The 243,485-nt window shown below is 37.1% G+C and overlaps 27 protein-coding genes across 47 annotated transcripts; 20 read left to right on the top strand and 7 right to left on the bottom strand.

The window, feature by feature from the left end:
• Positions 1 to 990: 990 nt before the first annotated feature.
• Positions 991 to 28,903, top strand: synj1 (synaptojanin 1). Of its 10 annotated transcripts, none has more exons than XM_089126050.1 (32): positions 991 to 1,136; positions 1,982 to 2,129; positions 2,331 to 2,417; positions 3,449 to 3,716; positions 3,908 to 4,133; positions 5,976 to 6,059; positions 8,840 to 8,901; positions 10,702 to 10,798; positions 11,002 to 11,177; positions 12,275 to 12,356; positions 12,441 to 12,593; positions 14,422 to 14,587; positions 15,092 to 15,115; positions 15,428 to 15,619; positions 15,789 to 15,873; positions 16,076 to 16,216; positions 16,295 to 16,487; positions 17,619 to 17,777; positions 17,869 to 18,025; positions 18,149 to 18,266; positions 18,503 to 18,715; positions 19,340 to 19,418; positions 19,546 to 19,708; positions 19,806 to 19,991; positions 20,484 to 20,522; positions 20,690 to 20,821; positions 21,738 to 21,776; positions 22,430 to 22,476; positions 22,556 to 22,742; positions 23,311 to 23,588; positions 24,024 to 24,044; positions 25,472 to 25,616. In XM_089126050.1, the coding sequence occupies exons 2-31, from the start codon at positions 2,006 to 2,008 to the stop codon at positions 24,039 to 24,041; spliced, it is 3,975 nt and encodes a 1,324-aa protein (XP_088982176.1). In that variant the 5' UTR covers positions 991 to 1,136; positions 1,982 to 2,005; the 3' UTR covers positions 24,042 to 24,044; positions 25,472 to 25,616. The 10 variants fall into 10 exon arrangements, with proteins under 10 accessions (XP_088982176.1, XP_088982175.1, XP_088982170.1 ...); XM_089126049.1 differs by having other exon boundaries at positions 24,021 to 24,044; XM_089126044.1 differs by lacking the exon at positions 24,024 to 24,044 and having other exon boundaries at positions 14,431 to 14,587; positions 25,472 to 28,903.
• A 575-nt stretch (positions 28,904 to 29,478) lies between these two features.
• slc9a6b (solute carrier family 9 member 6b) lies at positions 29,479 to 38,225 on the top strand. The gene is made up of 16 exons (XM_039667499.2): positions 29,479 to 29,867; positions 30,747 to 30,946; positions 31,069 to 31,146; positions 31,313 to 31,389; positions 31,727 to 31,839; positions 31,955 to 32,060; positions 33,092 to 33,233; positions 33,351 to 33,456; positions 34,297 to 34,385; positions 34,483 to 34,596; positions 34,693 to 34,804; positions 34,876 to 35,029; positions 35,651 to 35,681; positions 35,836 to 35,921; positions 37,192 to 37,297; positions 37,417 to 38,225. The coding sequence occupies exons 1-16, from the start codon at positions 29,594 to 29,596 to the stop codon at positions 37,708 to 37,710; spliced, it is 2,082 nt and encodes a 693-aa protein (XP_039523433.2). The 5' UTR covers positions 29,479 to 29,593; the 3' UTR covers positions 37,711 to 38,225.
• Positions 38,226 to 44,003: 5,778 nt separating this feature from the next.
• On the top strand, positions 44,004 to 47,341 carry fhl1b (four and a half LIM domains 1b). The gene is made up of 5 exons (XM_089126249.1): positions 44,004 to 44,215; positions 45,511 to 45,685; positions 45,937 to 46,106; positions 46,258 to 46,444; positions 46,550 to 47,341. Exons 1-5 carry the CDS (start codon positions 44,060 to 44,062, stop codon positions 46,702 to 46,704), a joined length of 843 nt encoding a protein of 280 aa, XP_088982375.1. The 5' UTR covers positions 44,004 to 44,059; the 3' UTR covers positions 46,705 to 47,341.
• A 1,561-nt stretch (positions 47,342 to 48,902) lies between these two features.
• On the top strand, positions 48,903 to 60,644 carry adgrg4b (adhesion G protein-coupled receptor G4b). Its single transcript, XM_039667454.2, has 30 exons — positions 48,903 to 49,206; positions 49,494 to 49,580; positions 49,673 to 50,323; positions 52,128 to 52,225; positions 52,314 to 52,393; positions 52,477 to 52,507; positions 52,583 to 52,626; positions 52,849 to 52,997; positions 53,137 to 53,331; positions 53,429 to 53,572; positions 53,667 to 53,740; positions 53,841 to 53,923; positions 54,020 to 54,053; positions 54,318 to 54,340; positions 54,460 to 54,608; positions 54,700 to 54,823; positions 56,015 to 56,124; positions 56,443 to 56,647; positions 57,081 to 57,249; positions 57,733 to 57,879; positions 57,956 to 58,081; positions 58,162 to 58,207; positions 58,304 to 58,407; positions 58,535 to 58,656; positions 58,830 to 59,098; positions 59,185 to 59,284; positions 59,393 to 59,673; positions 59,760 to 59,861; positions 59,931 to 60,095; positions 60,179 to 60,644. Exons 2-30 carry the CDS (start codon positions 49,505 to 49,507, stop codon positions 60,328 to 60,330), a joined length of 4,053 nt encoding a protein of 1,350 aa, XP_039523388.2. The 5' UTR covers positions 48,903 to 49,206; positions 49,494 to 49,504; the 3' UTR covers positions 60,331 to 60,644.
• A 54-nt stretch (positions 60,645 to 60,698) lies between these two features.
• On the top strand, positions 60,699 to 68,435 carry htatsf1 (HIV-1 Tat specific factor 1). The gene is made up of 10 exons (XM_039667495.2): positions 60,699 to 60,733; positions 62,283 to 62,447; positions 62,555 to 62,738; positions 62,972 to 63,019; positions 63,205 to 63,359; positions 64,093 to 64,256; positions 64,401 to 64,497; positions 65,834 to 65,923; positions 66,033 to 66,170; positions 67,402 to 68,435. The coding sequence occupies exons 2-10, from the start codon at positions 62,283 to 62,285 to the stop codon at positions 67,666 to 67,668; spliced, it is 1,308 nt and encodes a 435-aa protein (XP_039523429.2). The 5' UTR covers positions 60,699 to 60,733; the 3' UTR covers positions 67,669 to 68,435.
• Positions 68,016 to 71,702, top strand: LOC120476472 (uncharacterized). Its single transcript, XM_039667496.2, has 4 exons — positions 68,016 to 68,132; positions 69,309 to 69,493; positions 69,576 to 69,971; positions 71,050 to 71,702. The coding sequence occupies exons 1-4, from the start codon at positions 68,017 to 68,019 to the stop codon at positions 71,091 to 71,093; spliced, it is 741 nt and encodes a 246-aa protein (XP_039523430.2). The 5' UTR covers position 68,016; the 3' UTR covers positions 71,094 to 71,702.
• Positions 71,703 to 74,058: 2,356 nt separating this feature from the next.
• Positions 74,059 to 104,147, top strand: tmtops3b (teleost multiple tissue opsin 3b). 4 transcript variants are annotated; one of them, XR_016149450.1, is made up of 8 exons: positions 74,059 to 74,156; positions 74,237 to 74,559; positions 75,206 to 75,534; positions 76,561 to 76,791; positions 76,873 to 77,047; positions 95,283 to 95,386; positions 97,759 to 97,814; positions 104,044 to 104,147. XR_016149450.1 is itself a non-coding variant. In XM_089126198.1 (5 exons), exons 1-5 carry the CDS (start codon positions 74,175 to 74,177, stop codon positions 95,366 to 95,368), a joined length of 1,206 nt encoding a protein of 401 aa, XP_088982324.1. In that variant the 5' UTR covers positions 74,069 to 74,174; the 3' UTR covers positions 95,369 to 95,505. The 4 variants fall into 4 exon arrangements, 2 of the variants coding, with proteins under 2 accessions (XP_088982324.1, XP_039523424.2); XR_016149449.1 differs by having other exon boundaries at positions 74,069 to 74,559; XM_089126198.1 differs by lacking the exons at positions 97,759 to 97,814; positions 104,044 to 104,147 and having other exon boundaries at positions 74,069 to 74,559; positions 95,283 to 95,505.
• On the bottom strand, positions 86,956 to 103,035 carry fgf13b (fibroblast growth factor 13b). 2 transcript variants are annotated; one of them, XM_089126199.1, is made up of 7 exons: positions 102,744 to 103,035; positions 102,381 to 102,523; positions 97,734 to 97,901; positions 92,594 to 92,704; positions 92,394 to 92,497; positions 91,076 to 91,274; positions 86,956 to 88,370 (listed from the first exon to the last, which is right to left on the bottom strand). In XM_089126199.1, exons 2-7 carry the CDS (start codon positions 102,430 to 102,432, stop codon positions 88,234 to 88,236), a joined length of 771 nt encoding a protein of 256 aa, XP_088982325.1. In that variant the 5' UTR covers positions 102,433 to 102,523; positions 102,744 to 103,035; the 3' UTR covers positions 86,956 to 88,233. The 2 variants fall into 2 exon arrangements, with proteins under 2 accessions (XP_088982325.1, XP_039523428.1); XM_039667494.2 differs by lacking the exon at positions 97,734 to 97,901 and having other exon boundaries at positions 102,744 to 103,022.
• A 111-nt stretch (positions 104,148 to 104,258) lies between the features above and the next one.
• f9b (coagulation factor IXb) lies at positions 104,259 to 108,321 on the top strand. The gene is made up of 8 exons (XM_039667488.2): positions 104,259 to 104,595; positions 104,980 to 105,149; positions 105,237 to 105,261; positions 105,400 to 105,513; positions 105,960 to 106,094; positions 106,343 to 106,650; positions 106,830 to 106,953; positions 107,604 to 108,321. The coding sequence occupies exons 1-8, from the start codon at positions 104,529 to 104,531 to the stop codon at positions 108,191 to 108,193; spliced, it is 1,533 nt and encodes a 510-aa protein (XP_039523422.2). The 5' UTR covers positions 104,259 to 104,528; the 3' UTR covers positions 108,194 to 108,321.
• Positions 108,322 to 108,556: 235 nt separating this feature from the next.
• mcf2b (MCF.2 cell line derived transforming sequence b) lies at positions 108,557 to 131,118 on the bottom strand. 3 transcript variants are annotated; one of them, XM_039667485.2, is made up of 27 exons: positions 130,693 to 131,118; positions 128,664 to 128,783; positions 128,218 to 128,334; positions 127,793 to 127,942; positions 126,684 to 126,808; positions 126,340 to 126,454; positions 125,230 to 125,349; positions 124,818 to 125,009; positions 124,541 to 124,729; positions 123,034 to 123,205; positions 122,866 to 122,954; positions 122,686 to 122,771; positions 122,462 to 122,528; positions 121,476 to 121,591; positions 121,337 to 121,406; positions 119,862 to 119,954; positions 119,590 to 119,682; positions 119,377 to 119,502; positions 117,193 to 117,414; positions 116,720 to 116,812; positions 115,705 to 115,783; positions 115,561 to 115,612; positions 114,533 to 114,729; positions 114,191 to 114,297; positions 113,753 to 113,865; positions 111,601 to 111,715; positions 108,557 to 110,434 (listed from the first exon to the last, which is right to left on the bottom strand). In XM_039667485.2, exons 1-27 carry the CDS (start codon positions 130,741 to 130,743, stop codon positions 110,417 to 110,419), a joined length of 3,087 nt encoding a protein of 1,028 aa, XP_039523419.2. In that variant the 5' UTR covers positions 130,744 to 131,118; the 3' UTR covers positions 108,557 to 110,416. The 3 variants fall into 3 exon arrangements, with proteins under 3 accessions (XP_039523419.2, XP_039523420.2, XP_088982323.1); XM_039667486.2 differs by having other exon boundaries at positions 114,533 to 114,645; XM_089126197.1 differs by lacking the exon at positions 108,557 to 110,434 and having other exon boundaries at positions 111,577 to 111,715.
• Positions 128,211 to 140,846, top strand: arr3a (arrestin 3a, retinal (X-arrestin)). Its single transcript, XM_039667487.2, has 19 exons — positions 128,211 to 128,343; positions 128,643 to 128,729; positions 135,594 to 135,652; positions 135,732 to 135,881; positions 136,582 to 136,607; positions 137,716 to 137,746; positions 137,865 to 137,925; positions 138,013 to 138,057; positions 138,239 to 138,432; positions 138,617 to 138,676; positions 138,762 to 138,838; positions 138,922 to 139,057; positions 139,141 to 139,225; positions 139,466 to 139,538; positions 139,628 to 139,765; positions 139,903 to 139,986; positions 140,159 to 140,182; positions 140,268 to 140,317; positions 140,436 to 140,846. Exons 5-19 carry the CDS (start codon positions 136,597 to 136,599, stop codon positions 140,438 to 140,440), a joined length of 1,074 nt encoding a protein of 357 aa, XP_039523421.1. The 5' UTR covers positions 128,211 to 128,343; positions 128,643 to 128,729; positions 135,594 to 135,652; positions 135,732 to 135,881; positions 136,582 to 136,596; the 3' UTR covers positions 140,441 to 140,846.
• Positions 140,847 to 141,440: 594 nt separating this feature from the next.
• LOC120476446 (solute carrier family 35 member F4) lies at positions 141,441 to 146,897 on the top strand. Its single transcript, XM_039667459.2, has 7 exons — positions 141,441 to 142,244; positions 142,569 to 142,881; positions 144,278 to 144,494; positions 144,572 to 144,697; positions 145,272 to 145,464; positions 145,734 to 145,823; positions 146,108 to 146,897. Exons 1-7 carry the CDS (start codon positions 142,172 to 142,174, stop codon positions 146,353 to 146,355), a joined length of 1,260 nt encoding a protein of 419 aa, XP_039523393.2. The 5' UTR covers positions 141,441 to 142,171; the 3' UTR covers positions 146,356 to 146,897.
• Positions 146,898 to 147,012: 115 nt separating this feature from the next.
• Positions 147,013 to 149,827, top strand: znrd2 (zinc ribbon domain containing 2). Its single transcript, XM_039667547.2, has 4 exons — positions 147,013 to 147,164; positions 147,570 to 147,718; positions 148,544 to 148,628; positions 148,727 to 149,827. Exons 1-4 carry the CDS (start codon positions 147,149 to 147,151, stop codon positions 149,173 to 149,175), a joined length of 699 nt encoding a protein of 232 aa, XP_039523481.1. The 5' UTR covers positions 147,013 to 147,148; the 3' UTR covers positions 149,176 to 149,827.
• Positions 149,828 to 150,046: 219 nt separating this feature from the next.
• Positions 150,047 to 152,806, top strand: fam89b (family with sequence similarity 89 member B). The gene is made up of 2 exons (XM_039667556.2): positions 150,047 to 150,958; positions 152,011 to 152,806. The coding sequence occupies exons 1-2, from the start codon at positions 150,704 to 150,706 to the stop codon at positions 152,272 to 152,274; spliced, it is 519 nt and encodes a 172-aa protein (XP_039523490.2). The 5' UTR covers positions 150,047 to 150,703; the 3' UTR covers positions 152,275 to 152,806.
• A 5,135-nt stretch (positions 152,807 to 157,941) lies between these two features.
• Positions 157,942 to 183,804, top strand: ehbp1l1b (EH domain binding protein 1 like 1b). Of its 3 annotated transcripts, XM_089126389.1 has the most exons (30): positions 157,942 to 158,674; positions 162,477 to 162,534; positions 163,036 to 163,131; positions 163,286 to 163,339; positions 164,375 to 164,556; positions 165,048 to 165,187; positions 165,570 to 165,644; positions 166,760 to 167,026; positions 168,312 to 168,473; positions 168,718 to 168,873; positions 170,121 to 170,438; positions 171,091 to 171,150; positions 171,292 to 171,454; positions 171,917 to 172,633; positions 173,010 to 173,420; positions 173,731 to 174,144; positions 174,464 to 174,847; positions 175,155 to 175,817; positions 176,753 to 177,931; positions 178,226 to 178,466; positions 178,555 to 178,727; positions 179,331 to 179,379; positions 179,481 to 180,038; positions 180,116 to 180,185; positions 180,288 to 180,337; positions 180,927 to 181,047; positions 181,144 to 181,243; positions 181,325 to 181,398; positions 182,537 to 182,651; positions 183,116 to 183,804. In XM_089126389.1, the coding sequence occupies exons 1-30, from the start codon at positions 158,571 to 158,573 to the stop codon at positions 183,201 to 183,203; spliced, it is 7,242 nt and encodes a 2,413-aa protein (XP_088982515.1). In that variant the 5' UTR covers positions 157,942 to 158,570; the 3' UTR covers positions 183,204 to 183,804. The 3 variants fall into 3 exon arrangements, with proteins under 3 accessions (XP_088982515.1, XP_088982514.1, XP_088982513.1); XM_089126388.1 differs by lacking the exons at positions 166,760 to 167,026; positions 173,731 to 174,144; positions 174,464 to 174,847; positions 175,155 to 175,817 and having other exon boundaries at positions 157,974 to 158,674; positions 180,936 to 181,047; XM_089126387.1 differs by lacking the exons at positions 166,760 to 167,026; positions 173,731 to 174,144; positions 174,464 to 174,847; positions 175,155 to 175,817 and having other exon boundaries at positions 157,974 to 158,674.
• An 882-nt stretch (positions 183,805 to 184,686) lies between these two features.
• On the top strand, positions 184,687 to 186,986 carry rab1bb (RAB1B, member RAS oncogene family b). Its single transcript, XM_039667484.2, has 6 exons — positions 184,687 to 184,944; positions 185,306 to 185,378; positions 185,466 to 185,561; positions 185,647 to 185,742; positions 185,880 to 186,011; positions 186,313 to 186,986. Exons 1-6 carry the CDS (start codon positions 184,931 to 184,933, stop codon positions 186,505 to 186,507), a joined length of 606 nt encoding a protein of 201 aa, XP_039523418.1. The 5' UTR covers positions 184,687 to 184,930; the 3' UTR covers positions 186,508 to 186,986.
• A 781-nt stretch (positions 186,987 to 187,767) lies between these two features.
• LOC120476438 (uncharacterized) lies at positions 187,768 to 188,940 on the top strand. The gene is made up of 2 exons (XM_039667451.2): positions 187,768 to 187,863; positions 188,057 to 188,940. The coding sequence occupies exons 1-2, from the start codon at positions 187,791 to 187,793 to the stop codon at positions 188,761 to 188,763; spliced, it is 780 nt and encodes a 259-aa protein (XP_039523385.2). The 5' UTR covers positions 187,768 to 187,790; the 3' UTR covers positions 188,764 to 188,940.
• A 1,182-nt stretch (positions 188,941 to 190,122) lies between these two features.
• frmd8 (FERM domain containing 8) lies at positions 190,123 to 194,965 on the top strand. Its single transcript, XM_039667471.2, has 10 exons — positions 190,123 to 190,262; positions 190,693 to 190,780; positions 190,893 to 191,060; positions 192,057 to 192,158; positions 192,248 to 192,306; positions 193,114 to 193,280; positions 193,380 to 193,601; positions 193,679 to 193,952; positions 194,164 to 194,386; positions 194,503 to 194,965. Exons 2-10 carry the CDS (start codon positions 190,693 to 190,695, stop codon positions 194,613 to 194,615), a joined length of 1,416 nt encoding a protein of 471 aa, XP_039523405.2. The 5' UTR covers positions 190,123 to 190,262; the 3' UTR covers positions 194,616 to 194,965.
• Positions 194,966 to 196,898: 1,933 nt separating this feature from the next.
• vps51 (VPS51 subunit of GARP complex) lies at positions 196,899 to 203,563 on the top strand. The gene is made up of 11 exons (XM_039667469.2): positions 196,899 to 197,220; positions 197,422 to 197,551; positions 197,774 to 197,920; positions 198,083 to 198,302; positions 199,092 to 199,995; positions 201,331 to 201,546; positions 201,623 to 201,706; positions 201,797 to 201,931; positions 202,016 to 202,137; positions 202,670 to 202,757; positions 202,871 to 203,563. Exons 1-11 carry the CDS (start codon positions 197,041 to 197,043, stop codon positions 203,129 to 203,131), a joined length of 2,487 nt encoding a protein of 828 aa, XP_039523403.1. The 5' UTR covers positions 196,899 to 197,040; the 3' UTR covers positions 203,132 to 203,563.
• Positions 203,564 to 203,720: 157 nt separating this feature from the next.
• tm7sf2 (transmembrane 7 superfamily member 2) lies at positions 203,721 to 208,816 on the top strand. The gene is made up of 11 exons (XM_039667468.2): positions 203,721 to 203,858; positions 204,054 to 204,120; positions 204,252 to 204,448; positions 204,537 to 204,591; positions 204,983 to 205,177; positions 205,328 to 205,431; positions 206,253 to 206,372; positions 206,485 to 206,653; positions 206,729 to 206,809; positions 206,950 to 207,072; positions 208,434 to 208,816. Exons 2-11 carry the CDS (start codon positions 204,060 to 204,062, stop codon positions 208,592 to 208,594), a joined length of 1,266 nt encoding a protein of 421 aa, XP_039523402.1. The 5' UTR covers positions 203,721 to 203,858; positions 204,054 to 204,059; the 3' UTR covers positions 208,595 to 208,816.
• A 44-nt stretch (positions 208,817 to 208,860) lies between these two features.
• znhit2 (zinc finger, HIT-type containing 2) lies at positions 208,861 to 210,859 on the bottom strand. 2 transcript variants are annotated; one of them, XM_039667467.2, is made up of 2 exons: positions 210,684 to 210,859; positions 208,861 to 210,602 (listed from the first exon to the last, which is right to left on the bottom strand). In XM_039667467.2, exon 2 carries the CDS (start codon positions 210,552 to 210,554, stop codon positions 208,968 to 208,970), a length of 1,587 nt encoding a protein of 528 aa, XP_039523401.2. In that variant the 5' UTR covers positions 210,555 to 210,602; positions 210,684 to 210,859; the 3' UTR covers positions 208,861 to 208,967. The 2 variants fall into 2 exon arrangements, with proteins under 2 accessions (XP_039523401.2, XP_088982550.1); XM_089126424.1 differs by having other exon boundaries at positions 208,861 to 210,568; positions 210,684 to 210,821.
• An 832-nt stretch (positions 210,860 to 211,691) lies between these two features.
• Positions 211,692 to 212,877, bottom strand: mrpl49 (mitochondrial ribosomal protein L49). The gene is made up of 4 exons (XM_039667463.2): positions 212,729 to 212,877; positions 212,384 to 212,531; positions 212,097 to 212,221; positions 211,692 to 212,003 (listed from the first exon to the last, which is right to left on the bottom strand). Exons 1-4 carry the CDS (start codon positions 212,828 to 212,830, stop codon positions 211,857 to 211,859), a joined length of 522 nt encoding a protein of 173 aa, XP_039523397.1. The 5' UTR covers positions 212,831 to 212,877; the 3' UTR covers positions 211,692 to 211,856.
• Positions 212,878 to 213,028: 151 nt separating this feature from the next.
• faub (FAU ubiquitin like and ribosomal protein S30 fusion b) lies at positions 213,029 to 214,917 on the top strand. Its single transcript, XM_039667464.2, has 5 exons — positions 213,029 to 213,146; positions 213,257 to 213,341; positions 213,433 to 213,577; positions 213,753 to 213,808; positions 214,573 to 214,917. The coding sequence occupies exons 2-5, from the start codon at positions 213,267 to 213,269 to the stop codon at positions 214,696 to 214,698; spliced, it is 402 nt and encodes a 133-aa protein (XP_039523398.2). The 5' UTR covers positions 213,029 to 213,146; positions 213,257 to 213,266; the 3' UTR covers positions 214,699 to 214,917.
• On the bottom strand, positions 214,894 to 215,516 carry LOC120476453 (distal membrane-arm assembly complex protein 1). The gene is made up of 2 exons (XM_039667465.2): positions 215,188 to 215,516; positions 214,894 to 215,116 (listed from the first exon to the last, which is right to left on the bottom strand). The coding sequence occupies exons 1-2, from the start codon at positions 215,366 to 215,368 to the stop codon at positions 215,052 to 215,054; spliced, it is 246 nt and encodes an 81-aa protein (XP_039523399.2). The 5' UTR covers positions 215,369 to 215,516; the 3' UTR covers positions 214,894 to 215,051.
• A 440-nt stretch (positions 215,517 to 215,956) lies between these two features.
• uqcc3 (ubiquinol-cytochrome c reductase complex assembly factor 3) lies at positions 215,957 to 216,644 on the bottom strand. The gene is made up of 2 exons (XM_089126426.1): positions 216,509 to 216,644; positions 215,957 to 216,202 (listed from the first exon to the last, which is right to left on the bottom strand). The coding sequence occupies exons 1-2, from the start codon at positions 216,623 to 216,625 to the stop codon at positions 216,074 to 216,076; spliced, it is 246 nt and encodes an 81-aa protein (XP_088982552.1). The 5' UTR covers positions 216,626 to 216,644; the 3' UTR covers positions 215,957 to 216,073.
• On the top strand, positions 216,563 to 242,453 carry wdr74 (WD repeat domain 74). 2 transcript variants are annotated; one of them, XM_089126425.1, is made up of 10 exons: positions 216,563 to 216,703; positions 237,465 to 237,571; positions 237,660 to 237,784; positions 237,880 to 237,943; positions 239,613 to 239,756; positions 239,850 to 239,951; positions 240,688 to 240,844; positions 241,085 to 241,227; positions 241,445 to 241,498; positions 241,636 to 242,453. In XM_089126425.1, the coding sequence occupies exons 2-10, from the start codon at positions 237,506 to 237,508 to the stop codon at positions 241,816 to 241,818; spliced, it is 1,038 nt and encodes a 345-aa protein (XP_088982551.1). In that variant the 5' UTR covers positions 216,563 to 216,703; positions 237,465 to 237,505; the 3' UTR covers positions 241,819 to 242,453. The 2 variants fall into 2 exon arrangements, with proteins under 2 accessions (XP_088982551.1, XP_039523489.2); XM_039667555.2 differs by lacking the exon at positions 216,563 to 216,703 and adding an exon at positions 237,142 to 237,301.
• Positions 223,999 to 234,412, bottom strand: cnih2 (cornichon family AMPA receptor auxiliary protein 2). Of its 2 annotated transcripts, none has more exons than XM_039667462.2 (8): positions 234,277 to 234,412; positions 233,806 to 233,955; positions 232,476 to 233,145; positions 230,219 to 230,287; positions 229,966 to 230,013; positions 227,286 to 227,398; positions 227,064 to 227,207; positions 223,999 to 224,668 (listed from the first exon to the last, which is right to left on the bottom strand). In XM_039667462.2, the coding sequence occupies exons 3-8, from the start codon at positions 232,554 to 232,556 to the stop codon at positions 224,641 to 224,643; spliced, it is 483 nt and encodes a 160-aa protein (XP_039523396.1). In that variant the 5' UTR covers positions 232,557 to 233,145; positions 233,806 to 233,955; positions 234,277 to 234,412; the 3' UTR covers positions 223,999 to 224,640. The 2 variants fall into 2 exon arrangements, with proteins under 2 accessions (XP_039523396.1, XP_088982354.1); XM_089126228.1 differs by lacking the exon at positions 234,277 to 234,412 and adding an exon at positions 234,114 to 234,245.
• Positions 242,454 to 243,485: the final 1,032 nt, after the last annotated feature.

Below are 243,485 nucleotides of genomic sequence, written 5' to 3'. Positions count from 1 at the left end.
AGATGGAGGGTCTCGTAAGGGCAGTTGGAGAGATGGCCAGGGTCTCATAAGGGCAGGTGGAGAGATGGAGGGTCTCATCCAGGATTCAGCTATGAGCTCCTCATCCTCAGTGTTCACACCAGTCTCAACAGCACAATGCCATTTGATTGATTTATGTATTAAAATAACCTTACTTTATATTTGAGTAAAATCCCTAAAACTTTTTTTTTTTTTCAAAATTATTTTTAAAATTGTTGTTTGTTTTTTTCAGTTTCAAGAAGCAATCTTTTATCCAACTATGGTAACAAACGAGCTGATAATCTGTTGATATATTTTTGTATACATACACTATGTGTGTATCATATATTTATATATATCGAGGGCTTGGAGCCAGAGGGGCGTAAGTGGCTTTTAACAAACTTTACAGGAGAGACAAAACAAAATTTTGACCACACTTCAATCACCTGTATTTTTAACCTTAAATGATAAACATTGCAACCACAGGCATACTTACATGAATGAGTATTTAAGTAAAAAAATGTATGGCATGTTAACACAGTGAACATGTTCTAAAACATATTCATTAAATTAAAAAAAATTAAACATGTCAGATATGCCTTTTTGTTGCTTTATTCAATACAGTTTGATCTCAGACAGGTATTTTGGCACCATTGGATGGAGCTCATTGAGACCTTTATTTTGATATAAAGAAGTCACATTCGCCCAAAATGCCACTTACGCCCCTCTGGCTCCAAGCCCTCGATATGTATAACATTTTACTAATCACAGTGCAGTAATTTGTTCGTTTCTACGTTAAAGGTACAGATGTAATGTCAGTATTTATTATCATACATTTATGAGGATGCTTGCTGTGTTCCAATTCAGAGGCTGCAGCCTTCGAAGCAGCCTATGTCGTTTCCTACATAAAAAAAAAAAAAAAAAAAATGTCATTTCCTACATCACATGACACAAATGTGACCAATCAGCGGTCAGCTTGAGGCCCCGGAAACGGTCTGGGGCGTTACTACAATGCAGTTGTCCTTTCTAGGTTGCAGTTGTATTTCTGAGCTTGAACTAGTACCTGCCCCGCTAATCATTTTGTTTCTAGCCGTCTACTATCACCACCAACCGGGGGAAGACAGACACAACTCTGACAGGTACACAAACCTTTTCTTTATCAAGCATCCTCATAAATGCATAATAAATACTGATATATTAAATCTGTAGATTTAACGTAGAAACGAACACATTACCGCGCTGTGACTAGTAAAATGTCAGTTTATATGGTTTAAAAAACGCGATGGAGAGCTAGCCGGCTAACGTTAGCCGTTAGGGCTGGTCGTGATAAAGGCTTTAGTGCTGTCAGTCTGTCTTAACTGTTGATTTCGTCTGACCCAGGGCCGGTGGGAACTGATCTTCTTCAGTCTAGTTATCATACGGATGATGATTAATATCTTGTCCACTAACCTTCAGCTACATACTGAGACAGTGGCCCAAGGTTAGAGAGTCTGTATGTGCAGGATTTGTAAACATGTTCATAAATTTACGTTGCAAATCTGATTGTTTATGGCGTGGCATTGTGAGCACCTGTCATCCTCTGTTTATGCATGGTTTGTTTCATTTGAGTCGGACATTTTAGCTCGTTACTTCGGCTTTGAGGGGATTTGTGTTCATGGTAGCATATCCCTTGCTGTCGTGTTGACAGCATAACTAACATGTTTTTGCTAGTGTCATGTTGTTGAAAATGCTTGTGTTTTAGCAAGAAGAATATCGAAAGCACGAACTGTGCAGTCCTTTCAGTTTATTTCCTTCCTCTTATTTTAATGATTCATGACAGGATGCTGTCATAAAACACTTTGAATTGTGTGTTTTCGTGGTTGCATGATGCGACATTTAATGCACCTGCAGGCGGTTTGAGGGTTCTAATGTTTAGCAGACCCCTGCGGTGTTTTCTTCATATGGTATGTTTTCAAAGGAAATGTTTTTTTTTTTTCTTATTCAGGACTGAAACAGGTTGTGTCGAGCCATGGCATTCAGTAAAGGTTATCGTATTTATCATAAGCTGGATCCACCTCCATACAGTGTGATCGTGGAGACCAGAAATCGAGAGGAATGCCTGATGTTTGAGTCTGGAGCCGTGGCTGTACTGTGTAAGACTGTCCTCACAACCTTTATAATACTTACTTTTTATTTATTTTAAATCTAAACATGTTAACCCTGTTTAAAAAAATCCATTGATTCCCAGAATTTCCTAGATGCAAGAGAAAAATGTAAAATTTGCATATAACCATAATCATCTGCATATATGACGTGGTTTTTTAAGTAAATGTTTTGATGTCATCCATCCACAGCCGCGGCAGAGAAAGAGACCATCAAAACGGCGTACACCAAGATGCTGGATGCTTATGGAATACTGGGAGTTCTTCGTCTTAACCTTGGTACAGTTTCTCTCAGCCTCTTTTTTTCTCTTTTTCGTTTTTTCTCTCAGTTGTGTTTGTCATCACAACAAATACAAATCTACTCTGTCGCCAGATTAAGCGTAAATCTCACCACACTAAAATTCACTGCAAAACCAAGATTTATTGAAGGAAATGCACAACATATTATCAAGCAGTTTTTATACAAATATCACTAATTACAGTGTAATTTCAAGGTCAAGAGTTTGCAAGTGTAATATATTTCATTGTCATCTCTTAAAGGGATAGTTCACTTTGAAATTAATTTTTGGTATGTTTTAGCTTACCTCAAGGGGATCCAAGATGTAGGTGTCCTTGGTTGCGCAGTAGTTTCAATTTTGATATTTTTAGGTCAAACCGTTCTTGTCTGTCAGTCATATAATGCAGGTCTATGGTCACCACCTCAAAGAGCATGCACAGAGAAGTCCAAATTAAACATGATTTAATGACTACTAAATGTACACATTGATGGCCCAAGTCACGAAACGAGCGGTTTGTGTGAGAAAACAAACAGTATTTATATAGTTTTTACCTCTTGAAACCACAGCTACGTCCAAGTGATCCGAGAGCACGGGTGCTTCAGTTGGTACATCACTCAATATTTACACAGAGATTTCAGAAGTGTTACCTTTCACTGTGAAGATCTAAACATATTTAGATATACAGGAAATCACAATGGAAGACGATTTCAATATATCAACAGACAACGCTGAATTTTTTTCGTAATCACGCGAGAGATCACTTTCGGCGCTTTCCGGCGCTTGCGCAGACCGAAGCGCCCGTGCCTTCAGATCTCTTGGACTTTGGCTGTGGTTAACTAAAACATACCAAAAATTTATTTCAAAGTGAACTATCACTTTAAGTTCTAAGAAAAATAATATTGAAAGATTCCTTATAGAATACGACATAGACATTGAGACTCATCCCACCCAGTATTCAACCAAGTGGATGATACATATGTGTCTGATTCTTCACGAACTGAACTCTGAATCCGCTTCACTCTTCTCCCATAGGAGATTCTATGCTGCACAGCCTGGTGGTCGCAACAGGATGCAGTTCAGTTGGAAAAGTCCAGGATTCAGAAGTTTTTCGGGTAACGGGCACAGACTTCGTCTCTCTGAAGAATGACCCCTCAGATGAGGACCGGATCGCTGATGTCAGGAAAATCTTAAACTCTGGGAACTTCTATTTTGCCTGGTCCTCCACTGGAGTAAGTCTGGACCTCAGCTTGAATGCCCACCGCAGGATCAGAGAAGACATATCTGACAATCGTTTTTTCTGGTGGGTCTTTTTCAGATTGAACCCTTAAAGGTCCTTTTGATTTAGTTGTGAAATATTTTTTTTTTCCATCTAATATAAATATATATTTTTCCAAACATTTATTTATAGTGTTTCATGTGTGCAAAATATATCCAGTTATTTGGACTGTTGAACTCAATCAGTAGACAATAAAAAAAAAGTAATCTTCACAGGAATCAGTCCCTCCATCTTCATCTCAAGCATTATGGGGTGAACTGTGATGACTGGCTGCTGAGGTTGATGTGTGGCGGTGTGGAGATCCGCACCATCTACGCTGGGCACAAACAGGCCAAAGCGTGCGTGATCTCACGGCTCAGCTCGGAGAGAGCAGGCACACGTTTCAATGTCCGAGGCACAAATGACGACGGCCAGGTGGCCAACTTTGTGGAGACAGAGCAGGTATGCCAACAATATGAGTTACCTGTGAATGACCATTGGACACACTTCCTTAACCCTCTGGCGGTCTTTGGTTATTTTAGCCCCGCCCCAAAAAAATTTACATTTTAGAATACTTTTTTTTTTTACTTAATCAGAATGGTATAACTCCTGGTCACTTTTGTGGCACTAGATATATAAACAAAAACACAAACAAAAATAGTCTCACTTGATCTTTGTGGTCAGAAATGACCACCATAAATAAATGAGAAATTTTTTCTTTTCTTTTTTTTCTTTTTCATACATTTCAGCCACAATTAAGTAGTCTTTGATAATGTCCAAATTTACATCCAAGTGCAAAACCTAATAAAAGTATGTAATTATGTCTGAAAATATTCCTATGAACAACTAGTGGACACCCAAGCTTTTATTTATATATATATATATATATATATATATATTAGGGCTGTCAAACGATTAATCACGATTAATCGCATCCAAAATAAAAGTTTGTGTTTACATAATATATGTGGGTGCACTGTGTATAATTATTTTGTATATATATATAAATACACACACATGCATGTATATTTAAGAAAAAAATTATATTTATACATACAATATTTATATTTATATATAATATAAATTATATATAAATCTATATACAGTATATATACATGAAAATATTTCTTAAATATATACAAGCATGTGTGTGTATTTATATATATATATATATATAATAATTATACACACTACACACATATATTATGTAAACACAAACTTTTATTTTGGTTGCGATTAATCGTGATTAATCATTTGACAGCATATCGTTTGACAGTATATATATATATATATATACACACACACACACACACACACACACAGTAGTCAACATTTGAAGTGGATCAAAAAAGTTAATCTAAGTTGTCCTTAGACAAGAACGGGTATTGTTGTAATTCATATATAACTTTGATGAAAGGTGATCCATTTCAAATGTTGACTACTGTATACACCATGGTATTACTTATGATTTTCTTAACCCTTATGTGCTGTTGTGGCTTTTTTCAGCCACTAAGGGGTATTTTTTAGTCTTAATTTGGCCGTAACTTTTTCTTTGTTTCAGCAAATGGAATGATTTTTGGTGACAAATCTTATTTTGACACATATTTTGGGAAGTTTTTTGAAATTTCACCTGGTTATCAACAGTAAAAATTACAAATTTTACCTCTTCCCAACAGGGAAAACCATCAACAATCAAAAATGCATGATTTTATGGTGTCATGGCTTTGCAATCAAAAAATGTGGTTATAATGGAAGTCAATGGGGCAAAAACAGCCACAAACAGTAAATGAGGGAGAAAAAATTAAAATCTGATGCTACACAAAAACTAACAATGCATCAAAACCAATGTTGTTTCTAATCTTTGACATGTCCAAGACTGTGATAAAAGGTAAAAAAAAAAATCCAGTCCACTATCATATTTTATTTTGAAAATAAGTCATTTTGTGTCCCCCCCCCCCCCCCAAATCAGTGACATCATTTATGAATTTGGCAATTAAAGAGTTAAAATCCTGAATTTTTTAAAAAAAATTAGTAGTTTTGATCAGGACTGAGGTCGGTTAATAGATTTATGCAAAAACATTTTTTTATCTGATACATTTTTACAGCAGTTTAAAGTAGTGGCTTTTTTCAGCCACGAACATAACGAAAGGGTAGTGAATTTGAACAATGCACAAGGGTTAAATTCTCCCATGCATGGCACCAGTCTACCTTCCATGCATTGGATTTTAAATTACCTTTGCTTTTTAACTTAAACACCGTATTCATTGAAAATAATATATATATTTTCTAATGTGTTCCCTACAGGTTATTTTCCTTGATGACAAAGTATCCTCCTTCATTCAAATCCGAGGATCAATACCTCTGTTCTGGGAGCAGCCAGGAATTCAGGTACAATAAAGCTTTGAATCAATATGACGCATGCTTTCACAATATTTGCATTGGGCTCGACTGCACTGAGCTTTCAAGAGTGAGCACTGAGTTCCAAGCCCCTGCTGAGTCTTCATAACAAACCTATTTTCTTGTGTTTCCACTTCATCACACCACACCAGTGCTGACCCCCTTTATTCATATTATCAGAAACACTCGTTACAGGGGATTGTGTTGCAGCTGAATCAAAGTCGAGAGCCAAAAGGACTACATGGGAACAAGAAGATGGTAGATTGATGGTTTAGTTCTGTCTGGTGGATGATCTGTTCTTTACTGCAAAGAGTTTGTGCAATGTCAGTCAGTGAAAGTTGCACCTAAACCGAGATTTATTTTGGAAAGGAGCCAGATTCGGGTGAACGTATTGCCTTCTTGCAAAATCAAGTTAAGATGCCAGAAAGCAGGTCTGGAAATGCCTGTGTCTTTCCTCTGACATTGCATAGATGTTATCATCTCTGCTTTTAGTGGGAAGCTGGTGAGGTGACCCTTCTTGAGCTGTTTTTCAAAGCTTTGCACTGAATCTGAATGACAGGTGTTTTGTGTCATTTCAGGCCATGGTGGTGTTGGTTAAAGGGTAACTCTTGGCAAAATCGAACCTAGGCTCTTTTTGTTTAGTCAAACTTCCGTGTAAAGGCATAATTCGAATGGAAACACCACTTTTAAGATTGACTGTATTTTCGTTTTAGGTTAAAATTCCTTTTGAATGGGAGTGTATGGGGCACTTCTATGATGGCATCAAAATCGCTGTTTTTAAAACACTAAATAAAACTGTGCTCGAAGTATCACCAGCGGTTTGTTTGTGTACACTAAAAAGAAAGGTTTTGTGCGGCTCAGTTTATCAGTGTTTCCGGTGGCTGGAATTTTGAATTATTATTTCGATTATTTGAATTTTTTTAGTTAACTGTGTACACAAGCACTGAATTCAATGCTCAGGTTCATGTGTAGAGCCCCTGGTGTTACTTCGAGCACAGTTTTATGTTGTGTCGAGCCTTCTTGGCCTTTTAAACAGTGATTTTGATGCCATCATAGAAGTGCCCCATGCACTCCCATTCAAAAGGCATTTTTACCTAAAACGAAAATACAGTCAGTCTTAAAAGTGGCGTTTCTATTCTAATTATGCTTTTACACGAAAGTTTGACTCGGGTAGATAAACAAAAGGAGCCTAGCTTCAATTTTGCCAAGAGTTACCTTTTAACTGAGTCCATTATCTTCACTGTCTGCAAAATTAAGAGCAAAATAATGGAAGTAGGATCGCCACATGATACTTTTTTCTTTTCTCCCAGAAAGCTCAGGGTAATGTGAGCTCATCTCTGCTGCCATTCTGAATGTATGAAATATTAATGGCAGAGACCTGCAGAGGCTACAAAGAGAATTGGGTGGGACTCTGCACAGACTGACTGAATCTAAAGCATAAATGTCCCACACCAGCTCTAAACCAGGGGTCTTCAACCTATAATAAGGACCTCTTGTTGGAGGTGAAACAGGGACATCTTGTTCCATCTTACATCTTGATGGGGAAATAAACAACTAATTAGCATATTTAAATATAAATGTAAATACATTTAAGTAAAAGTAGTTACTTATAATCAATGTTTTTATTTATTTGATACATTAATAAAGCATTTGCTGTGCTATTAACTAAAAACTTAATTAGAATATAGGTGAAAAAATTAAATATAAATATTAGATGATAAACTTTTCAAAGAAATGTTAAGTTGACGTACTAAATCTACAAAAACTTAACTGAAATAAAATAAAAAAAATAAAAACAAATAGGAAAAATGACTAAAACTTGTAAACTGTAAATCAATATTAAATATTTTAAATAAAAGCTAATTCAAAATATGAATACATACAATGAAAATATATAAATAATGTTAAAATAACACTATTTAATGTAATAGGGACACATATTTAACTTTTTATTTAAGCTTTGCTTGTTTAAGCTTTAAGTTAACTTTTTTAAATAGATTTTAGGTTAACACATTTTTAAAATTTTTTCCTTAAAGATTAGTTTGAGATCAAATAATAATTGACGGACCAACTGCAGCACCATCACAGGTCACCTGTTGAAGACCCCTAGTTGCAAATTTTGGAATAATTTGAATAAAAATAAATGACACAAAAGGCATACAATTTAAACAATGAAAGGTGAGTATTTCAGTCACCCTAGTTAGAAGACACCAAGAACCAGTCAAATAGCTGGAAGAGGAACCAGTTGTATTCAATGTTGTAACCTTATATGAGAATGCAGGAAATGAGAAGCCAGTCATCATAGTCTACTGATGGAATAGTCCTCTGTATTGCTTACCTATTATGGTTGTAGGTGTGAACGTAATGCATTACACAGAAATATGTGAGCAGTTGGTCAGATGTCCTTTAGATGGGAAACCATTATTAGAAAGGTGCTTCCTGCTACTAGTAATACGTGAAACTAGCCAATATTAGAAGCTCAAACTTCTCTCTAGAGTTCGATTCATGACTGTCTAGGCAGGTTGTAAAATTCATGCGTTTCCTGGTATGATCGGTATCTCTGAAGTCATAACTGATGGCTCAACTGTGTTCTGCAGCAAATGTTTTTCATATCTTCAAATGCATCTCTACTCAGCAGGCGGGACAGGCCTGTGTTGTCTTTCTCGCTGTCTCTCTCATCTTCCTTTCGTTTGACACCTTAATTTCCTCTTGCACCAAATATGAAATCGTTCACTTCTTCCTTTTTTGTGTTTTCTTTCTTTTGCACAAAGGTGGGATCCCACCGTGTTAAGCTGTCCCGAGGTTTTGAAGCAAACGCGCCTGCTTTTGAGAGGTAATTATGATTTCGCTGCTTTCTGGTGCTGTGTGCGCCAGTGTCCAGCTGTTCTGGCCAAAGCCCAAACATTAGTGCGTGATGAAAGCAATCCAGCAGACGTTTGTGAAGTGCGGGCCCTGCTTCAACAATCAGTCCTGTTATTTAACACTGTTTGGATGGGAATGTTCAGTCATGCGTAAGGATTTGTTTTTAACTAGTCGATTTGCAGTTAGGGTCTTCCAAAGGGACCCCAATCAGATGAGTTTCCAACGGCTGGATGAAGTGCTACAGGGGGTCTCAAGGCGCAATTTCAAATATGAACTTTTTTAACAAGACTTATTGCTGTCTCATAAATATAAACGGCTCATGACATCAGCATTGATCGCATGTAATGCTGAATACAAGCATAAGATTTCCAGCTCCTTACTCATCATAATATAAACATCTCAACCCATTCTATAAAGTAAACCCAACTGTAAAATAATACTTTGACCACTACATTTACATTTATTCATTTAGCTGACACTTTTATCCAAAGCGACTTACAATTGCTATATATGTCAGAGGTCGCACGCCTCTGGAGCAACTAGGGGTTAAGTGTCTTGCTCAGGGACACATTGGTGTCTCACAGTGTAAGGCACACCATTAGATTAAGTAACTACTATGTACTTAATTTATAAAATGCACTTAGTGTACATACATGTTTTTATGTTTTACTTGTTGTTAAAATAAATATAGTAATAAAAGTACATAGTGGTTAAAGACACCTAATACAAAATGGGACCAAAATTTTTTAATAATTACATTAAAATAATAGTTTATTATTTGTATTTTTAATACATTTTCAGTGTTTTATAAACAATTAAAATATAAAAAATAAATATATTCAAATTATACTGAAATTAAGCTTAAATAAAATGTGTATTACAAGAAAATTTTAAACTTAAATAAAAAAAATTAGTTAAAGTAAGGAAGTGGAGTACTAAACTGAAATAGAAAATAATCAAAGCTAAATAATAATAAATCAAATTACTCAAATTTAAACCAAATGTATTTTATTTATGTGTATGGTTTCTTGGGTGCAAATGTTTTTCAACTAATTCTATTACAATTTCTCTGTAATATAATATAATGTAATTGTAATTTTTTACGTTCTTATTGGCAATTAATCTATTTATAAATAAATTATATTTAATACAAAAAAACTTATTTATACAATATTTAAGTATTTTCAAAACAGATCATTTGTTATTTATAAAATTGTATTTTTGATCAAATGGATAGTCTAAAAAAGGTCAGCATTTGTGAGCCAGTTTTAAAGCATTTGTTACATTGGGACGGGTTAATAAACGGCATGACCTCGTCAAGGTCACTTAAGATGTCCTCTCTCTTCATCAATACAATCTCTTCCTATGATTTTTTAAAAACAATGAAGGAATAGATTGATTAAACTGATAAAATCTTATTTTGAAAATGTGGGAGGATTTATTCTTATCCAGCCCTGGCTCCTCACGCTGAGCATGATGGGCATTCTTTATTCGTCATGAGTCACTGCTCTGTTCCCTGGAGTGCTGAGTCAGGTCGTGATGAGAAGTAGATGCAGACAACACTGTCGTGAGGCTTTCATTCCTCACCCTCCGTCATGAATGAACTATTGATCTCGTATTGATCTCGTTTCCGCAGCTTCCTTAGTTTTAAAATCACCTTTGATTTTTCTTGAAGCATTGGAGTAGATATACATTTGTTATTTATTCAGCTTCAGTACGATTAACGTGTATGAATGTGTATTATTAACCCTGTGTGATGTTTCCTGTCCAGACACTTCAGCGCTCTGAGGAGGCTCTATGGCAAACAGGTGATCATCAACCTGCTGGGTATGAAGGAGGGCGAACACATGCTCAGTAAAGCATTCCAGGTGATTTTTATTTATTTATTTTCGAAATGCGCCGATTCTGACCTGCCGATACCGATTTTAGCCCATTGCGATCTCATTTTTTCTAACCACTTCACAGAAAACACAAATATTCATTTTATGTCTTTTTTTTAGTAGAACATTTTACATTTTGCTTACATTTCTGCTTTCTTTACTGTGTAAACACTCTTTGTCTTCACCCACAGAGTCACCTGAACGCTTCGGAGCATGCAAAGGCTGTGAAAATGTTGAACTTTGACTATCATCAGATGGTTAAAGGTGGGAAGACTGACAAGCTCAACACTAACCTGAAACCTCAGATCAGCAAGTTTCTGGAGGAATGTGGTTTCTTCTACTACTCAGGGGAGGCCGGCATTCAGAGGTGGGGTTATAATATAAACCGTCCCAACAGTGCCAACACTGCTGGTTCTAGAAGAATAGCATAGAATAACAAAACATTTTCTTCATCGGGTTGTTTATTTAATTTGTTGTTGTGTTTACGACTTGAAATAACTAGTGCATGATATATATTTTAGTTTTTTTAGCCACTGGGGTCTTTAAACCTGAAATAAAGTGACATTTTTATCTATGCATGCACAATATAATTTAAAGTAATTTTATTACAGTTTCTTTGTAATATGGTATAATAAATACAATACAGGGTTTCACAAACTGCCTCTTGAGGAAACTACAGGGGGTTTTGTGAGTTGATGTAATACTAATAATTAATGAAAAGATTATAGGTAGTGTATGGGATTTGTAAAACGGTCGGCAGATTTTTAAAATACACAACTCAAAAGTTCCTACCTTCATTCCTCCAACTCTGGCCCTGACTCCACCCATGCACAGAACATGGACACGCAATCATGCATCTGAAAAACTTTCTCTCTCTCTTCCACAGACGATTAAATTGCTTGATTTTCATTTCAGTGCTTCTAACTCAGTGGCTGTAAGTGGGTTAGGAATAGGATTTAAAGTGATTTTTTTCAACAAAATAAAAATGTTTAAAAAGAATTACATGCCCCATAACATACAAACTTTTGTTTTACAATTTTTTTTACAAAAAAATTATGTAAACCAACAAAATCAAAGTAAAACACTTAATGAAAAAAAAAATTACAAAAAAATAAATAAATATATATATATATATATATATATATATTTTTTTTTTTTTTTTTCAAATATATTTTATTTAATTATCTGCTTGTTAAATTATTGAAATATTAACTTAAAATCTCAGAGAGAACTTCAAGTAAATATTTTGTCAACATTTTGGCTGGCAAAAAAAATGTGAATATAATGCAATTTATGATTCTGAAAATGTATATTAATAAAATTTAAATGCCGAAATAATTTATTTACACAATATTCAAGTAACTAATCAGACACTCTCGAGATTCAGGGTCTACAAAGTAATTGGCTACGGTGATAACCAAAAATAGCTGAATAAATTGTCTACCACAATTGTGTTCACCACAGATGTCAAACTGGAACTATTCGTTCCAATTGTCTGGACTGCTTGGACCGAACAAACAGTGTCCAGGCCTTCATTGCACTTGAGGTATATTTGTAACAGTTACAGTTGTTTTTACATTTTGCGTGTCTTCCATTTATTATATTACATAATATATCTCTTTTTTTTCAGATGCTTCCAAAACAGTTGGAGGACATGGGTCTGACGGAGAAGCCTCAGCTGGTGGCTCGCTTTCAGGAGGTCTTCCGCTCTATGTGGTCCACTAATGGAGACTCCGTCAGCAAAATCTACGCAGGCACTGGCGCTCTGGATGGCAAGGCTAAGGTTTGTTTAAAGCACATGCAAAGAATGCAGCACAAAAGGCAACGGTTGAGAATTGACGTTTCTGTGCTATCTTCGCCCCTTAAAGTCCCCATGTAGTTAATATTTGTATCCCTTAAAACTCATCTTTAATTACCAACATGATATATTTAAATATTTTTACCTTTTTTTTTTAGTCATGCCTTAAAATAGCGTGAATGTAACTATACACCGTTGCCTCGTTTAGTATACGCAGTTCAATGAATATGCAAAGTAGCCCTGCCTCCACTCACTCACACCAGCTCAGAGATCCACTCATTGACGATCACACGTTGACTTGATTGGTTACAAAGTAGTTTGTGACCATTTTAAACCATTTTGTCTTTGGTTCACTGCAGTTTTTAGGAGAAAATACTCACCAATGGTGTGTTGACTTATGAAATTGCACATGGTTTGTAATTAAAACACAATAGACAGACATATAAACATTAAAAGCTTGATTTTCACCTTTTCTCTTCAAGTTTTGTCTAAGTTAAGGTTGTCTTAACTCATGTGTCTGATGTTTTTCTTGCTTTCCTATGGCTGTTCCTCTTCCTGTTCGGTAAGTTAACTGTACCCAGTGTCCATTTGAGTTGTGATGCTGTATTTATTTTGTCTGCTCTGTTTTGTTTTGTGTCGGTTCTGTTGTGTTAATAGAGAGAGATTATTGAAGCTGGCAGTGCTGTCAGCTTTAATTAGGCCTCTTTCCAGACCATAACCATAAAAGCCTGTGAACCTCGCCCATGCAGCTAGGCCTCAAACCTCAGGCTTTATCTAGCTAATCACAGAAAAGAAATGTATATAACAGGGCTGCAGTCTAACATTTGAGAGCAGTAGCACCGTAGCCAGCCACTAAGTTCTACAGTTGATGGCACCAGCTTTTAATTTGGTAGCGCTGTGGCGTGGGGGGATTTTTCATCATTAAGATAATTTAATCATAAAATTACTATTATTTTGCATTAATAAGTGCAGTTACTAATAATATTGCATCCTTATTTCTTGGAAATGCACATTTGACAGTAAAGCGCTGAGCTTGAGTTGAGATGCTGATCAAATTGTAATATTTTTTCTATTTTTGGTCATCACATTAAAAATAACATTTAGATTGTATAACATGTAGAGCTTTGCTTGAAAAAGTGTGAAGCACATTAAAAATCCTTGAACTTCACTCTCAAAAGGTTAAGAAAGGCAAAAGGCTTCACATTTGACTGTTTCTGCCACAATACCATGGTTACAGTTAGTGTTGGTGGTACATTAAATCCATGGTGAATGTTGGTGATTTGTGGACTCAATAGCCTTCTTTAACTTGTTCGTTCATGGCTCAATGTTTCTCCTGGTTTCCATGTCAGTGCTGTTTGATCTGATATGGTTTATAACAAAGCACCGAATTTGAATGCTTCCCATTAATAGATCTTTCTACGATGCTATTAATGCTGTGACGACTTCTCACTGGATCTCCCTGCGCTAAAAAAAAACTTGATAGAGATCGGCCCGCAAGTAAACCTTGTGCTGCGCTGTCTAATATTGCTCCGAGCTTCGATCGAGCTTCGAGTTTCTTTCCTGTTTCATTTTGTTTGCCATTTGATGTTTTTTCATATGGAACAGAAATGGTAGCTCTTACCAGTTCAACCTCTAACCAAATTTAGTCGCACCAGCAGGAAAAAAGGTTGCAAAATCCGACCTTTGAGCTGCAATCTGGATCCCTGTTTAAGAATTGATCTGATGTTCATTTAAATAAATTGTTTTGTTTTGTTTTCCAGCCCTTAACTGTTTTATATTAACTATTTTGTTTCTTTGTTTTTTTTCCCTTTAGGGTGGAAAGCTAAAAGACGGCGCTCGCTCTGTCACCCGAACCATTCAGAACAACTTCTTTGACAGTTCTAAACAGGAAGCCATTGACATCCTGAGACTGGGCAGCACCCTCAACAGTGACCTGGCAGATAAAGCACGAGCCCTCCTCACAACCAGCAGCCTTTATGGTACGATTTACAATGCCACACTCTAGAGTCAGAAATAAACCAGGACTCTGCCCCGAAAGTAAGAAAAAAACCCCACATTTTTGGAATATGGGGATAAAAAATACCCATTTAGTGAACATAAGTACATAATGAATATAGTATTATTATATAATTAATTATATAGATATATTCAATATTAAAAATACCTGGTAAATGCTTCTTAGACTTTACTGTTTCAGATACAGTTGGTTACGTTCAAACATGCTCTGGACTGTTTTTTGTGTGTTTGTGGCCATGGTTTATGAGATCCGTCCGCTGTAGTGGACTGATTTCATTGTGTGAATGTGGGTTTGAATGAGTTTTCTCATGCTAGCGTGCTAATCTCCGGCTCCCGTCTGCTTTGGGTGTGAGATTAGCTCTGAACAAGAGGACTAATGCTGTTATCTGTCTAACGGCTAACTGTTAACCTCTCTTTTCCCCCTCTCCCTTTCTTTTTCTTTTTCTCCTTAATGCTTACGGTTTAAGTCTCTGAGCCCATTTTACAGTCAGGTACAGTATACACAGACCAGCCATAAATCCATAACTGTTTATGTTTCCATGTGTCATAAACTCTGTGTTTATTTTGGCGCCTCTGACATTGCACTGCGTGTTTTTATCTTTTTATCATCATTTTAATTGTCTGTGTAGTCTTATTTTAAATACGACATCATTTTGTCCAACTTTCAAGGACAGAATTGAATCTGTCTCATCATGGTTTGGTCAATGTCTGGCCATTAGTTCCATGTCTAAGATATTATTTCATATTATTTCTAACTGTAGTACTCATTACTCATTTTAATTTGTCTCCCTTACTGTTTTTAGCGTCTCCCAGAGTCCTTCTGGGCATGTGTCAGAACTACTACAAGTACACACGACCCAAGAAGATCAGAGTGTGTGTGGGTACATGGAACGTAAACGGGGGCAAGCAATTCCGCAGCATTGCGTTTCGTAACCACACACTTAATGATTGGTTGTTGGATGCTCCTAAGAAGGCCGGACATCCAGAATTCCAGGGTATGTGTTGATGCAAAGTCAATGCAAATTATACTTCAAAGTGAAATGTGTATTTAGGTTGCAGTGTATTTAGAGGGGTCCTAAATACCATAATAGGTCCTCTTTAAAATCTGTCAGTTAAATGACTAATGAAAATAATTTAGTGACCTGTTACTGCTTTGTCATGCAGATAACAAATCCAACCCCGTGGACATCTTTGCTATCGGCTTTGAGGAAATGGTGGAGCTGAATGCTGGCAATATTGTCAGCGCAAGGTAAGAACTAACCCGATGTTAGAGATTTAAAAGCTCTTGGTCTGTACTTGCAAGATAAGCGGAAACAACATTTCCTGTGGTCGGTGGTCGGAATGTGCTGCAAAATAATAGTTTCTTTCAATCGACATTAAATATTTCTTTGTGAAATCGTCGTGCTCTCATTCCTTTGAGAACTGTTTAACTTTCCTTTCTTCCCTGGCAGCACCACTAATCAGAAGCTGTGGGCTGCAGAACTGCAGAAGAACCTCTCACGAGATCAAAAATACGTGCTGCTGGCCTCAGAGCAGCTGGTGGGTGTGTGTCTGTTCGTCTTCATACGCCCTCAGCATGCACCATTCATCAGGTATGTTTAATAGCTTGTAAATTAGTTTGATCATTTCAAGTATTTAAGAGGATTTAAATGACTTCTGTTCTATAATAGGGACGTTGCTGTCGATACAGTGAAGACTGGCATGGGCGGGGCCACCGGTAATAAAGGAGGAGTGGCTATTCGCATGCTCTTCCACACAACTAGCATCTGCTTCGTGTGCTCACATTTTGCCGCTGGCCAGTCACAGGTCAAAGAGAGAAACGACGACTACAATGAAATTGCACGCAAACTGACCTTTCCTATGGTAATCATTTGTGATGTAAAAATGCATGTACTTCTGCTCAGGTTATGATCACCTTCTTCTTTTTTTAATTATAATGGTATTAGTAGTAGGGCTGTCAGAATTAACACATTAACGCATGATATTTTTTTTTCAATTTAACACGTTAAAAATATTTAATTCATCTGTTTTTTTCATAATCCTTTGGCTAGCATTATATTTTGTGATCACGCTCTTATTTATGCAAATGCTTTTAAACCGTTCCAGCATGACAAAACAAAGAAGAGAACTAAGTGCGTTACAGTAGGAGATTCACACACAATGCACATGCTCAGAAAGCTGCCTCAGACTGTAGCAGCTGTTCGCTTTCATGCTTGAAAAAACAACACAAACTTATGTCAAATGGCCGTTTTGTTGAGTATCCTCGTAAGCACAGTCTTAAATTAGATGAAATAAGTATTAAATGAACATAAAGGGTTGTCAGAAAATGGATGTCAAAAGGATACCATGTGCATGACGCATTATGTTTTAAAGTGACAGTAGCCTAATAAACCTGCTGCTGGATATCATGTTAATCAAAGTACAAAAGAATAATAGAAAATCCCTCACTACTTTCAACTGAATAACTTTTGTAGCTTTAATAAAAATGTATATACATTTATTTTATAAATTATGTAGTGAAGATTGTGAAGTGTTTGATAACTATTTAATTTCTGGATGTTTCCTACCTGTTAGTTCACATATTTAAAATTTACTGTCTTTATGGTGTTTCTACATTTATTTGGAGATTAAATGTGAAATTATTACAATATAAAAATATATTAAAAACTTTAAATGTTAGGTGCGATTAATCGTAATTAATTACAGAAATAATATAAATAGTTTGTTCATTTTTTGATCGACAATATTAATTAGCTGTTGTAGTATTAATATTTAAGTGCATTAGAATGAACTATTAAAAAACAATTATAATATTATTTAATATACAGTAATATTGCTGCTATTAGTAATGTTAGATGCATAATAATAAATATTAATATAAATATATGTGCATTATTTGTATGTATTTTTTAATATAAATACAAAGAAATATGAAATGTTTATCATTAATAAATTGTAATATAGTATTTTTTTTAAATTTATATTATGTTTTAGGGTCGTCTCCTTTACTCCCATGATTATGTATTCTGGTGTGGAGATTTCAACTACCGGATAAATATTCCTAATGAAGAGGTGAAGGAGCTGATCAGACAGCAGAATTGGGATTCACTGATTGCTGGAGATCAACTGGTGGAGCAGAAGAATGCTGGACAGGTATTTTAGTGTGGGGGCACAACTATATCAGCAGAGCAAATCATTTTTCACTCTTCTGGACCTTTTTTTTTATACTTTATTCACATTCCAGGTTTTCAAAGGCTTTATTGAAGGGAAGCTGGATTTTGCCCCCACTTACAAATATGACCTGTTTTCGGAGGACTACGACACCAGTGAGAAGTGCCGCACACCGGCCTGGACTGACCGTGTGCTGTGGAAGAGAAGAAAGTGGAACTTTGATAAAACCGGTGAGAATTTAATTAAGAATATATCCTTAACCAACAACCAAATTTTAAATGCAGAATAAAACAGCTTACTTCCCTCCAAGTTTACATTTTCACTAGATCTGCCTGCCTGTGTGTGTGTTACAGCCGAAGAATTGGAGTTGAATGTAGTAGGAGCTCCAGTGAGTGAGGAAGATCAGTACCCATGGAGCCCTGGAGAGCTCAAGTACTATGGTAGAGCAGAGCTCAAAACCTCTGATCACAGGTGAGCGAGACTAACTTTCAGGATTTACACTGACAGCATTCTTAGTGCCATCCAGTTGGCCTCAGAGGTACAGCAGGAGGCTGTCCATTAAGTAATTGTTAAAATATAAAAAGTATGTTTTTGTTCTTGTTACCAAAATGATCAGGATTGGACCGTTAAATCGCATTGTGGACCGCATAAGCTTTTGTGTAAGGGAGATCGCAGTTCTATTGCCATTAACATTAGTCTCTCAAAAGGCCTGTGGTGGCCATCATAGACATGGACGTACTTGAGGTGGACCCAGAGGCCAGACATCAGGTGTATAAGGACGTGATCGCCCTACAGGGTCCACCTGATGGAACCATCCTCGTCGCTCTCTGCTCTTCCGGTCCTGATGACTACTTTGATGATGCTTTGATCGACGACCTGTTAGACAAGTTTGCTCAGTTTGGCGAGGTTATTCTTATCAGGTAAGAATTGTTTGCATGTATAATTTAATTATTATTAATATTTGTTTGTTATTTAACTTTATTTATACACTAGCATTTTTTTCTTTCTTTTTTGTAAAGGACAAGTATTCATTAATTTGATGAAAGTGACAGTTAAGACATGTAATGTCACAAAAGATTTTTATTTCAAATATATTCTGTTCTTTTGAAAATTCTGTTCATCCCCAAAAATATTAAAGGGATAGTTCACCCAAAAATAAAAATTCTGTCATCATTTAATCACCCTCAAGTACAGTATGATTTTCTTACTTCTGTTGGCTACCGGCATCGACCAGACAGTTGACTTCCTTAGTATTTATAGTATACTATACTATATACTATAGTATTGACTTCCTTACTGGTAGCCATTGACTTCCTTAGTATTTATCATAGATTTTCTAAGATGGAATTCAATGGGGTCCAAAATATAATGGGGTATAAAATATATAGAATTTATAGAGACAGTTATTTAAAAGTCTGGCAATATTTAAGTATTTTTCTATTTTTACTATTTTTGTTTAAATAAATGCCACCTTGGTGAGCATAAAAGACATAAATAATTCTTACCGACCCCAAACTTTAGAGCATTTTTTTTTTCCTGAACAGGTTTGTTGAAGAGAAAATGTGGGTGACGTTTTTGGAGGGATACTCTGCACTGGCAGCTCTGTCATTGAGTGCCTCTACTGTAAGTGACTCAACTGTACAATAAGTTTCATTATAAAAATTAAAAAAAGAACATTTAAGTGCAGAAATACATTTTACTGTATCATAATAATGACAGGTCATTATGTATATCCCACCACCCTATGCAGGTGAATGGAAAGACCATAGACATCCGTCTGAGGAGTCCTGGTTGGATAAAGAGTCTAGAGGAAGAAATGAGTGTGGAGAGAATCTGCGGCAGCATCCCAATGTCCACCAGCTCCACTCTGCTGGCAGAAAACTCTGACATTGGAGAAGAGTATGAAATGGAAGGTATGGGTCTGTTTGGGTTGCATGGTTCCAAAATGCAACATGAACTAATGCAAACACGGGACAGTGTGGAGTTCAACTTTTACTGCTGTGTTGACAGGTGATGTGGACGAGGAGGTTGAGGATATCTTGCCCCAGCACCTGCAGCCTAGAGCGAGCTTGGATCTGGGCTCGTCCCCAAACCCATCCCCACGCAGCAGCCCCTGCCCCTCTCCTACCCATGGAGAGCCTGCGCCCCCCATCCGGCCCAGCAGAGCCCCCCCGCGCACAGCTGGACCACCACAGGGTAATGCTAATATTTGATTCTACTCAACGTTGACCAACCCAAATTTATTTATATCAGGGTTTGTTTTTGTTTTTTGTTTTTTTTTTGGTTTGTCCTTTCCTACGTTTTACTACATTTAATTTTTACACCACAGTTTGGAATTTTGGGGTCAGTAAGATTTTTATTTTTCAAATAAATTAATACTTTTATTCACTATGGATGCAATAAATTGATCAAAATTGACTAAATATTTCTGAACGGTCAATGTGACACTAAAACTTTTAATGATGAATTGAAGGGATACTCCACTTTTTTTTTGGAAATAGGCTCCCTATTTCCCAAAAAAGTGGAGTATCACTTTAATGATGCTTAACATTCAGATTTGGCATCACAGCATTAAACAATGTATTTTAGATAAAATAAATGCAGTCTTAGTGAGCATAAGTGGTGAGCATTCCAGAAGACCAAATATTCCAGTACGTTAATTTTCCTTTGTTTTTACAATGCGAAAAGGAGGATTAAGCCCAGCATCCATTAGAAGGGAACTGGCAGGTAAAGAGTGCTGTTTTGATGTGCTTCAATGGTTCCTGAGCTTATAGAGTGTGTGTATGTGTGTCAAGGCTTCGATGTGGTTTGCAGTGCTGTGGGCTGAGCTGAATCTCTCAGGCTGTTGTTTTGATGCTTTTGATGATGAGATGTTTTTGTTTTTCTTTGCTCAGGTTCTCCGGTTGATGGTCAGCCAGCTGGAGCTCCTTCATCACAGGGGCTAGAGCCAAAACGCGCCCCTCCTCCACGCCCCAATGCCCCACCAGCCCGACCTGCACCTCCACAGCGCCCACCGCCACCCTCAGGTACAGCTATGAAGTCTTTGTAAATTTTTACACAGGCATGATAATTTTCTGATTTGTTCTCACCAGAAGTTAAAACCCAAATGACACAAGTTTTTCCAGGGATTGAAACACCCAAACAAATGTGTTCAGTACATAATTTTTTTTCACTTTTTTTTTTTCATTGACATTTTACAACGGTTCTAAAGGAGGTTCTACTACACCTGTTAGAAAAGATTCAGCAGGTAAAGCTGTATATAATGTTGTGATTTGGTTGGTTAGTTGGCCTAGATATTAAAGTGTGGTTAACTTTTTTAAATTTAATGCACTATGATGCGGTTCTGTGTTCTGTTTGGTAGTGTTTCATATGCTTTTCTTGAGCCAAAATTGTAATTTTGTCTTTTTGTTGTTTGTGAAGATCAAGTTTGCACTGTAAATGTTTTTGCAACTGTATTTTTGTTCATGATGTTTTTGGAAACAATTTGAATTTTCCTTCAAAGGCTTTGCTGAGCCTCTCAATCTAGAGTTTGATCTGACTGATTATGAAGGTAATTTCTGAAAGAAATTTAGATTTTAGAAGATTCTTGCAGTGTTCGTCCTTGTGTATGATGACCTCCTGGTCAGTTGAGACCTCCTGCACTTGCTAACAGAAATAAACTATATAATTTGTGTGTTCAAGTCAACCATCTTGCAGTGCATGAAGTCTCAGTTGTTCCAATGATTTTGATTTAGTTTGTGAGTGTGAAGTGCTGGGTTGAATTAGGTGAATTAGCTTATGTAATTGAATAGAGAAAAAAAGAAAGAAAGGATCTTTCCATCAGGTTTGGAGTCAGTTTGGTCAAATGTATTTTCTCCTTAGCTGAAGGTTATAATGTGCTACAAAACTAATTTTGAATAATTACAAACTTTTTAATAACTTTTCCCCTCATGCTGACAAAAGGACAAAAAAGCCCAGCATTAGCACGTGCAGATGCAGCTGGTGAGTTCTTGTCTCACTCATCTGTGACAGAAACTTTGCCATGCCATGATTTTGCAAGTCTCAGGCTAGTTTTAACAAAATAGTGCTAAAAAAAAAGTTAGTTGACGTTCTTGACAGGAGCGGCTTTCTTTTAAAGGTCCCATGACATGGGGTTATTTTATTATTTTATAATGTTTTCTGGGATGCCCTTACAATGTTAGTATGTTTTTAGATCAAAAATAGTCATAATTTAGAAATAAAAGGCATTTTTCCTAGCCTGATTTTAGCCTCTGATTTGAATGGTCTGTTTGAAGGGTGTGGTTACCTTTCCTCCGTATGACGTCATACAGGGGAGATTCAAGATCAACCCGTCTGAGGTTTCATTTTCTCAAAGGCAGAGAAAGATAGCCAAAGCTCGGTTTACACCGATTGAAATTTCTAGCCACTGGTGGACCATATACAGGCTAGGGGAACTCATATTAATGTTAAAAAACCAGGGGATGTCAGGGGACCTTTAAAGCATCTGTTTAAGTTTAATCTTCCATCATCGTTTTTTTAGTATAGACTAATTGAGTGGCATTTGAATTTCAAAATATAGGTTTTCTGATATTTTCACAAACATATTTTCTATAACTATTACTGAATGTTTGATTATGGCATTGGCTGTTTTTCAGGTCGAGGTCAAGCAACTGGATCTGCCCCTGGAGGCGCCCCAAGGCCGGTGGGTGGGCTAATTGACATGAATATTATTTAAAAAAAATAAGATGTGTATTATGTAAAATATTATGATTTTGCTTTAGATTCCACCTCGAGCAGGAGTTATCAGTGTCCATCCTCAGGCTAGACCTCCTCCTCCTGCTCATCCCGGAGCCCCCAGACCCATAGCAGAGGTGCATCCTGGGGCACCTCGACCTTCACCTGATAATCACCCCGGAGCACCAAGACCCACTGCTGAACCCCAAAGCAAGCCATCCGAGCTGCCTCTGGGTTTGTTAAACTCTTCTAATTACCTATTAATTTTCCTTTTGTATTATAATTTTTGTATATACATTTCTTCTTGAAGTGCAGCCCCTGCTTTCTTATGCTTTCTTGAATATTACCTTTCATGCAGTGTGTAATATAGCTGTTTGTGTATGTAAAACGTCTGCAAAGTATTAAAGATTAAAGTGCACGACATATAAAGTTATTGTCTCCTAGAAGAAAGAACCGATTCTGAATTGCGTAACGAGTCGTCAGCAATTCCAGTCTCACTTCCTCTACTTTCCTCTACTGGAGATGAAATTTAGATTTGATAATAGGCGTTTCGTTTCTGACACGCACTGTAAGCTGTAGAACAATCACAACCGACTGAGCCATCTGACCAATAAGAGCAGAGTAGGCTTGCAGAAAGTAGCGGTTTAGACTGAGAACCGTTTCCAGACTCTTTGAGAAATGTTTAAAACTCAATAGTTTAATGAGATTTTATGCAAAATGTATATATATGTAATGTATGTATGTGTATGTTTTAAAAGTTGAACCAATCTTTAACCATCTACTTTGTGTGTCTGTCTTTCAGGTCCACCTCCCACACTGCCAGGTCCCATGAGACCTCAGATGATATCACCCATGCAGCCTCAGTCTATGTCACCAGTGCAGCCTCCTGTGCAAGCCCAGCTCCCTCCACCAATGCAGCCCACTTTTCCTGCCCCTCTGATGCCTCAGCCGGCCCCCCAAGCACCTGCTGGAGCCGCTGCCGCCCCACAGCCTGGACTGGCATCTCCCAAGCCTCCGCCCCGGAGCCGGTCCGCACACGCACTGCCACCTGAGTCTGCTCCTCCTCCTCCTACAACCCAGGTTAGTCCTCTTTCTCTGCTCACTTTTGCGTGGATGTCAAGATCATAAACCTTATATTTAATCGTGATAAAGATCAACACTATCAAAGATGCAAGGACCCGCAAGATTCAAAAATTATTTTTTTTTATTTATTAACGCAATGTTTCGACCAATCAGGTCTTCTTCAGGCACATTGGTGATCAGTCGGAACTTTGCGATGTTTATTTATAGATAAATGTATGGAGCTGTAACTTCAGTGTGCGGATGTAGTTTTTTTGCTTTCTAAGGACCCACAAGATCCCATCCTGGGGTTAAGAAGGCCTCTTCCAGATAATCCAAGGCCTTCCCTCTTCCTCTTTCTTTTTTACTTTTCTAGTTATAACAACTTTTTTCAGGTGGTTCTCTTAGTCATGTTTCGCTCTTCTTGATGCATGTGTCTTTCTCTTTCACCAGCAGGAGCAATCCTCAGGTTGACAGGTACTGGATTAAGTAATTTCTAGTATTTACGTTGTCTTCATGGCACCATAGCCTGTAGTCACGATGTATGGGGTGCTCATACATATAGGATCCTCCATGTTATAGTTGGTTTTTCCCTTTTCCATCTTTAATTTAACCTTTTTTATTTTGGATATCAGAAGAAAAACTTAACTTGAACCCCTTGATAATATTGTATATACAAAAAAAATGACCTGGTTATGAGGTTTATCAAGTTTTTCCAACAGGGGGGTTCAAGGAAAGTGTCATCCAGTATTTGTTGTGGGTATTGTTTGTTTTTAATCTGTGATGTATGTTATAATGGTTTTCAATGTTTCTTGGACAAGGATAAGCACTTCTAATAGCTATAGTAGACTTGCACACTAATTATATTTGTCTTTTTTGATGTTTTATAATGCTGTTTTTTGTTTTATAATGATGGGTTAATAAAACAGTAGCCTATTATTTTTCAGTTTTTGATTTATGTTGATGTATGTCATAGCACCATTTATGTTTCAACCAACAAGTCATCTTGATTTTTATCAATATTTGTAACGAACACATTGTTTAAAATGAAAAGTCAACATGAAACAACATGGGTTTTCAACTCTTTTTACATCTGTAATAATGAAGCAGGATAGTTAAAGTAGAAACACCAGGGTAGTTCCCAGAAAAGTAAATGTTCCCCTTGGGTCATGTTTGTTCCTGGTAGCATTTTCACCGCCAATAGGAACTCTGAAGTAATGTATACCACTCTTGTTGCTGTGACTTTTATTTTGACTGCGCTGAGAACGGCAGAGCCTGAGAAGACAACACTCCCATTTTCTGTCTTCATTTCCTTAAGATTTGTTTAACAGTTCCGTATAATACGTTACTAGATAAAACTGTCATACAAAGAAAGTAGACAGTATATGAACAAGTATAAGCCTTTGCTGTGTGGTTGATGCCAAATGTCACTTCTGAGAAGAAGTAGGCTATAATCTTTGTGTACACAACTTGTTTTTTTTTTTAATTGCGGGTGCTGTTGTTTCAGGTGCGTTCGGCCTATCAGCATACACTTAACGTCACAGATAGTTTCTATAGTGCTGGGTTAGACCCTACTTCCTTCAAAATACGTTCCTGGTGTTAAATCCTGGTAGTGCGATCACGCCAAAAAGTGGATACTGCTGCCATTAGTTCTAGGAACTATGAAAAGGTTCAACCAGTGCAAAAGCCCACATTTCAATGAAGTTAGTGTTATGACATTCATAAAACACAAAGATACATTCTTACTGTTCAAACAGCCAAGGTGTGACCATTTAAAAAAAACAATACATTTTCCCCAACATATGTAATTACATTCAAATCTGATTTCATGTTGACTTTAGAACTCCAATATGTTCTAGCTTCTCATCATATCATAAGTTTGATTTATGTTTTTCTTTCCCCAGGCCAAGGACATGAATGGAGTCCAAAGAGAAGCACAATGGAAACTAGACCCCTTCGACATGCTTAACAACCAGTCCCTCTTCCAGAACGCATCATTCTCCGCTTTACTCCCTCGCTCCACATCTTCATCCACCCCCTCCCCTTCTTCTTCTTCCTCTTCTTCCTCTACGTTACCCAGCTCCCTCTCCCTATTCTCGTCTCAGGACACCAGCAACGCTCCATGTCTACTGTCTCCACCCGTCACCTCACGCAGCAAATCCCAGGAGTCCCTCCGTTCATCCCCCAATCCGTTCCTGGCAGACGCCCAACCCAGACCCAACAGCACAAACCCTTTCACCGGCAATCTGCTGTCCTCCCCACACCGACCACTCACACCCGATTTCTACACCCAGCATCAGGCCCAAGCAGCCAAACCTGGCCTGAACAGGGCCATGTCGGCTGTGGTTCACAGTTCCACTCTTCCAACATCTTTCTCCAGACAACAATCCTTCGTTCCTGCTACAGCAGCAGCCCCAACCAAACAGCCCCAAAAGTGGGTCACCTTTGATGACGATTCAGACTTTTTAAGAAACGCTCCATCCGCAGTTGGGACCGGCCCGCCACTTATACCTGCAGCCTCATCCCTTCCCTTCCCACAACCCCAGAGCAGCTTCCCCAGCTCAGGCTTTGACTTCCTTTTACGAAAGGCTCCATCTGGAGTTGGGACCGGCCCGCCACTTATACCCGCAGCCTCATCCCTTCCCTTCCCACAAACCCAGAGCAGCTTCCCCAGCTCAGGCTTTGACATGGACAGCAACTGGGTGTCGCTTCCCACCTCTACATTCCCCACAATCCCCCCTCCGATCCCAACCAGGACTAATACCAGCATCAAAAACGCCCACATCCCTTCCAGAAATGAATTTACAGAGAGATGATACAGCTCAGAACATGTATGTAAAATATGGAGAAAATATTATTGTGTATCTATACGTGTATAAAAGTGCGGTAGTGGAATTGTTGACCTGTTTGTATGAAAGAAAGAAATCTGGCTGTTGCCTTTAACCCAATGCAGATAGGAAACCAAGAAGAATTCATGCAGATTTATCACTTTATGTTTTTTAGATTTAAAATTTAAAATAATGGGCTGAGATACTGTAATTTGCATATTAACTTATTAAAACTTTACAGTTCAATGGCCAGATATTAAACATTTAGCCCGCAGATCATTCAGCATCAAGCTACATATTAATCAGATGTAAAAAAAAAAAATGTACAAATTTTAAATTATATATCTTGTTGCATTTCAATTTCATCGTTTACTCACCTTCACGTCAGAACACAAAAGATGATGTTTTGGGGAACAAAAAATGTGTCCATTCAATGGATCTCAATGGGGTTGTTTTGGACTCCAATGACTTGCATTATACGCACAAAACTATTTTTCAAAAAATGTTCCACGGAAGAAAGCAAGTCAAACAGCATTGTAAAGACGTAAGGTGTGTAAATGATGATAGATCTTTCACTTTTTGGTGAAATATCCCTTTATCCTGTAACTCAAATAAGAAAAACGTATCATCAAACGCACATATTTTAAAATGCCTGGCTGTGTCCGACCTGTTCTACGCCATCATATCCGTTAAATGGGCTTCTCAGTGAGCCAAGATATGTTTTATTGTTTCTCTCATTATGAATGTATCTCTCACCAGTTTCTATGGCCTATGTTCACACAACAGACTCCCTCCCACCCCTTGCATTGCGTAGCACGACCAATGTGCTTAGCTTTTCAAAATATATCTTCTATACATATTCATAGTGATTATATGTCTTCCTAGTGGGGGAAAAAAACATGCAAAGTAGGTCTGAATTGTGTTTATATTTGCAGCATATACATGGCATATCTAAAGTGCACTGAAGAGCTCGGCCCTCTAGGCTTTCAAACACAAACGTTTGAGATGCTACGTTTGTGCGGAGAGGGTCACGGTGGCCCTCTCATTCCTCGACACTGTATATACATGTGCTTTCAGTCTCATCTGATCCAAAGCTCTTGACAGAAATGCTGTATTAAACAAATGTGTAGTGTGTGTGTGTGTTTGGTTTGGTGGGTTCCTCCTTCGGGATGTCGATCATGCTTTATTTTGTGCAATGTGTACTTATTCGCTCAATGATATCTTATTTTTTAATTTCGCTGAACAGGTTGTGGATAAATCTATTTATTGTTGTGTGGGGAAATACTGTGCTGTATTTTGGAGTGTGACGTCTGTTTCTGTGTACTTTAGCTGTTCGTGTGAGTGCGCTTGAGTGTTTGCGTCGTTGTTGAGGGATCTTTGTTATAAATCATTATAGCATTATGTCTTAAAACTGTTTTATAGAAATATATTTGTTATGGTATGAAGAATGGTATAATCTTGAGGGGAAGACAGACTGTTAAATAAACAGAGATTGATTATGAATGCCATAATGTTTAAAGCTACCATCCTATGTTGTTTAATAATGCCTTAGACATTTTGAAGAAGTTCAAATGTGTTTGAGTGTGTTTATTGGATTCTTATTGGATTAATGGTTCAGCCTCAGTTGTTTTTGTTGGTTGTATAGCATTCTGGACTGTGTAATGATGCATTATGGGTGAATGGTCAGCCTTCCGGCATTGGCATTTTATATGTGGAGTTGGTTTCCTCATATTATGCAGATTTTTAAATGTCCTTCAAGGGCAAAGTGAAATGATTCAGTCTTGGTTGAAGTGTAGGTATTTCAGGAAAGCAGTATTTTACTTGTATTTTTGTTCCTTGTTTACATTTTAGGTACAAATTTAACATCTGCACAGTTGTTCAAATGTTCTCCTGGGATGTGTTGAGCAACATATTTTGGCTTTGAGCTTATGGATATATTTTTGAACCGGGAAAGTACTGAAAAGTTTGTCTCCATTTGTGGTTTGGTTGAGGAAGGGGTCAGAAGAAAGCCGGCCAGCTAGATTATGTGTACTGATGCATGAGAAATCCATTCCAAAATGCATTTCTGAGCACTAACTGTGAACATCTCCAGAATACAGAGAAGTAAGAAGTATCAGGTTATGGATACTAAACTATATCTATTTTTCTTTTGATGCCTGATAAATACAATGTAACCACTTAACATTCAAAGGCATTAGAAGTGATTTGTTCAGGTGTTCTGTATGTAATGGAAGCGTTGAACCTGACATTGCCAGCGCAAGTTTAAAAGAAGCGAGATTTTATAGGAATTAACTCCTTTTGTGAAGTTAACGTTCCATTGTAGCTTTTAGCCCAGTAGTGAACAAAAGTCTGTGGTATTAACCTTATATGTATGTATACACAAACCCCAAAACTGCAATTCAGTAACGAGTACTCGATCTGTAATTTAAGTGCATATCAAAAGTGCACATTTATGTATGGAGCAATTGATGTTGTATGTATGCAATAATAAATGTAATTCAACATGAATTGTACTGGTAGGCTATTTATTACTGGATGCATCAGATCTTATGATGACAAAACATTTCAAAATAATTTATATATATATATATATATATATATATATATATATATATATATATATATTATGCAATATTACTGCACAGTTTTTATGAGTATCTGTTTTCTTGTGAAATATTTTGGATATATATAGAGAGAGTTTATTTCATGTTGGTTGTTAGAAATGTGCAAAATCACACAAATCAAGGTTGTAACCTGTACAGAAACCTTTAATAACAGTTGCAACAATTCGAAAATTATAAAAAAAATAATAATAAAAAATCAAACTTAAATTATTGGCGTCTAATATTTTTCTGAGGGATAATCGCCTTTCACTGACCGTTTGTTAAAAGGAGAAAATAGGTCAGTTATTTAATCAATATTATTTAAATACTATTATAGTTTTATTTGTTTTTATCACACAGTCTATAGGAATACCAGACTTGAATTTCACTGCTCGTTGGATGAACTATAATTGGTGTGACAAATAATCTTTGAACTTGCAAATATACGAGTCTTTTATTTTGTAGCAGTACTTCCGGTCAAACGGAGCAGGTTCTGTCAAGGTTGTTATTGCTGCTGTCATCACACCGTTAAGTGCATCGCATCAACACAGCGCTGAATTGAACGGCAGACCAATCTGTCTCATAATAAACAGCCATGATGGGATGTCAAAGAAGACGCACCTCCGTGTCAAGAGCTTGTATGCTTCCCCGTTTACTCTGCCTGATGTGCTTTGCTGTCGTTAGTCTGGCTGAGAACACGGACATGGTAAATGTGGTGACGGAGAGGAAAGCGGAGGAGAGCCACAGGCAGGACAGCGCCAACCTGCTCATATTCATCATGTTACTCACACTCACTATCCTCACGATATGGCTCTTCAAACACCGCCGCTTCAGGTTCCTGCATGAGACGGGCTTGGCTATGATTTATGGTGAGATTTAGTACATGTATTCATATTCAAGTGCACATTCAGGAACCTTGTGTAGGAGGGGACCAGGAATCTTGTGCATGATGAGCTCATTAATGTTCTCAAAGTACTTGTCAATCTATCCAATCAATTATTTTGCAATGCAGCTAAAAAAAATACAATGACAAAAATGACTTTAAATGACAACCATAGTATAATCTTAATAATAAAGAATGTCGTATTTTTGCCAGATTTATATATTTATGCAGTTTTTGTTAAGATTTTGTCTGTTTGTAAAAATCATTGTCTAGTAAATACTTAAAAATCTAAATTGAAATCTTAAATATAAATCTTAATCGATTGTGATTGTTAATAATGAATATTTTTATATAATATAATTGTATATTTTACATATTCATTTATTATATTTTAATAAATGTAATACTTTAAGTCTTTTTAATGTATTTATTGTGTAATAAATACTTTATCTATATTTAAATCTTAAATATAATTTAATTAATTTATATATTTTAGTAAATTTCCTACATTTAAATTAATTTTTAATTGAATTATTTTTTACTTAATACTTAAATCTTAAATGTAATTCTTAATTCATTTATAAAAGTAATAATCTTAAGTCTATTTTAATACAATCATTGTGTAATTCATATTTAAATCTAAATGTAATCTTAAATATAAGACTTAATTACTATATTTGAATAAATGTAATAAATGTAAAGCTTTCCGAATTTTCGCCGTTTTACTTCAATAGCAATAATTGGTAGTATTATAGAAAATATGATTACCATGATAAATAATTGCTTTTTTTATTTCTCTGAATGTGCTTTCATTAACATAATGAGTATTAAAACAATATTTGATGTATATGTTTTTCATCTCCAGGTTTGTTTGTGGGTGTGATTCTGCGCTTTGCGGTCCATTCGCCACAGGACTTCAATGACATCACCTTGAGTTGTGCCGTGAACAGCAGTCCCACCACCATCCTGGTGAACGTGAGTGGCCGATTATACGAGTACAGCCTGAGAGGAGAGGTGCGGGACAGCAAGGGCCACGATGTGCCAAATGCAGAGATGCTCAGGAAGGTACTGCTGTTAAATCCTCTAAAATAACAAATATGTTACCAACAATGTTTAATATTGTTTGTTCCTTCTACTGGATGTGAATGTATAATATTGTATACGGGATTTTGTTTTCACACTTCTAGGTTACATTTGATCCTGAGGTTTTCTTCAACATTTTGCTTCCACCCATCATCTTTCATGCGGGATACAGTCTCAAACGAGTAAGAATATGGTTATCATTAAGAAAAAAATCACAAAATACATAAATAATCAGGGAAAAAAGAAACTTGTTTAATCCGTAATTATGTCTCCTTTTTCAATGACTGATGTGGATTAGCTTGTTTGATTTTTAGTAATCTTTTTTTTTTTATTCATTTTAACTATCAGAGGCATTTTTTCAGAAATTTGGGGTCTATCCTCTCCTACGCCTTTGTAGGCACACTGACATCATGCTTTGTAATAGGGTGAGTGATGATATTTTAAAAAGAAAAGGAAAATGTTTTGAAAAAGGGTAACACTAGTTTAGGGTCCAATTCTCACTATTAACCAGTTGCTTATTAGCATGCATATTACTAGGATATTGGCCATTTATTAATACTTATAAAGCACACATTAACCATTGTTCTGCATCAATACCTAAACTTAACCACTACCTTTCTAACTATTAAGCCGTATAAGCCATAATTAGGAGTTAATTGAGGCAAAAGTTAATAGTTAGAAGTGGACCCTAAACTAAAGTGTGACCGAGAAAAGATAAAATTATATAAATCATTTTGGTATTGTCTAATGTCCCCTGTCCAGGTTGGTGATGTACGGCTGTGTGGTGTTTATGAAAGCCATCGGTCAGCTTGGAGGCGATTTCTTTTTCACTGACTGCCTTTTCTTCGGTGCTATTGTATCTGCTACTGATCCAGGTATTGTTTTTGCTTTGAAATTAGTACACTGAGCTCTTATATTTAATAGACTGTATACAGCTATATTCAAATTCACTTCGAATGATTTCATAACCAAGGTTTTAATTTTTTGCAGTGACTGTTTTGGCCATTTTCAATGAGCTGAAAGTTGACGTGGATCTCTATGCGCTGATGTTCGGCGAGAGCGTCCTCAATGATGCTGTAGCCATCGTCCTGTCGTCGTGAGTGCACACCCTTTTTTGCAAAAATACACACAACACACACAGCAGATTCACGTGAAGTCCTCAGGGCTATTTATTCTCGCGTTCAGATAACCTAAAATACACAGATAGAAATGAGTTACTACAGCAAGGGCTTGACATTAAAGGGATACTCCACTTTTTTTGGAAATAGCCTCATTTTACAACAGTCCCAGAGTTAAACAGTTGGGTTTTACAGTTTTCAAATCCATTCAGCCCATTTTCTGATATCTAGAAGAATATCAGTAACCAGACAGTTTCTGGTTTCATTGACTTCCATAGTATATTTTTTTCCTACTATGGAAGTCAATGAGACCAGAAACTGTTTGGTTTCTGATATTCTTCTAAATTTCACAAAATCACCTGAATGGATTCGAAAATGGTAAAACCCAACTGTTTAACTCTGGGGGAGTTGTAAAATGAACCTATTTCCAAAAAAAGTGGAGTATCCCTTTAACACTCCACAGATGCGGGTGTATTATGCGCATCGTTCAGAGGCTTTGGGTTGGTACGATTTTTTTTAATGTTTTTGAAAGATGTCCGGTATGGTAAAAACAGTAATATTGTGAAATTTAAAATAAGTGTGTCCTCCTATTTTAATATATTCAGAAATGGAATGGCAAATCTGAATTTTTAGCATCATTACTCCAGTCTTCAGTGTGACATGATCCTTTAGAAATCATTCTAATAGGCTAAGTAGCTTAAAAAATGTTTATGAAAAGGGTTGTCTGCCTAATATTTTCATGGAAATCATGTTACATTTTTTCAGGATTGTTTGATAAACAGTACACAATTTTCAAACAAACTGAATTTTTTGTTTTGTAACATTATAAATGTTTACTGTCACTTAATATCAGTTTAATGCTTCTTTGCTAAATAAAAGTATTAATTTCCATGTTTTGAGTTATGTCAAGCACACAGGCTTTTCTATGTATTGTAAACATGTTCAGTCAATCCAGATAGTCTTGTCTTGTTTTGATATGAAAAATGATCTTTCTCTCACCTTCTAACAGATCAATAGTGGCATACCAGCCTGAGGGAGACAATCGGCACACATTTGATGGCAGTGCCCTGCTCAAGTCTCTGGGTGTCTTTCTGGGGTTTTTCAGTGGGTCTTTTGCAATGGGGGCTGCAACAGGAGTCATGACTGCTCTGGTATCTTTATATGGTTTCCCCTCTTTGTTTATTTATTTAACATGTACATAACTACCCAAAATAATCAGTCTAAACCCTTCTAAGGTAGTTGATGTATTAATATGTGCTGTTATTTAGGTCACAAAGTTCACCAGACTGAGAGATTTCCCCTTGCTGGAAACGGCCCTTTTCTTCCTGATGTCCTGGAGTACGTTCCTATTGGCCGAAGCCTGCGGCTTCACAGGTAACTATGGCAACCCTATGATAGAGATATTTGTTTAGCCACATGCTGCATATGACATAATGGAAAAGTGAGTACTGTAGGATTATGGAGACAGGTAACTTCTCTAATATTGCTTTGTTACAGGGATACTTGATTCTAATCAGTCGTGGCCTCAGTGCTCTAATATTTTCTGTTTTGCAATATAATGATCGGCTGACTACATTATCATTTATAAACATCATAACCTGTATTTTGGTTAGTGTGTCCAATTCACACTATTAACTTATAAACTACGACTTTTGCCTCAAACTCCAAATTAGTGCTTATAATATTAATAGTTAGTAAGGTAGTTGTTACGTTTAGGAATTGGGTAGGATTAAGGGATGTAGAATATGGTTAATGCAGAATAAGTCATAAATATAAACATACAAATTATAAGTACTAATAAACAGCCAATATCCTAGTAAAATGCATGTTAATAAGGATAAATAATGCATAGTTAATAGTTAGAATTGGACCCTAAACTAAACTGTTACCTATATTTTTAATCAATGGTGTTAACTAAAACTATTAAAAATAGTTCAAAATATTATAAATATCAAAATATTATATATATATATATATATATATATATATTTGATGAATATATATAGTACTAGTCTAGAGTACTAAAATGACTAAAACTAAAATAAAAATAAAAATGTATTAACGTCAAATAAGAACTAAAAATGACCAAAGCACAACAAATGTGCTAAACTGTAACTAAAGTTAAAATGAAAACTAAACATATAAAAATAAAAATACTATAATAGTAGATAATAGTAATAATACTAAAATAATCTTCTATGTTTCTGTGTTTAGGTGTGGTTGCAGTGCTTTTCTGTGGAATGACTCAGGCTCACTATACATACAACAACCTTTCTGCTGAATCCAAAACTAGAACCAAACAGGTAACACGTATTTGAAAGCCCTCAAACAATTGTACAAACCTTTTGCATCTTTGAAGATTGGTATACTGATAGCATTGTCCTCCATTTCCCCCAATAGTTGTTTGAGCTGCTGAATTTCCTGGCTGAAAACTTCATCTTTTCTTACATGGGCTTGACACTTTTCTCCTTCCAGCACCATGTGTTCAATCCCTTGTTCATCATAGGTGCATTTGTATCCTTTTGAAGGAGTGTATTTGTGCTGTACTCATGAATTGTGTACAGATAAACATTCACACATATTATCCTTGACCGTGGCTTTCATTTCTAGCTGGCGATACTTCTTGGCAGGGCAGCCAACATCTATCCCTTGTCTTTCCTGGTAAACCTGGGCCGCAAGAACAAAATAGCCTCCAATTTCCAACATGTCATGATGTTTTCAGGTAATACCTTACTTTTTAATATGCATACTTTCCTCTTTTCTGCTGCTTATGTTGTCATCCTGACCTCTCAGGTCTCCGAGGGGCTATGACCTTTGCCCTCTCAATTAGAGACACTGCGACATACGCCAGGCAGATGATGTTTTCTACCACCCTGCTGATCGTTTTCTTCACCGTGTGGTTCTGTGGGGGCGGGACGACACCAATGCTGTCACTCATGCATATTCGGTGAGTCTTAAGCCCCGTTCACACTACAAGCGACTTTGTTCCCACTACTGGTTGCCTTGTAATGTTTGTGAGTGACATTCATGGATGTTATTCTATGTTTGACAACAAATACGTTTTCTTGCCCCTACAAACAAACATTTTGGAAGGAAAAGTCTACATATAAATGGAATCAGTACATGAAATGCATAATATTAAAGATGAACGAGAAACGGTGAGTGCTCTTTGCCATCACGGCTTTTTAACTGCAGCAAACGGGCAAATATCTGGGTTCCCAAAACCATTCAGTCACGGAGTCAGTATGCTGAACACCACTGTATGTACATGGAGATACATCATAAATTATAGGACAGTTTCTGACTGCTAAAATGAGCTAGTCGGTCAGACTCAGCACTGAAGAGTGACTTCACTCCTATTGGTTGTCACTCCTGAAAGTATCTCTTCATTTGCATAAAGTTAAACACACGCCCCACCGGTCGCCGGAAATCACCCGCTCCCCATCGAAATGAATGGTATCGTGTCGCTTTGTCGCTTGTAGTGTGAACTTGCATTCTGGAAGCAAACTATGTCTCACTTTCATTTTATTTATTTCTTTTTTGCTTAAATGACATTATGTTTCCACAGAGTGGGAGTGGACACAGATCAAGATAATACTGTAAGTTCTGCTCATGTCTGTGTGAAATCCAACTGCTGATATCAGAATAAAAAACACTGTTTAGCATTCAAATATTTACTGTACAGGTCTGTACCATAAGGGTAATATAACAGGCTCTATGAACTTTCTTGTCTTTTTTTCTTTGCTCATATAGGTCACAGCACCAGATGGGATGACACAGAGAAGTACCAAGCATGAAAGCGCCTGGCCGTTCAGACTGTGGTACACTTTTGACCACAAGTATCCTTCAGTTGTTCTGCCGAGTTGTATCAACATTTAATTGTTCTTTAAAAAATGACTTATTTACAACCTTGTATTCTACATATTGGATTTGACAATATTAGGCAATCAACCATAAAGCATTGTAAATCTCCAATAGTATATAGCCCCTTTCACACAGAAAGTCCAGAAAATACACTGATAATGTGTCTTGGGATTTGTTCCGGGTGACATCAGGATGTGAAGTGTTATGTACGCATCAGAAACGCTAGTTAAAACCCCAAATCAAAGAGTCGCACGATAACTGTGTGTCATCACTACTACATTTGTTTACACTAGGGCTTGTTTTGGGACTGATCCCTGTAATGTGACCTGGACGTGTTTGCGTTTACACAGAAGGCACTTAAAAATCCTTAGTACAGCTTGTTAAACAATAGAGGGCGCTCATGGTCAACAAAAAAATTTATTTGATTTTTTCATCTGGGATTCACCAACTACACATTCACCATAGTTGTGGTCAGTGTCACATGACATGCAGGTAAACAAATAATGTTTTCTTTTTAGAAAGTGTTTTGATTTATTGTTTTTTAATTTTATTTAAAAAAAAAAAAGTGATTTTAATTAATTACTAGCTTTTCATCAACTTATGAACCTCTGCCCTGGAATTTTCATTTTTCACAAACCGGACTAATGATTATTGTGATTACTATTATACACATTGTACAAATTGGCATACAATACATAATTAAATTATGAAAAATGAGAAAATAAAATAAAGTATATCAATTATACAAAAAAAAAAGAATCTAAATTTATCAAAACTGACCGTAAAGATATTCATGTTACATAAAAATCAACTAAATGCTGTCTTTTGTCATTTCTATTCATAAAAATCTTGAAAAAGGTGCATTTTTCAAAAAAAAATATTAGTCAGCACAGCAGTTTTGAACATTGATAGTTATGATGATAATAATATTAATATATATATTAAAATAATAATATATATAATAATAATATATATTAAAATGATTTCTGAAGGATCATGTGACAATAAAGAGTGACCACAAATTCAGCTTTGTCATTACAGGAATAAATGACATTTTTCCATTTATTAAAATAGGAAACATTTACTTTAAGTTGAAATAATATTTCACAATATTACTGTTTTAACTGTATTTTTGATCAAATGATTGCAGCCTTTATATGTAACAGTATAACTAATGAAAACGAGTAGTAGTATAATTATTTAAGTCATTTTAAATCATGTTTAATCCTTAATGAAGTGGTGCAGTTATTTAAAACCCTTCCTCACACACAGCGGGCCTCCTCTCACTACCACTCTGCCAGCCTGCTGTGGTCCAATAGCGCGCTGTCTTACCAGCTCACAAGCCTATGAGGTAAACCATTGAACCATATCTGCTTTTGGCTCATACTACAGTGTAGAAATGTGTAAAATCATATGAGCAAATGAGTGTTATCTGATTTTTGCAAATCGTGGATTTTCTTCCCCATCTAGAACGCCGGTCAATTGCATGATGAGGACACAGAGCTGATTCTAAATGACGGAGATGGTTTTATGTACAGTGACATGACGATCAGCACGGATGCCCATGGCATGCCCACCACCTCCACGGGCCAGGCTGGTCTTTACTCACTAGCAGGAACGTCAGATGATCCTCTCGACAGGGAGCTTGCGTTCGGAGGCACCCGTCTGGTCCTCCCCACAGAAGAGCATCCAGATCCGCTGACATCATTTCCTCCTCCTCCACCATCCCCGCCTCTGTCGGATCCTCTGCGCCACAGAGTCTGAGCCTGCTGGACAGCTGCTGACCTCTGCCTCTCTAAGTGATACTTTTTTTTTCTTCAGAGATATTAAGTTAAATGTTTATTTATGCTTTTATTGGTTCATTATTTCGTGCCATTAATATTTATTTATTTGTTAAGACACTGTTCTACTATGGCTCTGTTGGCTAATCTTTCTGTTTTCTGACTAATTTCTCAAGAAAAACAAAATGTGCCATAAAAGATTCTGAATAAATTTTGTGTTTAGTAGCGTGTAGGTCAGACTGAACGTCTGCTTCTATTGTGAATGCATTGATGTGTTTTGATTGATCATTTCAAAGCCATACATAACTTGTGGGTCAATTGTGGGTAAATCTATTTTAATAAGTGCCTCCGTCCTGTTTCCTGGTGTTTGTACTGTGACTCATCATTACCTCATTAACATTTACAAAAAGAGGTTCATATTTGTAAAAAAGTGATTTATTTCAAAGTGTTTCCATACCCCTTGACCCTCCAATAAATGAGGATTGATGTACTTTTTAAGCCAGTGTTGAAAATTATTTGAGTGCAGTCATCTTTATTATTGATTAATTTACTAAAAAGATATACTGCCATCGATTTCGTATTTTTACAGGTACAGTAATTGTTGCAAAACGTATCTTTCTAGAAATTTCTAAACATACATCACCAGCTGCCTGGTGGAATTGAAGATATTTCAGAAATTGACTTTAAAGTCAGTTTTTGATCATGGGAAAAGCTCTTTTTTCATAGAATGAAACTGTTGGATATTAATTTGTTTGTTTTAGCAGCGAATAAATAAAAAACCGCGCACCGTGTGATTAGGAATCCAACGATGGTAAAATATCTTAATATTCATGAGCTTAATATTCGTCATTCGATGGTAATTGCGCAGCGCCAGTGTGATCTAATTAATATTAAGAAGAAGGCTTTCGCTATTGGACGTCTACCAATGAACGTTAGGATGGGCTGATTAATATTTATGAGCTAAGACATCTCGACAACCCACCAACGCAAAACCAAACCAAGTGCAAAACACACATGCTGTGGCTGCAGTGAACAGGACACTCAGAGCACCGTGTCCCGCAGAAAAAGGTAAGTTTAACTTTCTCAACGGTTAAAAACTGAGGATAACAAAGCTGCAAAATGTACGTTTTCTTAGGACACGGAGTCACAATAATACTGCCTACCTACATCATGCAGACCTATGCTAAGATAAACATCAAATTATAGAGGCCGATTTTTTAGCAATTTTTTTCACATGTAACTAAATAATACAAATATATTTTCAATATACACTTAGGCCGCCTAATGTACAAATATTTTCGTGATTTCAAAAAATATTCCAATCAGTTGTGTTGTTGATCTACAGGAATTTATTTCACCTGCCACCAAGATTTAACAAACATCCATCATTATAGCCTACTCTTGAAAAAGTTCACATTTTCAAAATGGTGTTAAATGGTTAATATTTAATCTGTCCAAGACTAAACCTACCCTTACATGTGCAGTATGCTGTTTTGATTAACCTCTATGATCTACCAGTGAGTCTGAATATAAAGTACACCAATGTACAGTAATGGGGCGTTGGCTGCAGGGATTTCTGCATGTTCTTTCAGCCTCTGAAATCTGTTTCTTATTAAAGATTTTCACTCCAGAGATCTAACCACATGTCTAAGGTATGGACTAATGGGCTGAGAGACTCTCCTGGACAGTTTGTCTAAAATTGTCTGAAAGGAATTCACCCCATGAGAGTGATATAAATATCTGATATCTGTCTTTGATGTCCATAATTCTATCATTATCTTTTGCACATTCCGAAGAAGTAAAATGCACAGGAAATTTATTAGGCTATCATATCATACCGTATTCCCATTCGGACACTTTTTGCTGGCTGAAATGATTTGTCTTTACAGACACTGAATTAACAAGCATGTTATTTCTAAGGTAATTCATATACAAAAGTGTTGTATATTACACTGTATATTAATGTTTGTAAATGTAAGTATTGACATAAGATACTTTTAAAATTGGAGCCAAACTCCCTGTTCTTCCCAAGACAAGTAGTGTATTGTATCAAGGGTGCATGGACGATCTCATGTGTTTGAGTCACTGCCTCATGACTGGTTATGTATCAGAAGCCAGTTGCAACAAACTTCCTAAAATATGTAATAAAACCTTTGCAATTACTGTATAAAAATGGGTTTTCTTAAAAGAGTACACAATGATAATCAAAAACATTTGACATCACCATCAACAGATCTGTCTGTTCCTCATTAACGTCTGATCCATGCCGATCTTGTTTAACGTCTGTGAAATGATCTTGTGTTCTCCTGCTACTAAGAACACAGTGGGGACCTGTAAAGCATTTGACATACAGGTTTGTAACAACTTGAGGGTGAGCTGTAAATAATGAATTTTAATTTTTCTGGTGAACTGAGTTACAAGCAAAGCAACCAGTTATGAAATGAATCACAACATTAAAAAACTTTAAAAAGTACTTGAAAATCAAATAAAAAGAGAAAGGTACAAGATTTTGGGATAGTTGAGATAGGGATAGTTCACCCAAAAATGAGCCCATGATTTACTCACCCTCAAGTCATCCTAGGTCTATATGACATTCTTCTTTCAGACAAATACAATCGTAGATATGAAAAAAAATATCCTGGCTCTTCCCAGCTTTATAATGGCAATGAATGGCTGTTTCTGTTTTGAAGTCCATAAAAGTACATCTATCTATCCATCATAAAATTGCTTCACTTCAGAAGGCCTTTATTAACCACAAAGCCGTGTGGAGCACTTTTGTGATGGATATAGATGCACTTTTATGGACTTCTGTACAAAAAAACAGCCATTCACTGCAATTATACAGCTTAAGAGCCAGGACATTTTTTTTAATATAACTCCGATTGTATTCATCTGAAAGAAGAAGACTTGAGGGTGAGTAAATCATGGGTTAATTTTAATTTTTGGGTGAACTATCCCTTTAACAGCTTGAATGGGGGAAAGAACTACAATCTTATGAAGCATCGAATCAAAAACAATGGAGAAGAGATATAAAGAGAATAGTGAGATTGACACTAAAGAGCTCTTTCAGAGAAATTTGCTTTTGATTCTCTGATTGGTGGAGATTTATTTGCAAAATCATGGGTAATGTAGTTTTTACCCAGAGTTCCGCTGTTAAACATGAATATTTCAAAAATAAGTTGATATAATGTGCACTGATGGCTTCATTCAACACCATTGATTAACAACCTCATAACTCACAGTAAGTCCATCTTTAACGGTTTATTAATTATTGTTAAAAATCAATTCCCCTATGGAGAAAATGAATGGGGTTTTTACTTCCCGAACATGACTGTTGCACTATATTGTACTTCTGTTCTGACTGCAAAATCCAATGACTGTCAGAATAAAGTATTCCAGAATGCCATGTAGTAAATAGCCTATTGTTACAGCCAGGTCCCTTTAAGAGAACCATTGTAAATTATAGTGAATTTCAGAAGGCATCAGTGTAATTATATGGTGGTTTACAAGTGGCCCCAGATTAACCCTATAGAGGTACGGTAGTCTTGTTTGACTTTCCTCTTAGTGTATTTAGGACTGCAGATCAAGAGGACTAGGGTTACACAGTTGGCCAGCCGTCTCGCCTGTTCTTCTTACCGCCACTTCACTGGCTTCCTGTTTCCAAGCGTTTGCCACATTCTTCAGCAAGTAGATCATGCCAACACAATAAAACTCTACCAAGACCCCCTCAATTTTACCAGCTGTAAAACAAAGTTGATTCCATTACCATATTTCAGATGACCAACATTGGCTAATCAGGACCATTTGTGCCTTAAAATGCATTTTACAAAAAAACAATTCATCCCACAAATGTTTAGAGCATATGCACAAGCACACTCATGTGTGTGGTTTGCGAATGCAGTAATTACTGTAAAAGTGATATTTTTGAGCTAACCAGCAGGTGATGTCATTGCCCAACTTCTAATTTGGTCGCCTTCATCATATGCGCCGCACCCCGTTGTGGGCCTGCAAAGAAAAATAACTTGTTAAATGCATGCAAAAGCAGGATAAATGAGGAAAAACATGGTCCGTATCACCATATTATTTTTCTCTTCAGCTGAAGTCTCACAGGCTCTCAAGTTCCCTCATATCGCATCTACCAATGGGTCGCGAGCAGCGTGACTGTTCCAATTCTTCCCCTCGTTTGCTTTGGCTGCTACGCTCGCCCGACTGTGTTCCAGATGCTGGTGCATGAGGTCATCCTGAAACCGGATTCCAGTCTCAACAGTCTGCCATCTCCCTGGAGATCACATTAAATATTTGACTAAAACAAGAGTCTGTCCGTTCGCCATTACATCAGCGTCTGTAAAAATGCCCCCTTTAACACTTATCTGTGACCCATTTAGCGGGTTCCCTTATTTGCACTAATTCTAACCAAGTAAATGTAGCTGTGGCCTAGTGGTTAGCACATGTGCTTTGGGGTTCTTATGTGGGCCATGTGAGTTTGAATCTGGGGTGGGTTTCATGAAAATCTGAAGGAAAAATAATGAAAGTTGTTATTTTTAATTCATTTTATTAAATGCATTCTTAAAAATGTTACTAAAAATGATAATAATAATGTCTCACTTTCATTTTTTAAGGAACATTTGGAAAATAAATACATATTTTTGTGATAAAATAATGAAAAATAGAATCTATAATAATCTAAAAAATCTTTTAAAAAGGATAACGATAAGAATATTTTTAAGTCTTTCCAGGAAAACAAATGTTCTTAATCTTGAGCTAGGAAATACAAAGAAAATAATAGTTGAGAAGTGGTTAATGTTTTGTGTATCCAGCTCCTGGTTCACATTGTTTTCCTCCTCTTTTATGTCCTTACTCTCCCATAAATCCCATTTGAAAATGTATAAGCTTTGGTGAGGGGCTGTTAGAACCGAGCTAAATGTGATCTCCAAATGTCTATTTGGTTTGTCATTAAAGTTAACTGACCAGGAAACTCAGAACTGGGAAAAGTATCATGAAGAACAGCAGATTTCGGAAGTCTTCGAACTTTCTGGAAAAACAAGCCCCCATTTGCCAAGTCCCGTAACAGTATCCCACATATTTAAGCCTCATTACAGTTCAGATACTTCTCCTGTGTCCATTAAAAAATACTTCTGTTAGTCTAAAACAGACATGGACCGGAGATTTGGTTTTAGATGTGTGTGTGTGAGCAGGACTACTGGGTCAGTACAGGGGACGATACATAGAAAAATAAGTCAGTGAGAGTTTATTCTGGTTTTTGGCAGGGATGTTAGAACTTGAGAAAAAAAAATAATTTATGGACTGTGCTGTACAATTTGCCCAGTTTAATTTGAAACTTTGGGATTTCCCGGCTCCATACCCATTAGGAATGTTAGTTCGAGTTTACAATTGCAAAGGCAACAGGAAATTAAACGTGTTATTTTTTCCTCGGCTTTTGGGACTTCGGTTAGTTAGTTGACAGACCCACCTAGCTAAATAATTAACCAGACATAAGAGCTCACCGAAAAGTGAATGAGATGCTCCCTCTTTAAACTTTGTAACTTTTAACATTCCTCATCTCACCACATGCATAGCCTACCAGACATACTTTAGCACGTATAAACCAAGCGATCAAATGTGTGCCCGCATACTAAAACATGCACATATGCGCTTGAAGCATTTGCTCAAAAGTTATATTTCATTTCCAGGAAGTGTTCTGCCCTAATTTTTAATGACTACATGGGAAAGTTCCCAATGACGTTTGTTTTGGCGAGTGAAACAATATGTAATTCAAACCATGCAAGCGTTTATAATCGAATATCTCATAACAAATTCAATTTTTATTGTATTTCCTTGGCTGGTTCACGACATCATTTGATTTAGGCATGAATGTGTATAATGAGTGCACTGCTTCATTATTACAGAAGAGATTTAACTTAGGCCTATCATACTGAAAGAAGGATCTGTCTTACTTTCAGCCCGTGTGCTAACCCGCTTTACAGCTGAACCGAACCCGCTATCAGATCTAGATAAGAACCGAGGACAATAAAAACATATGCTGTGTGCTGTTGCCTATGGTTACATAACAGCTCAAAGCAATTTGACCCCTCCGCCTAAGGGAAAACGGAACAAACACTATCTAGCGATAAATTGCAGTTTCCTCAGGAAACTCTGCACACTGTTAACTACATGAGGGGGTGTGTGATGGACAACTTTTTTTCTTTCAAAAAAACCTTTTCTTTTTTTCTACTAATACATCATCATGTATTTTTACGACAAAATTGTATTCACGATGAGGTAATCGCTGTTATTATTTCTCACAGCTATCCCCGTGGGTTTATTGGGAGAATATGGCAGATCGTTCCAGCTGTTTTTACTGTCGCGAGGACCTCAGTGGAAAGAAGTTCGTGAGGAAAGACGAGAAACCAGTTTGCGTGCGATGCTTTGACAAGTTCTGCGCCAACACCTGCACAGAGTGTCGACGGCCAATCAGCACCGAGTCAAAGGTAACAAAATGTGTGTGTGTGTGTGTGTGTGTGTGTGTGTGTGTTTTCCATGGGTGGTTCTGTTGTTAAAACGCTAAAAAAAAAAAAAAAAAAAACCCAGGCTGAAATCTTGGTCTGATGTGTTTTGTGCCCTTGACATTAAACTTGACATTTGCTTTGCTCTGGCCCATATCTGTCGGATAAGAGCACTTATCGGCTACTAATGTAATAGTTTAGAAAAAAGATCCCTTTTCAGTTACAGAAGTAAACATGGTGACGTTTTTGTGGGCGAAGCTTGGGTGGAGCCAGAACGAACGATCCCCCTGGCCACTTACCGAATGTTAATTTGCAAGTTTTGTTAACTTGATTTTTAATAATGACTGGAGGAAATATGATTTTATCTTACTGTGCAAGGTCACTCAGTGTCCAGGACCGCGATTGTTATTTGCAAAAGTTCATTTTAACGGACGGAACCAGATTGGCCACATTGATTCCATTGGCGTAATTGGCGGGTGGGGCATGTCCCCACCACTTTTTTGCCAGGGTCGATATTGTCCCCACCACTTTTGAAACATCTCGCAGCAGGGATGCTGATGACGTAAGACGCTGCTGACGTGTTAACATCAGCATCACTGAACGCGGCTCGACAACAGAACCGGAAGACAATACAATGCTGAATAAAATCGTAGTTTTGTTATTTTTGGACCAAAATGTTTTTTCTAACTAACCCACTGATGTCACATTGACTACTTTGGTGATGTCTTTATTTACTTTCTGGACAAGGACAGTATGCCCTGTAATAGGCTACTGTAGGCATACATTTGTCGTATTTCTCATTATTTAAAAAAAAAAAATATTTTAGAATTATATTTTTAATTAATCAACTGAAAATAATGTTGGGGTTGGTAAGTTGTTTGATTTTTTTTTTTTTTGCTGCATTTATTTGATTAAAAAATTTTAGTAAAATCCATTGTTAAATATTATTACAATCTTTTCTTTTTTCTTTTTTTCTATTAGTTTATATTAAAATGTTATTTATTTCTCTGACGACAAAGCTGAATTTTCAGCATCATTACTCAAGTCTTCAGTGTCACATGGTCCTTCAGAAATCATACTAATATGATGATTTTCTACTTGAGAAACATTTCATATTCTCAATGTTGAAAACAGTTGTGCTGCTTTATATTTTTTGGGAAACTTTTTCCAGATTCTTTGATGAATAAGACCAGCATTTATTTTAAATAAATATATTACTTTCACAAAATATTATTATATTATATGTGTGTACATCTCTGTTTTGGTTCCTTTCTGTGTAGGAGCTTCACCATAAAGGGCGATACTGGCACTCAGATTGTTTCCGATGTGCCAAGTGCTATAAGAACCTGGCCAAGGAGTCTTTCACCTCCAAGGATGACCGGATCCTGTGTGGGACGTGCAGCTCACGTGAGGATGCCCCTCGCTGCCATGGCTGCTACAAGCCAATACTGGCAGGTATAAATATAAATGGATTTTTATTTTCAGTAGATTTATTTAGCTTAAAAATCTAATATGAAATTATATATGTGTGTGATTTTAAAACACATTAAATGCTTTAAAATAAGATATAACAACCATTAAATAAACTAAAACATCAGATAAAGACATAAACTGACATTATATTTCTTGTTTAATTTATTTCCTTTGCATGTATAATATCTTCATGTGTAACCGTTCCATTTTCCTCTCTAATGTGTTTGATACAGGCACCGAGAATGTGGAATACAAAGGCAACTCCTGGCATGATGAGTGTTTCACCTGCTATCAGTGTCAAAAGCCAATTGGCTCCAAAAGTTTCATATCAAAGAACAACAACATCTACTGCAGCCCTTGCCACGAGAAGAAATTTGCCAAACAATGCGCTTGCTGCAAGAAGGTGAAAGATTTCGCAGAATTAATGGATTTTTAAGGATTACTTTTAAAGTGGTTGATTTCTTAATATTCTGTCAACACAAAACATGTTCTTTTATAACATAAAGATGTTTTATGATAATAATGGTATTGCTTCCACATGTTTTGTCCTCCAGCCCATTACCACAGGAGGTGTGAATTACCAGGACCAGCCGTGGCATTCACAGTGTTTTGTGTGCTCCTCCTGCCGAAAGCCTCTGGCTGGCACCAGCTTCACCTCCCATGAGGAAAAGGTCTTCTGTGTGGACTGCTACAAAAGCACTGTGGCTAAAAAATGCAGCAGCTGCCAGAATCCCATTACAGGTTTGAATCCACACACAATTCTCGACGCTGTGCATTCTTTTTGAACATTGTGTATTTGACTTGAACTAAAGTGACAAATAAATCTACTTTTTTCTCATCCCACAGGATTTGGCAAGGCTACGAACGTAGTGAACTACGAGGGCGGCTCTTGGCACGATTACTGCTTTAACTGTAAGAAGTGCTCTCTCAATCTGGCAGACAAGCGCTTTGTAGCTCGCAATGGAGACATTTACTGCTCTGACTGCTCCAAGAAACTGTAAGCGCCTGCTCACTGTGGAGACAAAAAGAGTGAGATTAATTCCGAAAAAAAATTGCAGCATTCATTTGAATTTATACAGAAATCCCACATAAACATGTGGAAGTATTGACAAAGGCTTCTGTTATGTTGGTTCTGGCTTCTTTAAGAGGGGAGTTTGATATTTCCTGTGAGAAATGTTACGTTTACCTAGAGGCTTTGATGGAAAAACTTCTCTCTCTTTCCAAAGGCCCGTTTGTCTTAGGAAAGATAGTGAGACAGGATAACTGACGGATAAGGAAGAGAGGTGTGTGTGTTGTTTGAGACATATGACCGGTTTATCTGTTTCAGAACGACTTGTTTCATTGTATTAAATGAAACTTTGTGTTGATAACTTTTAAATCTGTAACAGCGTGTAATCGTGGCTGCTGAACCTGGCAGTACAATGTGTTTCTGTATCTTCGATTGCTTCCTTGTAATTTGAAATACTAATTATATATATTTTTTGTAATTGTCATAAACAATAATGAAAAAAATTAAAATGCGTAGCTTTTGTCGCTCTCTTTACTTACACATTCTCCTTACTGTTGATTAACATTCAAAAATACGTATTTTACCTTTGTATGATCTGAGAAAAAAATAAAGTTGAGATTCTGACAAAACTTCTTATGTCATTTGTATTTGCCATGTCTTTTTTTTTCATAAAACAGCGACATCTAGTGTCATTATGTAGTTTAGAATCAGTAAATGTTTGATCATTTCAAATCCGTATGCAGACTTTAAAAAACTCATAAATACGGTTTGTTTTTAAATAACAGTCTCTTGTTCATTTAACTGTACCCTTAAAAGATATATAGAATAAATAGAATAATTATTTTACTTTACATTGTTTTGTATTACAATAGAACACCAGTTTAGGAAAATAAAAAAAGTGTTTTGTAAGCCTAACTCAGATATGACATGGGTGCAGCGCTATAGATATACGTAAGCCTTGTATCTGAAAATGCCTCCATTACTCGTTACAAGTCACAAATTCCAATAGCCTACTACTTGAATAAAAATGCCAGGTTTTACAGACAAGATTTAAGCCTAGCCCTAGACTAAAATGCTTCTTTGAGCGACTTGCCCTGACTATAGACTGTAAGGCCCTGACATACGCACTAGTCCTCGACATCGTAGATAGACCTTATGTAGCCCCGCCCCTTTTCCGTGCTGCGCTCGTTGTCTTTTGACTTCCGGTCTATTTCACAGCGATCTTGCACAGGTATGAATGAACTGCTCGTAAAAACATTTCCCGGTCGACAAATGTTTAGACATCTGCTTTATAATGCTTATGATAAACATTACAATGCTCGTGATAACTTTTGTTAACTCTACAATAAGTAAATCCACTCCACCAGCTAATTACTCCTCGACAGCGATGCCATCAAGGTCGACACAACAGCCTCTTAAAGGGATAGGCTACTCCCCCAAAAAATGAAAATTCTGTCATCATTACAAGAGGTAAAAACAATATAAATACTCTTCGTTTTCTCACACAAACCGCTCGGCCATAATGTGTACATTTACGAGTCATTAAATCATATTTAATTTGGACTTCTCTGCATGCTGCTCTTTGCATGTGGACCCCAGTCTCCATTACATTGACTGATAGACAACAACGGTTTGACCTAAAAATATCAAAATTGAAAATACTGTGGAAACAAAGACACCTACATCTTAAATGCCCTTGAGGTAAGCCAAAACACACAAATTAATTTCAAAGTGAACTATTCCTTTAACACTCTGATTGTTTTCCAGCATCTTCTAGAAAAACATGCAGTCCCTGGTCCTCTAATTGGTAGGTGGCGTTGTCACTAATAGCCTAAGGTCCCAGAAATGCGTAATTGTTCATCATAAATGTACTGGAGTAAAGATAAGTACATACTTATTCAAAAATCTTGTCAAGATAGTAAAGGTTGCTACTATCTTTGATACTCAGTCAAAATACAAAGTAGCCAAAAAGATACTTAAATAATGACATTTACTCAAATACTTTACACCACTGTTGTAATGTAAATTTCCAAACTCACCAATGTATACAGTGGTGAGTTGAAGAGCATCAGTTAGTATCGTCATGGATAAAGTTCTTCGAATTTGACATGATCATAATAAGTGATTTACTGGCCAGCAAAAACAAGTGCTTCTAGGGTTATTGCATACGTTTACATTGATGCAGACATTGTGCAAATCATTTGCTAATCATATAACAACTATATAGTTTAGCTGCACTTGGCTTTATGAAGATGGTGGTCAATATGTACACAATCATTGGATGACACATGTCATGGCTAATCTGAATAAGTGGATAATCGATGAGCTTAATGAATAACTCAATAGGACGTCAGGGGGGCTTGTAAAGATGAACAAGATCTCTCTCATGGTCATACCTTTCACATCATCAGTCAACATACATGTTGATGTACAGTTACGCTCTTGAATGAAGAAATCACCTATGGAAATTTGACACTAGCACATATTGAATGTGGTGAGTAACTATTGCTTCATTTTGCTTACATTCTGTTATATCTAAATGTTGTTTTGCCTTCAAGAATTACTGAATAATTGATATTTGTAAATGATATATATATGTGTGTGTGTGTGTGTATGCCTATCTAATTGCAATACGTTCAATAAATGATAAATGGTTTGTATGGAAAATGCTGACAAAACACTTTTAGACCGTTTGCAGTGTAGTTTGTCTTAGAAATAAACAATTTTCTGCTTCCTTGTTTTATCTTTATGTGTAATTTTATTTTATTTAACTCACCTCAGTCAGGCGGAGAATGGAAAAACGCAGTGAACAGGTCAAGACTTTATTCATCGTCCTCATTCTATCTATAATAACATTGAACAATGGAGGTATTATTGTTGTGCAATATATTTTAACATTCAGAATTTTGTTATGTTTTGTTGTTCTGTTATGATTTACATAATTTCGTTTTACACCTGAGGTTCAGTCAAATGTGACAGTTTGTGGGGGAAGCAGTTGGATTTCATGCAGAAGGACTGTAACTACTGGCTGCTGAAAAAGGAGCACAAAATCCCTGAACTGAAAGAGCTCAGTGTGTGTGTGAACATAAAGAGGAAGATCAGCAACTCGCACTGGACCGCATTCACGTACCTGCACCCGGATAAGACACGCATAGAGCTAGGCATGAAGGGCTCTGGATCAGATCTATATATCATAATGTTTGGAAGAGTCTGGATCAAATCTTCAGTGGTGTCCTTGGGTAACTGGCATTCAGTTTGCATGACCTGGTCCAATTCTATGGCTGAGCCAAAAGTCTATGTCAATGGATCCAAGGTGGACTTAAAGGCACAGTCTAAAGAAACGGCTCTCGACCCTGAGTACCAAAGTGTGGCCGCAGGTGGCACTTTGACTTTAGCTGTGGCCCACAATTTTTCGAATGGTGAGATGAACATTGAAACGGGAAAAGAACTGCAGGGAAGTTTAAGTATGTTCAGGGTGTGGAAACATGAACGCAGCGCTGAGGACATTTCAGGGTTGAACTGCACTGATGGGGATGTTCTGCATTGGGAGGAACAAATCTGGGCCAATGTCATGAATTGCAAGCCTATACTAGACATTACTCAGAAGTGTGGTAAGTGATAAAAATGCACACACCAAATTTGTTATTGATAGGACATATGTGGCACTTTTAATTATTTGCTTGAATAAGCGGGATAATGCCAGGCTGATGAGTGAGCTTTTCAGTAACTATTTTAGTAATTACCTAAACGTTCTGGCAATGTTCTCTTTAGGTTATTTAAAGGAGTAGTTCACTTTAAAAAAAAACTTTTGCTGATAATTTACTCACCCCCATGTCATCCAAGATGTCCATATCTTTCTTTCTTCAGTCGAAAAGAATTTAAGGTTTTTGATGAAAACATTCCAGGATTTTCTCCATATAATGGACTTCAATGGAACCAAACGGTTCAAGGTCCAAATGAGAGTTTCAGTGCAGCTTCAAGGGCCTTTAAACGACACCAGACGATGAATAAGGGTCTTATCTAGCGAAATGATCGCTCATTTCAAAAATAAATAACAAAGTTTAAGTTTTATAAGCACAAATGCTCTCCTTGGTCTGTTCTGTGATGCGCGTTCGTGACTCTCATCAAAATGAACAAATATTTTTTCGAGTCATTTGGTTCATTCAACGAACAAAATGAACGAAATGACGAATTAGTTCATTTCATTTTGACTCGTTCATCAAAATGAACAAATCTGTTTTCGAGTCATTTAGTTAATTCAATGAGCAAAATTAACGAAATAACGAATTAGTTCATTTCATTTTGACTCGTTCATCAAAATGAACAAATCTTTTTTCGAGTCATTTGGTTCATTCAACGAACAAAATAAATGAAACGACAAATTAGTTGATTTCATTTTGACTCGTTCATCAAAATGAACAAATCTTTATTTGAGTCATTTAGTTCAATCAATGAACAAATTGACGAATTAGTTAATTTCATTTTTGACTCGTTCATCAAAATGAACAAAACTTTTTTCGAGTCATTTGGTTCATTCAACAAACAAAATAAACGAAATGACAAATTAGTTGATTTCATTTTGAATCGTTCATCAAAATGAACAAATCTTTTTTCGAGTCATTTCGTTCATTTAATTCGTTGAATGAACCAAAAGACTTGGAAAAAAGGTTTGTTCATTAATTTTGATGAACAAGTTTGAACAGGAGAGTCACAAACACTCATCACAGAACAGAGCAAGGCGAGCATTTGTGCTTATAAAACTAAAACTTTTTTATTTTATTTTTGAAACGACCGATCGTTTCGCTAGATAAGACGCTTATTCATCGTTTCTCGTTATTCATCGCTTATTCCTCGCTTATTCATCAAGTCCATTATTAAAATCTTAATTTCTTTTCGACTGAAGAAATAAATACATGGACATCTTGGATGACATGGAGGTGAGTAAATTATCAGCAAAACCTTTTCTAAAAGTGAACTACTCCTTTAAAGAGAATGTACAGAGTCTTATTTGGTGTACCAAAAAAAAAAAAGATGACCATTCTGTGTTTTCCTGGGGACAAGTTTGAACGGTTGTGTATTACTAAATCAACAGTCTAGTTTGTGTAAAATGAGAAATTGGAATAATATTGCTTGCTTGCATGTCTCTCTGCTACTTTTATGATAGTTTTATATTAAGCAATATATTATCAAATATAATAGGGCCAAAAAATATATTTTTGCTTCCAATGTTTTCAAAAATAGAGTTCCCTATTTATGAAAAGTGCTAGTATGTATTGGCTGAAGTTATTGAATTATCTCTATTTAAACAAAAATAAATTATGTTTGCTAAATTGTGTCCCATTCAATATGTATTGTAGTATATGCCATGCCACTTTTATTGGTCTTTTTATGCCTCACACAATTTCCTTGTTTCAGACTGGCGTTATTATGAAGTAAAATTGGTGTTTATCATTCGTCGTGAAGACGGAAACAAAACAAGCACTGAGGATGCTAGAGAAGTTGCAGATCAGTGGGTGAGCAACAACAAAACGCATATTGAATTTTTACTGCTATTAGTACAAGACAAAATGTCAATAATATTTGTATATTATTCTCTCCAAGTTGACACAAGTAATCAAAGACTTACAATTGAGGGAGACAAACATATATTTGAACAAAGTCCTTGTGCAACCTTTAGGAGGGTAAGATATTGTATTATCTCTCTAAACACAGTATAAAAGTTTTCAGGCCAGAATCTAAATTTACTCACGTTGTCTTTCTACAGCTTACACACAGCCTCCAGTAGAAATGCAGAGGTGCGTCATTAGCATTAAGACTGTACAAAATAAAAATCTGCATGCTCATCAAACTAACAAGATTTCTCTCTTCAGGAGGGAACCATGCAATTGTTGGCGACAAGTCCTGGAATCAGCCAGTGAGGATTTTTCATATTTCATCTTTCTACACAATCTGAAAGAGTTTTTTAAATAGCATTTGTGCTTTTCGTACATTGATTTTGGTATATTGAAATGATCACGTATTTATAAATTATCTTTAAATAGCATGCATTCTTATTAATTAGAAATTTAGAAAGTAAACATCTGCAAAATGTCGCCCTACTGACTACTGATAATGTCTTTCTTGTGTATCTTCACAGGTTTGACTGTTTGGCTCACCTGAATGTGATTCCTAGTGTTGATGTAGGAAAAATTCAGGATGAACTTTCCGAGATCCTTGCCAAGCCTTACAAAGTAGACCACTACGAAATATTTACAAGTCCTGAAGCCATCTTCATATACCCTCTTGGTAAATCAGATAGTACTCCAAGAAAATAAAGGATCTCCATCCAAATCAACCATTTTTTTATAGTCAAGCATGTTTTCTGATGTCGCTAACAAGTACCAGTGCAGGTATGCATGTTTTCAATGATCTGATCCCTCTTTAGAGGATCTCTTACCAGACACAACTACACCAATAACAGCGACGGCGACGTCTTTGCCTCCTACACCTGAAACACCAACAACCGCAACACCTCAGCCGATGCCTGTGACTACTCAAATCTTGACGACTGCAAAAACAAGCACAACACCCATACAAATGGAAACAACAACAGCAGTTGTTTCATCCTCCACTGAAACAAGTCTGTACAGAGACAGAACAGTAATATTCATTCTGTATGTGCAATTCTAGATACACACAGGATTCTCTGACTGTTTTTCACTACATGTTTTCAACAGTCGCTATCTCCACACCATTCATGGAAACAACGCTGGCAGAAAGTTCCTCGACAATTAAAGACACAACAGTTTTACCCTCCACAAGCCTTACGTTAAATACAACGACAAGCTCTTCTACGGTTTCACCTGATGGAATAATATCAGGTAAAGAATTAGATTTTTTTTTTTTTTTTTTTTTTACAATTACTGCAATTACTGAAATGTGGCATATTTAATCATGTGTCTGTCCTGTAAATAGATAGTTATTTCAATGTCAACATCAATGTGACTATAAAAGGCTCTGATGACCCTAAGAATATAATTGAAACCTGGGTAAGATCTCAAGCAAGTAAACCTGAATTTATTTAGACGTGTTGTATGTCAAACTGGAAACAGGTCTCATATCTCAGTTGTGTTTTTATCATCATTACAGCTCAATGAAACTCTTTCTAGTGAAGGAATATCTGTGTTTCACTTCAAACTTGTGACCTCCTCAACACGTGCACGAAAACGAAGGTGAGTCAGTCTTGTTGTTATATTGCAGAGAACAAACAAAATCCCAAGACACTATAGATTTTATTTTAAACATGCATGTCTGATTTGTGTTTGCAGTGTGGAAACAATATCATCCAAAGTGGTTGGAAAGGTATCTATCTATCTATCTATCTATCTATCTATCTATCTATCTATCTATCTATCTATCTATCTATCTATCTATCTATCTATCTATCTATCTATCTATCTATCTATCTATCTGTCTGTCTGTCTGTCTGTCTATCTATCTTTCTGTCCGTCTATCTATCTGTCTGTCCGTCCGTCCGTCTGTCTGTCTGTCTATCTATCTATCTATCTATCTCTTAGATACACAAAATAACTATATTTCCTATTATCTTGTTCATTTGTTTCGCAGCCTTCCCAGCTCTCAGTAACAAGGTGAGGTCTTTATTACAAGATCTGAACAGAAATGAAAGAAAAGTAAACAATAGTGAATAATAATTGTTATGAACATACAACATGATTTAATGTGGTTATCTGATATGGCTTGTTCCCAGCCATAGATGTGTCTTTCATGCTCAGGTAACAACTTCCTCAAACATAGCAGACACACAACAACAGATTCACCTGCTTCTGGAGAAACCATACACCAGTGGATCAGTATGCTTGGTTGCCAAACCTCAGGACATTTTTATTTCTTATATATGTATGTGCTACATCTGAAGAAATAAAATCTGATGATGAGGGATCAGATCATGATTCATTCTCAGTACAACTCTGTTCATCTCCAAAAACAGGGCCATGTCCTGAACACAACCATCACACCAGACAGGGGCTATTTAAATGGCCCCAAGTTGGGGTGCAGCGCATCACCTCACTCCCCTGTACAGGAAACCCTGAAAAGACCGCATACAGGGAATGGTAAGAGCCTGTCCTGTAAATATCTTGAAAATATTCAATTTTACTAAAACAAAATTGATGTTATAAATCGTTTCCAACCCAAGAGAACATGAAGGTAAATGGTAAAGTGTGTAATTTCTGCACTACAGCACCAAACATAAATTTAGAATAATTAAAGCCCTGGATGTGCATCTCAAAAATCTCTCTATCAAGATGCTATGCAAGATGCTATCCTATCAATATGGGCCAACATTTCTAAAGAATGCTTTCAGCACCTTGTTGAATGAATGCCATGTAGAATTACTGTAGGGCAGTTCTGAAGGCGAAAGGAGTCAAACACAGTATTAGTATTGTTTTCCTAATAATCCTTAAGGTGAGTGTATAGCAAAAGTGGATTCGGACACAATGCACTTGTGCTGTGCGCTAACCGAATGGGGTTTCATTTGGTGCCACTATAAAGGCACAGAAATTGTATTCTTAATCTTTGATCATATTGCAATAATTGCATGAAATCATTTTAACTTTGCTTCCAAGAAGACTTCTGTTGATCTTCGCAACACAAATGAAGATATTTTTTAAAGAATTGAAACCTGCCGGCCCAGACAGTTAGTAAAAACATAGTTAAAATAGTTCAAGTGACTACAGTGGCTCAACCATAAGTTTATCAAGCAACGAGAATACAACAAATTAGGACTTTATTCAATTCAATTTCTTATGTGTGGGCCTCAGAGTGAGTTCATGTTGTGTAACGGTGTTGTACGTCACCACGTCGGCTCACGCATCACACACATGACCAGCGTGAACTATCCCTTTAATGAGACCTTGATTACAGCATATTATCTGCCTATAAATCCACTGGCAGGGTTGTTGCTCCTGATCACCAACTCTAAAAAGAGGAAGCCATTTGATTTAATATTTACAGGGGCTGCTGTAAACCAATTAATCACATGTATGTTCCATATGGTGGTATCATTAATGTCAAAAACTGTTTGTACGATCGATTTCATGCAGAGGTTAAACAACCTTTTGCATTTCAACAATGTCCCAGTCGTTTCAGGTTTATTTACGGCCATAAAAAGGATGGACAAGGATTATATAATGCTGTGTATCTTGGAGTCAGGCAGCTCTGAACTAATTATTAGAGGAATTTGATCCAAAAAAATCATGGTTTGATATGTTTATTGATTGTGACTGTTTCACTCGTCTCCCTAGTTTTCTGGATGCAAACTCTAACAACGCTCAATGGAAGTCTCCAGACCTGGGCCAGTGCCAGGTTGTGGTCAACAGAGTGTCAGATCTGGAGGACATTACAGTCACTAATGGTAAACCCTTCTTAGAAATCACATTATACACAAGCTTCCTGTTAAGGTAAATTGAAGGAAGAAGAAGAACCATTTTGGGTTCCCCAGTTTTTAAAAGAACCATTTCCAAAATTTCCAGAACCAAAATGTGTGATTTTTAATAATCTAAAAATAGTTTTCCATTATAAACAACCTTTCGTGCAATGGAAAGGTTATGTTGCTGTTAAAAGTTCTTCAAGGAACCGTCAATTCAAGTACATTTTAAGAGTGTAGAAATCTATTTTAACACATTAGCCTCTAGTCTGCATCATCCTGATATATTATGTTTTTCCCTACTAGACAATGCAGAAGATATTCTGATTATTATTAAGGACTTGATCCATGAGAACAAATATCTGGATGAGTACGAGCTCTCAACGATACTAAATAAGCTAGCCGATGTGATTAACGTTAGCGTGATCACACTTCCACTGGGAGAGTTCATCCTCAACATCACATCTGACATCCTGGAGTCTAAAAGCGACCTGCTACCTTTTACCAACAGGTAGGTGTGTGTGTGTGTGTCCACAAAATGTGCCCACAAAGATTGCAATATCTGAAATCCTTGTCTTTGTTGAGACATTGTTTGCTCTCCATGAAGATAACAGCTTATAATTCATACTAAATTACATTTTTTGAAAAGAAAAAGGTTGGGTTTAGGGGTAGGGTTAGTGTAAGATAGAAGATACAGTTTGCGCATTATAAAAATGTGTGTGAGAGAGACATTAAATGTTTATTTAATATATTTGTTTGATTTTTATTGCACGGTAAAAGTAATAAAACAAATATAGTAAATTATTTCATCGATGTGGTTGGCCGTGAAATAGGTGGTTCGTAACTACACATAAAAATTAGGTCTGATGTTTTATGTGAGGATTTTACAGGGAGATTTTTATACTCTCCATGTAAACAGAAAATCCTTTCCTGTCTCTGTGTAGTATTCTGAACATCACAGAAGCTGTTGGAGACCAGATGGTAACGCTCAATGGAAACTCATTCAGTTTAACAGCTTCTGCCCTGGCAATATCAGTGGTCAATATTGACCAAGAAAATTTTCATAACCTCACCTTTGGAGTCTCATCCACTAACAAAGGCTTAAACCCTGAGGTATGTTTAATAGTTGGAGGTCAGTATACATTTAAAAAAAAAACTTTTATTTAGCAGGGGTACATTATATTGATCAAAAGTGACTGTAAGGCCATTTATAATGTTACAAAAGATTTCAATTTTAAATAAATCTTTTGAACTTTCCCCAAAAATATTAAGCAGCACAACTGTTTTTAACATTAATAATAGGAAATAGCATATTAGAATTATTTCTGAAGGATCATCATGAGATTCTAAAAACTGCTGAAAAATTATGCATTACATTTTAAAATATATTAAAATAGAAAACAACTTTACATAATATTTAATACATAATATGATATAATAATATTATAAAATAATATATTAATCATCATCACAAGCATTGAGCTTTGAATGCTTCTATTTCTATTTTATACTTTTTCCTACCTATGAAAATATAATGAATAATATATGTATGGCATCTTAAAAGTCACACAATGATCAAATATTATGCTTTTCTAGATTTATATCAACCAGGAGCCTTTTGATGGTACAGTGGCCTTCATTTCTCTTCCCTCTGAAATACAAGAGAGATTCCCAATCGTAAACGACACCAGCCCCCGTATTCAGTTTCAATTTTATGGTGTTCCAACTCTCTTTCAAACAAAGGTGAGTTCAGTTCAGGCATTTTAATGTTGGTTTGTGACACTATTTTGACATGCTACTTTTTGTGAATTTGCCTCAGAATGACCCAGATGAGAAAGAACTGAACTCTTATGTGGTGTCTGCAAGTGTGACTAATGCCACAGGACCCATTGAAAACCTAAAAGAATATGTTGCAGTCACTCTGCACCACCTAACAACTAAGAAAGTAAGTGGAGTTCTTAGAAATGTCCAGGAATTTAAAAAAAACTCTGGCAGAAATAATTAAACTGTCTTTACCTTTGACAGAAGGACCAGAATACCCAGTGTGTCTACTGGGATTTCAACAAGAATGGCAAGTCACTTGTTCTAAATGAATGAATACATTATTATTCTTCACATGTCTCATAAGTGTATTTGTGTTGGTGGATTTATGCATGTACTATTTTAGACGGATATGGAGGATGGAGTCCAAAGGGGTGCTGGACGCATAATATCAGCAAAGATTACACAACCTGTCTTTGTGACCACATGACCCACTTTGGTGTGCTGCTGGTATGACACAATTACTTTATTATTTATATTACTTTATTAATACTAATACTAATAATGATTCAAATAGAATTTGAATATTTTATGTATTAAGCCAATATTTTTTTTGTTTGTATTATTATTATTTAAGGACGTGTCCAGAACTCCTATTGATGAACTTAATGAAAGAATCCTCACTATTATTACCTACATGGGCTGTGGAGTGTCTTTATGCTTTCTTGGGATCACAGTGCTAACATACACCCTCTTAGAGTAAGATGCTTTAATATTTTATGTTAATATTCTTCGTGCATTGCTATAATATGGATATATGCCATATTGTCATGTCTATTCAACGTTTTACAATAAAATGTACACATTTAAAAGTCATTTTTCATGTTACATTTCTTTGCCATTGACTTTGGATGCATTGCATCTTAATACAGGAAGTTAAGAAGAGACTACCCATCCAAAATTCTGTTGAACCTGTCCATTGCACTACTGGGACTTAACCTGGTGTTCCTACTGAATTCCTGGTTTTCTTCTTTTGGCGTCGATGGCGTATGCATTGCTGTGGCGGTGACCTTACACTATTTCTTACTGGCTTCCTTTACCTGGATGGGCTTGGGGGCTGTGAATATGTACTTTGCTTTGGTCAAAGTTTTCAATGTGTATGTGCCCTCATACATCTTGAAATTCTGCCTGCTTGGCTGGGGTGAGAGATTTAAGCTCATGAAAACATTCAGAGACAGATTTATGTTTTTAACTAATTCATTTAACAACAATTATGTCTTTGCACAGGGATTCCACTTATTATATGTGGCATGGTGCTGGCTATAAAGAGAGATGCATATGGCGTGGACAGTGATTCCCAAATTACACTGGATGATTCTGAAATGTTGTAAGTGAAGTTGGATGGTTTTTCGCATTGAAATCGCAACAGAACAGTATTACAAATTTACTATAGTGTCAAATGTAAGTTAAGAATTGCCATGCCTTTCTTTTTCAGCTGCTGGGTACAAAATGATGTGGTTTTTTACATATCAGTAGTGAGCTACATAGCCTTCATACTACTGTGCAATGGCTCCATCTTCTTAGTGGTTTTGATCCAGATTCGAAACATGCAAGTCAATCAACCTGCTGGCACCCGAAGTGGGATCTGGAAAGACCTGCGGGCTGTGGCGAGCCTTACCTTTTTATTGGGTCTCACCTGGTCTGTGGCTTTTCTCGCTTGGGGTCCTGTCAAAGTGTTCCTCCTCTACCTGTTCGCCATACTGAACAGCCTTCATGGTGAGAAAGAGCACATACAATTCATTTAGATTCAGCTTTACTATCCAATCTACTGTATTAATATTCTATGTTGTGATTTGTTCCAGGATTCTTCATTTTTGTGTTCCACTGTCTCATGAAGGAAAACGTACGGAAGCAATGGAGAGTACATTTATGTTGTGGAGCTCTCAAGCTGCAGGAATGCTCTGGTAAAGCACAAATTTCTTCCTCGCATTATTAATGGAAAGCACAAGCACTAACTTTGTGATTGTTTTCAGAATGGAGTCAAACTGCAACTGTGGTTCCCAAACACAAACCCAATCCACCAAATACGTTTCCCTTCATGGCATCTGTGAGATCCATCAAGTCTAATTCAACTCAGAGCTCAACGGTTTCCTCAGAATCCAGCCAACGTCAAGTGACTATCACACGACCTGACCTGGGTAAGATGTTACCAATAAGATAATTGTTGAGACTTAATGTTCAAATCTTTTACATTTGCTTGTCTTAACCTTTCCTGTGGCAGGATTTGTTTATGAAAACAGTTTGGTAATACCAAGAGCCCAGGCAGGACTGTCGGTTCTTCCCAGTGATGCATCTCCTGCCACAGGAAGTGGGCTTGAGTTCCCTTCAAGGCCATGGAAGAATGGATTCAACACAGATATCTATTCCAATTAAATGTGTCTGTTTTTTCTTTGTTACTCTGTACTAAAGCACGTGTTTTTCTAGAAACTTTTGGCTCTTCAGAAAAATAAATAACAAAATAGCCTAAACATGTTGAAAAGAGATTCCTCAAATTATATCCTATCTTATGTTGTAGCTTTTACGAAAAATATGTAAATGTTTGATTTGTTTGTAAAAATGTTAAATGACTTGTACATTTCCATAATAAATCTGCAATAAAGTCTAAAAGTGGATTTGAATGAAAATCGTAAGCTTTGTACTCTGAGAGAGAAACAATAAGGCGGAACTACACACAACCGCGACAGTTGCATTCCGGAAGACGCACAGCGCTGGACATGCGCCTTACTCTCGGAAGTGCAACAGTCATTTATGTTTTGGAGGCTCGGCATTGGAAAAGGTGGGTGATCTTTTATATTTTCTTAATTTAACCATTGAAACAGTGTGCATTTTTGCTGTTCGTATTTTATATTAAATGTAGACTGTTTTGTTTTTCTAAATAAGCCCAGGAACAGTTGTGTTGTTCACCCGTTAGATCGGCATAAGCCGATTTATGTGGGTTAGTTTGTCTCACCCAGGCCCGGACTGGCCACCGCGAGTACCGGGAGAATTCCCGGTGGCCTGGCGACTTGCCCCGCAGAGCTGCCCTGTATTTATTTAATATTATTTTTAAAATATGTATTATTATTTTATAATATTGCCTTTGTATCACAGTGAATCCCGTATTCGATAATAAATCATGATGTTAGCCTCTACTGACAACGCTACGGTTCGGCTCACGTCCGCTCTCTGTCTCAGTCAAACGGTTTCTATCAGAGTAATCAATGCGAGAGAGGCTCGAGGGTGGAGAAGAAGCGGCCAGATAGAGTAATCTTAACAGTTAGTGACAGTTAGTGGATAGTGGCGCCTCTAGGACATTTTTGAATTGGTGGCCAAAGGGGTAACGTTACAGTAAAAATCCTAGGGTGACACACTAAAACAACGGGGAAAGTGCTAACCTGCATTCATTTCTTTTTTTATTCTTCTAAAATGTATGTAATCAGGTTGAAATCAGATTAAATTACATTCTTAAAACTAGGCAGTATACTCATAAATCACATTTAGCAATGAACTGTAAAATATATTTATAAATTCCTGTGTAAATAGATTTATATGAGTGATGCACCAAAATAAAGATTCAGGATGCCCATGTCTGAAAACCGACACCAAAAATGATAATGAAGTTTTAATAATAATCAATCAGTACATCAAATGTATTAAAAAATCAACACTCAAATAATACAGAGACAAAGTTATATAAACATTAAAATTACATGTTAGGCATTTTTATAACAACTTTTTAATAATAGAATTTGGTTTCTACAATTTGTTGGTGATTAGTACGGCAGTAATACCCTAACGTATTTTAATGACAGATTTAGGCCTATTAAAAAATAACCTACATGAACTAATGAAATGATGAAAGATAAATATGTAAAAAAAAATATATAATGAACTGGTTAAGTAAAAAATAATTGTATTAAAATAAAAATTACATTTATTAAAATGCTCCTCTAGAGGTTTTTCTTTGTTGTTAACTAACGAGTTATGGTCATTGAATAGATTTCCTGATGTAGATGTAAGGTTAACATTGTTTACCAGCTGTTTTATTTTATTCCGGTGTTTGAAACACCGCTTGAGCGATTGCATGAATAATTTGTACTAAAATTTCTACTGTAAATGTAGCAAAGCTTATTGTGATTATTGGATGTCAGGCGCTACAAAATGTTTAGTGAAGTTTTGTTTCGTGCATCAATTTGGAGTTACAGCATATTAAAAACTTTAGGATGACCTGGTGAATATGTCAGTTTTTTAAGTTCAAAACAATCCTCGAATAAACCCATCAGTATAGCCCTGTCCCAAATGGCACACTTCAGTGAAGTGTCTCTATCTTGTCTGTGTATCTGTAGATGAGTGGGGACTCGGATGGTAATAAAGAGTTCCACGAGCAGCTCCGTTTGCAGCAGCTGTATGAACAGAAGAAAGAGGGTGGAGATGATCCATTCACATACGTCGACCCAGAAGACGGCACTGCGTACGACTGGGACCATGAAAAGAGAGCATGGTTTCCAAAGGTCCATTACCAAACAAAATACTACATTTACACAATTTTAATAACCCGATCAGAGCTGATTCGCTGTAAGTTCTGCATTAAAGTTCATGTTAATTGTTTTCTTTATAGATAAATGATGATTTCATCGCAGCATATCAAGCAAACTATGGCTTCAATGAGGAAGGGGCCCCTGATCCTTCTGTTGCGGCCCCTCCCGCCGAACCGGATGAGCCCAAGAAGACGGAGGAGAGCTCGGATCAGGACAAAACTAAGGAGGGTGCTCAGAAAGGAGAGAAAAGAAAAGCAGACCCAGGTTAGAAGATATTCATAATTATTTACCTAATAACAGCTTTATAGATTAATCTAATAATTGATGATCTTTACAATGGAACTGAGTCAACACTGAATTTACTTAAACTGAAATGCATAATTTTCCTGTTATCACTGTTAAGCTGCTTTTGACACAATCTGTACTGTATAAAGCTCTTTTATAAAAAGGTGACTTTTATTATAACTATATTAACAAACATTTCTTGTATTTTAAAGGCTGGTTTGAAGTTGAAAAGGACAAAAATACAAATGTTTATGTGACAGGTAAATAATTTCCTCATTATTAGATTAGATTACTTTACTAAACCGTGCTATACCAGTAAATACTGGTATGACTCCCTCTAGTGGCTATATTTATTTTTTAAATCAGTTGGTTGGTTGGTTTAAATAAGAACTGATGAATGATTCAGTTCATGGAGTGTTTTTCAGTGCATGTGTCTTTCTGCTAGGTCTTCCTCTAGACATAACTCCTGATGAGTTTGTGGAGATCATGTCCAAATGTGGAATTATCATGCGTGATCCTGTCACAGAAGAATATAAAATCAAACTCTACAAGGACAAGGATGGGAACCAAAAAGGAGATGGACTTTGCTGCTACTTGAAGGTTGGTTGTTGTTATAACACTATGGTCATGTACATGCAAATATATTCTATATATATTTCAAATAAAACGCATACATGCAATAACATGCAGTTATTTTAGTATGATTTATAGTATTTATTTATTAATATTTTGAATTGGCCTTTATTTTTATTATTTCATTGTTTTATTTATACATTTTAGTTAAAGCAATTCTGTTATATGCTTTTGTAATTTTTATTATTTTTTTACTATTTTGATTTGGCTTTAATTATATATTTTTATGTATTTTTATTTGTAGTTGTAATAATTTGAGCACTTCATCTTCAACCTATATTACTATAGTTAGATGTTAGATCAAGTTTTTCATCTAATGTTTAAATTTAATTTGATTTCAGCTTGATTTCAATGAACACTATTTTGAATAGTTTTAGTTTTAAAACTGTTTAACATGCTTTACATGTGTATTTATTAGTGCTGGGCAATGATTAAAAAATATTTAATCGCATGGTTTCTTGTGATTGTTATGCGCAAAATTGAATAATGAATTCTAAAGTACTTAAAATAACTTAAAATAAAATAAATAAATACATATATATATATATATATATATATAACTGAATAATAAAATACTTAATATAACGTATTTTAAAAAATTGTCGCCGTTAATTAATAAATCCGTTAACACGTTAACTTGCCCAGCTATAGTATTTATATAATTTGTAGACCAACATTTTAATTTGATTATTCCCTGCAGAAAGAGTCTGTGGCTCTTGCCGAGCGGCTCTTGGATGACTCAGAGATTCGGGGCTACCGATTGCACATGGAGGCAGCGAGGTTCGAGCTCAAAGGACAATATGACGCCAACAAGAAGAAGAAAAAGAACAAAGAGTACCGCAAAAAGCTCCAGATGCAACAAAAGTAAAGTATAAACCTTTTCTAGCTCAATCCTGTGGCTCTATGTAGTCGATTCTGACACACGGTGCAACAATGCTCTGCTTAATCAGCATAATATTTTTTATGTGGCTGTAGACATGACTGACACTTCTGTCATTTGATTATCAGGCAGCTCGACTGGAGGCCGGAGAAGGCCATAGACGCTCGTAAAAGGCATGAAAAAGTTCTCATCATTCAAAACATGTTTCATCCCAGTGACTTTGAGGTAAGAGACAATCTCAGAACATACCGACACACCCAGAAGAAACACTTGAACACATCGTAGATGTTACTGAATAGAACATTTTGTTGGCAACACTTTACATTGAGTGACATGAAAAGTACCACCTGTTTTCTTACAGCATTTGTAAAATGTCTTTTGCTGCTGCTGAAACCAGATCTACAGTGTTTTCTTTTTACAGCTCAGAATATGTTTAGCCTTGCACTGGTGTTCAAGATGTGTAAAGATAATTACAGAAAAACATTCGGCTTCGATTAGTAACAGTTTAGAGCTACGGGATTGTTTAGTTTGTCTGTACCCGTGATAAACGTCTCTGCGTCAGAGCTCAAGGCAGGTCTGTCTGCATTCCTGAAGTAGGTGCAGCTTAAAGGCTTAGAAAAGAGCAGGAATGAAGGTGTGGATCTAAAAAATATAGGATCCTCATGCTTTCTACATATATTAATTGTTTAATAAATGAGACTGATACTAAGATTGAACTAAAACTATGTTTGTGATTCTATAGGCCTCAATTATGGCTAATTTAACTAGCTACCATTCAAAAGTTTGGGATCAGCAAGATTTCTTTTAAAGAAATGGATACCTTTATTTAGCGATTAAACTGATTAAAAGTCTCAGTAAATACTTTTACATTGTTACAAACGATTTGTGTTTCAAATCAATTTGATTTCTGTAATGATACTGAAAACTCTGCTTTGTCATCACAGGAATAAATTGCACTTTAAATGAATTAAAAGTTTTTATAAATTGTATTTCACTACTGTTTTACTGTATTTTGTTAAATAAATGCAGCTTTAGTGAGCAAGAGACTTCCTTCAAAAACATTAAAAAAATCTTACCAACCCCAAACTTTTAAGCACTTGTGTATACTACCCATTAGACACTCCTAATCACTTTTTAATATTACTATTTTCATATTTTTAAATAATAGCAAACATTAAGTAGCACTAAGAGGAGTAATGGGAATTGACTGCAAATGTTAAACAAATGAAAGCCATGTTATATTGTACTAGATTCCAGATTTCCATTTTAAACTTCAACAAACATCATGAAGTGCATCCCGGGATGCTTTTTAAACATTTGAAAAGGATTCACATGTATTTTAGGAACTTGTTTGGCTGCTTTTCCTTCATTATTCAGTCCAACCTCATCCAACCTTCAAGATTTTTTTATTATAATTTTAGCACCAATACGAAGCCCATTTCAGTCTTTTAAGCCTTTAGAACAAACGTATAAAAGATAATGAAGAATATAAATGTAATCAAATGTGTCCAAACATTTAACTAAAAATGTGTTGAAGAGCTGCACCATATGTGTCTTGCAGGAGGATCCTTTGGTTCTGAATGAGTACAGAGATGATCTGCGGACAGAATGTGAGAAATTCGGGATAGTGAAGAAGGTCATTATCTTTGATGTAAGTCCTTTTTTTTTACTTCTGCCCACATTTATTATGAAAACAGCATTGACATTTTTATTTTACTATTTCTTATGCTCAACCCTTTGCTTTCTTCCTTTGGAAACAGAGGCACCCTGATGGAGTGGCATCTGTGGCTTTTAAGGAACCTGACGAGGCGGACTTGTGTCAGGTGGCTCTAAATGGACGCTGGTTTGGAGGGCGGAAACTATCAGCACAGCCGTGGGACGGTGTAACTGACTACCAGGTAAAATACTCAGCCTGTTTTAAAGGGATAGTTCACTTTGAAATTAATTTTTGACATGTTTTAGCTTACCTCAAGGGCATCCAAGATGTAGGTGTCTTTGTTTCCGCAGTATTTTCAATTTTGATATTTTTAAGTCAAACTGTTCTTGTCTGTCAGTCATATAATGGAGGTATATGGGGTCCACCTCAAAGAGCATGCACAGAGAAGTCCAAATTAAACATGATTTAATGACTCGTAAATGTAAGCACACATTGATGGCCTAAGACGTGAAACGAGCCCTTTGTGTGAGTAACCGAACAGTATTTATGTAGTTTTAACCTCTTGTAATCACAGTCACATCATAACTTGAACTATGCCTTTAAGTTATGAAGAATTGTAAATTGCTACAGAGTTTATGTCCTCGATCTGATTTTTTTCTGAATGAATCAGGATATTTAAAGAGGAAAAATTGAGGGGAGGGACATTAGTTTATCCATTAGGAATTTGCTGAATCACGAGAAGTGAGTGTTGCGTACAAACCGAGTGTGGGTTTGCTAAAACAGTCTCTAAATAGCTATTTGGCTGTAACATCACCCAACAGTCTGCACGGCCTACTTGATGTCATCAGAAAAGGAAAGTTATTACATGGACTAAACCAACACAATCATTTTTAATTTTGTAAACACATACACGATTAGACCAGAGATGTATATTAAGAAAGTTAAAAGACTCAGTTTCAGGATCAGTATAGTTAAATCACTAAAACAAAACCATTAAAAAAATGAAAATACATGTATTTAAGTGTCATTTAGGTTAAGTGCATGCACTAAAATGACTCAAACTAAAACTGAAATAAAAGTTTTTAAAAACTATACAGACAAAATAAAAAATACAAAAATAAACAACAAAATGCTAAAACTTTCTAATTAAAATTAGTTTAAAATATTAATGAACTGAAACTACAACCGTTTCTAGAAATAGAAAATGTTAAATGAAATAAAATTAAACTTTTTTTTTTTCAGCTAATTGTCATTTAATGACAATATTAATTTTAATGTATGTACTAAAATTACCAAAACTAAAATTCATGAAAACAAACACACAAGAAAAACTGAAAACTTGAACCATAAATTGTTACTTGAGATAAAATAAATGTAAATATAATTATTTAAAAAAATGCATACTTAAATGTTCAAATCGGGTCTATTTTACTTCTGCTTTTTTGCCTCACTTTTTGGCTCTGGTCACACAGGTTGAGGAAACCTCACGAGAACGAGAAGAGAGACTGAAAACCTGGGCCTCCTTCCTGGGTGACGGATCTAAAGCGGACCCTTCAAAAGCAGCAGAACAACAGAATCCCAGCACACAAGAAGCAGCAGAACCGACCCGACAGGAGGAGGGTACAAACGAAAGCACCGCAAAACCACAGGAGGGGAAAGATGAGGAGGAGGACAAGGAGGAAGGAGGAATGCAGTCGACCGATAGCAGTTTAGCAGGAAGTGATGAGGAAGATGCGTAGATGTGGAGAGAAAACAGAACTTGTTTAATGTCTCTTGCTCAAACATCCGAACACCAATATACAGTGTTCCCATGACAAGCCAGTGCATTTCACCATTTCAAAATTTGGGGACAATGATGGAAATTTAACTGCAAATAATCATTTGTGATATCCCTTCCCTTTATGCTAATAGTTTTATAGTAAAAACACATTTTGTGACCTCTTCATTGTTTCTTGCTTTCATAAAAAAGACGTTTCTTATAAAGTTGGTCATAGAAAATATTTTTGGTTTATATATGGGAACAAAAAAAAACAGCCCAGTGTAATTCTGTGTAAGCGTAATGACAGCTGTGATGTTATCTGTTTGAGATGACCTTGTTCAACTCGCTCGGGCACATTTCTCAGGGCTCAACCTCCCGCACAAAGTATCACATTCGTTTTGTGTTGGTGGTATCGGTGCCTGGATGTGCGCTGGATTCAGTTCGGTAAGCAGCGTGTTAAATGTTTCGGGGATTTGATTTTCTTTTGTGAATGCAGTTGAAGTCCCGTTTCAGTTTGAGGAAGGAGTGCTTTAGAGGATAAATAGAAACTACCCTTTTAGAACTGTGGGTTTCATCTTTGTCTTTAAATCTTTTGCTGTTCTCAGTTTATAATTAGTCTATATAAGAGATTATGCATATGAAATAAGTCATTGCGTTTGTTTTTCCTCGACTATTTTGTTGCACTGTCCAGTTTTCTATCGAATAAGTAATGTTTAAATATTAATAAACTGTGCTTGGCCATCTCAAGCTACATTCATACATTTTAATACACACGACTTTTCAAAAGTTTGGGGTTGGTAGATTATCATACATTTTTTATATTGTTGATAGAAGGCTCTTATGACATTTTTTTCTCATAGAAAAAAATGTCATATGTAATAGTACAATTTAAAATAACTTTTTGAAATGAAATTTATTCTGGCAAAGCTGTATTTTTAGCATCATTACGCCAGTCTTCAGTGTCATATGATCCTTCAGAATTCATTCTAATATGCTGATTATTGTTATTAACGTTGAAATCAGTCATGCGATCATGGTTTTATTTTTGTGCAAAACTGTGATTTATTGTTTTTCAGGATTTTTTGATGAATAGAAAGTTAAAAAGAACAGCATTTGTATAAAATAGAAATCTTTGGTAACATTGTAATCACGTTTGATGATTAAAAAAAAAATCTTACAGACCCCAAACTTTAAAACTGGAATATTGGATCAAAGTCATGCCTTTAGAAAGGTACCAGGGTCGACAGATTTACAGTTGCATTTAACAGTACAAGGTAGAGAAGAAAAGATAAATACTGATATTTACATGCATTAATATCCACTTAATTTTCCTGTACAAAATCACTGCAACAGAATTGATGTCATAAGATTTTAACTGGAGAGTTTATTTTTGAAAAAACGGTGTTATTACAGTGTTTACCATTTTATTTATTTTAATGTATGGGGCAGTAAATTGCTTTAAATGGGGGAAATATAATAGGGTGGATGCATTTCAATCTTTTTATGATGAATAAATTAGAGAGAATAAATAAAATGTTGAGCACTCTTTACACATATGTAAATGGGGGACACAAATGAAACCCATTTTGTAAAATAATAAATATTGTATCCCTAAGTCAGGATGATGGAGGACAGACTGTCAGAGCACTCAGAGCAGTGTAAAGATTCTCCTCAGCTGTTTACATACTATCAAGGTGACATCAACACTGCCGTGGATGAGCACTTCTTCCGTGCCCTGAACAAAGCCACCATACCAAAAGACCTCAGCATTAAAGCCAAGGAAAGCAATAGGACTCCCAAATCAGGTGTGTTAATGGCAGAAAATCTATCTATCTATCTATCATCTATCTATCTAGATCATCTAAATATATGCTTTTCTTATCCCAGATACCCCCCTATCATCCTCATCATCACCATGGGCTTTTTCTGGTCTAACATGGTCTAAGTCCACACACTCTTCTGGTTCCTCAAAGTTGACCCCATTGACATCCTTGGAAGCCACACCTCCATCCCAGGGAGTTATCGTGAATCCCTCAGGACTCTCATCCTCCCTCTGGCCCTGTCCACCCAGACAGAGCACAGGCTTTGAACTGCCTCAAATACTCTACCAACCGCCCATGGCTGCTGAGGGCAGCGCCAGCTCTTACCTCAATATGTTACAAATGGATCGCCCAACAGGAGGCATCATGATCTCGCCCTTCTCAAAATCAGAGACCAGACCAGAGTGGAATTCTGGGACGGCCTTTAAAGATGTGTCTGGAAGCAGGATCGGCCTAGATTCAGGTACTACAACATATTGCTAACTGTTCGCTCACAGATGCATCTAATGCAACGGTATACATCTTTAAGTAAGGGAAAAATGAACAGTCTGCCATTCTTGGTCACAAATTAAACTAAGACAGGTGATTAGATCAGCCTTTATAACCCTGAAGGGGTTTGTTTTGTGATAATGCGATGATAAATGTACATTATCAGTATTAAATGGCTACTCACCAACAATTAATAAATAGTCCTGCCTACATAGGCAGGAAATATTGATTTCTTTTTTTAATGGATTTTTGCAGTATTATAAATGGGATACTCCACTTTTTTTGGAAATAGGCTCATTTTACAACTCCCCCAGAGTTAAACAGTTGGGTTTTATCATTTTTGAATCCATTCAGCTGATTTTCTGATATTTAGAAGAATATCAGTAACCAGATTTCCCAAAAAAGTGGAGTATACCTTTAAATCCATGTGATCTCATGGTGCAATTACTCGTCCCTGTGAAAAAATAAACAGTAAAGTAAAGTAAAGATCCCTGCTCACACAGATCTGTGAAAGCGACTAAAAATGCTGTATATGTATGCCAGGCCAGTAGTTGGCGATATCACTTTGTAAAGAAACACCACAAGCCAATATACTGAACACCTATTCATAGACAGTAAAAGAAATGGACACAGCGACCCCATTGATTTCAACGGAGAAGACCGAATCCCGATTATTGCACTTCCTGCGACTGCGCAGGCTCAAAATGAGCTTGACGAGCGTGGGAAAGAAGTCAGTGTCCCATAAGAATTATTTTGAAACTGATATATATTTACAGTTGCTTTAAATGTGATTTTCACTTCTGAAGCTCTGAGTAGCTTCTTTGAATAAGTAATCAGGCTACTTATTATAATTTCATGACTGTTAAAAAAGTATGTTCTATATATTACACATACTGTGAACTGTATTATGTAGGCCAGTGATTGGCGCTGTCACTTTTTAAAGAAACACTACTGGCAGCTATTGTAGGGATTTATGTATATTTGGATGCAGCTTAACATGCAGTGCATCTGTTTATGTGGAGAGATTATTTGTATTACTTTGTGTTTTTCAGGTGTGCCTGCCTCAGAAATCAATAAGGATTTGTACTGGTATTGAAGAAGAGATTTCTGGCTTTACAGTATGATGAAAATACATTTTCAGCATAAGACTGCCTGTGTTTACATTATTACGTAAGCCTAAAAATGCTTTTGGACATTCGGTAAAGTGACTCAAACCATTATATTCATGGTGTCAGACATTCCTCAGAGATGAATGGCTGTTAATTGCTTCTTTTCTTCTTTTAGCCATGAGCGTGTGAATATCTTATAATAGGACATAAGTGAGAAAACCTGAGTGGAAATAGTTCACTTCTCTTAGCTGGATGAATGAGGAAGTAAAGTCTATTTATATGATTTGTAATACAATCATAGTTTTAGCAAACTTTCTTTTTGTAATATATGCTGTTTTGAAAGTTCATATTTTTACTGTAAGCCGTAAAAAAAACATTTGACAAAAAATATATATATTTAATACAGTATCTAAATGTTTTTTTTTAATCTAATATTCTTTTCTCTCTGAAAAATTCCTCAAACTTTGGGGAACCCTTCAAAACTTCATGTACAATTGTTTCGACTCTTTAGAGCAGGTTACACAGAAGGCAACGCATATGTGCAATGCTTAAAGTGACATGAGCAAACCAAAAATAAATGTCCTCTAAATTGTTCAGATGTTGTTGAATTTCATTTTTACAAACCTGTTTTCTTAAAACCCGTTTCACACTTTTTTCCTCAGGCAATAATGTATTTCCCTGTCACAGTCCTTCACTTTTGATATATGAGTATGACAAAACAGCTAAAGGCTTTTTTGATGAATTTCCTCAATTATTTCCAAGAATTTAGAAAGATTAGACATATGACCCTTTGTTTAATAAATCCCACATAAATATGGTTCTTTTGTACCTACGTTACACATTACATACTTTTTAAGCAAGACGTTTGATTTTTTGCGAGTCAGAATGACCTGTCAGAATTATGAATGACATTTTTTGACATTCTGTTGTTTATTAGTATATTAGACTTGTACATTAACTTTATATATACTTTTTTTATAAGCAATATTTTGTAACCAAGACTTTAAGATGTGACTATACATAAATATAAAATAAAAAAATCATTAAGAAATATTCACTTCTGTAACATTTAACATGGTTTGAGAATGAGAATCGTAATGAGAACTGAAGGCTTTTTAACTCTCTTGGGTTCAATCAGTGGTTTATAACCTCAACATTGGATTTTTTATTTATTTTTTACAGTGACTAGTACACTGTTATTGCTTTGTGTGCTTTTCTCTTTCCCATCATCCTCTCACATCCCCAGAGTGTGTTAATGAATGAGAAAATACAATTTGAGATGTTCTCAAAGCATTTACCCTAGTTCAATAAAGATTTAAACAAACACTATTAATGATCCTTTCATTTGATTTTACTCTTAGCATGCTATGAAGCTCATTTGTAACCCATTTTATTAACAGAATGTGACGGAAAGAAACAGGATTCAATCTGCAGGCCAGAATGTAAATTTAAAGGGATACTCCACCCAAAAATGAAACTTCTGTCATCATTTACTCACTCAAGTTGTTGTAAACCTGTATTGGTTTCTTTCTTCTGCTGAAAACAAAGGAAGAAATTTTTAAGAACGATTGGAATCAAAAAGTTGTTTGGCACCATTGACTTCCATAGTAAAAAAAAATTAATACTTTGGAAGTCAATGGTGCCAATCGTTAGAAAGAAACCCATACAGGTTTGCAACAACTTGAGGGTGAGTAAATGATGACAGAATTTTCATTTTTGGGTGAAGTATCCCTTTAAGCAATGGAAATTAGATTTAGAACGTAAATTAGTTTCATTTTGACTGAACAGTATGGAAAGCAGTCCTCATCTCACAGCAAAAATGGGTACATTATAGTGGACCAGATGGTGGAACTTTTCATTTCGGCCTGCTCACTATTCGATTATTGATGCCTTGGCACATTTTAAGTTCTCTTCCATCTGCCCTAATTTCCCTGCTCTCTTATGAAGTAAATAAATCAGGCTGATGCCTAACCGAGAGGACAACAGGGGCACATTAAATCTAAATCTGTCATGTAACATTCAACACATTTGAGAAACAACTGAGAAAAACTGCAGACTAAACGTTGTTGCAGTTTACTGAATTGCAGACTGACTGTTAAACTGTTTCATTCAGGTAATTACCAGTGCATAGTTTTTCCTCTAATAAATGGACTATGAAACTAAATATCCCAATGACAATGTCTGAAACCTTTAGAGGTGTGAGACATTCTCATGTCAGTCCTTATTAATAGTTCCCTTTTTAGACAGATATCAAAATACCCTAGACCTATATAGGTGCCATGAATGGGTATTGTGGCAAGCCATATTTACCTTTATTTCTTTAAACTAAGAATATTTTTATATTACTAGTATTTATTTTTTAAATAATTAATAAAATGCAATAGAAAATAGTGTATTTTTCAGTTTCACCAAATTAAACAAATCAAAATCTTCCAAAAGTTACTATCTTACCAGTAGGCTATCTAATAATAGCCTATTGAACACTGCAGGTAGGCTATTTATGACACTAATATATATCCAATTTGTTACTAGTCACATTTCTTATCTCACTAATTACATCAGCCCTTTTCCTCGTTAGCCTATGTGTAATGATTCAATGGCTGCCTATAGTTCAACTGCAAATCTTACTGTGTTTTAGGGTTAATGGAAATTTCTGTAAAATTATGGGATAATGATGTCCAGGCAGAAAATTAGCCTACCAGTTAGGCTACATTTTCCATTTATTCTTTTACAGTATAGAATTTAATTGTGAAATTCAACAATAAAAGGCCTGGTCACTACTGGATTTCTTACCAATAATTAAAAATATACTATAGTGACAATAAAAATATCTATTCGTTTTAACGAATAAATGGCTTGCCATAGCCTACTTTGAGATCCGCGCGCTTGAGTGGCGTTTATGCTGATATATAATAGATTAAAGACGGGAGGGTCGCGTTCTTCTTCTCCTGAGGAGGGGGGCACTAGAGGGGAGATAATGGGTCTACGGGGTACAACCTAAGAGTGCAACTTACTTTTCCATTCTTAAACTCCTTCATTCCAGCATACAGGTGTGCTCTATTCAATCTATGGTTACCGTCCGCTATTTTTTTTTATTGCTTAAACAAAACATTACATGTATGTTCTTCAGAGAGTCCTCAGAGAACGGCAGCCAGCTGGACACACCGACTCCAGATCAGCCCGGATTCAGCCGCACGGGACACACTGTAGTGGCAGTGTGTTTGGGAATAATCTTCGTTTTCGGTTTCCTAAATAACTTTCTTGTTCTTTTGGTCTTTGCCCGTTTCCATGTCCTGAGGACTCCTATAAATTTGATACTGCTGAACATCTGTGTGAGCGACATGCTTGTTTGTCTCTTTGGCACACCGTTAAGTTTCGCCGCGTCGGTTTACGGCCGGTGGCTGACGGGAGTTCCTGGTTGCAGGTGGTATGGTTTTGCCAATGCAATGTTCGGTAAGACTGAGTTTTAATAAACTAATATAATATTTTAGCATAGTGATGATAAAAAACCCTTATGATTAGGCTATCCTATCTGTAACTGCACGTTATCATATTGAAAATATGCAACGTGTCGGTTTATTTCAGCAGCTAGAATGCGGTTGAATAGTAGGCTAAGTCAGATGGGTTAATTACAAATAATTGGTTAATTGGAGTTTCCATCATTGATTGTTGTTATTATCCTGTTTATTAGCCTATACTGTGAAGTTGTTTTAAAACCGTATATGGTTTTAAAGGAATGGGCCTTCACCCAAAAATGTAAAATTCTGTCATTTTGCAAGATGTAAACAACACTGGTCCAGAAGCACATCCTGTTTCAACCATAAAATACATAAAATACAACCAACGGAACATATAAAACTTAATCAAAAAGTTAAACAAACATCTTTAAGATGTTTTCTTTACATGTGAAATAAAGAAAACAGTTACAAACTGAAACAGGAAGTGTTTCTGGACCAGTGTTTACATCTTGCAAAATGGTCTTGTCAATGGTGCACAACTGTTTGGTTACCCATATTCTTCTAAATATTTTATTTTATTAAACATTTAGTTGATTATCATATAGGCCTAATTGATTTGGCTCTTTATCCAACATCAACAGGTATTGTTTCACTGGTATCACTCGCTGTACTGTCATACGAGCGTTACAGCACCATCCTTTGCTGCACAAAAGTGGATGTGTCTGACTATAGGAAGGCCTGGCTCTTCATCACAGGCTGCTGGCTGTACTCTCTCGCGTGGACATCGCCGCCACTCTTCGGCTGGAGCAGTTACGGTCCTGAGGGTCCCGGCACCATCTGTTCAGTCCAGTGGAACCATCGCTCCCCAGAAACGACTTCTTACGTCATCTGCCTCTTTGTCTTTTGCCTGCTCCTGCCTCTTCTTCTCATGGTCTACTGCTACGGGAAGATCCTCATTTCTATTCATGGGGTGAGTGAAGTGTGAAAGAGGAAAAGGTTGAAAGAGAGAGAGTGGGAGTGGAAGCAGTGATTTTGATAAAGAGCTCTCTTCGAGTAGGACTTATCGATCTTTCTAGCCAAATGTTTGTTTGCCATGAATTAAGCATTTTTCATGCGACTGTCCGGAACCAAAGTCCTTTTCACAGGGTTAGTTCATCCAAAACTAAAACATTTGTGTCATCTTGACTTACCCTCATGTCATTCCAAACCCACAAGACTTTTTAAATGAAACCTGAGAAGTTTCTGTCCCACCAATGAAAGTCTACATAACCAAAACCTAAAAGATCCAAAAAGGCCATCATAAAATAAACCCATTTAAATTGAACGGTTTAATCAAAGTCTTTTGAGGAGATATGATTGCTTCATATGATAAACAGATTTAATTTAGGCTTTTATTCAAATATAAACACACTTATCGCATGTGTCATCACATCACATATTGTAAACAGGAGCTTATGCCTGTGTCATGCGTTGTTTGTGTCGATCATTATTTAGAGGTAAATAAAGCCTAAATTAAATCTGTTCATCATATAGTTATCATATCTTCACAACACTTGGATTAAACCACTTGATTCATAAAGATTCATTTTGCGACTCCTTTATGAATTTTTTTTGACTCTTCTAAGTTTTGGTTACCTGGACTTTCAATGGTGGGACAGAAACCCCTCTCTTAATTTGTGTTTCGAGGATTAACCAAAGGTTTATGTGCTTGGAATGACATGAGGGTTAAATTATGCCAGAATATGCCAGGATTTTTGGGTGAACTATCCCTTGAAATGGGTATGCACAGCTGGATCAGATTTGAGCATTTTAGCAAATTCTTGTCTGCCTTAACAAATGCAACAACAAAAATTGTAAATCAAAACATATGTAAAAAATAAAATGCTTTAAATTCTGTCATAAACACCATGTGGCATTTCAAACCAGACACAAATGTACAGCTTTATGCTGTTGTTCTTGAAAAGCAAACCTCAAAGCTTGTCTCCTCACCCCACAGGTTGCTAAGATCAATCAGACAGCTGCGCAGAGGAGGGAAACACATGTGCTGGTGATGGTGGTTTCCATGGTGTCCTGTTACCTGCTCTGTTGGATGCCGTATGGGGTCATGGCATTGCTTGGCACATTCAGCGTTGGCATGGTCAGCCCCACAGCCAGCGTTGTGTCGTCCATACTAGCAAAGAGCAGCACTGTTTTGAATCCCATCATCTACGTTCTGTTCAATAATCAGGTATGTGCTTCTTATAGGTGTATTTGTTTCCTCATTATCCTTATAGACTCGTATTACTATCAATTCGGAATTCATTGCCAGTTCTACAGGTGCTTTATGGCTTTAGTAAGATGTGGTCCAGAGCCTCCAGCCCATCTCACCCTTCACACAGAAGAAGGTGGTGCTCCTCAACAGGACTGCATCCCTATGGGGTCATATGGTGTTACTTCTCCACCTGAAAATCCCACAATGACCCAAAGGGCTTCACTACAGAGAGGTAATGAGACTTTGGTTCCTGTGGTACACTGTTCTCCCTAAAACTTCTGGAAATGAAAACACTATCCATGCAAAACCATATTAAGAGACAGGAAATACAATTTGTGGGTTTTTACTGCCATATAATGTGTGTTTTATAAGAAATATAGAAATAAGTTTTGTTTTTGTGCAACGTTGATATTATTTAATTTGTTTGAATTTCTTGTAAATGTTGCATGAAAGAAGTGCCACCAGGTGTCAGTATTTGTTCAAACGTGAAACAATGTTAACTTGTACTTGGCAGCATCTAAAGGTCATGTCTATGCTGTGCAAAGGTATGAAAAAATAGCAAAAAGTTTTAGGATATTTACTTCATACTATCTGAATCTTGTTTGAGTATATTGTTTTTGTCAAAAGTCAGTCAACCTAAGTTACCTATTTAATACAGGGATTGTGAATATATTCCAAGCAGTACCCATAATGTTACACCAGAGAGTATTTTAACTTGGCAAATTACTTTAATTAATCTAAAGGTCTGAATCTTTCATTTTTCGTTCCATTGCTTTCAGTCATCACATATCAACTTCTCAATGTTTTTAAAGGGGTCGTACTTAGTTTTCCCGAAAAACAAACAAACGAACAAAAAAATGATAAAATGGTGGATAACATCGTATCTATAATGCAGAAAAAAGTACAAAAAACATACCACTCTGAAACGTACTGTGAAATCTGTGCTTGCGAAGTCTGTGCATTTTGTATGATCCTCTTGTTAATTAACATTGTCAGGGTCTGAATCGGGCTTGAATTGAATTTAAATTTTAACTTGAATTTGAAATTGATGCCATATCCTTAATATTTACACTAGAGCAGAACTCGCAGTTATGGAGAGGCAAGTCATTTCCTGAACAATCTGTGCCAATCACGACACACTGGGCCAGCTAACCAATCACAGCTCATTCCGTATTTCGAAAGGAGGGGCTTCATCGAAACCTGGGGAGAGAGGTGCTGTAATAATGTAAAAAATACGTTTTTTGAACAATCAAGCATGTTCTAGTACACCCTAACACAATCTCAATACTTTGTAAAAGGGCATAATAGGATCCCTTTAAATGTATATCTGCCCCATGAACTTTAACATTAACAAATATGAGAAAATGTTGATGAAATATTTTTTAATGTTTTGGATTTTTTTTTATAGCAAACTAGTCAAAAATATTTATATTTTATTATTGAAAAAAAGGTTAAATTAGTCAAGCTAATTTATTGATAATGTGAATTTCTCAGCCTTGTGAACAATGATAATTGAGTCAGGTGTTCCTATCACGTACTCATCCTGCCCTATGAAAGAGTTTGTTACCACTGAATTTTGTGTAATGTAGCATGACCTGTAGCATGTAGCATGTAGAATTATATAGGCTCATTAGTCTGGAAAAGGTTAGAAGAGGATGTCTGAAGACTTGGGGCTTCATCAGTCGCAATTGAAGCAGATTAATCACAAATAGAAAAAATGTAGCACCAGTCATGCCTTGGCTGTCCTTTCAAAAATCAGTGTAAAGACATCATGTCAAAGGATTCTTTAAATGACAATGTAGCACGAGAGAGAAATGTATGAGTCTGCAGGCATTTGATTATATTTCTTCCAATTTTATAGCACATTGTCAGGATGTTTGTGATCTGAAACTTTAAAGAAAGTGGGTCATACAACTTGTCTGTTCCTAAACAAAGGAATAAATCACCATCAGAGTTGGTCCAAACAGAGAAAATTCCATATATTTGAATGGTCGGGTCAGAGTCCTGACCTCAATCTCATTTATATTCTGTGGCATGATTTCTATCCAAGGCCATTTGAGGCATCCCAAGATATCCCAAAATATTTATGATACAGCAGCTTGTGCAGAGGAAAGGACCAAAATACCTCATGTGCAAGTCACCAATAGGACTAATTTGATTGCAATTGTAGTGCCAAAATGAACTAAATATAAGTAATACTCACATTAAACTTTTGTGTCAAATTACAGAATTTAATTAAATATTGACTTAGATGGAAGCTATTAGACCACTCGCTGAGAGCCTGCTGACAGTAATCGAGACTATTTTAAAAGGTTCAGACTTTTTTTGAACTGCTCGTCAGGATAGATGGCGCAGGTTCTATGATTAGCCTTGGCTGATTAAGTTCACAGGATATATGTGAGGAAGTCTTTCATTAATAGTGCTCCTGGTTCTTATCACAGAATGACTGGCTCTGAAATTGGCTTGTACCTTACAGATATAGAACTGCATATCACATTCTCTAATTAGCCAGCCATCCAGTTGAGAAAAGGTCTTCAGCTCTGAAAATGGCAAGTTGATCTGAAAAACCCATCTGTGCTGACAAGGTTTGGTGAACTTAATTGTGTTGTTGTTGTTATTATTATTGACTTCATTTTATTATTGGTCAAACTTATTAACGTTAAATCTGAGGGGCTACTTCAAGGAAATACATTAGATCAAAGAGGTTCAGCTGACCAAGAATTGGTTTTATGCCCAGCTGCACTACTTCCTGAACTTCAGCCAGCTTCTTGTTTCCTGTCTACCATTATTGGCCAAATTGATTAATTCAGGTGTGTCTGATTATTGTTGCCATGACAACTGAGGTCAGGCACACCTGGATTAATCAATTTGGCCAATAATTGCAGACAGGAAACGAGGAGCTGGCTGAAGTTCAGGAAGTAGTGCAGCTGGGCATAAAGCCCATTGCTGACAAATGATTCAATTCTGTGTGGATCTCAGTTTTCAGTGACCGGTACATGCCTAGTGGCTGATCTGTCTGCAATTCCACAAACCTGGATGACCTTCTGAATGGATATAAGCAGGAGGCTTTTTTTAGAAATGAAAATGTAAAAGATAAAAAGATAAGTTGTAGGGAGTATAAGAACACGTAAAAGAACACTCAGGAGATCGAATGAGAAAAATGCGTCCTTGCGCCATAAAAGTCCAAACTTGGAGGGAATGAGAGGACTCTGGAGGAGGATGCAGAGTAGGCGGAGAGCAGAAAACATAAGGAGAGACCAAGGTGGTGATGATAGTGGGAGGAGCTAGGGAGGAATCAGGAGAAGGAGCAGCCAGGCTTGGACCCAAAGTGCAGCATGGATGATGGCCTACAGCAGAGTCGAAGTAGGGTGGAGACTCGGCAGACGACTCCAGGCCGATGGAAGTAGATCCCTTAGCACAGACAAAGAGCCTGCGAGACTGTGTGCCGTGGTGACGAGTCCGAGGTGGAGCCAGAGTGCCAGAGGACTGAGGTGGAGCTGGAGGGAAGGCTGAGCCAGATGGAGCTAAAGGGGTGGAGGGACAAAGCGTAGCTTAACATCTTTAAGTCCTAGTGGTGCAAACAGGGTAATATCTAACCAAGGGAGAGCCGGAGGGATGAGGGAGCCTTGTGAATCTGTAAGGACGATGATCTCACGTGGTGCCGAAGCAGGGAGGAACCAAGGCAGAGCCGACTGGTCAACGGGCCAACGGGCATCAGTGGCTAGAGATGGACTCGGGGGATCCTCTTTACTAGGTGGAGCTGGAGACCGGAAGACCAGAGGCAATTCCACACCGTAGAGTGGCATCAGAGGAGAAGCCGAAAGGCTGAAGGAAACGAGCAGAGGCGAGACTGAGGAATTGACTATTATTGGAAGAGGAGGTGAAAAATGGAGGCTGGGAGGGAACTCTGGAGACACAGGAGACTTTGAGCTGGGTGGAACCAGCGGGGGCATTGGAGACTTTAAGGGGGAAAGAACCAGCGGGATGGGAGATTCATGCAAACATCATCTTCAAAATAATATATTACAGAGGCCAGCTTCAGTTCACCCTCCCCCATTCCTTCGTACTCCACCAATACTCCCATAGTAGCACATGATGTTGCCGGCTCACGCACCTGGTCAGACATTTCATGAGGCTCACTCTGAGGCGATGGTTGGGTCAGTCCTTGTTACTGGTGCTGGCTCGGTCTCTAGCCATACAGTGGGGTGAAGGTTGGCTGGGCTCTGGTCCAGAGTGGGGACGTCCTCCTCTGGGCAGATGGTGATAGCCGATCCATTATTCACCAGCACCCACTGCACAAAAGCGGCGAAACCCTCTCAAGGACCGTTCCTTGGGAGGCGTGCCTTGGAGCTTTAGGCGCGTCAAATCCAGAGAGCAGTCCTTCTCCTCCAGACATAGTAGTTGGACAGTAGGTTGGTCCATTTTTTTAGAGGGAGAGGGAAAAACATTTCAGTGTGGCGTTCTCACACTGGCAGTTTAGTTCGGAACAGGGCACAGTTCGCAGGGCAAAAATTGCATATGTGAAACTGTCACGCGGATCCGGATACTGAACCCCGAGACCTCCTGAAGGAGATGGTCTGAGTTCGGCTGCACAAAAAAACTGTGGCATGATTCGCGTGAATGTGAAAACAACACGGACTCGGGTGCACGCTTTTTCACGAAGCAAACCTGCGCATGCGTTTTATCTGATTACGATGTATTTAGTTAAATAAAACACAAGTAAGGAAGGATATTGTTGATGATTTACCTTGGATACGAGCTAGTGTGAGCCTGCACTGTATTCGCACTTACCGAGTGCAATCAGCAAATGGTGTATTTGCCGCCATAATTAAATCCATAATTTGAGTGATTATGTGATCATATCCCCTGTATTCAACTCTGGACATCGTTATCCCGACACAAATCTAATGAACTTCATTGTCATTAATTATACAGGGCAAGGCAAAGGTTCACATGCATGATTACCAATAGACATTAATTTGGTCTGTCATGTCAGATAATCTATGGCAGTATTTCAATCTCAGCTCAGTGGTAAACACGGCTTCGGCAGGAGAATGATGCATGGACCTCTTATAATTACAAACCGCAACCCTGTGGTTTGATGAATAGGAGGTTCTTGTCTATATTTCTTTAAAAGGAGTTGGCTTGTGGATTCTCCCATTTGTATTCATGCTCAACTGCATTCCCTCTGTTCCAATTTCGATAGAATGACATCATCAAATCAAATGGCATCATCAAGCTGTCATTTCTGCTCTAGAGATCAGGCTTATCCTTGAAATCAGACTGTTTTCTGATCGATCAGGTGGAATGAGTGCCGAGCTCATACACACATCAGCGCTCAAACCTTGAGCCATTGCACAGAGTCTGAAAAATCTATAAATCACTGCAAGTCTTATAGAGGTGTCCTTGGATACCCAGTATGACTGGGATTCTATTTATGGAAGATATGGTGATATTACACAAGCCTATGCAGTAAAAATGTTGTTTGTGTGAATTATGCATGGATTGGTGTTTGGTTTGCTTTTATCACTACAGATGTTGTGTGGATTCACACTATTTGAAACCATAATCTCATTATTTTAAACCAGTTTGAGATTTTTTACAAGGAGTGTTTCTAGCCTTTAATTAGTAGGAAGGAAACCCATAAAAAAGTGTCCCCATATTTTGCACCTACTAACTCTCATTATTCGAGTATTAGTCGAGTATTAGTAGACTGGTAGGTGTTAGGATTAGATTAAGTTGACATGTTGCAAAGTTATAGTCAGTAGATTGTCTGTTGGAGTACCATCACAATAAAGAATTAGCAGATATTAAGCAGACAGTACACCAATACTCTAATGATCGTTAGTTGACATGTAGTTACTTATAGTTAATAGAATGTTTAAAAGGGACCATCAAAATAAATTGTTACCATACATTTTCTTTACCAGGAGTACAAACTGTGTTGCTTGTTCACAAGTTGCATGTGGAATAAAGAGCAGGTTCATTGCGTTGCATGACGTGATTGCTAAAATATTATCTTGGAAAGTCATTATCAAGTCGGTATACGATAATCACTATTGTCAGACATGCATGGGGCTCATGCGTGACACAATTTTAGTGACATATGCCTCTGAAAATCAGATATATTGCAATGTTTTCATTGCAATTCCAATTTAAGTGCATATTCCAATGTTTTTTTGTGCATAAGATGGCCATGCCACTTAATGCTATTACTGCTACTGAAAACGCCCCTGATTTTGACTGACTTTATTAAAAAGAAACCAGTTAAAAAAAAAACGTTTGAATCAGACAGCGTGGCTATGTTCATTGTGGCGTGCCAGAAGTGCTCACATACACTTCTCTTCTCTGTTGACTTGTTTATCTGTGCGAGGGCAAGACAATAAGACATCATTCACTTGAGATCACTGCAACTAACAACTATCCAATCAAATCCCAATGAACAAGACTCGCTCTACATTTTTCTTCATTTGTGAAGCCGCTTCACAATATACATAACAGTAAGGAAGAAAAGACTATCACAACTTCTGTTTCATGTCTACTTTAAACACTGTATGGACCTAGATAGAGTATTCCCAACATATTCAATTTACACAAAATAGTGTTGGCATATTTGCACTGATATTCCATGTAACTATATTTTGTACGCTTTTTTTCACCTTAGGGCTGTGCCTTAGTAAAAAAATAATAATAATTTAAATGGCGTGGCTACATTGGGGTGTCCTCCATATGTGCATTGTATGTGTGCGTATGTGTAAATCCCAAGATAAGAGTTTGAGACAGGAATCTGTACATTGCCAAGCTTTTAAAAGATGCATAAAGCAAACCCACAAACAACTAGGTTTGATTTTTTTTGTTTTTTCGTTTTTACAGAGCTTACATGCATTTTTAACCTGCTCTCCCCATTTATAAGAGAGAAGCCCTAGCTTTCAGATTCTCCTTATGGCCTGACTCAAAGCTTTTATGACACAGAATAAAATATGACTATATTGAATCTAAAGTGTAGAAGCACCCATTCATCAGCAAAAAAGTATATATATATATATGGGTTTTACCCATAACCTTTTAAAAGCCAATCCCCCCTGATTCCATGGCAACTAGTGATGATACAGGCTGTCAGCCCCACCTTTCCTCTGCACTCCATCAACACCCGCAGCACACGCACACCAAAACAGATGGGAACGTCACGCTTAAATCTGCTCCAGCACACTGCCGTACTGTAAATATAAACACAGACCTGCAAATATACTTTCTAGTATCTGCAGGTTTCCCAGTGTTATGTAAGAAGTCCATAGAACTTGATAGTTCCCACAGTATAGCCGCCGTCCGCCGATAAAATTATTTGAAGAATTTGGTGCTCACTAAGCCGTGCATTTCCTTTAAAGCTACACTGTGTGATTTTTACCCCCATCTAGGGGTGAAAAGGTATATGAGCATCCAGTGAATATTAGTTTGTGTTCCTCTCAATTCCGATTTCGTTTTAACTCCTACGGTGGCCATTGTAGTCCAAGATTAACATGGCTTCCAGTTCGACCTCATCCATGAGTGTTAACTCAAACGTAAACGCGGAAGGCGAAGCTTGAATTAATGGGTATGTCCCTCTTTGGCTAATGAACTTTGGCTAATGAACCCCTTACCCGTATGTATTTTTAATGGCATATTATACACTCACGAGAATACTTTATTACTTGAAGGAAGTAAATATACATTAATGAGCACATATGTTTTTGAAAGAACTAAGTGTTTTTAGCTAAGAATAAACTAAAAGAGTTACACAGTGTAGCTTTAAAGAGTCCAGGTTGACTGTGGTGGAGTTAGAGTGAACCACGCATGACAGCACAAAGCAGGGGCTGCCCGGCCATAGATGCAATTCAGCCTAGACTCAACTTTGTCTGGTCTCCCTCCGTTCATTATTTTCATTTACCGGTGCAGCACCGAGCACAATTTCCTGAGTGCTGCTCTCGAAATCAGATTTTCAGCACTGAGCTGTCCATAATAACTTTACTCCTCCATCTCATTTCCTTTCTTCCGTATCTACACATATATCCATCCCACATCACTCTTCCATATCAGTCAGTTTGTGCTTCTCATCAGGCACCATCTGGTGCCACAACCAGGTGATGTCACATCCTCTCCACCACATGCAATGCTATTTTGATCACAAGACTGTTAATGAATGCAAAGTCTTTAGCACCTTTCCCAGGGGCAAATAATCCCATCTCACTGGGTTTATTGGGAACCAAAGCCCAGTTCATTCAAAATTAATTTCAGGTTATGAAATATTAATGTAGGACTTGATGGCCTTAGTGATGATGTAACCACCCCAGATTTGCCCAAGGAGCTTATTGAGGCACATTTTGAATTCTTGAAGTGACCGCCCTGTATGCTTGAATCAGTGTATGAGTTTTCCTATATTTTGAAATCAATGAATCACATTTGTTTTTATGTTTTTTTTCTTTAGTATATGACAGCCAAAAACAATTAAAGCTATTTTCTGTCATTTCATTTTCCTCCGTTGCTTTAAATTGCTTGCTTTATTGCTCTGTCTAAAATGCTTGATTGCGTCAATTCTTTACTTTCAGTGCTTTACATTATTTAATGGTTTGATCATATTATTTTAGTTGAATAGAGTTGAATTGGATGGCCATTTACAGTATATAAACAACAGTAGATGGTTTTCCAATGGCCTCCTCATTGGTTATGCATTAGACGTTATCAAGGTTTCATTACACCACTCCAGTGAAGCAATGCACAACAAAATCAATTTCTTCGTTCATGGTGACTTCATCAATATGAATTCATGAATAGAAAAACAGGTAGAACCATCTACTTAAAAATCAAACCGTGCTTGCTGACCTGATGTTTATTCACGACTTCTCGTTTAAATTCGGACTATTTATGCAGCGCAATGCCAAAATGAACATTGAGTACGTTTCTGAGTTCTGAATGTCACAGTCTGCGCATTTAAAGGATGTGATTTTCACTGACAAACTGGTACATAACTTCAAAAAAACTGGTACATAACAAATTCATCAGGTAATTAAAGCCACTTTTTGTTATTTGCTACTGTCTTCATAATATTGTTCAGTTAAAGGAGTAATTCTTTGTTCTTTGTAAGTTTTTGATGGAAACATTCCAGGATTTTTCTCCATATAATGGACTTTAATGGGAACCAAACGGTTCGAGGTCCAAAAGACAGTTTCAGTGCAAACTGTGTAGCTTGATAAGTTAATTTTATGGAGAAAAATCCTGGAATGTTTTCATCAAAAACCTTAATTTCTTTTCGACTGAAGATAGAAAGACATGGACATCTTGGATGACATGGTGGTGAGTAAATTATCAGCAAACGTTTTTTTAAAAAGTGAACTACTCCTTTAATATTACTGATAACTTCAGCCTAGTATGTCAAACTAATTTTAAATAAATTAAGTTATTATAAATGCAAAGAATAATATACAGTCAGATCTGCAGTAATGAGCTAATCAGAATTAAGTATTTCAGAGAGGTTCACTTTTTGATGCACTTTTTGTACCATATGTTTAAAACTAAGGTTATTGATCATTTTAACATTATTCAAGTCTGCAATGGGATATGGTCACATTCGAGGTATAAACAAAATACTAAGAGCTTTTTTAGCTTAAAAATGTTTAGCTTACCGCAAGGGCATCCAAGGTGTAGGTGTCTTTGTTTCTGCAGTAGTTTCAATTTTGATATTTTTGGGTCTAACCGTTCTTGCCTGTCAGTCATTTAATGGAGGTCTATGGTCACCACCTCAAAGAGCATGCACAGAGAAGTCCAAATTAAACACGATTTAATGACTCGTAAATGTAAGTACACATTGATGGCCTAAGACACGAAATGAGCGCTTTGTGTGAGAAAATGAACAGTATTTATATTGTTTTTATCTCAGCCATGATTCTCTGTGCATGCTCATTGGGGTGGTGACCATAGACCTCCATTATATGACTGATAGACACGAACGGTTTGACCTTAAAATATCAAAATTGAAACTACTGCGGAAACAAAGACACCTACATCTTGGATGCCATTGAAGTAAGCTAAAACATACCAAAAAGTGTAAAGCGCTATATAAATGTAACAAATTATTATTATTATTATTATCAAACGTCATGAGTGCTCTGAACATACAAAACATTTTATTCAGTGCAGCTTCTTAAATGTACAACATATAATAAACGTAGCAGTAGCAGGATAAAATGCACTTATATACATTTGTATTTTACTCCAGTATCCATTAGAGCACATGGTTCCATATTGTAGTTAATATACAGCTACACAACATGCAGCGTCCATTGTCCCCCATGCATTAAATATGCTTCACACACACACACACACATACATATCACAGTAGAGGATTTTGATCAAAATTATAACCAGGGGCTGCTGCCTGACCACTGAAGACGAGAAAGAATAACTATAGGAACGAAATTTCATACACAAGTTGTTTCCTTATGCTGATTTAGCCCTGTTGGAGCAATGGAAGCTTCCTCTTGCTTGGTTTTCATGACATTTTTGTTGAGTGGAAAAAAGCCTGGCCTGTTTTTACTTAATCATGTTAATCAATAATTTAAACATTTTCTGATTTGACACTTCTCCAAGATGCTGGGTTCCCAAATTAGAAGGGAAGTAAAGGAAGACATAAACCGATAAAAAAGCAGGGGACGCACAGCGAGTAGCCTTTATCTATCCTGAATACATTTCCTCTAAACTAAATGACACTCACTCCAGTGGTTTTTCTGAGGAAGCCGAAATTACACAGATTGACTTACTTCAATATAAAGAGACTAATGACATCTTTGGTGTGCAGACAGACCGAACCCTAAATCTGTTTATTTATTTGCGGAATAACAATGTGTGTGTGTGGGGGGGTGGGCTGATAAGATAAGACAAAGAGAAGAGAGGAGCAAACCGGCTTGTCTACAAAGCACACAACAATGAACCGCTGCCTCAAAAAAGCTGAGCTGAAATACTTGCATCATATGTCCAAAACCTTTGGGATTTCTGCCTCTATATACCGATAAATGGGTCGCACAAGCTGCTATTGTCATATTGCAGTTGACTCAGCTCTATGGAGTTGGCATCCCTAAGAGGAAATAGAGCAAAACACAAGAGTAGGTGTTCTAGAAGATTCTGTGACAATGTCACGGGGGAGAACCACAGCTCTTTATGCTACACACGGAAACGGGGATCGACCGCAAATGACCCCTACATCGGTAAAATGGCTTGATTTGTTTGTCTCAGGAGGTTGACCTGCAGAAGATTGTACAATGTAGGTTTGCACTTCAGTTCTCATCACAGTGATTTCAGGAAACACTAGCTAGCGACCAGCTAAGGGTTTCACCGCACTCTTGTAAACACGTTTGTGCTGTTTAGTTGACGGTAGAGTCCAGCAGCAGGTTATGTCGACTCGTTCTGGCTGAGAGTCTTGCCGCCGTTGAGCATGGCCGAGGCGCTGCGGCTCTTCGTCGGAGTGCCACTTCCGGAGCGGGAGAACTCGGTCAGTTCGTGGAGCGACGGCTCTCTGTACATAGCAACTATAATGGGGAGAGACACAAGCAACAGGCCCCGTGAATCTCATGTTCAGGTTCCAGCAAGCTTGTCTCTTTATTAGTAAATCAATACCTTCTATTAGTGTCTACACAAGGGATGGGAATCACAAGAAATTGAATGATTCGGAATCCTTAAGGGCTCCTTTACTAATTCTTTCGAAGAAATGTTTGGAAAACAGATTATTTCAATAATAAAATAAAAAACAATGAAGAATATAAAATGTGGGAACATATTTCATACCTCTTTATATAATAAAATAATATAAAAACTGCTCATTCACAATTGTTTGCAGTCTGTATGTTCCGCGCTGAACAGCAATGTAACATTGAACACTTTCATGAGTATTTCCTGCCCCATCTCTGATATTTGCATAAGTTTGTCGCATTTTTGGCAGTCGCACGTAACTTTTCAAACTGGCTCCTCTACGGTAAAATGATTGAATGTACCAATATATCCACACAAAACAACTGACCGTCAATATTTTTGAAAGAAAAATGTAAAGACTTTTCTAGCAATGTTAAGAATTATTTAATGAGTATAAAATGGTTCTTTTTGACATAATTATTGATACACATTATTCTTAACCGCTCATTTAAAAGAAATAGTGTTTTAAAGAAATACGTTTTAGTGAAGTAATTCTCATTTGTGCTCATAGTTTTGATTAGAATTAGAATATTGATTGGGCGGTCACATACGGTCTAGCCGTAAAAGTTCAAATATTTCAGCAAGATCAAAACAGAACTTAAAATTCCACATACCCATATATGATCGGAAACCCACTTAGCTCCCATATTATACTCTATATTAGAAATGAATGACTTCCGGTCTGTTTGTCGGAATGGAAAATCCGTAACGCTTCCTTTTACAGTACAGTACTTACAGTGTACTTACCTAGAAAGTACTGGCTAAGATAAGGTAAGTACATGGAACAGGGGTAGGTTCAGGGTTAGTACTAGTTATTATCCAGTAATTGTAGTTACTAAAATAAGTACGTAGTATTTACATGGGTAACTGGACTGTAAAAGGAAGCGTTACCGGAAAATCATCATTTGACAAGTTCTAGGTAAGTACCCTACTGCAGTAAAAGAATAATTTTGCCCTGCACCTTGTTCTAATATAACATAACTTTGTTTTAAATCCAATTGCATGGAGCACCTGTGCTCATTTCAAGTAGATTAATGTCTAGTCATCTTAGCTTGAATTATGACAGTGCACAAGCAGCTGCAGGTTTTGATTTCCCCTCAGATTTAGCCAGTTCTGAGAAAGAAAGGCACCATTTTAATTTAGGGAGGAAAAATGATTTCATCAAGGGGTCTAATAAGGTGTGACTATACTTAACTATGCCTTCTTTTATGGTCGGTGATGTTTTAAGAATTCTAGTTAGATTCTAGTTAATGCAGTAATTATTTTCTTATTTTGGCCAATAACCCATAAATAGTTAATATGAACATTTTATTGTATTTTGTCTAAGAGAATAAAACTAAGAGTTTTAAGAGAATTAAGGTCAAAATCTCTCAGAGAATTAGCCAAAGGTCAATTCTGTCTTAGTCTAAGGCTAAGCTCTGTCTGTGAAACCAGCCCATAATGTTTTTAAAGATTAACTTTAAGTCCAGACTGATCTCATGAAATGGCGTATGTATGACACGCCAATTCGTATTTCCATTTTTGGCATGCTATCAACATGCATAATCTCTTTTCAGCGTGTTTATGACATTACATTACTCTCTATATAAATAAATATATGACCTACCCCAACCCCGTCCCTAAACCTACCCGTCACTGGGGTTAATGAGTCTGCCCCTACCATCCTAGGAAAAAAATATCGCTCCCCAGATGTAGATTTACATTTTGCTTCGTTTCGCTCGGACATTTAACGGCGTGTACATACACGCAAAAGATGACGGTTTGTTTTGGCGTGGACATACACGCATACAAGCGGATAGCTCAAAATGCGTATAGATGACACGCCACTTGACTTGAAAGTGGCGTGTATGTTTACGCAAAGTCATGATGCCATGTTGTTAAAGGGATACTCCACTTTTTTTGGAAATAGGCTCATTTTACCACTCCCCCAGAGTTAAACAGTTGAGTTTTACCGTTTTCGAATCCATTCAGCCGATTTTCTGATATTTAGAAGAATATCAGTAACCAGACAGTTTCTGGTCTCATTGACTTATAGTAGGAAAAACATATACTATGGAAGTCAATAAGACCAGAAACTATCGGTTTACTGATATTCTTCTAAATATCAGAAAATCGGCTGAATACATCCGAAAACGGTAAAACCCAACTGTTTAACTCTGGGGGAGTGGTAAAATGAGCCTATCTCCAAAAAAAAGTGGAGTATCCCTTTAAGTCAGAGTCCAATAAAATGTCTGATAAAACATATGGTAACAATCCTGCACCCTAAACAGAATTTGCTGAGCAAGTTAAAGTTAGTTAAACTGTCAACATGTTTACATGGACATCCCTTATGCACACCAAGGTTATGCCTTATAATTTAGAGACAAGCATGCTCTTCCAGATGCATTTTCATCTTTTCATAAATCAATAACACCAAATAACTGCAGATACGACCTGAAAGCCAACAACCTACTTGAATGCTTGTGCTCCAATCAGCCAATTTATCCTCAATCTAAAGAAGATATTTTTAGAAAGCTATCAGCCTGGCTTAAACGCTTAAACAAACCTTTGAGAGGTTTGGGGATGAAGTGTGCAGCCGGCTTGGTCTTCTTTACATGGTTGCCCTTCATGACTTGACCCTCTTTGTTGAGACCCAGGTACCAGCCTCGGCCCGACTGCTGCTGCCGATAGATCATTGACGAGTAGGTCACGTAATAGTTCTCAAACACTGACTCTTTGAATTTGCACTCAGGCGTGAAGTGCTCCTGTGAGAGTAAAACAGGCAGAGAAGACAGAGAGAATTATTCTTCCATGTTTGTGGAGGAGTATTTGCATAAGAGAGAGGAAAAGAAAATGTGTGTGCGAGGGTGTGGAGGGATGGTCCAGACCAGCCTCCATCAATATCCACACGACGACACCTCATCATGATTTGTCTTTAAACCTGGAGGTAAATTCCACTGATTGGAACTGTAATAAGTGGTCTAAACATGGTAGCACGCCGCCCCGTCCAGTTTGTGGTTCGGATTGATTACCGTTAGACTCCTGAGGCCCGAAACAATTTGACTCATTCCTGAGGATCAATACATTCATCCTGGGGAAAACAACCACTCAAAATCAACGAGGAGATACGTGTACACCGGCACGACCATAGGTGCGAGTTCGAGTTATTCCTGTGGGCAGTCAGGCGTGAACCCGCAAAGCCAAGGTACAGAGTAAACTGTTCCTGCGTTATGAAAGCACAGACCTGGCCACTTCAAATGCCAGCAATGTTGCTCAAAGTGTCCATTTTGAAGTGACAGAAGCACTTATTGGCACGGCACTAAATTATTCATGTCGCCACAGCACATTTAATCAAAGGAAAGAGGCGAGGGAGGCAGTCGCAAAACAGAATATCCATTAGAGCGTAATATTTAAAAACTCGAAAACTGTAGAAAACCTCGGGTATGATGATGCATCATCTCCCGAGAGCGTTCTATTCATAGTCCAAATACAAAGCAATTATTCGAAGTGTGAATTATCTTTGTGAGGTTGCGAGGTGCTAACAAGAACGTCTAAATATGCCATCATCTCTTCTTTGAATATGAAGATCACGATACACTGCTGCGATAAATAAGAGGGGCAGATGGTGTTTGGGCAGGAGTTGGATCTCATTATCTCTTCAGTCTATCGATCGCCCGCTGTCTGGAATCCAACCTGCAACCTTTAAGTTAACAGCTCGGATCCTCAGGCATCCATGATGCTGTCAAAGACATAGATTTAACTCCGATGAGAGCGGCAGAGACGAAATGTGGGATGTTTACGACTGCCCTGAACTCAGAAGAGCCCACAATGTGTAGGAGGGACTCACAAAGATGCAGTTTTCATGCAGAGTTCATCCTACTTACAGAGGTGTACAGGTAGCCCTCGTTGTTCATGGCCAGGTAGAGCTTGGTCTGAACGCCCTGTATAGCCACCACCCGCAGCCCAACAGGGATGAGGTTGAAAATAGCTGTGAAGTTACAGTACAACAAAACAGAATTGAACCCATGGGAAAGAAGTGTGTAGGCTCAGTCGTGTTTGAACGTGTTTCATGTAGCGAACAGACCATAGCTATTATCTTCCTCCTTTGTACCATTGATGGTCCCATCAGCTTGGAGTTGTAGATGAAAGCCTTGTCGACTGTAGAGCTTGGTGACTATCCCCTTGAGCTGAGGCTCTGTAAAATTGACATAACACATATTAGGAGAAAGGGGGGGAAAGGAAGGGCATGCAACAGCACATTATATGAGGTGAAGAAGAAGAAGAGCATCTAACACAAAGGCACAGCTTGGGCAAGCCAAGGAAACCATCAAATGTGAATTGTGAAAACATAGTGAGTGCTGGTGCCAACAGGACCCAGTGATTTGCCAAGCATGCCTTAGTGTTTAGGAGATAGATGACTGTGACTTATATAACATACATTTCTGTAGGCTATCTCTGAATTTATGAGTTCCAAACCTTTATTTCCTCATTGTATACAAGAGAAAATGCAACAAAAAAGAGCAACGAGAGCACATCACGTTAATGTTTACCGATTCTGTGCTATTGATATTTGATGATGATGTAAAATAATAAATTGTTTTAGTCATCCATTAAAATTCCCATCTCCACAAGCAGAGGTATGATCTGACCAATAGTACACTGTGAAAATGAATATGCTTTATCTAATCAATAAAATTGTGGCAACAGATTACAAGTAATATTATTAATTAAATTGAACAAATTGAGTAATAATTAATCAAATTATCCCTTAAAAGTTAACCATTTAAAATGAGTAAAGTTTACACCAAAAAATTCAACAAAAAAACAGACGTCAAAAATTAATTATTTTATATTATCTTTATTTTATATTGCCAACATTGAAGACATCTGATGTTATCAAGCAGAATCACTGAAGGAGAAACCCGTCATTTTAAAACAAACCTAAAACAAACACTGATCACCATAATGATGACTTAAACATACTTTTTTTGTACGATTTACTCATTTTAAATGGTTAGATTTAAAGGAATTAATTTGATTAATTATTACTCAATTCTATTCTTAAATTTAATTAATAATATTGCCAGTAATCTGCCACAATTTTTTTGATTAGATAAAGTGCATTAATTTTTACAGTGAGTTCAGTCATATTAAATCATATGTGTTACTATTTATTAGTTTGTTATTTATGTTCCTATTATTAACATTAATTTGCATTTCTAATTTTATCTTGTAATTGGTTGTATTTTCAATGCTTTGAGCATGAATATCTCAACAGAATATATCATTTTAAAAGGTTTTTTTGTTGTTGATAATTTGCACGTTATCTGATGAAGCACATATTCTGTGACCCAACAAAAACCTCAACCTAGCAACCAAAAACTCACTATATTAATTCATAAACAACCGAATATAGTAAAAGACCAGCCAGTGATCATATCATCAGCATATTTACAACAAATGGCCATTATCAGCAATAACAATCTATCAAATAAAAAGTCAGCACAACCCAGAGTGCCACAGATCTCTGTTTATTTGATCCAGACTGCATGATATAGTGAGAACAAGTGAGGAGCTGTGTGACCTGGTGATATTGCAACATCAGCTCTAGCTCAAAGAGAAGCCAGTGTTCAAAAGCAGTGGACTGTGAAATCCTTGTCTTGCTACTCTGCGCAGCGGATCTTAGTGCATAAGGAGTTAAATATAGAGCAGTAGTGTATTAATGAGGATGATGATGACGATGATTGATGGACATGGCTATCTGGGTAAAGTCTGGTAAAAAGAACACACATAACATCAGACCTGGCCGTCTTCTTTTGCGTTTCTTCGAGCCGAAGAGTTTGACGCGTGAGAATAAGTTGAGCCTGCTGGGCTTCTCGCAGTTCCCTATGCTCTTGTTGGGGCTGCTGGCGCATCGGTTGGCATTGGCTTTCTCCCGCTCCCTCGCTTGCCTCTTCTGCCGAATGAGGGAGCTGGCGATCGCTGCGGCTGTAGCCAGTTTGGCGTTTTGTTGTAGCGACGCGTCCCAGATTAAAAATGACCATATGTTGTATATATTAAAGTCCTGTGTGCTCAGAACATTGTCACTGAGGTGGAAAAATCAATACTCCATGACGGAATGCGTAACGGTCATTTCAGAAGAAAGAGCATTTTTTTTTTGTTTGTTTCATTGACAAATCACTTGGTTTGAAGCCTTTCCAGTCGCTTCATTCAGCGTCGGCTGTTGTGCCCTGCCATGGTGCAGCAGATCCCGGACAGCAGCAGCTCCTCTTCTTCTCTTCGGGGAAAAAAGCTGTCTTCTAGAAAATGTTGCCTTTTTGTTGCGCGTTTGTCTGAGAGAGAAACGCGTGCCATTGTGCCATATCCAAAGCTTTACCAAGCCATGCGCTGATTCAGAAAAACGGGCACCTGTTAACACACCGCGTCTGAGGAAATAATTAAATAGTGTCTTTATGCGAGAACGAGGAGGTGGGTGGGGGATTGTGCTGGAAAATTATGAGCAAGAGGTCCCCGCCTTTCAATAATGCAGCTTTTAATTGAAGTTGAGTAGATTAATCGTCTTCCCCTGCAGATGCGCTCTCGTTTTCAGCAGTGGAGATCTGCATAGGTACTCAACAGATTCCCCGTCCCCGTTCCCCCAAGACCGCCCAAAATATGGAAATTCAAAGGCGTAGGAAACGGCACATAAACTCTGGTGTCAGCAATATGATCCATGAAAGAAAAATATCCACATCCACTATTGCAGAGATTTCAGACTGCTCTCTTTTCGACAGTGGGTTGTATTGCAGCAGCAGCAGCAGCAGCAGCTCGTTCTCCTGCAGCAGCACGGCCCCAGAGACGTGACTGTGGTCTTCAATAAGCAGCTGTGTATAATCAGGTAACATTAGAGCCTCTTGAGGCTCCTGAAATGAGGAGTGGCCTTTGTGCCACATATAATCCAACTCATTAATAGTTTTTTTTTATGTATATCATTTTTTGTTTTGTTCTGTACAATTATACACTCAATTTATTGGCACTGATGGTTCAATAAAGAACCTTAAACATGTGCCATGAACCTTTCCATTGCAAAAAAAAAGGTTCTTTATAAGGAAAAAAAGTTCTTTAGATTATTAAAATGTCCTTTACAGAAAAACAATTCTTCTTTTAAGAACTGCTCACTGAAAGTTTCATGAGGGGAACCAAAATGGTTCTTTTATGGCATTGCTGCGAAAACCCACTTTTGGAACCTTTATTTTAAAGAGTGTAAAAAAAAACTGTGGTTGTTAGAAAAATACAACCGTATTACAAAAAAAATTACCCTTAAAAGCATTTTTGAAGCATTACAATGACAAGTTACTGTAAAAATGAAGTGCTTTATCTAATCAAAAAAATTGTGGCAACAGATTACAAGCAATATTATGAATTCAATTTAACAATATAGAATTGAGTAATAATTAATCAAATTAAATCCTTAAAAGTTAACCATTTAAAATGAGTAAAACGCCCCCCCCCCCCCCAAAAAAAAAAACAACAAAAAAAAAACGTACATTTAAGTCACCATTATGGTGATCATTGTTTGTTTTAACTTTTAAGTAATAATTTGATTAATTATTACTCAATTCTAATTTGTTCAATTTAATTAATAATATTGCTTGTAATCTGTTGCCACAATTTTATTGATTAGATAATGCATATTCATTTGTACAGTGTAAATTTGTACAGTGTGGTTTTCAGATATGTTTTTTACTGCAAACTACACTGACAAGGCCACATAACGACTAAAAATTAATCAAAATTGGCCTCTGCAGCAACTAATAATAACATACACCATCAGTGTGACACACATGTCACTAAAATAATGCAGTAAAACAATTTTTTAATAATAAACAAAAGATTGTTCTAACCAGGAATTCTGGGAAAGCATCTTTCCTCATTAATTAAAGGTGATTCTTATTATTCATAAAAAAAACTATTTCACTAATATGTAACTAAATGCATGTTTTTTTTTTTCTTTTTAAATATAAATTTAACTTAAGGAAATTCATATGTTGTACACTCTAAACAATGCTGGGTTGTTTTAATCCAAATTTGGGTTGAATATGGACAAACCCAAATGTTGGGTTAAAAATGTAATTTAAAATTTTAACCCAACTTCAACTTTCACTTTTAACTGTAATTTTTTTTATGACTTTTTAACCCAACATTTGGGTTTGTCCATATTTGACCCAAATTTGGGTTGAAACAACCCAGTATTTTTTAGAGTGTACTGTACTTATATATCAAATATCAACAAATCTTCAGCAATTTCACATGAATTATCTTACATAGGCATATGGCATATGGCATATATATAATATTACATAAAATAATCTTACTGTAAGGTAAAGTTAAATAAGGTTAAATGAATGGTTATATAATATTTATATATATATATATATATATAATATATATATATTTTATATTTATATATAATATATATATAATATTTCCCTGAAGATGATGTTTCCGCATCAAGCTCATTTTTAAATTACCTAACAAAACATTTACACAGTGTATAGGATAGATGGTGCCAACAACATTAAAGAACAGCAGAACAATACATTATTTTCCATAGCGAATATACGAGTTTTCAAAACGGTTTGTTTTTTAAAACAGCAATCCTCTTTTGATTAAACAACTTGAAATCTCTTCCAAGCCACTTAGTTGAATTGGTGAATTTCAGCACCACGGACAGCACCAAAGACCCACGCCAAACAAATAAACCCATTCAACCACTCAAACATACCATGCATATAAATGTATATCTCATTCATTTGTCAAGCTCCTTTAAAGAAAGCCCCCTGATGTTTTCAGAACCATCTCAGACGAGAAGGCGAAAACAACCCCACCCCGATGAGGCTGATCTTTAAGTCACCACATGATGGCGCTAAAACATTTAAAATGAGCTGAGAGAGAACATTAGCGATCCTGAAGTGAACAATAAATCAGTGTGTAGGCTACATGCAGGAGTAACAATAACTTGTGCTGGCCTAGACGTGAAAACATTCCCTTACTATTCAGAGATAGAAAGTCCACCATAAAGCAGTTCATTCAAATTCATAACAGCACTTCGTGCACTGAACGTCTACAACGCATGCTATTTCCGGTGGGTTACGGTGTATTTTGGGGGGTTTGGTTATCTTTCGTGAAATTAACATTTAAGGTGCTAGGCAGGCAGAACCGATAAACCTCTCATCTCTACAAACCTTCACCGTTTTCTTTTTTCTTTAGAAAGAAGAGTTTCCAGAATGGACAGCAAAAGAGCTCCTGACATTTACTATGAAAGGGTGAGTTTTCTTTCTTATCTACTGCAAGAGACTGAGTTGACTCCGTCCGCAACAGAATGTACTCCTTGCCATCTTGAATTGTGTATACTTCAACATAGTGACAGAACAACAAGTATTAGAGAAAAAAAAAATCTGGTAGGACAAACACGCACACAGCCCGAAAGAAAGAGACCAATAAAGTTAGAAAAGATGATAGGCAGGCTACTGCCATCTGGTGGTATTGGTAAAGCCTTGTATTTAGTGATAACTACACTATCCTCTTCACTAATGTGGTGGTATAATGTAGCCTGGGACAATTTCTGCAAATTTAGATTTGCTAAGCAAGTTAGTCTGGCAAAGAGAAACCAATCAGAAACGTTGGGGCGGGATTTATCACGATGACGACCGCAAACATGTTATTAAAATATTTTTTTTTTATCATAAAGAATGTTTAAATACTAATATCAGCTTACGAGGTAAACAGAGGCGGAGTTAGTGGTGCTTCGGAGGCTGCTACTGCTGAAGATGATTATGGAGAGGTCTGCGCACCCCCTCACAAAAAAGAGAAATCTTGGAGATCTGCTTAATAAACACAGGTCTGAAATCTCTGCCCCTTTACCGATTAGAGCACGAGCTGACACGGAGTAAAGCCTTGTTTACACTCGAGACGTCCGCACGAGCGTAAAGGTGCGCTCTGCAAAAATGACGCGTTCGGTGCGCAAGACCGGCAAGACCACATTTCGCTTGGCTGTATGCACGGCTTTTTTTGTAACCGCGCGCGCGGCGCCGCGTCCGAGAATGTACGTCTCAGCTTCATCAACTGTGTCTTTTACCTCACGCAAACATGCACTGAAAATTTCAAAAACGTTTAACCATTTATGTTCAGTTAGACAATGATGGAGGGACCCAAGAAGTGACAACATGTAGAATGCAACAGGATATTTTTGAATGCTTAGTTAATGAATTTTATATAGATGATGTGGAGTTAACTATATTCTAGTTATTTATTAGCATTTTCTGCCATGACAATGTTCCAGGGTTGGTTCATGTAAATTCTAGGGTTGGTGATGTCACTAACCCAGGAGGAATGTTGTGTAGGCCCTACAGCCATTTGTTGTAGCAGCCTATTAAAAAAAACCTTTGCTTTGAAATGTAAGCATTGTTACTTTGCATATGTTGTTTATGCTCAAACAGTTACATTACACACTAACTAAAGTTAGAAAAGTGAAATCATAATCAACCACCCATTTAAACTATTAACTGAAACATTTGTGTTCAATAATTACAAAGCTGAACACATCACAGTATTAAGACATTTGTCAAAATTGTATTCATGCAATTACGCATACACATACAAATTTGACATAATAGCCTACAATATTGTTTTCTATGATACCAACTGCAAAAACAAAGGGGGAAAGACAATTTTTTTTAAATTGTCCAACATAATGTATTTTCTAGCCTGCCTGTATTTACATTTTAGAAAAATATGTTTTTTTATTATTTGTTTACACATGTGTGGTCGATTTATATATAGTAGATCCCATATGATGAATTCTTGTCACTGACACTTTTATGAGGTTTAATCGCTGAGGCTTAAACAAAGAAAATCAATGTTGTTAGTTTTAACACAGAATATGATATAGGTTAACATTAGTTAATGGATTGACTAACATTAAATAATAATGAGTAATCCATTTGTAACTGTATTTATTAATCTTTGATAACAATAATTAATGGCAATAAAACTGTTCATTGTTTGTTCCTATATGCTCAGGTCCATTAATAATAATAATAATAATAATAATAATAATACAATAATAATAATAATAATAATATTAATGAATGCAACTTTTTATTTACGTAATATATTAGTAAAAGATAAAATTAACATTAAATCAGATTAGATTAATCTAAGGCTTAGATTAAGCAAGGATTAGTCCTTAGTTCAATTACAACATTTAAGTAGCTTTTATAAATGTCCCTTAAAAACCTTACTGGTGTGCATCTTGAGACAAAACAATTACACTGACATATTTGAAGATATGTTAGTGCAAGTTTCTTTCAGTTAAAACAGCTCAAACATGCATTTTCAGTTATTACTATTGTTACTATATGCTTAAGCCTTGTCTGTGAAACTGGCTGTAACTGATGCTCATAAATGGAACGTTATGAAAATGTATATTTGAAGTAAAACTAAAAACATGGACGGAAGTGGTGACAGATAAAGTGACCAGAATTAATGAAGGTGTAAATGGACGGTGTGTTCAATTAAAACTCAACACAAGATTAATCTCTCATTTAGGCTGAATCCCCAAAGGTCTATTATATATAATTAAAAGCTGTGTCTTAATGAGCCCTCATTTAACATGGCCTCAGTGTAGATGTGTAGATTGTTCCTCGCTTTTCCATGACGTAATAAACTTTAATGAGTTTTTCCTGTAACAATTTAATCAAACATAATCCTCGGCACAGGCATTTACAGCTCCCCCTCAGGGGCTTGTGAAGCTTTATTACTTATAACTCAACCACACAACACACATAGCCAAGACTAAAAATCAGGCATGCACTTTAATGCTTGTTGACCTTATATAAAATGTTATGCAATTTATGTCCAGTGAAAGAACCACTGTAGACACTAAAAACAGAATACATCTGCTTTAAGGCCCTTTCACACTGAACGCGATTTTGACGCGCGAATAATTCGCGCGATGGTTTTATTTTTTGATCAGCTGTTTGTGTAATGAGTGCTTCCACACCGAACGCGAATCTGCTGCGGCGAAAAAACGACTTTTATTTTTTTCGCTTCGATGTCGATTTTTGAGGCGAAAGAAAAGGCTTCAGCCAATCATATACAGGGAAACAAAGGTGACGTGACCGCAGCAATGACGGACGGACCTTCTGATTGCTTGTGTGTCGAGTCTGTGAATGAATATCTGAAACAAGGACTGGTGGGACGTTGTGCTCGTTCGTTCGTATCGAGCCCAACCGGGTGTTTACAAGGCTTTTCAGTCCATTTGAGCCTTCAATACGTTTACTAAAAGTGTTTATTTGATTGCATGTAAACGTAGCCCCTGATGAATGGGACAGCTCACCTTCTGCCATATGTTTCTAGCTCCGGTAGTGGGTGCCCCAAACCTTCTTTTCTGCTTTTAAATAAAATAAAAAGCCTGTCTTCACTGGATGATAATGATAGTGATGAAGAAGCTATGTGCCACGTCCCGCAAGTCATAGCACTGTACCGCATTTTTTTTTTGTCTGCATCCTTTTATTTAATCGCCCTTTAAATAACAATTCTACAATTTAAAAAAAATGTAATAAGAAAACATAGAAAATGCACAGCACAGACGTTAATGGAGCCATCACAAACAAACAAACTCTTCGTGGAGAGAGTGTTTGCTCTGATGAATGCTGCGTGGACAAGGAACCAGGCAACTGTGGACCTAAAGTGAACTGGTGAAAGTGAGCTCCACCTGCCAGTAGTTACTGCGAGTTACTGACATGCACATAATTAAAAAGAAGGTCCAATCGAAGCTGCCAGATCATCAGACAAATATAAATTCAAAATGCACTGATCGAATCCGGTAAGAACGCATTCATCTTTATCTTTCCTAATGGACTTATGTGCTTATTTGAAAATGTGCTATTTAGAGATTGGGATTTTTTTATTTTTTTATTAAGCCTATTAAAGCATCATGTTAACATCACTTCAAAAAGACATCTAATATAAAATCTATATTTATTCACCTATAGGCTATAATAATAAGTATAGAGTAGCCTACGTTTTCTGATGAAAATCAGGTCTGCTTTCATCGGCGCGAATGTTTTGGAATGTTGAAGTTCTGAACGTCGCAAATTCGCGTCGCGGCTGATGTGAATGGTTTTGACGCGAAATATTCTCACGCGAACTATTCGCTTTTTCGTTTCGCTTTTCCGTTACGCATCCGGTGTGAAAGGGCCATTATACAGCATGTTATGTATTTTTTATGAGGCAGCCTCTACGCCTCTTTGTCTCCATGGCAATAGGTACCCACAGCCTTCATCCGTGAACTGAAGCGCGGATAGTAGGCTATATCACGCTCAAGAAAAAGAAATAAAAACATAATTGTTTTCTTGCTGTCAACAGGTTTTATAGGGCGTTAGTTGTTGTGAGGCAAACGCAAACCGTGAGAAGACTGGAAAGCTATTTTTGCTGCTCGTGAAGCGCGCGCGCTCAGCTGTTAAAGTAGATTTAAAGTGACCGCATCACAAATGAGATTCACCTCAAATATAATCGCAAAATAAACATCACACTTGTTGGTTATGCATATCTTTAAGCTTAAACGCTAACATATTTTTTTTAATATCATTTAATTTTAAGTTGCTCTCTTTATAGATGCATAGATCGGCTTTGACGAGGAGGGAATCAATGTAATGATTTTCAGTCCAATACATTTTCAGGGCTTGACAGCGGCCCATTAATTGTAACCGTATGCATAACCAGAACTATCAATGGCTTCCAACGTGCGCCTTTTCCGCGCAATTATAAACAACCAAATTTATGAGGGTGGAACAATAAGGTTTAAGCAAAATAATGCGATGTCTTACCCTTGTTTGCATCCTTATCTTCTTTCGTCTTTAGTAATGCTTTCCCGCTCATAGATCCCAGTTTTGATGAAGAATTCCAGATGATACCAAATCGGTCCGATCATTTAAAACTGGCTCTTCTATTAAACAATGGCCAACCCCTCCTTAAAGGAACCAGAGCTCAGTTCATAACGATTTCCCATTGTAATATCTTTTTAATTATGTTTTTCATTTATTTTTAAATCCAAGAATACTATACATATCCAGAATAAATCCATTCTGTATGGTTTTACAATCACACTCACCAGATATTTGCAGCAATTTAATGTAAGCCTATTTAATGAATAATTTAGTCAGTGCATTGTAATGTTGCTGAATCCTTACCGTTTTCCGGTCGTTATTATTTTCTCTGGCAGGCGTGCATAACGCTTTGTTCCTTATGACAAAAGAAGGCAGCAAAGCAAGGCGTAAAAAACTGTCACAACAGTTTTCAGACAAAATTAAGACGTGAAAGACACTTCCCAAGCTGTTTTAGTGACGGTCAGTTTCCAGTCTGCAAGATTACAATTCGTGCGCTCACGATGTGCTTTGACACATCAATCAGACCACATGGCGGTGTATCACCCTCGCTACGCAACTATTGAGGTCGTGACGTGTTGTGAAGCCCAGTCCCAAAGTTCTCCACGTGACGCATGACGTCGCATTTCAGTCAGAAGAATAAAAAAAATGCTCTCTATTGACAAACATTGCGTAGATTTACGCAAGAACATTCATTATTTGAACTCTACGCATTTTTTGATTTACATGGTTTTGTTTAAAGAGCGACTACAGCTCGGTAAATAAGAATATAACCAAGAAAATATGTTAAATGGGTTAAAAAACAAACAAACAAACAAACAAACAAACGAAAATGGCCTAGATCAACAGGTAACGTTATGGCCCATCGTCAGCTCGCTATCATTTACGTTGTGCTTGCTTAATTTGTGGAGGCATTAGGCTACCAAGCCTGTACTGGTTAATTTTATTCATTCATTTTCTAAATAAATAACAGATTATATTAGTAGCCCACTGGATTTTCAGTAAGGCATCCTGTTTCATTTTCTAAATAGTTTTCTGCTGAGAAATTAAGTTCGCCTGAAAAGGTAGGCTAACTAGGATTCGAAAATATCGTTTGAGTGAGATAAATCTTTACAAATTGAATACCTGAATTATTAAGATGACAAAGAAAAGGTTGACTGACCACCAGAAAGCCTTAATTCCCATTGCATTCACCCATCCAAGAGCTGCATTAATTATGTAGTTTAAACTTCCTGTTTTACTGCCAGAGAGAAGTCACATATCCTGTTACATAAAAAAGATGAGGCAAGTCTCTCTTTTTTTTTCAAAGTTTGGATTGTCGGATATGAGCACTATAAATATTTAAAACTTTTAAACTAGGTCTGTCCGGTGTCAAAATACTGTCATATAAAAATTCATGTAAGCTTAGTTTCTCTGGAAATGTATTTTGGCTTATTCACCATAAATCACTAAAGTAGAACAAGTTGCAATGAAAACAAACAAATATGCTATACAGACTGTATATTTTTTTCAACGAAAGAGTTTATGTCAGAAGGTATAGTTGTATGCCAAAATAGCACATTTCAACTCTTAGCACATAATGTTGGTGTTTGTTGTTTCTTAATAGCATGCAGCCATGGACAGTTGCAGTTATGAGGTCAGTATTAGTCAGCCAAGTCTTGTCAATATTTGCTGGGTCCCAAGTCTGAACCGAGTTCTTTGAATCAGGGGGGGGGGGGGGGGGATGGGGGAGACAGAAATGACTCAGGAATGTGATTGGTTATCCATATATACATATAATCATCCACAGGGATAAGGCTAATCCATGTTTTCATACTTTTATGTTATGAAGTCTGAAGTGTGACAAAATGCATTATTCAAACACTGTGATGCTTTCTCATGACACAACAAACTGCTTACAAGGTAAAATGCTGGGAAAAATGACCCACAAACACTGCAGGTGCAGACTGGGGAAAAAAAAACAACACCCACCGGATGAGATATCTGTTTGCATGAAGTGCAAACAGATATGTCCTGAACTTTGGAACAGATCATGAAAGTATTGTGACTGCTGAGAAAGATTTCTGCCTAAGGGAAATCATCAAAGAGAAAATGCTGAAGATTTATCACATTATTTTGATATGCACTTTGCTGCTTGAAACATGGCTGATGTCTGAAGGTATGTTGACATTATTATAATCTTGTTTATGTATGTTCCTGGAAATCATATATTTGTGTTTGTGTGTGTGTGATTTTTTTTTTTTTTTTAATTCTCAGTTTGAGGTGGTAACATGTATGTAACATGTAGTCTTTTGAAATGTAAAAAAACTTGTGTTATAACCACTATAGAGTAAAGAGAGAAACATTAAAAAAAAAGAAAAATCAACTGTAAATTCGTTCATATCATGGTGGAACTAAAGTGATCCCTCAGACTTCAGCATAAAAAGCCTTTTAAAGTAAAACAATATTCTCTTGCCAAATCTTCGGTGCTTGTAGACGACTTCATCCTAGAAACAGACCTTGGCGTTTGTGATTTAACAGTGTGCCTATGTTGTGTATGTAGCTTCAGTGTTTCTGCCGAGAGAGCTGGCGGGGTCTCTTCTGAAGAGAGAAAAACGCTTCAACAAAGGATGGGAGGAGGTTGTGATGAAGGCTAACTTGGAAAGGGAATGTTTTGAAGAGCGCTGCAGTCTAGAGGAGGCCAAAGAGGTCTTTGAAGACCAGGAGCAAACTGTGAGTTGCATTAACATATTTATCTCCTGAGAACATTTTTTAGGACTCTCTCCTTATGAGTTTAAAACTGTCCAAACTTTGTTTCAGATGAAATTCTGGAGGAATTATATTGGTGAGTATGAATGTTGATGTATGTGCTATGTCCAACTTTTTCTATCCTTTATTTTGTCCATAGTGTGTGTTAATTTAAATTACATAAACATAACTGAATCTATTGATAGTAAAATGATCATGGCCGCTCCTCTTTCAGATGGAGACCAGTGTCAGTCGAATCCTTGTCAGAATGGTGGAAAATGTGAGGATGGTATGAGTACATACACCTGCTGGTGTCAAGCACGCTTTAGTGGGAAGAACTGTGAGTTAGGTAAGATCCATAATGAGCTTATTAACTATACGGTTTTACATTAGATCCTCTAGTTCAGACAACATAATATATAAAGAAACATGCCAATAAAATATGTTCTTATTTGATAGTTTTAGTAATACTGTTTATTTTTTGAAAAAAAAAATCAGATATGACATTTATTTATTTTTTTACATATATATATATATATATATATGAATGAATAATATATGCAGACTGTATATACTGTCTATATATAGATATATAATATATATATTTTTATTTTTATATATTAAAAAACAATGTGAATATATATGCACACAGAGATATTTATTTAAAAATCATCAAATTTATATTAATATACACATTTTTATCTTGCTAGTAGAAATTCTTAACCTGCTTTAGTTAATTATAAGGTCTTCCTCTGCTAAAACCTATTTTGTGTTTCATGGGTTGGTCTGGTCCAGAGATGGCAAAACAGTGTACGGTAAATAATGGAGGCTGCATGCACTTCTGCACTGTGGATAAAATCTATGGAGCAGTGTGTGACTGCGCCGAGGGTTACAGATTGGCTCTGGACAGCAGGACATGTGAACCTACAGGTACTGGAATCTATTCCCGCTTATTACATGCCATAATGACATTGTCATTTATCTGTATTGTCACTGGGACATATAATGTATTTCAACCTCAAAGCTTTTCTTATATTGCGCAGTATGACCTTTCATCTGCAGTAGTGTATTTTGAATACCATTTACGTTCAAGGAATTTGATTGCATGTTTTAGCAGAGGCTTGGGTTGGTTAGTTGATTAGATCTTGCTCTTGATTCATCTACTTGCATCTTTATAGGGCAATACCCATGTGGACGTCTCAGTAAGATTATTGCTGAAACTCTTAACTCAAGATCCCTTATCAGTGCTGAGAATGGAAATCAAAATCATTCCATCAATCACGTCAATACAACCAAACACAATATGACAGAGTCCAGTCTTACAGATGCCCCTAAAGTGAACGGCACCAGCACACTTCAACCTACACTGGACAACAGCTCCTCCTGGGCTTTCTTTCCCACTCAACCAAGTATCAAAAATGCAACAAACAATGATCATCGCATTGTAGGAGGCAATGAAGCAACACCAGGGGAGATTCCCTGGCAGGTAGTGAAGAGATGAATTGTGTGTGTGTGTAAATAAAACATTTATGAGATTGCTCCTCGTCGTATGAAGCAGGGCAGACATAATCATTGGTTTGTGTCGAAAAATCCACAGAACAGAACCTTATAATGGAGGAAATAATAAATAAAGAATTAATATCTTTCTGTCTTTTTCTCTGGCAGGTGGTTTTTATAGCAAAGGTGAATAAGATTGTATTTTGTGGAGGCTCTCTTCTCAGTGAAGAATGGGTCATTACAGCTGCCCACTGTGTTGAAGGAAAAGTGGGATCTTTCTTCATCAGAGTGGGTGAGAGAACTACACTGTCACGTAATTGCTAAAAAAAGGTTTTAATATGCATTTGTACATATAAAGCAAGAAAATCATTATTGTTGTTTTTACTACCACTATGTTATCCGTTTATATATTATTATTTGTATTAACCCATTTATTATTATTAATATATTGTTATATTTTATATATAAAATAAAATATTAGGGCTGTCTAACAATGAATCGCGATTAATCACATCCAAAATAAAAGTTTGTGTTTATATAATATATGTGGGTGCACTGTGTATAATTATTTTTGTATATATATTTATAAATACACACACATGCATGTATATTTAAGAAAAAAAATATTATTTATATATAAAATATTTATATTTATATATAATATAAATTATATATGAATCTATATACATGAAAATATTTCTTACATATATACAAATATACATGTGTGTGTATTTATATATAAAAAATAATTATACACAGTGCACCCACATATAATATGTAAACAAATTTTTTGTTTGTTTGTTTGTTTGACAATAATTATTTAATTTATCATCATTGCTTTTTATTTAATTTAAGAGACTCTTAACAATCAACAGTTTGTCTTTCAGGGCAAATGTGATGTGATGTCATGCATATTGTAAATGATTTGCTATATTTCTTTAGGGGAACATGACATCTCAAAGAAGGAGGGAAAAGAGAGTGACCACGACATAGCGGAGTACCATATCCATCCACGTTACAACTCTCAACACGGTTTTTACAATCATGACATCGCCCTGTTAAAGCTCAAGGAACCCGTTAAATTTTCAGACTACGTCCTGCCCATCTGCTTGGGCACTAAAGACTTCACGGAGAACCTGCTCAAGAGCGCGCAAAACTCCCTGGTGAGCGGCTGGGGAAAGATACAGTTCGGGGGCATCGAATCCAAAACACTTCAGAAAGTAGAGCTCCCCTACGTGGACCGGACAGAGTGCAAAAGCAGCAGCACTGATACCATCTCCCGCTTCATGTTCTGTGCCGGTTACAGTACGGTACACAAGGATTCCTGTCAGGGAGACAGCGGAGGACCCCATGCCACCCGCTACCAGAACACGTGGTTTCTCACGGGCATCGTCAGCTGGGGTGAAGAGTGCGCCAAAAAGGGGAAGTATGGCATCTATACCCGCATCTCAAAATATATGTACTGGATAAGCAACACTACTGGGATCAGAACAGGACAAATGTCCAAAATTGGTCAACAGAGTTTGAATTAGAGCAGGCCATTTTACAGGTTTGATTTGATTTGAGAAGCTCACAGTCATTTCTGTACAGATAATATTTACTAGTCATCATTCAACAAACATACTGTAACAATCAAGAAAATATATAGTTTACCATCTTATACATTGTGCTTGTACATCTAGTGAAATTATTTTCATACATGATATACAGTACCACATTCTTCTTACTAACTCTGTACATATTATACACCCTTAGCTGTATGGCTTTAAGACGTGTCCTTCAAACTCAAGTACACGTGAAACTCATTCATCTGTTTTTACTTTATGACATGCACATGTACACTACCTTTCAAAAGTGTGGGTTTTTAATTTTTTTTGATAGATTTCTTTATATACATATATATATATATATATTTTAAGACATCTTATGCTTACCAAGGCTGTTTTTTTATTTGGTCAATACCGTACAAATAGTAACTTTGTAAAATATTGTTGTAATTTAAAACAACTGTTTTAACATATTTTAAAATGTAATTCCTGTGATGGCTAAACATTACTTATTATTATCAGTACTAAAAACAGTTGTGCTGGTTGCTTAATATTTTTGTGGAAACCGTGATATACTAATATATTGATACATTCTTTGAAGACTAGAAAGTTCAAAAGTACAACATTTATTTACAATATAAATCATTATAAGTGTCCTGACTGACACTTTTGATCAGTTGAATTGGATGAAATTAATAAAACCCCAAACTTTTGAACGGTTGTGTATTTATTCATTGTAGATTTTAATGAGGCTAACTAATAGATGACATCTTGCATATTCACCTCAATAGTTTCTAAGCGGTTAACAAAGTTAAAGGGATACTCCACTTTTTTTGGAAAAGGCTCATTTTACAAGTCCCCCAGAGTTAAAACAGTTGAGTTTTCGAATGCATTCAGCCGATTTTCTGATATTTAGAAGAATATCAGGAACCAGACAGTTTCTGGTCTCATTGACTTCCATAGTAGGGGAAAAAATATACTATGGAAGTCAATGAAACCAGAAACGGTTTGGTTACTGAATTTCTACTAAATATCAGAAAATTAGCTGAATGGATTCGAAAATGGTAAAACTCAACTGTTTAACTCTGGGGGAGTTGTACTGTAAAATGAGCCTATTTCCAAAAAAAGTGGAGTATCCCTTTAAGTGCATATTGTAAATGCAGGAACTTTTTTTTTTTTTTTTTAAATGTAATGGAAAGTTTACAGTGGGCATTTTGATGATGTACACCACCAAGCACATTTTTTATTTCAATGACAAAAACTCAAATATAATACAGATATAATACAGTTTAAAACTAAATATTAACAAATGAGTTATGCCCTTTCTAGTCCCATAAAAAATACAACTAAAAAGATGTGCTAAATAGCCCCGAACAGCCATATTTAATCTGACGTAAAGTAAACATGAACATAAACGCAGGATCATCTGAAGATGAGCAGCATGTTTTGAAGCATAAGAGTGAAGCATTAAAGCGATCACATTGCTGAAAAGTGATTTAAAAGTTTTCACCTCACACTATTTCTTGCACATTTCGCTGAGAGATTTCTGAAACACTGATGCCAAAGCGAAGTCAGAATAATAAAAAAGAACCTAATACTCTTTGAAAAAGGAATGTTAGGTTTTGGCACATAGACTAGTTACTGATGTGAGCTTTCATCTTTCATTCACTGTAGCGCTGGTCTTATAGTTAATCTATTCCAGCATTGAATGGCTTTTTTAAAACAAGTGTCCAACCACCATACCCATCTGAGGAGAGAGAAAAAACGTTTGCTTTTCTCACAGGTCAGTGTACACACCATGTTATAGACCTTCCTGTTTTAAAATACAATTAAATACTGTGCTAACTACACAAATACATGTTTCATATCATGTGTTATGGCACAGTATGGTGATGGTACCTTCCAGGGATGAAGTGGATCAGTGGTTTGTGCTTCGCAAAGCTCCTTTTATTTCCACACTGTATTGTTGTAGGTGGTGTCTCTTTTTGTCTTTTAATCCAACATAATCCACAATCCCCACTGATGGCAGATGGAAACTTTCTGTTGACTAGGCGGCTCTGTTCTTCTGACTTTCTGTTTGTTTGTGTGTCATTTTGACATGACTGGGCTCAGTCCTGATTGACAGTAATGGCCTTTAGGGTTGTCACATGGTGGGAGCTTTGTGTACATGTGGTTTATGTACTTAGGTGTTTCTGGGCTTCCTGCTGTTTATATTTCCCGTGAAATCTATGAAACAACACCAAAGTGTTTTAGAGAAAGAAAAAAATCTACTGCAGAACAGCACATTTATGCTCAATTCTGATCAAAATAATAAAGGGGTCATGACATGAGAACTCAAATTCGCCTCCCATCTTTTGAAATATAAGAGGTCTCTCTACCAGTAATACATCATCCAAGTTTCAAGGCTTAAAACGTTGTCTCATTATAAACAAAGCATTTATTTAACTAAGCAAAAATGGCTTGGACAAATACATATGAAAAAAATCGGACAAATACATATGACTGCCTCAAGAGCAAGACATCGACAAATAGTTATACAGTACATTATCACACCCTTTTCACAAGATGTAAAATTAGTTTTTGTGTGTGTCCCTTTAAATGCAAATGAGCTGCTGCTCCAGCACAGAGGAAGGAGCTTCAACAGCTCCTTTTACCTCACACAGAAATGCACTGAACATTTTCAAAAACATTTAGCTTTTTAAGTTCGAATCGGAGTCAGACAATGATGCCATTCATTATTTTAATGGCATACTGGATCCCATCGGAGACTTATAAGTTTGTTTGTAGCATTTTGTTTTGTAAACGAGGCACCAGTGTAATGGAGAGTTCGCAAAGAAACTTTTGTCGAAAGATGGAGCAGCCAACTGTATTGGATCTGACAGCAGCTTGCATCACAAACCATCCGTAAGTAAATTATATCACAATGCTTTGTCTGTGGATGACAGTTATGTTTTCAAAACATTTACTCGCATACAATAGCAGGTGAACGTTTATACTGTTTCCTATGCAATGACCTTAGCCAATCATTTTGCCATTTACTGATAAACCTTAAAGGAGCCGCCCCTTTAAAACTAATATTTTCAGATAGAGGGTCAGAATGAAGGTTGAATATAATAGATTTTCCACATTTGTTTTTTTTTTGTTTGTTTGTTTGCCAAAAAAAAACTTTATTAACATTAAAAGTAAACCTCAAAAAACATTAAAATCCATGTCATGTCCCCTTTAAAATTAAATGTTCAACATATTTTAATGAACATTAATTTATTTATAAGTAGTATTTTAGAGTATGGTGTTAATGATAAAGGTACTGTTTCCAACATCAATAAACTTACACTAAGCAGGAGGAGACAAAAATCATTAGGTACAGTTTACTTTCTGTACAGTTCACTCACCACAAGTCCACTGCCCGACCTAATGGAGGGACTTCTGCCTGCATCTTCCAGCATTCTCAGAAGTGTATCTACAGGGAGTTTTCCTTCACCTCCTCGAGTCAAATTCTTAACATGCCTGTGGGAATTACAGGATGATATTAATCATTAACTTGTTAATTAGAGTGATGCTTGTTGTATAACTAGTGAGGAGATTGTTATAGTGTTAGGGGAGTAACGGAATACATGTAACAGCGTTATGTAATCAGAATACAAAAATCCAGTAACTGTGATTCGTCAGTTATATCAAAAAACGTAGTACTTTCATACGTTTAGATGTAATTTTATATATAGTTATGTTTATTTAATATAATTTCAAAAAGAAGCATTTAAACACAACGAGGGGTGTCTGTTTTATCTGTTTTTGTGACTAACGTTTCTTTAGTATAACCATGGAGTATAAAATTCAATATATTCTCGGTATTGTACGATCGACGGAAGTTATCGAGATCCTTGAGTCACGTGTTCCACCCGCTGGTGATTGCGTAAAATAACACAGAAATAACAGCTCTCGACAACAATCTCCTCAGACACGGACTGAATAACTGCTGCTACAAACTATGCTGCTCACAGGTAAAAATCTGCTTCAATTTCTTGGAAATTCCGCTGCTATTTTGTTTTTAAAGAGGAAAGTTCCAACAACATAGTTTTACGGTGCAAACTGTGCCTTGTTGTTAGCTTACTGCTAGCGTAGTGGAACTCCAACTGCCAACGGACCAAGTTCAGTCAGGCAAATTAAGAAAGATCACGGCATTAGTCAACAGATTATTTCCTATTTTAAAATAAACTAAAATGTAGATAAGATTGTGTAGAATTTTTAAATGTCGTGTTTTTATTATCTTGTAGCCTACATAATAATCTGTAAAACTATACTGTAGCCACTAGATGTCTCTATAGCCCTTTAAATAAATATATTTTAGAGATGTGAAATTCTTAATAAGTAAAAGTTTTAATAATATCTGTCCTTGAAGTAATCCAAATGTAATCAGTTACATTACTTTCATATTTTGGTACTTGGATTACGTTACTGAATACTTTTTTATGAAGTAATTTTGTAACTGTATCGGAATACATTTTTAAAGTAACCCTCCCAAGCCTGCTAGTGATCCAAAATTATTTCATATGTTCTCGTCCTGAGGGCAATGAATCAATGTTATATTCCAGAAAATAATGTCAGCATTTTGGAGCCAAATATATGGGGGTTAATAATTATTAAGTCTTATGGGCAAGAACGTGTTGGTGGCGTTTTATGCACAATATATCAGTATTTGGTACCATATCAGTTGATATAAGTGTAATCTCAAAATGAATATCCATTTTATACTGATGCACAAAGGCAGGACAACCTGTTACTCGCATAACATCACAGCAATAATCAATTAACGATGGACAGAATCAAGTCCCACCCTCTCAGCGTTGCTACATAGGGCAGATTTCCACCCAACTGGGCAGTTTTGATTTTGATTATGCCGGTAAAAATTGGTTTGGGCAGGACGACAATATCTGGGTTGGGGTTGATGTTGCGGCTGAGCCTGCACTTTTAGCCAATCATGAGTGATCGCAGGCAGATATAATGATTCATGAGTCTCAATAAGGGGTCAGATGTTGAACTTGTTACTGTATATTCAAGTAATTGCTATTTCAAAGTGGCATACGTTGTAGCTACAGTAAGAAGTGGAAGAGTGACCCTCTAAAAAGATGGATAACGTCTATGGTGGGAGATGACTCGAAGGCTCTTTGTAAATATAACCAAGATGAAGTGTATGCCTGATGAAGGTCATAAGACTGAAATCTCTTAATCTGTTTTCCTGTTGTATTGTTCTCCAGGCAGGGAAATTGATAAATTTTTTATAATTTTATTTTGTCATAATTTTTCAAGAAGGTAAATGGTCCTCATAAACCTTGATTGCCATGACAATTGAATTCTATCATATTCTTTTGGCTGTGCATTTTCAGAGATTTGAAGAGCTTTTGGACTGAAAATCGTCAATCTTATCTGGCTTACTCTAACCTACATTTTTTCTTGTTTGAAAAGCCATTTCACACATACATCACAATAGGAAAGAAAAGACTAAATGCAACTTAAGCATACATTAAAAATGGAAATGACTCTCACCAAAGCCCCATAGCACTCTCCTGCAGCACATGAATGACATCACCACATTTGACGATAACGTCGTCCTTGCCGCACTTTAAGTGATCCACCATTGCTCTATACCTTCCAGGAACCTAAAAAACAAGCAAACCAGCAAAAAACAAGGTGAAAGCAAATCATTTAGACCAGGTCCTGCTCCTGGAGGTCCACTGTCCTGCAGAGTTTTACTCCAAACCTAATCAAACCCACCTGAACCAGCTAGTCAAGCTCTTCAGGATCGCTTAGAAATCACAGACTGAATCAGATTTGGTATAAACTCAGCAGGGCAGAGGGCCTCCAGGAGCAGGGTTTCAATAGACAGTATAAACCCAAAATCCTTCATTGTTGAAACCTAATTAAACAATTAAAAGTTCCCTCCAAATAACTGAATCTGAGCGATATCTTAATGTCAAAGCTCACCAGCAGCACATCGTCTTCTTCATCAGAGTCTGAGATGTTTGAGATGTCAGTGGTCCAGTCCTCCAGACCCTCACAGATATCCACTGACTGAGAAGTCCCAGGCCAGCCTGCAACCCACAACCAGCCAAACCGTAATGACATTCCCACCATATGGATCGTAAATCTTGCATTGCAATTACGTGATTCGATTTCATGCATATAAATGTGCCACAATTTACATATTACATATTAAAAAACCCATTCCAAAAACCCATTGAGTTTGATAGCATAGTCAATTTTTCTGCAACTTAACGATCAGATTTAATTCCAGTGAAAATGGCCTTCCCACGGCCTCTGACTCACTGCGACGGTTGTGGTGGCTGGGACGCGGAGAAACGAGGACCGGGTCTGTCAGAACAGGACTCAAGCGGCCCGAATCGGCCTCTTCTGAGCTGACGGACGCCCCCTGGAGCTTGCTGTGAGGAAGGACATCAAAACAACCTGAGCAGCCAGTGATCTGTGTGGAAGTCCAGGGCATGCACACGGACATATGCCTCACACTGACCCCACCAACCGATGAACCGAACACCAAAAAAACACAACAACAACCATCAAACGTCGTCACAAACAGGATATTCTTGAACAGGACTGCTGTCAGTTGCCTACATGTAAAAATAAATGGCAAGTAAACTCTGTAGTGATCTGAGTGAAATTTCGAGTCAGTCAATTATAAATATTCAATAATAGCTGAGTTGATATTGACTCCAATCCTGTTCCGTTGAACAATATGACATTCAAAGAAATTTTGAAAAACCAAATATTAAGCACTATGTGCTGCAAATAACTTGTTTATATAAATTCATAATTATTATTGATTACAAATATACATTGCATTCACTTAGGGTGAAGTATACATATGTCTGTCACATCAAAAATGAATCCTAATTGTTACATCAAAATAATCCAAACTTGCACATTAGCCCATGACTAGACTAACAATACATTTAAACTAGATTTAGATGAATAAATAGGATTCAATGCTTCTACTTCACACTAAATGTTTGAAAATAGTTCATAATGCTTACTAAACAGTCATTTGCTTGTAGCATTTTACATTTGGTTCTCCAAAGTCCAAGCCCAATGTTTCCATCGAGTAGTTTTCAAAAATGAGATCAAAAGTGTTTTTCATGCCAGTATGATACAGATTAATCTATCCATCATGCAGATGGGCTTAAAGCAAACAGTATTTATGAAGGTGATTTAGAAGATAAAACCTGTTCATTATTGTGCTAAGTTTCAGAACCTTTCATATGCACATTTACATCCATGCTATACTGTAGAAGTGATTGCAAAAACAATACGAGGGGTTATGGGAATACAGTGAGGATCACCTGTCGCCCAAGGGTGTAAATAATGGCTGCTCACTATCTGGGTGAGCTTCACCTGAAAAAGAGGAAAGGCAGAGTTTGACCCACCAAGCACGACTCATTTAATCAAGACCGATATTAACCGTAACGAAGATGCAAATTAGGAACCTTTGTCAATCTTTTGCTGATTGTTGAGAATTTTTCTAATCTCAGTGAGCCATGCAATCTTCACATCTACTGTTGGAGCCTGCAAAATAAAACAATTAGGCTACAAAACATCATTTTTCCCACTAGCAAAAGTTTTTCCGGACTTAAAGGAGAAGTTCACTTTTAAAGAAACTTTTGCTGGTAATTTACCCCCATGTCATCGAATATGTCCATGTCTTTCTTTCTTCAGTCGAAAAGAAATTAAGGTTTTTGATGAAAACATTCCAGAATTTTCTCCATATAATGGACTTCAATGGGAACCAAATGGTTCAAGGTCCGAATGACAGTTTCATTGCAGCTTTAAAGGGCTTTAAAAGACACCAGACAATGAATAAGTGTCTTATCTAGCATAATGATCGGTCATTTCAAAAATATTTGAAAAAATGTAAGTTTTATAAGCACAAATGCTCGCATTGCACTGTTCTGTGATGAGCGTTCGTGGCTCTCCTGTTCGAACTTGTTCATCAAAATGAACAAATCTTTTTTCGAGTCATGACTCGAAGGGTCCAGATAAGACCCTTATTCATCATCTGGTGTCATTTAAAGCCCTTTGAAGCTGCACTGAAACTCTCATTTGGACCTTGAACCGTTTGGTTCCCAATGAAGTCCATTATATGTAGAAAATCCTGGAATGTTTTCATCAAAAACCTTAATTTCTCTTTCAACTGAAGAAAGAAAGACGTGGACATCTTGGATGACATGGGGGTGAGTAAATTATCAGCTTTATCAGTTTTTTAAAAGTGAACTACTCCTTTAAATGTGGCTAATTAGTTATTCTGAAGTACAGTATATCTAAAAACCCACATACAGAATTATTTAGTTATGCAAGTTCTACAAACAAATTCGCATTCAGGACTTGACATTAACGTTCACTGTGAGGAGGTATTGAGGAGGCGTTAGCAAGTGATGACAGAGGCCCTTGTAACTTTTTATCCATTGCGTTCTGTGGAGTTTTAACCTTGATAAAATGACTCACCTGGACAACATACACCTCCTCTTTTCCGTTGTACCAAATTTCAAACTTCTTTACATCCCCTTTGACGTTTTCTGTGATACCAACAGCTCTCATCTGCAAATGAAATAGAGGAGTCAAAGACCTCACTTGGTAATTCTGTAATGCAGTATTTTAATAACCTTGTGGGTTTTTAAACTGCCAATGAAATTTGAGTTAAGCCTAAAATCCCTTTCATAAAAATCTCTTTGAGCACACTTAAAATGGGACTGGAATAAACAAATAGGTGCTTAACTCCAACATCAGTGCAACACAACAAGCTCAAAAATTGGTTTAAGGGTAGAAAGTAGGTCAAAGTCGGCTGGTTAGCTGCATGTTGGATGAGGTAAATGCACCAAAATGATCTTTCTACATTGATGGTCATTCAAAAGTAGTCATGCATTCTGACCAATTAAATATTGAAATGCCAAATAGGTCGGTGTCTCACTCTCTCTCACCATCAGGCAGTGTTTGAAGCTGTACGAGGCTGTCCGATCATGTCCCTCTCCACTCTCCTCTCTTTTCTTGCAGAAAAGCAGAGCTCTTTCATGAAGGAATAGATGCCTTTGCATGGGTTTAAAGCGAGCCATGTCCTTCATGCGCGTCGGGCCTTTCCTATGGTTGATCCAGACGTTGAAGGAGCCCTGCATAAGGACGCGGCCCAGGTCACTCAATTCACCCTGGATATGAAGAACATGTAAAAACGCAAGTGTGGGAATGCAAATAGAAGCTTGTTTGAAAGTTAATAGCAGGCCATATTCTAATAACAAAAACATGTTGCATCAACTGTCAGTCACGATAACTTTAAACATTAAAATGCCCCATTATGCTTTTGGGGATTTTACCTTTCATGTAGTGTATATATAGCCGTTTGTAAATGTAAAAGGTCTGAAAGTTTCAAAGATCAAAGTGCATGATAAATTGAGTTATTGTCTCACAACAGAAAGAAAAGTCTTAACTTCCTGCCTGAACCTATGTTTGTAACAACTGGTCGTCTGCGAACAACATCTACTTTGATCCGCCCTCAAACACTAGTTGTAGCTGAGGCTTGAAACAGTTTGGTTCGGGTTGTTGACATGTCTTGAAGAGTAGACATGTCTGCATGCACTTCCGAAGAATGAGACTGTGACATAGGGCTCATAGGGTAATGTTGAGTGGCTCAATATCGCGATATGCGGTATTACCGCAATTTATTTATTTATTTAATTTGTATGTATTTGTTGCTATATAAATTAAGTTTACGATGTGGGCAGCATGGTCAAAAACGAGAGCATTTTCAGTAACCGAAACTAAACAGCGTCTATATGCGCATTGAAAGGCTTTCACTCAGCGCACACATTGTTACGACAACGGACTTTGAGTGATTCATTAAAGGAGTAGTTCACTTTTAAAAAAAATTTTTGCTGATAATTTACTCACCCCCATGTCATCCAAAATCTTTCTTCAGTCGAAAAGAAATTAAGTTTTTTGATGAAAACATTCCAGGATTTTCTCCATATAATGGTTTTCAATGGGAACCAAACGGTTCAAGGTCCAAATGAGAGTTTCAGTGCAGCTTCAACGGGTTTAAACGACACCAGACGATGAATAAGGGTCTTATCTAGCGAAACGATCGGTCATTTCAAGATTTAAAAAAAGTTTAAGTTTTATAAGCACAAATGCTCTCCTTGCTCTGTTCTGTGATCAACAAAATGAACAAATCGTTTTTCGAGTTATGATTTGAAGGGTCCTAGATAAGACCCTTATTCATCGTCTGGTGTCGTTTAAAGCCCTTTGAAGCTGCACTAAAACTCTCGTTTGGACCTTGAACGTTTGGTTCCCATTGAAGTCTATTATATGGAGAAAATCCTGGAATGTTTTCATCAAAAACCTTAACTTCTTTTCGACTGAAGAAAGAAAGACGTGGACATCTTGGATGACACTCTTTACTCTTGGGGTGAGTAAATTATCAGCAAAAGGTTGTTTTTTTTAAAAAGTGAACTACTGATTCATTAAAATAGATCTAATGAAACAAGGTGTTCATTATTTTTAACTGAGTTCCATTTTTCAAGGCTCAGCTGAGCAGCAAAGCGTCTGCAGCCTCTGCAGGCGACACATCACCACGATAAACAGTCTTGTTATCCTTATGAACTTGTTTAACATTCAATACACATGCATGAGATTCAAAACAAGAAGGGTATAGCCTTATAAAAAACGTGAATATCGCAGTTGCTGCAGTTACTTGCAATCCTCGGCGGTTGACTTGTCAGTAGCGCGGTACTACAATTTTGTGGTTATTGCGACAGCCCTACTGTTACAGTAAAACCGACAGCATCGTTACTGTTTGTATCACTGAGTATGCATTTCTGAGGAAGCCTCCGGAGCTGAAATCCAGACATGGTAATGGCCGTTTCTGACATGCGCCTTAAGCGGAAGACCAATCACAAACAGACTGAGCTATCTGACCAATCAGAGGCTTAGCAGAGTAGGCTCGCAAAAAGGTAGGGACTACAAAGGCCAAATCCTTGGAAAACCTTTTTGACCTTGGATGCATTTAAACATATTTTTGGAGACCTTCGAAACAAAATAAGGAACCTTTAAGGCGCACTTTAATAATCATCCTGTCCATTATATAGCCCTCTATTCTCATTTGTTGGCCACACCTCATAACCTGTGATGGAAATTTGATGCATGGAGTCATTGACGGACTTGAGGAGATCCAGCATGGCATTTAGCGCCCCCTGCAGCTCAGATGCATACTGTGAGTTTGAGCTGTGCTTTAGTAGTTCCTAATCAAAGAGACAGGAAGCACTTAGAGAAAATACTGGGGGAAATGTGGAATTTTGGATTTGGTTTGTTTTGGTTTGGTTACGCACCTTCAGAAGAAGCTGGTACTTGGTTAAACGTTGAACAGGTTTCAGCAAATAAGAGTCCAACCCTAGTTTATGATCCAGCTTCTTTTTGCACTCCTAAACAAGAACACAAAAAATAAATTTAGTCAAATAAAAATGTAAAACTCATAACAGGATATACACCATCCCACTAATTACTGTCTATAGATATCTGCAAGCGCTGTTTATTGTAATAGGCTACTTTTCATTTTTATTGTATGTTTATGTGAATTCCCCAAAAATATCCACACGAATACCTGGATGAAGACTGAATCAGAACACTGCCTCCAGAGGGCATCTGAGCGAGGTTTGTTCTGGCAGTAGCGCTCGTAGACCTGAAAATTTTCTTTCTGCAAAACAATTCATTACAAGAGAAGTGTCATAGGGCATAGATCAGTGGTTCCTATACTACTTTTCTAAGGCGTCACTATGAATCTTCAGCACCGCAGCAGAATAAATCATATTTACCTGAATTGTGAATGTGAGTTCACAGTCTATTGAATGAGATGCAATGAAAGGGAGAGTACCAAAAATGTATGGCAAAAAATGTCTTTCTGTTGAGATGTCATCAGAGCCTGCATGCAAAAACAACGTCCAACGTGTCCAGTCTAGTCACGAACAAACAATTTACGAACCAATGATTCTTACGAGTCCGTTCTTTTTATTGAAATAAAGACATACAGCATGACCGGTGTAGTTTAAGTCCACCGTGAATTACTCTTTTGAGCAGGTTCTTTTAATAAGCATTTAAAAACAAAATACCCGTTTCAGTCAGTATGACTGAATCAACTGTATAACTCACATATTACTGTAAACAGCAAGTTATTATTATTTTCAGTCATGTCTATGTGAAAATGAATGTGTTTTGTCTCAGTATCATTTCTGAACAATTGTTCATACTGTATGATGTGTCATTAAAGATACATAGATTTGTTGAATTATATATACAGAGTGTGTGTGTTTTGTGTGCGTGTGTGTGTGTAGTCTAATGCCTGCATGTATTTGATCAAAGTACAGTAAAAACAGTCATCAGTAACATTGTGAAATAATTAAAGTTTTTAATAAAAGTTTCAATATATTTCGAAATGTAATTTTCAGCATCGTTACTTCAGTCTTCAATGTCACATGATCCTTCAGAAATCATTCCACTCTCAGAAAAATAGTACAAAAGCTGTCACTGGGGCTGTACCTTTTCAAAAGGTAAACTTTTGTCCATTTAGGTGCTAATATGTACATTTTAAGTAATATGTAAAATTTAGGTGCTAATATGTACATTTTAGTTGTTAATATGTACATTTTAGGAGCTAATATGTCCATTTTAGGTCCTAATATGTACATTTTAAGTGTTAATATGTACATTTTAGGTGCTAATATGTCCATTTTAGGTGGTAACATGTACATTTTAGGTGTTAATATGTACATTTTAGGTGCTAATATGTACCACTAAGGTACCAATATGCAGCCTTTGGGTACAAAAGTGTACCTTTTGAAAAGGTACAGCTCCAGTGACAGCTTTTGTACCTTTTTTCTGAGAGTGTAATATGCTGATTTGTTGCTCAAGAAACATTATTATTATTATCAATGTTGCACTGCTTAATATTTTTGTGATAAATGTCATACTTTTTTCTTCAGGATTCTTTGATGAATATACATTTCAAAGAAACAGCATTTAGTTGAAATAGAAATATTTTGTAACACTTTAAATGCCTTTAGATATGACAGAATTTCTCACCCTTTCCAGAAAGCGTGCTCCCACTCTCTCTGGGGACTCTAAGCAGCTCTCGAGGTCCTGCAGGAATATCCTGCATAACAAAGACAGGATCAGCATGAATGTGTGTTTATGTATCCATGTGTGTGGGCATATTTCTCACCTGCTGTGGAATTTATAGATCTCAGGCAGATTTCCAAACAGCTCTTCTTTCTTGTTTCGCAGTACAGATGGCAGTATATTAGAGAGAGATGGGTTATCCATCTCCGCCCTATAACCCTTTCACCCAGGAACAGGAAAAAATGTATGACTTTCAATTATTCTAAATATCTTCTTTTTTTTTATTAGCTCTTGAAGGGGAAATCTGGAATCCACTGCTGCTTAAATGTATATCTAATGAGTGATTATAATCAAGGTATTAATCAATATTTTTCCTTCTAAATATCAAATGAGTTAAATGACTTCTCTAGGCTTGTGAGATTTTACTTTGTTATAACAGTTACCAGTGTGATTACTGAAATCAAATGTTCTTTTCATGTATTCTCTAATGTCTGATGTCAGGAATGCAGTGCTTCCTCATTTCACGAGAAAACAAACAGTATTTATATTATTTTTACCTCTTGTAACCACAGCCACAAAGCGCCCGTGCCCTCAGATCACTTGGACGTGGTTACAAGAGTTAAAAACGATATAAATACTGTTTGTTTTCTCACACAAACCGCTCGTTTAGTGTCTTAGGCCATCAATGTGTACTTACATCTATGAGTCATTAAATCATGTTTAATTTGGACTTCTCTGTGCATGCTCTTTAAGGTGGTGACCATAGACCTCCATTATATGACTGACAGACACGAACGGTTTGACCTAAAAATATCAAAATTGAAAATACTGCGGAAACAAAGACACCTGCATCTTGGATGCCCTTGAGGTAAGCTAAAACATACCAAAATTAATTTCAAAGTGAACTATCCCTTTAAGGAACCACTGGCAGTATTGGAGATTGACTGAGTTGTTGTTCTGGACGTGCTAGCGCCCAGCAACCCAAATCTGCGGCCTGCAAGGTCACGGTATACTTCTTAGCCAATCAGAATCATGTGGGAGAACGAAACACAGACTAATTATTTCAAGGTTATTCGGTCAAGACATTACCAGCAAAACAGACAGCAGCTCCTCCACGTAGATTCTCTCCGTCTCAATCAGCTCCTTCATTACGTGGCTGTAGAGGCGAGGGATGCATGGGCAGAGAGAGGGGAAGAAAGAGATGAGGACAGAAAGGGAAAGAGACTGGTGAGAGACAGACAAAAAGAGGAGGTTCAGAAGGAATTCATGATTCGAGAACATACATTTTGTCAAGATATTGCATAAATGCTCACCGTTTGTGCTGGTCAGGGTTCTCGACTCCATCGGGGCCGTAGGACAGACAGCTGCGGTTCTCCTCGTAGTCGTGCATCACCTCTATCTACAGTGCAAGAACCAGGAAAGAAGTTCCTAAAGCTGTCTGCAACAAGTAGAATTTGTATGATTTTGAGACGAACAAGGACGGTCAGCCAAACCTTCTTTGTGCTGGGACCTTTCCGTGAGCCCCTTTTACCAGGGAGTGCAAGATCAAAAGAAAACCTTAAACTGGAGTTCACATCAAAACCTTCGAAAAAGACAGAAAAGAGTCAGAGCGATGGCAATTGTTCACCATGAGCAAATGAAGTTGAAAAAGATAAACATACTGTGTTTAGGAGAGAACAGAGGGGATTTGCAGCGCGGCGAGTTCTCAGGCCTTGGAGCGACCAGCTGGATGGGTCTGGCCTGAATATCAGCCAGTTTTCTCAGACAGGCCTGTCTGTTCTGGATCATTCCCTGTACTGTTGATACCTTCTCTGTGACAGCCTCTATCTGAGACTAGAATGAAAGCAAACAGGGGTGAACTTAAAATAGGCCCTTGATCAATAGAAAATTATTAAAGGTCCCCTGACATGAAATTTTCACTTTCTGAGTTTTTTTAACATTAATATGAGTTCCCCTAGCCTGTATTTGGTCCCCTCGTGTCTAGAATTTTCAATCGGTGTAACCCGAGCTCTGGCGATTCTTCTCTTCTCTGCAGTTTAGCCGCACTGATCTTGAATCTCCTCGTTATTACGTCATAACGAGGAAAGGTTTCCTCCCCTTTCTCTGCTTTGCCCGCCCCGAGAATTTGGCCGTCCATGAGAAAATGAGCTAGGAAGTGCGAACGTGATTTGAGTTTTTCGTAGAGAAATAGCTTTGAGATTTAAAGATATCATGGCTTACAAACGAGCGAGTGTTCGGATGTACAAATTGAACACAAAAGTATTTTTTAGTTCCTTCATCTGAGCCTCTGAAGAAACAATGGTTTAATATTGTTTTCTCTGGAAATGCGCCGACACAAATACCCATGGTTTTGTATGGTCCAAACATTTCACCGACGACTGTTTTCTCAACTCGATGAACGTCTGAAAATAAATCGATCGAGCTACCCAGCAACAATTTCTGATATGTAGCCTGTAACTGTTCAAGTCCAGTCAGGTAATCTTTCTCTCAAAATCGTTCAATACTGTTTATGCATTAGTAAGTCAAGCCAGTGACTAAAATATCAACTTCACATCGTTTCTTTTACTAGGATGAAAATAATCTTATTTAAATTCTGAACAAATTACACAGAAAGCGATCTAAAAACAATCTTTCCACACAGCGCGAGTTTATCTGGACAACTCGTTATGAAATCAGTGACGCACATTGCATTGGTGAAAGCATTAGAGAGAGCAGAAACTGAGTTGCAATGATAAGATCTTCATTCTCGTGATCAACAGACTGTCCTCTGCTTGCTCAATTCTCAGATCTAAATACTTTAAAAACTTCTCACGATTTGTTAATCTCGATAGTTGTAATAGTAAAAACCTATAATAGCTGTAGTAAAAGTATTCGAGAGAGTTTTACATTTCATATCCAAGCATGTCAGCCAATCACAGCAGTGGCCGGTTACACTGAAACCCACCGCAGACGCGCCCCTTCAAACAGAGCGTTCAAATCAGAGGCTAAAATCAGGCTAGGAAAATTGCCTTTTATTTCTAAATTATGACTATTTTTGATCTAAAAAAACATACTAACATAAGGGCAACCCAGGAAACATTATTAAATAATAAAATAACCCCATGTCAAGGGACCTTTAAGGACACTACAGTAAAAAAGGGTGTATTTGTGCTCTATGTGTGTCAGTACCTGCAGCTGTGGTGTGAGTATGGCCTCAAACTCCAGACTGAGGAAGCCTGGGTTAGACCGCAAGACTGAGGCTTTCTCCATCAGTTTCTCAATATCCTGCAGGGCTACCTGCGCCCCCTCTTTGGACTGAAACTTATCCAGCAGCTGGTTAGCCATCAAATAGGCCCCCTCATCACACCAACGCACAGTCTGCCCATACAGAGATATGCAAAGTCTCTATGTTCTTGCATAAAGTGCATATACAGTATTACAAGGTTCTTGCATTTGCATTTAATACCTCCTCCAACCGCAACAGCAGGTCTCGAATGCGTGTGAGAGATGCCCGCTTGGCACGCAGAGCTGTTGTGAGAGTGTCACAGTGATGCCTCAGTTCATTGCAGCGCTGAACTATTAGGGCAAGAGCGTAGTGATGACTTGCTGCAAGCTGGTGCCCATGCAAAATAATAATCTGAGCACGGCCCATTTCATCCTGCAAGAACAACAGAGCTAATAAACAAACACTTGAGTATCAGCTGAAAGATGTTTCACCTTGTCAGCTCTCAACAGCTCTCAACAAAATTTGGGGTGTGCAATACATTTAAACTGAAGCACAGTCTCAAAAAGGTTTCTTTTCATTTTCTATGAATGTTTACCAGGAAAAAAAAAGAAGAAGAAGTTTGAAGAAAAAAAGAATCATTAAAGTTTGAAACCTCTGCTGTGGTCTCCAGCATCTCGAGGTCTTTGAGCAGCTGCTCCGTCTGGGCCACTGTGGTCCCCACAGATGCAATTGCTTTCTCCTGTGTACTGAGTTTCTCCAGAATGGCCTCCATCTATGCACAAAGACAAAATAGTTATTTTCGAAAATGCATTTAAGATCAATATTTCATAAGATTTTCACCAAAATATTAGGATTTTGGCAATGGTATAATTACAAAATATGTTTTTCCACAGATGTTAAAGGGGACCCATTTAGGGGGGAATGAAAGTGGAGAAAATGACCCCAGAAATTCATACATTATGGCATAATATAATGCAACTTATTAGGCCAGTATTTATAGAATAGCAAAGTATGCCTAATAATGACTGTACTACATAGGCTAGACATATAAAGGCTATCATGATCATTTTGCCAACAATGAACCATGGATTTGTTAATACGTTTTATTTTTAATTTCGACAAATACAACGTATAACATTCAAAACTCATCGGCTTAGACTTTTAAGAAAAATAAACAGTTTTGTGTAGCCTTGTGTGAACTTATTCAATAGATTTTAGACTTCTAGAATCTTTGGATTTATGGGGATTTAAAAAAAAAAAGAAGTGGGTGGATTTTTACCATTATCTAGGGTGGATGTGTACACACACTGCCGACACACATATTAAATTTTGTATAATAGGTTTATACAAATACAAAATTGTTTAAAGAGATAGAATCAGGCTTTCCAATGTTGGATATGAGAAAAATGACCAAATAAGACAAAAACAATTCTCTAGAATGAATCAGACTTTCCAATGCTGCATTTGAGAAATTAGACCGTTACTAGAATGACTTCCAGCACATCTTATGAAAGAGGAATCACTAAAATAAATTGGACTTTCCAGTGTTACAGTATGATAGAGAGAGCCGAAAGACTGTGTTAAACCTCAGCTCACAGTAGCGGACTTGATCTAAGTGGCATGCGAAGTACAATGACATTCATCTAGCAATATATTGTGCTTTACCATGAATAGTTGGAAAAGCTTGTCACTACAAAAGCAGTGTTGTTAAAGTAGTTAAGTTAGTACGCTTTTAACTCATTACTCCAACACTGGTCTGTACCTCATGGAAGCTCAGCTCGTATTGGAGGAGTTGAAGGTATTGTTGAAGCTTTAGGTGGTGCTTCTCAAAAAAGCCATCAAATGCCATTTCCATGTCCCGTAATTGTGCCACGAGCCTGCAATAAACAAATGAAACAGGATGAATTTTTACACAAAGAGCCTATGAAGTTCATTTTGATGATTGGCACAAAAATGCATTGTGAACTAGAGGAAGTTGAATGGGCCTCAACCAATCCAATAGGAGGATAAAAATGAAAAGAGGCAATAAACACTGCATGATTTTGATTTACTGAAAAACATAAATACTCCTTGGAGCGTTATTGAGTAATACTGTATGAAGCCTACTTCTGCACTCTTTCTTTGTCTTGGCTGATGTCTCTGTCTTCTGCTGTAGCACCTTCCATTGCTTTTGAGGCCTCGAGGTTTGAGAGCAGCTGGCGTCCATCTCTCATAACTGACCTAATGTCGTCCTGTAGTAGTTTTCAAAACGTATGCCAGTATTAATGCTTTGGTAACACTTTACTTGAAGGGGTGTGCATAAAACTGACATGACACCTTCATAACAATGACATGACATATGTCTTGAATATGAATTAGGGTTTATGACAACTGTCATTAAGTGTTATTCGCGCAATAATGACATTTTGAATGCAAATATGACATTGTTTAAGATGTCTTTGTTATGACATCTTGACATAAACCATAACCTGTCAGTTAAAATGAAGTTAAACTGTCATGTGTTTGGCTTTGACCTTGGCTGTCATGAGGCAACATAACTGTATCATGAATATTTTTCGTGACCTCAACTACAGTGGTACTAACTGAATTTGTCATTAAAATATTATAATGGCTTCATGACAGCCAATGTCAAAACCAACCACCTGACAGTTTAACGTTTTGTTAACCAATAAAGTTAGGTCATTTCTTAAGTTTGATAATTAATCTGCTATGTCATGTTTATGACGGGTTGTGTTGTCTTAGTAAAGTTGTCATGACAAAGACACTGACAGGTTATGATGTATTGGTTTGTCAAGGTGTCACAATAAAGACATCTCAAACAATGTCATATTTGCATTAAAAATGTCATAACTGAGAGAATGACACTTAATGACAGTTGTCACAAACATGCATAAAACTTCCTTCATATTCATAACGTATGTCATGTCATGTCATGATTATGAAGGTGTCATGTTAGTCCTTCAAGTAAAGTGTTACCTATGCTTTTTTTATGTGTTAGCAACTTTCCCCCACAAACACAGTCGTTGTTTTTTATATTTAATATATTTTTCAAGTCTGAAACCACATTGAAATCTGGGATTCGAAAAAATAATTTTCTATTCAACTTTTTAAAATATTTTATTCGATTAAAAACAACTGCTATGCTGGAAATATAATTTGCATTAGATCAAATTATATTAAATTAGACCATTTAAAACTGAGACTCATGTCCATACCTTCATCTGTCTGTATTTGTCAGTGTGTGATCTGAGTAGGTACTCAATGCCACTGGCTTCATCGGGCAGCTCCGTCTCGGACAGCTCTGTGCCGAATGTCTGCAGTAGTTGAGCGATCTCCTTCACAGTCACTGCAAAACTCTCTATGGCCTGGAGGAGGCAGCACAGACAGAAATATGCATTACTCAGCAGTTATTGCAAGCCTCCATATCTAAAATCAGATATAAATATATTTTAATTAATTAATAGGAAGTAAACAGATCTCCTTTAGTAAGTGATTTATTTCTCTTATCTGCATTAACTAGTGACACATACAATGCGATTTTGCAATTTAATTCCATTTTGTGAGCATATAATGATTTTTTTTTTTTTTGTTACAGCATAAATGACTTGTCATTTTCCTTTCTTGAAACCAGAAAGCTTACCGTTCGCAGAACTATCCAGTCACTATGGCATTGCTCCAGGTTACCACCAAACTCAGAGCTCAGCTGATTTTCATCAATGAAGCGAAGCAAGTCTGACAAGGAGCTCAGCATTATCATCTGAATAAGGTAGAAAATAGCTAGGAAATTAATTAAGCACGGTATATTTAATTAAATTTATGATTAATAATACATTCATTAAGCAGACTAACCTTGTAAGGGTGGAATGGCCTTTTAATGGCCTTGTTATGGATAAATAAAGATTGAATAAAAATAGATGCAAATGTTGTCCCACATAATCAGTGGGGATTCAAATGAATGACTGGTCTCAATATTATAGTTACAACTTGATGTTTGTTTTGCTGTTCAAGACTTCAGGTATGCATCTCATCACTATAAATTAAAAAAACTATTGTTTTGTACCACAGAGGATTCTCGTCAGTGCTTACCGGCATCTTGAGCGCAAAGTCGTCCTGACTGAAGCGGAAACCGAGGTCTGTTCCAGTGGTCTGAAGGTGGGTTTTGGGCCTCAGCACTAGAACTAAATGCAAATGTCCTGGGAATGACATCTGAAGAACGAGATTCAGCAATTTCATTACATGTTCAACTTCTTTCCTATCAAATAATTCAAAATGATTTAAAGAGTAATGATGTGGTAATTTAATCATAAACAGCAAGGTGGCTGCTTGTATATCATCCTCCCACTTCTAATGTGTCCATAGGTGTAGAAATCTAGGTCAGACACCCACATGTCCTGGATGCACATATTTAACCCTTTAACTGTCTGCTCAATTAAATGGTTGAGCACATTTTGAGTCAATATATTTATGGAGAGGAATACCTAACTTAATTCAAACTGATTGAGCCATCTCTACCATCTGGTTGAGGTATATTATGCCAAGAAAATCCACTGTCACAGTGTCAATCAACAACACTTTTTAACATGGATGTCAGAAACTGTTTTTGGTGAAATTTTGCAAGCTAAGCATATTCTTTTTACACTATAAGAGCCCTAACTTTACAAAATTATGCTACTTGGTGCCATGAAAAAAGGTAAGTATGTTTTTAATAATTTTTCATGATTTGACACATAACGGTTAACTGTCACCCCCCTTTTTGAGAATGGACATTGCTATGCAGTGTACTATTAAAACTTGGTTGTAATTCAAGCATGCTTTGGTATAAAGACCTAAATTTAGTCTTACTTTAAAGAAAACACTCAGCAGATTATTGCTTAAGTAAAAGCACTTCATAGAATAAAAGTATGAAAAAGTTATGGAAGTTTTAAATTTACATTAAATCAAATTTACTGTACTTAACATTTTTTCTTTTATATAAAAAATATATTTTACAAAATGTTTTTATTATAAAAAAGCCATATATCTAACCAAGTTGTGTTCCAAATTTGAAGTTGATATCGCAAAAATTGAAGTTCCCATGAGATTTTGTTTAGGTGTAATACCAAAAATGACATAAATTCCATTGAATTTAATTGTATGCATTCTGCTGTAACAAAGTGATACATTTCTGTCCAAATATCACTTCTGTTACAAAATATGCAACCTTGAGACTCAGACTTTTCTGACAATGTGTTATATCAAGACTAGAAAAGGTTTTATCATAAATTATGATGGGCAATGAAAAAGTATGGCAAAGTATGTGTGAATTCCGGTACCATTTTTTACTATTAAGTGACATGTCAACCATTTGGTGTAGGCCGATATTTTTACAAATCGGTGTGGTTACTAGCGACATAAGGAGATAAGAACACCTTTTCTTGGTTAAATTGTAATTAAGTAATCACAGAAAAAGTTACAGTAATATCAAGAACAGAGCTCAATTTAGAATTTAAAGCCTTTACAAAGCTAAAATAAAGTGAAACAATGGCATTTTGTAACATTTCTTGCTGATAAAGCAGGAAATTCACTCTGACTACAAGCAACTACTTTGCAGTTTTGTCAGGCCCAAGACAATGAATGTCAGTGGAAATCCAAGGCTGAATTTGTTGACTGTTAACCTACTAATGCTGACAAGAAAGTGTAGGCTGTCTGTCTTCTCCCTTTTCTACAGACTGATGATCAATAAACTTCATCAGAGACACTCACACTTTTCACTCAAATTGCTGTGCTGGTCTCCCCTAATCATCAGAGGTTAAAATGTACCTTAATGGTGCACATTACTTGCAAAATAAGTCTATAATGTAGCCTTTTATTATTGCGTTAGTCATTATCCCCACATGGAGTTAAGCGTGGTCGGGTGTTTAAAAACGTGTCGATCATTGCACATAACTATTCAAATGTAAAACAAATAATAGCTGACTGCAATAATGATCACATTAGGCTAATAACTAACAGTTACATCACAAACGCGCGCGTGATCTAGTTTATAGTTTCTCGACTATACCACCCAGCGCCCGCAGTAGCGTGTGTCAGTTCTGCAGCAAAAACCCGGTCCAAAATAGAGAAGAATCCATCTTACCGCAGCCCTCTGGATCCGGGGCAGTCCCCTGAGTGGATTAGCCTCCGCCATTGTTTCTAATTTGTCCGTTTCGTGTGGATGTAGACCCACTTCTTAGCCTCACAACTTCCCTCCCTCCATGACTTTGTCTGCGGTACTGTGTCTGTGAGCAGAAGCAGCGAGCAGTCACAGAACGGATGCTGCAGTGGCGACGACACCTTGACCGCACTTATCTGCTCATTACTGTCATACCTATAAAAATTACACTTACGCGTGACAAAATCTATCCAACAACATTTTTTTGTGTGTGATTTACTCGAATCAGACCTGATTGGATTATATTGCAAGCGTTACAGATAGTGAGGTGCACGAGTTATAAAATCCAGCACCATGGACAGAGGTCGATAGGCACTCGGCCAAATTCCTTCTTCCCACCTATGTGTGTGTGTGTGTGTGTGTGTGTGCATACACAGAGGTGTAGTGGTAAAAAAGAGGTGGGTAAACTATAAATTCTGGTGGACCACGACGTGGTCACCTGGTAAGGTGGGCCACTGCTACCGGTGTATGTGTATGCTGATGACATTGCTTTATAGGGAGGGTTCGACATTAAGCCTTTTCATTCGTAAATTCACTTGTCCGAGTAAAAAAGTTGCTCGTCCGGATTTTTTTTTTATGTGTGTTAATTTATTCTGAAACAATATTCTCATCAGTGTTCAGTAAGCTTTGATATTTAAATCACCATATTGTAACGTCTGCACCTTTAAAGGGCATTCCCTCCGCCAATATTATAAAATGTATGCTTCATCTTTCATTAAATTAAATTCCTAAATTTGATCAATAAATTCAATTATTTCGAATAATAAGACATTATAGGGTTGTTACCATAGGGGCTGATCAAATTAAATCATTTACACTGAAAAATTACAATTGCATGAAATAATGTTGTGAAAATTATTTAAATCTACATATAGACCATTTCACAAGATGTAAACAACACTGGTCCAGAAGCACTTCCTGTTTCAGTTTTTTAACACTATAAAAGCTGGGATAAAATACAACCGACAGAACATTTAAAACTTAATCAAAAAGTTAAACAAACATCTTTAAGATGTTTTCTTTGCATGTGAAATTAAGAAAAGAGTTACAAACTGAAACAGGAAGTGTTTCTGGACCAGTGTTGTTTACATCTTGTGAAATGGTCTATAGGAAACGTGGAAAAAATGATGCTACTTTTAAACATTCAACAATAAACCGCCAGTAGGTGGCGGCAGACGACCGTCGTAATGAGTGAGTCATTGATTCATTCATTCAAACGATTTGTTCAAACGGCTGATCATTCAAGAATGAGACAGATGTTTATGAGTGGGTCATTGAATCTTTGACTCAATCGATTTGTTCAAAATGCTGAATCATTCAGTAATGAAAACAGGTTTAGTGTTCAGCAAGACGTGTGCTGTGGTTCTGCTGTGATTTTTGTTTGGAACTATTTTCGCTGCTGAAACAGAACAAAAACAGCCAATATTACATCTAAAATGTAAGTGATTTAATTTTGTCACATTTGGACATTGGTGGATGGTGCTCAGCAAGTTCCTGCCATGTTCCATGGCTTATGCCACTGTGGTTAAGCTTTTTAATCTTTGTTCTGGACTTTCAGAATGAGAGTGAAAGTGGTCACAGAACACAGTGGTCGCAGCGCACTCAAGTCCGGTGGTCCGGAAGTTACTTTGACTGTCATCTGCCCTTTTTGTGATAGCTACTGCCATCTTTGTGTGTTTGGGCCACACACACTTCTTTAGGTCCTCCCAAGGCGGCCGTGACCACTACAGCTCCAGAGGCAGTGGTGCATGTTTGTGAACTCTGTCTGCTCTTTCAAGGCCAAGGAGCCTGAATCCGAACTCTCAGTCTGCTCTGTTATGGCATCCATAAACTCTCTGGTTGTCCAGTATTGGCCAAGAAGGCTGTTCTTGAACTATTTGTCTGATTATGAGCTATCTATCCTGATAGCAGTACTGCTGAAGCACTCTCGTACACTCTGAAACTCCATTATATTAGGCCCTGGAGATGATGAAGCCCTTGCCTTTCTCACAGCCTGCTCTACCTCTTTCCAGACCTCCATTTGGTATTCTGGTGGATTGATAGGTGGTATGTCTGATGGAAGTGACATAGGTTCTCTATGCAATTCCTCCCAAGCTAAACTCTAGATCAGGGTTTCTCAAACTTGGTCCTAGAGGGCCACTGTCCTGCAGAGTTTAGCTCCAACCATGATCAAACAAGAAGTCGCAAGAAGTCCTGATCGATGCGTGGCCCTTGTCCCTTCTCAAGCATTTCATTTTCCTTTGATGACCCTTCAAACCATTGACTGTTGTTGCCTTGCTCCAACCACAGACACAAACTTGGAGTTCAATGACTTTACTAACTGCAGATCTTGAACTAGTCTTACTCTCCAGTTAACCAAGCCTACCTGACTAGGGAACACTAACACTTCGTCAAAATGTCTGATTTCCTTTGTTTGACCAATATGACCTCACAATGACCAACCATGTAACAGTCTGTACACTGGATGTCCATGACAAAGATTAAATAGCTTAATCACAATGGAAGCCAACCTGAAAACATGCCAGGAAGGTGCTGAGTGCCATCCAGATCTTTGGGATCTTTGGGCATTGACAAAAGGCCAGGCCAGAGTCTTTACTTCATTTGAGGGACATTGGTTTTGTCACAGAGAACTGCAAGCGTTTTCTAATGAAGAGGGAATCCATCATGTGGGCTCAGTCGACACAATCCCATTATGGACAAAGTGGGAGTGTAGACAGATTAAGAGAGATTAAACTTTGAAACAATCTGTGCCAATTGTAGGTAAAACAGCACCAGAACCAAACTGTACATTAATCAACAGACAAAAATGACTGTTATATGGTGTTAGTGTTATATCTGATCTGTTAGTGAGTTTTTCATGCGAACAGTGATCATCCAGATGCCGTCTAGGGAGGATATGTTTACCATTGTAGATCCACTTCAAGTCATTCATGAACATACCTTTGGATCATTACTCAAAGTTAACCAATTTCAAAGAAATATCTGCTCTATTTGAAAAGGGTCTGCAGCTGGTTGGAAAAGTCAGAAAAGTTTCAAATAAAAAATATTATACAATACAAGACGTGAAAAATTCACTCATTTAGAAATAAGTAATTCTTTATGTATTCACTAGTCATTGACACATTGTTACCTGGGCTTTACCTCTTTCTCAACAAGCCTGCCCACTCCCTCCCTAAAGTGTAATTACAGGCGCCCCTGAGCTCTTCTGTAATTACCTTTGGATTAAATCCTAAGTCTTCACACTTTGAACTAAAAATGGACTTTAGATATTAGAAGTTAGGGACTAAGGAGTGACTGACTTTTTATTTTCTAACAATTTTCTTATTGATTTTTTTTTTTAAATATGGAGGTTGATGGTGTAATGCTCATGTAATTTTCTTTAGTTGCATCATTGCAATCAAGATGTCCCTAATATAAGAAAGGTTTAAGTGAATCAATTAACCTCTCACACTTTTAAATAATGCTTTGATAATTGATGCTGTTTAACATGTCCTAAAATAAAGATTCTTAACGTAATGTTTTGACTCGACTGTAGCTATTTTAGTCAATTCTTAGCAATAAGTGGACCTTGAAGACCGATAAGTGGATTACAAGAAATGTCCTTAGGGCGCCAATTCTTGCACCGGCGAAACAAACGCCATCTGATTGCTCCTTCTGAATTCTTGGGATTGGTAAAGACCTTTTCATACACATGATGTCATTGGTTTGCCAGTACCTGAGAGGAGGGAACAGATGGAAGGAAAAGCCATCTCAGTGAACAGTGACGTTAAGAGATTTACCTCCTGTTGGGCAAATTGGGATTTCATAACAAGCTTACATACACCTTTTGTGCAAGGTAGCACCTTTAATGTGTGGGGATTGAAAGTGTATAATTAAAATAATAAAGAAAACAATTTAAGGAACATAATTCATCATACAAGGTAAGGTTTATGTGCCCATGCCGTCACTGGGTTCCCAAGCCTGTTGGCCATCTGGAGCAGCAAGACTCCTGTTTTATCCCTATACTACTGTCTTTCTTTTGGGGTTTCCTTGATTTTTCAAGGAATGACGATGATGATGAAGCAGCCAACGTTAAATGTCCTTTTAGGCATAAGTTGAAAAAGAACAAATAAATGATTTATAATGGAAAAAATCCTAAATCTAAAATTGTGAACAAAATATGTGCAGTTCTATATTAAGGTACAGGGTGAATGGTCTATGTTTAGGCCTTCCACTTTGGGCTTTAAAATACTTCTGGTAGTAAGGAGATCCTGACATCACTCACATGTGTTTTGAAGTTTGACCCATTGTTTGACCTCATGTTCCAATTGCACCCCAGCTGCTTTGACGTTTAGGAATATTTGATTTACATTTATATCGTGAGGCCTTGTTAAGTAAAAAGCTAAATTATGGACATTTCATATGACTATATTATATTATATATCATCAGTCATACTTGACCATAATTTATTTAGATGCCACTGTACATTCATACATGGACCATTTTCCTCTTGTTTAGGGTTTGAAAGTAAAGCAGAGTACATAATATATAAATTCAAGTTGAACTTGATGGTTTAGGGAAGACAATGTGCCTTTTTAATGTTTAAAATCTGGAAAATGTGCTTATTGATTGTGAATAACCTACTATTACAAGTGCAACGATAAATCATTTTGATATAAAGCCAAAAATAGACTGAAAAGTAAAGCAAAATACAAAAACTAAGTAAAAACAAAAAACAGTCAATTGTAAATGTGACTAATTGAGATGCATAACCTTGTCCCAATCCAGTCACAGTTCTGTCATAATTATCTTGTCTTGTTTTCTTGTTTAATGTTTTCATTTCCAGGAATAGAAACTTCATATATTTTTGACCAAACCCTGGCAAGCTTCCTGTATTTCTTTGAGGTAATTCCCCATTTTTATTTGTATTTATAAACATTGCGTAGCCCAAAATAGCATGTAAAGTGTTTAATTGGATTGACAGAAAGACAACAGCATCTAAATCAGTGCAGCACAAGCCATCAGAGCAAAGGTCCGAGTATAAAACCCTTCGCCTCTGAGACTCAACCACACTCTCTGACTACACCAGACAGGCTGCGGATTACCACAGAGAGGGAACAGATCGCCCTAACAGGTAAGATCTCAATGACTTTACATCAAAACGTTCAGTTCGGTATTTTGGGAACAATACCTATCATCCTACAAAAGAAAACAGGACACTATTGTGTTTAGTACACTATTAAACTAACTTGAGTTCATTTAGCCCTCTTTCGCAGATTATCAGCAGCGCCTTCTGATTATTCATTTAGCCTACATTTGTACAACCAACATTTGATTGCATTCAGACTTCCTGTGAAGAGCCACTCAATCAACTAAATTGATATTGGACAATGATGAGCATTAAGAACCTCATGATGTGCATTGGAGCTTTACAGACGAGAGACATTAGACAAATTAGATTTGAGCAAAAACATCTAAAAGGTCTCAACATGGTTCTTTTGCATTTATAAAGGCCATTATAGCATGTGCACATAGCCTAGTAGATCTTTTTTATTTTGATCATTTTTATTTGAAACGTAGGCCTATATTGTGCTCACACAACCTATATGATTTCTCTTCATGGTAGTTTTAGTCAAAAATATATCCTGTCCATGCAATTTGCATTTAGAAATAAGCTTAAGGCTCATTAATTGGCATATTTAGAGATGGTTACATCAAAGTATCTGAGTTCACTGGATGAGTAAATCTGTACAGGGTATGTCTGTGCCATCAAAGCCATTTGTTTAAAAAAATCACTCTTCATAAAATTAACTTTCCTATTTCATTTATTTCAGGAAAATCTTTGTGCAATGGCAGAAAAGTAAGTATTTTTCCTTTTTGCTTTCACATACAAAAAAAAAAAAGTTTTTAACACATTTTACTGTATTATTTAGCATTCGACTTGTTGTGCTTTTCAATACCAAAACAATTTATTAAAGATTTGGAGAAAGTTGAAAAGCAAATAATGCATAGCAACCTGCTGAACATTGCTGGATCATACTTTTCATTAGTATTTACCAAGTGCTTAGTTTGGAGTATCTCATTTTTAGTAACTCACTTTTTTATATTTTGTATTAACATTGTATCCTTTTTTTTGTCACTTTCCAATTTTCTGGAAAGTGACAAAAAGGGTCAATCCAAAGTGCAAAAAAAAAATTGAGAAATCAAAAATTAACAAACCACTTTATATGTGTTGTCTAAGTAGTATATGATATGATAGGATGGCCAACATTACAGCAGACACATCTGTAAAAAATTTGGTTGGTTTGACTTAAAAAAAATAAGTAACCTGGTTGCCTTAAAATTTTAAGTTCATTGAAATTGAAAAATTGAGTTAATACAATGAAGGAGATTGATTTAATCATCAGAAACTCAAAATACTATGTTATCTGAACAACATAAATGATCTAAAAACAAATGTTGTGATTACAAATCATGAAAATATTATTTTTTTTTTACAGTAAGAGAGAAAAAAACAATTACTTTACATGCCACAATGAGGATGTTCTTGAAAGTTTCGAATAGATTGAACATTGATTTGAGTCATAAGCCGGCAGTCACAATCAATTACCAGGCATCCTCTTTGGAGTAAACACAAGCTGCCTCCATTTAGGAAGTCTGGATTAATAGCAAAGGGTATTTCAGTCCTTGGCCTTAAAGTGTCTTAAAATACTAAGCTTTGACAACGTGAGGATTGCTCAGGGCAAAAAGGTCAAACCTGATAACTCAAATGCATTGCTGAGGTAAATACCTGAGGTATAGAACTAATAGGACAAGTGATCCTGCTCACTCCTCTTGACACCCTCTGCAATGTATTTATATATGGTCAGGCATTACAGAGCTAATTTTATCTTGTTTTATCAGTGTTTAATACACACTCCATGTATCTTTCTGTTTCTTATTCACAATTTTCTTTTTTGTGTTTTCAGAGTTTACAAAAAGACCAGTGGAAATGGCCAGGTATGACTGAAGATAATTTTTCAGTTGATTCTGAATTGAATTCCTCAGTTTATTGTTATGTGCTTGAATTTTCATATTTCATTACACGGAAATAAATAATGCACTGTTTATGTTTCAGCTCACTCTCTACCTGGGGAAGAGAGACTTTGTTGACCATGTTGACTCAGTGGATGCTGTTGGTGAGAAACTGCTTGCATTTATTTTTGAAACACAGACAACAGGTAATATCCAACAACTAAATATGAATTGTTTCTTATTCTAAACAGAGGGTGTAGTGAAAATCGACCCTGCAGACCTTGACGACAGAAAAGGTATTGTCAGGTTTAAGTTTTTATATATATAATATATAAAATAATAAATAAATATATTATATAAAAAGCAACAAATTTATATGATTATGGTTTTTTTTTTTTCATTAAAAAAAGTCTGAAAATGAATTTAAGACAATAGAACAAATAAAAAAAAAACGATGCTTATTGTTGCTTCATGCAGTTTGGATTCAGCTGGCCTGCGCTTTCCGTTATGGTCGTGAAGACCTGGATGTGATTGGGCTTTCCTTCAGAAAAGACATCTGGATTCAGCATATACAGCTATATCCTGATGCAGGCCACAAACCCGCCCTGACAGAGATGCACAACACTCTCCTAAAGAAAGCTGGAGAGCAGGGCCATCCATTCACCTTTAATGTAAGTCATCGGCCAGCACCAACAACGGAATAACTCATTTACACTGTGAAAAACAGCAAAATAATACAGGCAAAAATTAGAAGTAATCATGTTACAAACCCCTTATAAATAAGAAACATTATTTGTACACCTTTTGTCAATTTCCTCATATAACTGATGTGAGAAATTGTCTTTTTCCTTTCAGATCCCTACCAATCTCCCCTGCTCTGTTACACTTCAGCCTGGCCCAGATGACCAAGGAAAGGTGAGAGGAAATGAGAGCGAATTCAATATATGATCTTCAAATGGAAATGCGCTGAATGGTCTTGCTCATGGCTCTGTTTTTGCAGGCTTGCGGTGTTGACTTTGAGGTCAAAGCCTACGTGGCCAAATCAGCGGATGACCCCGATGAGAAAGTCGACAAGAAGTGAGTGTGTTATAGGTTCTTTCGCACATAAACCCCCTTGTTAACAATTTTTACAAATAATGTTTTTCTCTCGTCTCTTTCAGGGACACTTGCCGCCTTATCATTCGTAAAATCCAGTTCGCTCCCGATAACACAGGTTCTGGACACAAAGCTGAGATCTGCAAGAGCTTTATGATGTCTGACAAGCCTGTTCATCTGGAAGCCTCTCTGGACAAGGAAGTGTGTAAACTGTCACAAACTGTATGCTTTGATTTTTACCAAATCGAGAAGAAATTCATGTGTCTTTTTCCCATTGATGACAGATCTTCTACCATGGTGATCCCATCCCCATCAACATTAAGGTCAAGAACGAGACAAACAAAGTTGTGAAGAAAATAAAGGTTACAGGTGAGATTGATCAAGCAATTTTAACAAGCTGTATGTGTAACAGGTAATGTCAATATTACAAAGTATAACCCCCGACAGGGTTATTGTACCATACTTCTTTTGCTATAATGACCAGTTGACTGTATATTATCCTATTACACGACTACTTCCAAATAAATCAATAAATGGACATCAAATATTGATTTAAGTTATTTTAATTAATATTTGAACGATCTGATGTTGTATCCATTACTCTCATAGTTGACCAAACCACAGACGTCGTTCTCTACTCAGCCGACAAATACACCAAGAATGTGCTGAATGAAGAGTTTGGGTGAGTGTCATTTTCTTTGACTGTGATATGGTCTCTTCGATTATCAATTGTAAGGTATCTAACCTATATGATTCCATTTTTTTCTCCAGGGAAACTATAGAAGGGAGCGCAAATTTTGAAAAAACCCTCAAGATCACTCCTTTGCTGTCAAGCAACAAGGAGAAACGTGGCTTGGCACTGGACGGCAGGCTTAAAGATGAAGACACCAATTTGGCCTCAACCACTATGTGAGTGTTTGTTTCATTTTCAAACAGAGTTTTTACAGAACGCCCAATAGAAATGAGTAATGAACTGCTCCTAATGCAGCACATTCGCTACCGTGAACTCTGCTAATTATTCATTTACTTTTCCGTCCTTTCTTCAGATTGAGGGCAGGAATGGATAAGGAAGTTTTGGGAATTTTGGTGTCCTACAAGATCAAAGTTAACCTCATGGTATCAGGTGGAGGGTAAGGATTTCTTTCTTTGAGATATCTGTCCAGTTTATGCTAAACTCACAAAAACAAATTATTGTTTCAATAGTAATAATTATATGAACATACATATATTTAGATGCACACTCAAACACACAATAATTATTATTATTGTAAAAATATCTGTTTCTGCTCTCCTTTTTTGCAGTCTGCTGGGAGGTCTGACAGCAAGGTAGGTCAAAAATGAGAAAACCTTTTAAATGCATTATGGGAAATCATAAATGGCCTTTTTCTAACCTGTTGTTTTCTCCTTCCAGTGATGTGACAGTAGAGCTGCCTCTGACCCTGATGCACCCCAAACCCAAAGGTAATCAAGCACCTGCTTTTCTCTTCATTCTTCCCATGGCCAAACGTGGTCTACCAGTGTTTTTGTGCCGTTAAGCATCTCACCCAATTTTTTTTGTCTCCCTCTCTGATTAAAACAGACTGAATGTCCGTGTAAGATTCCACAGGACAGACGTTACCCTCGAGTACATTCCCTCACAGCGAGACAGCACAGGAAAAAGTCACGTCTCAGACAATGACAGGAGTATATAATAACACCGCTTCTTGGAGAAAGTGCTCCCTGATGGTCATCATATTTCCTATACATTTTCCCATAGTTTACAAAGTGTGTGTGAGTGAGGAATTTCAAAATCTATGGAGTTTAATCACTTCATTGTGTATGCTTGTGTTAACTTGTCTTGCCTAGTGTGTAGTCATTTAAATATCAGCAACTCATGTGACTTTGTGTTGTTTGTTTTGTCATGTCTGGAATTTTTGACTCTTGAGTCATAAAACCAAATAAAATACCTCCAAAACCTTCATGTACATTTGTGTTTACATGGATTGGTATAAATGATAAAACACTAAATGGTAAACGTGTGAATATAGTTTAAAGGGTTTCATTCATTAACATTGATGAACAATTTGTTAATCTCAACATTTACTAATACATTTTGAAGATCAAAAGATTTATAACATTAGTTAATGCACTGTGAACTATCATGAATGCATGAATTAACAAAGGTTAATTAATGCTGTTTATTGTTCATGATTAGGTAATAGTTAAAGGGATAGTTCACTTTGAAATTAATTTTTGATATGTTTTAGCTTACCTCAATGGCATCCAAGATGTAGGTGTCTTTGTTTCCGCAGTATTTTCAATTTTGATATTTTTAGGTCAAACCGTTGTTGTCTGTCAGTCATATAATGGGGGTCTATGGTCACCACCTCAAAGAGCATGCACAGAGAAGTCCAAATTAAACATGATTTAATGACTCGTAAATGTAAGTACACACTGATGGCATAAGACACGAAACGAGCTTATTATATAAATTATATTATATATAGAAATATAGAATTATATAAACTCTGAGCAGAGTGTTAAATGAACACTGAAGCAGTGTTAAAGTTAATGAGATGAGTGATGATTGAGTATTATTGAAGGCACCTGATGGTATTACATTTTCTATTTATTCACATCTGGTTGTTATAACTCATGTACAGCAGCCAAACAAAATATAAAGTTAATGATTTAAGGGTCAAGAGCTCAAATAAAGTGAATACTGATCACCATAATGGTGACTTAAAATTACGGTTTTCTCCTTCAGTGATTCTGCTTGTTAGGTGTCTTCAATAATGCTCAATTATCACTCAATTATTCACTTAATTATCTCATTAACTTTAACAGCGCTTCAGTGTTCATTTAACACTCTGCTCAGAGTTTATATACTGTAATTCACACTCTCAGTGTTAATTTAACACTTGGGATTTTACTGTGAGTTTGGAGACTGGAGATACACAATTAAATTGTCTTGCCCTAATCTTGTTCTTAATAATTACAATTACAACCATCTCATCAGTGTTTTTATTGAGTCAATTTAATCTTAATGGTGGTTGAGAGACTTAATACTATAATATTTACAATATCTATATAATCTATTATTATAATAAAACTGTCAATGCAAAACTCCACTGCATTGACACTACTCTTCATCCTGATTTAACAGCATTTAGCATGTGAGACTGTAAGCTGTTAAACCTTAGATTTTTAATCACAGGTGGATCTGTAGTAATCTGCACTTAGCATGGGTTTACTTAAAGCATATTACTTGTATGAGAGAGGGGGTCAGAACCCTGACCTAAGGGTTAGGTTTTTTTTAGGAGAGCACAACAAACAATGAACAAACTCACAGCCAAGATATCTCCTTCCTCCGGACAGCCACCCATCACGCTTCACCTGCCAACATCAGGTAATGTTGTTGTTTTTTTTTAACTCTGCATAGTTTACTGGAGTTTTGATATTATTATTTGACATTATTTCGGTTTAGATATTATTTCCATTGCACAAAAGGGTGTTTTGCGGGAGATTTTATCAAGGAAATGTTTTTTACACTAAGAAAAAAAAGTTATTTTAAGAACTGTGTACTGAAAGGTTATATGGGGAACCAAAACTGGTTGCCATCACTCTTTATTGGAACCTATATTTTTAAGAGTGCATGTAAATCTATCAAATGTAGAAGTAGGAAAGGGTGACAATTGTAATTCTCTAAATGGCTTGTCTTTGTTTTTCTTAGTAAGTGAGAAGGATCCCCAGGAACAGAACTTAGTTGAGGATGAATCTGATGCAGAAAGACCATCTAAACGTTGCTGCACTCGATGGCCATTCCGAGCTGTGCGGAGGGTGACCTGTGGCCTCGTTTTAGGGGCTTGTGTGGCTGTTTCCTGGGCCTGGGGTACTCACAGTGCGAAAGAAACTCTGATAAAACATCCCACCCCATTCTTTATCATTTGGTTCTGTAGCATCTGGAACGTTCTCTTTTTTCCCTTCTACTATCTGTGTCATCTTCTCACGGAGAAACAGAAGGAGTTGCCAACCACCGAGTTCAGGTCAGAAGAAAACATTTAAAATGAACACTGGATCGTTTAAAATAATCTTCATGACTTGCTCATGTTAGGATGTTTGGCAGTCCAGTATAAGTTTGTCATATAGTGTTTAAGCAATTAAATCAAGTAAAATGAACGTTATTGTTCTGTATCATTCTTATTTTGACTTAATGTTCTGAAAGCTGTTTAGTGCAAGCTGCTTTCAGTCCCTAATCCTCCCAGCTTCTAGTGCAGCTAAACAAATTGCCACTTTATTAATGAATCTATGCCTGGCCAACAACCAATAATGAGTGCAAAGTCATCATTGAGACTGGCTGGCTGTTGGTTTAACAGTAAAACCGTCAGCATTACCATATGGGGATAGGTTAAAGCTTTATTATAAATTGTATTGTGCATGCACAGAGTCCTGACTAAGCTGTATTTTTACACATGGGATTTAGGCCGTTCTATTAATAAAACTCCATACATTCATCTTTACTTGTGAAATATTGTGGATATTGGTTTTTGTTGCAGAAAATTCACCTGCAAATGAATCATCCTTTGAATTAATTGACAGGGGTACAGGGGCAAGTTTTTTCTCCAATTAATTTGCTTACCACCTACCAACTTACTGACCTTTTGTGACAACATGCCCCAATAGTGAGACATTGTTTTGACCCATGCAAATTTTAAGTATTGTTTACATTTTGGATCATGTACTTCTAACCCTAACCTTAATTTTCAAATTAGAAGTTTTACAAACACTGCCTGAAAACACATTTATAAAACTGATTATTCTAGTCCTTGATTTGATTGGTTGAGGTTTAAATTACTCTACACTCTAAACAATGCTGGGTTGTTTTAACCTAAATTTGGGTCAAATGTATGGATAAACCCAAATGTTGGGTTAAAAATGTCATTTCAAATTTGAACCCAACTTCAACTTTCACTTTCAACTGGAAATTTTTTTATTACATTTTTAACCCAACATTTGGGTTTGTCCATATTTGACCCAAATTTGTGTGTGAGTGTACAAAGATACACCAAAATAAGTATTTTTATGGATTAACCGTTTTATCAAAGCAAATAGGCCCTGTGAAGCCACGTCGTGCCTAACAACAGGCTTATTGCTTTGTTGTATTATTGGACTTTTGGATTAGGCTAATGCACTCTAAAAATGCTGGGTTGTTTTAACCAAACGTTGGATTAAAAATGCAATTAAAAATGTATCCCAATGGCTGGGTTTGTCCATATTTGACCCAAAGTTGGGTTAAAACAACCAATTTTTAGAGTGTGACTGAGATAAAGCTTCTACTTGCCCCAGTCCACCCCTGTGTCTCTTCTGAAAGAATAAGTAAGACTGTTGTGGGATCATTTTGATGTGACGTGCTGCTGTTTTCTATTCTCTTTTGACATACAGAAAATGTAGTCAGTTCCTGGGTGAAGAACTGACCGTGAGGATTGTTCTGAAAGGAGCAGCTCCGTTCTCTGTGCTATGGAGTTTATCTGGTTATTTGTACTTATTGGCGCTTTGCCGCATATCCAAAGTGGATGTAAGTGCCGTTCTCTGCTGCAGCCAAGCTTTTACTTTCCTCCTTTCATGGATCGGACTCAAGGACCGCTTCATGGGTGTCAGGGTGAGCAATCAAACTGTGAAAGACAATTCATTGAGGCAATCACAAATATTCATTTATTTATTTTAATTTCTATTTAGGTAGTAGCTGCCGTCCTGTCCATCACTGGCATTGTTATGTTGGTCTATGGGGATGGTTTTCACAGCGACTCAATCACAGGAGTGGCACTGGGAGTTGGCTCAGCTTCAGCTTCTGCTTTATTCAAGGTCAGCACTAGAGGTGGGGATTTTAATTCATCCCATGTGACTCTTTTGAATCCGAAAAAGATTTGTTCATCAGAACGATTCTTTATAAAACGTTCACTTTCGTTTAGTGACTGACCGTGTCACCTTATTCAGTTACAGTAAGTGGAACGAGTCATTGACTAATTTAGCCCAAATCTGAGCCATTCACAACCAAAAAAAATTGGCTTTATGCACAGCTCCACTACTTCCTGAACTTAAGCCAGCTCCTTGTTTCCTGTCTACCATTATTGGACAAACTGATTAATCCAGTTGTGTCTGACCTCAGTAGTCACAACAATAATAATCAGGCACATCTGGATTATTCAATTTTGTCCAATAATGGCAGACAAGAAACAAGGATCTGGCTGAAGTTCAGGAAGTAGTGCAGCTGTGCATAAAGCCAATTATCCGTTCTTAAAATTACTAATTCACTACAAAGTACAAAACTCTAGAAGACTGTGACTTTAAGCAATTAATTTAAACCTAAAAGTGCGTAAACAACTGAAACATTTTTTTCTGCAGTTTTACTTTAATAACTGGTGGCTTCATGTCTCAGGTGCTTTTCAGAAAGCGTGTAGGGAATGTCCATCCAGGCCCTGCCAGTGTGTTACTATCCTGCGTGGGTCTGTGTAGTTTCGTCCTCCACTCCTGGGTGTGTGTGTTGCTTTATTTCACACATGTGGAATACTGGCCTCCCTCCCAGCACATCCCCTGGGATAAACTCTGTGTCATGGCTTTTCTACTGCTTGGTAACTTATGCTTTTGTTTTCAATGTAATAATGACTGCCCACATTTAATGTTTAAAAGTTCTGAAGTTAGAAAATAAAAAATACTTATGTGTTATATTTGATTGTATTTCAATGATATTTAAATGATATTATTCTTATTATTAGTTTTTATAATTTCATCATTTATTGTTGATATTATTACTAATATGATTAAGCATTCAAAACAAAACAGGTCAGATTATTATTCGACATATAACTTTTAACTATTTTTTGTCCTGTTTTCTCCTAAGTTTTCAATGTGCTGGTAAATCTGGGAGGAATGTTTACGTACCCCAGTTTAATTTCTCTGGGAATTCTCTTGACCATCCCAGCGAGTGCAGGTATGTATTTCTACATAAATAAACATAAAAAATAGAGCTTCTGAAGCCTCACGGACATGTGAAATAGAGTGCTGCAGTGATTTCGTAGAAGTTAGCATCACCCTGGTTCCCTCAACAAAAGACCCATGCATCGGCTTTTGGATTATTGCAGAAATAAGATCTGCGACCAACAAAAGTTTATGATTCTCGTACGTTTTATTAATCATTTATTCGTTTAATTTCTGTTTTTGCACCTTGCATATTTTTCCATGGTCAAATCTATTGCCTTCTCTCTCTTTTTCAAGCTGTAGATACATTTGTGACCGTAACTCTGCACATTAGCCATGTGCGAGCAGCAGCAGCCAGCATCATCTCAGCAGGGTATCTCATGCTGCAGCTTCCAGAAAACTGGGATGAGAGCACTTTGCGCTGGCTCGGCACTCTGTGGCGTGGAAACTGGCGGGAGGACAGTGTCCTTGGAGAGGAGACTGTGGGGGATCCTGCTGGGATTGCACGAGCAAAACCCAAACCAGCCATATTGGCACTCAGCTGAGACTATTATTAGAACAATTGAGTGTTGGTCTGATAACATCATAAAACGTTTTGTGTGTCTGATGTGTAAATGCAATATTTACATTGTAGTTCTGTGTTCATGTTGTTTGAAATTGTCTTTCACCAGATTCAATAATGGTAGTAAGATAATAAGAAAGATAATAATACTTTTTTTTAAACTTTACAATAATGTTTAATTTGTTAACATTACACTCTTAGAAAAAAAAAGTTAAATGATGTTTATGTTCTAGAACCCTACATATAGTAGCCTATGTAGTTAATGCATTAACTAACATTACGTAACAATGAGAATGTAACATACAGTTATATTAATCTTTGTTAACATTAATTTAAAAAACAACTGCTCATTGTGATTTCGTGCCTTTTTTGTTCATGTTGTTAATAATGTTAACAAATGGAATTATAAAGTGTTAGCAACAAAATGAAAGCCAATACAAGTTGTACATTTTATTTATTTATTTAAAGAAAAATTCTAATATATTGTATATTACATTTTTAAAAATGCTCTAATAATTCAAAAATTTTATTAAAGTTTTAAAAAGCTGTCAAAATCCTAAAACTTTCTTTATTTCCAGTTTGTCAGCTTTTCAATGTGGTCATATTCAATAAAAGTGAAACAAAACTGCTTGAGTCAGGACTCTGTAATCAGGACCTACATTCAGCTCGCTAGATGGCGTCACTCCGTTTTCTCAGCACTTACACACACATTTCATCGCTGATGTTTCGAGCAGCAGGAAACGTTATCTGTGTGTGAGGCGACTGATGAGGAAAGCATGGCCCTTAACGCAGGTAAAATGTGAATAAAGTCATATTTTGCTTATTCTGTTGTTGACTTCCCTGTTTATATCTCTCAATAATCTTCAGTCAGTTCATTTACTTCCGTCGTGCTAAAGTAATGCACGTGGAGCCGCACTAAAATAATATCTCACGCTAGCAGGTTAGCGCTTCAGTGTCTGTCGGTATGGGTGTGTAGCTTTAATTTATACGAAATATCTAAGTCTTTACAATGGCTTTATCATAAGTGATTATTAGTGACAAACTTATTTTATACAGTCTATGGAAAACCGAACCTAAAGTTGTGTTAACTGTCTGAAATCTCCAAACACATGGATGCTAGCTGGCTGGCTGTTTGTCATCTGTAACGTTACATTAATGACAAACACATAAGGAATCCATGTGCTTTGATGAATCTAGATGAAGACTTTGAATGGGAACCTCCCTCCGAGGCGGAGATGAAGGTGATTCAGGCTCGACGGGAGCGGCAGGACAAGATAAGCAAGCTGATGGGAGACTATCTGCTGAAGGGATATAAGATGCTGGGGGATTGCTGTGAGCTGTGTGGGGTGAGTGAAAAACAACCTACATTCACTCGTCAGTGACTTCATAACATTTATTGTTAATATACATGGATAATCCATGATATATATAAACACTATATATGTATACACACACACACACACACACACACACACACACACACATATTGAGGTACCATATTTATAAACTGTAAGTATGCCCTAATATATATATATATATATATAAAACACACACATATATATATATATAGTATTTGCCACAGTTGTAATATTAGGGCATATAGATGTATGTTTAAATTTAATAAAAATATTTCTATTGTACTTTTGATCTTAAAATCCTGAAAAAAAGTATCACGGTTTCCACAAATATTTTTTGCAATACAACTGTTTTCAATATTGATAATAGTAAGAATAGTAAGAAATGTTTTTGAGCAACAAATCAGGATGGTTTTGGAAGGATTGTGTGGCACTCAAAACTGAAGTAATCATGCTGCAACTCGCAGGAAGAAATCTCATTTAACATTAAATTAGAAAACTGTTAAATTTCAATAATATTGCACAATATTACTGTTATGATAATCTAATATTAAATATCCAATATCTGCCAATACCAATAAAAAATCTGATTTAAACCTTGAAATAAACCTTTTTTTTTCATTTCTTTTTTATCATTTTAAAAGTCAGTTCATCTTTTCACTGAAATTATGCTGATAAATGGGTGGGAGAGAAACATAAGAATTGTACTAGCATTCTCAGGTGTTTAGACCACTGGAATTATAATAATTCATATTTATTTTTGATTACAATATGTATGAATTAAGGAGTGCAATGAATTGTCCTACATATTTGCAGACAATTCTGCTACAAGATAAACAGAAGAAATATTACTGTGTTGCTTGTCAAGAGCTGGACTCCGACGTCGACAAGGACAACCCAGGTACGTTTAGGTTAGGTTCGGCCTCTTGAATTGTTGTTTATGAATGTACAGTCTTGACTCTTGTGTATCTCTGTTAACTTGTTCACATTCCTTTTCAGCTTTGAACGCCCAGGCAGCCTTGTCACAGGTAAGAGAGCGTCAGCTTGCGAGTCAATCTGTCCCTGAATCGAACGGACCCTCATCCAGCGAACCCCCTCTGTCCATCACGGGCCAGCCCAGGCCGGAGCACTGCGAGGGGGCCGCGTCTGGACTAAGAGGTCCCCTTCCCACCGCTCAGTCCACTCCTGTTTCTGCCCCCCCTGCCAGCGCAAACTTCCTACCACCTGCAAACCCTTCTGTCCAGACTACACCTCCTTCAGGGTCCTTGGGTAACACCCTCCAGCACGCAGCCTTGTCGAGCGCAGAAGAGGCAGTGCTACACAAACTCAGATGGGCCACGCAGGAGCTCCAGCACTCTGCGTCAGTTGAGGCCAGTATCCAGCTCTGCAATCTCATCCGAGGCTGTGCCGAATCCCTGCGTAGCTTGAAAGAGCTGCAGCTCTCTTAAGACTGAACTATAATCAGGGCTGTAACAGCACACACGCATATAAAAGGAAATATGAACAGCACATATATAGTAACGTACTCAATGGAGCGTTTCAGTTGTGTTTCTTCCAAAGCAGCATGTGCTTGCTGTTTTTTTCTTTCATGATGTTTTCCCCATTTCTTTATGAAATCCATATTTTCTGAAAGCACTGATTTGACCGTTGTGACAATGTTACAACAGTGGCACCATTTTGGTGCTATGAGCAGACTGCGTCCTCCGGTCCCTTTCGTCGTCTGCATACGTCATAAGGATGTCTTATTTCAGAATAGTAACTATTATAAAATTGACTGTTATTCGTAATGTTTTAATGACTTTGGAATGTTGTGGTCAGTTTACTGAAATGAAGCAGCCTTGATGTATACAGACGTTTTGTTTAGTTTTTTCCGCTGCCCTGCATCTGGTGTTTTTAAAACTAAAAAAAACCTGACGGGCCCTTAAGAGGCCAGTCACATAGAACATGTTTTTGCATTGAAAAAAGTGATATGCACTTAATGGAATGGGGAAAACCTGTTTTTGCCTTCCACTACGGCGCTTTTCTATCGTTTTTCTTTGTAAAGCAATAGACAGAAGTGACCATTGTGCTAGTGCTAATAAAGTTCAACTTTTAAAAAAAGGTGTTTCTAGGCTTTGCCTTTTTTATTCTACTCAATTGTTAATTTTTTGTGGTTTTCTGCACAAACACTTGCTGGACAGACTTGTGCTTGCGTTTTTGCTACATCTTGCGTCTGACACAATACTCTTAAAACGTAGTGTAAAAAGTTTTTACGCTTCTAGGCATTTTTTTTTCAAATTCCACTATTCTGTTTCGCTTTTTAGACAAAAAAGACAAAACACGGGTCTGTTCGAATGGTCCGATAGTTTTTCCCTCAGAAAGCTCAGATGAATCCCTATCCAGCAGATTATTGCTGGAAATGAGAAACAGCGCCTCACTGTGGCCAAACGGCGCACTGGGCGGAGAGATTGAGTGGGCGAGGTTTAGTTGCACAGCACAAGACAAAAGAAAACGTTAAGCGAAAACAAAGCTGGGCGCCTTGATCTCCCGACCAGGGTTCCCTGACCAGTTTTTCTTATATCTAAGGCCAGGGTAGGGATTTGTTTTGTTCTCGAGATGTAGAATAAATGCGCTGCTTTAAGACGAAATGCAAGGAACGTTAAGGAAGAGCGGAAAATCAAATGTCTCCTGAAGAGATACGGTGTAAACGAGCTGTTATAGTTATAATTTAGTTTAGACCAGCGGTTACATATGAGGAATATCGCATATGACTTTTCTTTATATTTTCCGGAAGTTAGTTTTTAGACGTGACAGTTGGTTGCAGTTAAGGTCATGCTTTCAGCTTTAGCTTCTCTTTTTTATAGAAAGATTGTACATTTAATCTCAATTGAATATTTTTAATTGTGTTAAAAAATAAATGAGAAAAATAACACCGCCAGGCCTAGAAAAGTTTCAAACCAGGATTTTATTTTAAAATCGAAATCAGTGGAATCGGAAATGAACGGGCTGCAGTCCAGTCCAGCGGATTGTCCGGCTGGAAGCGTCTGTTCTATTGAAGGTTTGCCTCCGTTACCCAAAGGGCTGAGTGGCATCCTAAACTCGAGCGGGGGATCATGGAGGGACATTGAAAAGGTCTACAGCAAGAGGACACGCATCCAAGCGGACATCAGCAAGTCCAGAGTGAGCGACTGTCTTGGCCGCAGTAAACCAGCTAGCCTTGACGCAGCGCTGGCCGTGCTGCGCAAAGAGATGGTATGTATGAGACAACGCCGGAATGTGCCAGTGTGTGTGTGTGTGTGACCTTCTCTGGATATCTGATAAATTGGCAGCTATTTATGGTTCAAAGACAAATGTTAGAGATTATTTAAAAAGTACATCTTTTGAATGTCTCGTTTAAAAACGTGCTAAGTTTTTTGAAAATGTAAACGAAATGTTGGCTAAATTTGTAATCTTATTCATTGTAGTTTCATACATTTTTGAAAAACTTTTCACAAAAATATATTTTTTAAGAATATCAAGATTTTTAGGTTGACTCCTTTTGACCTGAATACATTTTTTTTATCCCATTTAATTATTTATTATTTTACAATCTCTGGACAGTTACCCTACCTAGACATGTTTGACTTGAGCTCCAAAAAAAAAAAAAATCAAAAAACTTTTCAAAAAAATATATGGTATATATTAGGTTGACTCCTTTTGACCTGAATACAATTTTTTATTTATTTATTTATTTATTTATTTATTTATTTATTTATTTATTTATTTATTTATTTATTTATTATTTTACAATCTCTGGACAGTTACCCTGACATGTTTGACTTGAGCTCCAAAAAAAAAAATCTAAAACTTTTAATTCGGAATTAAATAATCTTTTTGTATGACAGTCATTTGCATTTTGATAAAAGTTTAACATTTCTTTGACAGTTTAATCGAAAGCAACGTTAAGCTAAAAAATAGTTGCCTTACATAAGTACCACTAACTTTATTTTTTGGATGTTTAAGTAATTTCAACTTAAATTGCATTAAACTGACTTAAACTAGTTGAATCTTGAATAACTTAAAAAAAGTTGAAATTTTCTTGGCTTATTTTGTTAGTTACGGCAATGTAAAAACATATGTTAACATATTGGTCAAAAATTTTTTTACAGTCTATTTTTTTAAAGGGAGCATCTTCTTCCTACAAAATGTAATTTTTTTTTTACCATGCAAACTCAACAGCTGAACATATATTGTTTGTACATAAGAGGTAATTAAAATGTGTATCCAAACTCTGCATAGCTCATATGTTCTGGTGTCTTTTGCAGGTTGGTCTCCGACAGTTAGACATGTCCTTGCTGTGCCAGCTGTGGTCTCTATACGAGTCCATACAGGAATACAAAGGAGCTTTCCAGGACATCTCCTCTTCTTTGTGCGAGAGCTCCTTCAACACTGAAAATGGCTTTTCTGAAGATGAGGAAGATGAAGATGAAAATGAAGGGGAGAGTGGGGAGACGCTGTTATCCCTTCCTCAGCCCACTCAGAACTCCCGAGACCAGTGGATCAAAGACTCTTTCCACATCCCCATTTGAATGAAGCATGCGCTCATATAGATCTGATCTCCCATGATCCTCATCGATGTAAACCGTGACAAACATGACCCCATTGTTTGAAGGATTCTATAGGCATCAAAATGATCAAGGCCTTTGTTTTAGTAGGATACTAATACAATGGTGATTGTACGCTTGTTTCAGGGGAACCATGGAAAACTGCCTTTTTATTTCCTGTGAAGTCATAAAGACCGGATGTGGACTGACAGGAAGAGGATGTTATGGCCAGAAACAGTGGATGTTTTTCTACTTATGTTAAAGGGTGTATACATCAAACATTGAATAGACATGCCTTACTATTCTCTCTTTTGATCTATCAAGTCACAGTTTCATTATATTATATAGATGTGTCAGATATCACTTGTCTATTTTCTTTATCGCTTACCAGGATTTGAGATACTGTTTATTTTATTATACAGTATTATATTTACCACCTAGTAAATATTGTTTTTCATTCGTAAGTTAAACTTGCATTTTGTACAAAATGAAAAAGTAATAAAACATGTCAAACTTTTCCTTTTTGCTGATGGTCTCAATAATATACTACTGTAAAAGTGGTTGGTTTCCTTTGTAGTTTAGCAAAATTTTCTATTGTCTGATACTTTATCACCAATGTTTCAAAACACATTCAAAGTACATGCTCAACATGTTCAAAACAGCTGTCCTGTGCAGATATGAACACATCAGCCATTAGGTGGCACACATTTCCTTCCTAAAGTTTGTAAATTGTTTAGAGTCATGATGTCAAGAATATTAGAGTAAACATTGCCTTGGTACCGTTTAGCGAAAAAGAAGATTGCTAGATTCTTCTCCTTTAATGTTTATCTTTGAGTCAGACCAGATACAGTACATGCCATCCGATTAAAACAACACTCATATCTTGTTTTAATCGGATCTTTCTGAACCACTCACTCATTACGCAGAAAGTATAAACAAATGGTTACAGCTACTCTTGTGCTTATTAGGTAATACTGCTTGCTTCTATTACATTAGGGAGAGAAGGGAGGAACAAGTTCAGACACAGGCCAGGCTGAACTAAAAAAAAACTGCTCCATCACTATTATTCATATTATTGAAGTAACACGTTGGCATGACTCCTCACTGCAATATATATATATATATATATATATATATATATATATGTTCATGATTTGTAATCACAACATTTTTTCTTTTGTCAAATCAACTTAAATAATTTATGTGGTTCAGATAACATAATATTTTGAGTTTCTGATGATTAAATCAATCTCCATTGTATTAAAGGAGTAGTTCACTTTAAAAAAAAAAAAAAAAACTTTTGCTGATAATTTACTCACCACCATGTCATCCAAGATATCCATGTCATTCTTTCTTCAGTTGAAAAGAAATTAAGGTTTTTGATGAAAACATTCCAGGAATTTTCTCCATTTAATTGACTTCAATGGGAACCAAACGGTTCAAGGTCCAAAAGACAGTTTCAGAGCAAACTGCAAACTGTTCAAAGGGCTTTAAACAATTTCAGATGATGAATAAGGGTCTTATCAAGCAAAACGATTGGTCATTTAAAAAAAATAACAAAGTTTAAGTTTTATAAGCACAAATGGTCGCCTTGCTCTGTTCTGTGATGCGCGTTCGTGACTCTGCTGTTGGAACTCGTTTATCAAAATGAACAAATGTTTTTTTTGTGTCATTTGGTTCATTCAAGTCATTCAAAATGACTCATGAGATGATTCGTTCATTTTGATGAACGAGTTCGAATAGGAGAGTCACGAACGCGCATCACAGAACAGAGCAAGGTGACCATTTGAGCTTATAAAACTTTTTTTTTAAATGAGCGATCGTTTCACTTGATAAGACCCTTATTCATCGTCTGGAATCGTTTAAACCCCTTTGAACAGTTTGCAGTTTGCACTGAAACTGTCTTTTGGACCTTGAACGGTTTGGTTCCCATTGAAGTACATTATATGGAGAAAAATGTAATTTCTTTTCAACTGAAGAAAGAATGACATGGATATCTTGGATGACATGGGAGTGAGTAAATTATCAGCAAAAGTTTTTTAAAAGTGAACTACTCCTTTAACTCAATTTTTCCATTTCAAAGAACTTAAAATTTTAAGGCAACCAGGTTACTTAATTTTTTTAAGTTATTTTAGTTTTTTACAGTGATGGCATTAGCAAATCCCGTACTTTCTCTGCAGCAGTGTAGCAGATCTATTCCGCAAAAACCAAACATATCAGCATTGTCACATTAATTTCCATACCAAACACTCAGAGAGTTGTCATAACAGAAATAGCAATATACTATAATGTAACATATAACAATATACTTTAGCATTTTCTATTATTCAAATTAATTTAAATGGTGGGGATGTTTGGAAACTCAGTCATGACCATAAATTTTACATATTTGCATTACTAAAATTACACTGCAAACTGTAGATTTAGGTTTTATGAAGTCTATATGTCTATAGCATTTTAAATTGTATTTATAGCCATTGGTTTAATCTCTGACATTTATGTGGGTTGAAGTTGAGCAGGTGGATGAACCACAATGTCTAAACTCTGTCATTCGGGGAGGTCATGGTTCTCGCTCACTGCAGCTGCTGTCAGAGTCTGTCCGCCAAAGAATAGCAAACAGTTATTAAAGGTTTCCGTCTGGTGCTCTAGGCTAAGTGCTCGTATTTTTGAGTCTTTGCAGGTACACAACAAGAACAAAGCTCTGAGCAGTCTTACAGCACTGAGAATTTGTCATTGCCCCACTCATGGGCCAAAATCTTGCTGAAACACACTGTAGTTTCCACATTGTATACTTCTTCAGGGAGAACTCAAACTCCACGTATTTGGTATGAATTGATTAAGTGGTGAATGATGTTGAAATGATATGGCATTTCTCTAGAAAGCTCTATAAATTAAATACAGATGTACAGATGATCACATTAATATGAAAAATATGCGCTTTCTGCCCTTCGATTAATCTTAAAGGCATAAATATTACGGCAGAAATGATTACACATGCTTTTTACATACTTCTGTTGTTTAACTAAGCATTTAAAAAAAAACATTACCATTATTCTAACGTAATTTTATTGATAATTTGCAATTCAAAAGTTTGGGGTCGATAAGATTTTTTTAAATGTTTTTTGAAAGACATTTCAAGGCTACTTTTTAATCAAAATATAGCAAAAGCAGTAATATTGTGAGATATTGTTAAAATTTGAAATAACTGTTTTCTATTTTAATATAATTAAAAATTTGTAATTTATTCTTGTCATGGCAAAGCTGAATTTTCAGCATAATTACTAATGTATTCCAGTGTCTTCATTGTCATATAATCCTTTAGAAATCTTTCTGATATGCTGATTTAATGCTCAAGAAACAGTTGTGCTGCTTAATATTTTTGTGGAAACTGTAAAACATTTTCTTTAGGATTCTTTGATCAATAGAAAGTCTTTCCTGTCACTTTTGATCAATTTAATGCATCCTTGGTGAATTAAAGTAATAGTTTATTTCTTTCAAAAAAAAAAACTTACTAGCTACACTGTGTGATTTTTACCCCCATCTAGGGGTGAAAAGGTATATGATCATCCAGTGAATATTAGTTTCTGTTCCTCTCAATTCCGATTTCGTTTTAACTCCTACGGTGGCCATTGTAGTCCAAGATTAACATGGCTTCCGGTTCGACCTCGTCCATGAGTGTTAACTCAAATGTAAACGCGCAAGGCGAAGCTTGAATTAATGGGTATGTCCCTCTTTGACTAATGTACTTTCAAGATGGAGGGGCAACATGGCGCCCAACATTAGAACCCCTCACCCGTATGTATTTTCAATGGCATGTTATACACTCACGAGAATACTTTATGACTTGAACGAAGTAAATGTACATTAATGAGCACATATATTTTTGTGTTTTTAGCTAAGAATAAACTAAAAGAGTTACACGGTGTAGCTTTAACTTTTCGAAAGTAGCAAATGTGGTCAAAGGAGAACAGTGTGTCATCTTCATGTTCTTCTCAAATAAATGAGGCCCTTGTTTTTTTTATACCATAAGGTGGTGTGGCACGTCATTATGAGGATGAGGCATTTCTTGATCCACCTAGTGTGTAAGAATGTATTATGAGTGAGCTCATGTCTTGCCCAGTTACAAACACAGCTTGTGATGACCAGTGAAGGGTGGGGCCCATTTTGGAAACTCATAGTCATGACCACAAATCAAGGTTTACCAGTATAGACTTAAGTCTGTTTGTTAAGTTTGGAAGTCGTGCTGTGTGTTTGTTTTAGTTTTTTTGTTGATTGGATTACTGTTGGCTGTAAAAACAAATTGCTCCTTGGCAATAATAAAGCTGACCTAACCTTTAATAATAGGTTTTACATGAGCTGGCTCATATGTGCATACCTGAAATTAGACTGCAAACTATATTCAACAACTCTTAAAAACAAACCATGTAGTTGTCAATAATCACCTGTGCTGATCATTTATGCACATAGCCTTATAAGTTAGAATTAATAAATTAATATAGCATAAGGTATATCATTTGAAATTGTAATGTGGGGTTGAGTGAGTGGAAACACCAGACAGGAAGAGGTTAGTGTCACACAGAAATATGTCTAAGGGGGTCACCGATTTGGATTCTAGGTCATCAACTGAGCCAAACGTTTGTGCTCCCCCTCATAACCCACGCAAGCGGCACCACTCGTTCAATCCCTCCAGCTGCTTCTGTCCATTTATCCCTCGCTCCCAGGCTTCTAAAATAGATCCTGTGTAACTTGAAAAATCCCCTTCCCAATGTCCACTAAAAATACCCATCGTGATCAAGGACTGGACAGCCTCACGTCTATCTATCTATCTATCTATCTATCTATCTATCTATCTATCTATCTATCTATCTATCTATCTATCTGTCTGTCTGTCTGTCTGTCTGTCTGTCTGTCTGTCTGTCTGTCTGTCTGTCTGTCTGTCTGTCTGTCCGTCCGTCCGTCCGTCCGTCCGTCCGTCCGTCCGTCCGTCCGTCCGTCCGTCCGTCCGTCCGTCCATCCATTGATCTATCTATCTATCGATATATATATATATATATATATATATATATATATATTAACTGTCTATCTATCTATCTATCTATCTATCTATCTATCTATCTATCTGTCTGTCTGTCTGTCTGTCTGTCTGTCTGTCTGTCTGTCTGTCTGTCTGTCTGTCTGTCTGTCTATCTATCTATCTATCTATCTATCTATCTATCTATCTATCTATCTATCTATCTATCTATCTATCTATCTCTCTGTCTGTCTCCATCATCCATCAATATATATCTTTCTGTCTATCTTTCTGTCTATTTAGCTATCTATCGATCTATCTATTTATCTATCTGTGTATTGTCAAATTGCAACATAACTTGGTAAAATTTGGTAAAAGCTACCCAAAATGTTTGGAGACAACATAAAATGAGCAATCATGAATGTGTGTGTATGTGTGTGTGTGTGTGTGTGTGTGTGTTTACCTTTGAATTATTTCGCTGTTAAGTCACAGACCAATTTTATTTATTTGTATTAGCCATGGTCTACTGCAAGTCCATAATTATATATTCTTTTTTAAAACTCCTTTTCGCAAACCCCCACCAATCTTTTGTAGCGTTACCTATTCGCAGTATAGTTTTAGGAACTTGTTTTTTTTAGCTGCTTTTTAGAAAATCATCACATTGGACTTTATCTTTTAATTTTACAACTAAGATAGGGCTATTATTCAAACGTATTCAGAGAGTGCGTCCTCTTCTGACCCCTATCTGATTGGATGTAACCCCTGATCCATCACGTCATTAGTACCTTTAGTAGCCAACTGTACGGAATACAATGAGGAGATTTTGCATAGAGCTGCAGCATCAAATGCGTGTTTGCATAACCCTTCCCACCAACTCCTGCACTTCTTCGTCCACTTTCATCAGTTCATGGTCAGACAGCTGCTTTTTAGAATAAATTCGTATCACGTGAGTTCCCTCATGATTCTATAGCTACCCACAAATGTTTTTGCTCCAAGGCAACTAATGGCAATTCACTGACAATCTCTCGCTCTGATGTGTAACGTGATGCAGTAGTTTCCGTAAATGGTCTTTACTCGATGGCGACAGTTCGGTGGTACTGAGCCGCATGAGGTGCAGCTCGTGCTCCTCACCAGCAACATTTTACTTTACCAGCCACTTGACAGCCGTGTTTTTCAGTAGGTTTTACTTTTTGTTCAGTGGCGGGACGGTAAAAAACATCATTTCCATGTGCCTGACTCCTTTCGCGGATACTGCATTTTCTACAGAAGAATGACTTCAGTGTGGAAAAGATTACAAAGAGTTGGCAAAAAGGCTACTAAATTTCAGTTCGTGGCTTCGTATCAAGAACTTGTTCTGGAATGTTCAAAGAAATGGTAAGTTATGATTTCTTTTCCGTTATAGCGCGTGTGCTTCCTAAATACGCAGTGCTGAAGGGCGGTTCTTCTGACTGAAACAGTAATGCGCACACACTGTATCTTATTTTAATTTAGCGTTGACAGGCTAATCTAAATGATTGTGAATAGAACAATTAATACAGCTCTCGATATTTAGACTGTATTTGAAATACACTGGAGAACGTTGACAGCCACACACACCTCTACTTCCGCCTCCATCACTCGTGCTGTCAACACTGAACATATTATGATGATCCATCATGATAATCTAAGCAGTGCTGCTGCTTCTTTCAATTTTAATTTTCCTGACTCACATAAGAGGGAGTTATAATGTTTCAAATTGAATGGTGTTGTTTTTCCTTTCTTTTTGGGTGTTGTCCATGTCAATTTTCGGTTATTATACCATGAGAGCTCCAAAGAGCATGGACTTAACCCTTAAATAGTCGGTGAAATACTTTATTGATGTTTTCCAATTCAAAACTCAAATAAGTTTTTAAGTTTTGTGCAATATTCGGCTTTTATTCATTTTTTTCAAAAAAGTTTTCCATATAAACCGTGTTGAGGTGAGAGAATGAAAAAATTCTACTATTTCTGCTGTCTCATAAGTGTATTGATCAAGAGACAGCTGTTGACAGACAGGGAGTGTTTCAGTCCTCACATTCATTCACGTGTCACGTGTCTTATATGGCCTATTTGTTCTTATCTATGATCAAAGACAGCATTATCAGGAAGAATTCAGTCTGATTGGATTTAAATCAAATTACTTCAACAAGTGCAACAGTGAGTGGAAATATTGAGTATGTCATCCACCAACATTGCAGTCATGTAATAATGACAGTTTAAGACAATATTCAAGATGCACAACACATAATTCACAAACATGTTCTTGAATGCTTCTGTTGAACTGGATAATTTGTTTTAATCATTTTGCTGATATTAAGTATTGACAATATTCTATGAACAAGTCTTGGCCTGGCAAATGAAGCAACCCTTGTTATTCAGTGTTTGTCATCTGCCTTAGGAGAACTGAATTACTCTGCAATTTCTGCCTTTTAGAGTTAAGCACTATAGATTTAACACAACCTCTGTCATAGAATACCTGAATCATCTTATTGGTGATCTGAATGATCTCAGTTTCACCAATTCTATATTCTAGAAATTAGTATTTAATATGGACTCAAATTCCAACTTTAAACATTGTTATTGGAAAGAAAAAAAAAAGGATGGGTTAATAGTAAACTTGAGGAGTTGTAATTGTTGTTATCACCTAATGAGCTTACAGCTGATGTGCTAGGCCTATGTCCTAGATTCTCTTGCAACACTGAGGAAACAAATTCCTGTATATCGTTTCCAGAGCTTTCTTTTGCTGACCTACACATGTATCGTAGTACAGCTTTATTAAAATCTCTTTTCTAGAGCAGGTAGTGTTTCTAAAGGTGAAAAGAAACTACAGAATGTGTAGTAAACTACTTATTTCTGTAAGCACGTCTGATCTTGTGAAGCTCAAAGAGTTGATTTTCATATATACTGCCAGTGGGCCAAAGTCTGTTGATGTTACGCCACAGCTGAGGAGGGTGTGAGCAGGAGATATCAGACAGCTGAAAATGACACAGCGGTTGCTTATGATAGGGTATATAACTTGGACGGGACGTGTGAGCACGTGTGTGTTTATCTGACAGTTACTTTACATGTGAAAGTGATAAAAAAATTAGGATTGAATTCCAGAAAGAGAACCAGGCTGGTAATCTATTTTTACGTCCATCCGCGCTCTACCCAAGTTCCCCCTCTTCTCCTCCTAATTTATCCTTTTAGCTCGTTCTGCCCTGTTGCTATTACTAGCTGTAACCTGAGTAAGAGTTTCTCGCTTCTCTTTGTGTAGCGGGGTTCGTGCTGCTACTGACACACATTACCTGCAATGACCTAATAGATGATCCAGCTGTACTGTGACATTTACATCTGGAGCATGTTCATCAAAAATCATATTCTCGGTTAGTATAAAGAAATGTTATAGAAATGCAATTTTTTCCTTCATTGAAACTCGTGTGTAAACGTATGCGCTCAATTGAGTCTGATAAAAAAATGGATCTGATAAGAACACATGCACATAAATTACGATTAAAACATATTTACCGAAAAAATCCCTTGATGCGCAACAAAAAACTCACATGACTTTTCCTCAAAAGAGGATGTGATTGGCTAACTAGACTAACCAGCTGACCAATTTCATTGCACCACATCTGTTTGATCTTTCTGAAATACCTCAACCAAAGTTTGTCATCAGAATGATTTTGTAATGTATAATAACTATAATGTAAATAATAAATTACATTTCATCTTTTATGCAAGTCTAGTAACGACACAGTTTATTACAGATATTTTGTGCCATTTTCCCAGGAATTGACAATTTTGTTCTCTTGAACACATGGGATGGAAGCGCTCGCTTTATTCACAGATCTTTTAAACCGTTTTCCAATTTTGAACATAAGTTAAATTTGCAACTTTGGATGGAAACATGTTTTGAAGCTGTGTAATACGCTGCTTTCACGCAGCCGCCATTTTGAAATCGAAAGCGTTGGCAAGAACCCGGAAGTACAGATGTGACTTCACAATAATAATTTGCATTTTAAAATATTTTAAAATAGAAAACAGTTGCTTTAAATTGTAATAATATTTCACAATATTACTGTTTTTGCTGTATTTTTGATCAAGAAAATGCAGCCATGGTGAGCACACGAGACTAAAAAAAATCGAAAACTTTTGAACAGTAGCATATACAACAAATCTTTTTGTTCCCTTCAGTGTTTTTGAATGCTTAATCACAACCCTCATATCCCAAAATATAAGCCGCCATTATTAAATGTGAACAGCTGTTGGTAAACACACAGTGAGATCAGAGGCCAACACCCCTTGTGCTGTGAGCCAAAGTCAGCTCGGTCATGTGACCTTGCCGAGTTTCCTCCAATTCTTAATGCAGCGAGCATGGCAATGAACAGATCAGAGGTGTACAATGGGCTCACATCTGAACAATTCACCACAAAAGGGCAAGTTTATTTAGGAAACATGTGCCGGAGCAGATCTGTACATATACACTGTATGCTTGGTAAATATGATTTCCATTCATTTGTTTAAAGCTCCACACTTATTGATTTGCATTTTTTTTTCTGGCAATATATCATCATAATGTTCTGGATATCAGATATAAGACTTATCTGGGACTACAGGGTGCTGTGTGACCTCAACAAACATACTTAGACATCAAAGGAACTTTTTTCTACGAAGCTTTTTTTTTTAACTTATTTACATTTTCATCAGGCAGTATTGATAGCACTGCAGGGGAATACATGTAATAGATACCACATGTCCCAAATGACACAGAATTGACCTTTGGTTATTTTGTAAGACAACGTTTCATGCCTCAGCCTCACTCAATTATTTGTTCTTGGTGCTTGTTTGTGAGTAAAAGCTTCCCCCAGTTTGGATTCGTCTTGTATGCAAGGCCTTGCATCAGGTGCTCTTGTTTTGTTTTGGGTTTGAAACATTTGGCAGCATTTATTGATTCCTTTCTGCCTCTGGGTAACACTGGGAGACCAAATCCCAAGATCTGTTTCACTGCCTGTAGCTTTTTGTAGATACACACAAACAAGCAACAGTGGCTTCTTGCTACTTCCTGCTATTTTAAGCAAGCACTGAAAAGTGATAGTCTTAATGTAGAAGTCTTTATCAATAGTAAAGGAGCCATTATTCAACTCCCACTCAGCACTCTTTTATTTTTGTTTAATAGGCAACCAGACAAACTGAGAGTGGTGTGGACAAGGAGGAACAGACGCATTTGCTCCAAGGTAAAAAGATAAACCATCTTGAATTGTCTATAAAACCCAAACCCCAAGCCTGACTCGATTTCTTCCAATCCAGATTGGAGCACACCACAACTTAGTGATCAGGCAGTTGATCAAGAATTGAGTATTATTTTTAATCTTTAATTACCATTGTGTATGAAATGTGATAATAAAACTTGCCTTGTCTATATAAATTAGTAATATTATTTAATATTAATGATATGTTTTATTGACACACATTACAAATAATATACAAAATATTATAAAATATAAGTTTTGTTCTAGATACAAAATTATTCATGAAATGAAAAGTAATTTGCATGTCCTGGAATCCACCTTTTCAAGTTGATTTTCTTCCCAAGCATTCAGTCAGTTTTGATAATCATCGAAAATGATTATGTTGAACAATGCTTTATTTACAGTGATTTAGAAGTGATTACAATGATTACAACTACTGTGCAATGTTATTTATTATAACTGACAGTGTTGCTATTTTCTCATCAGCTTCATGCATGGCAGCCGGGCATCAAAAATCCCTACAGGGGAATGGTGGTGTGGCCCGTACCTGAGAATGTGGATATTACCGTCACACTCTACAGGGTATGACACCTATTGCATCTTAATATTAGCTGTACAATATATATAACATAAATATATTGTATCAACTTGTTAAAGATACTGACAAATGCTGACCTATACTAAAATTTGTGTCAGTAAATTTGTTGAACTTTTTGAATATGCTTTCGTTTCACAGGACCCACATGCAGATGAGTTTGAAGACAAAGAATGGACATTTTTCATTGAGAATGTGAGTTGTTTTTTTTTTTTTAAATAGAAATTAAGTTTGATTCATAGATTCAACAAGGTTCTGGAAACAATCCCTCAGAGATTCTGGTCGTTATTGACATGATAGCATCACACAGATTTTTCATCTGCACATCCATGATATGAATGCCCCATTCTACTAAATCCCAAATGTGCTCTTTTGGACTGAGATCTGGTGACTGTGTAGGCTATTTGATTATAGTGAACTCATTGTCATGTTCAAGAACCCAGTTTGAGATAATTTGAGGTTTGTGACATGGCACAATATCCAGCTGGAAGTAGTCATCAGAAGATGGGCGCACTGTTGTCATAAAGGGATGGACATGGTCAGTAACAATACTCAGTTAGGCTTTGGCATTTAAACGATGATCAATTGGTACTAAGGAGCCCCAAAATGTGCCAAGAAAATATCCCTCACACCAACAAACAACCACCAGCCTAAACCATTGATACACTGCAGGATGGATCCGTTCTTTCGTGTTGTTAACAACAAATCCTGATCTTACCATTTACAGTAAATGTCTCAACAGAAATCCAATGGTTATTTGTGTTACATTTCTATCAGCTCAAACCAATGTGGCCATTCTCCTCTGACCTCTGGCTTCAACAAGGCATTTTCCCACAGAACTGCTGCTCACTGGATATTTTCAAACCATTTTCTGTAAACCCTAGAGATGGTTGTATCCTAGTAGATAAACATTTTCTGAAATACTCTTGCACCAACAACCATGCTACATTTAAAGTCACTTAAATCACATTTAATTTCTTCAGATTTCATGTTTCTGAAGCTCAGTTTGAACTTTAGCAGATCGTCTTGACCATGTACACATGCCTAAATGCATTGAGTTGCTGCCATGTAATTGGCAGATTACAGTAGATATTTGCGTTAACGAGTAGTTGAACAGGTGTACCTTATTAAATGGCTAGTGATGTTTATGGTGATTCAAAATGAAAACAGAACAATATGGGAAAAATTTGCTTTATTATTATCAAAGTTACCTTCTCTGATGTTCTGCAGGAGACAGCTAAAGGCAGTCGGAAAGTTCTGGCATCTGTGGATTTGAACATGAAGAAGTTTGCCAGTGCAACACACTCACAGACGGATCTGATGCTCAAAATGAAGCCTCTGTCGGTGAAGGTGGTGGAGGCCACGCTGAAGCTTTCCTTATCCTGTGTGTTCCTCAAGGAGGGTAAAGCTACGTGAGTTCTTCATGTTGACCTCATCCACATGGAGTTCTTGAAACACTTGCAAGTGGTGTTTAATTATCTAGATTGGGAACGTGACCATAGCAAATCTCTTTTTGTGACTGCACCACAACCAAATACATGAAAATTGTTTCAAAAATTGATTTCGGTAAAAAAATATTTGGAGTGTTTCAATCCAACAAGAGACATAGTTTGCTGTTGTTGAACACCGGTGTGAGTTTCCTTCCTGATGTGCAGGTCAAGAAGCATGCAGAGCAGAAATTTCCAAAACAATACAGCCTTGTAGAGATGCTGCATTAGGATGTAATGCAAAAGAATTTCGAGGCTAATCTCCATTAGGTCAAATAACTTTACATAGCTTCTGGAAGTAAAGACGCAAATACAATTCACATAGTAAGGTTTTCACAGCTGGTTCAATGAAATGCCTACACCTCTTGACAAATAACCTTTACATCTCTTTGACCAGTTGTGGGTTTCCTCTGTAGGGACGAGGACATGCAGAGTCTTGCTAGTCTGATGAGTGTAAAACCAACAGACATTGGGAACCTGGACGACTTTAATGAGAGTGATGAAGAGGAGGATAAGAGATCCAGTGCTGGGCTTAATCTCAGTACTGCAGCTCCAGGTATTTTAAAAAACTATGAACATATAGAATGGGGACCAAACGTCTAAGATTCTGGGATTCAAAATACATTTTAAACTTGGAAATAACTTTTTGGATTCTGAAAAATGTGAAACGAGAACTATACATTATTTTGCTGATAATATGATTTGTAATGAAAATTTAAAGCATTAAGTTGTACAAATACACACTGTATTTGTACAAAGGACCCCACTGTATTTATAAAACACTTGCATACTCATGTCTTGTATTCTTTATCTTAATTCCTTATTCATCTGCCCTCTTGCATGAATCACTATTGATGCATGTATATTTTCTCTTACCATAGTAACCCTTACTTCCTCACATGCTAGAACTTCTCCTTCTCTCTTTCTCTCTCTGTCAGCACTCCACCTTCCTCTTCGACCAACACGCTCCCAAGAAAAGAGACCTGCATCTGTAAAGAGCCCTTCAGCAATAGGTACTTATATTTACAAATGCTCTTTCCATATTCTCTCTCTACACTCTTTTCAGTCATATCATTTCTTTTTTAAAAAATTAAGTTCATATAAAACCACATCCAGTTAATTATTTCCATTAATTGAAATATTCTTAGAATGTTTCAGAAATATTGATGTGGTTTTGTTGCATATGATTGTCACATTCTTTTTTTGTCCTCATTTCAAAAATTGAAAGGGACTTGCATGTCATCATTAATTTCATGAAAATATTTTAATCTAATATAAAGGGTGAAGTTTACCTCTCAATGAAAAAAATTATCATTTACTCATCCTCATGTTGTTGTCTGAACCCTCATGTCTTTTTCCTGGAACACAAAAGGAATTTGAAACATATTCTTTTCTTAACAAAAGTTTATGCTTCACGTCATTATTGAGATGCATTGTGAAATCCGAAATTCGATTTGATTAGTTTAGATTATTGTAGAATGGTGCATAATTCATACCAAAAATTCATCAAGGTTGATAAAAGAATCAGCATATAGGATAATGTGACCCTGAAGATGAGTAATGGCTGCTGAAAATTCAGCTTTGCCATCACAGGAATAAATTACATTTTAAAATGTATTAGATTAGAAAATATTTTTTACAAATTGTAATAATATTTCAACTTCTTCAACTTTCAAATTTTTACCAACCCCAAGGCTTGAACAGTAGTATACATTTATTTTTAATGATGAAATAGATTTGCAAAATAAATTAAATCTGTCATATGTAATAAATGGGAAATAATGACCATCTTTAAATCAAGCAGGGTCTGGCAATTTACGTTTTTCAAAATTACTTTTTTGGGACAGACATGGCTACTGTGAACTGTTGTTGGAAAAGAGCATTACATTCTCCTTTAGTGTTACACAGAAAAATAACAGCGTACAAGTTTGGAATAACATGAGGGTGAGAAAATAATATTAGCTCTTTAAATGTCTTTATGACGATGCACCACCATCCTTAATGATACATTCATGACCTTTCTCTCGCTCTGACCTCTATATTTCTCTTTGCCTCATTGCTTTTCCTCAATACTTTCTCTTTCACTCTATTGCTGTCTTTCTCCCTCCATTTTTCATGCTAACCTCAGTCAGTGGTAAGGAGAGGCCTGCTGATGGCGTCCTCTCACGCCCAGCGTCTGGCACTATCCGTAACCCTGACCTGCCAGCACGTCCACCTTTACCCACCCCACCCAGTCCAAACCCTCGCACCATGCCCTCACCCGCCCGGTCCAGACCACCACGTCCACCACCCATTACCCAGCTACAGGCCCCACCTGACTCCCCCACAGAGCAAAATACTCCTGGTTTGCTCCCCCCAGCATTGCCCAAAGTCTTCCAGCCATCCCCTGGCTCAGGTACCATAGATCGACTTAAATTAAACCGCTGGAGGTCAGCAAGTCACCTGCTAAACTGTTGGTTGCTAGTTGACGTTCCTACTTGATTAAAGTTATTTGTATGTATGGTTATATGGCTCAACAACGTGTACTTCAGTTGGAATTGAAGTTCTTCTCTTCTGATAAAATCACCATCTCAGCTACAATACCCAAATTAGATGCATTAAATTGTTCAAACGTGACAGCAAAGACTATTTCCGCTATTTCAAATGCTGATCTGTTGTCAAAGAATCCTGTGTAAAATATATCATGATTTCCTCAAAAATATTAAGCTGCACAACTGTTTTCAACATTGATAATAATAATAAATGTTTCTTGAGCAGCAAATCAGTATAGTAGAATGATTTCTGAAAGATCATGTGACAATGAAGACTGGAGTAATGATGCTGAAAATTCAGCTTTGCCATCACAGGGAAAAAAAGTTCATTTTAAAATATATTAAAATAGAAAACAGTTATTTTTAATTGTATTAATATTAAACAACATTTTAGTTTTTACTGTATTGTGATTAAATAAAATAGATGTAAATAAATAAATGCCTTGGTGAGCGTTAGAGACTTCTTACAAAAAAATCTTACCAACCCCAAACTTTTCAACGAAAGTGAATATTTATTGACCTTTTCGTTTTGCTAGTCTTATATTTCTTCATAAAAATTTGTCTAAAGCACTGCTTAAATGGTAATTGTTTCACTTGAGGTCAGTGAAGTCATTTCAGCATTTACTGGTAGTCTGTAATTTTATTGCCATCTAAATACGTTTTGGTAGTTTTCTTCCACTCATGAGAAAATTCCTGGCTGATTTGCATACTGTTTTTGACAAACACCAGGGTCATGTGGTATAATTTCATTCCCTTCTGCATTGTCATGTTTGACTATACATATTTGAGTATTTGGCCAAAAGTTTAAGAAATTTGTTTAGATCACAATGAAGCATGTGTAGGGCTGCAAAATTTGGGTATGTGGTGCGTAAGAAGTTGTTTCAGAGAACTGAGAACTGAAATTCACTATGTCCACAAATACGCATTGCAAATTTTGAATAGTGACAACCGCATTTAAAAAGGACAAAGAAGAGTGAGAGCCCTATTTAGCTGCAGTGTACATGCGTGAATTCATTGACATCCACATGCATGTGTTCTTTTACATTCATCACCCAGAGAAACAATTCTAATTGTGCTTCTGCATCTGTGTATTTCTCGACAAAGCCTGCACTACATATTGTTTATTTATCCCTCTATGATAATGACCAGCTCCTGTGCCTTTTCCAAGAAGACTCTCAGGCTCTGAGGCCCCTCTGGAGGGTCCGGTGACCTCTGACTATCCTTTGCTCAAACTCCCTCTGGCTTCTTTTTCTTCCCCTTCGGATTCCTTCCTCTCTCACTCTCCCTATCTTCCCACTGTGCTACCGAAAGGTAAAGACTCATGATTTCTAAACATTCACAGACTAAATAAAAGTCAGAGCACATTTACTGTAATTCTAATAGGAATATTAAATCTTAGCCTGACTCTAAAGGAAACTTTAAGATAGCTTTTGGAGAAGTCAGATTCATTTCCTCCAAGCCACTGTCTCTTGTTCTCACTTTTCCCGCATCTCTGACTAATCTTCTTCTTTCACGTGGTCTGCGTTCTCTTTGTGTCATTGCACTTCTGTCTCAGATTCTTTTGGAGCACCTCGCACCAATGTTTTTAAGCCCAAGATTGTCCCAGGTGCTCGCCCTATATCCCCCGTTCCTGTCCCTCTCCTCGAACCCAAAACTTCTTCCCTCTCTCTTTCTGAAACGCTTATCCATCCATCTGCTGGCAGTGTGCCAGGTATTGAGACATCTTCCATACTGCATGTAAACAGTAAAGGCAGCAATACTAAAGTACAGTTAGCAAGTGCACTTAAAGTATTAATGAAAATGTTGAATAATTGTTCACAATCACTTCATTTAAATTTACTTTAAAATGTAATGTTACTACAATAATTTTGCTTTCTTAAAACATTATAGAAGTAAAGTATTTAAAAAAAAAAAAACATTTAAAAATCATTTAAGTTTGTCTTCAAAGTGTGCGCATGATTATTATGCAAGTCGATATTCTGTTCATATTTTTTCTAAGCACATTTTACCAATTCCAAAACCACACAGGAAGTTAGTAAAAGCGCCATTGTCAGAACGTAGGCTCACTATTGGCCAGCATCACACTCATGATCAGTGTCAGCCAATAGTAGCGCTGTGCTATTACACTACGTTAACTCACTCTGAGGCCCACACAGAAGAAGATAGTTGAATAAAGTCGTTATTTTTGTTTTGTTTTTGTGCACAAAAATTATTCTCGTCACTTGATAAACTTATGGTTGAGACACTGTAGTCATTTGGACTATTTTAAATATGTTTTTACTAACATTCTGGGCTGGCAGGTTTCAATTACAATATAAGCCTATGGAGGAGTGAGACAGCTTTCAGATTTAAGCAAAAATATCTTAATTTGTGTTCTGAAGATGAATGAAAGTCTTACGGGGTTGGAACAACATGAGAATTTTAGGTGAACTAACCATTTAAGACTAAAGGTGAAGATTAGGTATGAAACCATCACGAACCCTTTAGTCTCCAGTGCCACCATTTTCCAGAACCTACTTGGACTCTCCAGAAGAGTAAAGTGTCGGGTTCTCAGACACATTTCTAAGGTAAACAATCCTAAAATATGACCCCAACCTAATAAGAATCAGAAGCGGAAGCGTTGTGATCAGAATAATGATTTAGCATGCACAGTATCATATTATTTATCTTATACAGTATACATACTTTTTTATACATAAAAATATGTATCTGCCTTTATACTTTAGTAAAGGTTCCATCATCATCATCATCATCATCATATTTGATTGTCCCTTAAAAAGTTTGAAAGCCCCTACTTTGACGTTTAGATCAATATTTGCTTCAGATAAATATATATTGTTTCAAACTGAGTCTCTAACACTTGATCAAGGAAAGCCTGTTATTTAGTTTGATCTATCTAAAAACTTCCTTTGCCTGTTTTATTTCTTTTTGTATATATTTTCCATCTTTTTCTCACAGCTTTTGCAGAGCTAAATGAGCGAACGATGGTGGTTTCTACATCTCCTTTCTTCAGCGTCCCTCTAAATGAACCTGCTGTTCCTTTGCTGAGCAAACCGGATCTCGAAGCTCTTTGTGAAACATCTTGCCCTTCTAGTGAACTCCCCAAGCCACCTTCACCTCCCTCTGTCTCCCTTTCTTACCCCATTAGCAAACCTCTACCTGTCTCTTTTACCCCAGCAACTGTCCCCTCCTCTATCTCTGCTCTTGCCCTGTCAACCAGTGAAGCTCTCACAAATGCCCCCTGCTGTTCACCTCAATCTTCTTCTGCACAGTCAGGTACTAAACTGCCTATCATTTGCTTGAAAAGAGACCGTAATAGGAACTATTGTGACTGGTGATAGGTCAAACGGTTATAATGTTCTAGAAGATTTATTTTGCGATTTAAGGGTACATTTACACAACAATGATGTTTTTCCTTTGCGTTTTTAAAAAGTTCGGTTACAGACCACGGTGTTGTTAAATTGAACACATAATATGCTTGAACATGATGTCACTGTTTCCACAAATTGCGCCTTTGTAGTTTACGCAGAGACCATAACTGTATCATTTTCAAAAACTTGCACTTTGAATCCAGTTTTCAAAAGTTTGCGTTTCAGGCTCCCAAAATGCTTTTGTCATCATGTAAATGAACGGCCAAAATGTATAAAAAATTTGTTTTTGGTTGTCGTGACGCGTAAACGCCCCCTAAATCGCATCTATCATTAATTTAAGGTTTTTGTTGTAACTAGCTGCAATAGGGTACTCTCATTGGTCCAAAATCCCACTTTAAAGATTGCTTATTTGCATAAAACTCTGCAATGACATTTCCACTCACGTCATCTCAAATCAGCTGTTGTCTTTGAAAATGAATTCAATAATTAAAACTTAATAAAAATCATAATACATTATTTTTTTTACAAGTTTTTATTCTATGTTATTTGTTTTCCAGAAATACCCAGGGAGCTCAACACACTTACAGAGGAGGATCAAACAAATCCATTTTTACAAGGTGAATAAGTATTCTTCACTCTTGTCATTAATGATTTAAAAAGCCTAAAATCATTGAAACCCAAATAGATTAAGATTGTTTAGCTTTTATTTACTTTATTTAAATAATTATTTTGATTCAATTTGCTGTTTTGTTCCACAGATTTACTCGCTGAAGAACTGAAGACCTCCGAGCCCAAACAAGAGCAACTTCGGACAGTCTGCAGCATTAGCATAGCGAATCAACAATCTCCTTCCTCCCTCCGTCAACCTGAAACCAGCAGCTCTGAAAGCAAAGAGCTCAGACCTCCCACAGCTGTAAAAAGGTGGGCAGCTAAACATTTTATTTGTTCTGGCATCAAGTATAATTCATTAACATAGATTTTAACTTTAGAATTCAGTAAAAACAAACATAATATCAACTTTGAAGACTCAGTCTGATTGGCAGAGGTGTATTCAGAATTTAGTATTTTGCTTTGTTTATAAAGCGTTTCTGCATGAATATGCATTTAAATCTTTAAATGAGAAAACTATTCCTTAATAACAGTAGGGGAAATGCATGACCTTGTGATGAGCCTATCATAATCAGACCATGTTATTTGCCTACACCATCTGTGTAAATGTTTGAACTCTCCATTGCTTTCTCTCACCACTCCAATCCTGCATCTCTTTCGCCACTAACATTGCTGCCACACAAAGTCCTGTCTAATCTTACCAAACACTGCCATACTTTTTGGCCTCTCACCCCATATTTGCCACCTTTGACACCAAGTATCTTTGTCCCCCAGTCTTGAGCCTGTTGGCAAGTCATCTTTAGACACATCTGGTGTACAGCCTGTTGAAGCTCCCAGATCTGAGCAATTGGACACAGGGACTGTCCCTCCTCCACACCCATTCTCTGCTCCAGCAACAATACCTCACTCATCAGTGGTTTCCACTCTTACAAAGAAAAATCAACACGTTTTTATTGCAGAGAAACCACCTTTGGCTGAGGAAGAGCCTGATTTTAAAGCGGCTGATTTTGATAAAGTGGTCATGCCCTCTCAACCCATTAAATGTGTTAATGTTAGCAGTCACCCTGAGAAAGAACCACTCAAAATTGACACTGAACAGCCAATGCAGTCCTGCCTGGTTCAACCCTGTCCAATAACCGATGATGACTTGTTAAAGCAACCAGAAAACACTATAATTGAATCAGCAGGGGACATTCCTCCAAAAGAGGAACCGAATGAGCAGAACGCTCTGCTTTGTGCCGACCTCAACAAGTCAGACGAGGACAAGATAATCAAGAAATTTGCTTCAACTGTGGTTACCCCTACTGAACAAAATATCCCTAACGTTTTATCCAGCTCATCACCTCAAAAGCAAGAACCTACGGATCTTCCCAGGGGAAAAAGTCAAATGTGGGTGAAAGAAGAAGTCCTTACATCTAAGATCGACAGTAGTTTGAGAGAGCAAAAGTCCCATAAGGATCAGCTGGACAAGATTTTAACTATTGTGGAAAGGTGAGTGTGTAGCTTGTCTGGTACTATTACACTCCCAAACTGCTGCAAACTTAAACTTTCCTCTTTTGTGCTACTTCCTGTTTAAATAGACCCTCATCTGTCTTTTAATGACTCTAATTTGAATAGTTAGGCAAATACAATTCTGTTTTATAGATAACACATTTAAATATACTAACTGACCTCAGTATGAACAGAGAGGTTAATTATATCTTCTTCGCCAACCACAAGATACATAGATACTGTAGAATTACATCATCCACATCAATTCTCCAGAAATTTGTATTTGAACTTTCTAAACTCTTTACTAAATACTAATTCCCTTATGTTTCTCTATTTTCTTCCTGTCTCATTCTTCTATTCCCTGTTATTCTCTCAGTCAAAATGAAATGGCCTTCACTCCAGATGACAGGCCTAGCGTTAGCCTCAAAGCAGCTGCCCCTCAGATAACAGCTCTGCCCAAAGAGCTTCCTCCTATTCATCCCCAATCCCTGGAGCCCAAAGTCCTTAAATGCATCTCAGAAGAAACTCCAGCAGTCAGTGAACCAGCTAAACCAGAGCCAATTGTAAAGGAGTCAGACAACACAGTGCTAACACAGAAAAGCATGGAGGTCCATTCACTTTCGTTCACCCAAGCAGAAGTGCCAATCTGGAGTTCTCTGGAAGAGAATGTAAAAGATCAGGAGGAGGAAATAAAAGATGAGGAAATAAATAAGCACAAAACACCTCGCAAGATGTCAAAAGAAGAAAATAAAGCTGAAGTGTCCACAAAAAAATCTTTAGATGGAGGGTAAGAGACATTTTGACAGTGCCCAACATGGTCTCTAATGTTCAGCCATAGCCAAGTGCTTGCATGCTTGAGTTTTGTCACATGTCTCATATGATTGAGTGTGTTAAAATTGGGGCTTTTGTGCACTCTCATGCATCAACAAGAGAGGGAGTTTGGCGAGCCACGTTTGATGATTTGGATATAAACGGATATAAAAGGATATTGATATTGGTACTGGGTGTTATAGCAGGCAAATGAATGTGGTAAAGTTTCATTTTGATCAAAACAAGGTAAGTGAAATGTGTCATAAACCCTATTCCTTCCCTCACAGTGAAGAAAACGCTGTAAACCGAATTGAAGGTGCTGAGAATCTCGTTTTAACTAAACCAGTGTCCCAGCAGCCCTCCAATGTCCTAAAACCACAACCAGCTGAGACAGTTACGGAGAAAACTAAAGAAGCTTTCAAAGTCAGTATACAGGTCCGTATGAAGCCTTCACTTCCTGTGATCTCCCCTGCTGCCCCTGCAAAGGAAAACAGGACATCACTGCATCTGGAGGAACTTTGCCCTCTGACGCCCAACCTGTCTCTGGATACCGAGTCTGACGAAAATGGTTTAAAGAAAGAGGTGGCGTTTGAAACTGAGAGTGTGTTTTGGGCCACAGTAGAGGAGAAAACAAAAGAAAAAAGTGATGAGGTTGTTAGCATGGCCAAGTCGATACCAGAAAAAGAGGTCCTGGATAGGGGGTAAGTGCGTGAGGTTTGTTAATCTCACTGCATGGAGTTTTGTGTGGACTGAAAACTTGGCTTGCATAGATTCGTCCATACTATAGTAGTCAGTACGATTTTTTTGTTTTAAAACTTTTAATACTTTTATTCTGCAAAGATGCATTAAATTAATCAAAAGTGACAGTTAATGTATTGCCATTAAATTAACAACATAGATGATTTATTTATTCTGCCTGTGCTTCTCTCTTAAAGTAAGCATTCGTTTTACTTGCTGGGAGTTGAGATGTAAGCGAGAGAATATTAAAATTCAACACTTACACTTTTTGGTCCATGGCAGCCAACGTGAACAGGAAACATCAGAAATCAAGCAGGAGGAGCAAAAGGAGTCCTTCGATTCATCCCCTTTCCACCACAATCTGAATAAAAATGCTATCAGAGAGAGCCAGAGAGAAAAAAACCAAGAGAAGACTCCTGAAGTGGAAGATTCAGAAGATAAGATGCTGCTGCAAACTGGCAGTGAGAGAATTTGGACAACTCAAGCTGGACCTAAAGAAGATCTCAGGACTGTGGGTGTCTGTTCAGGGACTGAACTTGGCCTTGAGATTGATGTAGGAACAGATAAAACCATGGACGTATGTAAACAGGAACTTGACTCTGTTTCTGATCAGGAAGACGTATCTGTAGGCTTCATAAGGGGGATTTTCGGTGTTCTGTACAAAGGGTAAGTGTAGGACGATTCTGAGACTTGCACAGAGCTTCTTTGGCCTTGGCATCTGCATGGCTATAATTTAATTTCCCCGAAACACTGAAGATGGTTATAAGGTGTGATTGTGCATTTGCAAGGAAGCTTTTGCATCCACAGTTAGGGTGTCCTGTTGTGATGAGAAGCATAGCTTGCTTGTTTGATTGATTAAATATTGGCTGGTGATTGTCGCGGCTAAATCAAAAACAGCCTTTTGGTGAACGGAAACCATTTGTTTTGTCATGGTGTAATGTAATTGTGTCATTTAAATGTCCTCGTCCTTTAGTTATGAGACCGTGACATCTATACTACAGCAGCCAAGTGCTGCAGAAATCGATGTTCAAGATGACACAATTTTGGACAATCAAGATGGATCTGTGGTTGAAATTCTCCCTCCCGAGGCCTTCTGTGACACCAAAATGGAGCATCCAACTGACGATGAGCCCAAGGAACACCTCATCAAGGATTTGTTACAGTCTAGCGAGTTACAGATAGATATTCAGTCTGCCGATCTGGTGTCCATGAGCTTGGTGGAGTGCTTGAAACTGGCTGCCAGAGAAACTCAAAGCGGATCCATTAATTTCAAAGCCCAGGATGAAGGAAGCATGAAGGAATTAAAGTCTGAGAGTGTGATATCCAATGAAAAGATAAATGAAGAGACATGCTTACCTCTGGAAACTACAAACGAAGAACTTAGCATACCTGCTAAGAAAGGGGTGCAAAATGTCAGTGCTGTGGAAACGGATCATCTGGTGGTAGACTATGAGGAAATAAAAATACACCAAAGCCCAAAAAGAAATGGACATGGAGAACCTCTGCTTGGCAAGATGACTCCTGGAAAGATAAAGACAGCAGATTTAAATCCTATGGCGGAAGAGCTGGAATTTGAACTGGGTCATGAAGACTTAGGGACAGTGTGGTCTGCTGAGCTATATATGGATGGAGCAGGGTAAGTGCATGACATCTGCCTGCACTGCCTCTCATTTTTATGACCCTCCTTAAATGATCGGCACGATTTTGGCAATGTTCCGTCTGGCTGACAGTCAAGTGTTCTAGTCGTTATTCGTATTTGTCTGTGACATGGGCTGGTGGTGTCTGAGTGTGACATAAAGCAGTGTATGCATCTTAAGAGGTGGGTTGGGATGCACTACCACTAAAAACTTTGGGTCAAAGATTTTTTTATTAATACTTTATTCAGCAAGGACACAATCAAAAGTGACAGTAAAGACATTCGTAGTTTAAGAGAAAAAAAATTCTGTTTCAAATAAATGCTGTTCTTTTGAACTTTCTATTTATCCTGAAAAATCCTGGAGAAAAAACGTATCACTATTTTTCACAAAAATATTAAGCAGCACAACTGTTTTTAACATTGATAATATTAAGAAATGTTTCCTGATCACAAATTAGCATATTAAATTGATTTCTAACGGACCATGTGACACTGAAGTCTAGAGTAATAATTGCTGAAAATTGAGCTTTTTTTTACTGTATTTTTCAAATAAAGGCAGAAAAAAAATCTTTCCATAGACACCAAGCATTTGAGTGGTAGTGTATTATGAGCATGAAACCTATAGTGTTGGTTCCTTTTTTTTTAAAGTGTAGGCTTTGGTTTTGAGCTTTCTGTGGTTTATCAAAAAGGACTAAACAGCAATTTCGCAGCTTGTTTTGTCTATTTTGCAACTGCAAGCTTGCAAAAAATTATTTGCAGAAAACGTTAAACAGCGACTGCGGGCTAATGCTGCTCTTTGCAGCCCCTTGCTGGAACGGATTGTGCCAATTTCACTTAATTGCCTTTTTACTGAAAAAAACATTTGCACGCTATAATAACCAAATTGGTAAGGTGCAACATTTTGATATTTTGTTCTGGTGTCCCATTTCTCACAGACCAGAGGAATCCTCAATACAGCCAATACCACAACCAAGAGATTTCACAGCCATACAAACACAAGAAGCACCTCAGCCTGCCTTTCCATCAGAATCTGTGTCCATATTAAAAAACACTACACTAACGGAAACTATTTCCCAACCCGTTAACAGAGTTATCCCTCCTTGTCAAGATGAGTGTAAGCAGTCACCACCCCCAGTGCCTTTACAGGAAGTCGGCCCTGATGCCATCAATCAGAACAGTAGCGGTGCAGCGGATAACAAACATGTGCTTCCCCGAAACGACGATAAAGGAACCACTCCTTTACTTGTGACTATAGAGACAACAACTGTAAAGACTGCTGAGATATGCGATGATGTTGCAAAAGAGATTAGTGAGAATAACCTATCACCACAAGAGGGCGACACTTCAAAAGTTGAGATGGAAAAAGAGAGCAGCACAGTCATCACTAAGGCCACAATGAAGCCAACAGATATTGACGTTGATGAGAATGCTATTTCCGGGCAGGACATTTCTCCGAGAAGCTCTGTGGTCCCGTGGCCATTCCCCTCTCCTAAACTTGAAAGACACAGTGAGCCAACAAAAGGTACAGAAAGTTCCAGTCTAAAGGATGAAGACCTCTCAGAGGAGAATGTTCTGTTAGCAAAGATTTGTCGAATGGTAGAAGAGGAGACAACACAGCCTTCACCTGCTCCACGCACTAAGAAACGCTTGATCCCCTGCAAGTCTGATTTCGAACTTCCTCCAACTCCTCCCCTGCAACTCAAGTCTAGCATGAAACTGCCCATGGATGCGATACATACACATTTAGATCAGACTGAGATCACAAATACTATTGGACCTCAACCATCAGTGATTTCTCAAGATGAGATAGACGAGAAAATTGACATCAGTCAGTCTCAGACTTCCTCTGTGCCACTGTTAGAGGATAGAAAAGCCAATGCTAGAAGTGCTGTTTTAGATGATAATGTCCGGTTAAACAAGCAAGAACAAAATGTCCAGCTGGAATGTATGGCAGCTGAAAGGGAGTGCCAAGATACGCCAGCTGTTAAGCTCACAAACCAGACAGAAAACACAGAAGCTGAAACTAAGAACAAGGAACAGCCAGATTTAAGTATTCATAGAAGTGGAGAGGCTCAAATAGAGCAGGATAGACCACCGTCAGTGCCTGATGAATTGTAAGTTTGAGTGGCGTGTAAACACTAAAATTCAGCCTTATTTTACCATGTATTGTTGAACACTGTGTAGATTAATATTTGCATGTCTTTTCGTCAACCTTTAAAACAACACCCAAAATGTTCAAAGCACCGCATAGGAAAACTACCCATTTTGCATAGCAGAACAATTTCATTTTTATTTCATTTTTCATTTTAGTAGGTGAAGCAAAAACAATGAGGAATTGTGTATTTATTGTAGCACAGGGCAAAGAAGTCATGTCAGTATGTCTAACATATTTAATGTCCTTTTGACAGGTCTGGTCATCCTCAAGAAAAGGATTCCTCTAATGTAACCCCTGAGGCCAAAGGGAACGAGACACCATCTAGTAGCGGAGGCAGTGGGCAGGTTAACGGCCAGACCACTGTAGACGCATGTCACGTGATTGTGCCCCCATTACGTAGTAAAAGGAAAATCATTCCACCACCTATGGACCTCACTATAGTAAAACAAATAGATGAATCGAATAAAGAGGGTTCAGCAGTTCCTGAATTGGATGTGAGTGGCATTTGCTGTTTAAAGTGCATGTTAAATGTTGACTGTTATTTGTGTTTTCTAATAAGGTTTTTTATTTGTCACTATACAGTTTGCAAGTCCACTGCCCAGTCCTGGTCTGGTGACCTCCAGTCAGTCCTTGCTAAAGTGGTGTCAAGAGATCACGAAGAACTATAAGGGAGTAAAAATAACAAACTTCAGCACCTCTTGGCGTAATGGCTTGGCGTTCTGTGCCATCCTACATCACTTCCACCCTGAGATTATGTGAGTTTCAGGTCTTTCATACCCAACTTATTCTTTCTTAGAATGATTCAATTTATTTAACAACCTAACAAACTCTTTTATAGATTACTTGGTTCAATTAACAGGCATTTTGTACAAGTAAAAACGTTAATAAAATAGCAATGCACTATGTGTTTGTAGAATATTGGTAGAATATGGCTTTAAATGTAATAGCCTACCTAATTCTGCATGTTAATTTTCTCTATTTTTTATTTATTTGATCTTTGCCATCATATAACACTCACTTAAAATCTTTAATTGCAGAATTTAAAATAATTGATTTTATTTATTTATTTTAATACATTTTATTCATACAAAGCATTGTAGAATATTACCTTATTGTTCATATGACAACAATTACAGAATTAATTCAAATGAATTATAAAATGATTACTTGAATGAATCTCCCAAATACAGATGTTAAAACAAAACTAACTGCTAGGGGTCAAAAATCAAAAATTCTTTCAAAGGTTTTATTTTAATCTATTATTATTTATTTGTTAAAACATTCATTATTAAACACTGTAAAACATATCAGATTGAATGAATTTGTTATTATGTACTGACCCAGTTGTTGTTTTCCAGTGACTTTGATGCATTAGAGCCTCACAACATAAAGCAAAACAACAAAATTGTAAGTTTGTTTTAAGCAGATGTTCCACATGGACAATTTTGAACTATAATCACAAAATAAACCTCATCATACTTGCTACCTATTTTTTTCTTCTCTTTCAGGCTTTTGATGGTTTTGCGTCACAGGGAATCTCTCGTCTGCTGGAGCCCTCAGACATGGTGCTCCTCTCCGTGCCAGATCGTTTGATCGTCATGACGTACTTGTGCCAAATCCGTGCTCACTTCACCGGACAGGAGTTGAGTGTGTTACAGATTGAACAGAACAACAGTCAGTCCAGCTACGCAGTAGCCGGGCCAAACCAACAGGCGGATGTACACGCGGCTGCCAAATTCTGTGCGGAGAGGCTCCAGGTTGGATCTGTGTCAGGAGACAATAACAGCAAGGACTCACTGGGAGAGGAGGGAAGTGACAATGCGGCGAAGCCCAACGGAGGTCTTGTTCCTCCACCTCGGACTAAACGTGCGGGAAAGGTGGATGAGAAGGGTAGTAAGGAGACACCGGAAGGTGCGCAGACACCTGTGGCCCCGCCACGACCAAACGCAGCTGCTTCCAGATCTGGATTCGGGCACATACGAGATGCGGATCTAGTGAAGAAACAGCGGTCACGGCTGAAGAGTGAATCCATGGATGAGCCTGATTCAAAGGAGCCACCGAAGGAGGTAAAGGATGTTCCCTTTCCTCGCATTTATGTTTCAATATTTAATCTAATAGTATATTTTCTATTAACCTCTGACAGTCAGATAAACGTGAACCAACAGTTCAAGGAACAAATGGCTCAACAACTGCAAGAGAAAGTGCTGAAACGGGTAACCTAGCTAAACATCTTCCTAAAAAATTATTGAATATGGAAAGATTTGTTATTACACACTCTAATTTACCTCTTTTCACCATTTGATATGTGTTTCCAGAACCTCATGAAGTAAACCATGATGTTAAATCAGCCGATAATGAGACCATGGTCAGTATACCCTGTCTTTGAGAAAATTACAGTGTTTCATCTTTAAAAATTAAAAAAAAAAAAGTGAAATTCTTGGATAACCTCGAAGCTTGTGATTTAAATATTTAAATATTGAATTATCATAAAGCATATCACATTGTTATCGATATGTTATCACATTTTTCATCAATATTGTGCAGCCCTACTGTCTAAATTTACAATAACTATCATTATATTCAAATTCTGGGGTGGGATTCACAAAACATTCTTAAAAATAAAAAAGTCCCAAAAAAAAAAATTTTTTGGGAATGTTCTTTTTTTCTTCTTTTTTTAAGACCCACTCGCACCACTGGTGTAGACAGTGTTACAATGTATCTGTAGAATTTTCTTTTAAGTGAATCCGGCCCCTGATTCACAAGCTTTTACCATCCCATATTTAATTTCCTTGAATCCACTAAAATCAAGCCAGTCCTTTCCTCTCCATTATCTTTGTGCGTCATCTCTCTTCCTCCCCATTTCCAACCATTTTTGCTTTCTTTTTCTCTCTCTCCGTCTGGGAAACTCTCTTGTCTGGTTTTATGTATGTCTCCCTGTGGTGCTTCCTGGTCAGTGTCTGCAGGACACCAATCAGTATGTGTTGAGTGAACTCCAGGCCCTGGAAACCGAACAGAAGCACATAGACAGAAGAGCTGATGTCGTTGAGAAAAGGCTCAGAAAGCTCATGGAGACGGGTAAGAAAAAACCCACATAGAAAGAAATAGAGTTAAACTGATTTCAAGTTAACTCTTGGAATGCAGCATGATACTTAATGATTTTCTGTTTAACAGGAAGTGATAAAGATGAAGAAGAGAAGCTGATTCAGGAGTGGTTCACTCTGGTCAACAAGAAGAATGCTTTGATAAGGAGACAAGACCATCTGGAGCTGCTGTATGTCCTGATAATCTTACTTGCATTCACAAGTGATATGTCAGTCCACACTGATAAACATTAATGATGTTATCCTTGCAGGCAAGAAGAGCAGGACTTAGAAAGAAGGTTTGAGCTGCTAAACCGAGAGCTCAGAGCCATGATGGCTATTGAAGGTAAGATGGAAACACTGGACAGTCACAGCTCAATAATACACTCATATTTTTGGCTGATGTTGATAATTCTAATATATAAGATTAATTTAATAATAACGATCCAAAATTGATTAGTTATGGCTGGTAATCAATACATGTTCGACATTTTAATTCTATTATAGATAAGCATTACGTTAAATTAAAGGGATACTTCACCTCTGGAAAGATTAATGTGTATTTAATATGGGTCATTTATGTAGAAGAAATGTGAAATTATTTTAGAATTTTGAGCTTTCTAAACTGAGAAAAGCCAGAAAATATATTTTTGGCTTATGCGGATGAATTGATGGACTTGCTTCGTTGCCCTAGGAGGCCACGTCTACCGGTAACAGAGCGCAGTAGTTAAACAACAAGTCTAGGCTACTAGTGAGTCTCTGTGATGAGTCTGCCCGAAAATGTGTTTCGAGATCGCCCAAATTGTCCGGGATTCGGCTTTTGCGTTCTAAAGTCGCCGTTTATCATGCTTACTGTGGCGAGCAGGACGAGTGAGGAGAACGGCGCGAGGCCGGTGGCGTGAGCGTCACCTGTGAGACGAGTGGGAATTTTAAAACAAACATCAACCGATCACTTGTTTAGTGTTCATGTAAACACTACATTCAGATTCACCAATCAGAATGAATTCAGTTAGAAACGAAACGTGTGCATGTAAACAATGAATGGCGACTGCAGAAAGCAAAAGCTGAATCCCGGACATGTCCAGGAAAAAAAGGATGGTAACCCCTAATACTCATGTAGAATGATTATCGCCTCATCTGAGGATTTTTTTGCCAGACAAAAAATACATGAATCTCTTGTCTCAAAAGGGCGATATGAGGGTGGAAAGCATGGTAATTTGAAAATACTACACGTTTTCTACTAATACAAAGCTTAATGCTAAATCCTGAAGTATCCCTTTAAAATAAAGCATTATAAAAATGAAATCAGTCCGTTTCATTTGTGCTGTCAAATCGATCGCATTTCACATCTAACGTAAAAGTTTCCCCTGCTTGGCCCATATATTGGTCTATTAATACTTTAAACCTTTACTTGCCTATTTCCTTTGTGGCTGCAGCTTCAGTTGTCAGTATTTCATCACTCACATTCATATTCCATCACTCAGACTGGCAGAAGACTCAGGCCCAGCAGCACAGAGAACAGCTACTCCTACAGGAGCTGGTGTCACTGGTCAACAAGCGGGACGAGCTGGTCAGAGACATGGACGCAAAAGAGAGAGGGTGAGTCTAGTCACACACATCACTCTGTGCCTCTGAAATCACGTACTCTCTGAACAGGTACTACCTTTGAATTTGAACTTGGCTACCGTCAAAAAGTATGTTCAATATAGTATGAATGTGTGCGCTATGAATGTAATCTGGATGTAATAAATCCTCCATGTTGTCATTATCATGTGACCTTCCAGCGTCAGTTACGTCGCTTCACTGCCATTCATAAATCCTCTCCCATGGCATGTGATACGAAAGTGTCCATTGAATGCATACCTCACCAGGAGTAGTTGGTCTTCGACTACTGTTTTTCGAATACTACTCTGCTGGCGTACTGTTTTTGGCATACTAGCCTATATAGTAGGGAAGTATTCGATTTCCTGATGCAGCGATTGTGTTTTGGTGCACTGGCATGGTAAAAATTATATATAGGTTATGTGATTTTAATTTTCGCTCTGTGTATTTTGTATGTGCAGAGCTTTGGAGGAGGATGAAAGACTGCAGAAAGGTCTGGAGGCAAGACGTAGAAAATACAGCAATAAGGAAAAGTGTGTTCTTCAATAAAGACTTCATATGAAAACTGAGGCTCACTGCACAAGAGAAAATCTAGATGACTTTGACTACACCAGGACATTAGTGTGCCTTCTTTTAACTTTCAACGACATTTGGCTTCAACGTTAAGCCCTTGCTCAAAACATCTTCAAGATCTCAGTGACATCAGTGGGATGTATAACATGTCCAGTGTGGATCATACTAGTTATACCCTGAAAGTTTGCACAATGATTTGAAGGTTCTTCCAGGTTGCATTGCTAAAGAGCTTGATGTTATAAGCAATATTACTTTAAATCTGAAAAGGTATTTATTGTTTTATTGGACTATAAAAAAAAAAAACCTTCACATACCTGAATGGTTACAGACAAATGAAGTGAACACAATAAATAAATAAAAGGGAGTAAAGAGAAAAATCATTCGTACTGCTGTAGATTGCAAAATAAAAATATTTATTGAGACTTATCATGTGACCTTCATCAGGATTTTATAAATTTTTGCTGAAGCAAACAAAACAGTGCTCAATAACCAATAGAATTCTTCTACAGCAGCGAGTAGGATTTTTCTTCTCCTTTGTTAAGTTTTATTGGGAAAGTATTGTTTCTTGTCTTTTTTTTTTAAACTTTGATCCAGATGATTTGACTTTCTTTAAAGATGTATCGAACAGGCAAAGAGAAATGCGCCAAAGTTTGCTGTTTTTACATTATTTATTTGAGCGTGTTGTTTCCCGGTATGCCAAAATGTCTCTGCTGGGCTGTTGTCTTGTATTAGCTGCAAAATGTATTCTCTGATCGTTTATCAGACAATGTGTCTACAAATGAATGTATTCATACAATTTTAATGCATTGTAGTGCCTTTAGATATTTAATACCTTTTGAAAAGGGGCTTTTTATATATCTAAGCCTGTATTTTTCAGTTTTAAACCTTGAAAGATAACAAAATGAAACATATTTATGGATTGTTTTATAGATACAAAAAGTATTTTGTCTGACTATACTCTTTTGATATTTAAATATGTTCATTCCTATTGTAAGATTGAGAGTGTTTTGTTCAATAAAGGTTGTATGATGTTTGAATTAGTGTTGTATAAAGTGATTTTTTGTTCTGGATAAAACACATAGTTTTTTGTTTGTTTACAACAATCCCATTTGACGACAAATTAATCAAACTCCAACGTTTTACTTTTGCAGCTCGAATATCTTTAGTCAGGGTCATCAAATCATCCTGAGACTGGGGATGTTTCAATTCACAGAAACCTCTTTGCAACCGCAAAACGCCCTGGAAACCAGTTAGGGGCAAAAACAACACGAAGACATACTTTTGAGCCGTGTATCAGCTGATTTACAAAACCAACATATTTTATAACCACAGGGAACAAGCAAACTTTACGTTTCTGTTATGTGAATTCTGGCTACATACACAACTTTATATTTGAATGGATGGATCCTACCACTAGGCGGCGAAAGCGGATAAGAAAAGCGGCGCATCCTCATCCGTCACTGCCGCACCTGCGCGGCTTGTAAAAACCTGAGAGAAGAGAGGTGGCGGAAAGTCAGACTGGGTTAATTTTGCAAGGAAATCTGAAAACGGCGCACAAAGGCTTAACAAAGATAATCTTTCTTTTTTGCTACTATTCCAGGCTAAATACTGGCCCAGAGACTGCGGTCAGCCGGTGAACAGTAAGCGACCCAGAGCGCTTCTACCAGCTGGACAAACAATAACAATCCCTTTGCTGTCACATCATGAACCCTGAATAGTAAGTCGTCTTACCGTCATATATGAACATCTATGATGGCCTAATAATATTTTAAACCTTTCGTTGACGAGTCAATCAAATTTTATTTGCAATTGTTGATAAATTTCTTTAATAATTAAATAATAAATTGACTGCAACGTCGTCAGTTGCTCTGTGAATAAAAGTGTGATAGGTATTCATTAAACAGGACTAAGTTATATACACACGTATATAAACTGTAATGAAACTATATTTGCATATTTCTGTGAATTTGTAGTATGTTTATCTTTGCATATTTCTCCAGTGACTTCTTATTCAAGCTACACCTATACACGTATATCAACTGTAATGAATCTATATTTATCTTTGCATATTTCTCCAGTGACTACTTATTCAAGCTTCTTCTGATTGGAGATTCTGGAGTTGGAAAATCCTGCATTCTCTTGCGTTTTGCAGTAAGTGTTTTCTTAACAGCATTTTTGGGTATTTTTGGATATGAATGATATCTGATCTTGTGTTCTTTCTTGACTCTTCTCTTCTAGGACGACACCTACACAGAGAGTTTCATCAGCACGATCGGAGTGGATTTCAAGATCAGAACAATTGAGTTGGATGGAAAAACTATTAAATTGCAGATAGTGAGTTTGTAGACATTACAATTCAAATTAAGTGTGTAATTTAATGTGAAACCACAGATAAACTGAGTCCCGTCCATGTTTACAGTGGGACACCGCTGGACAGGAGAGATTCCGCACGATTACATCCAGCTACTACAGAGGAGCTCACGGGATCATTGTTGTGTATGATGTTACGGATCAGGTTTGTGAGACGCCTTTCTAAAAATACATCCATATTGAAACATTTATATGGCTATTGCTTGGTTAAAGATTTAGAGCTGAACTGAAATGTAATCTAAACAACACTTTTTTGACAAGTTTATGCTGGTGCCTTTTCAGGAATCCTACAACAACGTTAAACAGTGGCTGAAGGAAATCGATCGCTATGCGAGTGAAAATGTCAACAAATTACTTGTAGGAAATAAGTGTGACCTCACTACAAAAAAAGTTGTGGACTACACTACAGCTAAGGTTGGTTGGTAGGGCAGTATAATAAACTTCCTCTTTAGACTAGTCAAACGTGGAGCCTGTTATTTCTATGCCAAACGGTTTCACAGACTAAAATGAATGTTTGAGCTGTTTCAACTGAAAGTAACTTGCAATGACATATCTTAAAATATGCCAGTGCCATTGTTTTGTCTCAAGATGCTAATGCTTGTTTAAAGCTACTTAAATATTAAATGTAACTAAGGCCTAGTCCTGGCTAATCTAAGCCATTTCTGTGAAACCAGGCCTTTGTATTAACTCTTCTGAAAAAAAATTTTCTCCGCAGGAGTTCGCTGACTCTCTTGGCATCCCGTTCCTTGAGACGAGTGCCAAAAATGCCACGAACGTGGAGCAGGCCTTCATGACCATGGCAGAGGAAATAAAGAAGCGCATGAGACCTGGGACTTCAGGGGGTTCCGAGAAACCTGATCTTAAAATTGAAAGCACCCCAGTGAAACAGTCAGGTGGCGGATGCTGCTAGAGCATATTTTCTCAAGGAGTGTGATGAGCATGACGGGACACTGATGAGTATTGTGTAGAGATGACCAATTTGGATATTAATGACAGACTTTCTCCTACATGGTGCTCAATGAAGTCAGAAATCATTACTGTTGTTTAACAAAGAAGCCTTCATGGCTCTTCCCACATTTCCGTTGTGTTTGAAAATAAGATTAAAGCACAGACACACTCTGATTCAAATGAAGGTGAGAAATGTCCAGATCACTGTGTTAATAGTTGATCCAATTAATTGATCCAATCGTGTGAATATTCATAACCTATGAACTGGGACTCGCAACTCTGAAGTGGTGCCTTTTCTTGTTCATGCTTTGAAGAAGATCAAGTGGTTGAGTGGTCATTGTACATCAGCATGGCAAAGCAGTGACTCTCTAGCATTATCATGTGGAGTTTTACTGTGGTTCTGTGATAATAAACTAAACTATGTGGTTTTGTGTGTATTAATTAGTTTCTCCTTTTATTTGTGTGTGTACGTCTATTTTAATTATCTTATATAAGATCTTGCCTAAAAAGAAAGTCATAACTGATGTTGCTCCAAACTGGTAGTTTATGACATTCTTTTGTCAAACGCAAAAATCAACAACAATAATACAAAAATGTTTTCATCTCAAGTCCCAAAACCAACACTCATTGAGTTTCATTGACTGGGGGAAAGTCTAAATATCAGGTTTTGTGTTCTACGGAAGAAATTAGACAGGTTGTGAACATGTTGTAGACCCAATTTTTGTAATTATTATTTAGTCAAAACGGTATTCGGTATAACTACTTTTTAAACATTCAAAATTAATTGACATATTACATTTAAAAGTAAACTGAAATTGCTGTTTTAAGTGAAAATAATTCCCGCCCAAACACTATTGCCCTGGCTGCAAACAAACATCGATTGGCCTACTTAAATGGTCGCGTTGAATCGATTGATAGCCTAAGAATGGTCTAAAAAGCAATTTAGGCCTACACAAAAACTCACAAACATCGTCCATTCACACCTTGCGGTCGCAATTCACAGATTCAAATGGGCCAATGGCCACCAAAGCGTTTTACATTTTGCCTCACATTCACACACTCATTCATACACCGACGACAGCCATACAAAGGCGCCATGATCCAGCTCGTCGGGAGCAGCTGGGGTTAGGTGTTTTGCTCATGGACACCTCGAAACTTGAATTCAAGACACTCCCACAACAATTCTGTAATAAATAATAGCCTACATTGACGTACCATCAGGCAACCGTAGGCCTACGTGTAAGAATGGAAAGTATGTGCACGAGTGATTCCGGACCACGCAAAAGGAAAAGTAAAGATACTGAAGAACAAGAACAAGGTTAGTTTTCTTGATTTTCTTGACATTAAAAAATCTAAGTCAGTTAATCTGATCGGTAAATAGATCTTAAGCAGTGGTGTAGCCTAATAAATCATAAATCCACTAAAAAGAGAATGGCAGAGATCTCATAAAAGCAATTTTTTCACATTTTAATTAATTTTTTGACAATTGATAAATGATGTGCTCATTTTAGACCTGGTTGAAACCCAAGAAGAACTGAGCAAAGTGGAGAAGAATAATTTGATATCAGGACAAAAAACTTCCAGTTTCTCACAGACTGAAAACAAAGCAGGAGCCAAACAAAATATCCCATGCCCTCTGTGTGGAAAGAGCTTCACAGAAAACGGAAACCTTAAGATTCACATGAGGATTCACACTGGAGAGAAGCCTTTTGAATGTCATCTGTGTGGCAAGTGTTTCACAGATCCAAGAAATCTCAGAGATCACCAGCTTTCCCATTCTGGAGTAAGAGCATTCGACTGTGATCAGTGCGGCAAAAAGTTTATGTTTGCAGCTCACTTGAAAAGACACCTGAGAATCCATACAAATGATAAGCCTTACTTGTGCTCTGTTTGTGGACAGAGTTATTCACGCATGGACCATTTTAAAGAACACCAGAAATTGCATGTCAATGTGAGAGCTCATGTGTGCTTTGAATGTGGAAGGGCCTTTAATTTAGCCAGTCACTTGAAAGACCATCAAAAAATTCACACTGGAGAGAAACCGCACAAGTGCTCACACTGTGGAAAGAGTTTCTCGCAGTCAGGATCTATGAAAAAACATGAGAGAATTCATACAGGAGTGAAGCCATACATCTGCCCTTCATGTGGGAGGGCCTTCTGCCAGTCAAGTCATCTACTGAATCATATAAAAAAGCATTGCCCAAAGTTGCCGCAGTGAGAAAATGATGCAAAAATAATGCAAAATGTTGGTTTAAAGGGAGAATGTCTTATCAGAGGGTCATTTTTTGACAAAAAATGTAAATTGGGGTGGTCAAAGAATTTATGCAAACATAGTCGTGAAACACCATCGTTTTCTAGGAATGTCTTACGTGCTAATTTATTATGCATTGGACTGTATTGCATTTTTAAATTAAAAAATACTGTCTTAAACTAATCTATTCATGTTTTGCAATTTCATTTGTTCTTCTAAGAAAGTAATAGGCCTACTATGTTTTTTCCCATACTATGAAAGTCAGTGGGCCGATCATTTGTTCCGTTACCCATTTTTCAAAATATCTTCTTAACAGAAAAAAGAAATTCATACAGGTTTGTTTTGAACAACTTGAGGGTGAATAAAAGATTACATAACTTAATTTTTTTGGGTGAACTATCCCATTGCTTTCTGAAACATATTCCACAGGGGCTGTACAGAAATATCCTAACATAATCCTACGTTTAGAAACTGTGGTCATTTCGTTTAGGACATTTTTTGCCATCTTAAATCAAGAATTTATAGGAAGTTTTCATAATAAAGCCCCAAATCACAGTCCAATATTAGTGACTGAATTCACTCCTTATTACAATATGGGCAGATCAATGTGAAACTGATGGATAAATATATATGTATATTTTGCCCAAAATACCACAATACAAAAGCAAAGACGAATTCGTAATTGAATGGAATAAAAACTGAATGCAATGGCTATTAAAACTATCATCAAAATATATTTGTTATAGTTTTAGTCAATTCAAAACAGCAGCAGATGGGACTTGTCAGCCTCTGAATACATGGCTCTGGGACTTGCCAATGATGAAATCACGTGGACCACTTTGGCGCCGCACAGAAATTATTAAAACCTAGAGAGGAGATGAGATGATCCTAGTAGTACAGTATGAAGCAGCTCATAGACATGTAGCTATGAAGCTAATCAAAGACGGTGTAGTTACTTATGAATGGGAGAATGTGGTGCAATAGGCTAAGTCCCGCTCTAACTAAATATTTTATTTTATAAATGTATGACCAGTCATTAGCCTGTTCTGCGCCATAATTTAGGATTTTAAACATCTATATCCAGTTGTTTTATGTGTAAGATATTTTTTATTTTGGTTTTATTTCTGTATTTATTGCATTAAAATAATGTAATAATACAAGTTTTTAAAGTTTATAGTTTATAAAATTATATTTTTTTCAGGATACATTAACTAAATAGTCTAGAGTTCACAGTGGTGGCGCGCCCTCTGTTGGCTATTAATAATATGACATTTCCTTGTACATGAAGCTTATTCCAGGTTTTTGTTGATTTCACTGGTGGGCGCTGTTTTGAGAACATAATCCAGATGCGCTTCTGCTGCCGTCACACTTTCAGCTCTTTTATGTAACTTAATCCGTTCAAATATCGATGATTTCTGTCTGTTTTGATCGAGAAAGAAGCTTCTGAAACTAAGGACAGTGTCTCGGTATGTTGCTGTGTGTAGTTTGGTTGCCAGGGAGTTACTGGAGTAATGTTAGCAAGCTAACGTTAGCTGGTCAGAAAAGGGACGTCAGCTGTGTTTCCTTTTTGTGTCTTTAATTTCTCTACTTTTTTAATAATATGATTGTTTTTAAATCGATTCTGTATGATATGGTACAATTGAGCAACAACTAACTGTAAAACATGTAAATAATACTTCAAGAAGTTGTTGGGTTAGCCTTTAATAATTGTTTAAACTTGTTAATGCGAATGACTGCTCATTTTGCTACGAAAACTACTTTAGGAAATGATGACTTCGTTTTTCCTTAGTTTGTTAAGAGTATCCCAACAACAAGTAGCAGAAGTTTCTTATATAACAACGTTTTTTGTTTCCTATTCAGTAACATTAACGTTACTTGTGTTTGTTTCTGGATTAGATGGAGAGAGATGATGGCGACTTCCTCCCTGAGCCATCAGAGGACTCTCAGTCCCAGCGGGGAAGTGTGGCTTCCTCAGTCACCAGAGGTTCTTTCTCTGTTCCTTAATGTTTCTTTGGTTTCTCTCTGTATCTGACTGGTGATCTAGAGCTGACCATTGTTGACCTGAAATGATCAGTGTCACTCTTGTGTTTCTCTAGCTCAGGAATTGTTGGTGTACTTGGCGAGTGACAGTGCTGTGCACTTGACTTTGGAGGGTCTCGGCTGCATGAATGCACAGGAGCTCGGCCGCAATGTCCGGGAGGCTCTCAACATTCCCAATTCTGCCGTAGATGTGTTTGCTTTCTGGTTCTGCTCTCCTTTGCTTGGTAATTAATGCTCTTTTATGCACTGGCCAGATGTCAGACTGATACAAGATTGTATGACCTACTCATATTTAGGCTATGAAGAAAGGCTAGACACAATGATGGCATTTAAAGGCTCTATGGCTGATTTGCAAGTGAATGGTTGGGAGGGGACTTCAGGAAGTCCTCTGAATGTTAATGCCACCAACTGGCATTTATTAATTATTTGATGTCTCTTTAAACAAAGGCACAATTTTACTTATTTCTATTAAAGGCTGGAATACACCACACAACTTTTAATATCTTAACAGATTTGAAAATACTAGGCATCACACACTTGCTAACTTTGTAATGGCTACAGAGGAAAAACTGGGCGTCATACACTAAAGGCCTGTTCACACCAAGGATGACAACTATGGATTTTTTTATTCTAATTCGATGAGAATAGTGACCACACCATAACTATAATGATAATGACAAAGAGGAACAATATCAGTTTAATCACTTCCAGAATTCTTTTTCCTGCTGATGAATGATAAAATCATTGACAGCTAATCAGAATCAATTTGGTGATTTCAAATATCAACAGCGTATATCAGAAACTGTTTACTGGACCTTAAACTTTCAAGTAATAACACAAAATTGGCTCAAAATATAAGACATGTTTTGATATCCGCCAAATGAAAGGAATCATAGTCTGAACCTAAAAAATGTAGTCTGTGCCCATCATACACAATATGATTTTCTGTGAAATCTATTAACACTGACTGTCTGAAATCTGCAGGCTGTATCTGACTTTACTAATTGGCATTTAGTTGCAAATCGGGGCAAAAATGTCAGAATTCCAGCCATTATTTAGACCTATATTCGAATAATAGCATTATTTGTGTTAATAATAAAAAACAATACAATAAAAAAAAATTGTGTTTGTTGATTAACAAAGGAAATATACCCTAGTCAGTGTTTGATCATCATCATTTCCCGCCTTTAGCCTCATTCTGCTGTGAAATGTTTAAACAGACCTGCAATTGAAGCCGAAACATCTTCCCTACAAGTTGTGTCGTCAGTGGCAGGACCTGCTGTACCGCTTTACTGAGGCCCCTGCCGAAGACATTTCTCAAGGTGTGTGTTTTTTGTCTGTTTTGGGTTTTGCATACTTCACTTCACCTGAAAGTTTAAGTGTCTTACAAAAACACATCTGTGTTTTTCAGATGAGCCAGTTCTGATGTACAAAAGAAATGTTTTTTGTCCCAGGTCAAAAGAACTTCAGGTAATTAACATGTTTTTATATGTATGTGTCTTTAAAGAGAGTTCACCCAAAAATTAAGATGATGTTGTTCCAAATTTGTATGACTGAAAAAAAAAAGAATGCATCAACTGTTTTATCCACACACTGAAAGTCAGTCGGGTTCAAAACAGAATTGCAGCCGATTAACTTTAACTAAATGGGTACTGAGGAATCCATCAAAATATCTTCTTTTGTGTTTTACAGAATTTAGTGCGTCATACAGGGTTGGAATGACAAAAGGTTGAGTATATGGTGTTTGTTATGGTGATCTAACTCTTTAAGCTCAGTGCACATTTTATTGCGTTTTTGAAAAATTGCATTTTTTTTCTGTCTATTGCGATTGATGCTTTTCAGATTGTGTAATATGACCCCAGAGTAATCTTGCATAAAATCCTAGGCTCATGTGCAACATCAAATGTCTCTCATGTCAGACAGTATACATCTTACATAAGACTTTGGACTTGATCCTTGGACAGCATTTGTGTCTCTGGGGTCATTTGGCTTTGGCAGTGGAGGTCATGACATGGACTTGCATGACATTATTCTTCAGTGCAATCATAAGAGATTTATGTTGCATATCAATCATAAACACAAAATCTTGCAGCTGCTTGTTTTCAAAATTGTAACAGAAATGGGAGTATTGATATATTAAATTAACCATGATTTGTTTTGTGAACTGAATGTTCCTCAATATACATTTTTAGTCATCTTGAGGCCCTCTTGGATGAGAACCACTGCTATAAGATTGTTAATTGGATGTTGTGTAACATTTTTATTTTGTAATGTCAGATTGAAGATGGAGGAGTGTTAAGGTTGCTTTATGACGAGGCAAAGATGAATATCTTGGAGGGTCGATACCCCTGTGACCCTGAACACTGGCTGACGTTGGGAGCGTTGTCCTGTGCTGTGGAGCTGGGGACTGGGCTGGATGACCAGGCTCTAACAGCAGCAATCAGGTGATTAAATCATATCAGTGATTAAATGAGAATAATGTAAAGGTGTTGATCCTGAATTGCTGTAATCAATTTCAGTTTCTCCTCTTAATGTTATTCCAGAGAGAAGAAGCTGTCGTCATTTCTTCCAGCCCACGCTGCATTAGGAGGAGGAGGTTTTCTGTCCACACTGAGGGGGAGAGGAGGGCGAAACACCGAGATGGAGCATAATCTCATAAAGGAGTATCGCACGATCTGCTCCTCTGCTGCCACCGGACCCAGCCAGGAGCCTGTTGCTTTGCTGCACCAGTACCTCAAGAGCTGCCACACACTGCCTTACTATGGGTACGAATGACGCAAGTGGAAAGTTGTTCACACAAGAAGTGACTGAAGTCTAAATTTGTTCATTTTTGCATTGGCAGATGTGCTTTCTTCATGGGTGAGATAGACAAGCCGGCCCAGGGCCTCCTCCACAGAGGTGGGCGTAAGGCCGTGAGTGTGGGCATCAGTCTGGAAGGAGTGTATGTCATGGATGTGAAAGAGAAGCATGTCCTCCTGGGTCTCAAGTTCAGTGAGCTGTCCTGGGATCACAGCTATCCAGAGACAGAGGGAGACTCGCATATACTCTGGCTGGAGTTTGATGGAGAGGAGGCTGGCGTGCATGTCAATAAGTTATTAAAAATTTATTCAAAACAGGTGAGCACACAATAAATGAATGACTAATAATGTTATATTTGACAGTGTAAGCAAGCATATATTTCTAATGTTTTGGATTATAGCTATAAAAAATTAAAATGCAATAAAATCAAGTTATTTTTAAAAATGTAACATTAATTATTTATTATTAAACATTTTATAAATTAATATGAATTTTAATGTTTACATGATATATACTTTTATATACTAGGCCGAACTTATGAGTGGACTCATTGAGTTTTGTGTGGAGTTACGCTCTGTTGGTGAGTCAGCAGCCGCGGGCACTGACGGTGAGGTCACGCCTTCCCAAGAACCCACGGGTCAGGAAACCAATGAGAAAACTCGAGAGCGTCGACAGGGGAAACTGCGCAGACAGAACAGCGTGGTCTGTAGTCGAGTCCATTCACTCAACACCATCAGCTATGTTGATGACGGTGAGGGACTAAAATTGTGTCCATGCATAGATGGACTCAGTGTTCATTTGTTATGCCCATTAACTTTCATCATCTGCAATAAATAAGCTCCGTGTATTTTACCTTTCTTGTTTCAGGCAAGGAGATTAAACGTCTAAAGCCCAAAAGAGCTGCTTCTTTCTTTACGCGACAGGCGCAGCCTCCCACTTACTCAGCTGTTCAGGTGACTGAAAGTTTAGAGCAAGGGTGAGCCCCCGGCTTCAACACTGCCCTCTTCTGCCCGGTGACCAAAACTACATCTGTCCGTTGAGATCCTTAGAGACGCAGTGCAAAACCACCTGAATGGACAGATCGGACCAAGATCACAGACCGAAGAGCTAAACTACTATTTATAGATGATTTGAGCATTATGTCACAGGTTAAAGTTAACGTTGTTGGCTGTTAAAAAAAACGAATGTGAAATTTGCTTCAATTATGCTTTTCTGTCGAAATAATTTATGGACGTTACGGTGCAAATGTAAGGCTTCGAGAAGATCTGTTCTAGGTCACTGTTCTGAATGTAGATTCTACTATGCAACTATTAAACCAAACTACATCCCAGTGGCTGTAAATCAAGACTACAGCAGTTCGATCCAGCACTTTGATCCATACCACTAATAGAGCTAAAACTAGATCTTCTGCACCAAAGCGAACAGTCAATGCCTCTAGTATAGCGTGACCGCTCTTATACACTAAACCAGGGCTGCAGTCTGTGGCAAAGCATTGCAAAGATGGCATAGAGTGAGATTGTGACGTTCTGCGTTACTTGTCTACTGGATGTGGCTGTATGATTATTATTGGGCTTGTTTGCATATGCCAACTTCTACTGAGCAACAAGGTCAAATTGATTTTTGTTTTTCTTTTTGTGTTCACTGGTGACCAAAGTTAAATCATGATACATGTTGAGTGTTGTTCACTACCTTGTTGCTCTGGAGAATCATGCCTTTCTGATTGGTGCAATGTAATGCTCTGCTGAAAACAATACAGGTCTGCATTTTTAAAGCAGAGAGAACTTTAATTAATATATCAAATCACAAGTTGCGTAGGTGCTTGATGTTCAATCAGTGAATTTTCTATTTAGTAATGCTTTTCAAACAGTGGATGAAAACCTAAGCATTGTCCTGTATTTCCAGGCTTTCAGAGCTTGAATGTACCTAACTAAATGAAATGTATCTGAATTTTTACTAAATTATTGGCAATGCAGGGCCTGACATTAATGTTTGTTCAGGATAATTGCTAAAATATGTTAAAGGAAGTTGTTTGGTCTGATAACTACAGTGTCATGCTAATTGTCAGGTGTCATAGTTTATCTGATCATAACATCTGGTCCTCTGTCGAGTTATTCTCCCTGTGGCATCATCATCAAACAATACAAGGTTTTACCAGTTGTCTGAATTGTGCAAAAAATATTGAATTAATGTTCATTATGCATCCTGTTTTGGTATTAATATGCACTGTTGTTTTACAAGTGACTTGAACGGTCAGGTTTCTGTACACACTTAATGTCAAGCCTTGCATTAACAGGTCTTCAGTTACCAAACACAATTCTGTATTTATCCATGCATGACATCTGTTGTCTTAAATAGATTTTGTGGTGTGCATGTTTCTGTAAATCATTGTTTCTATCTGCTTACACATGGGACTCGAATTGTAAAAAGAAAACGGCCAACTGAATGCTGTTAAATCATCAGTACACACTGAAATCAGAAAATCTTATTGCATTTCTGTATTTTAATGCTAAATGCTTACATTGTCATCAAGATGTTAATCCTAAAATGCGTAATCCCAGATATTCTGCACCATATAATATTTTCTGTTCTAAAACTAATCCCGTTTTTGTGTTTCAATCTGAACATCTGTCATGCACATCATAACTGTAGATAGTCACATCTATGTTATAAAATACTGAGTCTGTCAATACTAATTTAAAGTGCCTTTTTTACATAAACATTTTATCTGTTGTTGTTGTTGTTTTGCTGTCATCCGTCCCTTGAAATTGTATCTCCGCTACCTTTTGTTGTTTGTGAAGTTTTTATACACAAATTTCTCTACCAAGATTTGTGACTGTAAAATTAACTGAAATCATTTATATGCAACATTAAACCTTTTTATTCCTGCTTTGTACTAACTTCTGGCATACTGATCAGTAAATAACTTTTGTATATTGGATTTTATAATGGTGTTTTATTTAAACGAACTATCCCTGCAATAAGGTCGTTGATGTGATTAACAGAATTATATCCTCAGGAGTAAAATTTATCCACTAATAATAGCATAGCGGTAACAAGATTTAAATTTTCACTATTTTTAAAGGCGTTTTGTATTACTATTTAATTAACATTAAAACATATTTTAAAAAGCATTTTATATTCAAGTTTAATTGAAATAACATTAAGAAAAAAATAAAATGGGCCAAAAAGGGGATTTTTTTATTACTTTTATTATAAAAATTCGCGTCCGGGACTTTAATTTTGAAATACAGTCTCCAGGAGTGCCATTTTGGTACAGAGCAGCAGCTCAGCTGGCAGGTAGCAACCAGAGCTCTTGCAACAGATGTTTTGTTGACAACTGTCATTCATTCATGAATTAAAGTCCTACTCGTTCTGACATTAGGCTATAGTTGAGCTGTGGTGAAAATGAGTTCAGCTGCAACCCCACCGGATTCGGACCCGGCCCAGCGTCCACGGCCTTACAACAATATGCTGAAGCTCTACTACGGCCTGAATGAGGAAGGGAAAGCAGCAGAACAAGCCGAGTCTCTGGGTCCGTGTGATATCAACGGACCGCATTTCGACCCAGAGATTTATTTAAATAAGGTATTGTGATGAATAATGATAAATAGTGAGTGCTTATTGTTTGTTATGTAGTGTTGTGTAACTACACATACGTCTGCAATTTGGCATGGAAGTATGCTGTCAGTAGTTTATATGCCACACTTGTTATCCAATACATACTGTGTATTTTATAATAGAATGTTAAAATGTATTGTGGTTTGACTTTTAAATGTATTCTCTCAGTTGAGGCAGGAGTGTTCTCTAGCTGAGCTGATGGATCATGAAAGCTGTATGGTGAAACAGATTAGATCACTGGACAGTGACATGCAAACCCTGGTTTATGAAAACTACAATAAGTTCATCTCAGCCACAGGTTAGCGAATGGATGAAATTACAAATATATAAGCCATTTCACTTGGATGTACATAGGGAAAAAAGACAATTTAATTTCTGTTATTATGCTGACTTAATGACATTTCTCCAGCATGGCTGGTCTTCTAGTTCCTTTGATGGTTTTGTTTGGACATTAATCACACTATTTTATCATTCATAACCTTTCTCTGATAATGTTAAAAGTGTATTTATCTTTCCACAGACACAATCAGAAAAATGAAGAACGACTTCAAGAAAATGGAAGATGAAATGGACTGCTTGTCAGCCAACATGGCTGCTATCACAGAGTTTAGTGCCTGCATTAGTGGGACGCTGCAGGGCCAGCATGCACAGATAACTAAACTATCAGGTATGAGATGAATACTGGTAATAAATGTATGATCCATGACTGGTTCATTGCTAGTATAACAAACCATTATGTCTTCAAACCACATTAAATACTCTCGTATACATTTGATCTAGGCTCTGAAAGAATTCTGCTCAAGTCATGAATCTTTCACCTTCTGTATAGGTGTTCACACTCTCCTCCGTAAGCTGCAGTTTCTGTTTGAGCTGCCAGCCAGGCTTAATAAATGTCTGGAGTTGCAGGCCTTTGCCCAGGCAGTGAGTGCCCACCGGAAGGCACGTTGTGTACTGCAGCAGTATAGTCATATGCCCTCTTTCAGGGGCATCCAAGACGACTGCCATGTCATTATGGAGCAGCTCGCTCAACAGCTGCGACAGAAATTCAGGTCTGCGCTCTCTCGGATGTCATTGCATATTTGTATTAGTTTTGATTAGTTTTTATAATTTAGCAAGAAGCTAAGAAATGTGGTCCCAAATCAAAGTTGAGATGCTTCTACCATACATTATACAATGACCCAGATGAAATGGGGTAAGCAGTGTTGCTAGTGGTAAATAAAACTATTATAAATCATTTTCAGTAATTAAAATAAGATATTTTAGATGAATAAATGTAACTTAAAAATTAAGTATTTATATACATTAATCACACATTAATATTAATTATTATACTAAAAAAATACTGTAACAGATATTGCTCATTGTAAGTTAACGCCTGTTAATACGTTAACACGTTAACTAATGTTAACAAATAAGACCTTTATGTAAAGTGTTACCAGCATTTTCATATTTTTCATTTTGATAATATTAATATTAACATCAGATATAAAGCTTAAAAATACAATTAAAAATAGAAATATAAAAAATAAAACTAATTAAATAAAAACAAAGCCATATATAGATCACTTTGAGTACCCAGAAAAGCGCTGTATAAATGTAACAAATTGTTCTTGTTATTATTATTATTATTATTATTAAAAAACTGAAAATATGAAATGAAAACCTATATCTAAATATTAATAGTATATACTGTAACTAATACTTTTATGTATATGTATACTTTTATGTATAACACTGGGACGAAGTGTTTTTTTTTTCCATTTATTTTTAAGTACATGCCTCCCTTCAAATCTAATGTTATGTTCTTTTATTAATGTAATGGTAATATTTGCTTGCAGGGATGGAGGTTCGAGTGCTAAAGATCTCTCTGAATGTGTTGAGCTGCTTCTGCAGTTGGACGAGCCAGCGGAGGAGCTCTGTGACAAATTCCTCAGCCACGCCCAGTCTCGGTTGGAGGCGGATCTCCAGGGACTGGAGGCGGAGCTTAAAGACTCTGCGGTTACTGATACTGGTGGAGGCTCGGCCCAAAAAACAAGTCCTGGATCAAATCCCGTATCTCCTAGTTCCACTGCGTTCAATCAATTCCTCTCCCCTTCGGCCGGAACAGACATTCTAGAGTTCATAGATCGCGGGTGTAACGAGTTTGTCAGCAGTCTCTGTTTGGTTATTGCCTCCTATCAAGAATTGTTCATCAACCGTCCCCAAGAAGGTGAATTGGCTTCGAAGAACATCCCAGAGATGGCTAATGGCAAGCTACATGTGTTTGTCGACAATCTAGCTGCTAGGTATTTCTTTCTAGTGGAGCGGAGGATACAGGAAGAGAAGGGAGTGGGAGATAACTCTCTGTTAGTGAGAGCTCTGGATCGCTTTCATCGCAGATTACAGGCCATATCCAAACTACTTCCGGGGTCAGCAGTGCCCAGCCAAGGAACTGAGATAGTGGTGCGAGCAGCAAGAGAGAGAATCAAACAGTACCTGTCTGCCTTACAGACCTTCTACCATGACAGCCTTACTGATGTAAGACAGGCATTGGCTGCCCCTCGTATATCAGTGGGTGGGGCCAGTGCAGCGGGAGGTGGGGCTCTCGTAGGAGGGACTACTGGCAAGGATGCCCAGCCCAGTCTGCCAGAACTGCTGATGTCCTTATCAAACTTTATTCTGAATCAGTTAAAGTCTGTATTAGCATCAGTGCATCTCTTCACAGCAAAGGACATCACATTCTCCAACAAGCCTTATTTCAAGGTAAAGAATGAAATTTATATATGTAACTTAAAACTTGTTTATAAATTACTTGCATTTTAGTATCAGACCTTTCACACACTTGTCACACTTGTGATCCTCTGCGGTCAAAACAGACTGAAGACAGTAAGCTTAATTTCTTTATGAAATCAATGTACTATACAGTGTTTAATTTAAAGGTATGTAATATTCAATAAATGAAGAGTTCAGATGCAAAAGCCTCTAAATGCCATTTGAAATTTTCTTCTTTAATGATGATTTTGAAACAAGTTTGATAAAAATCATCATTAAAGAAGAAAATTTCAAATGGCATTTAGAGGCTTTTGCATCTGAACTCTTCAAATGTAAGGTAGATTTTTGCCATCTGGTTGGAGAAATAAAGAAAATGATGTGCAATATAATGGTATTACTACCACTAAATGACTGTATAGCACTATAATAGACATTTTCATAGAGCACAATGGTGTTCAAGTGAGACTTTTTTAAAAAGATCATTTAGGCTTTTCTAATCATGCCTAAAAATTTTCATGTTCATATAAAAAGTGTCAAAAAAAGTACTATTTTATACTATTCCAATCCAAACTCAAAACATACATTTTACGGTCTAAAATAGCTGAGGACAACCAGGGTTAAATGGTTAGTTCATCCAAAAATTAAAATTGTCATCATTTATTCACCCTCATGTCATTCCAAACCTACAAGACTTTCATTCGTCTTCGAAAGACAAATTAGGATATTTTTAATAAAATCTAAGAGATTTACTTTCCTCTGTTGACAATTACCCAACTACCACATTGATGCTTCAAAAAGTACATAAATAGATCGTAAAACTAATCCATATGAATTGAGCAGTTTAGTCCAAATTTTCTGACGAGACACGCTTTATATGATGAACAGATTTAGTTTAGGCTTTTATTCACATATAAACATTCATCAACCCACACATCAATTGTGGTAAACAGAAGCTTAAGCATGTTCGCTTGACGTGTGAGAACAAATGAGGTTTATTGTTGACGTGCTGCACTTTTGAGCTTCAGCTAGAACCAATGAGGATTGTTCTCGCACATCAAGCAGGAACTATTGAGCTTCTGCTTGTGTTTGCTAATCAATGTTTAAATGTGAATAAAAGCCTAAATTCAATATGTTTGTCACACAAATTCAGAGTATTTATTTGAGTATATATTTGGACTAAACTGCTCTATTTATATGGATTAGTTTTACAATCTCTTTATGAACCTCAATGACAAGGTAGTTGCATAGATGTCTAAGGTAAATAATCACCCTTTTTAACAGTATTACTGTCGTCTGTCTAATGCCTGTCTTGTATGTTATTCTCAGGGTGAGTTTTGCAGTCAGGGTGTGCGTGAGGGTCTGGTGGTGAGCTTTATTAAGTTTATCTGCCAGTCGTCTCGGCAGTACTGTGAGAGTGCAGGTGACAGAGGAGGATCCACCCCTCCTGCCCTCCTCCTGTTGCTCTCTCGTCTCTGTCTGGACTACGAGACCTCCACCATCTCCTACATTCTCACACTCACTGATGAACAGTTTCTTGTACAGGTATTCCATATCCATTATATTCTGATAAAAACAAACTCTAAATACACTACCCATGCTGACTTTCCTCTCTTAACAGCACCACACTCCAGTCACTCCTGTTACTGCACTTTGTGCAGAGGCCAGAGAAGCAGCCCAGAAATTACTGAACCACTATGTTAAGGTAATTCATAGGAACTATGTAGCTGTCATTTATTTTGGTCTAAGATTGTTCCTGGACAACATTTGTTGAGCTGGTTTTTGTTTTATACAGGTTCAGGGGTTAATCATTAGCCAAATGTTGAGGAAGAGCGTGGAAACAAGAGACTGGGTGAACACTATTGAACCTAGAAATGTTCGAGCTGTCATGAAGAGGGTGGTGGAAGATACTACCTCTATTGATGTACAGGTGATGCATCGAGTATTTGTTCCAGATGTCGTATACAAAAAATCTTAGCCCATTCTAATGTTTCTCCTTCCTACATTTGTCTAGGTGGGACTGCTTTATGAAGAAGGAGTGAGGAAAGCGCACAGCAGTGACTCCAGCAAACGCACATTCTCTGTGTACAGCAGCTCAAGACAGCAGATCCGCTACGCACCAAGCTACACACCCAGGTGCACAATCACTGCACTCATTTTATGATGTTATGATGTGCATTCGAAAAAACAACCTGCGTCAACCTGCGTCAACCATCTTCCCAAATTTGTAATAAAAAGCTTTTATAAATCTGTTGTCAAACAAATAGAAGCTTTAGGGCCTCCCTGCATTTTTCCAGTAAAATATAAGCTATGTTTGAACATTTAAAAAAATAAATTCAGACAACCATGAATATTAATATTGTACATTTACTTATTATTATTAAATGCATGTTTCTTACTTTACAGTATTATCGCAATGATAATTACATTATTATTGCATTATATTATTGCAGTATTATTGGAATGATTGTTTAATTTGTACAGTTTGAATAATATTTATATTATGTAATTTTGTATTTTGAATATTATTGTATGGTATTGAATGGGATGGGGGGTCAGGTCTTCCCCTTCTTTTTTTGTCTTTAGATGATCACATGCCTGTAAATGCACAATGGAATATGTAGTCACACATTGATTATGTTTCGTTTTGTTTTATTTTTTGTTCCAGTGCTCCAATGGACACAAACTTGCTCAGTAACATTCACAAACTATTTTCTGAGAGGATCGATATATTTAGCCCAGTGGAGTTCAACAAGGTAGAAAACAAAACACTATTAGCTAACTGTTGTTACTGTAGTTTTTCTAACTGACCAATGCAGATTATCATATTTGAGTGTTTTCAGTCTGTAATATCAGCTTTCTTTCCTAGGTCTCAGTGCTAACGGGCATCATTAAGATAAGTCTGAAGACATTCCTTGAATGTGTCCGTCTCCGTACGTTTGGCAGATACGGACTGCAGCAAATCCAGGTGGACTGCCACTACTTACAGATGTACCTGTGGCGATTTGTGTCGGATGAGAACTTGGTGCACTTTCTGTTGGATGAGATTGTGGGTAGTGCCGCCCATCGTTGCTTAGACCCGTCTCCAATGGAGCAAAGTGTCATTGAGGTCATCTGTGAGAGGGGGTAGAGTGGGTGCTTTTCCTTAAATCTGCAGTCTAGTTTGCACATAGGTGAAACTGATCTCAATTAGTGGACAATATTAATACTTATATTTGAAGTTTTTCTTGTATCTGGTTGCTTAAACACTGAATGTCTGTGACCTCCTATTGAACCCTATTACAGCTGGATTGAGAGTGCACTTTTTTGGGAGCGAACATTGCGTGCTAAAAGGTCAATTATGAAGATCTTTTTCTGGATTTACAAAATGATCTAAACAGTAAAAGCCATTAATTTAACTAAAATCCCTATATATTAAGGGTAAGATTATTTGTTTATAAAACAAATCGGTATGTTTGGATTTTTTATTTTATTGTTGATTACTGTATTCACTAACTTTGAAGGCTGTTCAATCTAAATAACTGGATGGTATGTATTTAATAAACGTAATGCACAAAAAGAACTTTGCGTCTAACCTTGTCTTGGGAGGAGTTAATTATATGAAGCCAGAGCAAGCGTTCTCCCTATTGGTCAGGAAAGTAGTAGGGGCGGGCTTTTCCGCTATACTCTGATTCCGATTGGTCCCCTGGTTGTCTCTCCCCACTCTTCTGATAGCAGCGGTACGCGCTGATTGGTCAGAGACGGGACATGCAAACAGCGCGTTCTGGGCGGAACTAGTACGCAGGCGTCACCTTCTCAGTCATTAATTGTGATGATGAGCGGCTAACTTACAATATAACAGTTCGTGGAAAACCGAGGTAAGAGAAAAAACACGCTATGTTTATTTTATGTATATATTGATATTTTGTTTGGTTCATTAATAATCATGATATTACGAATGCGTCTTTTACACACATTACATTCACAAACGCAATGCAATTAAAAATTGTATAATGAATGTGTTGTCAGCCATGCTAAGTGCTCTCCTCTTCTCTAATTTTTGTCCCAAACAGGCAAAAATGAAGCCGAACAAGCACAAAGCATTACATTCAGCTGAAAGGGAATTTGGGGGTACTCTTGGTGAGCCATTATTTGTTTTAAATATATCCATACCATGTCTTTGTGTATCTGTAATAACAATGGATCTACTGTTTGATTACATTTGGCTTCTGCGCAATATTTGAGAGAATTTGTTCTCCTCGCCTGTCCAGGTGCCACCTGCATCCCTGTGTTTCTGCCTCTGACTGTTCTGTACCTCCTGAGTGTGTGCCGGTCTCCAGAAGCCAGTGTCCTGCAGTGGCCCCCTCCTTTAACCCCAGCCGCACATTTATGGGACCCTTTGGCTGCGGTTCTGGTTGTAGGTTGGATCACCCTGCAGAGTTTTCTCTACCTGCTGCCCATTGGAAAGGTGAGATACTGTATCATTCATTTCTTTGAAAGTCATTAGATCATTTTCTGAAGAATGTCAGAATTTACACTAATTTATTTGTTCACAGGTTTCTGAAGGATTGGTCCTCAGAGATGGATCCAGATTGAAATATCCCATAAACGGTAATATAGGCTGGCTGTATGTCTGAAATGTTATAGAAATAATGCTAATAATGGCTGATTTACATTTGTAACAGGTTAGCCTTTGACCCCTTGTCCTTGTTTTTTTTTTCTCTTTTTACCACCTATGATATACAAAGTAAAGTTCAAATTCCATTCGTCTGATTTCCCCCATATGTGGACTGTGCTTCAAAATAAAATAAAATGTAATTTAATATAATATGCTTCATTATTCTAGTGCTGATTTGGTGAAACATTTTATTATTATCATCAGTGTTGCTTGATATTTTTATGGAAACCATGAAACCAAAAAACTGTCTGACCCCAAACTTTTGAAATGTGGTGTATATGTGTGGATATGAATGTGACCTGTAGTATTTTTATTTTTTCTTAGGTTTCCATGCCTTGTGCATTACTGCTGCCCTGTTGATAGTATGTGTTTTGCTGGGAATGCCACTTGGGTATCTGTTTGAGCTCATTTTGCCTCTGGCTGTATGTGCCATTGGGCTGTCCTACCTGCTGTCCATGTACCTGTATATCCGCTCTTTCTGGGCACCTCAACATGCTCTATCACTTGGAGGAAACACAGGTGAGATAATCAGTTCTGAGACTTATTTTTTTATATTATCTATAAGTAATGTTTCACTGTGCATTTAGTGACTTGACCTCTTCGATGCAGAATTATTTCAGATATTCTATATGCTGCTGTTGGTCGATTCAGTGTCTTTGTCATTTGTAGGAAATCCTCTGTATGACTTCTTCATGGGTCGAGAGCTCAACCCTCGCATTGGAGACTTTGACTTGAAATATTTCTGTGAACTTAGACCTGGATTAATAGGCTGGGTAAGAGTTTTTATCTTTTTGAAAATAGTCTCTATGCTCAAAGGCCAGGTTTATTTGACCACATGGTGAAATATTATTACGAAAATACAGTAAAATTGTGAAATATTATTACAATTTAAGATGACTATTTTAAGATGTAATTTGTCTCTGATGGCAAAGCTGAATTTTTAGCATCATTCAGTGTCACATGATCTTTCAGAAATTCTTCTAAAACTGATTTGGTGCCCAAGAAACATTTCTTATTATTATCAATGTTGAACACCATTGTGTTGCTTGCTTAATATTTTTTGTGGAAGCTGTAATACATTTTTGATCAGGATTCTTTGATGAATAGAAATTTCAAAAGAACAGCATTTATTTTAAATATAAATCTTTTATAACAATTGTCTTTACCGTCACTTTCGATCAATTTAATACGGAAATGTATTGCATTCACTTGAAGAAAAAAAATCTACTCTGTTTTACTGAATTAACAAGTTAATTATCTCAGAATTATGAGAATTTTTCATGGAAAAGTTTTTGCTCTGCTTTTCTGAATTAATGAGTTGATTCTCAAAAATTTGGAGTAACTCATTAATTCGTAAAAACAGAGTGAAATCTTTTTTCCATGAAAAATTCTCTCATAATTCTGAGATAACTCGTTAATTCAGAAAAACAGAGTAGATTTTGTTTCCTCAAGTGAACGCAATACGTTTCCGTAATTGAATGCATCCTTGCTGAATGAAAGTAAACATGCAGGTTCAGATTATGCAACTTTAAAATGCACAACACCAAAGTATTTTTACCTATGTCTCTTTTTATTTTGTGCCATTGTTTTTCAGGTGGTAATAAACCTGGGGATGTTAATGAAAGAAGTAGAGTTGAGGGACTCTCCATCTCTTGCCATGCTGCTTGTCAACGGCTTCCAGCTCGTCTATGTAACAGATGCACTGTGGAATGAAGTATGACAAAACTAGTCTAGCCTGAAAACTTATGAAATGCATTTATAAAGGTGGAAGGAACTGTTTGGAATATGTAACATACATAACATTATAGTTTTCCTTGTATCTGCAGGAGGCTGTGCTTACTACTATGGACATTGTGCATGATGGATTTGGGTTCATGTTGGCGTTTGGTGATCTGGCCTGGGTTCCCTTCACATATGGCCTTCAGGCCATGTTTCTGGTCGTGCACCCACAGTCACTCAGTACTCTTGAAGCAGCAGGGATTATTGTTCTAAATGGTAATCTACAGCCTGTTTTGCAGCAATCGGAGCGTTTTAACAGTTTCTAACTTTCCTCTTTTCAATCGTTCACAGTAATGGGTTATTTCATTTTCCGGAAGTCCAACTCTCAGAAAAACCAGTTCAGGAGAGATCCCACACATAAAAGTGTACAACGTCAGTAATCGCATTAATACAAACTTTGAGTTTGAATCAAGTGAACACGTATCTAACAGTATCTGAATTTTTACTGGAGACAATTAGGGCCTCCAGATGAATATAAATTAATTTTCTCTTCCACCCTTTTTCACTTGCAGACCTGGAAACTATTGCCACAGCAACGGGAAAGCGGCTACTGGTGTCAGGGTGGTGGGGGTTTGTCAGGCATCCAAACTACCTGGGGGACCTTCTCATGGCCCTGGCCTGGTCCCTGCCTTGTGGTGAGTGATGAACAAATTATTAATAACTGGTGTCCTTCGTTTCAGTTACATGCTGAACATTTCTGTTACAAATTGCCATCATTTACTCACCATCATGTCATTCTAAACCAATACAACTTTACAACTTAAAAGTCCAGGGGCCGGTTGCACCAGCTGTGCGTAAGTTACAACTAAGCCTAGTTTTGACGGGCACTAAGTTACAACTTGCATACTACTAAATATTTTTACGTTGCACCATTAAAATTAGTTTAAATGTAACTCTACGTTCCAACTAAATATTTATGGCAGCCTCCGATCAGGAGTAACGGTCGGAATAAAATGTCAGCTAGATGAACTGCATCAAAAAGCTCTTCTTTTACCTGACAGACTTCAGTTCTTTAGACATATATGATAATTCTGACATGTACACTCGCTTACATTTTAAGAGAGAAAACATTATGTGAAAAGATTACTTTGTTAGCGGCTCTTTAACATGAATCCATCCTAAACAGCGTCGCTGTGTGCACCGTTCCATGTTGAGCATGTCAAATATCAGTCATAATCAATAAATGTAATTTCTAGTTTTTTTGTATCAATATTTATTCATTGATACTTATTTAATGTCAAATATAGTTATTTATATATAAAAACATGTTATTCATGATCAAGTATCGTATTAAATAGAAACTTATTTTTACCGTTAGTAATGTGAGGCAAAAATTGTTAGAATGAAGGATAAACTGAAATTCATCGCATTTCAACACAACTTCTGCTCACGTATTTGAAGGCTGCTATTGGTTCAAAATGTCATATTATGCGACTACGCGTTACTTTATGAAGAGTTTACGACATACTAGCTATGTTCTGCTTTACAAACAAATGGTGCTATGGAATAAAGTACAGAGTTATTTACAAACTAGTAGTTACTAAGCCTATAGTGTGGACTTTACATTACAATTTGAGAAAGATCTTACAAACGGCTGGTGCAACCCTACCCTGGAAACCAAAACTTAACATAAAAGAAATATATTTGAATCGAGCGGTTTATATTCAAGTCTAGTGATAAATAAGATCGCTATATGATGAATAGATTTATTTAGGCTTTTATTTGAAATTTACATCTTAACAATGATCATCACACATACAGAGCACAACACAATGTTTACCAAAATATCTTAATTTTTGTTTCTAAGATTAACCAGTGAGTAATGATACTTTTTTTTTTCTTTCTTTTGTTGAACTATCACTCTTTAAATACAAATTGCTTAGCTGTTTGCCATTGTATTTTAAACTACCCATGTTTTCCCATCAAAATAAATAAAAGGAAATGTAAGACAAATCATACTTCCAATATAATTAGTTTATTCCACTATTTTCCCTAGGAATGTCACATATTCTGCCTTACTTCTATGTCATATATTTCACCATTCTGCTCATCCACCGAGAGGCCAGAGACGAGAAGCAATGCAGAGCCAAGTACGGACTGGCATGGGACACCTACTGCAGACGTGTGCCCTACAGAATAATCCCGTACATTTATTAATGCGGACTGATCAAAAGATTGTTGCGTGCAACTATTTAGGTGCAAAGGTGGAGGTCAACCAGAGATAATACTGGGCCAAGATAACCACTGAGCCAAGATAATATATATATATTGTTTTGTTTGCATCATAACATGTCTACCCATTCATTCAAATGTTTGTTTGTTTTTTAAATATGAAAAATATGTTGTATTATATAATTATTAAAAAGCATTTTAATATCAGTGCTCAGTGCCTTTTGATTCTTAAAGCATAAATGACATTTAAGGATAGTCAACAGCCACAATTTTTTAATTCTTTAAATTGCATTTCACACAAATGCTTTCAAAAAAACAATTGCCTTATTATTACTAATATATAGTAATAATCACAATCTCACTCAATTTCTTCTATCAATGCACCTTTGCCTCTACCTTTTTCCCGTCCCTCTTCTAAGAGTTTCCTCTCTCCCTCTAATGTCGTCCTCTCCGCCTCCCTTCTCTCATAGTCCGTCCACACGCATCCTGCCAGACTCCTCAAAGCTCTGGGATTCTCTTTCACCCAAGACTGGAAAAACTGGCACTTCTTTCCAGCTTGAAAAAACAGCCGCCTCGTCCGCTCGTCGTCCTTCGGAACGGAAGCCTTTGCCTCGCTCAAAGCTGTGCGCAGCTGGGACAGAGCGGACAGCGCATATCCCTCAGTGTCCTGTCTGCTCTCTCCAGTCAGAATATGAGCCACCGCTTCCACAGCTCGAAGGGAAGCTAAAGGGTCCTCGGAATCAAAGTATCCTCCTGCAGATACTGCCCTTATCCCGGCGTCGAGCGCCTCTGGGACAGAGTTGAAGACCCGTCCGCCACCCAGACCCTCAGAGATGGCAAGCACCGCCTGACAAAACTCTAGCAGAATCTCTGAGAAGTCTCCATTGTAGAGACGCAGGGAGAAGGTGTAACCGTAAAGAGCATTGATCAGGTTGAACCGCACTAGAGGAGATGGCTTTGACGATAGCGTGTGAAGAGGGGGAATTTTGGCACTTATTGGAGGGATTGAGCATCTTAGTGTTTTGTCTGAATGTACTTTACTGTGACTGACTTGCTTGGTTTTTTCCTCTTTTTTCTCATTCACATCGTGCCTCTCAGACTGAAGTTCCTCTATAAGTGCTTTAGTGTCCTTTTCATGCCGTTCCCACCAGGGGCTCCACAGGACAACCAGCCCACCGATGCCACCTTCTTTCACTAGACTCTCAAATTTCTCCTTTTCCTGGGCTGACAACAACGACCAGAGCTCTTCCTCTGAAAGTAAGTCGATATCCAACCCGGTTAACTTTTCAGCTAAATCAGCTTCCTCTTCATCACTCCTGTGTTCAATATCTTGGAGTTTCGCTAGTATTTCTTGCACCTCGTGAGTTTTTTCTTCGCCACCAGATTGAATCTCTGCCAACCTAGAAAGCAGCTCCAAAGCATGTGCGTTTTGTTCAGTCACACTATTTTCATCATCTCCCAAGTTCCTTAATAAATTCTCCATCCCTCCCTCACTCTCTGCACTCTGTCTGAGACGTGACAGAATTTCATGCATTTTCCTTTTCCCCTCTTCATCTGTGGCACCTTGTGATTTGAGCTCCTGAAGCACAGACTCTTTGTAAAACTCCTCTGAGCATGAGGAGTGATTCTGGCTCCTGTAACAAGCCAGTCCGCAATACAGGATGTTACACCTTGGGCAAGTGTAACAGGACGGTTTGGATAAGCAAAGCCCACATGGCTTGACTAATGATGCATTTCCGTCAGTAGTTCCGTCCTTTGTGCCATTAGCAGGTTTCAGGAGAGGTTCAGAAGTCCCTCTTTTGGGAAGTGCAATCCCATCTTTGGTGGTAATCGAGTCAGAGTCTGCTTCTGGCCAGTCGCTTATGTGTTCTTCCTCCTTTGGTGCAATATCAGTGAGTAATGAACGAACACACGCTGGGATTTTACGTCTAACAACGGGATCCATGAGAAGCTAATTTCCTGAGTTAGAATGCATGTGTATGATAGTTATAATCTGCAATTAAAACGTAAAATCATCTTTAATTCAATTACACATCAACGGCACTACTAATACGTTTTTGGGTATTTATCTTACCTGAGAAAAATCTGTGTATGCGCACTTTGTCTTCTCACACACACAAATAAACTTAAACATTAGTGGATATTTTCGTCAGCGCGTGTTTATAATATACGTTCATACTGACGCGTCACGTTAGAATTACGTCGATCGTCGCCACATGATGACGCATACCTCCCTTTGCTCTAAACGACGAGGCTGCGCAATATTTGCGCAGATTGACAGACAGCCAGATAGATTTTTGTCGTCTTTTCTCTTTTCTGTTGTTTTATTGCTGTATTCATACTTGTATGTTTAATATTTGAACTAAAGTATGTATAACCAACATATATCGGAAATATGTTACAGAAGAGAGCAAAAAGGATTGTAAATCAGGTTTACTATTTGAACCAACAAATGTATTTTTGTCAATTACATGCTTTAAAATGTGTTGATTTCATTTTTACTGCACAGGGGATGTATAAAGTGTGTAATAATTTACTTTCTAATTGTATTAAGAGGTTTGACATAAAGTCAGTAAACTAATGGGAATCTAGCATTTAAAAAAATAAGGGGAAGATTTAATGTAAAAAAAAAAAAAATGTATGCCAAAGGAGTTAACCCTTGAAATAATTGTGACAGGAATTAAGAATGTGTAGTCCACTTTGTAATTATTATTATTTTTTTAATAATTTAGTAAACAAATAACTCGAAAAATGGTTAAAAAAAACTCGAAATGAATAATTTGTGTATATGGAATTTAAATTTATTAGCTATTAGTTAAGTATGTACATTTTAGGAAAAGGGTCTTTTTATATTTCAAAAAAATGTGTTTAAATCAACTCCGGTGAGAAACGTGACACTTCCTAATTATGTTAAAAGGGACATAAGCATAGGCTTAAGCCTACACCTTTTTCCATGTTTATTTTGTAAATTATCATGGTCTATGATGACCAAAATAAATTATATTGTTATTGTTTATACATAATGCTAATGCATACTTTTTATATTAGAAATATATTTCTAACACAAGTATTACAAATCAGATTTTGTGAGAATACCTTACATTTATTTCTTTTAATAAACATCAGAGATAACATGTAACAAAATGTTAACAAGCTGACAAACTTATCACTCAGCCTTTTCTGTATTGCAGTTCAGTTCATTAACTGTGTCTTTTGAGACTCCAGTGACTGTTCACCACATCAGCATTTAAAATCCCTTCTTCAGAAGCCAGTCCTTCAGCTCTTTATCAAACTGCCCTTTAATTCTAATAGTCCCGGTTACTTCATTGACCTGTGTTGGAGGCTCTTTGCCTGTAAGCCCCAGCAGAAATTCCTTAACATCCTTATTCAGGGCCTGGAAATGATTGATGTAAAGTTAATAAAATAATCTTGGACCATTATATCATTACATATAGTGCGTCTAAACACATCTGTTCATTATACTCACCCATATGTCTCCCTCAACCTTTCTGAGCAGAGTGCTTTGCTGATTCCCATGCTTGATGTCAGAGTAAACAGGAACATTGTGCATTCTGGAGCGACGGATCATGTAGGGCAGTGAAGGTGGAGTATCTGAGAAAATAATAAACAAATAACACATATATCAAGAAAATATCACAAACTACTTTTCTAACAACTCATTAAAATGCAATATGATTACCCCTTATAGCTAAGATACCAGTATGATCATGTATGTATTTTCCCCATCTAGGGTTACAATAAAAGAGCATCTACCTGGTGGTGGGGTCCATCCTGACGGAGCAGGACCATCATGCCTAGGAGGAGTTGGGATGCGTGAAGGAGGAATAAGTCTCTCCACAAACTTGAACTCTTCTGTGGATTCAATGATGCCCCCTGATCCTTCAGCGGGGCTGTTTTGTGTCTAAAATGAAAGCAGTCTTGTTAAAGCACTCATCTGTTTCAATATTAAGCTAAAATTGTTGGTTGTTATTGCACAGAACCACTCGCAACATTTCAAGAACAAATCATCCCGATGCAAATTAACATTGTGACATTCAATGCACCCGATTATTACACTACAAGGATAAATTATAAGGTAAAACTGATTGTAATACTAACTCTTAAGCAAGCTCCACAATACAATGCACGCGTGGCTGGATAAAAGGCTCTGTAAGCCACTCGGCAGACTGTCAAAGACATGCTTCTGACGGAGGCGGACATTTCTCTTTTCTGAGAAAGAGGAAGGACAGCAAAATCTTACGTCATGAGTCTCAATTAAAAGCTTTATTGACATCAGAAAAATATTCATTTTTAAGCACTTGAATAAAATCTATATTTATTACATGTTATTCTTACTTCTTTGTACCAGTAAATAAAAACTCAACATTATAATAAAATTGTGATGAAAATGCTGTCCATGGGACTTTTAAGTGGCTTTGATAAAATGCGCAGGCGCATTGCACTTTCTAGAATCGCGTAAACACTTCTGACTTTTTGATGTTGTGTTTAGAGCTCGTAGTCATCTATATCGATTCATGTTAGTAGTACTTGTCTTTACTTTTAATATTTAAGTAATAGTGGTGATGATATTGTGCCATTTGTAACAATTCTGTCAAGCTAATGTAATTTTTATTCTCTGTTACTAAGACTTGACACCATGCAGTTGTTTGTTCGTGCCCAGACTTTGCACTCTGTTCATCTGAATGGGTCAGAGACTGTTGCCCATATCAAGGTACTTTATCTTACAGTACGCGTTTTATACAGTTTATTTAGAGAAGCTTGAATCGGAAATTGCATTTCACGAACTGTACTTGTTTTCTCAGGCCCAGATTGAAGCTTTGGAAGGTCTGGCCTGTGATGATCAGATCATTTCACACTGCGGGATTCCCCTTCAGGATGAGACACTGGTTTGTCAGTCTGGTATTGAGGAGTTCAACACTCTTGAGGTCTCCTCGAGGCTGTTAGGAGGTAAGGATCAAACCCCTATGACTTTATTACCCTCTCTTACCATTTTGTTTTAAAACATCATTTGTGCTGACAATAGACCAAAGAAATTATAAATATTCCTTTATGACGAGTAAATGGTATTTGCCTCTTTATATTCATCTATTTTTTCATAAATTGAACCTCTCCCAACCCAAAGGCAAAGTCCATGGTTCCCTGGCTAGAGCAGGAAAGGTCAGAGGACAAACTCCCAAGGTAAGTCTACATGTATTTGTATCCCTACTTATACATGGCTCTGCTATTCCCTATACCGCAAATGTGAATCCTGTCACCGTAAACTGTTCTGTCAGTCATAAAGGGATAGTTCACCCAAAAATGAAAATTCTGTCATTATTTACTCACCCTTAAGTTGTTCCGAACCTGTATTTCTTCTGCTGAACACACACACACACAAATATATCTTTAAAATGTCATCGTCAGTAACCAAACAGATGATGGACCCCATTGACTTCCATAGTATTTATTTTTCCTACTGTGGAAGTCAAAGGGATCTATCAACAACTTGAGGGGGAGTAAATGATGACAGAATTCTCATTTTTGGGTGAACTATCGCTTTAACGTCTTTATATACACACACACACTTCACATTTCAATTCATTTAATTTGCTGTATTCAACAAGTCTCCCTACTGTACAAGAGAGAGAAGTAGCATGTTGATATGAGAGTATAGGGTCTTTCATATGGAGAGACTACTTGCCTTTTTGAATAATGCTGCATTTAAAAGTTCACAATTAAGAATTTCTTCAATCATTTTGTTCGCTTAAAACCTTACCCCACAAGCTTCATTTCAACATACTATGATTATGGACACACTTATTCTAATTTTGAGAATGGATGAATAGGATGCAAATTGGGATGCAGCCATTTTCAACAATATACATATACATAATATTATGAAAATCCTAATAGTGAGTATTTACTTGTTTATTGACTTATTGCACCGATATTGATCCTTTCAGGTGGACAAGCAGGAAAAGAAAAAGAAAAAGACCGGCAGGGCAAAAAGAAGAATTCAGTACAACCGGCGCTTTGTCAATGTTGTCCCAACATTTGGCAAAAAGAAAGGACCAAATGCCAACTCATAAATTTCTCTTCAAAACGACTATCAATGTTCACTGCATTCCTGGGCAGTTTTCTTTGCTTTATCAGTAATAGATTTTTTTTTTTTTGAAAAGAAAAATGTAATGTAAAAGCCAACTGAGTCATAAAAGTAATCTGTGCACTTTATATGCTATAACAATATTTTGTACTAGTATAGTGAAAGAAAGATGGTTTGTTGCAAATAAAAAAAACATTTAATGCAATATGATTCATTTAATTTTCACGGTTTGAATGTACATTGGCGTAAAATTTGAACTTTGTAGCATCATGAGATGTGGCTTTGGTGATTCATTCTAATCTAAAAGTCCATGTCATTGTAGGAGCAGAAAGTGCAATGCTATTCTTTTCTTGTTTTCTTTCCCACTGGATCAGCGATCACCACGAGGCCCCAAGAAGCCAAACCTGGAGAGAAAATGTCTCAAAGTCAGATCTGATTTCATAATTGATAACAGAGAGTGCATTAATGATCTCACCTGCTGCGAACATGATCTGAGCCACTCTGCCCATAGATGTGGGTCCACTTAAATGCTTTAATTTCTGCGCTTGCATGTACACATATCCGCCTGCAGCCAGCAGCCCACCGCCCGAGAGGATTCGACAGCTCCAGCAGTCGACTTGACTCGACTTCGCCGGTAGTGGCGTTGGATTTGACATGTTCTGGAGAACGCGTCAAAGCTCCTTTTGTACTGTTCTCAGCTGTTTATAAACAATGACGCGTTCTAATTTCCAAAAAACTTCCTAACATTTTTAATATTGATACATAGACTTATCCTCCAGCACGAACTCTGTCAAGAATTTGGACGCATTGTGAAAAATGTCGTGTTTTCAATGACCTTAAAAACCGGAAGCGTTTAGTGTTAGCGCTGTGTGTGTTATGCACTCGTGCAAGTCATTGCTGTGCAGATATTACGCAAGCACGATTACAGAGCGTAATAGAAACTAGAAACATTATTCACTGAACTTGTTCACGATTGAGATTTACAGTAAAGGGTTTACATTACAATACATTAAACAATTTTACTTGTAAAACACTAACCCTGTTGGATAATCCAGGTTTTTGGACAAGCCACAAAACCAGTAAATAGCAGGTCATGCCAACTTAAGTTGTTTTTGGAACTTATGGTCCAAAACACCAACTATTTTAAGATTATTTATCCAGGAAGGAAAACAAAAGCAAAACAAATCTGTCAGTGCCATTCACGACCATGTCCATCATATAATAACCAACGTCATAGCCTATGACATGGAGCATTTGCAGATAATTTATTTAAATAAATCATGTAGCATTATACTTTTCCTCCCATGTATGTACATAATCCCGGTAGCATGTTAAAGTCTGATATGTGAAGTCTCATTCCATCATTTCTGGCCTCCAAATCCACGTGCAATGTTTTCATTGGTCTCTGCAGCCTCTTTCAGCACCTGGAGCATGAGGGCATTTCTCCTCCTGCTCTCCTCCATTCGGAGGGGGTTGGCCTCGGGCAGATTCTGGAAAAATTGAGGGAGAGATGGATCAAGGTACTTATCAGGAATTAATAATTAAAATAATTAATAATGCAGCTTACTCATTGTTTTGATAGTAACATGGAGGCGTAAAAATGGACTAGAGTAAATATCATCGATCAGAGTGAAATAAAACTTGGCCCTGCTTAAATTAATTCGTTAATAAGGTATCCTGTACGACCACACTACTTATGTTGACAAACAATTACATGAGGCACCTTTCTAGTCGCATCAACCCCGCATTTTTATAGGTTTGTGTTTCTTATTTATTAAACTGCAATGTTTCAGTACCTTCAGCATTTCCCTTTTCCTCTCCTCTCCAGGTGAAATCATGGCCCACATTCCGTAGCCGACACCGACAACCCCGACCAGCCCGATCGAGGCCAACATGGTCCTCATGGCGCTCATGATGATCACGAGCACGACAAAACTCCTTAATTATTCGCTTGATATAAATGCTCAGGCTTCCCTAGATCGTGAAAAAAGGTCAGTGTGCACTGTCAGTTGACACGATGCGGTGCATTGTGGGAGTACATCATTATACAATGTTTTTAACCTGTTACTGGTTTAGGCTACTGGAGATTGGTCTGTAATATTGTGTAAATGAAAAGGCGCACGCGCTTTTAAGTCTTTTAACTCTCACTGTCTCACATCACCTTTTACCGTCAAGTCGCACTTTCTACATAAAACGGAGATGACGTAGTTCAAAGCTAATATAAGAGTTTTGTTTTCTCCAATTATTTGTTTAGCTAGAAACTGGAATATACATTGTAAAACTATAAACACTAAATAATCGAAATCAAATCGACGACAACAAACACATAATATAGCCTAATATTTATATAATATAGCCTAATAATTATAACCTTTCAATTGTATTTACTTATTTATTTATTTATTACAACGCTGTCAATACAATTTGTGTAGAAACATTGAAGGCCTATATTATTAACCTTCATGAGGAAAGGATCCAGAAAATGTTATTTCTTGGGTTTCATATTTCTAAGAGTTGTTACATTTTTTATTTTTTTTTGTAATTGAATATTATCTATATACCATTGCACACAATATGTGATACATAGCATAAGAGTTTTGGTAATAAAGCAGCTAATAATTAAAAAAAATCATAATTAACAATTAATCCAATATCAATTTAATCGATTTAGTGAAAATTACATTAACTGTTTGATATAGTAAGGTCAAGACTTCTGTCCGGACAGGTTAAAATCAACATTTTATAGACAGTGGATTCAGACATTTAGCTATCTACTTTTCACGCTAAAATTGTTTATTAGATAATAGTTATCTAATGGTTTTCACTTGGCTATGCTAGGTAATAGGACAAACACTAGACTATTTGTGCAATGTGGTGTGATGAGGTATAGGCCTAAGTCAGGTATTAATCATTAATTGACTATATAACAGAACATTACTTCAATTTGAATATTGCTTTTTAAAATATTAGTCATCTTTCAAGGGTCAAAAAGCTGCACGCTGACTGAATTAAAAAAACAACAACAGCAGGACACAGAACAGTTGTTAATTATACTTTCCACCAGATGGCGCTAACATACTATCGTGTGGATGTGTGTGTGTGTGTGTGTGTGTGTGCGTGTGTGCGCGCGCCCGTTTCCGTTCAGGCACAGGCACTGCAGGCTGAGTGGGTGTAGAGAAGCACATAAGTGCTGATAATGTATGTCCATCAGAGTCAAGGTGCAAAATAGATGGCTAGAAAGGAAGGTATATACATTAGTGTCCCTTTAAGCGACATTTTTCCAGCTAGAACACATGTTGAGCTTTGTATCCCTTACGAAACATTGCTGTGGAAACTGCACAAGGAATACAAGACAAGCCATGTGCTCACAACAAACCAGACTAAACGCCAACACATGATAAATTGAGAATGTCAGAGCTCTGTCACCAAACATAAACCAAACAAAGAGGACAGAACCCTGACAAGATGCAGCTACTACAACACAACTAAGATAACTTGCTTTTATCCATCACTGCCATAACAATGAAAGCAGAAAACCAAGATAATTCTAAAAGCCTCTTACACCATTTAAAGAAGATGCCATATTCATACAGTATATAGTTCTAAACTACAGAATAACACCCTGCATTTTACTGGAAATGGATTACATCCGGTTTAGTCAGAGCAGTTTAAAGGAATCCTATCAGAGGGGAAATTTGTTGAAAAGTTAAATGTGCATTATGTTTTTCGCTTTACAGAGTGCTTGACTCTTGCATTGTCAACACAACATATTTACCAAAAATTGCTGCACCTCTTGATGGAAATAGCTAAATGTTGTGATGTCATTTCCATCGAAAGGTTCATCATTTTTTGGTCAATATCTTGTATTGACAATGTCAACACTCCATCTCAATGACTTTCGGTGCCAATTTATGTAAAATGATTCTTCATTTCAATTTGAGCCTGATGAATCTCTACATTGTCATCCTGCAATATGGCAATGATGAGTCTTCATAAATGGTTTAAGAAATAAAAAGCTAACATTCCATCACTTAGGGTTTGAAGAACTGTTGCCAAATATATCACTAATGATCCAAGCATAGACTCTCACGCATTTGCCCGTTTAAATTCAAACAGTGTATTTTTGCCCGTGCCGCGTGCGTGCGTGTGTGTGTGTGTGTGTGTATTTTATATATAAAATATTTTTTTGTTCTAAAACCTCCAGCATTTAGAACTTTCAGACAGCCTACATGTTGTAGCCACACGGATTCCTTCACCTTTCCTGTTCTGAATTCAATCCGTGCAAGAGGTTTAAACTTCTAAAGTTCTGAAGCAGAAAGCGAGGTAATTTCTACTGGCTGCGTTATTGCTTGCATATTTTAATCGTTTCCTGCTTCTCGCGCCCCCCACACCCCCTCCAAATCACTCAGTCTATAATGACACCTCTCACGCCAACCCCCTGGCTGCCTTTCCTCTCTGATTGCTACAGTAACGCTTGCAGATGCCTGCTCTTGTTGCCATGACTCCCGTTTTTTTCCCGAAGGTGCACCGCTGATCATTGAAGGAAATATTCATGTGCGTGTCTGTGTATGTAGACTGTGTGTGGTTTACCTTCGATGATTATGGGTGTGCTTTGCATTTTTAAGCGGCAATAGTTTGCCCTTGTCTATGCGGTATTGTTTTATGTATACAGAACACGATGCTTTCGTTATGTTCTCAACGGCGTTTAACACAGTTCAACACCTGTGTGGTGAGGTCCTGTGTGGTATTTCACAGTAGCACGTCCAGTATGAATGCTAATCATGGCTGGAATGGCGTTGGGAAGCAGAGCCCACTTACAGTTCTCAGCAGAATTAAACACTATTTCACACTTACAGCGTATGTGTTGTACATAAATCATCTGTGGAAAGCGGACGTGGTATGTGTGAGTGCGTGTTTGGGAATGGATAGGCCTACCTAAAAGTCTGTACTTCCCAAATTCAAAGTTCATCTTTTTTCACATTAATATAACATGTTATTATATGCTACACGTTAGTTAGTTGACTATTCCTTTTAACTGTAATGAAAATAAAGTCAAAGTCTGTTTGAATAATCAAATATAACAATTTATTATGTCAGGTAAATGTATTATTACAATTCCATAATCAATTGAAAAATAATAATTGCAAACCAACAAAGAACTTTACCAAACATACATGCTGAGCCTCGATGGCACAGGACGCACGGACTGATCTGATACAGAAAAAGCAGCCCTGAACTCTCCGTTCCATTTCATTATATATCCAGACCTCCTTTCACAGTGTAAAGTTACTGTGGTCTACCTATTCCCAAGTGGTAATTTGCAGTCAGACAGATGGTCAGAAGGTGTTAACTCTAGGATACACCCTTATGTGTGCAAGATATTTCTATAAGAACTGTATTGCCTTTCTTTACTTCTTTGGGAATGAGACATCTATACCAGTCACCCTGAGACCTTTAAAATGATACTAAACAATCATTAAAAATAATCACATTCACATTAAAACCATATATTTCTTGTGTGAGTTTTAAGTGTTGCTGATTGAGAGAGAGAGAGAGAGAGAATAGATGAGGTGCTCAGAGGAAGGAGGGTAGCGGGTCAAATGTTAATTTGCAAGCAAGGTCCCAAGTCTTCGGAAACCACTGGTCAGACTGATTCCATCAACCAGTTCTTCCAGTCTTACAAAGGTGATTGGGCTCTCAGACAAGATCCCAATATGAACATTTATATAATATAAACATATATATATTTATATAAACATTTCATGTCTCTCACACTCCCCCTTTTCCACATAATAATTCATTTAGAAAAATCTGAGTTATGAAAAATCAGGTATATGTTTTTATGTACTCAGTAATGTTATTAATCCCATTAATTAAACCTTTGCATTTAATAGATCCAGTTTCATTTGTGCTGAACATATCTCGGGTGACATTTTGTCTGATGTCCAAAGGCCAATCTTTGTTCTCTCAACTCATCTATCATTCTTGCCTATAGTTCTCACTCCACTGTTCTAATTTAATGTTCTTCTCCCCTAACTTTAAACTTCTGATAAGGTTCACCGTACTGAGATTTGCACCGATGCATAATTCATGTCTCCCTCTGTCCTTCTTAATGTTCTGTCAGTCTTTTCATCATATTGTTGAAATGACTCTTCCAATTTTAGGGATGCATTCAACAGCACCTAGAGGTTTTCTAGACATCAGACCGAATTATATAATTTGCCGTTGATTCATCATTGATAAAAGGCATCTTAAGCTGTATCAAGAAAGGGTTAAATTGCTGATTCTACTACATTTCATTTCCTTTGGATGGAAAACCTTGGTGATTTGAAAAGCAGCTCTTCAAAAAGAGAACTATTTCCATACATGTGTAGCTGTCTCAGTCGGTGTGTGTGTGTGTGTGTGTGTGTGTGTGTGTGTGTGTGTGTGTGTGTGTGTGTACCAGCAGCTTGTCTGTGGCTCACTCATGTTTCAAACTTATCAATTGTAACCAGTTTCCATAGCAACATCTCTCAAGAGTTGAAGAGAAAGAGCAGAAAGAGAGACAGACTTTGGCAATGGAGTGCATGTGATTACATGCGTGTATTCTGCATGCGCTGCAGATAAACAGCACTCTGGTGCTCTGTGATAAAACTGCATGTTTAAAAAAACAGCAATTTGTTTTTTTTTTCTTCCTGACATTATTATTTATTTATCTACACTCTGTTCCATTTCCCTGCTCCATTTTCATATCAAATTGCTTTTCAAAGCTTTGGCAAATATTTCAGCTGTGTGGCCATGCACAGAAAACCCATTTTGGACAGGCTTTTTGGTTTTGATTTTCATGGGGGGTGGGGGGTGGAGTAAGCCTAACATAAAATGTATTTCATTCCTTTTGTGTCTCCATGGCAACCAAACTGTGTTAGCCTCTTATTGACTCCAATGCACTCGCACTTTCTCTGCGTCTCTCCCTTTTTATTATCACTCTTTCACATTCACATTTGCTTGAGACTTGCAAAAAAAAACAAAAAAAAAAAACAGTTATCTCTTGGCCTTCATCATTTGTCTTGATCTTTTTTCTCTTATCAGAGTTTTATTCCTTTCAATTTATTGTTTTTCTTCTTTTTTTTCTTGTTGAATTCAATTTCCTCCTTTTGCAGACCATCTTATTTTTTATAAAAAAAAAAACCTCAATTCTCATTTCCCTCCCCATTTTAAATGATTTCAATGTGTGAATTTACAGACAATTTTAGAGCTGATTTACCAGTGAAAATATTAATCAGATAAACAACACTACTGTTCAAACGTTTGGAATACATTTTTTTTTTTGATGTTTTTGAAAGTCCCTAATGCTCACTAAGGCTGCAATATGGTGAAATATTATTACAATTTAAACATCTATTTTCTATTTTAATTTAGTTTAGAATATAATTTATTCCTATGATGAAAAATAATAATAATAATAATAATAATAATAGATCAGCATCATTAGTCCAGTTTTCAGTATCACATGATCCTTCAGTGTAAAAATGAATGCGCTTTATCTAATCAAAAAAATTGTGGCAACAGATTACAAGCAATATTATTAAATCATTTTAACACATTAGAATTGAGTACTAATTAATCAAATTAATTCCTTAAAAGTTAACCATTTAAAATGAGTAAAACTTAAAAAAAAAATATACACTTAAGTCACCATAATGGTGAACGGTGTTTGTTTTAGGTTCATTTTAAAATGACGGTTTTCTCCTTTTTCCTTTTTTGGTGTAAATTTTACTCATTTTAAATGGTTAACTTTTAAGGAATAATTTGATTAATTATTACTCAATTCTAATTTGTTCATTTTTATTAATGGTATTGCTTGTAATCTGTTGCTTCAATTTTATTGATTAGAAAAAGCGTATTAATAATTTCAGTGTATGCTGATTTGATGCTCATGAAACATCTGTTATTATTATCAGTGTTGATGAATAGAAAGTTTAATGCATCCTAGCTTTTGTTTTTGAACGGTAGTGTATATTTACTTCCCACCCCAAGATGCAAATCAACAACACTTTTTCACTTTTTTTCGTCGGAAACCTTGTTTTATTAGAACATCTGGAATTGCTTTTGTAGTATATAAGATATTCGGTAGTATTCAACTGAATACAGACCGTAAAGTTACCAAAGGTGCTGTAGCGTACATTAATGAATCATGTATAAAATACAATTATCATGCAGGTATTCTTATACTGCATGTGAACTATATTAATCACAAAAAAAAAAACATTCAGTGATGACGTCTATAATGAAGACCCTAGTCCGTTGTCTCTCGGCCCACATTCCTGTGCTAATAGCGATTGTCTAGGGTATATTTTCACATTTTTGAGGGTACATGGTACATCAAGTCAAAGCCAAGATGGAAAGAGGACCCAGGAGTTTGAACCAGATAGGCAATATTGCTAAAAAGCACTCGGACTGTGTCGTCATTGAATTACTCGCTTATTGTACTGAAATTTGAAGTGTGTGAGTGTGTATGTGTAATAATGAAGCCATTCTATCTAGTGCAGTGGCTCAGGAGTGATATGCTTGGCAACTCTATTCATCTACAAAGCCAGAATTACACACAGCTTAGTTAAATAATCATTATTCTACTTGTTTAGTGGACTGATGGACACAGCACAACACTCCAGGTGAGGCGAATTTGAGAGGCCCTATAATACACAGAACAAAGTGGCGTTAAATGTTGTGAATAGTCTAACAACACAGAAGATTGCCTGAAAAGTTGGTATTCATCATCATCGTGGTCACGACAACACCATCAGTCTGTTGTCAAAAGCATCATGAGCGAACGTTACCGACACCAGTGTCCCCATCATCTGCATCACGGCCTGCTGTGTTCGTCTGTCTCATGCACATCAGCCCACTCGACGCAAATGAGTCTTCCTCTGTTGTTTGCTACAGTTCATCTGTTGGCCTTCCGAAAGTGCTTTTATGATTTGTCACAGTCTATCGAGTATTTGAACTCCGGCAGAGGTTGGGGTCGGATCTCTCTTCCCTCCGGTACGGCCCGTCCCGCATGCCCGTCTCAATTAAGAGTCTGCCGTTCTGCTCGACCGCTCGTCCTCACCGCAGCCCATGATGAATGAACCCAAAACATCGGGTGTCAATCCTAAGATGCGACTATGCTCAAACAGTTTCTCCGGCTTGTAATATTCATCTCATTGGTTGATTTGCTTTGAAATGTTTGTGAAAACTTCACCATCTGATTTTGCGTAAAAAATACTTGTACTTGTGCGGTTTAAGGACACTAATAGAAGTACCCTGCAACAACTGAGCCATTTATTAATAATTTAATCAATTATTATATTGTACCTCTACATACATGGTTCGTTTATAGGTATCTACCACAAATACTGAAATAGCAAATACTTAGCAGTTATGAAATACTTTGACATAAGTTTTTCCACAAAAAAATGCGGCTGTTATGTGAAGAAAAAGACGTCGCAACATAAAGTCCACAGTCTATTGATTTAAAAGTCAAGGAAACACATCCTGTAATGATCTTGGTGGCACATATGTGTCTCTTTGTAGACATAAAGAACCGATCAGTTGTTGCTATGAGCAGCGGAAAATTTCAGCAGCCCTTGAGAAATGAAACGGTGTTACAAAACATCTACACTGCCTGAGTCTTTTGTTCACCACATATCTCTCTCTCTATTGCACTCATTTTTTTTCCCGTTTTTTCTTTTGTAATGGCAGTGATTGAGGCAGCTTTACATTGACGGCTTTAAATGCCTCCTTGTCTTGAGCTTTTTCTACATCTATCCATCGTCCATCCCCACCCAGGAGATCTGAGGAGGAGCTGAACAAGGTCTGTGGATGAGGGAGAGGTGAGCACGACACAGTCTGTCTTTGCTTTGTCGTTTCTCTCCTTCCTTTCATAGTCCTCTTTCCTTCATTTGATCACTTAGAAGCTGACCAAAGCATACACCATACTACAAAAGAGACAGAGAGAAATTAAGACAGATTTAATCAAATCAAGCACTTTGAATTAAGCAAGACAATCTGTGGCAAACACTTGCTAGTGATATCTCAAATATATATATATATATATATATATCCCTTACAAAGAATACAGTATATAGAGAATGATTTCAAAAGGGTTTATTCCTCAGATTATGTATGTATATATGCTACTGTTCAAAAGTTTGAGGTTAGTAAGATTTTTTTTAATGTTTTTGAACTATACGTTTTTTGAACAAAGGAGAACTCCGGTCAATTTTTTCATTGAGCTCATTTTTTGTACATTTGGAGTGCTGTCAGAACAGATATGAATTTTGTTTTTTATTCACAGAAGATATGAATAAAAATGATGCTAATTCAGCCAGCTCACATACCTCTATTTGCTTCCTGTTTTAGGTCGAAGCCCACAGTAGTCGACTGTCAATCTCACGTGCGCAGTCATTGGTGAATATCATCTCAAACCTCCTTCGTGTGATCAACATCTGATTCGGATGAACTATCCATTAGAGCTGATATTCTCAGAACACCACACAGTGGTAGGTTTGATATGATAATTCACCAATGATCGCGTGCGTGAACTCGACAATCGACTACTGTGGGCTTCGACCGAAAACAGGAAGCAAATAGAGTTATGTGTGAGCTGGCTGAATTAACATCATTTTTTTCATATCTTTCACATCTACTGCAGTCAGATTGACCGTGGTCACTCTTAATAACACGATTCACACGGCTGTGCACTCGTAATGACAAATCAAGGGTGATAAGAGGCTAAAAGCAGGTTTTGAACTTGCCCCATTGAAGTCAACAGGGTGCGAATTTTTCACACAGTCTCATCCCAAGTCGCCATATAACTGACGTCTTGGGATGTCTTTTGACCATATGTCAACATCCGCCTTTTTAGGGTACCCTTAAACGTCGGTTAGACGACGATCCCGGGCCGTCATACAACTGACGCTTTACCTTTGACGTTAGTTAGGTGACGGGGTAGATTTAGGGGTAGGTTTAGGTCTGGGGTAACGATAACGTAATCTAACCGACGTTTAAGGGTACCCTAAAAAGGCGGATGTTGACGTATGGTCAAAAGACGTCCCAAGACGTCAGTTATATGACATCTTGGGATGAGACTGCGCTGGAATTTTACATCAGAACTTTATATCAGAAGAGATGATTTTAAAATTGGGATTACAATGAATGGTTCAGGCTACAGTATTATCAAGATTAACATTCTTAGAATGAAAATCGGACATAAAAATGATAGATTATGTAATTTGTGTAGGCATGTGTGTTCGGCTTGACTGCACTGTAGTAAAATGATGCGTATGTGTGTAGGGCAGGCGCGTAAGTGACATCGCCAACTACTTGTCTGGCATGCATAATGCAGCGTTATTAGTCGTTTTCACAGGTCTGTCACTGTGTGAACGGAAATCGTTTTGATGACGTTGTCATCTGTACAAAGAAAAAATGTTTCCGTAGTGGTGATGGTGCAGTGGATAAGACGCATGCCTTTAGTGTGAGAGACCCAGGTTCGAATCCACTGCGAGACACCAATGTGTCCCTGAGCAAGACACTTAACCCCTAGTTGCTTCAGAGGCGTGCAACCTCTGACATATAGCAATTGTGTACGTTGCTAAATGTAGCACACCATTATTGTGTAAATAGATCTAAGTTTGCTTCGGTTGTCTGTCCTGAATTGTCCTTGCGGTTTCAGCCTCTCTGTATTTTGGAATTCAGGCAGGGCTTTGATTAAGCCAGGATTAGACTTTAGTTCAATAACCTTTAGTTATTGGATTAGACTTTAGTTCAATTAAGTAGATTTTATTAAAAAAAATGCCTTTAAAAAACATTACTGGTTCTCACCATCTTGAGACAAATCAATGGCCTTACATTTTTGAAGCTATGCTCAAACATGCATTTTAGTCTGGGACTAGACTAAAGCCTTGAAACCAGGGAGTGCTGGAAATGGATTCTCCTCTCACACATAATTTTCCCTGGGTCACAAGGGTGTTGTTGTGCAATTTCTAAGGTGTTTGAGTGATTATTATTTGGTAGGATATTCTTGGTGCTTATTAGTAGGATGTTCTGGGTGGTTCCGTAGTGGTACAATCCAATTCTATGATATTCTGTTCTGTACACACTGCTTGGTTTTCTTATTATCAAGTCTTAGAAAAACTTAGACTCTTAGAAAACATACCTTTTCACAAAAACTCACATGATTTTGAGGAATCATTACTTCCAAATTATGTCATGTGAAGTACAAATTGAGATACCTAACCCTACATATGAGCCCTAATAGCAATGGCGTTAATAAAATCTAAACATAAAATTATATTTAAATGGGTAGAAGGTGAATAAATCAGGAGGGTTTACCTGTACAGATAGTAGAAAAAGGAGAGAAGGTAGAAGCCTAGTTTGCACCAGGACTCTTTTTGGCAATAATTCAGAATGTCCGCATTCATCACACTCACTGGATCGTACATAACTTCAGACCCATCTGCAGGACGGTGGAAAAACCTGAGGGAGAAAATGAGAGAGGGAATTACTACAGGGGAACCATTTTGGAATTTCAGTTAATTGAGGAACAGTTTGTACCTCCAGAGGTGATAGAGCAGCAAGGGGATGTTAAGGCCCAGAGTTACCCATTCCCCCGCACACATGAACATAAGACAGAACAGCCCGTGGATGGAATACTCTGGTACCACCAGCTGAAAGACAGAGGATAGTTTCTTACAATAAGTACTTACAATAACTGTAAGCAAAAACGTATATTCATCATTACTGTCACACATTCAGTTCTGATTCTTTATGTGCAAAAAGTGACATAAAGTAACATACAAGTGGGCCCCAAAAAATCATTGGAGTAAAAAAAAGAAAAGAGATAGAATATACTCTGAAGATACTCAAGGTGGGGTCTTTGAGAAGTGATTTAACCGCATTTTCATGGCATTTCAAACTATTGAAGTATGTGACAAGAACAAATTATATCATTAAATCAAGGGTGTCTCTGTCCATTTCCAATGCCAAATGGGGAAAAAGGAAATGAAGTTTACAAATAAAGGGAGGAATTTACACTGAAGGGAAAAAAAGAGAAAGTGTTGAAAGAGAAATGACATTTATTTGTTTGACCAAAAATGCATTAAATATTTCAAAATGTTCTAATTTTTATATATTTTATAATGTAATTTATTCCTGCGATGACAAAGATGAATTTTCAGCATCATTCCTCCAGTTTTCAGTGTCACATGATCCTTCAGAAATCATTCTAAAATGCTGATATTGAATAGAGACATTTATCAATATCAATATTGAAAACAGTAGCTTAACATTTTTGTGAAAACTGATGTATTTTTCAGGATTATTTGATGAATAGAAAGTTCGAAAGCACAGTATTTATTTGAAAATGAAATCTTTTGTAACAATATCAATTACTGTCACTTTTTTAATATTATTAAATGTCTTTTTTGAAGAAGAAAAAAATTAATGAATTTGTATCAGTACTATATTAACTATTGGACGATATTAAAGATTTTAGCATTTATTAGTGGTAGCCTACACAATATATCGGCCGCCGATATAATAGGCTATCCACTATGGTCAATTTTTTACAAATCGGTATTGTTTCCGATGTCAAAATAGTGCCGATGTGAACAGGCCGATAATCATTCCTGTATTTGATGTGTGTGAGATGTGAATGCGAGGGCGGGGATGTTTGTTTTTGCACGAGCGCATAGCCTACATTACTAGCGCAAGTCAGTTTAAACATCAAGCCAAGAAGACTGGAACTTGCGCGCTGTTTTCTCTCGGGCGTATTTTTATCCCGCCAAAGCCTTATTTGACCGGTGAGTGATGTGGATGTAGATGAGTGATGCAAATAACTGATTGGTGCGCTTGTTTAACTGAGAGAATAAGCAGAGAGTGAAAGCCCCGGTCGCGCGTGTGCGCGCTCTGACCGTCTTCAAACTCTCTCTCTGCGCGCATATTAATGAATTGAATTGGCAGAATATCTTTGAGAATACACGATGGTAAAAGTTTTTTCTTCTGAACTACCACTGGTTGTGTGCTAAAATAACATTGCCTTATCTTCTCTGAAAAGCTTTCCACACATTCAGATGACGACATAAACCACACTTTCAATAAACAAACAAACAAAAATCTATCTAGTGATGAAATGTTTTCTGTGTTGAGACAAATCTTGTCGGCTACTTGTCTATGCAGATTTACTCCATGACAAAACCACCCCAGTCATTCTAGAATGATTCATGCTTTCCAAATAGAGCTTTTCAAGTCATCTGGTGAAATTGATTTTTATATCACAGAAAAATAAAATATCGCAATGTAATTTTTTACCAATATGTGTTTTCTACACAGAGATATCGACATCGATAAATATCGAATCGGCCATAACAGCAATATTAATAGGCCTATCAGTTATCGGTATGGGCCACAATTTTCACATCGGTGCATCACTATCATTTATCATTACCAACCAGTATTGGGTTGGATATTTAATTGTTCATGCTGTTATCTGCTCACTTATAGTTAATATAAGCTCTAAGCGATTCCAAGTGTTTTTTAGGCCAAAACATTTTTTGTCACATGCAGCAAACATCTCCTCACTATCCGCTAGCTGCCTGTCCCCTGAACACACTGTAAAAAAACACGGTCTCTGCAGACAACCCAGGCTACACAAATGGCAACATAAACAAACTCCGGCAACCCGCTCCACGAAACATAAAACTGTTCCAGCCAATTACCGACAATAAGGACTTGGGGGTGGGGTTTGGGGGGTTAGTGCGCGATGAGGAGGAGGGAGGGTCTAGCTAGCCTCCATTTTGTTTGTCAATACTTTAAACGTCAACAATACGTGACATCACCCGACATCATTTAATAACAAGGTAAATGTATTCTTTATAAAATCTCAAAATGAATATCCATTTGTCATACTGTTTATTTTATAATTTTATGATGCCTAAATCCACTTGTAGCATTAAAAACAACTGATTTTATTTTTATTTATTTACCCAAAATGGTCAGCTTATGTAAGGGTAGTCTCAGCCTCAGACGTCACGCCCACGGAACGTTGGCTAAATTGACGTAGCCGTCAGTCTGAAGGTCTGGGTATGCGAGACTAATGTAAGGGCATCGGCCAGAATTGTAATATCAATGAATCCCTTCTTGGAAGTTTGAAAATAGCTGTTTTAAGGGCTTCTCTTTCATGTCCTCCCCACCACATATATTTACACTTAAATGGATCTTCCACAATTTCACTCACCCTTCGGAGGAGGTTGCAGATTCTCTCGATGTTCAATATTCTTTCCCTCTGATGAAATACAGAAGAACGCAATAAGATTTCTATCATCATGCTCCAACTGTTTTGTAACTGTGCAGCATGGATGCATGTTGCTGTGTGTGTTCACATATATGCATGTATACCAGAGTATCAATTTCTCTGAAACCCACAGTTCACAGTTGGGATACTGAGTTGATGATGTGTGAAAGGAATCGTGATCTAAGAAAAACCTTACCGCTCTTGTGGGGTTGCTCTGATCGATGGGGTTTTTGAAGTCTGTGCGCAGCTCATCAAACGCAATAATCTTGAGGAGAGACAACAGAATTTGTGTTACATGAGCATTTCAACAAAACCAATGGACATTTTGGAGGTTAGAGAGGCTGTAGGAGAATCTGTGTCCCTTTTTATCTTTAACTTTCCACATTTCTCAAGCCATTCCTTCAGCTTCATGCTATGCTCTCCCCTCCTTCTTTTCCCCCTTATAGATCCATATCTCCTGCCATCCCCTCACTTCGTTCTCTGTAAACAGATGCAGTTGCCATGGTGACCGAATGAGCCCCTAAGCGGGCGTCATGGTTACTATAGAAGTGAGTTCACATTCTTATTGGCTGAGAGCCATACAAAGATGGGGGGAGAAGGAGAGGAAAGGAGGATGGGGTGTCAGAACGAAAATTACGGTTTGATAAGCATTCTCAATAACATGGTTTCTCGCCGCCATGCACTCATACACAGACTCTCAGCCTCCCCCACTCTCTGTCTCCTTCTCTCACATACATTTACACACACACACTCACACCAAATGACTCATGTTTAGAATCTCTCCCACTCCTGTCATTAGTCAATTCTCAGTCATTTCAAGTTTGCTTCTTAATGGCCCTTTGAACGTCTTACACGTAAGGTCTGCAGTCTAACGCCAATCTGAAAATACCCTTGGCTTCTTGTTTGGCATTCAGGGTTTGTGTTTTAGGTGTTGAAACCTCTGCTCCAGTAGGTCTCTGGTGTTTTAGTGTTTCAGACAGATTTTAACAGTTCAGGGCCATTGTGTTTGTCTGCTGTTGCCTTTTGTGAGAATGTCGCATCTAATATGAAGAATACAAATGATGTTGAGGTCTCCGGTGGCGACTGTGCAAATTTCATTTGTGATTCTACAGACAGTGGGCTGGCACAGAACAACCAGTAGAGTTCAAATGGGCTGTTGACCTCTTCCTCTTCAGCGCTCTCTCTGTGTGTTTATATGAGGCAGCGGTGAATCTCACTAAAACATGTCTAAGTTGCATTACAACCAATATCAAAAGAATAAATGGTTAAAATGGTCACCTATTTTGAAAATGACTTCATTTTTTATTATTTTTTAACCCACAACCCAACAGTGGATAAGCACTTTTTTGGAGAATGTGTATATATATATATACGAAGAGTTCAGATGCAAAAGCCTCTAAATGCCATTTGAAATTTTCTTCTTTAATGATGATTTTTTATCAAACTTGTATATTTAAGTTCAGTAATTTCACTTAAATAACAATTAATAGGTAATTATCATTGCCATTTAAGTGAAATCACTGAACTTAAACATACAAGCTTGATAAAAATGATCATTCTAGAAGAAAATTTCAAATGGCACTTAGAGGCTTTTGCATCTGAACTCTTCATATATATACAGTATATATATGTGTGTATGTATCTAAAAAAATGTATATATATATATATATATATATATATATATATATATAAAATATACATTATTTTAGATTTTTTTATATGACATATCAATATTATTGTAACACATGACATTTTCCTCTAAAATAACATTGCCGCAACGCATCCAGACGTTGCTATTATTTTGTAATTCCCATTAATAATAATATTATTTTGTAAATACCCTGTAGTAGGGTATTTGCACATCTATCGTGTGTGTGCGTATGCAGATATTTATTTATATATTTTTTTGCATTGCAGTTAAGATAAGTACATTTTATTTTTACTTCATACAGTATGGAGAATTATGGGGATAACTCATAAGTCCACAAAAAAAGTGCATTGCAATTTCTTTATCCAAAATATAATTTCTTGCTTATTTCTTTAGATTTTTCAGATGAAAAAAGATGCATAGACTCACAGGTAGACTCCTACCTTCCTCAGATTTTTTTTTCTTTTGTATCCGTCTACTTGTTCCGTAAAACATAAATCATCCATGACTCAGAATGTCTGCTCTAATAATAACTGCCGTGATTTGTATTCACTTCATGGATAAGGCCTCTTGTTAAGGGCAGGAGAGACAGCTTGGACAGACACACACCCGTCTCTGCGCTAAAAAAAAAAAAAAAAAAAAAAAACTGGCACGGAGACACACATTCACACTCACGCAGTCAGTGACAATCCGATGACACGGATCTTGATACCAATTGGAATGGAAGTGTCACAGTGTTACAGGTATAGGAACTCGCACACATTCACGTGGGAAGATGTAAAACTACAGACGGCTCGAAACGTACCTGCCAGATGACGAAGAAGATGAGGGCAGCGCATAACACGAGTGTTAACATATAGCAAAAGGCCGCAAAGGTGAAGGCCATGGCTGTTCCAGCCAGCCTGACGGTGATCCGGGTCGAGAGAGGGCAAGGGGGAGTCTTCCCCTGCTCTCTCTCTCACTTTGACTCTCTCTTCACTGAGTTAAACTCAGTCTCGCCCCCCTCAAGGAAGTTGCGAAGCACTTTCCTCTTCTTCTGTCTCTCTATCCTTCGTCTTAAAGCTTGCGGTCCAGCTTAGGATGAAGTCGGGAGAGAATTAGAGGGGAATCTTCTTGGTCTGGAGCTGCAGATATGAGGTGTCTGGCTTGTTATCCGCCTCCGCTGGCTCAAGCGCCTTGTAACTTGTGGCTGGACTGTGTGTCTTCCTCTCTGTTCACCTAAGATAACTGCAAGAGCTGTTTCCTCCTTTCACTCTCTCGGTTGTATCCTCTGTTCCTCCACTTGCTCTCCTTCTCTGTCGTTTTCTCTGATTGGCAGAGGGGTGTTTGTATGTATGTGGAGAAACGCTCCCCTCCCCCGTCTCTAAGATTAGTTCTGTAAACGGGGTCCACACTCCACACACCTTATTTACAGCAGAACAGCTTAAAAAATATCTTGTGAGCACATCTGAAGATGAATGTCTTCGGTATACAATCTGAAAAAGAGACAATGATTCGAGTTACAAAGTAAAGAAGGGATGAATTGCTGAGGAGTAATTACAATTAGACATATTTTAACGGCCATCGTGTTGTCATTTTTGAGCATCTAATCGACAGGTTTTACAATGATTCATATCCTCTCTTAGAATGAAAGGTGGATTTATTGTGCATTTAATATTAATATATGAACAAACTAATGACAATGCAATGTAAAAATGACACACTTTTATAGAAAGAATTAGAGCAATATATGACTTTAAAATGAGTCATTGAGGCTGAGTGTAAAATAAAACATTATTATTTACAAATAAATCTTTGTTAGATCGTTTGAGTAGCTTGCTTGATGTGGATTTGTTTTACAGTTATAGCCTACAGAAAACATGTTTTACAGTTACAAACTGAACTTATCATCCTAGACTTATGCATTTCCAAGATACAACTGCAGTTCTTTAAAAAATATTTGCTGGATTTGGTTGATGCTATGAATCCTTTGATTCATTGCCAATTTTTGTGCATGAATTCACAACAAAGCCTTAATGGTGTCTGTTCAGTTCTTCTAAACAGTGACCATGAATAAACAAAGCATTCAGCATGACAGTGAAGAATGGTTAAGTTAGCTGCGTTGCATGACAGGATGTAAGAACATGAGCATTTACCTGTTTTCTGAAGCAGTGGCGCAAGTCTGTCTACATCTGTCCTTTCTCCCCTCATTTTCCTCCCATCAATCTGGGTCGACACCATGTCAGAAATCTCTGGTCTGCTTTGCTCTGTATGTCAGTGTCGGTCCCATCACAGTCTTTCATTGGCTGTTGCGACCAGGTATGAAACAGCAGAAAGAAGCGAAACATATGAATGTGCTGGCCGTATTTTTTCTGTTTTATCGTATGCTTTTTGATCCTGCACAGCTTTCTGAAGTCTGACACTTAATTAAGCGTTCCCCCCTCCCCTCCTCCGTCTGCCTTACCCATTTCCTTTTTGCTTTCTCTCGCTCTCTTTCTTTCTCTGCCTCTCTCCTTTTTTATGAATTCAAGCATCCCCCGCTGGTATTTAATCTCAAAAGCAGAAGCAATGGAACAGCCCTTCTCTCTCGCCCCATCTTGATTATAATAAAAATGTGATGTTATTACCTCTGAATGCGCTGCTCAACTACATTCAATAGTCTTCTCTTCCTCCGTCCCTGTATTTTCTGCTCTACTCTCTCATTCCCTGGAGAGATATGAGAGGGCAGAGGGAGCTCCGGTGCTTTTTTGGCTTCCCTTGTTTCTCTCTCTCTCTCTCTCTCTCTCTCTCTCTCTCTCTCTCTCTCTCTCTCTCTCTCTCTCTCTCTCTCTCTCTCATCATTGTGTGTGTGAAGTGTACATTGATGGTAATCTGCAAGTTAATATCTAAGGTGGAAAAATAGTTATTGTTTTCTTCCTATGGAGTATTGTTGATTATGTCTATAGTACATGGTCGTTCCCTTCTGGTTTTAAAGGGAAAAACTTTTAGAGTGTAATTTAATTTTATATATGAAGGATTATAATTTTGTAAAATAAAAGAGACCCCTAAAAAGTCTCTCTCTCTCTCTCTCTCTCTCTCTCTCTCTCTCTCTCTCTCTCTCTCTCTCTCTCTCTCTCTCTCTCTCTCTCTCTCTCTCTCTCCCTCCCTATGTTATTCTGTCTCTCTCTCATACAATGTTTCCTTTAATTTCTTCATGAAAGTGCATCTCTTTTACTACTCCCTGGGAAACTTCTTTTTCTTCTCTTATTAGCTATATTTTGAAATCATCCCTACAATGTCTCCAACTTTGTTTAATGTGTGTTCTTTAAAGTGTGGAAAATATTGAAACTTGATTGACAAATATGCTCCCCAGGGAGAAGAGACTGAATCATTCCAGAATTAAGGCTTCTGATTTGCTTTTATTGCTTACATTACGACAGCAATATATAGGCCTACAGCATTCTCTTTTCCAGGAACGCTGACAAATATAGCTGCAAGTGGCAATTATTGGGGTCCAAGCATCAATGTAGACGATATGATGAGACTGTCACGGTGTGGTGCAGGCAGAAGAAGATGATGAGTCCAAAGTTCCAAAGCAAAGCACTTGCAATAATATAAACTGGTACAGACAGGCAGAAGGTACGCACACACTAAATACTACAACGGAAACGAAACATTAACATAACAAAGGTTATACAGATGAACTGATAATGATGATGACACGTGGCATGAAGATAGGCAGAAAAGTCCAATGAAAACAAACTAAACAGAACACAAGTGTGACAGATACAATGGCTATGTCTAAAAGCGTCTCTTTTTTGTATCAAGTTTAGTGAAGTGGAGGCATTGGGTTCACAAGAAGTCATTAAGGGCTACACCCACAAAAATGTCAGTCTATATCCCCAACAATAAAACAAATCAAAATTCTTTTGACAACTTTTTCTCAGGAGTGTCTCAAGATGGTGGATAGCCAATTCTGTGCAAATTGAGAAAAAAATGGGATTGCATAAGTTCGAAAAAGTAGGTTTTTAAAAACTGGATACGATCAACTAATTTGAGGATACTGAAGGAATATTTTAATTTTTATTTTAACTATATGACGTTTTAGGCAAAAATGTGTTATAGCGTCACCTTGAGGTGGATTCCCACCAAATTTAATACACTGCTTATTTTAAACGCCTTCAAAGTTTCTGCTAAATTTCGTAAAGATTGGCCATTCAAATTTGACGTTATAACCTGCTGAAGTTGTATTGGTGGCTGGCGGCCATTTTTGTTTATCGGAATAATGCTGTTTGAAAACAAGTTTTTGTGTGTGTGTGTGTGTGCCCCCTATGGGTAGAGTTTGATGCAACTTGGCTTGTGTCCTCAGAATGTCATGTTGCTAATATCTTCGCAACACTTCTATAGTATGTATCAAAATTCTTTTGACAACTTTTTTGCCAGCATATCTATCAGCTTTATACATAGTTTGGTGAAACAGCCTAGGAGTTTGAAAAAGTTTGAACTTTTTATAGACAAGAGTGACATGAATTTTGTAGGGTTTGACTCAAGGATTAAGAGAAAAATATAGGGGTGCTTGGACCCCTAAATATCCTGAAGCTTATATGTCACATTTGACATATCTCCTGCATGCCATGTGTTTTCTCTTCTAATGGAGTCTAATAGTACCATCTGGTGGATTCTTCTGTACTCACTCCTTTTAGTCTCTCCTCTGTCCTGAGGAAATGCCGTTGTAATAAATTGTAAGGCTACTCCAACTCATTAATTATTTATCATAATGAGATTAATTAATTCCTTTAACAACTGTCATTTTTATTTAAGAATCAGGGTTCTCATAATTTTAGACAAAATAGATACTATAAGAGGGAATTTTATAAAGTGTGATTTCTAGACCTAAAAAACGAATGAAAATTAGCCTATATAAAAACCCTGCAAGCACAAACTTTAAAAGTCATGTAAATTCATTAATAGGGCTAATAAAAAGTGTAAACCAGTGAAGTGAAGAACATTCAGTTATTGGGATTATCGAATTTAATTATTTAAATTATTTAGTCTATATTTGATTTCATTCTTTACTTACACATTATTTCGACATTCCACTTTAGGCATTAGGCCTATACTTGCCTACATTTTAACTTTGCAACTAACTTGTCAACTCAATTTACAACTAGCCCATCAACTCTGTCATTAAAGTATTAGTAAAACGGTTTGGTTAGGGTTAGTAGAATAATTTGACATGTGCTTGCAAAGTTACTAATAGTCAGTAGAATGTCTGTTGAGGTCTAGGCTATTCATGATTTACTCACTCTCATCTTGATGCAAAGAGTGACTGATACTATCAGTCCCTGACATTCTGCCTAATATCTTTTGTGTGTTAGTGAAAACAATAGAAAATGATATTTGGGAAAATCCATACAGATATAGTTTAAAATGTTTTTATCCAACTGTATCAAATATAAGCGCAACACGATGAAACTCGCACTGATTTGTATCGTCGGAGCGGAACTAAAAGTACTTGGCTTGCGTGTTACACCCGGACGGAGTTGTGTGCGACAGTAGCGTGGACGTCTGTATTTTGATTAGTAAATCCAAAATCACCTATTTCCTTTTAAATGGCTGCTAAAAGCCAAATATGCTCAATATGGCTTGGATCCGAAACTGGAATATTAAAAGGTAAGGTGTTGTTGGGAGTTTCTTGTCTCGTTGTCGACACATTGTCCACTTATCTAGTTAGCCATCATGTATCATGGTACACGTGAGTTGACACCACAGACCTACCATTTCATTTTCTTGAGGCCATTTAACTAATGACTTCGTATCCATATTTCATCTCAAGGGGTGAGTCTCAGCAAAAAACAGGCGTTCAACTTCTGTGAGATGAGCTGCTTGAGTCGGGATCAGGAGGTTTGCGTGATGGCATGGGGAGACACAGACGAATCAGAGGTGAGAAAGAGAGAGAACTGGAGTAGCGTACCACATCATCATGATTTAGTGACTGACAGACGTTGTCTATGTGTGTGTGTCTTTGCAGGTGTTAGTGGGCAGTGTGAACGGCACTGTGAAAACTTTTAGTACGGAGAAGGGGATCTTTACTGCGACCAGAGAGTGTGGGGATCCTTCACAGGGCAGATTCACAGGACTGTCTGTCACGGACAGGTTGTTGCCAATATCATGTTTTGATTGTCTCTGCAGTGGTTGATGAATTACTGGATGTGTTGTAGGATTGATGTACTTTCTTCCCCCTTTTCCAGTTCTTTGATCACGTGTGTGGAGTCAGGATTGCTGAAGGTTTGGAAGGAAGGCTGTACAGACACAGTAAGTCAGTGTGATTTCAAAGTCCTGCAGTGTCTTCTATATTTCAATTATAGGGATACTCCACCCACAAATGAAAATTCTGTCATCATTTATTTTGAGGTTGAGTAAATTATGACAGAATTTTTATTTTTGGGTGGAGTATCCCTTTAAAGCTATAAAAAAAATCTAATTCTTTGAGTGGCTGCTCACTGCAGAGCCATGGGTGGAGCTAGAAGGTCCGACCACTCCCTAACCCTACCCATAACTCTATTCATCCACCCATTAGATACACAGAGGTGGAGCTGGACTAGTTCATTTGGACTGCATGAGTATTTACTCGAGATTAAATGTTAAAAATTGTGGGGAAAAGATACATTAAATAAACACCAACCATCAGCATCTACACATATGAATATTTCCCTATACATTAAATGGTTAGTTCACCCAAAAATTCGGTCATTAATTACTCACCCTTATGTTCAAACCCGTAAGACTTTCGTTCATCTTCGGAACACAAATTAAGATATTTTTGATGAAATCCGAGAGCTTTCTGCCCCTCCATAGACTAGAACGTTATTACCACTTTCAAGGCCCCGAAAGGTAGTAAATACAAGTGACGAGAATACTTTTTGTTGCTGAAAATTGCAAAAATAACAACTTTATTCAACAATTTTTTTTCCTCCGTGTCAGTCTGTTATACTGATCACGTAGTAAACAGTGCCTCGCTTCCAGGTTCTACGTCAGAACGCGGATCGTTAAATCAGTATTATTTTTTAGGGTGGTTTTCAGAAACAAAATGTAATAACTTAAAAATTGGTAAAATAATGCACCATTTGTATCATGTAGTTTACATGTTTTGCTTTTAATTTGTTTTAACTGTTACAGTGGTGAAGTAGACATTAGGTTACCTATTAAGGCTTTAAGCTAAATGTCCCATGTTATTACCCCAAACGATTGTCACTATCAAACAAAAACAATATTTAATTTTTAGAGGCATTTGTTTCTGTAAATTGAGGTTAACCAGTCAAAGGTCTTTATTCCATGTAGATTTGTTAATTTTTAGTTATTTGTCGTGGGTCACATTGACTATTTTAGCTGTTTAAAAAAAAAGTATATATGAAGAGTTCAGATGCAAAAGCCTCTAAATGCCATTTGAAATTTTCTTCTTTAATGATGATTTTGATCAAACTTGTATATTTAAGTTCAGTAATTTCACTTAAATAACAATTAATAGGTAATTATCATTGCAATTTAAGTGAAATCACTGAACTTAAATATACAAGCTTGATAAAAATGATCATTCTAGAATAAAATTTCAAATGGCACTTAGAGGCTTTTGCATCTGAACTCTTCATATCTAGTTAGTAGCCTGCCTTTTGATATGTAGTCTCAGAGCACTGGTAGTCTGGTTTTGGTCATCTCTATTTGGGGTGATCCAATCCAGTGTTGCTCTGAAAAACTGGCACAAAAGTAAAATGTATTACCTCACCAAAACATAGGCTTTCCAAATCAGGACCATTCTTATCCAGATTCAACTTTTGGAACAAGTGGGCGCTGCTTCTGTTGTTTGAATTGTAGATTAGGTTTGAATAATGTATGATGATCTTTTCATCTCTATGAAAATTTTGTTGACTCTTAAGATGTGGACTTAATCGGATGCTCAACCAACCTCATCCATCTTTGTTCTTAGGTTGAGGTCAATGTTGGAAATGGAATTTGTAGAATGCAACAGAACCCGTCACAGCGCCATCGTGTGGCTACAGGGGGTAAAGAGAACCCGCTGAAAGTCTGGGATCTGGAGAGACCAGAGAAGCCAATATTCACAGCCAAAAATGTAAGGCAGAAGAGAGAAAATAACTATGAACTTTTCAGCAGCCAATAGTTTTGAGTACTGTTACAAGCTATTATTTTTTGTTTAATCCATCAGGTAGCCCATGACTGGTTGGATATGCGAGTGCCCGTGTGGGTGAAAGACATCGGCTTTATTCCAGATTCAGATAAAATAGTCACATGCACTGGACACCATCAGGTTTGTTAAGCCATTAACCATTTTCTCTGGCTTTATCCATTCAGGCTTTCTACCGTTGTTTCTTACACTGTAAAATTATTTACTAAGAAAGGTCATGTGTTCATTTTTGTTTGGGCCGTTTACAATCGTCTTCCGTTCACGTTTGTTGCAGGTCCCACCCTAAACAGCCCTGTATATACATATATGCATAAATTATACATTTTTGCTGGATTATTTGATGAATGAGAAAACAGTATTTATCTGAAATCTTATCATTTGAAAGATTGTTTTTACAGTCACTTTTGATGTGACTGCATCCTTGCTTATTAAAATTATTAATTACAAAATCTTATTGACCCCAAATTTTTGAACACTAATGTATTTAAATGAATTCTGGCTGTATTTAAATTAATTCAGGCTGTTTCATCAAAAACTGGCATGCACAACTTTCTAATTTATCAATTCAAATTGATCTTTTAGTTTAAACAGCCTCAACCTCCAGCTTGTAACTGATTGGCCGCCACTTCAACATGCATTATAGGTGTTACCAAAAATGTTTCTCTTGTTATTAAAGATTTAACAGCTTTTTCAGAATACATTTGACAATTTTCCATAAGTATTGCGAGCCAACCATGTTTTTCTTCCTGTCCTGTACCCTTTGCTATTGTATTTATTCATGTCTTCCTATGTGTCTTAAGGTAAAATCAAATATGACTCAAAATATCTTGCCCTGTTCGTTCTGCTGCTCCTCCAACAGGTGCGCGTGTACGACCCCTCGACGTCTCAGAGGAGGCCGGTGATGGAGGCTCAGTTTGGAGAGTACCCGCTCACAGCGCTCTCTCTTCCTGCCAGCCAGGGCACAGTGGTCGTGGGCAACACTCACGGGGAGATCGCCATTCTTGACCTCAGAAAAGGTAAGCAGTAGGTGGATGCTCTGTTTATTTCTTCTCTTAGGCAGGCTTGGATCAAAAGCACAAAAGCAGTTGTTTTGAACTGAAAGTCCATTGCTTTGTTTTGTTTGTCCTGGATCTGTGTGTGTTCCAAGTATAAAAGATGTACTTGGCCAGCCGTTCTCTATATATGCACTGTTATATTATTGAACTCCTGAGAGTGTTGTTTTGTCTGACCCTATTTTCTTCTCTCTCTGCCTGCAGGGCTTGTGCGTGGGTGTCTTAAGGGTCTGGCGGGGGCAGTGCGGGGGTTGCAGTGCCATCCTTCCCTCCCATTGGTGGCCTCTTGTGGTTTAGATCGTTTTCTGAGAGTACACAGCCTGGAGGACCGTTCTTTACAACACAAGGTATGAATACACAAGAATCCAGGTTTCTTTATCCATTTTCTCTGCACTTAATCCATCTCTTTCTCTCTGCTGTTGTTTTCATATCGTTTAATTTCTGCGTAGCCCCACTCCTCTTATTTCCATCTGGTTGCATACACCATATAATCATAAGTGCCTCCCACTCAGTGTCGTGTGTTTGCGTAAATGGTAATTTTGTGAGCATATTTTCTCTTTGCAGGTATATCTGAAGTCACGACTCAATTGTGTGCTGCTTTCTAGCAGAGAACTGGAGGTAAGCGGTGCATCATTTTGATAATTCACTTTATGTAACTGCCTATCAACAGTAGCAACAATGGAAGTTGCTGTCTCGCTGATGACTTTATACTGCATCCTAATGACTTTGTTAATCTATGTGCTCTTCTCTTTCAGTCATCAAGTCCCGATGTTACTGGAGATGTAGAGGAGGTGAAAGCAGAGGAGGATGAGGTTTGGGATACCATGGAAACAGTGACGGAGAAGACAAAAAAGAGGGCTGCCCAAAACGGCGAAACAGCGGTTGATGGGGTAGATGGAAAAAAGAAAAGAAAACTAGTAAAAAATAGTGTAAAGTGATTTATAAAGGACATTTTTTTAATCATTTTATACACCGTTGATGTCATGACTAAAACATGTATCAGAAATGGCCAGAAAGAAACTTAATCCTGATAGAGGACAGTTCACCCAAAAATTAAAATTCTGATCAATTCTGTTACTAATTATTTACTCACCCTCAAGTTGTTTCAAACCTGTATGCATTTCTTTGTTCTGCTGAACATAAAAAATATATATTTTTAAGAATATCGATATCCAAACAGTTTATGGACCCCATTGATGTCCATCCAGGGTTTTTTTCCCCTCCATATTATGGAAGTCAATGGGGCCCGCCAACAGTTTGACATTCTTCAAAAAAAAATATTCCTTTTTGTTCAACAGAAGAAATAAATTCATACAGGGGACAGAATTTCCATTTTTGGGCGAACAATCCCTTTAATACATTCATAGGTGTTTGTATATATATATAGTGTACAGTTCATCATTTTGAAGTGGATTTGAACATTAAATGATCTGAAATTTGATATTCAGATTACTTTTTTAATATGTGAAAATGTTACAATTCTAACTGGAGCAAATGGACCTGTTGTGTACAAACAAAAACAAATTGTCCCTTCTATCACTGTAATTCTGAATTAAACAGAATTGAAGGAAGAGTCTGTAGCAGAGCTTTGTTTTTGAATCTTCAATAATTAAGTTTCAATTGTGTTAAATTAACTCAAATATATATATGAAATGTAACACCAACAATGCAAAAAATGCTTTTCTTACTATAGTATTTATGTCTTGTTTCCAGTCCAAATATCTAAAAAATTAACTTGCATAACTTACATCAAGAAGCATTTACTAGAGAAGTGAAATGACAAGAATTCCTATCATGTTTTCTGATAATTGGGGTTCGAGAAATGATCTTTTTCCATTTAAAGTATGTTTTTTGTTCTTACTGGCAGATAATTTTGCTTGTTTTGTTTCAAAAACTCACTTAATTAAAAATATTTGGAAGCACGGACTGGAAGCAAGACAAAGATACTAAGTTAGAAAAGCATTTTTTGCAGTGACCCTGTCGCACAAACTTGAAGAAAGTGTGCAACTCAGAAAATATTTCCTACAAAAATCTGTGATGTGGTTTACTACTTAGTGAAGTTTACATTCTTTACCAAGGCATGTGTACAGTATCCCTTTCAAAAATTAATTTGATGTACATTTTGCTGAAGTAAAAAGAGAATCATGAATCCGTGCTGGTTTAAAGACCTTGACTTGACCGTGAATGCCCATGGATACCTGTATTTGTGTGGGTGTATTACGCATTGCGTTATGCACACTTAAACACACCTTACACTAGCCTCTGATAAGATAAGGGACATCTTGGTTAACACCGAAACTGTCGACTTTGTAAATGAGAGAATTAGTAGCTAATACTGATTCCTTTTGAGCACAATTAGAGGAAAAATCTGTAGGTCTCAAAACGGTAACATTTTGACATTACAGTGTCGTTATAACCAAGGAATCAAATTAAATACCTTTTCTTTAACAAACATTCTGTCCAAGCTTCTGAAATCAAATGTGTTTATAAATCTGATCATAGACAGTGATCTTCAAGGGATGACATAGTTTCCAATTTTAGGGTGTTTAGTGCATCTAATAAGTGACACTTTCGACGTGACGGATAATTAAACATGGTAACATGT

Source organism: Pimephales promelas, chromosome 23, assembly GCF_988280905.1.
Source record: "Pimephales promelas chromosome 23, fPimPro1.hap1.1, whole genome shotgun sequence".
Taxonomy (NCBI): Eukaryota; Metazoa; Chordata; class Actinopteri; order Cypriniformes; family Leuciscidae; genus Pimephales; species Pimephales promelas.
Note: the sequence above shows the minus strand (reverse complement) of the source record. Positions and strands in the feature narration are given on the sequence as shown.

What these genes read in the sequence shown, in the direction of transcription:
- znhit2 (XM_039667467.2), bottom strand. Translation starts at nt 210,554, where the DNA reads ATGGATCCCGTTGTTAGACGTAAAATCCCAGCGTGTGTTCGTTCATTA.
- htatsf1 (XM_039667495.2), top strand. Translation starts at nt 62,283, where the DNA reads ATGAGTGGGGACTCGGATGGTAATAAAGAGTTCCACGAGCAGCTCCGT. An exon ending in AGAAGGTCATTATCTTTGAT is followed by an intron (nt 65,924 to 66,032) that starts GTAAGTCCTTTT and finishes CTTTGGAAACAG; the next exon opens with AGGCACCCTGATGGAGTGGC. An exon ending in ACGGTGTAACTGACTACCAG is followed by an intron (nt 66,171 to 67,401) that starts GTAAAATACTCA and finishes CTGGTCACACAG; the next exon opens with GTTGAGGAAACCTCACGAGA.
- LOC120476438 (XM_039667451.2), top strand. Translation starts at nt 187,791, where the DNA reads ATGGAAAGTATGTGCACGAGTGATTCCGGACCACGCAAAAGGAAAAGT. An exon ending in TACTGAAGAACAAGAACAAG is followed by an intron (nt 187,864 to 188,056) that starts GTTAGTTTTCTT and finishes TGCTCATTTTAG; the next exon opens with ACCTGGTTGAAACCCAAGAA.
- cnih2 (XM_039667462.2), bottom strand. Translation starts at nt 232,556, where the DNA reads ATGGCCTTCACCTTTGCGGCCTTTTGCTATATGTTAACACTCGTGTTA. An exon ending in AGAGCAACCCCACAAGAGCG is followed by an intron (nt 230,014 to 230,218) that starts GTAAGGTTTTTC and finishes GTATTTCATCAG; the next exon opens with AGGGAAAGAATATTGAACAT. An exon ending in TCTGCAACCTCCTCCGAAGG is followed by an intron (nt 227,399 to 229,965) that starts GTGAGTGAAATT and finishes TCTGTCTTTCAG; the next exon opens with CTGGTGGTACCAGAGTATTC.
- f9b (XM_039667488.2), top strand. Translation starts at nt 104,529, where the DNA reads ATGCTGAAGATTTATCACATTATTTTGATATGCACTTTGCTGCTTGAA. An exon ending in AACATGGCTGATGTCTGAAG is followed by an intron (nt 104,596 to 104,979) that starts GTATGTTGACAT and finishes TTGTGTATGTAG; the next exon opens with CTTCAGTGTTTCTGCCGAGA. An exon ending in ATCTTTCTTCATCAGAGTGG is followed by an intron (nt 106,954 to 107,603) that starts GTGAGAGAACTA and finishes ATATTTCTTTAG; the next exon opens with GGGAACATGACATCTCAAAG.
- LOC120476472 (XM_039667496.2), top strand. Translation starts at nt 68,017, where the DNA reads ATGACCTTGTTCAACTCGCTCGGGCACATTTCTCAGGGCTCAACCTCC. An exon ending in TGTGCGCTGGATTCAGTTCG is followed by an intron (nt 68,133 to 69,308) that starts GTAAGCAGCGTG and finishes TCCCTAAGTCAG; the next exon opens with GATGATGGAGGACAGACTGT. An exon ending in CAATAGGACTCCCAAATCAG is followed by an intron (nt 69,494 to 69,575) that starts GTGTGTTAATGG and finishes TTCTTATCCCAG; the next exon opens with ATACCCCCCTATCATCCTCA.
- mrpl49 (XM_039667463.2), bottom strand. Translation starts at nt 212,830, where the DNA reads ATGTCCGCCTCCGTCAGAAGCATGTCTTTGACAGTCTGCCGAGTGGCT. An exon ending in AGGATGGACCCCACCACCAG is followed by an intron (nt 212,222 to 212,383) that starts GTAGATGCTCTT and finishes TTATTTTCTCAG; the next exon opens with ATACTCCACCTTCACTGCCC. An exon ending in AGGTTGAGGGAGACATATGG is followed by an intron (nt 212,004 to 212,096) that starts GTGAGTATAATG and finishes AATCATTTCCAG; the next exon opens with GCCCTGAATAAGGATGTTAA.
- znrd2 (XM_039667547.2), top strand. An exon ending in ATTGCTGTGAGCTGTGTGGG is followed by an intron (nt 147,719 to 148,543) that starts GTGAGTGAAAAA and finishes ACATATTTGCAG; the next exon opens with ACAATTCTGCTACAAGATAA. An exon ending in CGTCGACAAGGACAACCCAG is followed by an intron (nt 148,629 to 148,726) that starts GTACGTTTAGGT and finishes ATTCCTTTTCAG; the next exon opens with CTTTGAACGCCCAGGCAGCC.
- LOC120476453 (XM_039667465.2), bottom strand. Translation starts at nt 215,368, where the DNA reads ATGTCAAATCCAACGCCACTACCGGCGAAGTCGAGTCAAGTCGACTGC. An exon ending in TCAGATCATGTTCGCAGCAG is followed by an intron (nt 215,117 to 215,187) that starts GTGAGATCATTA and finishes TTTTCTCTCCAG; the next exon opens with GTTTGGCTTCTTGGGGCCTC.
- mcf2b (XM_089126197.1), bottom strand. Translation starts at nt 130,743, where the DNA reads ATGGCGGAGGCTAATCCACTCAGGGGACTGCCCCGGATCCAGAGGGCT. An exon ending in GAGCACGCTTTCTGGAAAGG is followed by an intron (nt 119,955 to 121,336) that starts GTGAGAAATTCT and finishes ATTGTTTTGCAG; the next exon opens with AAAGAAAATTTTCAGGTCTA. An exon ending in TTTCCATCACAGGTTATGAG is followed by an intron (nt 117,415 to 119,376) that starts GTGTGGCCAACA and finishes CTTCATATCCAG; the next exon opens with GGTGAATTGAGTGACCTGGG.
- wdr74 (XM_039667555.2), top strand. Translation starts at nt 237,241, where the DNA reads ATGGCTGCTAAAAGCCAAATATGCTCAATATGGCTTGGATCCGAAACT. An exon ending in GGACTGTCTGTCACGGACAG is followed by an intron (nt 237,785 to 237,879) that starts GTTGTTGCCAAT and finishes CCCCTTTTCCAG; the next exon opens with TTCTTTGATCACGTGTGTGG. An exon ending in ACCGTTCTTTACAACACAAG is followed by an intron (nt 241,228 to 241,444) that starts GTATGAATACAC and finishes TTCTCTTTGCAG; the next exon opens with GTATATCTGAAGTCACGACT.
- faub (XM_039667464.2), top strand. Translation starts at nt 213,267, where the DNA reads ATGCAGTTGTTTGTTCGTGCCCAGACTTTGCACTCTGTTCATCTGAAT. An exon ending in AGACTGTTGCCCATATCAAG is followed by an intron (nt 213,342 to 213,432) that starts GTACTTTATCTT and finishes TTGTTTTCTCAG; the next exon opens with GCCCAGATTGAAGCTTTGGA. An exon ending in CTCCTCGAGGCTGTTAGGAG is followed by an intron (nt 213,578 to 213,752) that starts GTAAGGATCAAA and finishes CCCAACCCAAAG; the next exon opens with GCAAAGTCCATGGTTCCCTG.
- frmd8 (XM_039667471.2), top strand. Translation starts at nt 190,693, where the DNA reads ATGGAGAGAGATGATGGCGACTTCCTCCCTGAGCCATCAGAGGACTCT. An exon ending in CACACACTGCCTTACTATGG is followed by an intron (nt 193,602 to 193,678) that starts GTACGAATGACG and finishes TTGCATTGGCAG; the next exon opens with ATGTGCTTTCTTCATGGGTG. An exon ending in CATCAGCTATGTTGATGACG is followed by an intron (nt 194,387 to 194,502) that starts GTGAGGGACTAA and finishes TTCTTGTTTCAG; the next exon opens with GCAAGGAGATTAAACGTCTA.
- adgrg4b (XM_039667454.2), top strand. Translation starts at nt 49,505, where the DNA reads ATGGAAAAACGCAGTGAACAGGTCAAGACTTTATTCATCGTCCTCATT. An exon ending in CTGGATGATTCTGAAATGTT is followed by an intron (nt 59,285 to 59,392) that starts GTAAGTGAAGTT and finishes TTTCTTTTTCAG; the next exon opens with CTGCTGGGTACAAAATGATG. An exon ending in CAAGCTGCAGGAATGCTCTG is followed by an intron (nt 59,862 to 59,930) that starts GTAAAGCACAAA and finishes GATTGTTTTCAG; the next exon opens with AATGGAGTCAAACTGCAACT.
- vps51 (XM_039667469.2), top strand. Translation starts at nt 197,041, where the DNA reads ATGAGTTCAGCTGCAACCCCACCGGATTCGGACCCGGCCCAGCGTCCA. An exon ending in CAGAGATTTATTTAAATAAG is followed by an intron (nt 197,221 to 197,421) that starts GTATTGTGATGA and finishes GTATTCTCTCAG; the next exon opens with TTGAGGCAGGAGTGTTCTCT. An exon ending in GCACCAAGCTACACACCCAG is followed by an intron (nt 202,138 to 202,669) that starts GTGCACAATCAC and finishes TTTTTGTTCCAG; the next exon opens with TGCTCCAATGGACACAAACT.
- LOC120476446 (XM_039667459.2), top strand. Translation starts at nt 142,172, where the DNA reads ATGAACAAACTCACAGCCAAGATATCTCCTTCCTCCGGACAGCCACCC. An exon ending in GCTTCACCTGCCAACATCAG is followed by an intron (nt 142,245 to 142,568) that starts GTAATGTTGTTG and finishes TGTTTTTCTTAG; the next exon opens with TAAGTGAGAAGGATCCCCAG. An exon ending in ACCGCTTCATGGGTGTCAGG is followed by an intron (nt 144,495 to 144,571) that starts GTGAGCAATCAA and finishes ATTTCTATTTAG; the next exon opens with GTAGTAGCTGCCGTCCTGTC.
- tmtops3b (XM_089126198.1), top strand. Translation starts at nt 74,175, where the DNA reads ATGGTTACCGTCCGCTATTTTTTTTTATTGCTTAAACAAAACATTACA. An exon ending in TTTTGCCAATGCAATGTTCG is followed by an intron (nt 74,560 to 75,205) that starts GTAAGACTGAGT and finishes CAACATCAACAG; the next exon opens with GTATTGTTTCACTGGTATCA. An exon ending in TCCTCATTTCTATTCATGGG is followed by an intron (nt 75,535 to 76,560) that starts GTGAGTGAAGTG and finishes CTCACCCCACAG; the next exon opens with GTTGCTAAGATCAATCAGAC.
- fgf13b (XM_089126199.1), bottom strand. Translation starts at nt 102,432, where the DNA reads ATGAGCGGGAAAGCATTACTAAAGACGAAAGAAGATAAGGATGCAAAC. An exon ending in GGAGGAAGATAATAGCTATG is followed by an intron (nt 92,498 to 92,593) that starts GTCTGTTCGCTA and finishes GTAACTTCACAG; the next exon opens with CTATTTTCAACCTCATCCCT. An exon ending in CATCCCCAAACCTCTCAAAG is followed by an intron (nt 88,371 to 91,075) that starts GTTTGTTTAAGC and finishes TCCCCATTATAG; the next exon opens with TTGCTATGTACAGAGAGCCG.
- tm7sf2 (XM_039667468.2), top strand. Translation starts at nt 204,060, where the DNA reads ATGAAGCCGAACAAGCACAAAGCATTACATTCAGCTGAAAGGGAATTT. An exon ending in ATTGAAATATCCCATAAACG is followed by an intron (nt 204,592 to 204,982) that starts GTAATATAGGCT and finishes ATTTTTTCTTAG; the next exon opens with GTTTCCATGCCTTGTGCATT. An exon ending in GACCTGGATTAATAGGCTGG is followed by an intron (nt 205,432 to 206,252) that starts GTAAGAGTTTTT and finishes ATTGTTTTTCAG; the next exon opens with GTGGTAATAAACCTGGGGAT.
- fam89b (XM_039667556.2), top strand. Translation starts at nt 150,704, where the DNA reads ATGAACGGGCTGCAGTCCAGTCCAGCGGATTGTCCGGCTGGAAGCGTC. An exon ending in CCGTGCTGCGCAAAGAGATG is followed by an intron (nt 150,959 to 152,010) that starts GTATGTATGAGA and finishes TGTCTTTTGCAG; the next exon opens with GTTGGTCTCCGACAGTTAGA.
- uqcc3 (XM_089126426.1), bottom strand. Translation starts at nt 216,625, where the DNA reads ATGAGCGCCATGAGGACCATGTTGGCCTCGATCGGGCTGGTCGGGGTT. An exon ending in GGAAAAGGGAAATGCTGAAG is followed by an intron (nt 216,203 to 216,508) that starts GTACTGAAACAT and finishes CAATTTTTCCAG; the next exon opens with AATCTGCCCGAGGCCAACCC.
- fhl1b (XM_089126249.1), top strand. Translation starts at nt 44,060, where the DNA reads ATGGCAGATCGTTCCAGCTGTTTTTACTGTCGCGAGGACCTCAGTGGA. An exon ending in CTACAAGCCAATACTGGCAG is followed by an intron (nt 45,686 to 45,936) that starts GTATAAATATAA and finishes TGTTTGATACAG; the next exon opens with GCACCGAGAATGTGGAATAC. An exon ending in AATGCGCTTGCTGCAAGAAG is followed by an intron (nt 46,107 to 46,257) that starts GTGAAAGATTTC and finishes TTTGTCCTCCAG; the next exon opens with CCCATTACCACAGGAGGTGT.
- slc9a6b (XM_039667499.2), top strand. Translation starts at nt 29,594, where the DNA reads ATGATGGGATGTCAAAGAAGACGCACCTCCGTGTCAAGAGCTTGTATG. An exon ending in ACATCATGCTTTGTAATAGG is followed by an intron (nt 31,390 to 31,726) that starts GTGAGTGATGAT and finishes TCCCCTGTCCAG; the next exon opens with GTTGGTGATGTACGGCTGTG. An exon ending in TGTTCATCATAGGTGCATTT is followed by an intron (nt 34,597 to 34,692) that starts GTATCCTTTTGA and finishes TTTCATTTCTAG; the next exon opens with CTGGCGATACTTCTTGGCAG.
- synj1 (XM_089126042.1), top strand. Translation starts at nt 2,006, where the DNA reads ATGGCATTCAGTAAAGGTTATCGTATTTATCATAAGCTGGATCCACCT. An exon ending in GGGAGCAGCCAGGAATTCAG is followed by an intron (nt 6,060 to 8,839) that starts GTACAATAAAGC and finishes TTTTGCACAAAG; the next exon opens with GTGGGATCCCACCGTGTTAA. An exon ending in CGGACATCCAGAATTCCAGG is followed by an intron (nt 15,620 to 15,788) that starts GTATGTGTTGAT and finishes TTTGTCATGCAG; the next exon opens with ATAACAAATCCAACCCCGTG.
- rab1bb (XM_039667484.2), top strand. An exon ending in GCATTCTCTTGCGTTTTGCA is followed by an intron (nt 185,379 to 185,465) that starts GTAAGTGTTTTC and finishes CTTCTCTTCTAG; the next exon opens with GACGACACCTACACAGAGAG. An exon ending in AAACTATTAAATTGCAGATA is followed by an intron (nt 185,562 to 185,646) that starts GTGAGTTTGTAG and finishes CCATGTTTACAG; the next exon opens with TGGGACACCGCTGGACAGGA.
- ehbp1l1b (XM_089126389.1), top strand. Translation starts at nt 158,571, where the DNA reads ATGACTTCAGTGTGGAAAAGATTACAAAGAGTTGGCAAAAAGGCTACT. An exon ending in TCCCACTGTGCTACCGAAAG is followed by an intron (nt 168,474 to 168,717) that starts GTAAAGACTCAT and finishes CTTCTGTCTCAG; the next exon opens with ATTCTTTTGGAGCACCTCGC. An exon ending in AAGAGAAAGTGCTGAAACGG is followed by an intron (nt 180,186 to 180,287) that starts GTAACCTAGCTA and finishes ATGTGTTTCCAG; the next exon opens with AACCTCATGAAGTAAACCAT.
- arr3a (XM_039667487.2), top strand. An exon ending in GTGCTGAATGAAGAGTTTGG is followed by an intron (nt 139,539 to 139,627) that starts GTGAGTGTCATT and finishes TTTTTTCTCCAG; the next exon opens with GGAAACTATAGAAGGGAGCG. An exon ending in CTCATGGTATCAGGTGGAGG is followed by an intron (nt 139,987 to 140,158) that starts GTAAGGATTTCT and finishes CCTTTTTTGCAG; the next exon opens with TCTGCTGGGAGGTCTGACAG.